Here is a 247630-nt window from a genome sequence, read left to right as displayed (position 1 = left end):
CCAAGCCCAGAAACCGCAGATGGGGGTGACACGTGGAGGATTTGAAAACACATCAGGCCGCTCTTAATGCTCAGCCAGCTTTTCGGCGTGTTTTCTAGAAGGCTTTTCACAGCCCCTAAAAGCTGGCTCCTTGGTTAGGTCCCAGGGAGCCCCAGACACCAAGAGGCCAGCACTGGGTAATGGACCCCTTTTATTTCAGCTTTATCAGCTAAAAGTGATTTTACACAAAATAATGTGTCAGAGATAATTGCTCCTGGGAACGGATCCCAGTGCAGCCGGCAACCAAAGGTAAACGTGCCGGTTAATGATTAAACCTCTGATGTCTCCCAAGGAACAGAGCGCTCTGGAGCGGCCCAGAAAGGAGACCCCTCCCCCAAGGTCCTGGCAGGGGCCCAGGTTGCCCTGCCTAACAGGAACTGGTTCCTGCCCAGTGGGAATAGGGGACAATCCTCCATCAAGGGAAAACCAAACACTGTCTAATTCCAGCACCCTTGATGAGGAAAAACAGGTTTCTCTTTGTCTTTTGTGGAACAGGTCGTGGCTGCCACCAGTTTGCACCTGCCTGAGGTCACGGCGAAGGTTCCGGAAGCAGAGAGACAGGTCCTACAGCTACCTTTTCCCCCTGCAGTAAAGGGCCTTCTCAAGAAAGGTCTCTGGGTGCAGAAAGAGCTTGAGACATAAAGAAACCTACAGCTGGTTACAGAAAACAGATGTGGAAGCTGGGTGTGGTGTGCACCTTAATCACACTCGGGAGAGGCGCAGCAGGAGTTCAAGGACGTCCATCACTGGCCACAGAAGGATATGGCCAGTGTTAGGTTACATGAGCCCCTGGAGAAAGGGGTGTGGGAAGAGAAGCAAGGGAGGAAAGGAAGGAGGAGACATGGGGGTGACATAAGTCATGGGAGGATGCCCCCCTACAATGTAGTCAAGAGCTTCCAGACAGAACGGTCTGGGCTTCTTTTCATACCAACTCTGCGGCTTGTTAACTGTTTGAGACAGGGTCTATATAACCCAGGTTGGTCTAGAACTCCCTGTGAGGCTGAGGATAGCCTTGAACTTCTGACCCTACTGTCTTTATCTCTCCAGTGCAGCAGTTAAAGTAGTGCCCTGCCCCCCATGCTACGAGTTGCTGTACTGGGTATCAAGCACAGGGCTTTGTGGATTCTAGGCAAGCATTCTACCAAAGGAACTACCTCCCAGCTCTCTCGAGTTTGGGTTGTTTTGTTTGTTTGTTTGTTTTTTTGTTTTTTTAATACTTGTCTTATATATTAGTGTGCATGTATGCTAAAGTGTATGTGTGTGCACCACATGTGTTCAGGAGTCCTCGGAGTTCAGAAGAGGCACGGATCCCCTAGAAATGGGGTTATAATGGCTGTAAGCCACCTCTGAGTGCTGGGGAACAGAGCCTGGGTCCTCTTGAGGAGCAGTAAGTACTCTTAACCATTTAGCTATCTCTCCAGCTCCTGTGGTTTTGCTTGGGACAGGTTCTCACTCTATAGCCAGGCTGGCCCGGACCTCACCAGAGAGCCAGTCAACTTTGGAACCCATGACAATCTTCTTATCTATGTCTCCTGAGTTCAGGGGTTTATAGGCATGAGCCACCATGTCAAAAACTTTGTCATAGGATGTCACTTAGCCTCAGTTTCCTCATCTCGAACATGGGGACAGTACCACTGACCTCAAGGTCATCAGGAGGCCTATTGTGGTGATGCGTGACAAACCCTTAGCGTCGTAGATGCTGCCTCGTCACATGCTCAGTCTCAGGGAACCGTAGTTACTTTGTATTACGATCATGACCTGAGAGGTCTGCTCCTTTGCAAGATCCTTGTCCAGCCTTAACCTCCTGATGTGTCTTGGTGTTTGATTATAGCTTGATGGTGGACAGGGTTCATGGTCAGTACTTGGGGTGACCATGGAGATGGTGGAAGCTGGAACAGGAACTCTCGGCCAACATATAGTTTTTATACCATAAGGCACGTTCCTTTCTTAGGTATCATTCATTCATTCATTCATTCATGTGTTTGTTTTTAGAGAATGGTCTTACACAGTCCAGGCTGTTCTTGAGCTTGCTCTGTAGCTGAGGATGACCTTAAACTGGAACCTCTGCCTCCCAAGACCTGGGTTTAGAAGTGGGCACCACCACAGTGTATTTGTCAGTTCCTTATTTGGTTGTGGGGACAACGCCAGGACTTCAAGTGTGCTAAACACACACTCTACCACTGAGCTGTATTCCCAGCTCCCAAACTGTACCCAAAGTGTAAAAGTGGGCCGTTTTTATTATATCACAAGGTCACGTGATCTGTCACTACTACCTAATGCCACCATTTTCAGGGTGGAAGTGTCCGCCATACCTGTCAGCACTAAGGCATGCCCTCTCCCCACGGTCCTCTGCACCTGCTAGTGCACTCTCTGTCTTTATGAATTTGTCTCTTCTGGATAATTGATATAAATGGTGTTAGAAACTATGGTGGGTTGGTTTGTTTCTGTCTTTGATAAAAATTTCCCTCCCACCCCCAGACCCCAGGTAGGTTCTCACTATGCGGCCGAACAAACTAAGTAGACCAGGCTGGCCTTGAATTCACAGAGATCCTTCTGCCTCTGTCTGCTGAGTGCTAGGATTAAAGGCTCCACTGCACCTGGCCCAAGGTCAGTTTCTGAAAGTCAGTTCTTCCTTCCACACAGTCACTGGGGATTGAACTCAGGGAGTCGGGCTTGGCTGCAGGCATCTTGACCTCACAGCTACTTCACCAGCCCTCGGATTTCATTATAGCATTTTCATACATACTTTGTTTTTGTTGGTCCTCCCCCCAATCCCCCACCCCTGAACTAACTATAAATAAATATTAAAGGTCAAATGGCAGCATGCATTAGTTAACCTTCTGCTGAATCAGAGTGTACATTGAGAAAAGGGCTCACCTTCCCATAGATTATTTTTGCAGCTGTCCACTAGCCTCTCTCTCTCTGGAGTACCCTAATTTGCATGTCCTGGATTCTCCCTTGGACAAGTCTTGTCCTGTCTTCCCATTGGGAACTGGCAGAAGCTGGTGGAGAGCTTCCAACACGGGCTGTGCTTCTGAAAGCATCCTAGCTCCCTAAGTAAAGTCTGGACATCGCAGGTGTAGTCTGTGGGAAAGAGCTGACAGGCCTGGGCTGTGGCCCTGGCTTCCTTCCTGCAGGCTCTGCCCATCCGCAGGTCCCTAGCAGGGAATGACCCTCACTGTCCTGTAGAAGACCTGGCTGAGCTGTTCTGAGTAGCTGAGTGGCTACTGCAGAGTGCTTATCTGACTACTCTAATCAGAGCTCACCTGATGACCCCAGAGTTGCGCTTACCCACGATACCAGGCCACCTTCCATTAAAACCCTGAAGCCTAGCCTGAGGGGCTTCTACGTCCAGGTGTCCATCTGCTCCCCTCAGCTAGTTCTGTCCAGCTAAGGACGTGATGGCACTGTGGAGGTGAAGGTAAACTGAATCCCTTCCTAAGGGAGAAGAGGTGAATTGTTAAGGGGAGATCTACAGGGAAGAGACAGATAGCCAGCAGTCGGATAGGAGAGGAGAGCCAACAGATTTGGGTGACCCCACTCCACTTGGGTGCTGGAAAGGGTGTCAGGTGCCCCAAGACAAGCCCACACTCTCCTTATTGTTCATTGACTTCCAGTCCAGCGCATGGATCAGAGGGAAAGGGTAGCTGTAAGATAGGAGGAACGGGGTAACAGGATGACCAGCAGGACGGAGCTGAAGGCCACAGGAAGGAAGCGTCCTGGACAGGAGGGGCTACTACACTCAGGAGGAGGAGCCTGGAACTGGTGCCACGCCTCTGAAGGGCGGGCTCCTACTAGCCACACCCATGAAGGCCAAGTTCCAGGTCCTAGTCCAGAAAAGCTGGGCACCAATACAGACCCTAGGAAGCCAGGGAGCAAGACCTTCAGCCTGGAGTGCCTCCCACCACTTAACTCCTCCTGCTTCCCCGGTATTTAGGAAGAGGTATCTGAGGAACCTTTTAGGGTTCCTTCCACACACATTCCACGCCCTGCCTCTGCTTTACCACCTGGCTCTCCCTGTCAGTGAGGCTTTTTCCCCAGGAGGAGACTCAGAACCCTGCATCCGACTTGGAAGAAAGACTGGGGGACAGCTGCCGACATAACATAGGAGCAGCTCCGGCCCTCACAGTGACTCCAGCCACTTGCGGGCGCACACCTGGGATTCTGCGTCATTAACTGCTGGCTCCTCTGACCAGCTAGTGTTCAGGGGTGCCCTGAACACTTCCATAATCAGAAAGGAGGGCCTGCATAGCAGATAGTCAGAGCCAGTCACAAGCTTGAGGTGGGTAAGCTAGGAAGTCCAGCCATGGGTGACAAGGAGAACAGACGACTCGGCATAGGGTGACCAAAAATTGGGACACAGAAGGTGATGTGGCCCTGGGGGTGGGGGGCAGCACAGGATTTCGTGGACAGAGTTCAAAATGGCAGATGTCAGAGGTTCTGAGGTGTAGAGCGTGTGGCAGGGTTCTGTGTGGAGCAGGAATCCAACTGAACAACCCTTGCCAATTTACATATGGTCAGATCCCTGGGGATGCCTTAGAGCTGGGTGTGCAGTGGGTTAAGGGCCAACCAGTAGCTTCAGTGACCCTGGAGTGTTGATCCAGGACAGGCCTGAGATTCCATTCAAAGAGGTTAGAGGCCCAACTTGGTGTCCCACATACTTGTCTATCTGACCAGGCAAGATTCAGGTGATCCTCTGAAGCCAGCCCTAGTGGAGGCATGCAGGAAGGGAGGTGAGCTTGCAGTGAAGGGGTTAAGCAGATGGTGAGGGAAAGAGGGAGGAAGAGAAGGAGGGAGAAGGGGAGGGAGGGAGGGAGAGAGGGGACAGAGAGGGAGGGAGGCTGGGAGGCAGAGAGAGCCTTAGAAGTCCTACATCTAGAAAAAGCTTGGCCTTCTGCTGTGACTCCTTCTCTTGATGTGCAGGGATTAGAAGCAGGGACAAAGAACCAGGAAGAAGCAGAAAGAAGGTCAGACCTTATCCTGCAGGCAGTCAGGAGCCAGCGGCTTTCAGCTTGGCCTGATCTGATTTGGGTTTGGGCAGGACGCTGTTGGGCATTCCGGAAGAGTGGAACCCAGATAGAAAATCCAGAGAATGACAATGATGCAAGTGTACAGGAATACAGTCCTATGTACAGTGTACAGGAATATGGTCCTATGTACAGTGTATAGGAATACAGTCCTATGCTTGCAAGAACTAGGGGGGATACTGCACAGGGTCAGGATCACAGAAAAGCTGCAGGGCCTGGCACATACCCAGGACACCACGTTCCATGATGCTCAGGGATGGGGCACACTGTCTCTCACACACACGCATACACACACACACACACACACACACACACTTTCCTGAGATGCTCAGCTGAAGCAATGTTGCTGGACTCCCCAGAAGCCATCTGTGTAGACACCCCCTCAATGGCCTGGTGCCCAGGCTACTTCAGTCACCTAGACATCTGAATTCCATGTGGCGCCAACTGCAGGGCACACCGTTGTGTCCTCCGGATGCCTCTCATGCTGCCCCCTCCCCTTGCTGCCTTAGAATCTAACCTGTAGCAGTAGCTCCCAGTCTTCCAGAGATCCAGATCTCAGTTGTGATTAAACCAAAGACCTACTTTAAGGCACCTCGCTTGGCTTGCTGCCTGCCAATTCGTTCCTCCCTGTGCCACTGGTCCAGCCTCCTGGCCTCCTGAGTCTTGGCTTTCCTAGCTATCGACCGAGAAGACGATGGCAGGTCTCTGAGGTCCTTCCTCACTTCCACTCCTGCACAGTGAGGAGTATCAAGACCTTGAAGGGTCGCAGAGGGGGACAGATAAAGGGGGAGGACAAACGTGTGCAGGAAGCCACACTGTGACCATGGGGATTGGAGGTCCGTAAGGACATCAACATTGCTCCATGGGGTTGAAGATGTGGCTCAGTGGGTAGGAGCAATCATGGCTTGCGCTGGCTACTCCCCACCTCCTCCTCAGACAGTCTGTGCAGCCCTGGCTCTCCTGTAGACCAGGCTGGCCTTGGACTCAGAGATCCACCTGCCTCTGCCTCCTGAGTGCTGGGACTAAAGGTGTGCGCCACCACTGCCTGGTTTATAGAGTCATTTAAGAATAAGGAACTTGAGCCATTGCAGTGCATTGAGTTCCATAGAGACAGCACCAGGGCAAGCGAAAGCCAAAGCACTGGATGACTCTGTGTCTCAAGGAGGAAAATCAACTAAACATGGGCAAAGAAGGCTCTAAGAAGCAGAGAGGCAAAATGTCCTCATATGCATTCTTTGTGCAAACCTGCCGGGAGGAGCACAAGAAGAAGCACCCGGATGCTTCTGTCAGCTTCTCAGAGTTCTCCAAGAAGTGCTCAGAGAGGTGGAAGACCAAGGCTGCTAAAGAAAAGGGGAAATGTGAAGATATGGCAAAGGCTGACAAGGCTCGTTATGAAAGAGAAATGAAAACCTACATCCCCCCCAAAGGGGAGACCAAAAAGAAGTTCAAGGACCCCAATGCATCCAAGAGGCCTCCTTCGGCCTTCTTCTTGTTCTGTTCTGAGTACCACCCCAAAATTAAAGACCAGCATCCTGGCTTATCCATTGGTGATGTTGCAAAGAAACTAGGAGAGATGTGGAACAACACTGCAGCGGATGACAAGCAGCCCTGTGAGAAGAAGGCTGCCAAGCTGAAGGAGAAGTACGAGAAGGATATTGCTGCCTACAGAGCTAAAGGAAAACCTGATGCAGCGAAAAAGGTGGTGGTCAAGGCTGAAAAGCAAGAAAAAGAAGGAAGAGGAAGATGAGGAGGAGGAAGACGACGATGATGAATAAGTTAGTTCTACTGCAGTTTTTTTTTCTTGTCTATAAAGCATTTAACCCCCCACCCCTGTACACAACTCTCCCTTTTAAAGAAAAAACCTGAAGTGTAAGGCTGTGTAAGATTTGTTTTTAAACTATCAGTTTTTTGTATAGTTAACACACTACCGAATGTGTCTTTAGATAGCTCTGCCCTGGTGGTATTTTTCATAGTCACTAACCTTGCCTGGCACAGTCTGGGGGTTGTGAATTGGCATGGAAATTTAAAGCAGGTTCTTGTTGGTGCACAGCGCAGATTAGTTATATATGGGGTCAGCAGTTTGTTTTTGTTTTTTGGTTTTTTTTTGGTCTTATTTTTGGCCTTTTTTTTTTCATCTTCAGTTGTCTCTGATGCAGCTTATACGAAGAAGATAATTGTTCTGTTAACTGAATACTACTCTGTAATTGCAAAAAAAAAATTGTGGCTGTTTTGTTGAAATTCTGAATGCTTCTAAGTAAATACAAGGTTTTTTTTTTTAAGAAGAAGAAGAGGAAGAAGAAGAAGAGGAAGAAGAAGAAGAGGAAGAAGAAGAAGAGGAAGAAGAAGAAGAAGAAGAAGAAGAAGAAGAAGAAGAAGAAGAAGAAGAAGAAGAAGAAGAAGAAGAAGAAGAAGAAGAAGAAGAAGAAGAAGAAGGAACTTCAGCTGAGAACATGCTCCCACCAGATTGGCCTGTGGGTGTTGTCTTGATTGGTGATTGATGTACCGCACTGTGGCAGTGCCCCCAGGGTTGGTGGTCCTGCATGCTGCGCGTGCTGCAAGAAAGCAAGGGAAGGGAGCAGTGAGCAGAACTTCTGCATGGCCTCTGCATCAGCTCCTGGGTGCCTTCCCTCAGAGATGCGCCGGCGCCTGACAGTTTTAAGCTGAAACAAACCTCTTCTTCCTCAAGCCACTTTTCGCTAAGGTGCTCATTGCAGTAACGAAAACCTAAGGCCCTGCTCAGACACGAGGGCCTGAGTTCAGATGTTAGCACCCACGTGAAGAAGAAATGCCAGGATGACTGCACAAGCACTTACAGCTCCGGCCTCGGAGGAGGAGAGCAGAGACAAGAGGAGCTTACAGCCTACTCTTGGGTATCAGTGGGAAACCTTGCCTCAAAGGAATAAAGTGAAAATTGTCATAGTAGGGCACCTAATGTTCTCTTCTGGCTGCTACACAGTCACATGTACCTGTAAACACACATACGGAGACACACAAATGCACACATATACACACTTATATACACAAACACACATGCACACACAGACACACACAGACACACACAGACACACATATACACACACACATACACACATATACATACACACACATAGACACACACATGCACACATACACACACAAACACACATATACACACAGACACACAGAGACACATACACATACATATACACACATAGACACACATGCACACATATACACATAGACACAGACACACATACAGACACACATACACACATGTATACACACACGCACACATATACACACACATACACAAACACAGAGACATACACGCGCACACACACACACATGCTTGAAGGATGTGATAGTACAGAGCTGGGATTGCTACAATCTCCTCTCCCCCAGGCGCTGTCTGGATGACTGAATGAATCAAGTTGTCATTAGTAGCAGCTACCAAACCGTGTGAAGTACAGAGGCTGACATGCTGTAGCCTGCTGTCTGGCACTACTCTCCTGTCCTCCGTCTACAAATGAAGTGACTGAGGCTCCGAGTTGTGTAAGTCACTGAGAGTGTTGTAGGAGTGTAGGCCCGGAGGGGCCAGGTGGGCAAGGTGGGGAAAACCCCACCCTGCAGCCTTTGGCAGTCAGCTGTCCCCACCTGGAACCTGAGAGTGGAGTCCCTTAGAGACTTGCCTTTCCACCCTAAACCGGTTGCCCTGGCCTAAACCGTATACCCTTCCCTCTGGCCAGCACTGTTTGAAATCAGCAGCACAGTCGTAGGTGGCCCAGGAACAGCTGCTTAAGGAAGAGAATAAGGAAGAAAATGCCTAAGTTGGACCTTCAGGGCCAAGTTGATAATAAAGAGGACAGAGAGCAAGCCATCAACAGCAGGAACAGAGGCTGGGATGGGGCTACCAAGGATGTGACCGGGGATGCAGGGGAGCAACAGACTTGGAATAGGCAGGACCAGCTCTGATAGCCAGAGTAGGAACATGGAGAAGCCAGGAACATGGAGAACAAGGAACAGAACAGATCCCTTCCAAGCCTGCATTCCTGAGGGCCTCTGAGGCAGACTCTGGCAGGGGTGTTGGGCAGGGTATAGAACAGTGGTTCTCAACCTGTGGGTCTCGACCCCTTTGGGTGAAATACCCTTTCATGGGGGTTGCATAAGACCACCAGAAAACACAGATGTTTATATTACTAATTCATAACAGCAACAGAACTACAGTTACAAAGTAGCAACAAAAATACCTATGGTGGTGGGGGTGGGGGTCACTACAACATGAAGATTAAAGGGTCCCAGCATGAGGAAGGTTGCCAACCACTGGGAAAAGAGATCCAAGTACCACTTCCTTTGCCTGTGGAACTAACCTTTCTGGGGCGGCACAGTGAGTGACCTAGCTACAACCAAGGCCATCAGTAATAGCCAAGAGGGCCAGAGGGACAAAGATGGAGGCAGCATACAAAAGAGCCAGTGCCACCATGAGCCTCTCCTCACTGCTGGCCAGCAGAGACCAAGGCCCCCCCCCTTCCCCCCCAAAAGAAGTGCTCACTCTTACAGCCACTAAACAGATTGCTCCTCCCTGGCCAGCAGGCCCAGGGCCAGAGCTTCCAGCCCAGCTCAAGTGAATCCTCAGCCCACCTCTCGATGCCTGGCACAGGCTGCACCATTGGTCTTAAGCCAGCGTGTTTGATAGAGGAACCACAGGCATAGATGAAGGAACCCTGGGGCTGCTGTGCAGCCTCAGAAGGCAGCTGTGGGGCATCTCCAGGCCTCTGTGTCCATGTGATTGAGGGTGCCTACCCAGAGACTGCAAGGAGCTCACAGGGCAGAGGAGGAAGACTTAGGCAGCACATTTGAGAACATGCCAGAACTATCTGCCATGTTCACACAGCCTTTAAGAAAGTCACAAGGTGGGGGGAGGGGTACCTAGGCTTCCAACAGGAATGCTTTGCAGCCCTTCCAAAGCTGGTCTCCTGACTCTCCTTCAAGCCACGTCAGTGTGTTGGCCTCCTTGGGCACTGCAGTTCATCTCTGGGCTTTGGAGACTGGATACCATGTGACCTGGGGAAGAAGCATAATCCTATCCCAGCGTTCCCCGTGAGGCCCTCTGCAGCCAGTGCTCAGCATGGAGGCTAGGAAGCAGCCCCCCATCCTTTCCGAGGTACCCATCTCTTCCAGGTTGCTTCCTCTGAGATGAGAGAGGCAGCATTGTTTCTAGAAGGTTCCAGCAAGGGAGAAACAGGTTTCAAGTTCCTGTCAAGAGCCCCCAAAGCACTTGGCAGGCAGCTCAGAGCTACCTCAGAGGCCTAATTACAGAAAACGGTAACATGGCGTTCCTGCAGAAGGCTTGCTAGGGCAGGCACACACACCTACCACAATCACAAATCGGGACACACTAGGCCACCAAAATGTGAGCTGTTAGAACCCCAGCAGCAGGGATACCAACCACAGTGTCTTCCTTTAGGAAGTAGGGTTTCCCAAGTTAGTAAGGAAGGAAACTAGGCCCCCAGTTAAAGCAAACAAACTGGGTCTGGAGAGATGGCTCAATGATTAAAAGCACTGGCTGCTCTTCCTAGAGGATGTGGGTTCAATTCCCAGGACCCACATCACAGTCCACAACTGTCTATAACTTCAGTTCCAGGGGACCCAATACTCTCTTCTTCCTTCCTGGGGCACCAGACACATGGGTGACAAACAGACAGACATACAGACGTACAGGTATGAGGGGGGGGGAAGCTACTAAACTGCCTTTGAAAGGCAGAAGCCGGGCTGAGAAAAGGGCAAGGGCCTGGTTGTCCTGGACAGGAGGAGGTTCCTGCTCCTGGGACTCCTCCAGCAGGTCTCTGTGTACAGGGATGAAGAAGAGACACTTCATGGGGGGTTGGAATAGTTTCTGGGAGGCAGCTAGTTAAGTCCACCAGGTCTGATCCTAGGGCTTGTGCCTCTTGCTCTCTCCCTTGTCTGTACTATACTGGTCTGTCCTGGGTGTTACAGACACGCAGACCTCCAAACTCAGCCATCCCAGAGCTAACATGCCACCTTGGCTGCCCTGGGAGCCTAATACAAGGAAATGACTAAAGGCAGAGGGCATAGCCAAGGAGAAGCAGGGTGCAGCATTTCTGGCTCAGCAGGAGGAATCTCACCTAGTCTTCCTCATATGGGTCATTATCTGGCAACAGGTTAGGTGGCCTTTGTATACCAGTGTGGAGGAATAAGGCACCGTCTGAGGCACTCCTCAGGCATGGGCTGGATAGCTGAACTTCACACTCTCAATATTCTCATCTCTGTAAGCAAAGCCCAGCGGAGCCTCAGTGTGCATGCACTTGGCCTGAGAGCTTGGATCTCTTCTCTTTCTTTTCTGCCGGGTGAGCTGTTCCCCTGACAGCTAATGGGTACCCAGGCCTCCTCAGAGATACATCCCAGCCAGCCACTGCTCCCACAGATGGGAACCTGGGCACGAGTCAGAAGACCAGGGGCAGACACATGTGCTCTGTGTCTTCTCGGGATAGGTAGGACATAAACTTGGTTCTCCTCCCGCAAGCTGACAGAGTGACAAGGTGGCCGATGCACTGGTGATTTGGCAGGCAAATGCATCTGACCCACTTCCTGTCCAGACACTGAGCAGGGGTGGGGTGGGGTGGGGGTCACACATGAGAACCAGGCAGGCTTTTCTGCCCCGGAGGAGGGGTTCCCGGCCACTGGGAGTTGTACCTGTACCTTAGACACTGGTCACAGTTGTACATTCATGACAAGCATGCAAGTGTCCCAGAATATACCATTGAACATCAAATCCGTTAGGATATGGGGAGAGGGAGACGTTGTGCAAGAAAGGGAAGGATTTCATATTTCAGTGCACTGGACACTGATGGTACGTTTTCCCTCCTGCCTTTAACTTATTTGGTATTGGGAATTGGCCCTAGGGCACCTTAGGCAAACACTTTACTACTGAGCGCTTTTTTTGTCCTTTTATTTTATTTTTAATTACATTTATTTATGGGGGGGCATTCCATGTTCTGTGTGTGGAGGTCAGTTCTCCCCTTCCACCATGTGGGTCTCAGAGACAGAACTCAGGTTATCAGGCCTGGGAGGAAGCACCTGAACCCATTACGCCATCTCACCAGCATCCCAGGCCTTTTTTACTAAAAACTGTGAGAAAATGCCTAAGTTGCTGTCTTAGTCAGGGTCTCTATCCTTGTTCAAAACATCATGACCAAGCAGCAAGTTGGGGAGGAAAGGGTTAATTCAGCTTACACTTTCCACATTGCTGTTCATCACCAAAGGATGTCAGGACTGGAACTCAAGCAGGGCAGGAAGCAGGAGCTGATGCAGAGGCCATGGAGGGTTGTTCTTTACTGGCTTGCTCCCCCTGGCTTGCTCAGCATGCTTTCTCATAGAGCCCAAGACTATCAGCCCAGGGATGGCACCACTCACAAGGGCCCTCCCCGATTGATCCCTAATTGAGACCATGCCTTACAGCTGGATCTCATGGAGGTATTTCCTCAAGGGAGGCTCCTCCCTCTGTGATAACTGCATCTTGTGTCAAGTTCACACCCCAAACCAGCCAGTGCAGATGCCTATGCCGACCTTGATCTTGCCCTGTTACTTCAGGAAGGTCTTAAACTGGAGATCCTGACTCAGTTTCCAAGAAGTTGAGATTATAGTACTGTATTTCCAGAGCCAGGTCTCAACAGCTCCCTCCTTTAGGTGAGGTCAGACCTAGGGCAAGCACTCTACCATTGGGCTATAGCCCCAGCCAGAGAATTTCTGTAGATTCTTCTATCTCCCTGTCACATCTTGCCCTGCAAACGCTGGGGTTATGCATTCCTACCAAATCCTGTTTATATGGGTTCTGGAGTCTCACACTCAAGACTTCCTGCTTTAGGACAAGTGCTTAATCCAATGAGCTTCGCCCAGACCTTCTTCTTTGTAAGATAGAATCTCCCTGTGTAGCCTTGGTTCCCCTGAAATTGGTGGCGACCTTCTTACCTCTGCCTCTCAAGAGCTGGGATGACAGGCATGAACCACCATGCCCAGCTCACATTCACCACTTGAATGGCTATCTCGTTATTTCCGATTTGGGATTATTATTATGGTCCAAGATGCTATGAGCCTATGGGTCTGGCTGTGAGTGGTTTACTGCTCCAGGGTAAGTGAGCAGCAGCGGGACCAAACACACAAGCACATGACTTAATATAAGAAAAGACCTGACTTCTTGTGAGAGGGATGAGCCAGTTTGTGTTCCTGCCCGCGTCTAAGGGCTCCAGGGGCTCAGCATTCCATTGGCCCGTGATGTCCACTCCTTAAGTCATTCCGGCCTGAACTGCAGCCGTGAGGATGACAGATGGTGATGTGTTCATTTGTCATCGGTCGCTATCTCTGCTAGCACACGTTCAAGATAATTTTTTTTGCTCATTTTTTATTGGGTTGTTTGTCTTATTATTGAGTTACAAGTCTTCTTTATGCGCTCTGGGTACAAGTCCTTTATTAGGTTTGTGTTTTTTTGTCTTGGAAGGTTGTAGCCAGACTCCTAATAAAAACAACAACGATACCAATAAAAAAAAAAAAAAGCGCTAGCTCAGTCTACTCTCCTGGGCATCAGCACCAATTACCACAACTGCTGACTTTTACATAGCCAAGTCAGCCTGAGGGGTAGCTGCTTTCAGGGAGATCCTTGTGGTTGGTTACCTCTCCAACAAACCAGTTTCAAGACTGCAGCATACAAACTAGCCAGGCCTGGTGGCTCACGTCTGTAACCACAGCATTCAGCAGGCTGAGACAGGAGGACTGGGAAGTCAGGACCAGCCTGGATGTCATGGGAAGCTCCAGGGTCCAGGACAGGACCTATCTTGAAACAAAATAAGCACATAGACAAACAGTACCAACACAGGCAGCCACAAGCAAGAGGTAGCTTTCTTTATCAATCAGAAGCAGCTGCAGGGCTGGCAAGGTAGCTCAGTAGGTACGGGCACTGACTGCCAAGCAACCTGAGTTTGATCCACAAGACCCACGTGGTAGAAGAAGGAGAAAACAGAGTCCACAAGATGTTCTCCGACTTCCACAAGTGTGCCCTGGTACATGTGCCATCCCAACCCGCACACCAACCCACACACAAAAGAATAAGTGAATTTTTTTTTTAAAAGAAACAAAGGGCTTTCCTGGGGGAGGTTTCAGCTTGCCTTTCAGGGGAGGGTCTTCACTTATTGCAAAGGCCCGCTTACTTTCAGTGTGATAGTCTGTTTGTTTCTGTTTGGTAGCCTAGAGTCCAGGAAGCCTTGAAATTTTGGCAATCCACCTGTTTTAGCTTCTCAAGTGCTAAGATTAAAGGCACGAGGCACCACAGCCAGGAAGACCCTCCTTTTAGTTGTTGGGGTGTTTTCTGCCACTGGCTTTGAAACATGCCAAACAGAAATGCTGGTTGTGTAGCTTGTTTACCAATCACCCATCTGTATGAACAAAACACACGTTATATCAAAAGAGACTGTCTGTAATTTGGACCAGCAGTGACTAGTGTTTCCTGGGCACAGAACTGGATCTGAGTATCACCTTCACCAAACATAAAGGGGTAGATGTGTCTGCGGAAGAGGGCAAGTGAGAGGGCTCAGTTCTCACCGGCCGTAACCAGAAGCTAGCCAACACCCCCACACACACACTTTCAGAACCGACAGCCTTGACACAGTAGACAAGTACCCTGTCACCTAGTCACACCCACAGACATTTACACGTCCTTATTTTATGTGTAAGAGTGTGTCACATGTTTTTTTTTACTTACATGTGTGTATTTACATGTAGGAGTGTGTTGCCTGCATGTGTGCCTTGTCTTGCAAGGTTGCACATGTGTGCACCATGTGTGTGCAGTGCCAGTGGAGGCCAGAAGAGGGCACTGGAGCCTCTGAAACTGAAGTTACAGTCAGCTGTGAGCCAGCCCGTGAATGCTGAGAACTGCTCCTGGGTGGTCTGCAAGAGCAGTAAGAACTCTTGACTGCTTAGCTGTCTCTCTAGCTCCCTATAGCCCTGCCCTGCCCTCCCTCCCTCGGTGCCTCCCTCCCTTCCTAGAGATTTATTTTTAATTGTATGCATATGTATGTGTGCAACTGTGTGCACATGCATACAGATGCCTAATGCCCACAGACACAGAAGTGTCAGTGTCCCCTGGAGATGGAGTTGTAGTCGTCTGTGAACCCCCTGTGGGTGCTGAGAGCTGAAGTCAGGTCCTCTGCAAGAGCAGTCCATACTCCTGACTGCTGAGCCATCTCTCCAGCCCCTCTCTAGCCCCTTACATCTTTTTCTTAAATAGGATCATGCTAGTTAAGGACTGGCACCGAGCTTGCTCTGGAACCTGGGTAGGCCTCGAGCTACAGATCTTCCTCCCTTTGTCTCTGGAGTAGCTGAGGCCATAGGCTTGTATCTGGGTAAATATACCTCAAATAGGAAAACCAAGGAAGAGCAGAGTAAACCCAAGATGTAGAGATATAAAGATAAAACAAACAAAAAAGCCTAAAAGGAATCCAAAGAGGCTCCTGGGGCACATGACTCTGTGGGTGTGAGCCTGTAGTTTCTCACTGGAAGCTCGTATAGTATCTATCCTGTTAGAAATCATATATATAGGCCGGGCGTGGTGGCGCACGCCTTTAATCCCAGCACTCGGGAGGCAGAGGCAGGCGGATTTCTGAGTTTGAGGCCAGCCTGGTCTACAAAGTGAGTTCCAGGACAGCCAGGGCTATACAGAGAAACCCTGTCTCGAAAAACCAAAAAAAAAAAAAAAAAATCATATATATAATATATATATATATATATATATATATATATATATATACCACAAAGTGTTAGTTTCTCGTCTTGTTCTGACCAATTGCCCAGCAAGCAGCTCTCCAGGAAGAAAGGGTTTATTTAGGCTCCCAGGGTTCAGTTGTTCACATTGAGGAGGAAGTGAACACAGGAGCTTAAGGTAGCTGTCGTACCCTACGGTGTCTGCAGTCAGGCAGCAGAGTCGGATGAGCATGTGCAGCTGGGAAGCAGAGAGATGAACATGGTACTCAAGTTGTCTTCAGCTTCTTGCTCAATTTGGAACTCGAGCCCATGGCATGAGATGGCCCCCCTGACCTACACAGTGAGACTCTGTCTCAAAAGGAAAAAATAAGAAAGCAAAGCAAGTGATACCCTGTAACTTCGTGTGTGTGAGTGAGTGCATGAGTGTGTGAGTGTGTGAGCATGCATGTGTGTGTGAATGTGTATGAGAGTAAGTGTGTAGGTAAGTGTGTCAGTGTGAATTGAATGTTTGTGTGAGTGTGTGGGTGTGTCTGAGTGTGTGTGTGTGTGTGTGTGTGTGAATGGGTGTGAGTGTGTGTGAATGAGTGTGTGAGAATGAATGTGTATGTGTGAGAGAGTATTGTAAGTGTGTGAGTATGTGAGTATGTGTGTGAGTGTATGTGTAGTTGTGTTTGTGAGAGTGTGTTCGCGAGTGTGAGAAAGTGTGTGTGAGTGTGTAAGCGAGTATATGAGAGTGTCATGAGTTGTGAGTGTGTGAGAGAGTATGTGAGTGTGTATGTGAGTGAATGTGTAAGTATGTCAGTGTGAGTGAGAGTGTGTGAGTGAGTTGTGAGAGTGTGTGTGAGTGTGTGTGTGTGAGTATGTGAATGAGAGAGTGAGAGTGTGAGTAACATGAGTGTGTGAGTGTGTGAGTGAATAAGTGAGAATGTGTGTGTATGAGAGTGTGTGTGAGTGTGTGAATGGGTGAGTATGTGAATGAGTGTGTGGATGTGTGTGTCTTTAGAAGGGAGAGGGAAGGGGAGGAAAGGAGGAAGAGAAAGAGAAGAGGGAGAGAGAAGAGAGAGAGTGGGGGGGGGCAGGGGGATGCTGGGCACACCATTTAAACTCAGTAGACCTGTGCCTTCCACCAAAGTCCTCACGGGACACTGGCTACCTCACCCATCCTCACCTGGCTGGGTTGGCAGAGCTTTGCGGAGTGTGTATGGCTTCCCTTCAGTGTCCCTGGGAGGACAATGCTGTGCCCTCTGGCTGGCATCAGAGGTGCTTGCTGCTTCAGCATCTCTTCTGCTACCAGTACAAAATGCCGCAGTTGGCCTCACTGTCTCTGACATCAGCGGGGCCAGCTGCCGTCTCTGGCATTGGCAAAAGGGACAGATCGCCTTGTTCCTGAGCATGCTGTCTGTGCAGGGGAAGTGAGTGTGGGCGACAAGGAAAGCCAGCACTGTCATTCAGCTAGTGGGGGTGTCTCCAGGTCAAGCCACAGCCCGAGCACTCAGGGCTGCTCATTATGCATACGTGCTGCAAGGCTGGAGAGCCAGGACCTCCCTGAAGTGCAGGGACACAGCAAAAGCCTTTGATCCCTCACCATAGGCCATGCCTGCTAGTTTATGTAATTCTGACCCCCCCAAAAAAAATCCCCAGGTAGATGCTTCTATTCCCCTATTTTACAGATGGGCAAACCAAAGCAAGAAAAAATAGCTCAAAACGTTTTCCCCTCAGCTTTCTGAGATTTGGCCTTACTGTGAAGAGCAGGCTGGCGCTAACCCCGTGATCTTCTTGCATTAGCCTCCTAAGTGCTGAGATTACAATGCCTGTCACGGCATCCAGCCTGATAACTTCTTGCTCCATGTCATTACAAAACAGATCCCAAGCAGGCTCATAAAACAACGTGACACGGCTGCAAGGGGAGGACGGGAGGCACTGAGAGCCGGGTTTGGAACCTGACCTTCCAGCTCTGGCTGTACCTTCCAAATACCCATCTCCTCTCTGCGAAACAGAAACATTCCGCAGAGTCACCGTGACAGGTAAATGAAGTCAAATCTGCCCAACCACCTGGGGCCAGCAAATGATGTTTAACTCAATGTTAAATCTCAACATAAAGACAGTCAAGGGGCGCTCAGTGTGCTTCAGTTCAACGATCTGAAGACAGCCCTGAAGGACCAGAGGAGGAGCAGCCTAGCCAGGGCTTGAAGCGAGTTTCCAGAAGCTTCCAGACGCCTTTCCACCAAGACAGTGAGAGAAAGGACACTCACCGTCCTCCAGGGTCCCAGCCAAGGCTTCTATGACAAGGTGGTCACCCGGGTCCACAGAATGTACGGAAGCCGGCATCTGGCCTGCTTCCTTCCCGCTAGACCTCTCCTCTCATGTGTGGGCACTTGACACATGGAGAACAGTAGTGGGAATTGCAGGTGTCGGGAGGCTGGGGAAGCGATGGAGAGCGGAGAAGAGCTGGGCTCTGGGTGCCCCATCCAGGAGGTTAAAGGTAAACAGAACCTGCACACTGGCAAGGATCCAAGCAGGGGTGGGCTGAGGACTGGCGACAGCTGTCAGCAGTTATGGGGCAGTGCTGGTGCTCCTTTCAATATAATCAGGTGCTAGGGAGGTGGGATTAACATAAAAGAAAGGCCCCCCAAGAAGGTCGTATCAGAGGTCCCTTCTTCTTAGTCTCCTCTTCATGTTTCTACCTACCAGCTTCACCCCAAGGTTCCTGGGTGTGGGTGCTGGGCAATCTCCTAGCTGTCATTCACTCATTCATTCATTCATTCATTCATTCATTCGTTCATTCACTGAACATCGTCTGTCCTCTGGGTCCAGCTCTAAGGACTGAGGATAAAGGCATCATTACCCTCCCACCACTTGCATTCTAACAGGGCAAAGAGCAACCAGCAACACATGAAACAACTGTTTGAATAAGATGTTACGTTTCTAGTGTTGTGAAGAAAAAACAGAGCAAACTATCGCCACACTCCAGGCAGCTTTTGTGAAGAGCGCTTCTGGGCTCCTGGCCTCCCTCAGCCCTTGGGCGCAGCCATGTGGATGGATCAGAGATACCTAGGGTGGGTCTCAGTCCCCTGAGAGCTCGCAGGAAATGCAGATTCTCTAGATGAAAACTCATAGCAGCATCCCGGTGCTCCTGAATGCTGAAGATGGGAAGAGGTAGGCTTTGAGGACAAGGACATACTGTTTGTTCTACACAACATTTGGGGGACTATATGAATTTGTAGGTGGGCCAGGGGCTTATGCTAGTTCAGGCTGCCAAAAATATATATACCAAGCCAGGTGTGGTGGCACATTATCTCTAATACTCCAGTACTCGGAAGGCAGAGATGGGAAATTAGAAGATCAGATCTAGCCTGGATTACATGAGAGCCTGTCTTGAAAACAAAACAAGACAGCCAGATGTGGTGGCACATGCCTACAATCCCAGTGCTCAGGAGGCAGAGGCAGGAGGATGATCAAGTCCAGTCTGGTTTACATAGCAAATTCCAGGCTAACAGGGCTATAAAGTGAGACCCTATCTCAAATAAAATGCAAACAAGAAAACATGTACCGTAAACTGGTTATCTTAACCTCAGCAGAGATTTAGCCTCACAAGTCCTCATTCTGGGAAGTTAAATATCAAGGTGCCGGAGAAGTATGAGTCTGGCAAGGGCCTCCTTTCTAGTTTGTAGACAACAAATTTTTCTCTGAATCCTCACGTTACACGAGGGTTCCTTGGCTTCTCTGCAGTTTCCCCTTTAAGAACAGTATTTCTGCCTCTCCTGAGGTTGACAACCTAACCTACCCACCTTCTGACACCTCCCCTACAATTTGAATTCAGAGTAGGATTTCAACCCTTAACTTTTTGCAAATATTCAGTCCACGCAGGAACCAATGCCAAATGTACTTGAGCTATGAACGTGGGGCTTGGTGGCTACGGTGCTGTCATTTGGATGTACAAAGTCCCTCGAACACTTGTGTGGTGAAGGCTTGGTCCTCAGCTGCTGGGGAAAGTGGGAGGCAGTCACAGGGGCGTGTTCCTGAAGGGCACATCAGGACCTCAGCCTGCTCCTTCCTGGGAGTTGCCCCCCTTCACTAAGCCCTCCCACAATGATGTATGTGTATTGCCAGCGACTGTGGACTGAAACTCTGACATTGTTCATCAAAATAAATGACTGAGCTGGCAGTAGTGGTGTATGTCTTTAATCCCGGCACTGGAGAGGCAGAGGCAGGTAGATCTCCAGTTCAGCTTGGTCTACAGAGTGAATTTCACATAAGTTCCAATAAATAAATTTTTTTTAAAAAAATTGGATGCTTTAAGTTTGCTTTTCTGAGGTATTTTGTCACATAACAGAAAACCCTACAGCTCAGCTTCTGTTAGGCATGCTTGAGGGGGCAGGCAGAGGGAAGGGAGAGGGGTACAGGCATGCTAAAGAATGAAAGGCCAGACCACTGGACTAGGGCTGTTAGAGAGAATCCTGCAATGTGGCTTGAGGGGTGTGGGGCACTAAGGCAAGACTGCCACATAAGTGGGTTCTGCCTGAGAGGCTACCTTGTAACAGAATGCCCTATGACAGGCATGGATGGCATCATGGTTTGCTTGTAGCAAAGGAACCTTGTAGCCTTGTTACACACAATTGCTCATATGAAGCAAAAAGACTGCCTCAGGAACTCACAAAGAACAAAACATGCAGAGGTCCTGATGCCTCTGTCCCTCTCTCTGCTCTCCTGGACTGCATCCAAGAACTGAGTTGGTAGCCACAGGGGTGCCCCAGTGGGAGGTCAGAATGGGACTGGACCTAGCGGATCAGCCCAGTAGGTCTGTAGGTCTGCTTGCTCCTCTCAGGGCTGCCTTCTCTCAGTGGTTCCCTCTTTCATTCTCTGTCCCTCCAGTTCTAGGAGTGGAAGTGATCTGGCCAAACAGAGCCGGGATCCCTCCCCTGTCTTGGCGCCCACTCCCACCCTTTCTATAAGCCTCTCCTTGGTAAATAACACTCCTGGAATTTCCCTAGTTTTCAGGAAGCCATCTGTTTCCCACGGGGACCCTGACTGATGAGAGAGCACCGTGAATAGCAGCGGAAACTAGAGGTTCCTGGTATAGGCTTAGGGCAGAAGTGAAAAAAAAAATGTTAGGAAAAACCTGGAATAGAGGTGGCAAAGGAGGCAGCACAGGCGAGGCTGGCACAGCCGGGAGGCATAGCCCCTGATGGTATCTAGCACCAGGGCACAGAAGAAGTCAGAAATAAACCAAGGAGTGAACTAGTAAAAGCATCATCCAGATCTAGCTCTGGCCCCTCTCCTCCCACGGTGCAGGGCGGGTAGGGGGAGCACAGAGGCAAAGAACTGGGAAAATAAGAATAGTCCCTTAGCTTACAGAAGACACCCTACACACACACACACACACGTATGTGCTGTTGGCACCTGGAATGCCCAGCCTGTGCACTGGGCATGGGGAGAGAGAGTGGGGTTTGCAGCGCACGACTGAAGAACTGAACTGGTCCCTGGGCTGCTGGGACCTGCTTGAGCCCTGTTCCAAGTAGGCATCTGCTCTGCAGCCCTGGATGAGGGGCAGGGTCTTCCTGGCTCTGGAGAATAACTGGTCCCCACTCCATCTGCCTGAGGCCTTGCAAATCCTCACACTTGCCACGGGTTTTGGCATTCAGACTTCATCCCTCATCCCAGAGGGACAGTGTCAGGCCTGCTTGCAGGCACATAAACCTCTCTAGAGTGCAGAGCCTTGTGTGCCACCCATACTCGTGGGTTCGGTCATCCAGTGGAGTCTGATCCTACAAGGGTCAAGAAAATTGTCTCTTGCAGAAGCCATCAACTGTCAACAGCACCTCAGAATGTTGACCGGTGTGATCTTGTATAGGTCTTGTGCAGGCAACCATTGCTGCTGTGGATTCATGAGAACAGGGGTTCTGTGTGGACACTGTTCCTGTCTGGTCCCAACCTCTGGTTCTTCTAAGATGGTCACTGAGCCCTGTGTGTGTGTGTGTACATTCATGTGAGTGTGTGTATATGCATGTGCACATGTACATGTGCGCATGCATGTGTGCATGTGCATGCATGTACACATGTGTGTGCATGTGATACCCATGCCCCATTTGTGCCTGACACTTGTTCCCTGAGCTTGGATCAGAGGTGTGTTTCTTCATTAACCTCTCTATTGCACAAAGACACTTCTCTGATGAGTTCTCTGTGGGTCTAGATAGGATACAATTCAGAGGCCAGCCAGCTTGATACTTTGGCCATCTTAATTAGGATTTCCGTTGCTGTGCTAAAACACCAGGACCGAAAGCAACACGGGAAGGAAAGGGTTTATTTCAGCTTCCAGTTCCCTCGTAGCCCTTCCCTGAAAGAAGCCAGGGCAGGGCAGGAGCCTAGAGGAGGGAACTGAAGAAACTGTGAGGAACGCTGGTTATTGGCTGGCTCCTACTGATTTGCTTCTTACTGGCTTTCTTATTTATTTATTTGTTTGTTTGTTTATTATTTCTTATACAAATCAGGACCACCTCCCCAGGGCTGACACCACCCACTGTCATCAATCATTCACCAAGGGAATGCACTGTAGACTTGCCTATAGGAAATCTGAGGAAGGCATTTTCTCAATCAAGAGGAACCAGCTCGGGTTCCTTTTTCCCAGATGCGTCAATCTTATGTCAAGTTAGAAAGCAACAAACAAACAAAACCCAACCAGGACAGCCCATTTAGGGGAGTAATAGCAACCGATTTACTCCCAGGGCCTGTGAACTCCCTTCCCTGGGTTCTTGGCCAGACTTAAAAATGCCAACTTTACTGACTTCCTTCATACAAACTCTTTTTTTGTTGTTATTTTGGGTTTTTTTTGTTTTTTTTTTCGAGACAGGGTTTCTCTGTATAGCCCTGGCTGTCCTGGAACTCACTTTGTAGTCCAGGCTTGCCTCGAACTCAGAAATCCGCCTGCCTCTGCCTCCCAAGTGCTGGGATTAAAGGCGTGCGCCACCACTGCCTGACTTCATACAAACTCTTAATACTCACAGGAGAGGTGGAAGAAGTTTGATTCATAGCCAGCTACCGTGAAAATTCCCTGGAAGCCATGGTGGCAGAAAGTTCCTGTTCCCTTTGTCCCTCTGCCACCCCTACCAGACACACACACACACACACACACACACACACACACACACACACTGATTCGGAGTAGAATGGCTTGGTGCTGATGAGGTAGCCTTACTGGCTACTGTGGTGGGGGAGACAGGATCCCCAGGGTTTGAAGAGCTTTGTTCTCCTAGCCCCTCCCCATCCATCTCAGAACTGTGGTAGCTGCTCAGGCTTTACAACTTACAGTGCTGGGTTTGGTTTCCTGTTTAGGAGGACAGGGAGGTTAAACTGGAAGTCAGAGGTGAGTGCTGAGGGAAAGGGGAGGAAGCCCGCGTGAAGCGGCTGTGGAGGGGGGGATGCCCAGGCTAGGAAGTCTGAGTAGAGAGAGTAGAGTGGCTGTGGTGAGGCCATGGCCAGGCTAGCTCCTGATGAAGTGAGGGTAGGACTACAGATTTGGTGCAGGTTCATGCTGGACAAAGGAAGGAGAGGCCTGAACTGTAACCCTGGAAAGTATCAAAGCTGATATCACGGAGCCTCCCTCCGCTACATCTGCTCTCCCCACACGCCAGTCCCCAGCATTGAGCAGAAGCTTAGGGCCATCCTGCACCTTTCTTCCGCCCTCCCCAAGTCCCACCATTCAAACCACATCCTGGACAAGACCCCACCCCTCGTTTCTACTCTCTCCTAAAGCAGGCCAGCTAGCCTTCTTAACTGTCCCTGGACATTGAAAAATATAATCAAGGTCTCTCTACACCTTTGGAATGTCATCGGGACACATCTAGACTGGGCTCGGGACACACACTTAAACCTGAGCTCACCATGCTCCACTATCTCTGTCCCTTCACAGAGCTCCCCAGCACTGAGGACACCCCACTAGCACCTTCCTTCCCCACCTCCCTCCTCCTCAACTGGAACTTCACAAGGCCACGTCCTCAGAATTCAGCTACCCACTCAGATGCTACCGTCTACGGGCAAAGCGGCCATCTCTGTCACATTATCTGGTTTTATAACTTTAAAGCACGGTTGCCAACATTTAACATCTTCTCCCCTGACAGGAATATGAACTCTGTGAGGACAGGGACCTCCTCTATCCTGTTTGAAGTTAGGTCACTAGGGCCTAGCACATAGGGCACACACGTCTCATGTTGACTGAACTGGCTTCCTGACACCTGGGAGAGAGGGGACATTGGTATGTCTAACGGGGCAGGTCGTGATAAGGTGACTCTGAGGTCAGCAGTCTGGGAAAGAAAGTAAGATCCCTCCTAGTATCTGGGGGGAAGTGTGAGGGAAGGAGGGTCTGAAAAGTAAACAGAGTGGAGACACAGCTACGTGCTATGTCACACAGGGAAATAGATGATCATGGGTCTGTCTCCTTGGCAAAGGGAAGGGAGAGGGCTTGGGGTAGCCATGCATGGGCTGTCGGGGCACAGGAGAGGAACATGAAGAGGTAAATTGAAGTTGTGCTTAGAAAGGTCTTAAGGATCCCATTGTGCCTACCCACAAGTCCGATGCGAAAGTCCTCACCTTAATACACCTCAGAATGTGTCTGTGGCTGCAAGACGGAGGAGATTAAGGCTAAATGAGGTTCTGGGGCTGGGCCCCAGTCCAACTCTGACCAGCATCCTCTAAAAAGAGGGAGGTAACATGTGTGGGAACAAGACCACAAGGTAGGCCTTAGAGAACCCATCCTGTCTTGGATTTCATCTTTTAAATTTGACTTTGGACTTCTAGCCTCTAAAACCATTTCTGCCTATTTCTGTTGTCTAAGCCACTCAACTCCATAAGTGATACTTTCCCATGGTAACCACAGTAACCTATACATGTCTTAAATTTTTAAAAAACTTATCTTACTATATAGTTTGACTAAAAAAAAAAAAACAAACAAAATATCATAGCAACCAAGTGATAAAAATGAACACAGTCAAGGGTAAATTTGGTGACAGCCGATGTCCTGCTATCACGTGGTGAGAGTGGCAGCCGCTTCTACGATCTTCTTTTGAAGTCAGTCCCTAATTCAGTCTGATCATGAGAAAAACATCCCCTACATGACAAAGAGGAACCTTCTTTTGTTAACTTGACAAAAGCTACGGTCATTTGGGAGGAACAAACCTCAGTTGAGAAAAAGCCACCATCAGATTGGCGTGTGGACATTTTCCTGATTAATAATTGATGTGGGAGGCCCCACCCCACTGTGTGTGGTCCCTACCCTGGGCAGGTGACCCTGGGTTGTACAAGAAGGCTGAGCAAGTCATGGAGTAAGTCAATATGCCGCACTCCTCCATGGTCTTTGCTCTCATTCCTGCCTCCAGGTTCCTGCCTTGACTTCCTCTCATGGTAGACTCAAGAAATAAACTCTTTCTGGCAGTAGCGGAATGCAAACTAGGAGACCCATGTAAAAAAAAAACTGACACAGAGCCTGGCTATTGTGGCACACACTTTTAATCCCAGAACTCAGGAGCCAGAGGCAGGAAGATCTCTGAGTTCAAGGCCACTGTAGTCTACAGAGTGAGTTCCAGGTCAGACAGGGCTACACAGAGAGACTCTGTCTTGAAAAACCAAAACCAAAACCAAAACCAAAACCAAAATCAAAACCAAAACCCAAACAAACCAAACTGGCACAGACTCATAGACCTGCAGCCACAGTGTTGGGGAGACAGAGACAGGCAGGTCCTTGATGGCTACTCTACTAGAAGCAATCCAGAGCTCCTGATCCGGTGAGAGGCCCTTGTCTCAGAAAACAAGATGGAAGACTAGAGAGACTGCTCAGCAGTGAAGAGCTCTTCCAGAGGACCTGGGTTCAAGTCGAAGCACCCACCAGATGGCTCACAACCATGTGTAACATGTGTAACTCCAGTTCTGAGGATCTCGTGCCCTCTTTTGGTCCCCACGGGCACAGATGTGGTGGACACATGTGGTGCACAGACATACATGGAGCAGAACCGCCCATGCACATAAAATAAAGTTTAAAAATAATCAGAAACAATAAGGTGGGAGAACAACTAAGGCTGGTACCAGCATGACCCATGGGGCTTCACCGGCACACATACCACATGCACACACACACACACACATACACACCCTCAGAAGAATAACGATAATTAGAGGAAACCCGGCAGGAAAAGTCTACTGAGGGCCACACCCTACACATGGTTTCACTGAAGGCTCTTTTCCTTTAAGGTGGTGCAAGGGAGATGAGAGTTCGGTCGAAACCATTATTTCACATTTTGGACTTTGATCTTTGTGTGGGCAATTAGTGTTGGGTTCAATGCGCTGCGGTGACTGTGGATGGTCACCTGTGCGATCAATCGCTCACCAGGAAATGGTACTCTGGGGTTCTGTGGATTACTGCTGAGGTACGCTCACTACACCTTCCACGCGCGACATGTTCCATGTCAGCCTGCTTATTGGAACACAAGCCCTGTACGCGTGAGGGCGGCTGCAAAGGCGTTGTAAATATTTAGCTCTGAAACTGTTCTGAAGATAAAACTTATTCTAAAACAAAAGTCACCTAATTGTGCCAAGTCTGACTTATATCTGTCCCTGGTGTTCCGGGTTTCTATTCCCACTTGCAGGCATTCCTGTATTCTGTGGAACCTTGCCTGAATTTCATTATGCAAAAATGAGTATATGCTAATTTTCTTCAAGGGCATTTTAATTTGCTTTGAAGGATACTTAACTATTTTTAGTATACAATACTAGAAAGGCACATAACAGAGGAGAGTACACACGCCCCACTGACTCCTCATCCCGACGTAAGACTATTGAAGACTTACCAGTCACAGCTCAGCCGTGCCTTACTTCTCTCTGGCGCCAACTCTCTCCTAGACCTCTCACACAATCTGGGCATCTTATAAACTCTAATACCTGCATTCCACCATTAATGTGATTCTGGTGGGCCTCTGATGAACCCTGGTGTAGAGGATGGGAGATGCTAAAGGGCTTATGGTGAATCTGTGTCTGTGTTCAGGAGTTGTGGGAAATGGTTGCAGCTTGGTGGAAGCTAAAGTCAGGGGTGGGGTGGGGAGGCAATTATAAATGTCTTTTTTGAGGTACAAGAAGATGGGGCCTGAATACTATGTGACCTTTGGGATGGAAAAAACCTGCTGGCCAGCCTGGCCTGGTAAGAACTACCTAGAGGCAATCCTGGAAGACACAGGGGGCATCTCACTGAAGAACTAGGCAGCTGCCATTCTGTACCCATAAGTTCTGCAGGTAAGAGTAGGAGGCTTGAGAGATGGCTCAGTGGTTAAGGGTAATTGCCGCTTTTCTAGAGAACTGAGAAGGTGACCAGTACTCAGGTTAGGCCGCTCAGTGCTGCCTGTCACTTCAGCTCCAGGCAGCTAAAGCCTCCAGATGCATGTGTGCATCAATACACATAGACCTTATAGATTAAATAAATGCATGTTTGCATCAATACACACAGATCATATACATAAATAAAAAAATTATATTTGTTTCTATGTATATGTCTGTGTGCCACATGTGTGTGCCCGTTTGAAGAGGACAAGAGAGGGTATAATTCCCTGGAACTGGAGTTACACAGAATTGTGAGCAGCCATGTGGGTTCTGGGGATCAAATCTGTGGAAAAGCAGTCAGTGCTCTTGGCCACTGAGTCATCTCTCCAGTTCCCCTAAAACCTCTTCTTTTCCTCCCCCCTTCTCCCCCCACCCCCGGTAAGATCTTGTAGTGAAGGTCCTCTCAGGAGAGTGGGTGACATTTTTCTGGGCTTGTCTTTTGTTGGGCATAAGTGGGTCAGCATCTATCCCTTTACAGCTCAGGGACATTAGTGCATCAGGACTGGAAGGCCCCAGAGACGACGGAATCTAAGCCTGCTTCTGCTTCAGATGGGAAATGCAAGGCTCAGAGAAACAGTATGAGCTGGCTGAGAACCTCGCAGGAAATGAAGCAGAGCTGGAATTGGGACCCAGGTCTCTTGACATCTGATCTAAACCACCCATTTCCCCAAACCTCCTCTTCTGTCAAAATCCTGTTCCCAGAAAGGATGTGTCACTGACCATTCATGGTCCACATGTATTCAGTCTTAAAACCCTAGGGACATTTTTTTACACCAAACCCGCTTGCTAACGATAACGTAACTACAGAATTCACAGGGCAGCTGGCACGTGTCACCAACTGCTCGAAGTATTCATACATCACACCTGAGCTTCCTTCAGAGAGGTACTATTATCCTACCACATCCTATGACAGAGATGAGCTCGCTTAAGATCACACAGCGAGGGTGTGTCAGCAGTGGTATGGAACCAAGTCTGTTCAACTGGAAAGTCCACGCTCTCAATCACTAACCCCCATGGCCTCTTAAGCTCAGGTGTGGCTGCCCATAAGGGGGCTGGTGTAACTCTGGCCTCCTCCCTCTCTCTGCCCCGACTTAGCAGCAGCCTCCAGCCACTCAGAGAACCAGACAGGCTGTAAACTGCCCCTGATCAACATCTGCTGCCCTCTCCAGGGCTTGGGGACTTCCCAAGGTGATCTACCCTTTCTGTGTTTGGGGTCACCCAGCAGTCTTCATGTTTCTGGAATCTCATGGAAGTTTAAGCCCGGTGCAGCTCATCAGCCGTTGTGTCTCATCTGTCAGAGTTCAGGCAAATGGCACAATGTGGAGTACTCAGAAAGGGTGCCTGCCCACCCGGCAGCCTCTGCTGAGGGTCTGCTCTGGAGCCTGCTCTACCCTCTGTCACTCAGGCTCCCTGGTTGGAGGGGAAAATGACACAGGAGACAGCATTCTAAGGACAGACCTGGACCCTGAAGGTACAGATTGGACCCTGCCCTGGGACGTTCCAGCTGGATCTCCAAGGATACTGACACAGGTGGGGATGGGCCCTTCAGTCTTGGGATGGATCGTGTGAAGGGCTGAAGCTGAGAGCCTGGTGTCCTGTCCAGGAAGGCTTCAACCGCTTAGCCCGCGGTGGAAGCAGGGCAGAGTCCCAGGTCTCTGGGACCCGGGGCACTGAGCGGTATGCAATCGGCTGATGCAGACACATCGGGGACACCCTGTGCCCGCCTGATAGGATCAGGCCTGTAGCCTCGCATAGCGCTGGAAACCTAGGGGATATGTTACGGTCAGAGTTGGTCTGTGGCCAGCTCGCCACTGGCCTCTCGGACCTGAGAGGTTCGAGTCTCCACCGGTCGCGACTCTGTGCCGGACCCAGCCACCCTTTCCTCTCTGTCCTTTGCTTCCTATTCATCCGAGGTGACCCTGAGCCGAAGTCTCGCAGACACAAGGTTCGGAGGTCCCTGGGCGCCCCTACGCCCCCTTTGCTGGTATGCAGGAGAAGGGGCGGGACCGGCGTCCGCAGCGCGCCCCTCCCCCGCCGCCGAGAGCGCAGACGCGCACGAGCGCGCTCTCACCTGGCCGCGGCGGAGAAGCCCCGCCCTCTTATCCCGCCTACCTCCACCGGACCAATCATAGGTGGCGTAGGCGGGTGGGGGAGCGACGCGTGGGGCGGGGCCTCCGCAGCCTGCGGGGTGAGCCGAGTGGGTGGCGGAAGGCGGCCGGCTTCGGCAGAGGCGGCGGCGGCGGCTGAGGGACGGCGACGCGGCACGCGGGGCGGCGCGACAGGACGAGCGAGGGCTGCGCGGCTCTCCGCAGCTGCCGCCTCGCTGCAGCCGGACCGCAGGGCGCCGCAGCGGGTGCGAGGCCTGTGAGGCGGCCGGAGCGGCGTCCTGTCAGGCGGCGCGGGCGCGGCGGACGGCGCCGCGATGATGCCGGTGGGTGCGGGCGGCGGCGCCTAGTTCCCCGGCCCCCGCGCGAGGCGGGCCCGGCAGGGAGGAAGCGGCGGGCGGGCGCGCAGGGCGAGCGAGCGCAGGGGCAGGTGGGGGCGGCGGCTGTCAGCGGGCGGGCGGGCGAGCGAGCGTGGGCGGGGTCGCGGACAGGGCGAGCGGCCTCCGCAGGGCTGCGGGCTGCGCGGGGCTGCGGCGTGTACGGCCCCTCCCGGCCAGCGACTCGTGCCTTGATTTCCTCAGCGAGGGCACCCGGGTGCGGTGTTCGCACGCTCGGAATGTATGTTTCCCTACACTGGGAGGAACGCACGCCGTGCGTGGATTCAGAGAGCCATCTTAGGAATCCCCTTGCCGAGGCTTCTCCGTGGGTACATTTGCTCCACCTGGCGTGATGTCCCTATGTCCTTAAGGTTGAGCCGGTTGTGTGTCACTTGAGCCTTTGTCCTGCTCTTAAGGATGCTTTTGGCCAGGAAGACCTTCGTTTTGGGGGTTGCCACCTTCCCTTGCCTTTTCCTTTACCTGCGTGCGGTACAAGCAGCAGCGGTGGATGCTGAATTCTCTCCTTTTTTAAATAGGCATTTTGTGAAGTGTATACGTCGTAATTAATGGGAAAAAACGTGACATAGATTGTACCCAGTTGGGCGTGTTGTTTTTAGAGTGTCTATTGGTAAAAATCTCAGACTAATAAAGTAACACACAATCTATTTTTGTTGTCCGATTGTTTTCGAAGTGCTGGGGGTCAAACCTGGGCTTTGCAGGACTAGGCCAGTGTTTCTATCACTGAGTTTATATATCCCAGATCCACAGGAAAAAAAAAAGTGAAGCCTACGTGGAAAGATCACGTTTCAGAGGGGAAATATGTCTCTCTGCATTTTTACTTGAATACTGTCCTTCTGCTATACTGCACCCAAACTCATTAGTTTACAAACCACCACCCCTTCAAATAATTTCCTGTTTCTTGATAATCTCTTCTCCCTCCTTTTGAACTGATTCCAACCCCTGGTGTTGGTAGAGTTTTAAGATTTGACCTACTTGATCCTTAAATCCTTTGGTGTTAGGCTTGTTGAATGCTAAGCATGTTTTTAAACGATTGCCTTGTAATGGAAAGAGCACTAGGTGGGTGTCAGAAGAACTGGGGTCAAATAATTGTTCTGGTACCTCTTCGTATTGTGTCCTTGACAGAGTTGAGACTGCATTCCCTCTAAAATAGGGATAAGAACAGATCAGTATTTGAAGTACGAGCATGAATCAGTCAGGACGCTTTTCAGAATTGTTGAGCAGAATGCCATACCACATTTTTAATATAGCTTTGGGGTTTCAGTTTGAGATTTTAATCTTCGCAAGATACACTTTATTTCTTCCTTTTTCTTACTGGCTCCATGTTGAAAAGGTATTGTGGTGTTGTGGAACGTTGAAAGCGGTTGCAGTTAAGTCCTGGTAGTTGCGGTGATAATGCAGTCACATTACAGTAATATTGAAGATTATCAAATGTTTGGCAGGTTTTATCCCTCATTGTGTAGTGTTTAATTATAAATGCTCTGTTAGGAAACTTGTATTACTTTTCCATGTGTTAGCGCAGACATTTTTACTTCTATCCAAGCCGTTGAAGGATAACAAATTTTGTTTTTAAAATGTTTGTTTAGTCTGAGAATGGGATTTTTACTTTAAAAACTCAAATAGTGCTTTTTAAAGCAGATCTTTTATTAGTTTAACACTGCTTTTTTTTAAAAGATACTTTGAGAAACCAATGGTATTTTTCTTAATCCCTTTTTGTCTTTTATTTTTGTATTTTCTTCTTTATCTCTAAAGACACTACTTGTATGGTTGAGTCCTTCCTCTGTTAACACAGGTTGGAGGTACTTGTAAATTTAATACAACTTTTAACAACACATCTTTCCTTTTTCATAATAACTTACACCATGTATCCAAAGTGTAAATGTGATTTTTCTGGCTTTATTGTATATTTGGTGTTGATCATCACAGTGAATCATCAAAGTAAGACTGGTTCTTATGCTGTGGTTGTACAAAGCAGCAGGACTGTCAGAATTTAATACACATTAGGATCAAATGCAATATAAAATACCTTAGGTGCTATAAAAGTAAACAAAGCCAAGTAGTTCTCTTCATACCTTTTTGTTGGCTGTGTTTATCTGAATGATACTTTTAAAATTACATGTATTTGTTGTATGTGCACAGTGCCCACCATTAAGTATGCAGATAAGAAGATAACTTATAGACGAAGGCTCTCCCCTTCTACCAGGTGGGTCTCTGGGACCAAGCTCAGGTTGTCAGGTTTGATAGCAGTGCCTTCACCCACTGGGCCATCTACCTCACTGTGAGGTCACCTGAACTATAATTACAAAAAGTGATCCCTTAAGTCATCAATGTGATGGTGGACTGTTTTGTTGTTGTTTTTCAAGATACAGCTTTTTTTGTGTAGCCTCTGCTATCCTTTATAGATTAGGCTGGCCTCTAAACTCAGAGACCTGCCTGTCTCTGCTTCTCGAGTGACTATTTTTTTTAACTAAACTTCATGTGAATCCTTTGAAAGTACACATTTACAGCATTCTTCAGGTGGACTGGTACCCTTCAAGTGTTCATTGTCCCATGTAGGTAGATAGTGGTTACCAGGTTGGGCAATGTAGATTTGAGACTTAGTGGTATGTAGTGTTGGTCTGTGGTGACTTTTAACTGGTAAGATGGTTGTGTACTGCACCAGATCTCAGCTCCTGAAAATCAATGAAGAGTGGCCAAGTTCCCATCTGACAAAGTCTTTGTAAAAGACATCTGCCTGCTTGTTACATAAAGTCCCAAGACTTTGGGCCTTTAATCCCTGCACTTGGAAGGTGGAAGTAGAGAACCTCTGTGAGTTTAAGGCAAAACCAGCCTACAGAGTGAGTTCCAGGACAGCCAGAGCTACATCAAGAGACTTTGTGTCAGAAAATAAAACAAAAAAAGTTCTGTGACTTTCTACTTTTCTTTTTGATGGTTTTTGCTTTGAGAGAAAGTCTCACCATGTAGCCTTGGCTGGCCTAGAACTTACTTTGTAGACAAGGGTAGCCTCAAACTCAGGGATTGACTTGCTTCTGAACGCTGGGATTGAAGATGTGCACCACCACACCAGGCAACTTCCTACTTTTAAAGATGGATTTTGAAAATTACCCTTATAAACAGGATTATATGATGTTGCAGCCATTGATCAATACTTTTCTGTCTGTGGATGACCCTTTTGAAATGTTTTTCCTATATCCTCAGAGGACTCCACATCCTACTACAGAGAGCCTCACTCAGTCACATTCATTGCTGCTCAGCTCATAATAGCCCAAACTGGAAACAGCCCAGATGTCTATCAGCTAATGACTGCTTAATGAACATTTACACAATGTACTATTATTTAGCTGTTAAGAAAAATTATATTCTGAAATTCGCAGGTAAATGGATGGAACTAGAAAAAAAATCCCAAATAAAGTAACCCAGACACAAAAGACAAATATTTCATGTTTTCTCATATCTGGATATTAGTTTTTAAGCTCTCAGTATGTGCTACAATCCACAGAGGAAAGGGGGAAGGGGGACTAGAATATCATGTCATGGGAAGACAAAGGGGAAACTAGAAGAGTAGGGTTAGAAAGAGGGGAAGGCAGAAGAAGGTAAGAAGGGAATATGGAGAGGGACCACTAACACTAAAGGCCATTTCAAAAACCATATGAGAACCTACTCTTAAATTCCTCCTAAAATATAGACATATATGAAAGGACTCTAAATGGAGTCACCAAACAATAGGGGAGACAGTGCCCCAGCTAGATATCTTATGCCACCAAGTAAAGCCTCCAGTTCCACGACTGGGTTAGATCTTGTTTACTTGTTGGCCAAAGGGGTTCCATGGAAGCCCCCAAACCTCACAAGCGATTGCCAAGGCTGTTGGTTACTCTCTACTACTTGATGGTAAGGCCCTGTTGCTGAAGACAGCACATGTCATAGACCATAGAGACGGTGAGCTGGTACCTGACTAGAGACTTCACCCCTTCTGACTAGCATTCAAAGTACTGGGAAGTACTGCACATGCTACTGTCCCTAGCTACAATCCCTAGTGAGCTGCCTGCAAGATAGACCAGTGTAACAGTGGCCCAGATGTTAGGAGAGTAACCACCCACGCTTGGATGGGCTTTAAGGCCCACGCCATGAGATGAAATCCATACCTAACACTGCTACAGTGGCTAAGAACCCAAGACTCGATAGCTCACAGTCCTATTCTGTTAAAGGAACATAGCAGGAAAATGACTCCAAGTAGCATACTGCTCTATCCATAAATCAGTGCCTCTCTCAGCCTGCATCAGAGATGCTTGTATTTGCAGTAGATGAGACCACAGAGACACAGACTGGAGAGTGTGCAGAAAGAGCAACACTGGAGCACCCAGTCCTAAGTGGGATGTTTTGTCAGACCCTTCCCTCAGGGCTCAGAGATTTGTGTGGAAGAGAAGACAGAAGGATTCTAAGAGCCATAGGGGCTAGATAACACCAAGGAAAAGGTGTCTTCCAGAAACTACAGGACTGATGTACATATAAACTGAGACACTAAGACCAGCATAAATACAGACCCACAGGGTTCCAGCACTGAGAGGAGCAAGTGGACACACAGGGTTTTACCCCTAACCAACAAGCCACCTGCAGTTGATACCCATTGCATATATCAGTGACACTTCAGGGCAGGTCCCATGCTCAGAAGTAGTTAGCCAATACAGAATGAACCCAAGTAGAAGGTCCTAACTGTAACTCCGGTTCCAGAGTATACACCACCTTTTCCTGACCTCTGTAGTTACCAGGCATGAATATAATGATACACAGACATACATGGAGGTAAACACACGTATATAAATTTAAAACAGCAAAATGCTCTTTTAAATGTTTGCCTAAGGGAAAGGGTATATTTAAAGAATGCCATAAGACCCAATTGGGCCTGATAATATTGAGGCCATACCTAGACAAATAAAAATTTAAAAATTTAAAAACGAAAAGCCTGATGTCCATCATGGAGCAGATGTGTGTTGAAAGAGTGACATTTGGGAGCTGGTAGAGCTCTTTAGAGGGATGGGACATAGGAAGGGAATGGGCCTGAGGTTCTTTTTCCCTTCCAAAGGAAGGCAGCAGGAAGTGATGCAGCTTTGAAGTGTGTTGGTGTGAGGAGGATGCTTTGGTGGTGATGCTAACCCTGGGGCTCCCTAATCTCTGCCGGCCTGTCCCGTGTGACCACCTGGTTCCACTGACTGTGCTCTTGGAGCCCTGTGGGCATGCTTACTGTAAGGTATGGGTTACCTTCAGTTGTGGTTATATTTAGCTTTTATTAAATAAACATTTCAAGTTTTCAAAGAAATTTTTCTTCCTAACTATGTAGAAATATTTTAAGATACAGAGAAGGTCTTTTTCCTTATAAACTATCAACTGTCACACAGGTGACACAACGCTAAATGGTAAATGTGAGAGACTCGGATTCCAACTCCCTACTTGGTAATAATGATGTGACCTTTTGACTTTAATAGCTTGTGACCGTGACCTTAGCTTCTCATATGTCCAATGAGTTGGACTTGGTAAATTCCAAGTATTTGTGGTTGGGCTGGTAGTTGGCTTACAGCAGAAACTTTCCTGAAGCTGACATTGGTTCTGTCCACATCAAAGACCATGGCATCCTAACTCTTACATGACAACCTAGTATCAAGAAAGCCTGTGTGATGGAGCAGACAGGGAGAACTCAGGGATGTGATGCTGGCATTGTGTAGTTGATTGCTCAATAAGTGTGACTTTGTACTATGAGTAAATAACACTCAAGACTGCATAAGAGTTTTTAAATTCTTCTTCCTTCAAATAAAATTATACACACAAGATCACTTAGAACGCATTTCTGGACTACTCAACTATTTCTAAATGAGAGCACATTTCACTCATCTAAAGATGTCATGTCTAGAAGTGACCAGTGGCGTTTTCTGAACCTGCAGAAGAGGAGAACTCTTCTTCAGGCTCCTCTTCAGGCCAGGAGCTTGGCAGCTCTGTGGCTTCCTAGAATTGAGTTTAGTGAGGGTGAGCTCTCAGCAAGTGGTGTTTGTCCTCGTGTGCTCTGCAGTATGTGGCAGCTCTATGCTGATGTCTGTGTGTGGAAAGTGAGCTTTAAGAGGTGAAGAAACTTGGGCCAGTTCTCCAAGCTAGTAAGTGGTGAGGCAAGGGCTAACGACAAAGGATCTGACTCAGACACCTCTGCTCCTCGTCCCCGTGCCAGTCACTGGGGAGTTTGCCATAGTCAAAGCATGTTGCCAGAGGTGCTGCTAAATGGAATCTGGCAAAAGGGTTTTTTTTTTTTTTCTTTTATGCTCGTGTCAAATAGAGCCTAACATTAAAAGACTCCTGAGGCGAATGTTCTTGGGAGGAGTGGTAGTTCTCTCTGCCTTGCATTGTTTGTGTCTACTTCCCTTTTTAGCATCCTTCAGTGTATGGCCGCATATACGCTTTGTAGTTACTGAGAACTTTAAACAAGATAAAAGCTTAAAATACCACTGGGCTATTATGTTAACGTTACATAACCGGGTGTCAGCATGCGTCTTTGTGTGTTTGCCCAGATGGAGAATGGTTGTTCAGCAAAGTGTGCTGGGGTTTGGTGCCTTGAAGCGCTGTTGCCATAGTTATTTCACAGACTGTGCTTCTAGGGCCCAAGAACTGGTATAATCAGGTTCTATTGTGACACTTTCTTGGCTTGATTGTCTTGCTTTATTTTGCTGCAAAGATAGCTTTATGACTGTTGTATATACTAATTGATAAGCAAAGGCTGCTGCTACTAGATTTTATAAAATAAGAATGTGAGGTGACATCATCATGAAGAACAATGAAAGGCCTGAAAAATGAGAGCAGTTTTGTTAAGATTAATAAGTGAAATCTAAAATATGAATGTACACTTCAGTGCAGGGTGCTATTGGTATTTTGGTATGTTTACAGGAAGTGTGAACTGAAGATTTGGCATAGCCACGATTGATAGCATATGCCATGATTGTCACCATCATAGTTCAAGCACATGCAAAGGGCCCGTGATGGGAGTGTGCCCAGTATTGCTGGACACGTAGGGAGGCCTGTGAGCTGAGCAAAGTGTGAGGGAGTACTGGAAGAGACTGGGTTAGAAAAGTGATGGTGTTCATGATGGGTGATATAACTGGTGTAATAGTGTCTTCAGGGTCAGTGAAGGGAGGAGGAGATTTTTGTTATAAGAAATGAAACAGGATCTCCTTAATATATCTTAAGTAGTTCTAAACTTCAGGCATTGCTAAACTGACTTTACTGCATTAGGAAAGCATGTGGGGGGTCTTGGGTAAACCTCAAACTCACATAGATTCTGCCTCACAAGTGCTGGGGTCACAGGTGTGTGTCACGATGCCTGGATCCTTTATTTGCTAAGTTAAAGATAATGTTAACTGTGTAGGATCTCCTAAGTTATATAAAAGGTACCTGGCACTTAGTAAATGCTCAGAAGCATACATATAGCCTGCTATGGCGCTTTGGTGGTTTGCTTTTTTAAACTCTGTGTGTGCGTGTGTGCATGTGTGTGTGTGTGTGTGTGTGTGTATGAGAGAGAGAGGGGGAAGAAGGGAGAGAGATGGAGAAAGAGAGAATCTATGAAAATCTGAGACTCTGGGTATGTAAATGCCACAGTGTACATGAAGCAGTCAGAGGCCAGCTTTCCAGAGTCATTCCGTTCTTCCACTCTGGGCATCACCCGCAGGTCCTCAGGCTTACACAGTGACTGATTTTACCTGCTGTACTGGTTGGTTTTTTACCAGCTAGACAAAAGCTAGGAACATTTGGGGAAAGGGAACCTCAATTTAAAAAAATGCCTTCATGAGACTGGCCTGTAGGCAAGTCAGTAGTGCATTTTCTTGATAGTGTTTGATGTGTGAGGGCCCAGCCCACTATGGGTGGTGCCAGCCCTGGGCAGGTGATCCGGAGTTTTATAAGAAAGAAAGCAGGCTGAGCAGGCCGTGGAAACCAAGCCAATAAGTAACCTTCCTCCGTGATACTCTGCCTCAGTTCCTGCTTACAGGTTCCGACCTTGAGTGCCTACCTTGGCTTCCCTTCATGATGGACTCTAAACTGTAAGCTAAAGAAACCATTTCCTCCCTAAGTTGATTTTAGTTATGGCATTGTATCACATCGATAGAAACCTGCTGAGCCATCTTACTTGTGTGGGTGGTTTTTCTTTTGTAGGTGAGAGGGAATATCATTTATATGCCACTTTTAATGTGTATAAATCAGTGACTTTAGAGTATGACAAGGTGACACTCTGTGGCAGCCATCTCATTTCAGAATAGTTTACCTAGTTCATCTTTGAACTACAGTGAGTATGTATCTCTTATCCGAAGTGCTGACTAGAGTCCGATTTAGCTTTTAGTCCCCTGGATTTTAGAATGTTTCTGTACATGTAAGACTTGGAACTTGAGCTCATGTTTAAGCACAAGATTTGTTGTTTCACATGCATCATACCTGCAGACTGAAGGAGATTCTGCACGATATTTTTAATGCTCCACTCTTTTGTCAGATCTGTCACATGGGTCAGGTGTGGCGTCTTCACTTGTGTTTCATGTGATGTTCAGTTTTAGATTTTGAAGCACTTTGGAGTTCAGAGTTTGGATAGGATGCTCGGCTTATACCTGCTGCAGTTGCAGCTCTTAGCAGCTGTGTGTGTTTGTGGCTCCATTTCTGCCTTTCAGGAGAGGAGAGCAGGAGTACTCGAATTTTATTTTCTGTTGTGCCACTACCTGATCTAGCAATTGGCACATAGTTGGTATTCCGTAAACATTTGTTGAATGAAGGAAGAAATGACACGCAGGGTATAGTCAGCGCACTGTGGGTGTATGCGGGTGCGCGGGTGCCTGCAGGAGCAGCCAGTCAGGTTCCCATGGTAGAATGGTATGTTCTGGACTTGACCTTAGTTAAAAGGCTGGGGAACTGTAGAAGAGTAATTCTGGAGCCAGTGGAGGGTAGAACGTGTGTGGAGAAGGAGAGAAAGAAACTGAGTGCCAAACGAGAGGGCTTACAGGTAAATGCACGCCACCACCCCTGAAGACCTGAGTGTGATCCCTAAGTCCCTCACTGTGGCAGGAGAGAGTCAGCTCCTGACACTTGACTTCCACTGTTGCACTGTGGCACTCGCACAACCCCTTCCCCATCTACCACACGGGAGTAAGCAAAATGTAATAATTTAAAAAAAAATGCCTTGGAAAAAATGAAAGTATCAAGATCAGTTAAGAGACCAGCTGATTCAGACTTGCCAGAAGAGAAAGTTTCAGTTACAAGTAAGGCTGGTCTGATGGAGCGCGCGTTGAGTGCTTGTGTGAGTGCGTGTGTGAGAGACTTCTTATATGTGTAAGTGTGTGAGTGCATGTGTGTAAGAGTGCTTGTGTGACTGTAAGTGCATGTGTGTGTGAGTGTGTTTGAGTATGTGAGAGTGCTTGTGTGAGTGTGAATGCATGTTTGTGAGTGCTTGTGTGTGTGTGAGTGTGTGAATTCATGTGTGAGTGTGAGTGCATGTGAGCGTGATAGAGGAGGAACAGTGACAGGAGTTGAGGGTGACAGGCTTTCTGCTTCAGCAGCTGAATTTGTCTTCCCTTCAAGACAGAGCAAACATGCAGCAGTTAGTGTAAGGGGGTTGAGGACGATGTGTTTTCACTGGGCTGTTTGAGATGGTGGCTACTCCAGATATGGTCCTCTTAAATCTGAAGGTCTCAGTGCAGGGCTAACAAGTCTTTCCCTTCAGATTAAGTAGCTTTTAGTGCTTTTAGTGTGTGTGTGATATGAGGGCTGCTGCCTGGGCATCTATACTGTACTGTATACCTCACTTTATACACAGTCAGGTTCTTGAGATGACTAACCCAGGTTTCCCAGATCATGGCTGGACTGGAGCTCTTTCATCTTAGTTATAAAGTACCTAACTGTTCTATACGCTCGCCTGCCTGCCTGCCTGCTTGCTTTCTCTCTCTTTTCTCTTTTTCTTTCTCTCAACAGGGTATCTCAAGCTAGTTTAGAACCTGATATATATCATACATATATATATACGCACACATATATAATATATATAATATATACACATGTATGTGTGTATATATATTTCAGACTAGCCTTGAACTTGCATCCTCCTATTTTAGACTCTGGAGAAATACTAGTAGAAAGCCACACAGCATGGCAGTTATAAGCTAGGCTTCAGTGCCATGGTGGGCTTCTGATTCTGGCTTTGCCACTCTCTTTTCTGATCCTTGGATAAATTATGTAACATCTTTGTGCCTTATCTTCCTCCTCTTTAGTATAGGTTTAATGACGTGTTTCCTAAGATGGCTGTGTGGCTTGTCAAGTGCTGGAGTGTCAGTATCCATGGTAAGCACTCAGTAAACATTTGCTCTTACGTTTTCTGTTGTATCCAGGAGCCATTGTGAAGGTAGGATAGAGACTGCACTCACAGTGTGCTTCCACTCTTCATGCTAGGAGGGCTGGAATGAGATTGTAAAGTCTGCCTAGTTGATAGAACACAGAGAGCATAGCTTCCTTTTGTTAAAGATGAAAGTTTGCCTGCCTTGTCTAGTATTTCTATTATTCAGACCAGCTCAGAACCAGACTAGTGCAGTTCACCGGTTCTGATAGGAGCTGGTTGGCAGCACCTCCCAGACAACCAACCTCACAGGAAATGCCCCTCCCACACTGTGCTTTTTACTTCCTTTAGGACAGTGCCTGCCTGGTGTTTATCTCTGGGCACTCCAGGAAAGCAGGAGTCTGTTTTCCTTTCCCAGTGCAGTGTCCTTAGTGCCGAGGACATGGCAAGGCCCCCAGTGGCCTTCAGAAAGTACTGTTTACTGAATGAGCTCAACAGCATTGGGATGCATTAATTATACACAGGGTCTGGCCTGCTTGAAATGAGCTCATCATGTAGGATGTAAACAACAGTGCCATTTGAAAGATTCAAGCATGGAAGTACCAGCTGCTGCAGAGCAGGGTGCCAGCAACTATCTTTGTAACCTTCCATGTTGATACAGGGTTGGAGGTTAGGGGTCAGAGATAGGTGGAGCTGATGGAGCAGGCCTATTAGGTAGAAAGGTTGCAAGTCAGAGGCCAAGGTCAGAAATGGAATGTATAATGAAGGAAAGTGACTGGAACTTGAGGCTGGAGGAGGGAGGCGAGGAGGGACTGAGAAAATATAGGTGGAGGCTAGAGTCTGAGGGCTAACCCTGACCTGCATGTGAGTTTGAACTGGATTCTGAGGAAAACATGAAACTGGAAAAGGGGCTTTAAAATGTGTATGTTATTGTGGTAAGGTAAAAGCTACCACGTGATTGTTCAGTTCAGGTGGCAGGGGATGCGTTCACACTGTCCACCATTGCCCATCTACAGTACCTTCCTTTCTTCAAACTAAAACTACGATTGGAGCTTTTAAGTTGAACTGAGTATCTTCCAGTTAAAGCTGGTATGACTGGAGCTGGAGAAAGGAGTCTCTTGAAGTAAAGCCAGAGTCATAGTCCTTTAAACTCTCAGGATCTTCACTCTTTTGCGTGAGGCCACTACAGTTTACCAGCTTGGCAAGGTTAGGTGCTGCAGCAAGGAAGCTGGATACAGAGAGTTTCAGGGCTCCATCTAGCCTGGAAGTCATACAGTGGCACGGCTTCAGCACGCTGGGAGGCTGTAATCTGAGGTCTAAGGGGCAGCCTGACTTGTTGGTACCTGAGGCGTGATTACAGAGCACACAGGGTATAGTTAAAGCTCCTTATGCTGCCTGAGTCATCAGAAGGGGTAAACACCGTCAGTGATGTCAGAGATGATGCACTGTCGAGTGTTGTGTGCAGTAGGACGTGATGGAACTACAAGTCTCAGTTTTCAGTGTCCAGGAGCTGAGCAGAAAAGTAAAAAGATTCAGTACAATGAACCCATCATATCCAGAGCATTTCAGCATACAGTATTGAAGTATTAGTGACATATTAAATTCCTAGGCTGAGTCTCAAATTCCAGAACATGCTTTACACATAAAATTTATCTCAATTCATGTTAACCATGTTCTTTAAAAGAAAAAAGATTTATTTATTTATTATTTATATGTAAGTACACTGTAACTGTCTTCAGACACACCAGAAGAGGGCATTTTAATCTCATTACAGATGGTTGTGAGCCACCATGTGGTTGCTGGGACTTGAACTCAGGACCTTCTGAAGAGCAGTCAGTGCTCTTAACCGCTGAGCCATCTCTCCAGCCTGTTAACCATGTTTTTAAGTTCTCAGTGGCCATGTGGTATGGTTTAGCTACCGCCCTGTAGTTTAATTCCTTAAAGTCCATGGAAGGGCTTTGGTTTGCCTTTTTTTTTTTTTTTTTTTTAACCTGGAACTTGCTATGTAGACTAGGCTAGCCTCAAAATCACAGAGATCCACCTGCCTTTACTTCCCGAGTGCTAGAATTGAAGGCTTGTGCCACCCTGCTGGACCTGGAAGGGCTTTTATTATAGTTGTTAACATTTGCTTTGATGTTTGATGTTGTAGGATAGTGAAGTAATGAGGGAACATATTTGGGGGGGAAGACTCTCATGTCCTAGCAGTGTGATCTTGGGTGAATTACTTAATTTCCTTGTCTCAGTTTCCTAATATATACAGTGAACACCATAGTGTAGGAGTTAGGGGGATTAACTGAACTGCTGCAGTGCAAAGACCCCACAAGATCTGGCACATAACGAGTACTAAGGTCTGCTCCGAAATGCTTAATGGTTTTGTGTCAGTTCGTTTCCGACATTTTCGCTATGGAGATTGCTTTAGATAAGGGCTTACCAGACAAGTTTTCACAGGTGAAGGGAATGTTACATTATCCTTTTATAAGGATTCTTTTTAATTGGTGTCTCGGACAACTAATTTTCAATAAACAACTGTTGTTTGCTACAACATTTGAGTCTACCCCAACAACTATAGGAATAGGATAATTAATGATTAAATGATTTAAGATTCTAATTAAGGTGTAGGAAAATTTTGAAGGGATGATTTAATCAACATTTTAATTGCCAGTACTGTTATAATTAAGCTACTCTTTCTCTCTGAAATACTTCATTAGCCCTACTGTGTCTGGGGAGACTTTTCATTTTTCTGATTTTTTTCAATTAGTATATTTTAACACACTGAATTAAAAATTTTGAGTTTTACTTTCTATTCTTTGTAAATGAAATACGAGAGAATAGCAGAAATAAAATCAGAGTGTAAAAAGATGACCATTTAGCAGGAAGGCAGGAGAGGAGGCCCTGTGTTGTTTTGCAGAGTGAGACAGGCAGGGTGGATAACCATGCCATGGTGTGGTTGATTGTCTGGTCAGTGTATCCAGACTGCTGTGCCTAATAAGGCCATCTTGGCAGACTCCTTGCCGCCTGGCTCTGCTTTGCTCTCTTCTCTGTCAACTGCAGCACTGCCTGTCCAATCCCCCATTCCTGTCCACAACTAACTCCTTTCCTGCCCAGCCTACTTGTTGCTTCCTTTGGGAAGTCTTTTCTGATCCTGGAGTCTGGGCTCCTCCCCATGGGATCTCTTGGCACTTGGCAACTCCACATTGTAGTTCTCTGTTCTCTTAGGTCTCAGGTCCAGTGAGGAAGTAAGCCTTGGGCCAGTCTTTCTGACCTTGTATGTCCAGAGTCTGGCTCAGGGCCAGGTTGGACTCAGTAACATTTTCCTAAATGAATAGAGAGTGAGCCTGCAAATGTACCCAATTTATGGTATAAAAACTGTTACAAAGTAGTAGTTTGTTTTGTGTGAGTATTGATGTTTCCTGCCTGTTGTACTATAAGCTTTGCCACAAAGTGACAAGAAACTTGGTAGCCTACTCTTAATCTTTTTATATGAATGTTTACCTGTATAATTGAATATACTTCAAATATCTCTGTTAATAGAGAAAAGCCTATGGTCCAGTTGGTTTCCTGTCCTTTTGGAGAATTTCCAGGAATAGATATCTGACCCTGTATGGCTTGGAAGGGAGAGTGGGACTTTTAAAAGTAACAGTAGGGGCTGGAGAGATGGTTTAGTGATTAACTCCATTTCCTGGGGATCTAACACCCTCTTTGGACTTCTTTTGGGCACTGGGAATGCACTTTATGCTCAGTCAGGCAAAACACACACAAACTATGTATGTATGTTTTTGTTAAATATATATTAAAAATAGTAGTAGCAGCTGAGTGTGGTACCAACATCTTTAATCCCATTACTCAGGAGGCAGAAAAAGGGTCTTTGTGAGTTTAAGGTCATCTTAGTCTACATAGTGAGTTCCATATCAGCCATAGCTACAAAGTAAGACCCTGTCCTTAAAAAGAAAAAGAAAGAGAAAAAGAAAAATAACCCTTGGCAATGGGCAAAGAGACACCTTGTTGATGCTGGTGTTCTTCTATCAGTCAGGGGCAGAGTAGATGGCAGTCCTTTGTTCATCCTAGCCTGATGCCTGGCTTGGTAGCCAAAGCTGTCTTATGTCTAGGGCACATAAAAATCAATTCAAATCAAAACTAGGCAGCACAGTTGGAGGAGGAAGACAGAGAGACCTGTGGATGACCACACCACCTGCAGACCTGCCCTCCAGCACATGGCACAGGCAGGCCATAGACACCTAACTTGCTTCCGCACAGCAAGGATGGAAGATGTCACCAGGGATCTACCAGCCTCATGATCAGTCTACAGCGGGAACCACCACAATGTGTATGTGTGTGTGGTGGTCAGATGGGAGAGAAGGGAAGTGGAGCAGCTTGAGCATTATGGAGAGAGATGGAACTGGACTCGAGGGTGGAGAGGAGGAGCCTGGTGGGAGTGGCCAGCCCTGCTACCCAGGGCCATGGTGAGGTCCCAGCCCGAGCTGCCACTGAGTCCTTGGCTGTGCAGTGGCAGGGGTCAGGGTCAAAGTCTGTGGCTCATATGACTACTAGAGAACTTGGGGATGTCCCTGGCTGGGACAGCCACTAGGGACCACGAGAATGTTCAGGGGCTGTGCATGACTAGCTCCACCCTTTACTAAACTAAGAGCTTTGGAGAACTGACCCCATCTCTCACCACTGGCAACACTCAGGAGAGCGAGCCTTGCACCCCATCCAGGTAGCACAGTAGAGCTGGCCCTGGTGGCAACTCTGAGGGTATGAGTGTGGGAGAGCTGAGCCCTCCAATTGTCTGCCATGGAGTGGCATGAGCACAGAGGTGATACCCCTCCCCTGCCCCTTACCAGCTGCAGCACTTGGCAGAGTGGGCCTTGGATCTTGCCTGGACTGTGCAGGAGAAGAAACTGTGATGGTGGGGTACAGGAGAGCTGTCCCCTGCCAGTCTGTCTGGTGTGAGGTGTCATGAGCATGATGCCTCCCCCATTCTGGCAGCTGGGAAAGCTATGCCTGCTTCTTCACTGGCTGTAGCAGGCAGGACAGCAGACCCTGCACCTCACCTGGGCAACACATAGAGCTGGCCCTGATGGCAAAGTCATGGGTGAGCCAGGCCTGAGGGTGTGAGAGGCCCAGCCCCTTGGGAGGGTGGTCCCACACCTTGACTGGTTAGCACAGTGGATCTTGCTTTGGAGGCTTAGGTGGGCATGAGAGCAGAAGAGCTGACCCTGGGTCCTGCCAATGGCAGTGTTGGGTGACCTAGCCAGAGCAGTGCTGGGTTACTCACCCTGGTGGTACAGATATGGGAGAGCTGGCATGCTGTCCTACCTACTTGGCTCTTACCTAGGCCCAGATCCAGAGCTCTCAGTTGGCCCACCCCAGAATCTCTATCATGTGGAAACAGTTGAAGTGTATGAAAGGGCCAGTCCCATTAGTCTAACGCTGCAGCATGCCCATGACCCAGGGCAGCAGTGGGATGACCTGGAGCGATCCCAGTTAGAATCCAGTATTGGTGTCAAAAAAGCCAGAGCCATGACTCACTGCAGTGAGCATTTGCAAGTACAGATGTGTGGACAGAGGGGTATACTGTGAGGCACATTGTGACACACTACAGCTTCTATGATGAAGTATCTTCTATGCTTTGTTTTTGTTGTTGCTGTTGTTTATGTGTTTTACTTTAGGGGGAGGTTGCAAGGACAAAGGGTAGATATGAGGGGATGGGGAGATGAGCAAGACTGGGGTACATGATGAGAAACTCACAAAGAATAAAAAGTTTATATATATATATATATATATATATATATATATATATATATATATGTAGCAATAGCAGGGCGTAGTGGTGCATATCTTTAATCCTAGCACTTGGGAGGCAGGCAGATCTCTGTGTGTTGGAAACCAGCCTGGTCTACAAATTGAGTTCCATGACAGCCAGGGCTACACAGAGAAGCCCTGTCTCAAGAAACCAAAAATAAATAAATGATGATGATGATTATTATTAAATAAAAATAAAAAGTAGTAATAGCTGTTTATATTTTATTTTGAAATTATTTTTTAAAATATTTATTCTTGTGTGTATTTGGGGAGTGAAGTATATATGGTATCCATGGAGTCTAGAAGAAGGCATTGGATCCCCTGGAGTTGGAATTATAGGTGGTGGTAGCTGCCCAATGTGGGTGCTGAGAATTGAATGTAACCACAAGCTTTTCCACCTGGCCTCTTTGTTCCCAGAAATAACAACTCTGAGACTTAATTATATATGAATAAATGCTTAGGCCATAAGCTTTGACTTGTTCCCCAACTAGCTCATGATTTCTTTAACCCGTTTATTCTATTTTATGTCTTCCACATGGCTAGTTACCTCTCCTCAGGTTTTTGCCGCTGTCTTCTGCAGAGTTTGGGGTGAATCTCCCATGCCTGACTCTTTCCCAGAATTCCTCTCTCTTTGTCAGAATGTCCCCTCCTATTTCCTACCTCAGCTCATTGGCCATAGTTTTTTTTTGGTTTTTGTTTTTTTGGTTTTTTGTTTTTTTGTTTTTTTCTTAATTGACAAGTGATGCTTCCATACAGTTCACAAGAGATTCTCTCTCCAGTAGATCTCAGGTCTTCTATAAGTGCAGCAAATGCTCTTACTTGCTGAGCCTTCTCTCTTGCCCCATTCATGTTTTTAATGTTAAAGTCAAAAGAAGTTGCATCCCACAACTAAATTGAAAAGAAAAGTAAAATTTTCTGTATTGCCAACTTTTTTAATGTGACAACTAATTGTTAATATCAAGAAATTGTTCCTGCTGGGCAGTGGCAGGAACTTTAATCCCAGCAATTGGGAGGCAGAGGCAGGCCAGTTTCCAAGTTCAAGGGCAGTGTGTGTGTGGGGGGGGGGGAAACACACACACACACATACATACACACATGCACACATACAAATTTGCCTCTAATAGTTTGATGTTATTGGCGAATATTCAAAGATGTCTTGTGCTAGAGAGTACCCACATCAAAATAGGGCACTATACTGAATCTGAAGGATTTGAACTAGGGGGGTTCTCATTTGGGGCCTCAAGCAGACATTTAGATATTACAGGTGACCCTCCCCCCTTTGTGATCTGCCTCTTATCTCAGTCCTGGTGTGATCTAAACTTACATGCATTTTACTAGTGTTTAGAACATTTCACAGAGATGTATCACTTTGGCCTTTGATCTCGGTATACAGTGATGTGAATACAGATAGTACTGCCAACAAGGAAAAGTGTGAGAACATAAGCTGAGCACACACCTTTAGTCCAGCAGTCTGGAGGTAGCTCTGAGTTTGAAGCCAACCAGGTCTACAGAGTGAGTTCTGGGAGAGCCAGTGCTACACAGAGAAACCCTGTCTCAAAAACAAAACCAAAACAAAAGTGTAAGAATGTTTGCTGGTGGGCTGGAGAGATGGCTCAGTGGTTAAGAGCACTGGCTGCTCTTCCAGAGGTCCTGAATTCAATTCCCAGCAACCACATGGTGGCTCACAACCATCTGTAATGGGATCTGATGCCACCTTCTGGTGTGTGTGAAGACAGCTACAGTGTACTCATATAAATAGAATAAATCTTTTTTTAAAAGTGTTTACTGGTGAGGCTCCTCTTGAGGTGGGGGTGTCAGGTTAAGTTACGTTGTCCTAAGATCTAGGAAGGCCAAGAGGTCCTGCTTTGGTCAAGTGAAGGGCGGTTCTCTGCTTGTTGTTGGATCCATATTTCCAGAAATGTGTTTGTGTGCCAACTGTTTCACAGGGCATTGAGAGAGGTGTGGGTTGCCCAGTGGGGAAGATGAATATAGTAACCCCAAAAAGGCCTGTACCAAATACTTGTCTAATAGAATGCACTCACAGTAGTGGGCACTAAGACTTTCCCGATGTGTTTTCAGCCTGGTGGTAGAAACATGCAAAACACATTCGTGGCTGGGTAGGAGTGTTTGAGAATGCAGTCTTGAGAGTCAGGCAACTCTGGTTTTAAACTTGGCTGTGCCACTTCCTAGCCATGTGACCTTTAGGCAAATTAAATAACCTTCTGGAACTCGATTCCTCATTTGTGAAATAAAGTAATAGTGCCTGTCTCAATAAATTACGGTGTGGGCATACAAAGAAAGAATACATAGCATAAAACAAAGTGTAGCTGTGTGCCGTCCTGTGGGAGCATGCCTAAAGTGTATCGTTAGCTAAATACTACACATTCTACCTATTATGCCCTTGTTGTTTAAAATAAAGAGAACATTTTAATGGTGCAGAAAAGGTATGAGAAATATAGACTGGATGTGGAAATAAATCAAAAGAAACTTCATTTCCTCTGTTTGCCACATTCAAAAATTACGTGTTGCCATTTACAAATTAATGTGGTCTTCATTATTAATTTATCATTTGCATACTTATTTGTGTATCTGAAGATTGAACACAGGGTCTCATACATGCCAGACAACTGTTCTACCACTGAGCTAACCTCCAGCCTTTGTTTTCTCAGTATGTGGCTCAGAGTGGCCTCAAATCCATAACTTACCTCAGCCTCTTGAGTGTTGGAATTATAAGTATATGCTACCACAGCTGGCTATTAAAGGAAAAGAAAACTTTTACCCCAGGCTGAAACATTCTGTGTGGACAGTGCTCATCAGTAGACCTGACTCCCAGGATCAGCACTAGTACAGGTTGTTGCTGGAGATGGCAGCTGGGGTGGAAGACTCCTTGACTATCTATGGTTCTTGACAGCAGAAATTGGTGTTGGGTTGACAGTTCCCTGGGCCAGTTGGTTCCCCAAGTGTAGGACCTTGGTTATCAAGTGGGGACTAGTGTCTGTGTGCCTTAGTGAAGTAGGCCAGATGCCAGCCTGGGGTAGCTGAGTGCCAAGCACACAAGAACACTCCCCTCTTTCTCCCTCCATGCCTCCTACCCCATGGAGAACAACAGTGCCCATTTTTATCTTGGAGAGGTAGAATGGCCTGCCAAGTTGTGCCTGCCTTAAAAGATTTTTATAGGGCTAGAGAGATGGAACAGCACTTAAGAGCAGTTGCTGCTCTCTCAGAGTGCCTGGTTCAGTTACTAGGACCAAACTGGAGACTCACAACCATCTGTAACTCCTGTGGATGACCCCCCCACACACACACACACACACCTCTGTAGCCACCAGTCATGCGCAAAGTGAACATGCATATGGTCATGCAGGTAAAACATTCATATGCATAAAGATTTTTTAAAGCTTCTAAAGGTACTTGGGTCCTAGGTTCACCGTGAACAGTGTCATATCATAGGCTTTGTGGAGCCGTGTCTAGGTTTAGAGTCTGTCCCAGAGTGGGCACCAAGCCTTTCAAGCCTGCATTTCCCTTTCAGAAGGGCTGATGTGCTCTGCCTCATTTTCTAGCGTGTCACTGAGCCTTCCTCCCGTCACATTAAGGACATCTGGGAGACAGTTAGTCTGCTAACTAGTTAGTGTACTGGCTGGTTTTGTGTCAACTTGACACAAGCTGGAGTTATCACAGAGAAGGGAGCTTCAGTGGAGGAAATGCCTCCATGAGATCCAACTGTAAGGCATTTTCTCAATTAGTGATCAAGGGGGAGGGCCCCTTGTGGGTGGTGCCATCCCTGAGCTGGTAGTCTTGGTTCTATAAGAGAGCAAGCTGAGCAAGCCAGTAAGTAACATCCCTCCATGGCCTCTGCATCAACTCCTGCTTTCTGACCTGCTTGAGTTCCAGTCCTGACTTCCTTGGTGATGAACAGCAGCATGGAAGTGTAAGCTGAATAAACCCTTTCCTCCCCAACTTGCTTCTTGGTTATTCCTGGTCTTGTCCAGGAATGGAAACCCTGACTAAGACAGTTAGGTCTTTTGTTTTTTGTTTTTTTAAATTTTATTATATATGTGAAAGCACAGGCATATAGAGAGACCAATTTTCAGGATAGTTAGCTCTTTTCACTGTGGGACTGGGGATCATACAAGTTGTGTAGTGTGCTCTTATAACAGCTGCGCCACTTAACTAGCCCAACTTAAATTTTATTCCTATTAGTGACTTTTAAGGAACTGGCAGGGGAATGTCTAACTGTTTTAGTGCCCAAAGTTATTGTTGGGTACAGAAATTTAAAGGGGATGGTTTGAGAGAATGCTGCGGGAGGTGTTAGGATCTTGCTGTGTAGCCCAGGGTGACCTTGAACTTTTTTAAAAATTATTTTTATGGGTGTGGATATTTTGCCTTCATGTATATCTGTGCACCACATGCATGTAGTGACTGTGGAGGCCAGAAGAGGATACCAGATCCTTCAGAACTGGAGCTGCAGTTATGAACTGCCATGCAGGCGTTGGGGTTCAAACCTAGATTAATCTGTCTCTCTCCCCTTCTCTGCTCCCCCCCTCCCCTCCCTCTTTACTTTATTTTATTTTATTTTGGTAGGCTCACTATGTAGTCCTGCGTGACCTAGAACTCTGAGACCTGCCTCTGCCTCTCTAGTGCTAAGACTACAGGTGCATGCCACCAGGCCCATCTTGACATGATGTTATATGTCAGGCTTTGTGCTAGACATTTCATAGACTCTAGCATTTAAGAGTTAAGTAATTGAAATCTCTAAATGTAGGAAGGAAACAGCTTGTTGTGCTGAGAACAAGACACCTAGATTACAGTCTTGGTTTATTGCTGAAAAGTTTGTTGAGCTCTGGGCAGCTTTCTGTTCCCTCATCTATACACTGAGGAAAAGTTTTGTTTAGATAGTTGCTAGTCTGACTCTGACATTTGATGGCTGATTTAAGCATTTAAATTTAAATTCTCAGAGTGTTTCTTTGTTGAATCGAACACCTTTAAAAAAAAAAAAAAGGGTCGAGAAGGAAGCAATTGCTTGATCACTAACAAATTACAAAAAAAAAAGTTTCTCCTTTTATACATAAAAACATTAATTTTAAGAAATTGAAGTATCTAGGTACTATAGTCTCAAATTTGCTGCTTAATGGACTAGTATGAGTGCTACCTTTTATTGTTGTGTTGGAATGTGGGTCCTTATGAGAGCATCTTGGGTACTGAGCCAGTAATAGCACAGGAAGTCAGAAGAGACAGAAACTAGAGAGAGAGAAAGAGAGAGAGAGAGAGAGAGAGAGGACAACGGGAAGATGGCCTTCCCTTAGCTCATTCCTCTTCAGCATGGGCTGTCACTGCGCGCTGCCGCAGGATTTCTCTGTGTTTGTTGAACAGAGGAACAACTCGACCCTGGGGTGATTGGAAAGGAGAGGGGTTTATGATTATAAGCCTTTCTTGCTTCTCTTGTCAGCCCTTTAGTGGGCTGAAGCAGGCTTTGCTGCCGTCTCTCCCACTCTCTTCCCTAGTTGTTACGCTCTATACCACTGGCAGGCACAGGGCTAGTCAGAGCCTGGAAGCAGTTGACTTTAATGGAGCAACTGTAGCCTTTCTGAGCTGTTACAGTGAGCTGTGGTGCCTGCAGTAAAGAACCTTCATAAGATGTTGTCAGGTTTCTGCTTGGGAAGTGATAATAATTGTAATTTAGTTATTCTATTTGTATATGTGCACATGTGCATTTTCAGTTGCTACAGCAAGTATGTGTAGGTCAAAGGACAACTTGAAGGCATCAGTTCTATCCCGCTGTCTGGGTCCTGGGGATGGAATTGGTATTCAGCAGCAAGCACCTTTACCTGCTGAGCAGCAAAGTAACCCAGTGGGGAAATCACTTGCTACAACTCCACAAAATTGTACTGTGACCTATGTGCATATGCACATGCACGCGAACACTGAAGTGCCACCTTACACGCATCATATATCTAAACAATAATGGATATATGATTTTAATTTTCTGGAAGGATATTGGATGGAAAGCCAGACAGTACGGTGTTCAGCTAGGGCAAGAAAGGGACAGCTTTGGGAACCTTGACAGCAGGAGTACTAAGGCCCTGTCTCGTCCCTCTACTCTCTCTTAGTTTTTCTGTTCCAGAAAAGATGGACTCCTCACAGAGTCCACTCTTGCCTGGCCTTCATTCTGCCTCAGGGATGTTAAACTTTCTCCTTTGTGTGCTCTTCTTTCAGACTGTTGTCAAGGCTTACTCTGTCACCTCCCTCAGTGAGGCATTTCACTTAGGTGAGGGAACAGAGTCTTCTGCAGCCCAGACTGGCTTTGAACTTCTCCTGAATGTTGGGATTATAGGCACACACCACCATGCCTGGGCTCTGAGGTTTTCCTTCCTCCATTAAGACTGAAGCCACTCCATTGCCCACCTGTTCTGCTTGCTGTATGTTTTCCATAGTGTGTGCCACTGTCTGCTATACTGCATGTTTTACTGTGTCTTTCCCTTGCCTTCACACAACCGTGCAAGGGCCAGAGCTTTAATTCATCAGTGCAGTCGCCAGCACATAGTAGGCACTCATATTTGTGGTGCAAAGAAAAGAATGTTTTTGAGTGAACAGTAACAGGAGGGAAGCACCACATAAAACAAGCACGCTCTCTGGGAGCCGAGTCCCAGAGCAGAGGGGAGTAGACATCTCAGCGACGGCACAGGGTTGCTGGGAGGGCCAGATGCCTGTGTGTTTTACAGGCACTGAGAAAATGTTTATTCTCCTTTTTGAAAAACTAGGCCAGCTTGACTTCTAACACCCAGCAGCTAACCATTCATGATACAGCTTGTTTGGAAGATTATAGCCATGTAATGAGATGAAAACTCATATTAGCTGTGTGTTTTATTAATTTGGAATATAGAATTTTCCTTTAAAAAGGAATAGGGATAAAATTCTACAAGTGTGCATGAATTTTTCTTGAACTCATAGCAATCTCCTTATCTCTGCCTCATGCATGTGGGATTAAAAGCATACACCACCATGTCTAGTAAACAGGGATTTATGAGGAGCTCTGCTGCCTGAGCATACTCAGACCTCAAGGTGCAGATCAGGTCTATACTCTCGCTTTGATGGGCACAGGCCTGTATTCCCAACAGCTTTAGAGCCTGAGGTGTAAGTTCAAGGCCAGGCTGGGCAGCTTAGTGAGACATTGACTTAAAATGTTAAGACTGGAGACATGATGGTAGAGGGTTTGCGTGCCTAGCATATGCAAGGTCCTAGGGTCAGTCCTCAGAACTGAGTAAACAGGGCCTTCTAAGGTCTGAAGGCACCAAGGGCTTTATACTTTCATGGCTGTTGTTCAGTTGGAAGTTTCTCTGAAGCAGCATGTGCTATTGGATGCTTTTATTTTTATAGTGTCTCTACTAATTGACTGTTTATAGTCATGCTTAAAATGTGTATTTTTCAAAGCTCCGTGCATATTATATGTATGAAGTGAGTTCTTTCATTTAAAGAAGTTTGGCTTTATGTTCCTATCTAAGAACGTTCGTGTGAAGCTCAGTGTACAGCTTCAGGGAGTGAAGAACTTGTCTAGTTTGGTTTTGCAGCGATTGTGACTCCATGGTTATGTTGTCTCAGACCTGTTCAAGCAGAAGTGTAGCCGACTCTGGCTTAGCTCCTACTTTCTGGCTCTCCCTCTTGTGACTTTGGATAGTTTGGCCTGCCTGTAGAATGGATCTCCCCAGAAACTGACCCAGAAGTTGTTGAGAGAATTAGGTGATGTAGCACAGTTAGAAAAAGAAGACCTACCCCTTCAGTAAGCACTAAAATAATAATACTGATGAGTGACAAAAGTCCTTTGGGACTTTTGGTTGGTTGGTTGGTTAGGTTTAGTTGTTTGTTTATTTGTGTTTGTTTTTGTTGTTTTGGTTTTATCTGTTTATCTGTGTAGCCCTAGCTGCTCTAGAACTTGCTCTGTAGAACAAGATAGCTTCAAACTCAGATATCTGCCTAACTCTGCCTCCTAAGTGCTTGGATTAAATGTGTGCACCACCACTGCCTGGCTCGGGCTTTACTTTTAGAGGTGATAACTAGGCTAATGTAAAGCCACCCCACTTTGTGCTCCTTCTCTTTTTGCTCTTAAATTTCTTTTAAAATTGTATTTTTTTATTATTTTATTTGTATGAGTGTTTTGCCTGAAGTTAAGTGGGTGTCCTGTGTCCATGCAGCACCTGAGGGAGCCAGAAGTGGTCATTGGATGCCCTGTATGTTGTGAGCAGTCATGTAGGTGTTGGGAATCCAACCCAGATATTCTTAACCCTCTGAGCCATCTCTTCAGCCTCCTCTTTTAATATAACAAATGTGACAAATGTACCTGGTAAACTCATGTTTCGTTTTCCCAGTTGTTTTCTTGATCCTGTTCATAGTTGCTGCTGAAGGTTGCTAACACTGGCTGCTCCTCACGGAACACACTTAGGTGAAACCACGTAGACCACTCTGGCAACAACGTGTCTGCCTTACTTCACGGTGTCTTGTCTCAGTTCTGTCTTAGCTCTCAGTGTAGTGTGACCTCCAGGTCCTCTGCTCGGGTATTTCCCTACAGTGTTCAGGCACTGGCACGTGTGCTCTATACTACACTCTTGCTGAGTTTCTTAAGATGAGAAACATTTAAAAACAATAGCTCACATCTTTATAAAGCAAATCCAAAATGTTACAGCTTTCAAGAGCCATTGTACACCTACAAGACAGAGTTCACAGTCTCCTGTAAAATGAGGGATGAGGGATTTTGGGTTTGCTTTTCTTTTGGAAGCTGCACTTTTATTGTGTTGTGGGTGTATTCCAGAATCTATAAACATTATTCTTCAAGGTTACTATATTGGTAATTTTTTTCTGGTGGTAGCCTCCATGCCTGCTAAGCATATATTCTACCTCTGAGGTATATCCTTAGCTTAATTGTCTTTGTTTTTAAGCCCTATTTTCCTACTAACAAAAGGATTAAAAGAAAATTTTTGTGTGTACAGATATGACAGAATAGGATTTGTGTTATTGTAAGTTTATATTACCAGGAAGGAAGAAAAAAATACAAAGAAGTAAATAATACAATGAGTTGTTGGAGAAAAAGTCTAGCTGTGTAGCCCAGACTGGTCTCAACCTCGGCAGTCTCCTTGCCTCTTGGTCTCCTGATTCCTGGGATATGAGCCAGTGGTACAATGCCCTGTTATAATAGTTAAAGCTGCTTCATTGAGAAAAAAATATCAATAGATTGAATTGGCATAACTAAGTCTGTTTTAATAAGTTTTATTTATACATAATCACATAGTTCTGGGCTTTAAAAAACATCCACAATTGTACCATCATTATGACTATCTAGTTGTTTATATCTTCATCTCCCCAAAGAAACCATATTCTTATCAACTGTCCCTGCAGCTCCTGGCAGTCACTGGTCAGCTTCCTGTCTTCATGGGTAGTTTGCTCCAGGCATTTCATATGAATAGAATTATTCTTTTTTGTTTGCGCTTGTTTTTTGAGACAGAGTTTCTCTGTGTAGCCCTGGCTGTCCTCGAACTCACTCTGTAGACCAGACTGGCAACTCAGAGATCTGCCTGCCTCCTAAGTGCTGGCATTAAAGGTGTGCACCACCACCACCCAGCCAGTTTGTGACTTTTGTATCTGACTTTATTCGCTCTCTTTCCAGGGGTTGTTTGTGTCTTAACAGCCACTTCATTTCTTTTTCTGTCCAAGTAATAATCTAAGTTCAGAGTGCATTACATAGTATTCAACCATTTGTAAGTCTGGGCTGGGCTAGAGAGATGGCTCAGCGGGTAAGAGCACTGACTGCTCTTCCAAAGGTCCTGAGTTCAATTCCCAGCAACCACATGGTGACTCACAACCATCTGTAATGAGATCTGATGTCCTCTTCTGGTGTGTCTGAAGACAGCGACAGTGTACTTAATAAATAAATCTATGTCCTCTTCTGGTGTGTCTGAAGACAGCGACAGTGTACTTAATAAATAAATCTTTGGGCCAGAGCGAGCAGAGGTCCTGAGTTCAATTCCCAGCAACCGCATGATGACTCACAACCATCTCTACAGCTACAGTGTACTCATATACAGTAAATAAATAAATAAATAAATAAATAAATAAAATCTTTGCAACAGTAAGTTTGGGCAGTTAGGACTGGAGGAATGGCTCAGCAGTACAAAGTGCTTGCTGTTCTTTAGGAAGATGATGCCCATAGCTGGTGGCTTACAGCTGCCTTGAATTCCAGCTCCATGGGCTCTGTCAGTCCCTCTCTGCTGGCCTCCATAGGCATGTACACACAGGTGGCAGACACAGAAACATAAGTAAAATTTCTAAATTATCTTTGTAAGTTTGGGCTATTTCTATTTTGGGCTGTTATAAATGATAGCCTGAGTTCAGGCTTATGTGTAATGTACATATGTAATTCTCTTCAGTATATGAGTAATGCAGATAAAAATACATATGGGGCAGGGTATAGTAGACTTGCTCTCCAAGCCCCTTTTCCTAATCTGTAAAGTGAAAAGTAGTAGCTGTCTTAGAGTAAAGACAGAAATTAAGGATGTGAGAAGCCCTTAGCACTGCACTAAGGAGGTTGGAAGCTAGTGGTGCCAGTGACTTTCCTAGGGCAGTGACTCTTCCTTTAGTTTAATACTAGCTCTGTTGAATTTCATAAGACCATCCTAGCATTCTCTCAAAGTATTGGGCCATGATCTACACTAAGAAACATTTTATTAGGTGACTCAGTTCTTATAGACACCCATCTCCTGTGACTGACTCTCTCTCTCTCTCTCTCTCTCTCTCTCTCACACACACACACACACACACACACGCACACACACACTCACATACACACACACATGCACACACACACAGAGACACACACACAGAGACACACACACACATGCACACACACTCACATACACACTCACACACACACATGCACACACACACACTCACATGCACACACACACTCACATACACACACACACATGCACACACATGCACACACACACAGAGACACACACACAGAGACACACACACACATGCACACACACTCACATACACACTCACACACACACATGCACACACACTCACATACACACTCACACACACACATGCACACACACACACACTCACACGCACACAATGTCTGCATGCACTCTTGCCAGGTACAGGATACTGCTGGTTTTTTGATGTTTTGTTTTTACTTTTATTTTATGTTAAATACCATTTTATAGCACTTTTGTTGTTGTTGTTGTTGTTGTTGTTAACTTTTTTCCTTTTTTAAAAAAAAATGGGTATTTTCTTTATTTACATTTCAAATGTTATCCCGTTTCCTGGTTTTCCCTCGGAAAAACACCCTCCCCCATCCCTCTGCTCCCCAACCCACCCACTCCCATTCCTGGCCCTGGCATCCCCCACACTGGGGCATGGAGCCTTCACAGGACCAAGGGCCTCTCCTCCCATTGATGTCCAACTAGGCCATCCTCTGCTGCATGTGCAGCTGGAGCCAGGAGTCGCACCATGTGTGCTCTTTGGTTGGTGGTTTAGTCCCTCCGAGCTCTGGGGGTACTGGTTAGTTCATATTGTTGTTCCATTTTACAGCACTTTTAGGAATACAGAAAAATGGAACAGAAACACAATTTTCCTGCTTTCTTCTCATCCCACGGCAGACCTAGCACTTACTAACTATCATTGTGATCTATCTGTTACAGTGATGGACCAGTTTTGATATGGTTTGGTTGACTGAGATCCTTGGCTTATAGGCTGAGCTTCACTCTTGGAATATAGCTCTGTGAGTTTTGACAGATGTGTAATGTTCCACACTTCCAGTGTCATTCAGAATAGCTTTGTTGCCCTGAAAGACCCTGCAGTCCATTCTCCCTTGCAGCCCTGTAGCTGGTCCAGACTCTATTGTTTTGCTTTTCTAGAATCTTATACACTTGGAATCCAGCAGTATGTATGTAGCCTTTCAGACCAGTTTCACCCAGTTAGAGGTCCTCCTCGTCATTTTCTGACTTGATGGCACATACCTTTTTATTGCTATAGTCTTCACTGTCTGAATAGGTCAGTTTGTTGACTCATTCATCTACTAATGGCATCTTAGTTGTGTCAAAATTTTTGGCAATTCTGAGAATTGATACAAGCTTTTGTGTGAAAATAAACATCATATGGTAAAGTGTTTTTGTGTTTGAGGAGAGGTTTTGAGACACTGTACCTAGATGGGCCTGGCACTTAACTGTGAAGTCCAGGCTAGTCTTGAACTTGCAGCCCTCCTCCTACACCATCAGCCTCCCAAGTGCTGGGCTGGAATTAGAGCTGTGACCCCTGTTTTGTTTTATAGAACATTTTATAGGACTGTCTTCCAAAGTGGCTGTGGCATTGTCTACTGCTTAGTTCCTTTTGCTGCGTGCCTGTAACATAAACAGTGACAGCAGAGTTGGCAGGACTGTGGAGGGCCGTTTGCCTGACTGAGGGTGACTACTGTGTCATTGTTCTGAAAGCTGTTCCCTGTGACACTTCTTGTGCACACATGGCATTTACACATCAGCTTTGCTTAGATGTGTGTTCACATTATTTGCCCCTTAGAAAAGGTGTGTTTCCATACTGATGTTAAGAACTTTCTGTGTTTTAGGATACAAGTCCCTTGTTGCCTGTACACTTTTCCAGATATTTTCTTAGTCTGAGTTGTGACTTTCAATTTTCTTTTTAAGATTTTTTTTTTCTCAAGACAGGGTTTTTCTATGTAGCCCAGGCTGTCTGCAGTGTGCTCTGTAGACTAGGCTATCCTCGAACTCAAGAGATCAGCCTGCCTTTGCACTACAATCCCAAGAACTGATATTAATATGCATTTTAGGCTTAAGTATTTATTTATTTTGAAATTTTTTCATCACTCTATTAAGGCCAACTCTTCCTTTAAAACATGGTCAATTTCCAATTATTATTATATCTTTTTTAAAAATTGACATGGGACTCATATAGCCCAGGCTGATTCAAATTCTCTTTGTGGCTGGGGCTAGTCTTGGTCTCCTGATCCTTCTGCCTCAAGTGCATCATTTGATCTTGAGTGCATCACTGCATCTAACCTCTTGTTTAGAGTTATTTTTCTCTGAATGTGGGATTGCTTCCCGTTGCCATACAGCGCCACCTTGTGGGAGGATGGAGTCTGGCTAGAGGCATCCCGATGTCTAGGTATGAGGGAATCTGCTGAGACTCTTTGGACTAAGTCAGTGGGTAAAGGGGTAAATATTCTCTTATCTTTATTGTGAAGAAAACTTGAAGATAAAAAGGCAGACAAACACATATCCTTCAGGATTCAAAAGTCCTACAAAATCATATAACTGGGGGATTTATGTAGTCAGTCCATGCTTTATGCCTGGTGCTGATCCAGGTACTGATGACACAGCTGAAGGCTGACCGGGATCTCTGTTCTCAGGAAATGGAATAAGCATTTGAACCCTGAGCCAGGTGAGAGACAGGTAACAGACAGAGCTCCTTTAGTTAAAGTGCTGAAAGAGGCTGTTACAGCTCGGAGCAGCTGAGTGCAGTGGTCCGGTCCAGCATCAGGGCAGTATGCATGGAGACAAAGTAATGTATCTAATGGCAGGCGCACAGCAGCATCCAATTAGGTTGCTTCGCAGAGGTGCTGGCTTGGGCTCCATCAGTAACAGTGATGTTGTGCCCAGAGTCTGAGGATGTTTCTGTTTGTCTTTTTTTTCTCTCTCTTAACATCTATTTACTTTATGTATATGAGTATCTGCCCTGCATGTATGTATACATGTGTGCCATGTATGTGCAGGAGGCTTCCAAGACCAGTAGAGGGTATCAGATATCCCAGAACTGGAGTTATAGACAGTTGTTAAATGCCATGTGGGTCCTAGGAATTCAGCCTACGTCCCCTTTAAGAGCAACAAATGCTCTTAACCACTGAGCCATCTCTCCAGCTTACATCTCTGAGGCTTTAAGTTAAACACAGAGATGCAACATGTCAGACCCAGAGGAGCTTAGAGTCAGTCCTCTGGTGCATGGAAGAGCTAAGGGTTTTTCAAGATGGCTGTCTATGCCCACCTCAATGAATCCTTTCCATAGTTTCTGTGAGCTCCTTACTTATTACCTACCAAGGAAGTTAACTAAAATTTAGTGTATCTTTATTGTGTTCTTCCAGGTCATTTATCTTTGCTATCCCACACTTCCTTTTGTTTTTTTAAATATTTATTTTACATATGTGTCCACTGTCACTGTCTTTAGACACACCAGAGGAGGGCGTCAGATCCCATGACAGATGGTTGTGAGCCACCATGTGGTTGCTGGGAATTGAACTCAGGACCTCTGGAAAAGCAGTCAGTGCACTTAACCTCTGAGCCCTCTCTCCAGTCCCCACAGTTCCTTTTCAATAGGAAATGAAAGCAAGACAGATCCAGAGTTTCATCAGAGCAGAGTTCAGTGCCGTTGCCTTAAAAGAAACATTCCCAGAGTCCACCAAGCTCCTGCTGAGAATTGAGAACCAGTAATGAGGGAAAGCCCTTCCCATCACCATCAGCAAAGTCAGCACACAGCTAAGGAGAGAGCTTGAGGCTCAGTCAAGGGTTTGTGCTACATAAGAATTGATTGCCTTTTTTGAAAGTCTTGTAGAGTCCACTTTCTAAAAACAAATTCTGAGGAACAATTTGTGTGCCATAAATTTTGCCTGTTTTAAGCCAGATATGGTGGCCTTTAATCCCAGCTGAGACAGGTGGATCTCTGTGAGTTTGAAGCCAATCTTGTCTACATAGTGAAAACCTGTCTCAAAAATAAATAAATATGCCTATCTTAAGTGAACAATTTAGTAATCTTCAGCAAATGTACAAAGCTGTAGAACCATAACCACAGTCTGTTATTGTGGGCCTGGGAACCAGAGGAGATTTCTGTCCAGGCCTGGTTCGAGGGTTCCAGCGAAGGGAAGTGAGTCTCTGCCACTGCCATGCCTTCCAGGTCACTCAGTAACTCCGAACAGCTCTGGGCTGAGAAGCCAAGTGCGGTGGGACCTCAGATGGCTCTTCAGGAGAGAAGATCCCTTTCCCAGTGTTACATACAGCTCTTGGAACAAAAGACTCAGAGGAAGGAGTAGTTTTCACGTACCTTTAATTCCCTGCATGGATTTATATACAGTTCTGGGGGTGACTCAGGGTTCAACAGCAGGTACCTCTCATTGGCTTGGACTGAGTGTTTGGGGGGAAGCTTTATTTGCACGTGGGAAGGCTTGGTGCTGTTCCTACATGACTGATAGCCACACGGGGCTGTGGGGGCCGTAACTTCGGCAGGAGCCAGGGATCCAGGAGACACGCTCGAAATTACCACCCACCGGGTCCCACTGGGGTTCAAGACCTAAGCTGGACTAGAGACCAGGCTGTCTGTGCATAGCCCCGTTGTCCCACATCTTGGGACATCATGTCACTGTTCATTCCCAACCAGCAGGCAACGAGTCTTTCCACCTCAGCAGATGTGACGGTTGTCGACATAAACAGGATCATATACTGTGTGGGGGTTGTTTTTATCTTTGTTTGGGGGATTTTGGTTGGTTGGTTGGTTTGGTTTTGGTTTTGATTTTGGTTTTTTTTGTTTTTTGTTTTTGGTTTCTGGCCTCTTCCACTTGTATAATGTGGACAGAATTCATCCATGAATAGTCTGTTGTATGGCGGGCCACCTTTTCTTTGTTGATAGTCAGTTAATAGACTCAAATGGGTTGCTTCTTCTTTAGCTATTATGAGTGAACCAAGCCGTCATGACCACTTCTACGGAGTACTTTGTATGGACAGATGTTACTTCTTGCAGTGGCTTCTGAGAGGTGGTATTGCTGGATCATATGGTTAATCTATGCTTCCATGTAAGAGACTGCTGTGTTGTTCAGAATGGCCACACCACTGTACATTTCCACCCGAGTGTGCAGGATTCCTGTTCTCCACATCCTTATTAACACTTGAGATTACCTATCATTCCATTATAGATATGCTAGTATTCTTGTGTCTGTGCACATGTATGTTCATGTGTGTGTGTGTTCACATGCCTATGCATGTATATGTCAAGTATGTTTGTGTGTGGGGTGCATATGCTGAGTATATTCATGTGTTTGGATGCACATGTGTGTGTGTGGAGGGCAGCCCAGAGGGTATTCTTTGAGGTGCCACCCAATTTTTAAGTTTTTTATAATTGTTGTTTGTAGTTTGTTTGAGGCAGGATCTCCCTGTGCAGTCCTGGCAGGCCTGAAACTCTTAGAAATGCTTTTGCCTCTGCACACTCTGTGTGAGTACTGGGACTGAAGGTGTGAGCCACCACACCTGTCACCCTGGTTTTAGAGACATAGTCTGTTGTTGGGCCAGCAAGCCCCAGTGTTCCAGAAGTTGTTGCCTCCACAGTGTTGAGATTGCAAGTGTGCTGCCATGCCCTGATTATTCTGTGTGATTATTCACCAGAGATCCTCTTGGCCTTGATTTTTGATGTTGAGACAAGGGTTCTACTGTGTGGCCCAGACTGGCCTGAAATGTGCTGTCTAGACTAGGCTGACCTCAGATTCACAGAGACTCACATGCCTCTGCCTCCAGATGTCTAAAATTAAAGATGTGCACCATCATACCCAGCCCCCCTTGTTTCTGAACTTCAATGAAAGATTAGTGAAAAAAAACTCTGGAATGCTTTCTGAGCAGAGGTTCTCAACCTGTGGGTCATGTCCCCTTTGGGGGAGTCACATGTCAGATATCCTGCATATTGGTGTTTACATTACTCATAACAGTAACAGTTATAAAGTAGCAACAAAATAACTTTATGGTTGGGGGTCACACAGCGTGAGAAGCAAAATTAAGGGGGTATAGCGTTAGGAGAGTTGAGAACCACTAGAGGAGTAAAGGAAGTCTTTGGTTTAAGTTGTACCCAAAGAGTATGTTTTAAATTATTTCCATTATTATGTCTAAGATCTTAATCAAATTGACCAAATCTTTTTTTATGGAAAAAAGAATATAGGTCAGACCATCTTTACTTTTTCAAATGTATTATGATGTATTTTGGAAGTTCAGACCATTTGTTTTTCTTTTGCTATGATGTTTTAGTTTATTTCTAGGGGCCAATTTTCTTAATGAATTTGATTTTAAGTGTTTTATTAGTAATATTAGGGGCTCTTTTTGGATTCAGATTAGCCACTTATTTATAATGTGAGCTGCAGATATTTTTCCAGTTTGTCTTTGCTTTGTAAAATTCTTATTTTAATATGCTTGAATAATCATTCTTCTTATGATTTTGGGTTTTTAATTATTAGTTAGAAAGGGCTTTTATAACTATATAGTTATAAAACATATTTGCTTAGTTTTAAATTTTTTATTTAGTCTAGAATTTGTATGGTTTTATGAGTTATATCTACGGCAGGACTGCAGAGATGACTTAGTGTTAAGAATATTTGCAGAGGTTGAGCAGTGGTGGTGCACGCCTTTAATCCCAGCACTCGGGAGGCAGAGGCAGGCAGATTTCTGAGTTTGAGGCCAGCCTGGTCTACAGAGTGATTTCCAGGACAGCCAGGGCTACACAGAGAAACCCTGTCTCAGGGGGAAAAAAAAACAAACAAAACAAACCTTGCAGGACCTGGGTTTGGGTCCAAACACTAACATGGTGTCTCACAGCCATCCACAACTCCAGTAACAGGAAAGTCCTCTTATGACTAACATGCAGAGAAATACTAATAAATATTAATTTAAAAATAAAAGAACATTCGACCTGAAAGCATGAGATAGAGAATGAGTCCATTTTTCTTTCCAGGTGAGAAACATTCACGTACAATAGAACCCTTTTTTCTACTTGGTTTTGAAGCATTGTGTCATTTAATTTTTTTCTTTTTCTTTTTTTTTTTTTTTTTGTTTTTGAGACAGGGTTTCTCTGTATAGCCCTGGCTGTCCTAGAACTCACTCTTTAGACCAGGCTGGCCTCGAATTCAGAAATCCACCTACCTCTGCCTCCCAAGTACTGGAATTAAAGGCGTGTGCCACCACTACCCGGCAATAGGTCTGATTATGAGATGTCAGCTCATCCCATTTATATCTTCGCATTGAATGTTTTTTATTTACTTAATTAACTTGTATGGGGGAGAGGTGCTGGTGTAGGTGTGTATGTCCTGGGGTGCGTATGTGGGGGGAGGTCAGAGGACTGTTTTGGAGAGTCTGTTCTTTCACCATGTGGTCCCCCTGTCAAACTCAGGATTGAATTTAGAGTGCTGGGCTTGGCAGCAAGTGCCTTTACCACTGAGCCATTTCAACACCTACAATTGATTTTTTTTTTAGATTTTTAAAATTAATTATATATATATGAATATATGAGTGTTCTGCTTATATGTATATGTATATATCACACACATGCCTGGTGCCCACAGGTGCTGAAGAGGGCATTGAATCCCCTGGTTCTGGAGTTACAGACATGTGGGTGCTGGAAATTAAACCCAGCTCTTATGTGAAAAAAACAAGTGCTCTTAGCTACTGAGCCATCTCTCCAGCCTACAGTTGTGTTTGCTAGCATAAGTTAGAAATAGAAAGCTCTTTATATGAGGACTCTAAATTGTGGTCTTAATCTTTTCTCTCACAGATGATATTAACCGTGTTCTTGAGCAACAATGAACAGATTTTAACAGAAGTTCCTATAACACCAGAAACCACCTGTCGAGATGTCGTAGAATTCTGCAAGGAACCTGGAGAGGGCGGTTGCCACCTGGCTGAAGTGTGGAGAGGAAGTGGTATGTCAATCCTGCTCAATTGGAAACATTGCTGTGCCTCCCAGTTATCTGTAACAAGTGGGATAGCTCAGTAGTGTCTGTGGTCTCATGGACCACAATGATTATAGGGCAGAGGACAACTTTCAGGAGTGAGTTCTAGCCTTCTATAATATGGATTCTGTGGATCAAACTCAAATCAGGCTTTGTGGCAAGCACCTTAACCAGCTGAGCCATCTTGTTGGCCCATCAGTAACTGTTTTTAATGTTTTTGGTTTGGTGTGTGTTGTGTTGTGTTTTTGGTGCTGGGGATGGAACACAGGACCTTACACATGCACAGTGCACAGTCTACCAATGAGCTGTATACCTCAGCATCAGTTAGGCAGCTCTTCTCTGTTCTAATTACATCAGGAAGACAGCATTGGTATAAGTAGTCAGTCCCGCACAAATAGTATTAAACTGAGAATAGTAAAATCCTGGCTTTTATATTGAAAGACTTGTTAGCAGTCAGGCAAAGAAAATTCTCAAAGATAATATGATTGCATGGAATTCTGCAAAATGTACATCCTAAAGAAGAAATATGCTGGGTGTGGTGGCACACGCCTTTAATCCCAGCACTTGGGAGGCAGGGGCAGGCGGATTTCTGAGTTCAAAGACAGCCTGGTCTACAGAGTGAGTTCCAGGACAGAGAAACCGTCTCAAAAAACCAAAAAAAAAAAAAAAAAAAAAAAAAAGAAGAAGAAGAAAGAAGAAATATAAACTGGGTGTGTTAGTGCATGGTTAGTGCATGCCAGTATCCTGTAATTGAAGGCAGGAGGATCAGGAGTTCAAGGTTACCCTCTCCTACATAATGAATTTGAGGCCAGCCTAGGCTACATGAGACCTCATCTTGAAAAAAACAAGTAAGAACTAAAAAGAAAATAGAGAAGTGGTTGACCTTAGAAAGCAGATGGCATCAGACTAGCACACATAAGGCCCTGTACCACAGAGAAGCTAGAAAGCAGGTGTGCAGATTTAAACAGGAGTGGCATTAGGAAAGTGGTGCTTAGAGTGAATACACCAGGTAACTGAGGTGTGGTGAGTCTCCACTGGATGCTGAGGCAGTCATCAACCGCGAGAGTGTGCGGTGATGGTGAGGGTAAATGTCCGAAGGAAGTGTTTAACCAACCTCCAGGGACAGGTTCTGTGCGCGTGTCTGTCTGTGTGTGGGAATGTGCACATGAGTGCAGGTGCCCACAGAGGTCAGAGGCGTTGAGTCCTCTGCAGGATTGTGAGCTACCTGCTGTTGTTAGAGAGCTGAGAGTTAGCTCAGTTCTTCTGGAGGAGCCGTGTGTGTTCTCAGCACTGAGCCGTCTCTGCAGCCCCTGGGACTTACCGTTTAAATAGGCCAGTGCAGACATTTTAAGTCTATTTATGAACCTGTACATATAAACACACTGCTTTTGAAACTAAAACTATGGTTTGAAATTTACTTTTTATTGTTGAGCTTGTTCTTGTTTTCTGATATGCTTAACAGTGGGTTAACCTTGGGCTAAGCACACATGGATTTAAGCACACATGGATTTCACGTCATCCAAGATAGAACTGTAGCTATCCTACCCTTGTAACTGTTGTACCCTGATATCAGTTAAGCAAGTAAGGCAGGGCTTGCCTACTGTGGATGGCGAATGGTTCAAAGATAAGTCACCGCATGCAGTGTGTTGGAGCTGAAAGGGTACTTAGTGCAAAGTAAGCAGTTTGGGGCTAGAGCCATGGCCTAGTGGAGCACCCACTTTCTCTTGCAGAGGATACAGGTTTGGTTCCCAGAATTAATGATGGCACACGATCTCTGTGAGGTTTCACTGGGTCCAGCGTTCTCTTTTGGCCTCCAAGGCCACTAGGTACACAAATAGAAGTGCACATACATACATGCAGGCAAAGATACATACACATAAAATAAAATTGAATATTTAAAAAAAAATAAAAAGCAAACAACTTACAGTGAAACCTGGAATTTAAATTTCAGTTTGAATCGTGGAATGGTGTCTGCACATGAGTAATCCCAGCACTAGAAGGCTGAAGCAGGGGACCCTGAACTGCAAAGTGACACAGTCTCCAAATCCAGAATAATAACAGTGATGTTGATAAGAAGAGAAAATAATAAGAGTAGTGACGATGAGATTAAACTTGTGTGGCACTACTGCCCAGCAAGATAAGCTGTCTCTGATGTGAGCAAAGTTAATAATCTTGAGATTCCCAGAAAATTCCAGTCCAAAGAGGAATGCGACCTTTCCCAGAGTCATGCATTTAGGTCTGAGCTGATTCATTACCATTTTAACATGAAGAATATGAAACATCCCTGTGTCGGCACCTTCACAGCAGAGGCTCCTTGTGCCTCAGAGCAGGTCAGGAGCTTCAGCTAGACTCTGGGCTGGGGGGCTCCTGTCCCTTAAGTGTCTCTGAAATTTTCCATCTTTCACACATTCAAAGAACAAATTATCTCTTTTGATATAAACAAAGCCAGTAAGGAAACGAGATGACCACTTAATTCATTTATGAGACAAGTGTAAATTCTGTACCAAAATTGAGCAAGAAAAGTATAGGCTAATCTTAGCCTGAGTGTTTGAGGCAGCATCTCATATAGCCCAGGTAGGATTCAAGCTCCTGTGTCCCTCAGAGGGAGGTGGGGCTTCTTATCCTCTTCCCTTTCCCTTGGTGCTGGAACCATGCGTGCTGCATGCTGCCCGTGCAGTGGAGGGCAGACCCAGGGCTTTCTACAAGCTAGGCAAACATTCTTCCAACTGAGCTACACTTCTAGCCCCCTTATTTTGAACATAGATGAGAAAACCCTAAATAAATATCAGCTAATCCATTTCAGCAGCAAGTTGAAAAGTTGTGCGACATTGTAAAAGTCTGTTTATAGAGGAGAATGCACTTGGTCCAAGTGAGACCTGTCGCTGCGTTAAAGATCAGTGTTATCATTTAGTTACCAGCTGAGTACAATGGCTTTCTCCCTATTCAATAAGTGACCCCCGAAGCCTAAAGTAAAGCTCACACTTGTTACATATGTCTCTGACTGCAGACACACACACCTGTTAGAACCAGAGGAGAGAGAAGTGTTCTCCTTAGTCTTCTGCCCCAACATGTGCCCTATTAGAACATCAGACAAACTCAACTTAGAATCATCCTGCAGGTCCCTGTCTGCTTCTCTGCATTGCCATGTTCTAAAGAACAAGGACAGAGCAACTGCTGAGGCAGGGAGTTACACAGTTACATACACTCTCACGGGTGGGACTCCGCACTTACACAGTTACATACACACTCACGGGTGGGATTCCGCAGTTACACAGTTACATACACTCTCACGGATGGGAGTCCGCACTTACACAGTTACATACACTCTCACGGGTGGGAGTCCGCAGTTACACAGTTACATACACTCTCACGGGTGGGATTCTGCACAGAGAAAGAGCACTAGTGAGAAGCTGCTGAATCCAGAGAGCCAGCAGCCTACCAGCGGTCTGCCTGCCTGCCAGCCAGTATGACCTGCTTGGTTTCACAGCTCCCCCAGGGAGACTCAGGTGAAGGTATGTAATACTGTCTTGGCAATTATTCTACTAGTGCAAAATAAAAATGTTTATGAGAGAGTATCTCACTAGGTAGCCCAGGCTGGCCTAGGACCTCCTATCCTGATGGCTGGCTTCAAACTTGCCATCTTCTTACCTCTGCCTTCCAAGTGATAGGATTATAGATATGGCAGGTAATAGTCTAAAATTATTAATATATCAGAATAAAACATTTTTGAGATATATGATGTGCAAACTTGAGAGATTGCTCAGTCGTTAAGAATGTTTGCTGTTTTTGCAGAGGACCAGTGTTCAGTTCCTGGCACCCATGTTAGGATGCTGACAACTTCGTACTAATTCCAGCTCTAGAGGATCCTGTGCCCTTTTCCAACCTCCATGGATACCTGAATACCCCTGCCTATACCTACACCCAGATATAGACACATACACATAAAAAGACTCTTGCGGAAAAAAACAGAAACAGAAAATCTGGGTTCTATTAATGTGAGCTCAGTGTTATGTGAGGCCCTGAGGTCAGTCCTCAGGACAGTAACAGACGGAACTGCAGAGGAACAGATGCGGTGCTCAAGAATTGCCTGTGTGGTGCATCAGCACCTATAGAAGCCTCCTTGAGGAACACCGAGCTAGTGAGAAGAGAGATGCACAGTCCAGATCACTGTTCCCTCTTGGATGCTGGAAATTTACTTTGCTGTGCATTATTGCATTTGTATGTTGCTCATTATCCTTCGTTTCTCATTAATTCTACTTGTTTATTAAAAGTAAAATGTGGTGCTTGTAGTGTTCTTGGATTCATGTGCGTGTAAGAGTGTTTGTGTGTGTAAGTGTGTGTGTGTAAGAGAGAGAGAGAAGGAGGTAGGGAGGGAGAGAACGAGAGAGGGAGCGAGCTTGCTTGGCTAGTGCCCCTGCCTTGGTTTCTGGAGTAAACTGCAGTCTTTCTCCTAGAGCGTCCCATCCCCTATGACCACATGATGTATGAGCACCTGCAGAAGTGGGGGCCTCGCAGAGAAGAAGTAAAATTTTTTCTTCGTCATGAGGATTCTCCAACTGAGAGCAGTGAACAAGGTAGGTAAATGCTTCCTTCCTTCTTCACTTGTTAACTTGTATCATACTAGTTAATTTTAGAGAACATTATCCATGCCTTTTCTTCCTGTACTCAAAGCTGTTGGGAGAGAGAATGTGTGTCCATGTGCCCTGACCTCTGCTGTTCAGGGTTATTTGAGTATAAGATTGTCACAGCTGTAGGCACAGCTCTAGCTTCCTGTCAGGACATTGCATTGGTAAGATGATGCACTCAATATGATAATGTATAAACATGCACTGTATGAAGGTATTAATTTTTAACAAATACCACATATGTCAGATATCCAGATTTTAAAATAAAACCTTGAAATAATAAAAAGAATATGAGAGATGTTTCTAATTTTAGAGTGGACCAGGTCTTTCTTTGTATCACATCATACCATAAAAGACAAGAGCAGCAAATGTGCTACTTAAAAACAAAGCCGTCCATGGTAGTGCATACCTGTAACCCCAGCACTCAGGAGACCAGGCAGGCAGGCCTCTCAGCTCCAGGCCTACCAGGGCTACATAGTGAATTCCTGTCTTAAAAACAAATGAAACAAAACAAAAAAACCCAGCCAGGTTTGGTGGCTCATGCCTGTAATCCCAGCACTCAGGAGGCAGAGGCAGGGGGATCTCTGTAAGTTTGAGGGCAGCCATGGGTACTCAGAGAAGCCCTGTCTTGAACTCCCCCCCCCAAAAAAGACAATAAAACATCAACCACCAACAACAACCAAAAATACAAACAGCAACAAAAAAGAAAAACTGATGGCAGTAAGCATCCTGACAACATGGGTGGATATATTTTCATTTCCATGTAAGAAATCTTAGAAGTTTATATGAAAAAAATGTTTGATAGAAAACCAAGAGACACTGTCTCTAAAGAAGTACACACACACACATATACATACACACACATATACATACATAAAATATATATTCATATATGCATGCAGGTAAGCATAAGCACAGAGCTGGGCCAGAGAGAGAGGACTCATCAGTTAAGAACACCGGCTCTCTTGCAGAGGACTTGAGTTTGATTCTGAGCAGCTACATGGTGGTTCACAACCATCTCTAACTTCAGTTCATGGGGATCTGATGCCTTTTTCCAACCTCCTTGGGTTGGTATGCATACATACATGTAGGCCAGCCGGGTCTACATAAATAGTTCCAGACCAGCCAGGGCTACACACTGATACCCTATCTCCAACAACAGAAACCTCACTAGTCAGGTTCTTGGGGGTTTTTGTTGTTGTTGTTGTTGTTTGGGTTTTTTAATTTTTTTTGGTTTTTTGAGACAGGGTTTCTCTGTATAGCCCTGGCTGTCCTGAAACTCGGTTTGTAGACCAGACTGGCCTCAGAAAGCCGCCTGTCTCTGTCTCCCAAGTGCTGGGATTAAAGGCGTGTGTCACTACCCCTGGCTTAAAATGAATAAATCTTAAAAAATAAAAAAGTGCAAGGCCTTTCAACCCAACAGTCTTCCTGTAGAAGTTCTCCATTCAAGCTATTCCTGAACCTATACAAAATGAGGTACACACAGTGTACCTTGAGGAACTATGAACTATTTAGGATGTCCACATGGTAAAGTGCTCTGCAGCTCTAACTACCTGAAGAAACCCCGTGCCCAGACCTGGAAGTGTGTTCAGAAGAGGAAACCTGACACCAGGCAGTGAGCATGCAGTCTCAGTGCTGCCTTCTGTGTGACTCAGACAAGAGTGACTGCGTTGGCACACATACTTGTGTGTGTGAAGCAGCTTTGGAAGGAGATGTGAGAAGCTGGACATTGCTAGCTTTGGCAGAAGGGAGCAGGATGCCTGCAGGACACGAAGGGGCCAGTGGTAAATTGTAGACCTGTCTGTTCTTTGAATTTTGAACTGTAGAAATATATACATATTTAAGATAAATTTTGTAAAAAATAAGGTAATTTTTTTCCTGATACATAAACACTGTAGAATTAAGAGATTTTTTTTAGGGCTGGCAAGATGGCTCAGCAGGTAAGAGCACTGACTGCTCTCCCAAAGGTCATGAGTTCAAATCCCAGCAACCACGTGGTGGCTCATAACCATCCATAACAAGATCTGACGCCCTCTTCTGGAGTGTCTGAAGTCAGCTACAGTGTACTCACATATAATAAATAAATCAATCAAAAAAAAAAAGAACTTAGTTTTTAAAAAAAGAGAGATTTTTTTATTAACAGTGATTATGGATGACTTTTGGTATTATAAAATAAACCCAAAAGGAGGTAATTTTATAAAGAAGGATGCCTGTACTGCATCCTTCTTTAAAACTGTTATCTGTTATCCTTCCTTCCTTCCTTCCTTCCTTCCTTCCTTCCTTCCTTCCTCCCTCCCTCCCTCCCTCCCTCCCTCCCTCCCTCCCTCCCTCCCTCCAGCAGGTTTTTCTCTATTGGTCCCTAGCTATACTAGAATCTCTTTATAGACCACGCTGGCCTCCAGAGTGCTGGGTAAAGGTGTGTGCCACCATGCCTGGTTGCCGTTCTTTATTTGTATTTTGTATTAAAAGGAATTGCTCTTGCTCACTGAACTAGTATTTGCTATAAAATTATATTTCTTTCCTGCTGGGGGCCTGCACTGGCCTTTAGAATGAATGGTACTGGGGTGGGACAGAACATTGGATGAAGGCCACAGACTGATGGTCTTTGGCCTTGTAACTCTCTCTTACTGTTCTGTGCTAGTAAACACTGGTTTCTTTTCCCTCTGACTCTAGGACTTCTTACTGGCCAGGCAAGAGCCTTGGAACTTGTTAACTCTTCATGAACCAGAGAGAAAAGAAAGTAAATGGTTAACACAGACAACAAGCACAGACACACACACACACACACACACACTCTCTAGTCAGGCCCAACTACCTGTCTCATCAACTCAACAAGTGTTCATGCATACTTACATACATACACATATACCTCCATATGTGTGTGTGTGTGTCTGTGTACATACACACACACACACACACACACACACACACACACACATATAGACAAGTAGTTATATACATTTGGTAGATGGGGCTGAGCCCCAGATGCTACACTTTATTCCTTCTTTCTGGCCTTCTTATACCTTCTTAGACAAAAGTTCTTTATAAAATTACCTCATAGATAAAATGTTACCCAAAAGGGGAGTTACAGAAGGATGTCAACAGAAAGTTCACAGTGTTTCCTTCTAAAAGCTCATTGTAAGTTCAAAGCAAGTTTCACGTGGCCTTGCTTTGCACATAGCTGTGGCTTCATCCTTGGATCTGACCTAGAATGAAATCTGTCCCAAGCCTGTTTCTATCCTTAGTGTGACTGTGAAAGTCCATCATATTCCTTGTTATGCAGCCGTTACTTACTGTCCTATGAGGAGGGGGAGGGGCACAGTCTATCCTCAATTCTTTTTTTTTTTTTTTTTTTAAGATTTATTTATTATATGTAAGTACACTGTAGCTGTCTTCAGACACTCCAGAAGAGGGCGCCAGATCTCGTAGCGGATGGTTGTGAGCCACCATGTGGTTGCTGGGATTTGAACTCTGGACCTTCGGAAGAGCAGTCGGGTGCTCTTACCCACTGAGCCATCTCACCAGCCCATCCTCAATTCTTTATAACATCTTTCTAGCAAAACAGCTAAATTAAATTTTCTTCTTTAAATTTTCTTTTTAAAATTATTTGAATCAAATCAGGAATTCTATAAAGTTATTAATTCATCTAGATAGCATTAATGCATAAAATTCATCTTCATGTTGACTTGCAAGGAATGCAATAGGGTGGGCTGATGCCCAGGAATCATTAGGCTATGTGATAGTGAGAGGAGAGGCATCTCAGCACAAGAAGTAATCCTGGGATGAAGTCTCTAAGGACCCCGCATACTTAGAGCTCACCATTGCAGGCTGTGAATCATAGTGTGCCGTCTCCAGAAGACTCACTCGCGTGTCTTTAGCCTTTCCCGCCTGGCTCCTGACACTTTCTCTTTTTTGTTGTTTTTTGAGACAAGGCTCCACTCTATAGCCTTGGCTGGCCTGGGACTTGATATGTAGACCAGGCTGGCCTCAAACTCATAGAGATCTGCCTCTGCCTCTGCCTCTCTGCCTCTGCCTCTCTGCCTCTCTGCCTCTCTGCCTCTCTGCCTCTCTGCCTCTCTGCCTCTCTGCCTCTGCCTCTCTCTCTGCCTCTCTGCCTCTCTGCCTCTCTGCCTCTCTGCCTCTCTGCCTCTCTGCCTCTCTGCCTCTGCCTATTGAACTTAAAGGCAGGTACACCATGTCTGGTAGTTAAAACACTGTTTGCTTGTTTGTTTGTTTTTATATTTTGTTTGTTTATTTATTTACTTGCTTATTTATGTGTGTGGATATTTTGCCTGCATGTACGTCTGTGCACCACATACATGTTGGTGCTTTCTAGAGTGTAGATCCCCTGGGACTTGTAGTTACAGAGGGCTATGAGCTACCATGTAGGTGTTGGGGAATTAAACCTAACGTCTCCAGAACAGCCAGTGCTCATAAGCACAGAGCCGTCTCTCCAGCCCCAGTTAAAACACTTTTGATAACAAGTCGATTTCATGCTAGAGAGAGAGAGAGAGAGAAATTAAAATACATAAAGCAACACATGAAAAGACTGATTGCAGAACATTTTTACTGTACTAATTCCTGGATTTCTTGGCCTGGTATTTTTATACTTAATTTTTTTAAAGATTTTTATTTAATTTATATGAGTACACTGTCACTCTCTTCAGACACACCAGAAGAGGGCATAGAATCCCGTTACAGATGGTTGTGAACCACCATGTGGTTGCTGGGAATTGAACTCATGACCTTTGGAAGAACGGTCAGTGCTCCCAACCACTGAGCAGTCTCTCCAGCCCCCAGTTTTATACGTATTCTCAATAAATATGCAAATAAGTGAAAAATTGAAGGGTTGTAGTTGTATTTGTTGTTTTTTCTCATTTCTGTGAGGAAAAGAAATAGCTGAGCACCAAAGAGATGACGCAACAGCTCCTCTTCCAGAGGACCTGAATTCAGTTCCCAGAATGAAGATCAGGCGGCTCATAATCATCAGAAAATCCAGCTGCAAGGGAATCCAGTGCCCTGCTCTGGACTCTGTGAACACTCGGGTAAACATATCGAATAAAAAATGTTTTGAGCACAGAGGTCACTCGTGCCGGTGTCAACCCACGTGTGTAGTGAACTCAGGGCATCATGATGTAGTGATGGGGACTTGCATGACCTGTGCCTTCAGGAACTTCAGCATGGAGTAGTGAGTGGAGCGGGAGGTCAGCCAGAGGAAGCCCTCTATGGCACCCAAGCACCCTTCCACCCGCAGGAGCACCTGAGTCAGTATCCAGAAATTGAAGAAGTTTCTAGAAAAGATAAGCTGCTGTCATTGCTGAGATGTATATGTCCGTTTGAAAGATTCAGAGCCTTCCTTGCTGGTAAAAGATGTTGAACCACAGCAAGAACCAAAGGAATTCAGACTGCCGATAGGAGATCACTTTGATAAGAATATCATGGACATTCTCAAAGGCAAGATCACTGTTGTAGAAGCATTGACCATAAACTCAGTAACCATAAACTCTCTCCAGGAACATGGACTGCTGAGAAGATCACCCAGGAATACCATTCAGAACTGAAGGATGCACAGCCCCTTCTCAAGTATTTCATTACTTCTGAAATCAAAATCTTTCCTCCGGAAGACAGGAAAGCAATACAGTCAAAAGGAAGAAAATCACAGAAGTTTCCTGTGTGCCCCCCAAGCTCCGTGCCCTTGGTTTTGTGTATTAAATTATACAAGTTACTGTGAATTGAGGGCCATAACGTTGAGAGCACTTTGACCTCTTCAGGATTGTACATATATATATTTTTTTAATTACATACATGTAGTTCCTGGGTATATGTTTGCAGTATTGATCATGTGGCCCAAATGATTCAATATTAAGTTTCACTCTCCAGTTTAGGATGGTTTCTTCTTTGTAGGAGACACTGAAAACAAGAGCCCCTGACCCCTGTAAGACTGGCATTGTCTTAGGGACAGGTAATCAGCAAGGGACACAGCGACTGTATTTCCCAATGAGGAGAGAGGAAACTGAGTGTGAAGGAAGAAAAATGTATATTACTACTCTAGAGATTAAAAATCCATGAGGGTTTTTAAATGTTTTAAATTTGAAATAACTTTTTAGAAGAATTAGTGGTGTCTGAGACATGCTAGCTGTCTGTCTTTTGACAAATAGAAATAGGTAACTTGAAAAGTTTTCTGAGAGGCAATACTTAAGACTATTGAACAAATAACTTCCTTTAAATTTAGAAATGAGAGAAATATGAATGAACAGCTAAAATTAAGAGGATCCAATTTGATAACCAACGTTTATACCTGTTTTCATTCTAGGAAAAAAAATAGCCAGTAGAAGGATAAAATAAATCCCTGAGGGGACTTGAAAGTTACTTAAACTCTGGAGCATAGCACATTCCAGTAATAGAGTCTCAGATGAGGTGACATGAGTTCGGCTCATTCTGGCATGGTATACCTGTGGGTTCTTGGCCATATTGTTTGACCTCTCTGAAATTGAATTTCTATACAAATATACCTGCCTTATGTAAATTCCAGGACAACAGTGAAGATAAATGACAAAAGGCCAGGTAAATACAAAGTCTTGCAGCTAAAATGGATATCCACAGAGCATAGAACAGAATTGTCTGTCATTTATGATGCAAGGAAGCCAGGATTTAGGTTCTCAGAATCCTACTAGTATTTTTATTTATTCTGCCAAAACAAAACACATTTCAAGAGGACAGAATGGAGTTGAGGGAATTGGGCTTGTCCATGTTCTTTCAAGGGGACAGACAGACATACCTGCCTCGAGATTCCCCTGGAAAGGGTGTGGAGGATGAGAGGAAGCCAGCATGGTGATGGAGGGAGGCAGAGGGAACAGCAAAGATGGGAGGTGACTGGGAAGTTTGTAAGCTTCTTCAGATCTAGTTCCAGTGAATAAACTACACCTAGTTATTTGTGGTTCAATACAGAAGTTTAAGAGAACATGCTAATTCTAATCATTGTAGAGTATATTAGAAAGTGCAGTCACAGCCATCTTCCTTTAATTCAGAATGAGTATGTGAATCAGTAGTACTGATGTTTTCCGGGTGGCTGGCAGATGTAAATATGGTTTCTTATCTGGTATCACACATAAAATCTTTCCACTTTACACATTAAAAAAATGTTTTGAAAACTAAAAAAAAAAAAATTTTTTAAACAAAAAGTAAATTTTGGGAACTGGAGAGTCATCTCAGTAGTTCAGAGCACACACTGCTTCTACAGGGACCTGAGTTCAGTTCCCAGCACCCAGCCAACAGCTGCCTTGTAACCCCAGTTCCAAGTACACCCTCTTGTGACCTCCATGAGTACTGCCCTCATTGCACAACCCACACACAGACACTTACACGTACAGCTAGAAATAGTCACATGTGATGGCACACACTTCTAATCCCAGCACTTAGAAAGCAAAGGCAGAGAGGAGGACCTCTATGAGTCTACATAGCAAGTTCCAACCAGCCAAGGCTGTATAATATAGCAAGACCTCGTCGTCTCAAAAAACAAAACAACAATAATGATGATTTTTTAAAATCTAGAAATAAGTTCAGTACTCATGCATGAAACTCTCAAAAATAGAAAATAAAAATTTAAAAAGATGGCTGACAGTTTCTTTTGGCTTACAGTTTAAAAAGACAACTGTCCCTCACGGTGGGAAGGGCATGGTAGGAGCGCCTTTCAGGCTGTGGTGTCTGGAACGAGGCATTGCTCACCCTCAGGAAGCAGAGCATTTGTGCTGGTGCTAGCTCGCCTCCTCCATTTCATTCAGTCCGGAAACCCAGACCACGGCACAGTGCTGCACGCATTCAGGCAGGGCCTTCCCATGTTAGTTAAACCTTCCTGGAGACCCCTTCATATACACACACAGGTGGGTTTGTGGTGTTTCTAATCCAGTTAACTGTGGACGAACTACAGCATGGGTTTTATCCTCTCATCTCTTTAGGTGCCCGTCAGACCCAGGAGCAGAGAACTCAGAGGAGTGTAGTAAATGTACCTGGAGAAAAGCGCACTGAAAATGGGGTAAGTCATGCGAATTAAATTGAATGTTTTTATTTGTGTGGGTACTGGTCACGTGTTAATGCAGGTACTTGTGTTTGTGAGCCCATAGAGGTCAGAGGACAACTGCAGTGCTGCGTCTCAGGACCTGCCCACCTTGTTTTTTGAGGTCTCTAACCGGCCTGGAACTTTCCAAGGAGGCTGGGCTGAGTGGTCAGGGAGCACAGGGGCTGCCTGTCTACATTCCCAGCACTGAGTCAAAGAACTGGGCAGAGCACTGGCTCCATCTCTGCAGGGTTGAGGGTCTGAGTGGGCGGAGGGTGAGCATGTCTGAGCTGTGGAAGGGAGAGAACAGGCTCCAGCATCTCTCTGTAGCATTGGGCAGGAGGCTCCATGTTGCGGTTAAGTCACATGAAGACTTCCTGTTTAGGAATACTATGTGCATGGAGAGAACACGGGGATAAGAAAATTTTAAGCCTGATCTCTTTTGGAAATTTTAGTTACAACTTTTTCAAATAATTTTATGAGGGCTGGAGAGATGGCTCAGTGGTTAAGAGCACCGACTGCTCTTTCGAAGGTCCTGAGTTCAAATCCCAGCAACCACGTGGTGGTTCACAACCATCTGTAATGAGATCTGACGCCCTCTTCTGGCGTGTCTGAAGACAGCTAGAGTATACTTAGATATAATAATAAATAAATCTTAAAAAATAATAATTTTATGAGTAGAGGATTGGTTTATTTCTTTCCGCTCTGAAACTAACTGGACATTTAACCTTGGGCAAGTGTATGTGTGGCCTTGTTAGGTGCTGATAAGAAGGCTGGAGGGAGCCTGGCTCTGCACTGTAGCATGACTTGTGCATTGGCTACAGTTGCCTCTCCCCTCCCAGCTGGCTGCTGACATTTGTTGGTTTACCTCTGTGAATGCACAGGTTGAGGAACGCTTATTCATAGGGTTTCAGATCTCACAGCTTTTCAGATTGGAAATACTTGATAGGCTTCGTTGATTGGTGAATGTCCGAAAGTAATGCTAGAACTCTAAAAAGTACTGGGTTTTGAGCTTTTGGGTAAGGGAGCTCTAACAGATTAAGCTGCTGCTCTTCCTCCTCCTGAAACTGTTAATGTTATTATGTGATTTGCCTGCATGTATGTATCCATATATGTACACCACGTGCATGAGCAGTGCCCATGGAAGCCAGAAGAGAGCTCTGGGTCCCCTGAAACTGAAGTTTCAGACAATTGTTGGCTGTCAGGTCCTGTACAAGAGCAGCACGTGCTCTTAATTGATGAGCCATTGCTCCAGACCCAAACCTCTGCTTCTTTGAACTTCTTTGAATCACATGACCGTCATCTTTGTAAAAGAAGGATGCTAGCCTCCCACTCTTCCTCGTCTCCCTCTTTCTAAATTTTAAGCCGTATATAGCTTATAGAGTCAAGATTGACTATTTCTATATAGTTGTATCTAATTCTAAGTAGATAGGATTTTAGATTTTGTCTATAGAGTGTTCTAGGCTATCATTCAGTTGTTAAGAGTATTTGCCTAGTGTAAATGAAGAAAATACCTAATAAAAAATATTAAAAAAAAAAAGAGTATTTGCCTAGGATGTATGAAGTTCTGTGTTCCATCTCTACTACCATACGAGCCTGCAACTTCAGCAGTAAGGAGGGAAAGACAGGAGGGTTAGTAGTTCAAGATCACCCTTGACTGTACTGTGAGTCCAAAGCCATCTGAGATAGATGAGAGCCTGTCTTGAGAGAGAGAGAAGCCAGGCATGGTGGTACACCTCTTTAGATACAGCTGTTGAGAGGCAGAAACAGGTGGCTCCCTGTGAGTTTGAGACAAAGGCAGAGGTGAGGAGAGAGGGAGCGAGGAAATAACTCAATAATAATTGTTAAGTTTTATAGATAGCTACCATAGAACCTGTCTTAGTTGCTTTTCTGTTGTGAAGAGACATCGTAATGAAGGCAATACTTCACATAAAGTATTTATTTGAAGGCTTGCTTACAGTTTTAGAGGATGTCCATGGCCATCATGGTAGGGAGCACGGGAGCAGCAGAGAGGCATGTGGCTGGAGCACAAGCTAAGAGCTTGCTTCCTGGTTCCACAAAGTAGAGGCAGAGAATAAGACTGCGCCTAGCAGTGGCTTTTAAAACCCTAAAGCCCACCCCCAGTGGCATACTTCTCTAACAAGGCCACACCTCCTTCCACAAGACCACACCTCCTAATCCTTCCCAAAACATTCACCAGCTATAGGGACCAAGCATTCAAATAAGTGAGGCTATGGGGGAGTCATACTCACTCAGACAATCACAGAGACAGATTTCTAGTTTGTTATTACAAAATGTGGTGTAAATACATGGTGTGTGTGCAGTGTACATAGAAGTATTTGTCTGTGTTGAGGACAGGTCAAAAGATGCTGTGGGTGTTGGTCTTTACTGTTTGTTGTCCTCTCTGCACACAGCAGAGCAGCCTGCTAGCTTCCCAGGGTTCTCTTGTTGCTGCCTCTTACCTCTCTGTAGGCAGCCCAGGGGTCACAGCTAAGCTCTAGGTAGGCTAGCTTTTGGGTGGGTCTGAGGGTTCAGACTTAGGTCTCACACTTTGGGGCAAGTGCTGTATCCACCAAGCCATCTTCCATGCCCCATCATTTTTTCCATTTGGTTTCAGTGTCATATTTCCTTTTGCCACTCATGGATGTACTGCTGTTAAGGTGTTCCTGTTCCTTACACTCCAGTCTCTAATGATCATTTCACAGTCCTCATCTGACAATTTTTTCATTCTAAATCTGGAGGAGTTATGCAGAGACCTCTTAACTGTTTCAGGAAGTCAGTCTGTGTGTGTGTGTGTCTGTCTGTCTGTCTGTCTGTTTCTCTGTGTCTCTTGTCTCTCTCTGTCTGTCTGTCTCTGTCTCTCTCTCACTCATTCACTCACTCACTCACTGATCCTTACCCTACTTTTGTGACAAGGCCTCACTGTATCCCAGGTGTACCTTAAACTTGCCATGTAACCAAGAGTGATCTTCACCTCCTGCTCCTCCTGTCTCCACCTCCTGAGCACTGGTATTGCAGTCTGTATCACATCTGGCATCTCTTACTCTGAGATTTCCTGATTGCTTGAGTTCAAGCTCATCCTTGGCTACGTAGTGAAGCTCTAAGATACCTTGGGCTATACAGTGAGACTGTCTCAAAATAGATAGATGGATAACTGGATGGATAGATAGATGCTCGGTGGAATTTGTGGTTATGTAAATGTAGTGGGATCTAAAACATTCCTTATGTGACTGTTCCAGTACCAGCAACATAACCTCCAGGACACAGGCATACATCACAGTAAGAATTCAAAATTAACAGCATAGTTTTGAAAATCCTTTGTGTGTGTGTGTGTGCGCGCGCGCGTGTGCGTGTGTGTGCGTGTGTGTGTGTGCGCGTGCTATAAGAATATGTGGAGGCCAGAGGACAACAACCATATGTATTTCAGGATTGAACTCAGGCTGGCTGTCAGTCTTGGTGGCTAGTGTCCTTACCTGTTGAAAATCCTTTTGAGTTCTAAGATACACTATGATCTGAGCTTCAGGGATGGTAATGAAAATGAATGGTAGATGGAAAAATATTCTTAATGTGTAATAAAGGGAGAAGGCTAGTATTTATAGGTCTGTGATGTTTTCTTCCTTGATAAAATTATTTATGTTAAGAGCAAAAAAATTTGGACGTGAAATTAAAATTAAAAATGTGTTTATGGAGCTGGAGAAATGGCTCAGCAGCTAAGAACACTGACTGCTTTTCCATAGTATCCAGGTTCAATTCCCACCACCCACACGGAGGCTGACAACCATCTGTGACTCCAGTTCCAGGGCATCCACCACTCTCTTCTGGCTTCTGAGGCAACTGCATCCATGTGGTGCACAGACATACAGGCAGACGAGACAGACACATAAAATAAAATAACTTTTATAAAGTGTGTTTGTTCCTTTTAAAGAGCTTGTAGTTAGAAGAAAGTCTGAGATGCTGTCGAGAGAACTAATTGCTGCAAGCATCACATCAAAGATGGGTTGTATGTCGTGGGATCTAAGACATTCCTATGTGACTGTTCCTGTACCAGCAGCTTTATAGCATGCATCCCTGCCTTTTAAGCCTGTGCTACACTGCCTGGTGAAGCACTTCATTGTCTCCAAAGCACGTATACGTGCATTTTTAAATTAACAAGATGTTAGAAATATCTTCCCCACAATGTCTGGGTTCCGGATGGAGCAATTGTATCTTAATGCTCTGCTGTGAGCTGAGACAAGAAAGAGATCAGGTAGCAGCTGTGAGGGAGAAAGGGTGTGGTTGGAGTAAGACAGTATGCTGGACGTGAGTCACGCCCATTAGCTGCTCCACAGCCTGCAAGTCAGTGGGACAGGCTGGTCGGTGGTGGGTGACTGCTATAAAGACTGGGTTACTCTGTGTGCCTTGTGTGCGGCTCTAAGGATTGTGGGCTCTTTGATTGAGTACGAGTGCTCACCAGCGTGACTCACTACTCTGAAAGGACACAGTGTATGGAAAAGCATGGTCCTTGCTAGAGTCCTGGCTGTCCTTAGTCCAGCTTTGCTGAAAAAGCCACCTCCACAAGGCCAGTCAATTCTGTTTCTTCTAACTGGTACAAGTGTAGCCCATATTTAGGTCATGATCTAGTCTGCGATCCTTGCTGTGGGTGTGGGTGGATACCTGTTATTTCATCTCCTTGCCAGCAGTTTATGCCACACCTCTGCCTGGGATGCCATCCAGGGTCACCTCCGGCTCAGGCTTTGCTCAGTGCATCTGGTCCCCAGCTGCTCCTTCCTGTACAGTGTCGTCTCCTTTTACACCTGCTTTGTATGGGTATTGTATGATCTCAGGAAGCTCTCTACGTTCACTCAGTGGATTTGGGGTGTAGTGACATCTCATTCCCTTTTTCCTGTTGGATCTTGATCAGCTACCTATCTTGTTTTGTTCTTCCTCGCTCTTAAATGGCTTTTGCTTTGTGTTGTATTCTGCATTCTTTAATAGAGACATTGGTTTGGGGAAATAACCCAGTTCTTAAGAATTGGGCATGGGTTCACCAAAGGAGATCCATGAATGCCTGGTTAAGTACATGGAAAATTGGGTTCAACATCATCAATGTTCAGGAAAATACAAACAAAATCATTCGAACATCCGCTGCTAATAGGTACACATAGCAAGCTTGATCTGGTATGGAGAGGAGGCAGGGATCCGGATGCATTGCTGGGTGGGATGTGGATGCTGTAATCTGAAGAGCATTTGGCAGCTTGGAACTCATGTCAGTCTGCCATATAAACCACATTCTGCTCTTGAGAGAGAAGCCGGTCTCTGTGTGAGTGGCTGCAGCAGCTGCTAGAGGCCAGAGCCATGACAGGCAAAGCCTGAGGGCAGATGCGAGCTTTGTGTTCCTTTTGTTGCCCAAGGCTCTGCCTTCTGCTGATTGCTCTCTTTGCTCAGAGAAGCTTTTCGAATGGAAAAACACCCATATGCATAAAATAATTAGAAATTTATATAAACTAATTAGAAATTTAAAATAAATATGTTTGATCTTGTATTTAGATGGTTACCATGACTGTGGCTCTGGGTGTCCTATCAGCTATGATCTTGGAAACAGTCCCTTGCCCTGGTCCTTTGCTTATGGTTCTCATTAGAATCAACATTCACTGGGTTTTTGCAGCAGAGTCGTTTCTGTGGCCCTGGATATCCTAGAATGACTCATAGAGGTCTGTCTGCTGGGTTTATAGGTACCCTCACTGTGCCTGGCACTGGCTAGCTCACATTCTCTCTCCTTACATACTTGTTTGCTTGCTTGTTTTATGCGAATGAGTGTTTTGCATGCATGGAGGCCAGAAGAGGGCCTCAGATCCCCTGACCCAGAGTTATAGACAGTGGTGAGCCACCATGTGAGTGTTAGGAACTAAATCCAGGTCTTCTGCAAGAACAAGTGCTTACAATTTCTCAGCCATCTCTTCAGCTCCTCTTTTTGTTTCTTTTTTGTTGTGAACTATCCATACAGAAAAAAAAAATGTATAAAATGTACAATTTAAAGAATTACTCCGGGCTGGAGAGCTGGCTCAGTGGTTAAGAGCACCAACTGTTCTTCTGAAGAGCCTGAGTTCAAATCCCAGCAACCACGTGGTGGCTCACAACCATCTGTAATGAGATCTGATGCCCTCTTCTGGTGTGTCTGAAGGCAACTACAGTGTACTTACATATAATAATAAATAAATCTTAAAAAAAAAGAAAGAATTACTCAGAGGCTGTTGGGATTACCGGTCAAATGTAGAATTTCTGAACTTATTCTTTTTAAACCAATCCTGTGTTGTTTGTTTTAGCTTTGCAGACACGTAACACAGATGTTTAGTGAAGGTAACTTTTAAACTTCTGCTGAGATTTCACAGGCTGTTTTAGAGAAAGAAATATAAACAAAAAAGCATTTGTATTAAAAATATAACAGAGGGCTGGTGAGATGGCTCAGTGGTTAAGAACACTGACTGTTCTTCCAGAGGTTCTGAGTTCAATTCCCAACAACCACATGGTGGCTCACAACCTTCTGTAATGGAATCCAATGCTCTCTTCTGGTGTTTTTAATCCAGCAGAAGTAGAGCAAGGTTCCAAAGTAAGCTGTGGTGCAGTTAGCTGCATCAGAGTCACCAGCGGGTGTGCACTTAGCTGCATCAGACTGGTACCAGAGGTTGCAGGAGGGAGCAGGAGTGATCAGAGGCCTCGGGGGACAGTTAGAGGTCACTACACTGAATGCTTAGACTAAATCTCTTTTTTTGAGACAGTTCCTGTTACTGTCTAGGGGTCTTGATTGGGTTCACCTTCTCTGCCAGGTAAAGATTAAAAGAGAAAATTCTCAACCACAGCAGGGGGCAGCAGGGGTAATGGCAGTTCTCAGACACAGCAGGCAGCAGACACCACTAAAAGAAAGGTTGTAAGGGGTGAACACCCCCCCCAGTCTCTCCTGGAGGACTGGGGGTTGTAAGGGTCTCTGAAGGAGGTCTTCCTTCCTCAATTTAAGGTTGTTGAGTTTGAACCATGACAGAGAGGCTGATGGGTCCATAGCTGTGGGGTAAAGATCTGATCTTGAACTTGCAGGACCGACCAGTCCATAGTCAGTACCCACAGGAAGTTCACCATCTTTACTCTCTAACTTGGTCCATCTCCCTATCTGTGAGACTACCAGGGAATCTTAATAGTCCCTCAGGAATATGGGCGGTGGCTCTGCCTCAGCAACCATTAACTGTCAGTGACTCTTGAGGGAGAGTTACTGTAGTTACTGTGTAGTCTGGTGAACCCGCACCCATCCCTGACAGGCTGCAGACAGACAGGCCACTCCCATGCAGCTCCTGTACAAGTAATCAGAGCCCGCTGTGAGGCCAGGAGCTCAGCAGGCATGCTGTGTCCGAGTCAGGATCCGGTGACACTCCTCTGTCCTCAGCTCTCTCTGTCTATGCTCCTCTGTTCATGATGTCCCTGAGCTTTGATCTGGGCGGCATAATTTACAGCCAGGCATTCCGGTGTCACTTGTTCTCAGCATTGGGCCCATTATAACTCAGCACACAGCAGCCCTGGCCTCCGAACATAAAGCACGTGTTTAGAAGGCAGGGTGATGGTCACAGGATGTCCAGCAGCAAGACAGCAGGATTAGCTCGTCCTCTAGGGCCTGTGACTAACGTAAAACAGCAGGCATGAGCTCCCTCCACAGAGCGGGCCTCAGCTCCCGTCAGAAAGCAGTTGATGGCCCGTAGCAATCAGTAGTGTGGGCCAATAGGGCGCAGCTAAGTAAAGCTGCTGGTTTTGCTCCTCCAGCAGCCTGTACAGGAGAGACTTTATTTTTGGTAGAACTTGTTTGTGTTAAAGTGGAAGTATCTATAACTTGACAGCTTAAAAAACCTAATTTTTAAGGATTGGCAAGATGCTTGAAGGCAAGGTGCTTGGGGAAAGCATCTTCCATCTACATGTGAGCAGGAAAGAGCTGCCTCTTTAAATTATCCTGACTGTCCATGGCGTCAGGATTAATTAATTAATGTAAAATATCTCTTTTTAAAAAGAGACTAGCAGCGGTGGCACACGCCTTTAATCCCAGCACTTGGGAGGCAGAGGCAGGCAGATTTCTGAGTTCAAGACCAGCCTGGTCTACAAAGTGAGTTCCAGGACAGCCAGGGCTACACAGAGAAACCCTGTCTCGAAAAACCAAAAAAAAAAAAAAGGGGGGGGGAGGGGGACTAGCTCCATATTGCTCCGTTAGGATCTTTGGATAAAAGAATAATATTCAGATATGAATGTGACTCTGAGTCTATGTTCCCGGAGCTTAGTGTATGCTCAGATAATCGTAAGAGTTTAGGAAGAGGCAGAGCGGGTAGAATGTGGGCTGGAACTGGAAAGACGGCACAGCAGTTAAGAGCTGTTCTTTCAGAGGACCCAGATTCAATTCCAGCACCCACATGGCTGCTCACAACTCTGGAGCTCTTCTTGCCTCTGAGGGATACAGGCAAAACACCATATACATAAAATTAAATTCCAAAATTAGGAAAACAATTGTAAGAGGTTAAAAAGTGCCAGAACTTAAAGGGATCCTGTGTGTGTGTGTGTGTGTGTGTGTAAATGTAGAAGTAGGAGGTGGGTAGTGAGGATCTGAGGGGTTAGAAGGGAAGGGCCAGCGAGAGACCAGGCCTTTAGAATGGCACTCTGCTGCTTTTATGAACTGCCCCCTTTGCTCTGTCCTTACCTCTCCCACGGCTCCTCTCCCAGAGTCCTCACATACGCAGCGTGTGGACTTGAAGGATATGTGCACAGTGCATGGAGCACGACTGAGAGGATACGTCTTGCACATGGCAGAGCTTAGTGCGTTGTGTTCTATGTGACGGGCTAAGAGCACGGGCTGCCTGCATTGCTGTATGCTGCCTGCTCCTGCTTGCTCTCCCATCTGTAAGGTGGAGTGCCCTAGCACCTGCTGATGGACATTCTGCGGCTTGTGTGGGAAGGGTATACGGCCAGCTGTCAGCTCCACTTCTTTCTATGTCCAACCCATATGCACCATACTGTTAGGTAATAGGTGGACCACATGGAAGGTTTTTAATGAATATTTGCATTTTAGGTTCTATTACTACTTCAATTTCTCTAGAGCAGGTGACAGTGCATTTTGGGGGTGGGGTAGGGGGAGGAGGAGTCATCAGTATATTTACTTTTTTGGTTGTGTATCTTTAACTGTTTGCCAGCCCCATTTGCTCAAATACACCTGTTAAATCCCTATTCAGAACAGAACTTCATTTATGCACATCTGCAAATGGTCATGTAATCTTTTATTAAATACAGTATCTGAGATTTGTGCATTAGAAAAATGGTATTTAGAAAAAAGTATACTTGTTATTTACCTTTAATAAAAGTAGTCGGGCTGGTGAGATGGCTCAGTGGGTAAGAGCACCCGACTGCTCTTCCGAAGGTCAGGAGTTCAAATCCCAGCAACCACATGGTGGCTCACAACCATCCGTAACGAGATCTGACTCCCTCTTCTCGAGTGTCTGAAGACAGCTACAGTGTACTTACATATAAATAAATAAATCTTTTAAAAAAAAAAAAAAAAGTAGTCACCACATAGGAGAAGTTCTTATCAGGAAAAAAACTAAGTCTTGTTCTTCTAATTCCTTGTGAGCCTCTCTAAAATCTAGCTGTGTGTGAATTCTGACACTTAGAGAAAGATAATTCTGCAGAAGGAGGGACATACCATGAGCACTTTTGTTCCTACAGGTTGGGAATCCACGTGTTGAACTTACCCTCTCAGAACTTCAAGATATGGCAGCCAGGCAGCAGCAGCAAATTGAAAATCAGCAGCAAATGTTGGTTGCCAAGGTACATTCAAAAGAAACCTGACTCACACTGTGTAATTCAACTTGCTGTTAAGGTTAAGGCTACCATCACAGGTGGTGAGATGGGGCTGTGCTGAGCAGTGTCTATGTGCTGCACTGTGTAGTGGCACATGTGCCCGAATCTTCTTGATGTTGGAGCTGCATCAGAGCCTTTGCTCTTTGGTACACATGCCATTACAGCATGGTGAGTGATTGATCTAACCAAATGGCAGACAGAATGTGGACAGACCCCTGGGTGTGGTCTCTGCCATGTAGTAGGATTTACTATTCTAAAGGAGACTGGCAATCTGACGAAAGCTCTGGTGGGGCCTGGAACAGTGATAGCCAGTTAACAAATGGGCATTCTAGAGGCTTTTCCACATTAAGCATGTTAGAGCCCATTATATACCCCATAGCCTGCTTTTGTGGTAAACCCTGAAAGTGAGTTTGGGGATTTTTCTAAGTCATGGTTTAGTTATACTTGATAATCAACTAGAAAAAAATCAGAGCTACAACCCATCCCTCCTAAGGGTTATTCATACTGTCTTAAAACAGTATGAATCCACTTCAAAGAAAGCCCCCGAACAGCCAGCCTTTAATCCCAGCATTTTAGAGGCAGAAGCAGAGGCAGAGGCAGAGAGGCAAAGAGAGAGGCAGAGAGGCAGAGGCAGAGGCATCTCTGTGAGTTCAAGGCTAGCTTGATCTACAAATCGAATTTCAGGATGGTCAAGGATACACAGAGAATCCCTGTCTCAGGAAAAACAAAAAACAAAAAAGGGCCTCTGAACATTCTAGCATGGCTTATTATCTTCTGTTTTGTAGTTTGTTTGGTTTTTTTGTATGTGTGTGTTTAGATGTTGGTGGCACATGTGCCATGGCATAGGTGTAGGGAAAAGGACAGATTCTTAAAGTTGGTTCTCTCCTTCCACCATCTGGACCCGAGAGGGGAGCTCAGGCTCAGGCTTGGGAGCAGTGCCTTATCCATCTGGCTGACCCGTCTGTCATCTCTGTAGAGTTACTCAGTCAGCAAGTGACGACTCTAGTCATCTTCACCTACTGAATGCTTTGTTCACTGTTCTGACGGCTTTTACGGAGCTGAGAATTGGTTGTACTTGTCTTGAAAATATATCTTTAACAAGATGACCAAGAAGACAGACAGCTCATCCTGATGATCTGAGCTCCATTACTGGCACTCACATGGTGGAAGGAAAGAAGCCGTTCTTGTGGGTTATCCTCTAACCTTCACTTGCACATCAAGGCACTCAGTACTCACGCACTTAAAAAAAGTTGTCTCAAGGTTTACTGGACGTCAAGAGTTTAAAAATAAAAACCGGTATTGTAGAGCTGGAGAGAGAACTCCGCAGGAAAGAGTAATTGCTGTTTTCCAGAAGGCCTACATTCATCTCCCAGCCCCCGGATCAGATAGCTCACGGCTGCCTGTAACTCAGCTCTAGAGGATCTGACACCTTTTCTAGCCTCTGGGCTCTTGCACAGATATGGCATGCATGAGCACACGCACACACACACACACACACACAAATGTAATGACGAAAACTTTATAGTCTTTATACAATATAAACAAGTTAACGTTTAATCTGAAATATTTGAGCATGAATTTATGTACCTTAATGTGGTGAGTAAAGCCTGTGGATTCGTGTGTAAGCCTATGTGCATAGATGGGACCACACACACTTACTGCTGACTTACTTTTAAGGCATGTTATCACAGGAGAAAAACTGGTGAGGAGAGCTATGTGCATTTTCCTGTAGGATTGTCCTGTTCTTTAGAAAACGTTTCACAATTTAAAGGCACTAACTTAACTATGAAGAAATCAAACAGTCCCTTGACTGCCTAGTAGTGTGAGGTACAGATTGGAGGCTCATCTAGTGATCTTCTTTCCATGTGGAACACTCTGATGTTTAGGAAATTGAGCGTGGGATCTTTGGGAGGGAGCCCTGTGCAGACAGCAGGAGCAAGGCTGGTGGGACTTGACAGATACTGTGGCATGCACAGGAAAGTGCGGGAACAGACCGAAGTTCCTTGCTGTGACCTTTCAGCAGAGGCACCAGCATGAGCCGAATGTGCAGATCAGTGCATGTAATCAGGTCTGCCTTAAGAATCCCCAAACTCACATTGTCTCACACATATGGACACCCAGTAATGTCAGTTTTGTGTGGTCTGGTGTGTGCAGAATTCCTTCAGTGTTCTTTAATAGGTGATGCTATAGGGTGCACTCAGTTTGTCTGTTTGTTTTAATGTAGAAAAGTAATCTTAAGTTTCTACTTGCAAAGCTAATATTTTTTATTCTTTATCAGGAACAGCGTTTACATTTTCTAAAGCAACAGGAGCGCCGCCAGCAGCAGTCCGTTTCTGAAAATGAAAAGCTTCAGAAACTGAAAGAGCGAGTTGAAGCCCAGGAAAACAAGCTGAAGAAGATCCGTGCCATGAGAGGACAAGTTGACTACAGCAAGATCATGAATGGCAATCTGTGTATGTGCTGCATGCGGGCCTGAGCCCACTCCCGGGCTAAGTCAGGGCAGTCCCGATCACAAACCCAAATGGCACTGCGCATTTCTAACCCTTAACTCTCACCTGCAGCAAAGAGCTCATTGGGTTAACTGGGGTTTTTAATTATATATTCTTCTCTGGAAAAGCTCAATCTGAGTGAGGGTGTGTTCTAGGATGGTATTATTTGAATTCAATTTCCTGGATTTTTTAAAATATAAACTTAATTATGGGTTTTTTATAGGGCACAGTAATAATTTGATGAATGTATATTATGTGTATTGGTTAATCAGGAGGTTCGTAATTCTTTCTCCTTAAACTTAAAATTTTGATAAATTATGGTGATTTTTGCATATGTATGGCATTTGGTTTGTCTGTGAATAGCTCTGGACCTTTCTGTTATGGGTGATGGATTGGTGTGAGGTTCTCCAGGGGCTATAATGAGTAGTCTGGTTTTGTTTAACTACGTAAATTTCATCCATGCATTAAGATGACCATACTGCCAGGTATGGTGGCACATGCCTGCCTGTAATCCCAGCCCTGAGAGGCAGAGACTATGCAGTAGCCTCATCTCAGCAGCCAGTCACTGATGTCGCACAGGAACTTCTCTTGCTTCTCTGTGAACTCTGGGCTGTTTGTGTTTGTCTGTTTGATGTTACAGCAATGGGTAAGACCTTCACAACAAAGCTTTTATCTTGCTCTCTGGGATCTGAAGTGCTTTGACCAAACTAGCTTTTGAATGGATGCCCCTAAGGACTATTCAGTAGCTAACGGAAGCATAGTCACTGACTTGTGAGGAGTCACACCACGGCTGTCAAAGCCTGGTGGTGTTTTGCAGCCAGGTAGGCCAGAACAGCAAACCTAACAGAGTTTCTTCATCCCTAGCTCTTGGGAGGAAAAAACTCTGTTTTGGGTTATACATATACTTTATCTTTATTATTTTATTTTATGCATACTCTTTAATCCAAGGCTAGCACTAAATAATACCAGAATTGAGTGTAAGAATAGAAATGAAGGCAGAGTATGTTCTTTAAATAACCAGTTTTCTTTTTTGGTCATTGCAGCTGCTGAGATAGAAAGGTTCAGTGCCATGTTCCAGGAGAAGAAGCAGGAGGTCCAGTCTGCAATCTTACGAGTTGATCAGCTGAGTCAGCAACTAGAAGATTTAAAGAAAGGAAAACTGAATGGGTTCCAGTCATACAATGGCAGGTTGACAGGGCCAGCAGCAGTGGAGTTGAAACGACTCTACCAAGAGCTGCAGGTAAGAGCCTGGTCTGCGGTGGTTAAGTGCACATAGTCTCCTTCTGACTTTCTGTGTAAAATGTCGGGGTATTCAGAGCCTGGAAACAGACTCGCTGACCCTAACGGCATAGTAGTTCTGACCTCGTGTGCATGTAAATGCCTCCAAGGGTTGCACTCCTATGTGCTTAGTGCAAGCGAGGGCTTTGGACTGACTTAGGGAGACAAACCAGTCAGATTTCAGCCTTCAACATTTCCATCCCCCAGGCTTGGAGAAATTGTTCAGAGCTCTTCAGCACTTCCTGGTTTTGCAGAACACCCAAGTTCACTTTCTACCACTACATGGTGGTTCACAAACATGTGTAACTCCACCATGGGAACTGCTGCCCTCTTCTGCTCTGCAGGCACTATGCGCACATAATGCACATGCTGTTCACCCAGCACTCCTTTGCCTTCAGGAACACACACACACACACACACACACACACACACGTATACACATGGCATGAACTTCATAAACACACACTTACACAAAAATAAAACAGTAATAAAATGTCAATCACAGCTCAGCAATTTAAGTACTATATTTGGAATTTAGGGTTATCTCTGTGACCCTCCAGTTACTTCCGTGGTTGAAGTTCCTCATTCAGTGGCCTGGGGTTGCCTCCTGGATTCTGATTGAGCGGCTGCAGGGCAGCTCCCAGGACTCAGAGAGGCCTGCTTGTACCTAGAAGAGGATGAATGGTTGAAGATGTTTGTCCTGGTGTTGTCGTAAAAACTCAGCTGGGCTGGAAGAGCATGGCCTCAGGCAAACAGAAGCTGCCTCTGTGCTGGCCGCCTGTGCTGTGCCTGCTCACGGTGGGGGCCGCTCTGCAGACATTCAAACACAAAGCCACACTTCTGTCTTCCCTCCATTCCCTTCTCTTTCCTTCTCTCCCTGGAAGTGAGAATTTGACCCTTTTTGTCACTTTCTTCCTCCCTCCTCCCTTTTGCCCTTCCCCCTCCCTTCTTCTCTCCCTCCCTCCCTTCTTTCCTTCTTTTCATTTGTTTTTAACAGAGTCTCTCTGTGTATACCTGGCTGTCCTGGAACTCAATCTGTAGACCAGGCTAGCCTCGAACTCAGAGATGTACCTGCCTCTGCCTTCTGCCTCTGCTGGGACTAAAGGCCTGCGATACCATGCCTGGCTAAGAATTTGACCTTTTAACTAATATAAATATAGGTTTTCCTTTAGAAAGTGCTCCACTTATTAAAATCATGGGAAACATTCTATCCATAAATTATGTTTTCTGTAACAACTGGGGGGTAAGGGGGGGTCTTGTTGTTGAAAAACACAATAAATATTAAAAGGTGCAGAGTTTTGTGCTTGTAGATTACTTTGCCAGGAATCAAAACTTAGAATTAAGTATTCACCAAAGTAGACATAAAAAAGTGTCATTGTCTCTTCTCTTACATCCACAACTGCCTATCAGATAAGCTAGACTATGTCAGAACAGCCCAACAAGAAACAGAAAATACTAAGTCAGGAGATCTGAGGTTGTCATGTAAGCTGATCCTTGCTGACCCTATTATTCTATAACCCTAATAAAGGGACTATTTTACTGCAGCAAATGTATTTATCACTAGCCATGAATTTTGGAATTAGTTATTATGCATTTGTAACATAGGGTCATTATAGAGATGGCCCGGCCATCACACGTCCACATTCACTTGTGCATTCACAAGTGGAGCTTTCATGATGAGCACACGCAAACCTGTGAACCCATGCTCGGAGATGCACCCTCACATCAGCCTCTGCTGTGTGGCAGGCAGCAGTGTCAGAGTGGGAGCCCTACAGTCACTTCTGTTTGAGTGATTTACAGAACAAAATCTTTGAGGGGCAGGGCTGGGTTGTTTGCTTGTTTTTTGAGATGGGGTTTCTATGTGTTCCCTGGCTGTCCAGGAACTCTCTCTGTAGACCAGGCTGGACTTTAACTCATAGGGATCCACCTGCCTCTGCCTCCCGAGTGCTAGAATTAAAGGTGTGTTCCACCACTGCCTGTTGCTTATATAACAAAATCAATCAAATGCATTCAGAAATGGTTACAGACTGTAAAGGTGGATTTGTTTGTTTATTGCGAGTGGATTTCATATGTTCCGTGTAGGCCCTGAACTTAGTATGCATGTAGCCAAGGCTAGCCTGAAATTCCAGATCCTCTTGCTTCCATCTCCCTAGTGTTAGGATTGCAGGCATGAGCTACCTTCCCTGGCTCGTTCATTGTCAGTTTAGCTTGGTGTTTCCATTGATCTCAGAGACTCTTCAGCATCAGCCATTTTATCACGTGGCTCTTGCTGGTAGTTCCCAAGTCTGTTGCTAAGTTTTAAAAAGCAAACAAATTATCTATCAGGAACTCTTTTTATTTTATTAATTTTTTTTTAATTGGGAGACAGTATCTCATTGTGTAGCTTGGGTAGCTTGGAACTCACAGACAGCCACCTGCCTCTGCTTCCAGACTGCTGGGATTAAAGGTGTGCATCTCCACGTGAAGTTCCTGAGAGCTCGTGAGCAGGGCTCTCTGGAGTGTCTCGGTCTGTTCTGTGGAGGTTACACAATTTGAAAAGTCTTTGTTGTTTGCATTTATGTAGTGTGAATCCCTCACAGCTGTGCGAGTGGCCAGGGCAGACTGGCCCGAAGGAGATACAACACTTCCTGCTTCACCTACTGGACACCTAACAGGATGTAGTTCATGCACCTGTTAATTCGTATCTTCTGCTTTGCAGATTCGTAACCAGCTTAATCAGGAGCAGAATTCCAAGCTCCAGCAGCAGAAGGAGCTCTTGAACAAGCGCAACATGGAAGTGGCCATGATGGATAAGCGGATCAGCGAGCTGCGGGAGCGCCTGTATGGCAAGAAGATCCAGGCACGTGCGGGACCTGCTGCCTTCCCAGGAGGTGGAGGCAGGAGATTTGTAAATTAGAGGCCAGTCTAGGCTATGTAGGGAAGTCATGTCTCACCAACAATCTTGAACAAAATGCTATATAGAGTTACATTTTAAAAAATATTTGCTGTTCTAAATTTCAAAGATAGTAAGTGCTTTGAGGAAAAGCTGAACTAGTGCAGGATATTCACAGGGGGATATGGTAGTCTTCCCCTGTTCTCCAGAACTGACAACTGCTAATGGTTGTCCTCTAGTCCTCTGCTTAATTCAGACACAAAGGTGTAGAGGTGTGTAGGATATTAAATGGAGATGGGATTGTGGCAAGTGTGTTAGTCAAACAGTCTGTACCTTTTTTTTTTTAAAAACAACATGGCGATTTATCAGATCACTGCCACATTCTTCTAACATCTAATGGTGTACCATGGTCCAGGGTCTGCCTGGCCTTCACCCTCTGAGTCTTGCTGCCTCTCAGTGTGAGTGAGAACAAGGAGTATGCCCTGTGTCTACCTGGATGCCACATGCAACCCTTATACCTCATGGGCAACTAGGGCTGAGTGAAGAGCCATCCAGTCTGCCCTCGTATTAGAGAACAGGACAGGTGCCCACCTGCCAGGTGTCTCCATGGACACACTGAGACAGTCGGAACAGGGGTGTCTGAATGATGCTCTGAGGAGGCGGGTGGGCCTCATACCTTGAGTGGATTTGAAGGAAGGGTCAAACAGGAACTGTGCTGTAACAGTGTTTCTCGTAGAGCTACCTTGTGTGTTAAACCTGAGTTCAAAGGTCAGTAGTTTAGTAACTACAGTTTCAGATGATGTTTTTCTCTCAAGATTAACAACACAGAGGCCATGAGAGGCAAGATTCCGTGTGTTTATTTATATTGAGTAGTGGGAGAGTTACCCAGAGAGGAGGAGAAAGGAGGGAGATAAAGAAGAAGAGAAAGATACCTTCAGGGATTGCATATGTGGGTTCTTTCTGCCTTAGACTTTTATTTTATGTACATTTGTGCACCATTTGCACACAGTGCCCACAGAGGCCAGAAGAGGGTGTTGGATCCTCTGGAACTAAACATGGTTCCTGGGAATCAAATCAAGGTCCTAGCAGAGCAGCCAGAACTCGTTACTGCTAAGGCAGTTCTCCAGCCTGGCTACCAAGGCTGCTAAGGCAGCTCTCCAGCCTGGCTACCAAGGCTGCTAAGGCAGTTCTCCAGCCTGGCTACCAAGGCTGCTAAGGCAGTTCTCCAGCCTGGCTACCAAGGCTGCTAAGGCAGTTCTCCAGCCTGGCTACCAAGGCTGCTAAGGCAGTTCTCCAGCCTGGCGTTCTCCTGCTGATCAAGGCTGGTAACTCTGAAACCTGTAGCACGGAGAACTTGGGAGCTTGAGTACAAGGCTGACTGCTCCAGTCCCCTCTCTGGATGACCTCAGTTTTTCTCAAGGCCTTGCCCTGGTTGAACGAGACCCACCCATCTTAGAGTCAATTAAATGTTGACCTTCTCTTAAAAAGACCTTCCTGGCAACATCTAAATTACTGTTTGAGCGCCTATTTGTGTACCCTGGCTTAGCTAAGATGTTTAAAATTATACCACCACCCAAAAACCCAAATAAAGGGGAAAAAACCCAAACTCTCACAGGACTGGTGAGGTGGTTCAGCAGGCAAACACACTTGTTACCAAGCCTGACAACACAAGTTCAAACCCACATAGTGCAATGGACTCAACCAATTCCTACAGTAATTTGTCTCTGACCCCTACATGTGTGCTGTGATGTGCACACATCCACACACACAATTTTAAAAATGAAAGATCATAAATAGCTACTAGATGTGTTATAGTGTTATAGGGATCTTGAAAAAGATGGTGTTTCTGCAGAGCTATGGCTCTCCTGGAAGATCTAGGTACTTTGAGCATTTGTGAAGGTCTTGAACCTTTTGCGGCCTGTGGAATCGTGTGCACAGTTCGGAATCCATGTTTCCCTAGTTTAGAACCTTCCTAACAAGGAGCCATAAGGAGCCCGCGGCCCTCCGTTAGACTCTGGCTGTGCTCACTTTTGGTCTTGGTCAGTACCACGTGGTGGGTGCTTCTGCTTACTCGTACCCTTTCTTACAAAAGCAGAGCTGCTCTCAGAGATGAAGAGTCCCTGCCATACTGCAGTGTCACCTGAGCCCTCCCTGCATCCGTATGGGTCCCTGAGTGAAGGGAGACAGTCCTCAGGTTACAGGACTTGTGCTGACATCGTGCCAGCTCTTTGGAAGGCAGCGTTCAGTGTAAATCAGACTCCGTGAAGGCTCACTCCCGTCTCCATGCTTGCTCTCAGGGCGAGGGCTTCCCAGGTTACAGGCTGGGTGCTTTTCCTCTCTCCTAGCCGGACAGTCTCCCTCTGAACATAATCTTGTCTCTGCTTTCATCCGCATTGCAGCTGAACCGTGTGAATGGCACGTCGTCACCACAGTCACCCCTGAGCACATCTGGCCGGGTCGCTGCCGTGGGTCCTTATATCCAGGTTCCCAGTACTGGGGGGTTTCCTCTCCCAGGGGACCCTGTGAAGCCCCAGTCTCTCACCATCGCCTCAAGTGCTGCCCATGGAAGATCTAAATCTGGTGAGTGCCTCAGCCTCTCCTGGAGCACAGGAAGAGCATAGACTGCGGCCCCGCCCCATAGTAAACCCAGGCTCTCTTCCCCAGATGTGCCTGCTCTCCACGATAACAGTGACCCCAAAACAAGAAGGTCTCCACTGTGCTTTACACATCACAAATGACACGTTACAGTGGTGCATAGGGCCAGTCAGAAAATCCACAAACTTGGGTTGGATCATGGGTGTGGCTGCGAAGCCATGGACCGAATCTCCAGCACCAGGGATCAAGGCCAGGAGAGCAGGGGAAAAGACCCCCTCCTTTGGTCTTTGCAGGGTAGCACTGTGCTCTGAGTACTCACTGCATGGATTCCATCCAGGCATAGGGCTCTCTGTGGCGAGAGGAGGATTATTTTTAAACTGATAGGTTAAGAATTCAGGAATGCCAGGTATGATGACATGCACCTGTGATCACAGTAGTCAGGAGTCAGAGATAGGAAGATGGACACAAGTTCAGGGCCAGCCTAGGCTACCAGAGACTCTGTCTAAAATATTGGGGTTTCCTTACAATGACTAGGGTTGGCCTGTATACACAGAAACAAAAATCTGTGTCCTAGCATATTAAATTTATAACTATATTATTCTCCAGACATACAGCTCATGTTTTGTGTTCCCCTGTCAGGTTAGTGACAAGTGTGTGGTAATCTTTTGTGCTACTGCCTTTTTCTGGCGTAGGAAGTAGGAGTTTTATTGAGTCAGGGTCTCAGTGTGTGGCCTTGGCTGTTCTGGAACTCACTATGTAGACCAGGCTGATCTTGAGCTCACAAAGACCCTCCTGCCTCTGTTCTGCTGGGATAAAGGCGTGCACCACCAAGCCAGGCATTGTTGCTGTTTTCTGTTGCTTGGCACCTACTGTACATAGCTACTTCTGCCATCTGATTCCAGTAAAGGGGGCTTCCCTCAGAGGCCAGAGCCCACTCTTTCTGACCATGTCTCAGCAGTCAGGGAGGTTCTGTGCTGAGCTTGATCCATCACTGTAGCACTCACTGGGGAGGGTGACTCCCTTATCCCTGGAAATGGTTAGTGCAAGACATTAGCATAGCTATCTCCTGCTCTGTTGAATCAGTTGTTAAAACTTCCAAGCTGGCAGTAAGGCAGAGGCAGGCCTCTGAGTTCAAAGCCGGCCTGGTCTACAGAGCTAGTTCCAGGACAGCCATGGCTACACAGAGAAACTGAAAAATCAAAACAACACCAACACAAACTTCCAAGCTGAGAATGCCACCTATTTCCCAGTCTCTACCTAAGTGCTGTGCAGCCTCATAAGGTTGCCAGAAGATGCCTTTGCCCCCCTCCCTCCCTCCCTCCCTCCCTCCCTCCCCCCTCCCTCCCTCCCTCCCCCCTCCCTCCCCCCTCCCTCCCCCCCTCCCTCCCCCCTCCCTCCCTCCCTCCCTAGCTGAAAGCGGCTCATAGCGTTTTTCTGTGTGAACACAAGCTGTGGAGCTAGGATGAGAAACTGTCCTCAGGGCTACTGTGACCCATGCCGGCTCTCCTGGTTCTGTTATCTAGATGGCTACAGTAGAGGCAGAGGGACCAGTACATGGACAGTGTCAGACCTGGACGCCAGGCCTCATTGTGGCTCCTCAGAGCACTCTGCAAGCCCACTTGCAAACTGTATGTCACCTAACAGCCTTAGCTGATCTATAACAGACTGAATCAACAATCATTTGTTTTTCCAAACTGACAAAGGACTGTAATTACCCCTGCACTTGAAAGCAATATGGGCTGATACACCTGCCCCGTCCAGCCCAGTTGTGGAATTGGGGCTATGGCCCCCACATGGTCATCCAGCCTCCCTGCTCATGCCGTGAATCTCCAGTTGACCTTGCTGTCCCAGTATGCTGAGTTTCCTCTGGGTGCCTCTGGTGAGTTTCATATAGCCCATAATACTCCCAGTCACTCACCCAGAAGGTAGGGAAATCTCACACGCTTGTCAGAGGATGCTGACAGACTGAGACAGATTGATAATTTGTGTTAGCCTCTGAAACGTCTCGCCAGTACTGGCCTCGCACTCTGGTCAGTGAATGTCGCAGAGCAGCTGGAGCATCAGGGTAGCTTGTCCCTCAGTTCATGCCACTGGTCCCAAAGTCCTGGCGGAATATTCTGGAGCAGCTTACACGTATGACTGGAGCAGTTCTGACAGATGAGATTAGCTCTGCTGCCCAGTTCTCCCAACCTGCGACTCCTGCTCACTCCACACCTGTGCCTGTCAGAGGAGCAGAGGCAGCCTAAGCAGGGCATATGGCTGACCCACAGTTTCAGGTCGCTTGTGTGGACTCCTTTTCAGTTTGGAAAATGCTCTATAACAAACACCCTTCTGTGGGCTTCCTGGAAATTTGCAGGTGATGATTGGCTTCCTAATCATTGCAACAAAATGTGAGCTGCTGCTTCTGCTACTGCCCGGTCAGAAAGGACTGGGACTGGCCTCCTGTGCTCGGTCACAGACTGTTTTACAGAGGAGAGCTCCTCACACTGAAGGAGAAATTTTAATAATGGAAATAATACAAATCAAATCTATTATGAAGTCTTTTCCTATGGCTGTATGTGGCTGATTGTAAGTGGTGCCTGGTGGGTTAGTGCTTGCTGTGTTCTGTGCTGTGGCTATCACACTGGGATGCAGCCCGTGCTGCACAGCAGAGCCTTGCCGTGTTGGTGAGTGCTGGCCACAGTGGCCAGGATCACTCCTTGGGCTTCAAGCAAGGGTCTGTGGGCTTCTGAGCAGATTAATCAGCATGCAGGTGTGGGAATTCCCTGCACTATATTTTTATCTGCTTCAACTAATTTCAAGATGTTTTGTTTTTATTTAAATTCTATGCTATTTTCAAGCTAATGATGGAAACTGGCCACCATTAAAGCAGAATTCTGCTTCAGTGAAGTCAACTCAGATGACTGGAGACTGGAAGGACTCAGGCATGGAGGGGACCCTAAAGCAAGGTGCCATCTCAAGCCAGCCTTTGCCTTTATCAGCACTGGGAGCTACAGAAAAGCTGGTGGGTCATCTAGCTTTAATCACAATCACAGAGCCCCAGGGAGTTTCCCTTATATTTTGATCTTCAGCTCAAGGGTGTGAGCTGTGAAGGCAAATTAGTCCTGTTGGTGTCCACTTTATACCCTGAGTCCTAGAAAGCCACTGGCCCTTAGGTGCCTGAGCATGCTCAAGTTTAGACAATGAGCCCAATAATGTGTCCTGTGTCCTTTAATGGCTTACAAATTGTACTGTGTACTGTTAGAAATGGAAAGAAGTATATTTAACTTTCCATAGAGTAACTTACTGTTTTCTTAACTCCTAAATTTAGGGCATCGAGATTGGCAAAGGGCCACCTCCCGTACCTGGTGTAGGCAAGCCACTGCCCCCAAGTTATGGGACATATCCAAGTCCTGGGCCCTTGGGCCCAGGATCAACAAGCTCTCTGGAGAGGAGGAAAGAAGGAAGCTTGCCCAGACCTGGTGCAGGCCCACCGAGTCGGCAGAAACCTGCCCCGCTGCCCCCAGCAAGCAACGCTCCCCAGCCTGGCTCCTCACAGCAGATTCAGCAGAGGATCTCAGTGCCACCAAGTCCCACATACCCCCCGCCAGCGGGGCCACCTGCCTTTCCAACTGGAGATGGAAAACCTGAGCTTCCACTCACAGTGGCCATTAGGCCTTTTCTGGCTGATAAAGGGTCAAGGCCACAATCTCCCAGGAAAGGACCTCAGACAGTAAATTCAAGTTCGATATACTCCATGTACCTCCAGCAAGCCACACCACCTAAGAACTACCAGCCACCAGCGCATGGCACCTTAAATAAGTCAGTTAAAGCAGGTATGCTGGCTATATACTCTGTCCGAAATGGATGACCCAGTGCTTGTTACTTAGGATAAAACATAATTCTTACCTAAAATATAAGGTATCAGTTTGGGATGAAAAAAAAAAAAAAAGACAAAATGCAGAATAGTTTTGCAGGTGAGTCACACCCTGACTTCTTGCTGGGTGTCCGCATATCACTCAGTAGTAAATCTGTCACCCAGAGGGATAAGACTTCTGGAATTTCCATTTTCCTCCTGCTTCAGGGCAACCTGTGCCATTAGTTATCCAGTGATTGGGGGTGGGCCTGCTAAGTAAGCAGCCTGGGCATGGGCAGTAGGAGCTGCCAGGAGGACATCCTGGATGGAGTGGGTGATTGAATGGGGACCTTCTAGCAAGGCAAACGAGAAGATAGAGCACAGCTCTGCGGCCCTCATGAGGGCAGAGAGATTCCCATTCTAGCTGGAGGGTTCTGTGGGCCGGTTCAAGGCTGCAGCATCCAACTTGTAATTCATTTCCCGGGTGCCGTTTACTGACAAGGGTCTCCCAAGTAGTATGGTCTGTGGGAGTGGTTCTGATCCTGGGAGAAGCTTTGGGGCCACAGATCAAATGCATCCTGTTCCAAAGAGGTAGGTATCTCTCCATGTTGCCTGAGTCAGTCCCAGGCATGAATGTAGTGGAATTGGCATTTTCCTTGGCCAGAAAACAACGGACTTGTACCAGAGTGGGAAAACTCGGGTCAACAATCTTCTTTTGAGAGAGCCCCGTTTTGGAACCAAACCTACAATCCAGTTAAAAGAGAGCAAGTGGAGGGTCTTGGAAAAGGTTCGCTGAGGATCCAGGAATGGGAACCTACCAGCAGTAGTAGCTTCCGTGTCACCAAGTGAGTGCCAGGGAGGAGCTCATGTCCCAGCAGCCAGGGTGACATTGTTCTGTCCTGTTTCTCCTCAGTGTACGGTAAGCCTGTCCTGCCATCAGGGTCAGCATCGCCATCACCCTTACCGTTTCTTCATGGGTCACTGGGCACAGGCACGGCACAGCCTCAGCCACCTTCAGACTCTGCTGAGAAAGAGCCAGAGCAGGAAGGCCCCAGTGTACCTGGAGAAGGCAGCACGGTGGAAAGCCTGCCACGGCCGCTCAGTCCCACCAAACTCACGCCCATCGTACACTCCCCACTCCGTTATCAGAGTGATGCAGACCTGGAAGCTCTCCGCAGGAAGCTGGCCAATGCACCCCGACCCCTGAAGAAGCGCAGCTCAATCACAGAGCCAGAGGGCCCTGGAGGGCCCAACATTCAAAAGTTGCTTTACCAACGTTTCAACACCCTGGCTGGTGGCATGGAGGGGACCCCTTTCTACCAGCCCAGCCCTTCACAGGACTTTGTGGGCACCTTAGCTGACATGGACAATGGAAACACCAATGCCAATGGCAACTTGGACGAGCCTTTCCCTCCCCGGCCCACGGCCCCACTTCCTGAGGAGCTCGCCCTGTCCTCAGATGCCAATGATAATGAGTTACCTTCCCCTGAGCCAGAGGAGCTCATTTGTCCCCAAACAACTCATCAAACTGCTGAGCCCGCTGAAGACAATAACAACAATGTGGCCCCAGTACCCTCCACAGACCAGATCCCAAGTCCTGTGGCTGAGGCTCCTTCTGAGGAGGATCAAGTCCCTCCAGCACCTATTTCCCCCGTCATCCATCCTCCAGCAGCGTCCGCGGTGGGTATCCTTGCTAGACCAAAGCCAGGCCTGCAGAATTAGGTGTGGGGACAGGATAGTCCAAAGCATAGCACATGGTACCTTGGTAAGCTAGATGCCACTGACACTGAGTGACAGACGAGAAAAGCAATGAGTCTCCCTGAGGAAGTCACTGTTGACACTGCAGAGAGGGCTTGGGACCACCTCTGGGAATACAATGCTTTCTTAGTGGGATCTCTGAGCCACCACCATGGGCATGGCTGTAGGGATGGCTGACTGTCACCATGCTCCCTCCCACAAATCTTCCCAGGAATAGCTAGCAGCCTCAGGCAGCTACTACACTCAACTGATAGCCAGGCCCTACTAAGGCAGCCACCAGAGCTACTCCTGGAGAACTGCCTTAGTTCCTGCCACCCCTTCCCACAGCAGGGGCTTGGGTTGGTCTTTGACTTGGGTAGGTGACCTGATGCTGAACTGCTTCCACCTCCCTACAGAGCAAACGCACCAACCTGAAGAAGCCTAACTCTGAACGGACAGGGCATGGGCTGAGAGTGCGCTTCAACCCCCTAGCCCTGCTTCTGGATGCTTCTCTCGAAGGAGAGTTTGATCTAGTGCAGAGGATCATCTATGAGGTGAGCCATCCCCCCTTATGTATGTGCTGCTGGGAGTGTGAAGGGCTGGCTTTCACATGCTCTGTGTCCTAGGTGGAGGACCCTAGCAAACCCAATGACGAAGGGATCACCCCCCTACACAATGCTGTCTGTGCTGGCCACCACCATATCGTGAAGTTTCTGCTGGACTTTGGTGTCAATGTGAATGCTGCAGACAGTGACGGATGGTGAGAAGCCATGGGTGTGGGGATGGGAAGGCCCAGAGGCTCATTCCTCGCCTTATAAAGGAAGAGGTGATTCAAGCTCCAGAGAATGGAGTCTCATAGAGGAAGCACACCCCCTCCCCCTCGTTCATTCCCAGAAGCCTTCTGCAGCATCCTGCTGCTCCTGTCTTTTCTCTCGTGTTACAGCTGTCTGTGTTCTTCATAAGCCTTAGTAGCACTGCAATTGTTTGCTCTTCCTGTTTCAAACATTCTATATGAAATGCATGCATCCCATAAAAAATGAGACCAGTGACTTGATGTGCCAAGGTGGGGTGATACCAGGTGGGGAGGCTCCCCTTCTCAAAAGAAAAGGGGGTGCGGGGAGGAGCTGTATAAGTGGGGGACCGGGAGGAGAGGGGGGACTGATACTAGGATGTAAAGTGAATAAATTAATGGAAAAACCCAAAATCTCGTAACACACAAACACACACACACACACACCCTCCTTCTGTCCTTTGCACACGAATGCACATACATACATACAAGCATGCATGCAAAACATTCATACACATGAAATTAACAAAATACCTAGAAATTTGGCACAAAGCTAGGGTACTTGAGAATTCTTGGAGGTTTGTGTCGTATAGGAGCCAGGTAGCCCTGGGTGGTTCCTGACTATACATTTCTCCCTCTGGTTCTAGGACACCACTGCATTGTGCTGCCTCTTGCAACAGTGTCCACCTCTGCAAGCAGCTGGTGGAAAGTGGAGCCGCTATCTTTGCCTCCACCATCAGTGACATTGAGACTGCTGCAGACAAGTGTGAAGAGATGGAAGAGGGATACATCCAGTGTTCCCAGTTTCTGTATGGTATGTACAGAGGCTCAGTGTGCCTCGGCTGCTGCCCCTGGCTCATCAGCACTGTGTCCTGGATGCTGGCTAGAGTCTGGCTCAGTGAGTGGATCATATGTACATGCTCACTGCCTTTATACTCACCCTCAGAGAACATCAGAAAGTCCCATTTGTATCTGGGTGGTACAGACCCACAGAATGTGGGAAGCTTAGGAAACTGTAGGCCAACCTGGCCTATATGGTGAGACTCTGCCTTAATGAAAAGAACAACTCTCCTTGGGATTCTGTTCCAGTTGCTAAAAGGGCGATGCTTTGTTTGGTGCCCTGGGGTCACAGGAGTGGGGAGCCAGGCAACACTGGTCTACACACTTACTGCTAGCTAGCTACGTGAGCTGAAGCAGGGCTGCTCCCGTGAGCTGCTTGCGGTCATCCGGTGAGTAAAGGACATGCCCTGATTAAGTTGCTGTAGCTGGCGTCAGATCAGGGAGCTCAACCATGTCCCCTGTACAACATACAACTTGAGAAATTACTGTGTTTGGCCTGATGGTACAAGTGATGACAGCCAAACTCCAGTCTGTACTGAACTCCCACAACAATGGCAGGCAACAAAGTTCTTGGGCATTAAAGAAGCTGGACAGGAGCTGGGCAGTGGTGGTGCTCTCCTTTAATCCCGGCACTTGGGAGGCAGAGGCAGGTGGATTTCTGAGTTCGAGGCCAGCCTGGTCTACAAAGTGAGTTCCAGGACAGCCAGGGCTACACAGAGGAACCTTGTCTCAAAACAAACAAACAAAAAAAAAAAACCGGAAGCAGCAGCAGCAGCTGGACAGGCACACAGGCCAGGCAGACCCAGCCCACGAGGGAAGGAGGCTGCAGTCACATAGGCTGTAAGGTGCAGAGCACCACGTGCAGCTGCTGTGCTGCTGCTACTCAGGGCATCGCGGCTCCTATCTGATGGTTCCCTAAAGGTGGCTCTTGATTACGTTTTGTTTCACCTCAGTCTCTGCTGGCCACCCTCTGCTAAAACCTGTATCCCTTTCTGTCCCTGTCCCAGGGGTACAAGAGAAGCTGGGAGTGATGAACAAAGGCACCGTGTATGCTTTGTGGGACTACGAGGCCCAGAACAGCGATGAGCTGTCCTTCCATGAAGGGGATGCCATCACCATCCTGAGGCGCAAAGACGAAAACGAGACCGAGTGGTGGTGGGCTCGTCTTGGGGACCGGGAGGGCTACGTGCCCAAAAACTTGCTGGGGGTAAGCACTCGGCACACTGGGCTTAGACACTGCAAGTCTGGCCTTGTTGACTCGTTCAAAAGGCACAAAGACACTCACAGCATGGGGTTCAGTTCTGCTGGCATCTAGGTAGACCAGAACACTGTCTCCAAGCCCCAGCAGCCTGCTTGTACATGGGCAAGCTCCCAAGTCCCTAGAGCTGTGTGGCTTTGCCACATACTGAAGAACAAGTGACCATCAGGGCTCATGGTGAACTTTGGCAAGTATTAAGCCACCCCACATAGTTCTCCCAGATCTGGAATTCTCCAGAGCTTAGTGCAGCAGTGCCCGTCGTAACCGACTGCTTGGTTGCTTTTGTGTTGTTGTTGTTGTTGCTGTTCTTGTAGTAACCCAGTCCCTCTCCTGAACTGATAACTGAACCCAGGGTCTGAGCAGTGCTGCACCACTGAGCCAAGCCCTGGCCTGTGCGAGCATAGCACTTGGGAGACAGAGAATGGAACGTTAACACAGCCGTGGTTAGAGACCGGATTGCTCAAAAGGAAAGCCTGAAAGAAACAACGGATGTCAGCGCTGCTGCATTCATAATGCCATCTGTGCTCTAACGGAAAGCTTGCCTCTCCTCTAAGTGCTGTGACAAGCCTGCCAGATGCTTTCTGGCAAAGGATGAGCCAAGCATGGGTGCTACATCTGAGGGATCTAGGGACAGTGACAGGTTTTCAGGTGTGATAAATATATGAACAGGAGGGGACAGCTGAGGTCAGGTCTGAGCAAATATGTTTTAAAGATAATGCTGAGGTGACAAGAAAGGAACCTGGAGGCCAAATCCTTCTCGGTCATGTTTGTCCTAACTCTTGTCCATTGCTTCCCAGTTGTATCCACGGATCAAACCCCGGCAGCGAACGCTTGCCTGAACCCCCTGGAGTACCACGGTCTCGTTTGCTCCCAGGAGCTACTGGAGAAGATCCCAGCTGCCCTGGGAAAAGTGAAGCTAGGATGGTCTCATGGTGCTCACTTTAGCAGACAGTATCCACAATGTGAATCCCACTTCCCAGGTGAGGCCCTTCTCAGTCTGCAGGAGCTGGGAGAGGTCGTACTTTTGCCTTCAGAGGACTGCGTTTCTGCCAATTACTGTAAATCCACGTAAATACCCAGCTTCCAGCCCTTCCACCAGTATGAAGTCATGACTCTGAACCCGACTGCTGCCAGTGAAGACAGAGGCCCCTGCTCATGTTAAATGTCTCAGACCTTGAACGAGAGCAAGCTGTCCCCAGGTGGCTTTGGCTCCCCCTTCTTGGAAAGCCTCAAACCATCATCCTTCCTCACATCGCCTCTCACTACCAAAGGAGCCCATTCGGAGACTGCGGGGCTGGACGCGCATGCCTCAGCACACGGGGGTCTCGTTCCTACAGCTTCTAGCTGCACAGTGTCATTGGCACATGCTCATCTATTCTGAGTAGCTAAAACACGGGAGTCTGGGCAATGATGAGTCAAAGTCAAGCCGGTGGTGGGCTGGGCAAAGCCACCCGGCAGCCCTCGATGCTGTCACTGGCTGCATCCCGAGCAAGTCAAGCTGTGTTCTGGAGCTTGACCTCTGTAGACAGGCTTTTTCTACACCAGGATTATTTTTCAGCCAGGCCACTGGAAACCAGCAGAACTGTGCTGGCAGTGTTTCCTCTGTCGGGACACAGGCCCTGCCTGAGGCTTTATTTTTCATGTGAGTCTTGTGTAGAACTATGTGTAAATCCTGTAGGCTGTGGGAGCAGTGCTGTGGGCAGCCGCCATGTGCTGATCGTACCCGTGAGCAGCCGCTGCCATCCCAGTGCCACCGATGCTGTGTGACATGCACAATAAACTGCTGTCTCACACCTGGCTTTGAGTCCTTTGAGTCTTGTGTTCTGGACGCAGGACAGTTGCACAAAGTGAGGCCAGAGCCTGCTGTGTACTTTCAAAATAAGTTTTAATCATACACTTTATATACAAATTACTGTACAGTCATTTTAATAAAGTGAAATAGTAGGTGAAAATAGAAAACAGAAAGCTGATGCCTTCCTCTTAGAGGCAGCAACAGGACTGTTCATCGCCCCGGTTAGTGACAGAGTGACCAGAGTCTAGGAACAGCTAAGGCATTGTGAATGGGCTATTGAGAGTGGAGGGGCCTGAGTGGATCTGTGGGAGCAGAGCCACAAGTCTAAGGAACCTGGAAGTTTACAGAAGCCTGGTTTAGCAGTGCTGTAGTGCAGCTTCTCCCAACCCTACTGAAGGACCACAATGCACGGCAACGTAAGCTCTTTACAGCATTAATCAGTGGTGTACATATTGCACTAGGTAAGTGAATACTCTGCTTCCAGACACTTGAACTGCATTTCCAAGCACACACAGGGAAGACCCTGAGAGCGCAGGCAGGGGCAAGCAGCTTGGTTATGTAACCCGACGTGCTCCGAGTTCAGTTCCCTTGCAGTTACTGGTCTCGTGATTCATAGAGGAGCTTGGTAGCCTGCGGAACACCGTAAATCATGAGTGGTTGTGTGCCCGTGTGCCTTTTAAGCAGGCAGGGGCACCCCAGATATGTGGCAGTCTTTTGGTAAAAACACACTTGTTATGAGCTCAGCCCCCGACCCTGCCATACCTTGTGCATGGCTGCCAGCCACGCTGCTGCCTGCCTCTTGCTGCCGCTCGCGTCCTCTCCGGCCATCAGCCTCAGCTGTGCTGCAGCCTCTGCCCCTGGCACCGTGTACTGCAGGAGCATGCCGGTGGCTCGGGTGCTGCCTGCTACAGAGGGACGTGAGTGTCATGTGTGCTGCTCAGCAAGCAGCCTGTGTTAGATAGAGACATGCAGAGACCCCGTGTGCAGAGAGAGTGGAAAGAGGAATAAACTCAACTTGTGATCCCCAGGGCCATATCAGTGAGAATAGGACGTGTGACATAGTCTGCTCCCCAACAGACCAGAAACTGCCAGGCATGCTCCTTATCCATGCCATGTTCCTTCCTACCCTCCGAGAAACGGCACACAGACACACACACACACACACACAGAGAGCAGTGGAGGCACAGAAACTGCTTTCGGAATGGCCTGGCCAGCAGAAGGTAAGCCAAGCAGATAGTCTCATCTAATCTGGCTTCACACCTAGAGGCTGGAGCCTGCAGCTGGGCAGACTGCTGCTGCAGGAGTGAGGCCACACTACCCTATCAAGCACCGTTCTTAAAGGACTTGCAACTAGAGGCCAAGTCACAGCTCCATCTCTGGGCAATGACGGGCTGCTCTTTCATTTACGGTCTGCTCCAGGAACAGACCACTTGAGAGGTCAGGCCTATCGGTGCTACTGTGCAGCCTCACATGACTGCTAACCTCCTCTTGGTGACCAGAAGGAAAATATTTTGGGAAATAACCTACTTTTAATCAGACATTAATTCTAAAATCAAAGCAGTCTGAGTTCCACTGGCTAGTGGACTGGGCATGCAGACAGACCACAGCCAGGAAGAGGCCTGACTTCCTTGCCTGCAAAACCTCTGGCTGTGGGTGAGGGTAGGGGTTTAGGAGGGGGTGGGCTTACCCAGAGAGGCTTTCTGATTCTGTTCTAACTCAGACGCTTCAAAACCCACCTGAAGGCCGCGGGCTGAGCTGCCTCATCCAGACTTGTACAGCTTCCTATCTGGGCTATACCAGTTTTTGTAAATAAAGATGTACTGAAACATGGTCCTGGCCACTGCTGGCTGTGGCTGTTTTGTGCTTTGTGTAGCCATAAAAATTTTAACAATCCCCTCCCCCCTCGCCAATGGAGGCCAGAGAAATGATTCCGTAGTTAAGAGCACTTACTGCTTTTACATAGGACCTAGGTTCAGTTCCCAACCTACAAAGGATGGCTTACAACCATCTGTAGCTCCAGGTCTAGGGGACTTAAACCATTGTTCTCATCTCTAAAGGCGCTAGGCATGTGCACTGTACACACACACATGTGCAGATATTCCTGTGCATGGTGCACACGCAGATACTCTTGACCTTTACACCCCTGGGGGAAGGGCCGGGGGGGGGGGGGCGGGGGCAGGGGTGTCCTAGTAGAGGCCGAGGAGCGAGCATCTAGCATAGGAGATCTTCAACCGGCTTAATGCTCCGTGCACCTCAAGTACCTCCCTCCATTGCTGGGCCTCTAGAGACTGAGCTGGAGGCGCCGAGGCAGGGACCCTGGAGGCCAGTGTCTGCGTGAGGTAAGCTACTGGGTACAGTGATGAAAGTTGCCGCCCACCGCATAGGCCTCATGCTCAATCGGCAAAGGAGAACCCACACACTTGGCCAATACTGATAGAAGCTGTCAACTCCTGCTGCATAACTTCTCCCTGGGAAAGAACTGAGCAAGCTTACTTTGTTCTCTCAGGACACTTTGACTTGGGTTTTATAGGCTCTTAGACTGAACCTAGAATCTCTCTCAATCAAAATGAAGTGACCCCAAGTTTCAGAATCCACCCCAAGAGATAGAAGCAAAGGGGCCAGAGGAGGGACAGACATCACAGCATGCTGGGAGGAGTGACCCAGGGAGGATGGCAGCTGACCTTCAGAGGCAAGCAGGCTCCCCAGGAGGCTGGTATAAGTGTGAATGTCTTTTTCTACTTGAAGGTAGGCAGGCAGTGCAAAGAAGAAACAACCAAGAGTCAGTCAGAAAATGGAAAGTAAGATGCATTAGGTCAGATCTGCAAGTTCAGAATGTGCCCTGTGCAGTTCAGCCGATGGAGTCCACTGAGCTCACCAAGGACCTGGGCTGCACAATGCTGCAGGGGAGGCAGTGACAGCAGGCCCACAAGCAGGCTCCAGATCAGCCGCCACCACCACAGACCTTGTCTGGAACCTCAGACTGCATCAGGAGCACTGTCTATCAGTAAGTAAGATGACCTAAGTCACAGGAAGTCATGGACAGCAGGCTAATCTCCCCTCATTATCTCCTCTCCGCTTACCTGGTGGGTTCTAAAGTTACAGACTTAACACAGCCCCAATAAAGAGCATGGGGGGCCATGTTGGGACCAAGTGCAGCACCTCCTGTGCCCACATAGGTACTTAAGGCATGTACCTCCAGGAGTGAAGCCTTCTGTGAGAATCTGAACAGTACAGACATGTGCAATCTCAATTTCATGATGACTGTCCCCATCCAGAACCAAGCACCTGTAATGAAAAAAGGAAGTCCTAAGACTGAGGCCTAAAGCTTATGACAGCGCTGGCCAGTGCCGGCAGGACGTCTACTCTTACCTCTGGTTGTTGGAAAGGCGACAAACCATGGTCTCAGGCTTCTCTGAGTCCCCAAAAGTAACAAGGAAGGTAGCTCCTTGGAAGACAAAACCAAACTGCACATGACACTGCTTCCTTTAACCGCCACCAGACTGTGTTCTCAGGCCAGCAAAGCTCTCCTCCACTACTACATGGGAAGGGACAAGCTGACACAAATACAGCTTTGTGTTTAGAGTCCCTTTGGTTAGGCAAAAAGGCAATAATGAATTAAGGATGTCAAAAGCTTAAAAAGGCACTGCTTGGAGACTGGAGAGGCTCAGTGGTTAAGAGCACTGATGCTCTCTCAAAGGACCTAGAATCAGTACCTAGCACACACACGGTGCTCAGTTCTGCCCATAACCCCAGTTCCAGGGGAAATGGACATCCTTTTCTGACCTCGGTAGACATGAGGCAGGCACATGGTGTACAGATGTAATGTAGGGAAGATACCCACCCACATAAAGGCACTGCTGCACATACAACCTTTAAAGGAGGTGAGCAGGTGACCAAAAAATAGTAACCCTACCCTAGAGCAGAGTGGACAAGACCAAAGTGATAGAGAAGAGGCTGGCCCTCGCCTGCGGAGTGCAGACAGGCCTACAGCAGCAGGGCTCTGCTACTTGGGAGGCAGGTCCCACCCCCAAGAAAACTCTCCCTATGTTCCTTGGTTCCTTGAGAACCAGCTTCTGCGCCTGCTACAGCTTGTCTCCAGGCCTCTCCTCCTAGGGCCATGCTCACACAAATTTGACTTGTAGTGACAGCTTTCCATCTGGGGAAGGTGCTGCTAGCTGAGGCTCCCTGTCCATCTGATGACAGTACCCACCAGTAAGTCAGACATCTTTGAACATTTCCATCTCTGAAGTCAGCTCTAGAACTGCTTCTAAGCAGGTTCCAAAGATAGTAGAGGAAGGCAAGACACATCATTCTGGAGCAGGCCATGTCTTAGGTGACAGCACGGCTACTCGCCATGCTTGCTTACCACTTAGGAGCACCTTCAGCTGCTTGTCATAAAACTCCGCCTCGCGGTGGGACACCAGGGCACAGTCAGCACACTGGCGCACTGGGTCCACGAAGCACATGCGCCGAAGTGGCACCTTCTGGCTGCAGCACCTGTCACAGAAGCACTTCCCACAGCGGCGGCAGTGATGCTGTGAGGGTAAAGGCTGGGCAGTAAATAGGACTCCCAGAATGCACCTGTACTGTGTGTCACTTCCACACAAACCCACTATGAACACAGCAGAGCTCTGCCTCTCTTGGGAAAATGGACAAAAGAGCTTCTCTGTGTCTCTCTCTGTGGTGGCTGTGCGGTGCGTGTTGCTAGAGACTGAGCCCAGAACCTTACACATTTTAGGTGAGCACTTCCATCACTCAAGTACAACCCAAGCTCTCAACTCCTTCCACCTCCTGCTGCCCAGCACAGGCTGCCCCGAGCCTCCTTGAGAGCTCGGTACTCGGTGAGGGAGCTGGACCAGTGACTGGAAGAGGGCATCGACATAGCCTGTAAGGACTCGGTCTACCAGGCCTAGCCCTACTTACCCCACCACCCCACGCCCAGCACAGCCTCAGCTTACCTTTCTGGTGATGAAGTCAAACTTGGCATCGCACTGCATACATCTTGGGCACTGGAAGGAACATGACACAGAGTCATAGTCCAGCTCTGTCACTTGGCTAACAGCTGAGACAAGGTCAAGAGGTACCAGGAAAGGCTGCTGAGAAAGCCAACTAACTCTGTCTGCCGAGACAGATTATGGAGCAGCAAGGCAGGCCAGCCCAAGGCTCTCAGTTAGGAGGGCAGCTTTAAGGCCTGCTGCAGCCCCAGCCAGGACCCAGCCTGAACGCCCAGTGGCCATTGTTTTGTGGGATGCAAAGGCACAGTTGAACTTTTTTTTGCAGCAGAGTTCAGATCAGAAGGGTTTTGAATCTTTCAGACTCTGGATGCAGGGGCAGCTCATTCTAGCTGCTTTACCTCTATCCTGTTACAGGAGCCAAAGCTCAGAGCTGTGAAATAAACACGACATTCCATAGCACTGACCCTGCTTTAGATACAAAGGGAAGCATGGGGGCTCTTCTTAGGAAGGCTGGCTCTAGAGAGTCGAAACATGAAGTTGACTCTGAATGCATACCTGACTGGGCCTGTGAGAAAAAGGCTAGAGCAGAACACGGGATGAGAGAGGTCCACGTGGCCCGAAAGATCCTGAAGAGGCTAACTCATACAGCACACAGAAACAGAGGCTCTGAGACTGGACTTCTGTGCACATGGATTTGCACAGAGGCAGGAGAATGGCACCAAGTAGGATGGCATGAAAGGCCTGGGGATAGGTGGTGGCTGCACAGTACATCAGTGAGCAGGGCTGAACCTGCTGTCCGTGCTGGCTCAGCCCTGCTGTCCATGCTTGCTTGCATTTCTCTGCTGCTCTTCCCTTGACACAGTGGAACAGGATATTCTCCGCTGAGTCTGCATCATGCTGGGAGCGTCTCCCACCCCAGAATTCAATCACTGGTATAAATTACATGGTATAAATCCTGTTCAGAAGGGCTGTTTCGTAGCAAGACCCACAACCAAAAATAAGTATCCTCTCCAGATGACCCCGTGCCATCAAATTCAAGGGGCAGGTATGGTATCTTCAGATCCTCTGGGGACCTCAATTCTGGGGGCCACCAGCTGGTTACTCCAAGGGTCACCACAACTTCAAAAAGTACATTCTCTCTACAAACCCATGAGCCCGCCAGAGGTGCTGTTCCCTTAGGCTGCTCATGCCACTCTAGAAGTCTGGACGATACAGCAGGCAAGGGCCACCACCTTCCTCTCAACTGTGAAACAAGTCATGCTAACTGGACACATGGAGCTCAAAAGGCAAGGACACGGTGAGCAAGTCAGGACGGCTGATGGTGCTGAGGGACGGCCTACACTCACCACGTAAGGACAGACCAGGCAAGAATACCTGAAGAAAGGATGCCCAGCAGGGGAACCTGTGCCCAGGCCAGCCCAGCCCGCCCCACACTGCAAACTGTCAGTACTTAAAACTGCTCAATCAGTACTTAAAACAATGCTGGTGCAGGTGCTGGTGGAGCTGGAGAGACGGCTCTCTACAAGACCCGAGTTCAGTTCCTAGCACTCGCGTGATGCAGCTCACAACTGCCTCTAACTCCAGCTCTAGGGAAATGGATTCCCTCTTCTGGCCCGTGGATACTGGTGCTTGCATGCACATGATTAAAAATAAAAAGGTTTTTAAACACTCATGTTTACCAAAACCTCACAGTCATTCGTGGCTAGGGCTGTCTGTCTGGGTGCCCATGGGACTTGAGGCCTGCCTAGTCTCCAGGGCCCAGCAGCCCCAGGACTCCTGACTTGTTCTAAGTGTCCCACTGCATCTCGGAAGGACTAGCCGAGGCCTACAGAGTCCAGAGGAATGGTTACCGCACTTCTTCCCAGATATCCCAGGCCAGAGAGCTACCTGATGAGCCTCCCTGTTCAGCCTCTGGCCATTGCTGACTCCAGCCGTGTCTGCAGTGCGCAGCTGGAGTGACACCATGTTCAGTGTACGGTGATTCTCATAGCACAGAATATCTGGTGACACAGGCTGGCGAACTCCATAGGCACACGACTCCCAAGTCAGGGGGAGAAGCTTCTGCTCTGAACTAACTTCCTGCACGCTCTGGAAGGAGGGGAGGTGTGTGAGAAGACACCACTGTCGGCTTCCCTCAGTGTCCCACTCACTCCCAGATGGTGCTTACACCAGGCTCGGAAGGGGTAATTCCAGCCATAAACAGGGCAAATCCACGGAAGGAGACTTTTCCCACGAGAATGAAGTCACTGATGTGAGCTATGACAGACTTGCTCTAAGTCCCATGCACTGACGCTCCCAGCCTTAGAGAAGGTGCCAGCGAGGCTGAGCATGGCCTTCTGTGTGGGAGGTCATGGGTACTTCAGATGTCTTAGATATCCGGAGATGGGAGAAGAAATGGCCATTAATGGGCTGAGCGGTGGTGGCACACACCTTTTAATCTCAGTACTCAAGAGACAGAGGCAGGCAGATCTGTGTGAGTTTGAGACCAGCCTGGTCTTCAAAATGAGTTTCAGTATAGCCAGGACTATATACTGTAAACCTGTCTCAAAACAACAACAACAACAACAACAAACCGGAAAGGTGTATTAGGGGGCTAGAGAAATGGCTCACCAGCCTGCTTAAAAAATCCTAGAAAAAAAAAAGAATGGGGGTCATATTTTGACCAAGACCTTTGTATCTGACAGATCTCAGCACTGACAGAGGGCTGTACAGCTTGGCAAGGCTTGGCATGCTGGGCATCAGAATAGGACACCTACTAATGGATCTCTGGCTCTGCTGACAGGCAGCGTGGTCAATCAGAGGCTTGCCATGTGCAGCTGCAGCTCTGCCAGCACAGACCTGGCTTTCTGTCAGGGCAACAGAGTGAGGTAGAGAACATGGGGCCCACAGAGGCACCTTCTGCAGCTCAGGACCACAGAGAATAGAACCTCATGCTGAGTCACCAGACACCAAGGAGTCACACACAAGCCCTTGTCACCTCCTCACCCTCACTGGGAGCCTGACCTGTTTCTGCTCTCGGCCTTGTCACAGGCAGATTCTGGAAGATACCCACACAGAAGTGGCTCAGAACATGGGACTGTCACCTGAGAGCCTGCAGCTCTTCCCTCGAACCCGGACCTATAGATCATGTGCCCAGCACTAGGCTGGTGCAAGTATGTACCACAAAGCCCACACAAACCAATGGGCTGCTTAGAGGAAACTGCTATCTAATGAGGTCCACTTTCTCAATCAATCCAAGAGGCTAACAGCACCAAGCCTCTGCAGGTCCTGAGAGGAGTCCTTGGGGCCATGCTCAGTGTCCCTTCACTGTGGGAGAGCAGGGACCCTTTGGGGCATCACTGCAGCAAGGACAGAGATACCAAGACTTCCAGCCCGGGTGAGCTCCATGGGACCATGCCCTGTGCCGCGCTTCCTAAGTGCCCTGACTAGCATGTCTCTCCCTGCTGCACCCATCCCAGCTCTGGAACTGTCCACAGAGGCCAGTTGGAAGCTCTGTTAGCAGCCTCGGATTCTTGTCAGTCCACGAGCACTCCGCACACGTTGACCGATGGCAGGTCCCTGCTACAGCATGGCACCCTCCTTGACTCAAGATGTCCATCACAAAAGCTTCACGGTGGTCACAGTGAGATTAAACAAGGAAGCCACAGTGCCACCAGTTCTGTGAGAGTAGCTGTTTTATAGTCCCTAGGCCACCCTGGTGCAGCCATAACAGGAGAGTTCTGGCTTGGAACACAACACACACATGACCTTCAAAGAACAACTTTACATGGGCATGCATGGTACAGTACTATGTTCAGTAGGGAAGTGTGTGTGGACACCAGGGGTCTTTCTTAGGTCCACTTTGTGTGTGGAGGGAGGCTCTCTCAAGTCCGCCAAGCAGGGTAGGCAGGCTGGTCAGCAAGCCCCAGGAATTGCCTGTCTCTGGCCCCCTGGCATGGGGAAGCACGAGTGTACTCGGCCACACCCAAATCCTCACCACCACATACACGATGTAGTGAAATATTTAGGGCCTACTGCGACACATTTATTGCTGAGTGAGCAAAGCCCTGGCCTGAGAGGCGATGCCAGGCACCGTGCTCCCCTCCTTCCTGTCGGTCCTGGTGGCTCTTCTGAGCTGCTCGTCCGTCTAAGACTGCCTGCACCACCCAATCCACCATCCTGAATCTTACCTGTAGGTACCACACCACCCACAGCCCCTTCTAGAATCCTCGTTCTTCTCCGTCTGATGCTAGGATCCAAGGATACCTTAGGTCTCTGCCACCCTCTATGCAGAGACCTCTGTCCCTGGCCTCTTCCATGACAGAACTGTGGGAATGTGGAGACAACCGTCTGGTTTTCATTCTCCACCACGACTTTGTTGTTCTTTTAAAAAGCAAAGGAGGTGGGGCCTGGCACCTGGGAGGCAGAGGCAGGTAGATTTCTAAGTTCAAGGCCAGCCTGGTCTACAGATGAGTTCCAGGACAGCCAAGGCTACACAGAGAAACTGGTCTAGAAAAACCAAAGAGAAAAATGAAGTGGAAGTGGGGAAATGTAAAAGCGAGAAATAACAATGGCCACTGACTCCACAGGCATACCTACTGTCCATACTGCAGTCCAAATGGTCACCTGGATGCACCCGAGTCTCGCCCCTCTCCCTGAGGTGTGTCAACCTGGGGTCCCCCTCCCTCTAAGGGCCATGCTGTCCTCACCTGCCCACACCTTCACCTCCTGTACCTCCCCCTGTTCCCTGGCCTCCTTCCTGCACTGTGCTCGAAGCCAGCACCAGGGCCTGTGGGAGGCGCCAGGGCCTGTGGGAGGCGACCAGAGGCAGGGATCCTGCAAGTGGCAGCACAGTCAGCCTTGCCACAGCCTCATGCCTCTATGGCAAACACTTCTGCCAACTAAGTTACCTCCCCAGCCCTGGAGCCCAGTGTGAGACCACACTAGGACACACATCATCCCTTTCCAAACCTAAGTAAACAGCCAACGAACTAGCCAGGCTTAGTGTAAGTCTATACTCCCACGCTGAGGCAGGAGGATCACTAAAGCTCAAAGTTATTCACAGCTACATAGTGAGTTTAGGAACAGCCTGAGACCATTAGGACCACCTCAAAAAACAAAACAAAACAACAACAACAACAAAACCCCCACAAATAACCAGTGTGCTCATTCAGAAAACAGATGTTTAAACAAAATAATTTTCCTGTTGATTTCATTAATAAAATAAATTTCACTAGGCAGTGATGGCACATGCCTTTATTCCCAGCACTCAGGAGGCAGAGACAGGTGGATCTCTGCGAGTTTGAGGCCAGCCTGGTCCTCAGAGGTCTAGAACAGCCAAGGTTACACAAAGAAACACTGTCTTGAAAAATAAAAATACCAAGCCGGGCGTGGTGGCGCACGCCTTTAATCCCAGCACTCGGGAGGCAGAGACAGGCGGATTTCTGAGTTCGAGGCCAGCCTGGTCTACAAAGTGAGTGCCAGGACAGCCAGGGCTATACAGAGAAACCCTGTCTCGAAAACAAAAAAAACAAAAAAAAACAAAAAAAAAACAAAAGAAAAATAAAAATACCCACACACACACCTCAAGAAGATTCAAATTATCAGCTCATCAAGTTAACAGAAGAAGAGAATAAAAACTAACAGGATGGTGAAGTTATAAAAGTTAAAGCCCTGTCACAGGCTCAGCCCCACCTCAGGGACCAGCCCAGGTCGGCAGGAGAGGGGCCTGGGGGGGGGGGGGGGGGAATGCAGCAGAGTTGGCTGCCCCTGGGGCTGCTGCTGGTTGTGACACAGCTATTTCAGAGGCTATACCACACAAAGCCCAGCCGATTCTCACTCTGCACCATGGGTCAGACCTGTTTTAGGTCACTGATGGGCACACTCAGCGGCCACACTAACCCCAGAACAGAAACCAAAAGAGCAGACCAGGCAGCTCATTCAGCCAGCAGCTTAGCAAGGACTACAGAGAACGCATGGCTTAGCAGAGACAAACCCACCCAGACAGACGCTACCCATGGCACGGACAGGCTAGGCCGCAGTGCTCTCCGGGGCCCCTAAGGTACCTTATACTGCTTCCACCTTTCAGAGATAAGGGAATAAGATAAAAAGAGCTGCCCTCAGGATAACTGGTCAGTCAGGAGACAAAGGGAAGGAAGAAGAGACAGGATAGGTAAGAGGGCACCCTGCCAGGAAATCTCCAGCTTACACCCTCTTCCCAGCCCCAGGAGCCCAGGGCACCTGCTGCTTGTTGGTCTAGACGGCCAGCCTGACTCAGTGGCAACCACTCAGGAGCTGTTCAATGCAGACTACACTTCCAGCGAAGTGAGAGAGCCTTGGGCAGCAAAAAAACAAGAGGCCCACGGCAAAGCCAAGCCTAGCTCCGAGTGCTTGGGAGGTAGAACCCCCCACCTTCTCTCTGCAGTACAGTTCAGAAGCTCAGCACACCTTCATGACTCCTCCCAGGACATGTGACAGAAGACAGAAAAGCACAAGGTGACCGTCCCCTCACAGTGTACTGTAGGTTCAAGTGCATGCAGAGGATTGCTGTAAAAAGAACAAGGCTGAGGGCTGGAGACACGGCTCGGGTTAGGAGCCCTTGTTGCTCTTGCACAGGACCTAGGTTCAGTTTTCAGCGCCCACATAGTGACTCGCAACCATTGTAGCTCCAGTTCCGGGGAACCAATGACCTCTTCTGACCTCTGTGGGCACCAGGCACACACATGGTACTCAGACCATGCAGGCAAACATTCAAACACATGAAAATAAACAAATACAACAGCATTTAAGAAAAATCCCTATGTCCCCTCTGAGGACGGAGAAATGAGACAACCCTGACCCCACGGTCCTTTCTTCCCCAGTGTGTAAAACCTGCCCATCCTCCAGGCTCCGGATGGACTGTGGCCTAGGCTTTTCAAAGATCAATCCATTTAGCAGGGCATAGTGGGCCCTGCCTATAGTCACAGCTCCTCAGGAGATGAAACAGAAGGGTTACAACTTCAAGGCCAGTCCAAACTACAGGAAAGACTAGCCCAGACAATCCCGTGGGACTCTGCCTCGAAACAAACAAACAAACAAACAAACACACAATTAAAGAGGGCCTAGTAAGATGGCTCCACAGGGTAAAGTGCTTGCTATCAAGCTCAGTTGATCCCCAGAGCCCATGGCAAAGGGAGGAACTGACCCTCAGCCTCAGAAGTTTTCCTCTGACTTGTCATGTGGGGGGCAGCACATTGCACACCTATAGGTGTGGCCCCCACAGACGCGCGAGTTTGAATGCTTGACCCACGGGGAGTGGCACTATTAGGAGATGTGGCCTAGTTGAAGTGAAGGCAGTGTGTCACTGTGGGGTGGGCTTTGAGGTCTTCTATGCTCAAGCTCCACCCAGAGTGGCACCCGGTCTCCTCCTGCTGCCTGTGGATCAGGCTGCAGGACTCTTAGCTCCTTCCCCACCAGCTCCCCACCAGGATAATAATGGGCTGAACCTCTGAAACTGTAAGCCAGCCCCAAATAAATGTTTTCCTGTAAGAGTTGCCTTGGCCATGGTCTCTTCAAAGCAGGAACCCTAAGACAATAGGCATGTGAACATAAATATATACACTATGATATATTTTACATGATAATTTTTTTTTTTTTTTTTTTTTTTTTTTGGTTTTTCGAGACAGGGTTTCTCTGTATAGCCCTGGCTGTCCTGGAACTCACTTTGTAGACCAGGCTGGCCTCGAACTCAGAAATCCGCCTGCCTCTGCCTCCCGAGTGCTGGGATTAAAGGCGTGCGCCACCACGCCCGGCTGATAATTTTTTTTAAAAACAACTTTTTTTAAAAAGAAAAACGGGGTTCTGGGAGATGGCTCAGTTGGTAAATTACTTGCCAGACCAGCATGAGGACCTGAGTTCAAATCTCCAGCTCTCAGATAAAAAGCCAGCCACAGCCATATGCACCTAGCCAGGTGGCAAAAAGCAGGTCCCTGGAGCTCACTGGCCAGTCAGGCCGGCCAATGGGTGAGCTCCAGACTCAGTGAGAGGCCCTGCCGGGAAGAGACAAGACAGCGAGTGACTGAAGGAGACAACCTAAAGGCTGGCCTCTCCTCACACAAGCACACACACCCCAACAGCGACTATTTATTAATTATTAACAGGTTCTCAAGCCCAGTCTGGGAGCTAACGAGGCGACTCAGCAGTTAAGAGCACGTCCTGCTCTTGCAGAGGATATGGGTTCGGGACCCAGCAGGCCCACAATGGCTCACAGCTCTAGGGAACCCAACACCCTCTGCTGACCTCTGCAGGCACCAAGCATGCATGTGTACACCGGCAAACATTCAGGGGAAACAGTCATATACATTAAAAAAGAAAAAAGTTCAAAGGAGAAGAGAAAGCACACGCGCGCGCGCACACACATACATACAAACACACACACACACACAGAGGAGATGAGGAAGGAAGCTGCAGGCTCAGGAGAGGTGAAAGGGCAGCTCCACCTCAGGGCCTGCTATCAGGTCTGCACTTTACAACTGTGAAAACTACAGCCTGGCACTGGATCCGGAACTTCATCCCGACTCTTACAGCGCTGTGGGAGGGAAGCCTCCCACAGGGCGATGGTTCCAGAGCTAGAACACACAAGGAGGCTCCTGCAGCCGTGGGAGGAGCACAAGGCGAATCAATCGTCACACTTGTGGAATCCCAGCCTTTCCCAGTCAGACCAATCGCCCTTCCCCCAGGAACAACCAAGATCACAAGCAGCACCCCAACTCCGGGCTTCAGCACCAGGCCAGGCTTGGCAGGCGCAGCACACCCCATTCTTTTCCCCATAAAGCACTTGCTGAACTGGGTTCTCAGGCTGCAAGGGGAGCTGAAGCCTGATTCCTGACTGGACTGTAGAGTGCCCATCCCCCTCCCTCCATCAGGCCCTGGGCTCCACCCTCCCTACTGTGGGACTTTGCCACCTATGCTTGTCCAAGCATCTCTCAGTCATGGTCACCCCTGCAAAGCCAAGCCTGAGACACTCACAGAGTCGGCGGGCGCCCTTCTCCTCGGCACTCTAGTCAGAGCAACCTCTCCTCCCTGCTCTGCACAGACATGGAGTTCTGTCAAGCTATCCAGACTTATGGGGGTGTACCACAAACACTGTAAATTTTAAAGTTTTACATAAAGATTTCATCAGGGGTCAATGGGGGACACGTCTACCTTAAAGGCCCCCTGTAGAGCAGGAGGAATGTTGAGATAGCTCCTCTAGAGCCCCGGCCTAAGACAGTGAACACTTTTCCCACTCGGCTTCTCACCCCACTGGCCTCCTCCACCTGCCCCAAATGTGCCCCTTATTCCAATCTAGGCATTATTGGCCTTTCCTGGAAACAGTTATGTCTGACCAGTTCTAAACTCATTCACAAGCAATTTATTCCGCTGAGCCACCTCCCCAACACCCACTCCGTGTTTTATTTTTGAGCCAGCGGTGTAGCCAGCCCAGGCTGGTCATAACTCTCTACTATAAACTCTTAGCCTTCCAGGGGCTAGAGTCCAGACTGTATTCCAACATACACACACACACACACACACACACACACACACCCTTTTTTTTGTCTTTTTAAGACAGGGTCTCACTGTATAGCCCTGGCTGGCCTGGAACTCACTTCCCTGAACTCAGACACCTACCTACACCACGAATGATCATGCTGGCCCATTCCTAAGCCCACACCCACTTCAGGGACGCTAAGTGCACTCGAGGCTTGTGCTCAGTTATCTTTGCACCCAAGAGGAACTATGTGCTCAGACGCTTAAGTACAGGGGTAAAGTGCACAACCAGGAGGACAGGGACGGCTCAGTGACACACCTGGTATAGCCAGGGGCTCTGAGTACGAGATGAACCTTCTCCTTCAGGGCTCTCAGGAACTTCAGAGTTTGGGGGGAGGTGCAGAGCAACAGCAGCCAGGCTACAAGCTTCTGGCCGCTTGTAGCGGTGGCTTCTGGGTGGCTCTCCAGTCCCCGATGCCCACTGTTTTGAGAACACTGGACCTCACTCTAAGAAGCCGCTGGCCTCGGCCACCTGTGGATGAGCTCCCAAGGGGAAAGAAGAGCAGCTGATCAGAATTCCAAGCAGGGACTCTAACTTAAAAAATTTGGGAGGAGGCCAGGTGTGGTGAAGCACATCTTTAACTCAAGAGGCTGACGGGGGTGGAGTTCGAGGACAACATAGCAGCGGTGTGTGGTAGCGCATGCCTAGCACTCTGAAGGCAGATGAAGGCAGATCTTATGAGTGCTAGGCCAAGGACGGGGAGGTGGGAGGGGGAGAGGGGAGGAAGGGAAGGAGAAAGAGAAACGGAAGGAGGGAGAGAAACAGAAACATGGACGAATTTACACGAGCCATTAAGATAGCTCACCAAGTAAAGGCACGTGCCGCCACACCTGAGACCTGAATTCCGTCCCTGGGACCCAGATGGTTTAAGAAAACGCTCTACAAATTATCCTCTGATCTACACACCAGCGCTGTGACACTGGGGACAAAGGCACATACACACATGAATATATGAAGAAAAGTTGTTTCAAAGTTTATCAAAGTCGCCAGTACTTTCGTTGGTGTCTTTTAAAGATATTTAATTTGCTTTGAAATAAAATCGCATGGAATGCGTGAATTGCTCCCATTTTCTCCCAAGTGGCCGAGCTTTGCAGAGTTTATAACTCCGAAGACTGCAGACCCCTTGGCACCGTTCCTCCGTGGGCAGGTGGAGGCGGACTCCCTCACCCTCGCCCCACGGACACACTCCAGCCCCAAACTCGCGCACGGAGCCGCTCCACCGCTCCCCCTCGGGCCTCCCCGGCGCTCCGCACCGCGCAGCCAATGACCGCCAAGGAATGGAAAACGCCCCACAGCGCAGAAGGGACAGCGGGAACGCCCGGAGGGGAGCCGCGGCCGAGCGTCCCTAGGACGGAGGCGGGAGACGCCCCGGCTTCGGTTGGGGACCCGGGGGCTAGGACGCACCTCCTTGTCCGGGACCCACTGCGGCTCCTCCAAGCCGAAAGGGCTTCCGAAGGCGCGGTGCTCCGGCACCATGCGCAGGCCACTTGGCGAGCGCACAAGCTTCTTGGCGTCGCGACGCGCGGCCACCCCCGAGGACATGTCTCCGCCTGAGCCCCTCACGCCACCGCCCGCGCTAAGCCCACACAGGGCGCCACCCCGCCCCTCCCGCAGACACGATGACAGCTCCAAAGCCCAATCCGCAGCCAGAGCTCGTAATATGAACCAATCGGAGAGTAGTATCCGCCCCAGAGTCGCCCTTCTCCAATCCGCGCAAGGCTCCCGCCCCTACGGCTGGCCACCAATCGGCGGTGAAGACCGGAGGGGCACCCTCCCCCCATCTAGGGAGAGTGTGACTTCGGATTGGCCAATTAGTCAGCCACGTAGCCGCCTCTTCGTTTCTTCTGGGTGGAGCAGACTCGGAATCGGGCCTCTCATTGGAAGAGAAGATTGAGATGGGCGGGGCTTCAGGAGCGGGCGGAGCGCGCGGGAGACTTGCGGGGACGCAGATCCGGGAGGTGAGTTAGTTGATCGCGAGTGGCCGAACATGGGGTGGCAGGAGAGGACAGAGGACACCGTGGGTTTCGAGCACCCCAGGTCCGGGCTCAAGAACGAGCTTCCCCAGCGGGGCACCTCCTCAAGCCCGTAGCGGAGTTTGGAGGAATCGAACTGAGCGCGGGACCTGCTTTCGGCACCAGAGTCCCAGGCCAGCCACAGCGTGACCACTCGCTGCAGATTTGATCTGTGACTTTTGTTTTTCTTGTGGTGTTCGTAAGGACGAGTCACATTGTGCGTGTAGCCTAGGCTGGCCTTGGATTCAGCAGCAGTCCTGCCTCAGCCTTCCTCGCACTGATACAGGTGTGAGCCACCGCGCGCGCCACACCCTCTAGCTTCTTTGGGTAATTGGCCAGATCAGCTACCCAGGAGCTTTGCTCTCTCTCCGACACAATTGGACACAACTCTAGCCTACTTCTCCGGAAGGCCGGCGGCCAAGTGGAGCATGGAGCTCTGTGCTTTTGTCTGAGACGCGGGTTCTCAGTGTTGAAGTAGAAGTTGCTCAGTGGCACTCTGTAAAGCAAGGTTAGCTGCCTCGAGGCCTTGGCATTTGCGGGTGCACGGATAGAACCCGCCCCTGACTATGTCCTCTGTCCAGTCTCCACCAAGCCCTGTGATTGCTCTGGACGCTGTAGCTGATGGCTTGGGGGACCTTTGAGTTCTGGTGCCAGAGCTTTGTGTCTGGAAGCATGTTGTCCAGCCAGCTTCCCTCCTGCCCTGTGTGGTGTGGTGTATGTACATACGCGTATGTCCGTTTACATCTGTACTGATGTGTGTGTGGAAGGCAGATGTCTGACATATAGTCCTCCATCACTTGCTCTACGAACCCAAAGTCCACAGATTCAGCTTGTCGGCCTGCTCTGAGGAACTTGTCTCTGCCTTCTGAGCAAGCCCTGGGATTACTGGCAGCTCACCAAACCTGCCCAGCACCAGATCTCACGTCCTCAGCCTCCTCAAACTTGGCTCCTGAGCCACTCCACCCCATCCTTAGTGCTTCTTGGCACTGCCATTTGAACCCATTGCAGTGTACTGTAGGACACGTCTTTCCTCACACTGGCCTGGTGCTGTCCCCAGCGGGCCCCTTTCTGGGCGGCTTTCTCTGTGCTTTCTGGTGCGGTGGAGCTGCCTCTTCTGTTGTTCTCTGACCAGGTTCAATTTCTCCCATAATCCTTCAAAATCCCAAACTCACAAAAAGCTGGGGAATGCTGAGCGAGACCCCTCTATGCCCCAGGAAGTTAAAGGGGAGCAGCAAGGGGCAGCTAGCTTGCTTTTCCCCATCACAGCACTGACACCTTCAGGATGTTGGCGACGGCTGAATTAGTTCTGTGCCAACATCTGGAGTGAGCCTAGGCTTCCAGACTGCCTAGTCCTCCTCAGGGTTGACGGTGCACACAGGAGCATTGTCCTTGGCTCTCATGGACAGGGAGACACCTGACCTTGGCGCTCAGTGGGACACCTAACCACACTTTTGCTTCAAACTTCCCTGTGTGTCACCTTCCCACAGGAAATCTGAGTTGGTGTGTGTCACCATCCATCGCTGTGTGCCTGTCAGCTCTGCGTGCTCCTGGTGAGACCACTGAGGAATGGACTTGGATCAGCTGGACCTAAATCCCCGAATTACTGCTGCAATTAAGAAGGGTATGTGTGTGCTGAGCAGGGCACACAGGCACTGTGGGCAAAACAAGCTGCAGTCTGTGCACCACCCACGCCTAGTGGCTTCTCTCCTTTTCCAAGCGGGGTTGGTTGGTCTCGCAAGGGGCACCTTTGGCACCTGAGTTCCCAGAGGGCTGTGGCTGCAGAGGGCGAGCTGCTCAGCCCTCATGTTCCTGGCAGCTCTTTCTGCCTCTGTGTGAACTAGTTTGATATATCTGCAATGTATTATTTTTCTTTCTTTTTAATTGCAACAGGGTCTCACTGTGTAGCCCTGGCTGGCCTGGAATTCACTGTGTAGACCAGCCTGGCCTTGAACTCACAGAGCTCCTCCTGCCTCCATCTCCCAGTGCTGGGAGCAATAATTTCTTTTGCTAACTGGTTTGAAAGTAAAAAGTAAATGCAAGCCCAGAACAGAACTGGTTTCCTCCTTAAGCAGCAAGCAGCAGGCCTTGGTCATTACTGTGTGCCACCCATTGCTTCCTGCCCGGCCTGGCCTGCTTGCATCCTGGCTCTGTCCGCCTCTTTGCCTACCCTGGCCTGGCTTGGGGACTCAGAGTTGATTCTCCCTTGGCCCTCTCTCTGTTTGCCACTGTCAGTGAACTCCAGAGCTTTGTGCGTGGTCAAAAGGCACTCTCTCATGTCACACCCCCAACTCTACATTCATGCTTTTTTGTTTTTAAAATACATGGTCTTGCTGGCCTTGAATCCTGGGTGCAAGCGGCCCTCCTGGCTCAGCCTTCCAAGTAGTTGGGACTGTGAACAAAGGGTGGGACAGGGCGACAGTCACATCTTCATAGCACTCAGGATTCACTCTCTGGCTCCTACTGCTGCTGACAAGAGAGTTAGGCCCAGTTACGAGGGTGCAGCAGTGCCAGCAGGACCCTCCCTCCCTTCCCTCTCCACCCACTAGTCACATTCCCCAAGATTTTGTGGGTGAATCCAGAATTGGTGTCCCAGATCTGGAGGCCCAGCTCCATCCCCACCTCTCACTCTGACTGAGTGCCCTGACTCCCCGTGGTCTATCCCTGTGACTTCAGGCAGACTGAAGTCAGTGAAGGAGATTCTGTGCTACTCCGGACCAGACTTGCAGCGGCTCACCAGCCTGCCCAGCCACGATGTGCAGTGCCTGCTGAGAGCTGCCTCTCTACACCTTCGGGGAAGCCGTGTCCTTACAGGTGAGCACCTGGGCTGGGGTGCTTGGAGCGCAGGCCTGGGTAGACTTGTGGGGAACGATTTCACAGCACACGAGGAACCTAGGATAGGTAGCCCAAGTGACTTGTCCAGAGCCCACAAAGAAGGCCCACATAGCAGAACAGTAGGGTCTCATGGCTTCAGCTTCTCTACAGAGTCCTCCTGGAGTACCTGCCCTCGAAGGAGACCCTCACAGTAAAGGACAAAGTTAGGTCCCCGTGGTGTGGTATGGTGGCAGCAGCTGTGAGAGGTCCTGACACTCAGAACATGGCTTCCACACGATGGCTTTAGCTCACTGGCATCTAAGCTGAGGCTCCAACTGCTCAGAACTGTCACCATCACTGTCACAGGCTGATGCTCATTTTCTCTTCATGCTGAGGAAAGCCTGCTTGCTACATTGCTACATTCAGGAACGTCAGTTTCCTTCTTCCTCCCCAACAGCCTCCCTCTCCCTGATGGAGCCTCTCTATGCAGTTCTGATTGTTCCGGCATTCTGTGTAGCTCAGGCTGGCCTCAAACTCACGGAGCTGCTTCTGCCTCCCAAGAGCTGGGATTAAATGTGTAGACCACTACACCTGAACAGCGTTCAGGTTTCTTCAGCAGCTTTGCCCACCAGGGAAGGGTGTGAGCCCACCTGGGAAATGTGACAGGGACAGACTCTTACATATGCATTGTACTCAGCTGCACAACCAGGCTGCCTAACTTAGCACTCTGCCTCTGTGTGTGTGTGTGTGTGTGTGTGTGTGTGTGTGGTGGCTTTGCCAGTCCTTCACCCATGTTGCATGTGCCAGCACTTCCTTGAAGGCCTCAGGATCACAGGCCCTAGCAGGCTGTGGGTGGGGCACGGGCTAGACCGCTAACACAGCCTGACCCATGCTCCCTGCAGCACTGCATCTGTTCCAGCAGAAGGAGAGCTTCCCTGAGCAGCATCAACGCCTGAGCTTAGGCTGCCCTGTCCTGGATCAGTTCCTGGGTGGAGGCCTGCCCCTGGAGGGCATCACTGGCCTGGCTGGCCGCAGCTCAGCAGGAAAGACCCAGCTGGCACTACAGCTCTGCCTGGCTGTGCAGTTCCCACGACAATATGGAGGCCTAGAGGCCGGTAAGTGGCTCCCCTTCCTGAAGGGAGGGGAGGCAGGATCTGAGGCAGGTAGAGCTGATCCCTGGCCTGCTCTGAGAGCTGCTTTCCTCTCTGGGAGCCAGTGGCTATCTCTTGAGTGGTTTCTCCTGATTGTCTTTCTTCTTCCAGAAGAGTGAGTGAGCTGTGCTAGGCTGGCAGGGGGAAGCAGGGGGTACCAGCTGGGCCTACAGTTACCACACACCCCTGCACCCAGACTCACAGAACCAGACAGGTAGGGCAGAGAGCACAAGGCCTTTCCCTTCTGGTCAGGGCCAGTAGTCTGAGCAGCATGTGGATGGTTTTGGTACTGGGAGACTCTGCCTGGGCCCTCTAAGGGCTGATGGTCATAGCTGCAAAACAAGCCATGGCTGAGCCAGGCGTGGTGGCCCAAGCCTTTAATCCCAGTGCTCAGGGGGCAGAGGCAAGCAGACTCTGAGTTCGAGGTCAGCCTGATCTACAAAGCAAGTCCAGGACAGCCAGGGCTCTATTACACAGAGAAACCCTGTCTCAGAACACAAAACAAAATAAGCTATAGTCTCCACCATTTAAGCCTTGGGTCCTGTGTGTCCTGTGCCCAAGACAGGAAGGAAGCAGGTCCGAGGAGTCCTAGGCTTCACCCAGCTCTGCAGCAGCTGGGGTTTCCCCACAACACCACTTCAGGTTGATACTGTCACAAAAGCAATGTCCAAAGGCGCCAGTTTCCCTCGTTCACATTGACACTGCCTGGTACAACAGCTGCTCCTGGTAGGAAAGGCAGTGCCAATGTTCCCAGCATTCCAGAGGTCTGTAGTGATGTGCTGTTATCCGCCAACGAGCCTTCTGTCAGGTCATCCCCCGGAAGACCCAGCCTTTGCCTAGAGGCTTCCATGCCAGTCATAGGCGCACACCTGTAACCCCAGCCCTCAGGACGCAGGTGCAGGAAGATCAATGCAGGCTGGAGGCCAGGCTGGCTCCACATGTGTCTGGCCTGGGATGTGAGGACCCTATTTGAGCAGAAAGTTTTAAATCCTTATATTAAGTGCAGAGTATTGTCGGCTCTGTCCCCCCTTTGTGGACGATTGCTTTAACTGAGACCTTTGAGACAGCCAGTGCTTATCTTATGAAGCACGTCTCCTTACTCTGTGGTTTGGCGTCTTTGGCAAGATCTTTTCTCCTTGGAGGCCTAGAACTAATGGTGTAGGTTCCAGCAGTCGCAGGTGAGGCACCTGCCACCCACACACGGCTCCCCGATCGCTGTCCAGCTCATTCGGCGGCAGGATCAGAGCGGCCTTTGGCCCCAAAGCGTATGACACAAGGACTGTTTATGTCCCGGGTATCTCAGGTGCCTGTTCAGCCGCTCTTGCACTTACCACAATGGCACCAGCATCATCAAGTAGACGCACAGAGAGAGGTGGGAGCCTGTGAGGAACATGTCTCAAAGTCCCTCAACCCTGGTGATCCACCCTCTGTCCTGCCCAGCCCAGTGAGGAACTAGAGAGCAGGCATGAGATAGCAGGGTATTCAGGAGCATAGATGTGGGTACTCAGGTGTCAGGACAGGGCTAGCCTGTGTTCCTAAGGAGCCAGCACAGCAGCCACAGGTAGGATACCCAGGTCTAACCTGCTGCCCTCCTGGGGAAAAACTTATTAAGGGACAGAAGCAGACAGGCAGGCATGAGACTCCATTTGGTGTGTGCAGCCACTTGTCCGTTTCCGTTCCCTCACACACTGGGCACTCTGGCTTCCAGGGGCTGTCTACATCTGCACAGAAGATGCCTTCCCCAGCAAGCGGCTGTGGCAGCTCATTGCGCAGCAGCCTCGGCTGCGGACAGACGTGCCTGAGGAGCTGATCGAGAAGACCAGGTTCAGCAACCACATCTTCATTGAGCATGCGGCCGACGTGGTGAGTGCTGCTTGTGCTCACAGATGGCCCAGCGACTCACCAGGGTCACCTGTGCAGAGACAGGTGCCAGACTCAGCTCAGGGTAAAGTCAAGAAGAGGAAGTGTCAGACTCCCATGGAGTGAAGGTCATGGAGGTGTTTTTTCTAAACACACAGCAGGAAGCCTGCCTGCTGTCCCTGCGGTACCTGCGGGCCAGGCATTTGGGGATTCTGGGTTGATGAAAACACTCTCCAACGTGGGGATTTAATGCAAAAACTGGTCAAACTGGGTGTAATATCGTACACCTTTGATCTCAGCCCTTGGGAGGGAAGGACAGGAGAAATCTTAGTCTGAGGCCAGCCGGGTCTACACAGTGAGACCCTACACAGTGAGACCCTAGCTCAACAACAGAAACCTCACTAGTCAGCTTCTTGGGTTGTTTGTTTGTTTGTTTGTTTGAGACAGGGTTTCTCTGTGTAGCCCTGGCTGTCCTGGAACTCACTTTGTAAACCAGGCTGGCCTCGAACTCAGAAATCTGCCTGCCTCTGCCTCCCGAGTGCTGGGATTAAAGGCGTGCGCCACCACACCCAGCTAGTCAGGTTCTTGCATAATCTGCCTGTTCATCCTATCTGTGAACCAACATTATTCCTTACCTGAAACACAGACCTAATCAATCAACCCAGGAGAAAGGTAGGGAAGGGAGGCCATAGACTACAGCAAAGGTGTGCCCTAGGTGGGGATGCAGAGAACTGACAAGCCACCTCTGGCTGCTGTTCTCTGTGGACGCTGCCTGGGTCTGGGGCTTACCTGCTGCCGTTCTAGCAGCAGGAAGCAGGGCCAAGCCCAGGACAGCTGGTCAGTGCAGAAAGGCTCTCTGCTGCAGGGATGGGTGAAAATGGGGGTCATTCCAAGTTTGGAGAAGGGGATAACCCAGTTCCCCAAATATAAATGGCAGGAGCCCCCTCAGTATGCCCATCTGGGCCATCACATGGCTAGGCCGAGAGTTAAGAGCTCTGAGAGGACCACAGGCTGGCTCAGCTGACTCCAGTGTCCTCTGACCTCCATGCACTCACCATGGCACACACTCACTCACATGCATGATAATAAAAAAAATTAATTTTAAAAAAATAATTATGAACAGGCTTTCATTCTGGTAGATGGTATGGCATATAAACTTTTAATTTTTTAAAAAAATGTACAATAAAAATACATTATCACACACGACACAGAACTAAACACATGAGAAGTGCCACAAAGAGGCCAGGCAAAAGCAGCAAGAGCCAGAGGTGTCCTGCCCGTAGGCCTCCCAGGAAGGGGACAGGACCAGGTCACCATCCTTGCTGACTGAGAGTGGCTCTCCAAGACCCTACTAGTGGTGTAGTTGTTAGTATACGCTCCACAGCACATGGGCAAGGGAACTAAGTTAGCACTGCGGGCTCCCAGCCGAGGGCCCTCCCAGCCCCACCCTGGCCTTCACAGGGCCAGCTCCGGAGCCGTGCTTAGCAGCAGCAGCAGCAGCATGGTGTCTAAAGAACCAGGCCCAGGTCACTGCAAGAGAAAACTGCAGGTCAGGTCACCACTGGGGGCAGCTCTACCTCCTGCCTTGGGGTCTGTCTGCCCAGCAATGGGAGAAGTCAGTGCCAGCCTCAAGGCCACAAGATGTGGACACAGAGCCCCTGCCCCCCTTGTGCATGAGAAGCAATATGGACCACACCTGGCCCCCTCCCTCTTCCTGTCATCCCCAAGGTGCCCAAGCCCTGGCTTGGGGGGTGCAGACACTCACGTTAGTGCTAGCGTCTTCTAGGCTGCTGCTGTCGTTTTCCACACCAAGAGGCTCTGCGGGGGATGCCCTAGAGAGAGGTACAGACTTAATTTCACTCCTGGCTGGATGCGGGAACTGACAGCTCCTCACAGCTGCCAGTGAGCTGGTAGAGGGCTATCTGCCTGGCCGGCCAAAACTGCCTGAAGACCCCGAACTCAGGGACAACATGAAGGCCCTGCCTGAAACTTCAAGCCTTATCACCACCCAATTGTAGCCACGTGACCCTCTGACAAAAGCCATCTCCCCTCCCCGTATAATCCTACCCTGTCACCTAGGCCACTTAAACACATCTTAAGTCACCCAACTTCAGTGCCAAACAGAACACAGTAGTCCCAAGAAAGCCTAGGGCTCCTGGAGTGGGTGGCAGGGGAGATGATCCTGGTGCCATCCCTTCTCTGTCCCCACTAGCATCTTCTCCAGGGCGCAGCTGATGTGGATGGGGCAGGGTCCCAGCTCCTTTAGGAGTGGGTGGTACCTGATGTGTGCAGAGCAGACTCCCAGACCACTACTCCATCCTACCACAGCAGGTCTGGCCTGCCCCATCAGCACAAAGACTTGGAAGGCACCTACCTCCCATACACACACACACACACACACACACACACACACACCCTACTCAAGTGAGACCAAGCAGAACTGCTCTCTAGACTACAGCGTAGTGAGGTGATCATGTCAGCCGTGGAGCTGTAGCTGGGTTGGGTGACCTCAGTAGCTGCAGTGGACAACCTGCACGGGACTCAGGGTGCAGGTCCAGGTATGAGCCTCTGCCCCAGGAGGCCAGGAGGCAGCCAATAAGTGTCAAAAAGCTACAGTCGGGGAGTTCTGACCATGCAGAGGCCAGCGGTGGGCGTGATATGTGTCCCCACAGGACACCTTGTTGGAGTGTGTGAGTAAGAAGGTCCCCATCCTGCTGTCGAGGGGCATGGCCCGCCTGGTGGTGGTTGACTCCATTGCAGCCCCATTTCGTTGTGAGTTCCACCTTCAGGCCTCGGCCGTCAGGGCGAAGCTCCTGCTCTCGCTGGGGGCCACACTGCGAAGACTGAGCAGCACCTTCCGGAGCCCAGTGCTGTGCATCAACCAGGTGGGTGCAGCTGGCGCTAGCTGGGAAGGAGGGGCTGCCCTTGACCATGGGGAAAGCAAGTGGCTGGGTAGAAGGGGGGCAGCTGAGGTGGCTGTGTCACTAACCCTCACTTGCTTTTTCCAGGTGACAGAAATGGCGGAGGACCAGCAGTCTGTGTCCAGGTCACTGGGGTGAGTGTGGGCACCTCAGCATGGCGGACATGGGGGGTAGGGTGGGCTGTACAAGCACCAACACCCATTTTGTGTCTCAGGGCTTCGGAGGAGCGCCTCTCTCCAGCCCTTGGCATCACCTGGGCTAACCAGCTCCTGATGCGACTGATGGTTGACCGCACCCATGAGGACGATGTTACCACAGGCTTGCCCAGAAGCCCAGTTCGGACTCTCCGAGTGCTCTTCGCGCCCCACCTACCCCTCTCCGAGTGCTGCTACACAGTCAGTGGGGAAGGCATTAGGGGGATGCCAGGAACAGAGTCCTACTAACAGTGAGACCAGTGGGTCAGCCTGAGCAGGTCCCAAGAAACCCTGATTCTGATGACTCTTTCCAACAACCTGTCAGTCAGTGGCACCTGCTGAACAGGCACCCAGTGACGGTTGGTCTGTCAGTATCTGCTTTCTCCTCCCTGGGGTTCACCTACCCATTAGAGGATGACCGAGCAGCAGGAGCTCTGGCAGCCTGGAGGGCGTCTCTGTAGGACCCCAGAATGACAAGACTCAGCTCTTCTCTGTTCTGCTTTCTGCCTGGGACTCAGCAGCTTGGTGGGGCCTACCCTCCTGCAGGATGGTCTTAACTCCCCCCAACCCACTATACACACACACACACACACACACACACACACGCAGTAACATCCACCACTCAGGCCAAGCATGGCTTGCAGTGAGGCACTCCCCCACTGGGCTCCTCCCCACACATATACACCATTTCAGGGCAGAGTGGAGAAAACTGTCTGAGGAAGAGAGATGGGCCAGGCCCAACCCAGCTGCCTAGGCTAAGTGGCTTTGGGCAACTTATGAAAGGGACACCCGGAAACAGGTGTGTGCGCTCACTGAGGCCTGGCTGGTGTGCCTGGCAACTCTGGCTGGGCAGTGCATCCAGGCTGGAAGGCACCACAGAGCACCCAACAGGACTGTGTGCACACTCAGCCAGCAGACAGGCCTCCTGTTAACATGTGCTCTGGACTCAGAATCAACACCTTATGGACTTGAGTGTCAACAGTAAGCAATGGGTGTGGCCTCTGAAGACAGGGCTGTGGTGTTGACGCACAGGTAGCACAGGCTCCCACCAGCAAGTGTGCCAAGTGGACCCTCACCAAGGAGTCCTGTTGCTCCAGTAGTGTCTGACTCCTCAAACCAGGACATAACACTGTCACTGTCCCCACTCAAGTAGGGAAAACAGTCCACTTATGGTATATACCATGACATCTTCAGGGTGGCCCTATCCTCTTATGAGCTCATCATTTCAAAGGCCCCTGGGGCTCCTACCCCCCTTTTGGCAATCCTGCAGACTAAACCTAGGGCTTCCTGCATGCAAGTGTTCTACACTGAGCTACGACCCACTGACCCGTGCCTGAGAGGCTGAGGATGAGGGGACACACAGCTGCTTGGGTGGGGTGGTTCACATAAAACACCTCTGCAGAACTGGAGGGCTTTAGACCGGGAAATAAAACTTTATTTTTGTAACAAAGTATCAACACTTCCAAATTATTTTCTAAAGAGATTGTATTGAAAATTAGAAGATGGTTCCCAGACGCACTTAGAATCCATGCCCAAAGGTTCCTAGGGCCTGGATCCACCAGCCAGGTCTAGGGCACTGAAAGTCCACCCCAAAATAGGCCCACCAGGTGAGTTGAAAGCATCTCTCAGGATATGGGACACCTTGCCACCAGTATCTGCATTCACTGCAGCCAGCTATACCACAGGTACAATAGCTCAAGACCGAGTGCAGACGGGCGTAGGAGGCAGAAGCTAGGCTCACGGCCCCCGTAGGGCTACATGAGCTGTAAGCACACATCTCAGCATTCAGTATATATTCCTATGAACACTGACTTTCTCAGGCTGGCAAGATGGCGCAGAGAGTAAAGAAACTTGCAGCACAATGGCGACCTGGTTCACTCTCTGGAACCATGGGAAGAAGAGAATGGAATGAATGCAGAGGTATCCTGATCTACACACACATCTCTCACACATGCATGCACAGGCACACACAGAGACTCTGTAACATCTCTAGCAGCATCCCAGGAGACTATCTGAGCATCTGTGCTCTTCCAGCACCTAGGACTATGCAACACCCAGCACCTAGGACTATGCAACACCCAACACCCAGCACCTAGGACTATGCAACACCCAGCACCTAGGACTATGCAACACCCAGCACCTAGGACTATGCACCCCCAAGAGCTTCCCCAGCAATAAACACAGGGCACTCTCCTGAGGGTCCCTGGCTCGCCGTGAGGAACGTGGAGAAAGGGCCAGCTGGGCCCTGCTTTTCTCCTAAGGACATTAAGTGCGACAGACCCTTGCACAGCGCTGACTGCACACAAGTTCCCAGAGTATCCCTCTGAAGCATGTCAGCTAGTCAAGCCAGCTGACTCCCCGGGGCCACCGGGGCTTTCCATGGCTTCTGAGGCACTCGCACTGGTATGGCAGGAGCCCGGCCTGCTTAACCATCATCTCTCCAGCCCCAACCCTGTGCGCTACCTGAAGACAGGGTTTCTGTGTGGCTCTGGCTGGCCTGGAACTCACTCTGTAGACCAGGCTGGCCCGGAATTCCACCTTCCTCTGCCTCCTGAGTGCTGGGATTCAAGTTGTGTGCCGTCACCCCTGGCCTAAGAAAATCTGTAGCTGGTTGTGGTCAATGAATTAATTTTAAATACCAGGCCAAAACCCTGGCGTTTGATGGGAACCACACAGTTCCTCAGACTGATACAAGGCTGAGACAGAGTCCCTGCAACCCAAAGGCCACCCTGCTGCCCTAACGTAGGCCCGTAAGTCCACAGTTAAAGTTAGTCTCACAATTGCCACAGGTTGATCCGAAACATTGTCAAAACCCACCCATGAAAAGGCTTCTGTAAGCTTAGCAGACACCAGGAAAGCGGACCCTAGACCATTGCACAGCGCCCACCACCAACACTGACCCAACAGCAGGGAGGTCTGCAGAGCCCCGTGGGAAGCAGCTCTCCTGTGCCCTGCTTCTCTTCCCTCTACACTTGAGGCTCAACAGACACTGTGAACTCTGAAGGGAGTATTTTTAGCTTCTGATTCTTCCTTCACAACTTTTTCACAGTGTTAAATTTTAAATGGTTCTAGGTGTCACAAAAGTGTGGCTGGCAGAAGTCACACGCAGCAGCTGATCCACACATACCTAAGCCACCAGCTGTAGCCTGCCTTGCCTCCCTGGCCACAGTGCTGCTGGCTCTGGCCAGAAGAAGCCCCCAGGCACAGATGCAGATCAAGCAACAGAATTCTGGGGTGTGGCTGCCAGGCACCTTTTAAGCAAAGCCTACAGGCTGTGGACATGCCCATCTACAGAAAGTCCACTACAACCAAGAGGAAAAGCTGCCTCCTGGGCAGGCTAAGGAGCTGCCAGGGCTTCAGGGGTGTCAGTGTTTTGTACTCTCAGGATCCTATCTAGTTCAGTCCCAGCCCTCAGTGGGCTAGATCAGTGTGGCTGGCACTCAGTGTTCTCGAGTCTGCCAGACCATTATTTCGTTCCTGTGTGAAAAAGCAAATGGAAAAATTATAATTAATCAATACTTCTATGGAAATCACCATTAAGCAGTATGACCTCTGATACCAAATATATGCATATAAAAACACTAAACATTTGGATTTAGAGGTGTAGCTCAGTGCTGGGGTGCAGTTCTGGGGGGGGGGCAGGTGTTAATGAGCAATGGCCTCAGTATATCCCAGCACCAAAGATCAATCTATAACTCCCAGGCCAGGTGCCCGTAGCATCCTCTGTCTTAAAGTGTCCTCAGCCTCTGCTTGGGGCTGGCACTTTTATTAGGTGAATCTGGGCCACTGAAAGAGCTATGGCCTCATGAGGTGTGATGAGCAGGAAGTCTGTCACCTTGGACTGAGCTCTATGTGGCAGCAGAGAAATGTCCTTCCCAGTAGGTCAGAACGCTCCTCCAGCTGTCAGGAATGCTTGGAGCACCCAGGCAACCAGCAGGTTCTAGGGCGAAGCTGATGGCTACACCCAGCTGCTAACCAGATGTCCTAACAGAAAGGAATAGAAAGCCGAGCTGCAGGGAAACAAAGGCTATGACCCGAAGTATCCCAGCGACAGCAGTTAGACATCTTAATCACAGGAGGAGACTGCTCGCACTGACAGTGCTTCCGGTGTAGACAGTACTTAGCTCCAGCTACATCACCAGCTGGTGCTCTCAAGGCAATCCCAGCCCGTCACAGGGGCGTGCTCAAGGTGGCTAGGACACAAGCAGGGCAGGCTCCTTACTTGGAAGCAATCTTCTGTGGCTTTGCCACCCGCATTAAGAACACCCAGAGAATTGGCGCTTCAGACTTCAACCCGGACATGGACATGCAAGGACAAACCCATCAGCACGTTGTCAACCAAAACAGGAAGCGCCCTAAGGGCGGCAACCTCGCTTGCTCGGGGGATGTCAGGGACCACGCAACTTGGAGAGTGAGCCTTTCTCTCGACTGTTTTACAGCTTTAATCCCTAATGCAGCAAGTCCTGCTACCTTCTGAGCCTGCTGAGCCAGGGGCAGGAACTCTGCTGCCTGAAAGGTGAGTCTGGGTTCTCAAAGGGCTTGTTACTCCCAAGGGAAACACTCCAGGCTCACCGTGAAGACCAGATGCATAAATATGTTCTACAGTTTTGGATAAATTAATAAGAAGAAAAACTATTTAACTATTAGCAAGACTGACTGTGAAGTTTCTATTTCTCTACTTAGAAAATCTCTCTGAGGCCAGGTTCGGTGTGACACTCAGAGGCGGAGGGAGGAGTGAAATTGGAGACCAGCCTACCCGGGGCCACACAATGAGACCCTGTTGCAAAAGACAAAATAAAGCAAGCAAGCTTTTTCTTTTAAAAGGAAACCAAACTCTAAAGCCGGGTGGGCAGGGCACGCACACCTGCAGCCCCAGCAGAGCAGGCCCGCCTGGAGGGTCTTCTCAACAGGCTCTGTGGCTTTGAATGTGAACTGCACACAGCTCCAGGAGGCATAGAAGCCAGAGCCAGGCTGGCAGCCCATGGGTCACAGGTGCTGTACACACATCCCAGCAAATGGCCAGCTCTGTTCTTTAATCTACTGTACCAAAAGCTACAGGACAAAACTAAATAAAACATTTTATCCTAGCCCAGCCACACACTCTTGGAGGACTGACCAGGGTTTTCTCTACAGCAAACTACTAGAAGCAAATCACATGTAAATTTTATCTTGACTCATCCCGATGGTGTTTGGTTTTGGGTTGAGACAGGGTCTCACTTTGTGGTTCTGGCTGTCCTAGAAGTCACTCTGTAGACCAGGCTGGCCTTGAACTCAGAGCTCTGCCTGCCTCTGCCTCCTGAGGACTGGGTTCACACCATACTTGTGGAAGCAAATGAGTTCTCTGAAGAAAGCTACACACACTTGACTCTCAGCCTCCCTCTTCCTCATAAATGACGGCAGCAATGTGGCCCACACTGCACCGTCCTTGATCCATGACGCTGGAAACTTCTAGGGTCTAAGTGTTCCAGTGTAGCCAGGCATTAGCCTCAGCCTAGCCACCCAGGGAAGCTATTCTCACAGGGGCCAGAAGGCCCGGCTCTATTGGGAACACCCTAGAAAGACAAATCCTGGGGTCCTTCTAGAAGCTGACAGAGCAAACCCACAGAGAGTCAGGTAGACAACGTCAAGGTCAGCTGCGGTAGGAAGACGTCTCAGCTTTACACTCTGGATGGCATAGAGCCCAAGTCACTGAGAGACAGCTGCACGCAACGTGACGTGTGCTTCCTATCAAGTCTGGCTGCCAAAGGGGCCACGACACCTAAACCACCCTCACTCCAGCACCAGGGATGGCTGCACGCTGTTGCTGGCTGTTAGCACAGAAGCCACAGGGAAGGGAGGGGACGAGGGAGGGGACGAGGAGAGGGTGCTTCCAGAACTGGCTCTGCACACTAGGCTTTTCAGAGTTTCCCAGAGGGTGGGCCCGTGCCAGGCACAGTGATACAGACCTGCAGTCCCAACAACTCGTGTGGCTGAGGCTAGAGGACCACAAATTCAAGACTTGCCTGGGCTACAAACTAAGTCCCTGCCTCAAAAAATTAAAGTAGAAGGCTGGCCCAGCTCTAGTAGGTCTCAGAGTCCATAATTCTAGAAAGGAACTCAGGCTGGACCAAGGTCTCAAGAGTCCCTATGTCCCTATGTGGCACACGCCTTTAATCCCAGCACTTGGGAGGCAGAGGCAGGCAGATTTCTGAGTTCCAGGCCAGCCTGGTCTACAGAGTGAGGTCCAGGACAACCAAGGCTGCACAGAGAAACCCTGTCTCGAAAAACAAACAAACAAACAAAAAAAAAATTTAAAAAGAAAAGAAAAAAGAAAAAAGAGTCCCTATGTCTGGAAAGGGCGCGGGCTGGACAGGGGCTTTCTAGGAGGGTTTCTGGCCACTAGAAGCCAGCATGTCTCAGGGAACTGAGAAACGGGTTTCCATTTGCCAGAAGGAGTCACTTCCCTTAGCTCTGGCAGAAGGACACAAGTCTCCCTGTGATACCTGAGAGCATATCGAAGCCCACGCTGGACCCCAGCTCCCTCAGGATCGCAGCTGATTCCACATTGCACAAGCAGAGCTAGTGTCTCCTGGTCCTTCTCGCCCCTCGGCTGCTCACCCTCTGTGGCTCACATGATCTGCCCATCACTCAAGCCTTCTCCCTCCTGCTCTCTTACTAAGTGCACAAGTCTCTCCTCTCCTCTCCTTTCTTTTCTCTGACTCTCCCAGATGCCTTTGCATATATTCTCTCTCTTACTCACATTAAAAACCTACCCCCTAAAAACGTAGCAGTCAAGACAACAGTTCCTTTGCTGCACCCACTCACATACAAGTGCAACAGTGGGGCATCTGCCCAGCATAAGCTCGACCCTGGATTTTATCCCAAGTACTCTGGTGAGCCTGAGCGAAACCGCCAGCATCCTCCACGCTCCCTCTCAGTGCTGGAATGAACAAAGTTTGATCCCTCAGGTGTCACACGAGAGCTGCTGCCTGCCTTTCTGGCTCTCTTGCTATCTAAAGCTTGGCATCCCATCAGCCCTGAGGCCCAGCATGGCTCCATCCCAGGCAGAGGCTGCAGGAGGCAGTCTGCCCCACAGACTTCCACAGTGTTCAGACAATGAGGCTTCCTCGTGCTCACAGATGTTATGAACGCCTCAGACCCTCTCCACAACTACTAATAAAAACCATAGTGTGCCTCTGCCTCAGGCCAACCTGTCTCCCAGATCTACTATGAACCCAGAGAGATTTCTGAGGGACAGAGCCAAGATTGTGACACATGTATAAGGTTGGCTGGGGCACAGTAGCCCCAGGCCCAGCTGACAGTGCGGCATTCGGGCTTAGGCATGACCCTGAGAATGGAAGTGGACACTTTCAGAAGGCACAAGCCAGCAGAACAGCTCAGAAAACACTTTCATTTCTAACACGTTCCCCAAACACTGCACACTTCTAGCCGGAACCTGGGAGTGTCCTGAGCAGTGGGGTGTGACCAGGGACACCTTTTCAAACTGCATCCCTGTGCGTTTCTACTGAGCAGGTTCTGTTCAAAAAGTCTGGGACATAAAGAATGACTGAGGAGGCTCCAGAGAATGTCCCCAGTGGGGCAGCTGCCAGCACAGAAGGATGAGGCACGGTAGCTTGTTACAGAGCAGCATTAGCCCGAGAGCCTTCTTCCCTGTGACCCTTGTAGAAAATCCCTTCGACAACACGGACACCTCCACTCAAAGCCCTGTGACTTTCATGCCTCTCCTTAAACCAGCAAAGCCCAGAGCTTCAAAAATCTACAGGTGCGCCTCATAATAAAGTCACAAAACTCAAAACTCATCAGAAACCACTCTTGCCCCACAATCCCTGGCTGTCAGTGTGATCACAGCTTTCCTTCTGGACGGTGAGTTTTGAAGGAGTCACGCCAGTGCTAACTTAGAGAGAAATGATGCTGCGCACACTGGGGGTGCCGACTCAGCAGCTCTGTGGGTGTTGTGTGCACATGAGCATGTGTGCACAAGAGCATGTATGTGTGTGGGTGTGCATGAGTGTATGTGTGCATGAGCGTATGTGTGCACATGAGCATGTGTGTGCAGAGTCCCCAGGTCATCTTCAGTGTCCTCTATCACTTAAGACACAGTCACTGAACCTGAAGCAGACCACTTGGGTGACTGGCTGGCCAAAATCTGATTTCCTCCACCTGCCCTAATGCTGGGGCTAGACACACACACACACCCCCATACACACACACCACGCCCCTCTGCATGAATGCTGGGGATGCAGCCCCTGATCCTCAGGCTTGAGCAGCAAGCACTTTACACGGGAAGCCATTTTCCTGGTCTGTGTGTCAGAGAGCCAGGTCTCTCCTGCCGTATGGACCCTGAAGGTTGTAAGTGCCTTTAACACCCGATCATTTCCTGGCCCCATTTTAACTCTGAGGCAGAGTCTCACTGTACCCTGTGCTGGCCTCTCAGACACTGAGATCACAGGTGCGACCCACCATGCTGGCTCAGGGTCGGGAGACTAAATCCCCACCCGTCATCAAGGCTTTCTCTGAACAGAATCAAGGCGCTCCACCGTTCCCTTTGAGCCTCGACCAGCCAGCTTCCCAACAGCTCCTCAACCTGCCCTGGAAAGCAGCAGGCGGAGCACCCGACCGACCGCTCCTGGGACCAACCCTGAGTTCCAGGAAGGCTGCCTCTGATGGGCGTTGGTTACCAACGCCTACGGGAAGGGGCGCGCTCAGGAGATAGTTACCCAGGGTTCCTCGGCTCACTGTCCCGTGAGCTTCCTCCCTTCAGCTTCCTAACCAGCTTCTCACTGCTGCGTCTAATGGAAGCCCGGAGTTTGCTAAAGGAGCCACTGCGCTTTAAAGATCCAGTGCCATCCTGAAAAACACGTGAACAAGTGTAACGCTGTGGGTGTCCCCTCCTGCCCCACGCTCAGCCCAACAACCCCAAATGCTGCCAGGCACTGGCTGGCAAGTGAGTCCTGCCAGAGCCAGCAGCCTGCAGTGAGCACGGACATGTTACAGACAACACCCGGTCAGGAATCCTGGAAATGAAGGGTCCAAGCAGAGGCAGCCAAATTCCCAAGGGAGAGTGAGCCCAAGGCTGTCCCAGGACAAAGGACAGCACAGGGTCACGAGAACTAAGGTATCCTCAAGCCAAGTGTGACTCCATGTCACATGAGCATGTGTGCCCCGGCAGGACACCAGGCCTCATGCAGACAGTATACTCCCGACAGTTTCACCTCCACAGCTGCAAGTTTTTAATAAAATGCTCATTTTTATACAAACGCCAGAAGTCTTAGATACCTAAAGAAAAGCAGCCAGCTGTCCCCATAACCAACTCAGACACTACGGAAACACCTGGCCAAGACTGGCCGAGAACTCAAGTGCAGAGGGGACCTGTGCACAGCAGCACGGAGTTTCAGAACGGCCCTCAGGGGATCCCAGAAACCGACTGCTGCTAGAGCCCACGCAGCGCTGTGCCCAGAAGAGCAAGAAATGTACAGAGCAGACAGACACAAGACACAGGTCAGTTGGAGTGAGTTTATTAGAAGTTAGAAAGACACATACACACATCACGGAGCACTTCAGATTAGTAGAGAAAAGCAGAATTCAAATTTCCACACCAAGACTACACAGCAAATCTACGTCAGTGTGTCCTGGGGAGGCCCCGCGCAGGGCACCGGCCAGGTCTCTAAGGACGACAGGGGCGTGCAGCGCATGCCTCACTCCTACAGCTCAGTGACTGCACAGGTCACCATCATGCCACTGTAATAAACCTGCGTGACACTAAGGCCTGTCTTCAAGGTGAACAGCTACTCTCTCTTAACTGTTAAACTTGTTGTTACACATTAATGGGCTTATTAACACGGTTGATATCTCTAAGTACATATCTGGCAAAGCTACATGTATCCAGAAATCAAGACCCCAAAAGGACGGCAGCACCGCAAGGAAGGGCCCGTCCCAGAGGTGCGGCTGACAAGCCCCTAGGGCTGCTAGACAGCGGAAGGACAGCACTGGAGGGGCCGCAGGAGGCGCTGCCCATCCTGCCATGCAGGAGCAGGGGGAGGCACCGGGCGGGCGGCTAGGCCTGTCAGACAGAAAGAGAGAAGCAGATGAGGCCACAGCAGCAGGAGTGACAGCCCCACCCACCCTCCCGCCCGCCTGCCTGCCCCCGCAAGCCTGCTCTACAGTATTTCTAGGTCATACATCTCAGCGGCAGGCACTCTGCCCAGCAGCCCAGGCACTCCCGCCACACTAGGCTGGCACAGCAGTGCTGGGCCCAGCACGGGAGGGGAGCTGAGGTCAGCTTTCAGGGAACTGTCAAGAGTGAAAGTCAAGCACAGAGTAGCACTGTGTCAGAAATCTCCTGGATACTCACTATGGAAAGGTTCACAAGTTGTGCGTGAGAGGTATTGGACGTGGTGGTGAGCAACACCCGTACAAAGGGCAGGCTGATGTGGACGACAGCATGGAAGCAAGTCTCTCTAAACTGTTCCATATCCCTGCAGGCTGAGGACTTCCAGACTCTTCAATTACAACACTAACATCCTAGACATCTCAGAAACTTTGAGACTCAGCGACTTTAAAAGTCAACAGCACATTTGAAACATGTAGCTAATGATCCAAATAAAATCCGTTTCCACAGGCAGCAATACCTCCTGGGTCTGCCAAAATCTCGAACGCGCACAGACAACTAGGCCTGGCCCGCCCGCTCAGACTCACCATGGGACGCTGAGCAAGTCATTTAACCAGCCCGAGCTTCATCTTTCTCATCTTTAAAACGAAAAATAAAACTTGTTACCAATGGCTCGTGAGTGCCAGGAGGACAAGAAAACACCCATCCCGCCGTCTGTCATGAAGAGGACTCTAAACACACACAGCAGGCCCTACTGCCCTCATGTCTGTGCCCCACAGCAAGACGCTCGCCTCCCTCCCCTGGGTTCAAATGGATCTCAGTGGAGTTCAGTCCAGGCAGCCACCCCCACCTAGAAGCTTGAGGGCCCAGGGGAGCAGCCGCCCACCACCGCAGTCAACAGAGGTGGCAGGCTGTGCACTCAGCACCTGCACCCCAGGGGAGATGGATAATGGCTGACTAGAACTCAAGAAGACAGACATACCCAACAGCATGGCTCTAGGGCCGGAGGCTCACAAAAGACGTGCCTATTGAATAAACCCATAAGTGTGTTTCTTTTTTAAATTACATGGATCGTGTGTGTGTGTGTGTTTGTGTGTGTGTGTGTGTGTGTGGAGAGAGAGAGAGAGAGAGAGCGCGAGCGCTTGCACGAGCTATCCCAGTGTTTAGAGGATAACTGTCCACCATGGACGTCCTGGGAATTAAACTCCAGGTCACTTGAATGGCAACTGCCTTTATCAGCTGAGACATTTTGTAAGCTCTCAAAGTGGGTTTCTGAACAGAAATAAATCACATAATATACTGATTTTACTATTTAGTGTCTCTGTACAATAGAATTGTAGGTGTGGCATTTTTATAACTTCTTTTAGTATACTCTTGCTGCCCTCTTAGTAGAAATAAAACTGCACTTTGAACTAACAGTTCCTTCGCTCCCTGAGGCCCTGAAGGAGACATTTCACACATTGAAACCCGTGAAAGTCAAAGTGGGCCTCGTGGTTCACACCTTCAATTCCAGAGCTCAGAATTCACAGGCAAACAGATCGCTGTGAGTTCCCCAACCAGGGCTACACAGTGAGATCCTGTCTCAAAGACCAAAATAAGGTGGCACACACCTTTACTTCCAGCACTCAGGAGGCAGAGGCAGGAGGATGTCTGTGAGTTCAGGCCAGCCTGGTCTACAGAGTGAGTTTCAGGACAGCCAGGGCTACACAGAGAGACTCTGTGTCCAAAAACAAAAACAAACAACCAACAACTTGTAGAAGCCAGGCACTGGGGCACACACCCATAATGGACACACCTGAGAAACTAGCCCAGGAGCTGCCTGAGTCTGAGACCAGCCTGGGCTCCACAGCATCCTGTCTCAAACAAAGTGAAGCAGACAGGGATACAGTCAGTTGTAGAGCCCTTCCCTTCCACAGGGATGTTTCAATCCCTAGTACTGGCACAGTGTACGTACACACACACACACACACACACACACACACACACACACACACACTCAGACTTGTAGAAATCTCAGCACAAGAGCAATATGGTTTAAGAGAAGACAGGCAGGAGACTGCTTCTCAAGGGCCCCAGGAAAAAGGAGCCAAGGTGGAGGCTGTCCTGGGGGTTCTGGTCCATGGAGAACTAAGTCACATGGTGCTGCAAGGTGAACTGTCTGCAGGATGACCTCACACCAGACAGCCCAGCACGGCTCCACCTCAGCTGGGACCGTGCCCATGATTGGCACAACTTTCACAACAGACACAGAATCACATGGATATAGGATAACTAAGAAAACTGACTTTTATCTAGAAAAGACTGAATGTCCACAAAGCAGCTTTCGCAGAAATGCACCCTACTAGAGAGTGAGCTGCTATAGCAGTGCCTGCTAGAGCCACATCATATCTCAGACCCGAGGAAGCCTGTGGGAGCCCGTTTCCATGAGGCGTGATCACCATCATCATGAGACACACTGAAGAGGATCCGCTGTCCTCCCAGGCCCTCGCTCTCGGCCTCCTCGACCACACAGCCACGCATCTGCATAGCCACGGTTGCTGCCTAGCAAGCCTTGCCTTTGACAAACATTATCCTGTTTTAAAGTCTATTTCTGAACACTGAAAAAAAGCCCTGAATTCCCATATAAATTGTTTCTGTGATTTAATCAACTACCATCTGTTTTGTGAATTCACTCTGGCTGAAGCTGTAAATACCCAGGAAAACAAAGGATGGACAGCTGCAGTATTTTAAAGAGCACTGAAATCTCTAAAAATTACAAGTGTAACCCAGGAGGTGGTGAGGCCCGCCTTTAATCCAGCACTCGGGAGGGAGGCAGAGGCAGCAGCGCTGGGAGTTCAGGCTTGGTGGTGGCGCTCTAACCCTAGAACCTAAGTCAGAGGCAGGCATCCCTCTGACATCAAGGCCAACCTGGCCAATACATCAAGCTTCAGACCAGCCAGGGCTACATAGTGAGGGAGGGAGGGAGGGAGGGAGGGAGGGAGGGAGGGAGGGAGGGTGGGTGAGTGTGTATGTGTGAGTGAGTATGGGTGAGTGTGATAGTGAGTGAGCGAGTGTGAGTGTGTGAATGTATGAGAGTGTGAGAATAAGTGAGAGTATAGGTGAGTGTGGATGAGTGTGAGAGTGTGAGTGAGTATAAATATGAGTGTGTGAGTGTGAGAGTGAATGAGTGAGTGTGGGTACGTGAGAGTATGCATGAGTGAGTGTGTGAGTATGTGTATGAGTGAAAGTGTGAGAGTGAGTGACTCAGCTAAGAGGAAAAGGCCTTGCCTAGCATGGGTAAGGCCCTATGTTCAATACTTTATAGTATAAAAATTAAAATCGAGCCAGTCAGTGACGCTGCACACCTTTAACAACACCACTCAGGAGGGAGAGGCAGGCAGATGTCTGAGTTTCAGTGTCTAATCCTAGGACAGCCAGAGCGACACAGAGAATCCCTGTCTTAACACACACATGCACGTGCGCGCGCGCACACACACACACACACACACACACACACACACGGAAAAAGAAACAAGGTATAACTGTAAGCTAAGTGTGTTGTGCGGAGGCTGAGGTAGGAGGACTCCAAGTAAGTACAAGGACAACTTGGGCTATACACGGAGACTCAAAACAAACAAGGCTGTGGACATAGTTCAGTGATACAGCAGTTGCCTAACGTGCACGAAGCAGAGGTCAATCTCTAACACACGCTGTGTGCACACGCTTGTGTGCGTGAACACACACACAACGACAGCACCCTCCAGTGCACTCCTCCTCCAGTGCCCAGGGCAGGTGTGGGACTCGGAGTTGTGGACATTGTGTCTGGCACAGGACTCACATACATACAGACCTAGAAATACTGTCTCAGGAAAGAGCCCCCTGCAGCTTCACTCGAGAGCAGGAGAGTCTGCAAGCTGCCAGCCACCATCCGCCAGCCACCAAGCAGAACAGGCCCTCTGGACAAGCATGCAGGACCGGAGCCAAGTAAGAGTGCAGTCCAGAGTGCTGACAGAACAGGCATGGGCAGGAAGGTCCAGGCCTCTGCTGCAGTTTAGGACCACTGCCCAACAAGGCTCAGCAGTCACAGTGGATGCTGACTGGCTGTGCTGGCACGAGACCGCTGCTAGACAGACAGAGATGTCACCCTCCACTGCGGCCACTGACATTTCACACGAGGATCAGTCAGGACCCTAGCTCCTCCAAACTACTGCAGCTAAGTAAATCCTAGAGCCAATCAACCCAAGCCCCAGGACAGGCTGGATCAAAGTGCTAAGCAATGATTTACAAAGCCGCATAGTGACAGCTAGACACACACCTGGACAAGCCCAGGGTGTGTGATATGCCTGGTCTGCTGGACCCTCTTAATCCTCTCCTTGAACAAAGCTCCAGAGACACCAATCCACCACAGGAGTTGACACCCACACACTGCCCACAACCCTGGGTAGGAAGCGGTGGGGAAGACCTCCCGGGGGGACTGGAGGAGCAGGGCCAACACAGACCTCTGACACAGTCTGTGTCATACACAAGCAGGTGGTTCTAAGTCAGAAAGTCGGGAGCCCTGTCAGGTGGCGGTGTGGAGACCAGCCCTAGTGCACCTGCTCTGAGCTGCTGTCTGAGCTGCACTTAGCATCAGCTCCCGGCAAGGCTTTCTAGCAGCCCCAGGGCAGCCTCCTGAGCGGCATCAAGAGCACTGAGTTAGCATGACCTGGGGAGTTAGGAAAGACAGTTAGTCAGCCATGCCCATGCCCATGCCCATCCCCGGGTTACAGGAGACCAGAGTGTGGACGGGGTTTTTGCACGGCCAGGACACTCAGTCAGCATGCATGCTCTACAAGAGCCCAGTCAGCTTTCAGGGATTCCTAAAGAAAACTACTGCAAGCAACACAGCTTCCGAGTTAGCAGAAGTTAGGACTTACAGAGAGCTTCCCTGACGCTTAATTTGCGAAAAGTGGCGAGTCTAGCGTGAGACACGACAGCTAGCGAGTGCCGCTGGGGAGGCCGGCAGGTCCCGCCCGGTGCAGCCAGCGCGCTGTACTTACCCCATTCCACTCTACGCTCATACTCACTTCCTCCCCTCCGTCAGGGCCACTCTCGTACTTGACCACGTCCATATTGAGACTCTCCCGGCTCCTCCGCTTCTCCATGCTCTCAGGGTCATTTAGCACTTCAGCCACTCTCTGTTTGTGAACATTGTCAAGACCCTGTGAGCCAGGCAGGGGAGAACGGGTGGCCCGTTAGCACTGACATCTCAGAAGGCTTCTCAGTATCTGAGCTTCACTAGGGACAGGTCAAATTCTCTTTGCTGTTGCTGCTAGAACTTGGGCGTGCCTGCTGCACAGCCACGTGGAAGAGGTCAGAGGGCATGTGGTCAGTTGGCCTCCTCCTTCCGCCCTCATGCAGGTGTCTCCCCCTTAGCCCTCACTTCTCACTGCCCCACAGACACCAATTCTTATGTAATGGGACAAACACAGATGAGCGCGTTTGGGGGCGGGATTCAGGCTCCCTAGGGTCACGAGAATGGGGGTGGGGGTCTGTGCTATATGAGTCCATATCACCAAAGCACACAGAACTGACTGTACACAGAACATTGTACTCTATGTAAGCATGCCTGTAATCTCAGCACTACAAAGCAGCAATAGGAGGACAAAGAGTTCAAGGCCAGGCTGGCTACACAAGGCCCTAGATTCAAATCAGAACAAGTGTTGTAAGCTAATACTGAGCCCCAGGTAATGAGGGACACACTTGAAGGACCGGGCTGGAAACGTAGCTAAGTGCTCACCCAGCATCTACACTGGGTCCTATCACCAACACCACACACAGCAGACCTGACGGCGCTTGCCTGCTACCTCAGCCCTTGGGAAGTGAAGGCAGGAAGAGCAGAAGCTTGAGGTTAATCCCAGCTACAGATTGAGGCCAGCCTAGGAAACAAGATAATCTGTCTCCTATAACAACAATGTTAACCCTGGCACATGCCCATACCCTGCCCTGCTGTATGTAACGTGATGCTCATGGGGCACAGACGCTGTCCTGTCCAGAGCTTCTGCGGCTGTCTGGTGGAGAACGTCCTCATGACACACTCACACCCCTTCTCTGGAGCTCTGAGGCCCCTGTAGCTCCTCTTGCTACAATCTACCTGCAATCTAGAGTAGGCCTAAACTGTAGGCCCTGCTCCAAGGGAGGCAGCATCACAGCTAATGACAGCCACAGATTGCCTGACTCAGCCCCCAGGACCAAAGGGGCAGCAGTGAGAGCTCTGCTTGAGCCCCAGCCCACAAGTCCCAATAGAGCTAGCCCAGCTGGGAGCACCTCACACCAACTGTGAGCACGTGACAATTGAGAGCACCTCACACCAAGGAGCTCATGAGCACGTGATGAGAGCTCTTCCATTCTTATTTTTCTTCCTTTTTCATTCATCATTTCTCATTTCTTTTTAGTTCCTGACACTAAGTCTCCTATAAATGTTCACTCTCTCTGCCTCAGCCCCCTGAGTACTGAAAGGCCGTCACGCTCGGCTCCTTTGAACAGTTTAGACAAATAGTCCTGGGCGTGTGACAAGTGCTCCTCACTGAGCTAAGCCCAAATCAACCTTTCAATAACAGCCACGCAGAAAGCCTCACAGTCCCAACAGATCACTCTGAGAGAAGCGTCACACACACCTGTTTACGTGACCTCATGGCGGCTTCTTCCAATGTCTCTGCAGCTTCAAACTTCCCCTGCCGTCGGTAAAGTGCTCCAAGGTTTTTCAAAGTGGTTGTGACAGTGGGACTGCAAGAGGGCACACAACACAGAAGCGGTCAGTGCAAGGGCCGGCCGGCCGGCCTGCGTGCTTTGTGAGAACGTGGTAAGCCCCCAGGGCTGAGGGCAGCCGCTCGGCAGTGGCTCAGATGAGTGGGCACTGTGCAGGGCGCGGAGGTTAGCGCTCCTGTCAGCTACGACACTCTCATGCTCTCCACTCAGGCAGCCTGATGCTCAGGACTGTTAGACTCCCACAGATGGCAACCTCCCAGAGCCTGACCAGTCACAGGTTCCTATAGCTTGGCCACAGAAGCACGTGGCTAGTCTGCAGGCAGAGCTGGGTCTATGCAGGTCTTATCTTTTGCGTCTCAGCAGAACCTCCAGACCTGACAATGTGAGACACTTTGTAACTGAAGCAGCGGGCAGGACAGTCTTGCTAATGTGAGAGCTATGGAACTGGGGAAATGGCTCAGTGGATCCAGTGCTGCACAAGCAGGAGGGCCTTAGTTTGGATCCCACTGGGAATCTAAGAGCCAAGCAAGGAGGTGTGTGCAGAAACCACACCAGAGGACTGGGGACACACGGATACCAGGCCCTCCCTGGCCAGCCAATCCAGCCAATCCAGCCAATCCAGCATGCTCCAGGTTCAGGGAGAGACCCTGGCTCAAAAAATGTACTTGGAGAGAAATAAAAGAGAGTAAAAGAGAGTAAAAGTTCGTGCTGCTCTGGCCTCCACAGACACACACCGCCAAGTGCACTTGTACACAAGGACAGTTTTTGCAAAGTCAGAAACTGCCTGATATGGGATATACCTGCGTGATCCTAGCACTCAGGAGGCAGGGGCAGGAAGACTAAGAGTTTAAGGCCAGGATGGGTTACCTAGCAAGGCCAATCACAAAATAAAAAGCTGGCAGGGCAGTGGTGGCACACACCTTTAATCCCAGCTCTTGGGAGGCAGAAGCAGGTGGATTTCTGAGTTTGAGTCCAGCCTGGTCTACAGAGTGAGTTCCAGCACAGCCAGGGCTACACAGAGAAACCCTGTCTCAAAAATAAATAAATAAATCCTGGCCTCACTTTGGTGCCAGTCTGTATTCTGAGAGATGGCTTCCTCTCACTAATGGTAGGCATCTCAGCTACAGAAATAAAGAAGGTACCTGCATGTCCCTCAGGCAGAAAGGTGAATTCTGCAGTGAGTACAATGGGGACCCAAAAGAAGACACTCTGACAAACTGAAGTCTAACAAGTTCTGCTGATGTGGGTGAGGAGGAAGCTGAGCCTTAAAGGCCAGCCGGCAAAGCTGGGGCAGGCAGTAGGCTCTAGGCCAGCCACGGGCATGGCACCCATGGCAAGGGTGTGTCCACGTCACCCTGTGCATACGAATATTTGTTAAGGACGGGCTTCTACCCACACCTATGCTGAGCCTACTGCACATGCCTAAGGTGATCCTGGCTAGATATCCCTTCTCCTCCAAGTAGGTGTTTGTCAATAAAAAGCATTGATAGACAACATTCACCCTGCTGCAGTGATGGGACGGTAGGTAAATAGACATGATCTCACTAGGAAAACAGGCAGGTTTGTAGGCAGGGTTTTTTGCCTTTTGTTGATGATGATGATGTTGTTGTTCTGGAGACAGGGTCTCACTATGTAGTCCTAGGACTCCTTATATTAACCTCAAACTCATCTAACAGGTCTTTCTGCATCTGCCTCTCAAGTACTGGGATTACAGGTATGTATCACCATGCCTGGATGCTTTCTTTTTTCTTTATTTTACTAATTATTATTATTACTAGTATAATACATACATATACGTATGCATGAGCAACGACTTGTGTGACGGTCGGAGGACAAGTCTGAGTTTACGTCAGCTCCCAGGACAAATGCTCCCCAGCCAGTCAGCTCAGGGGTCAGGGGTTAACAAGACGATGGGGAAGGGGGGGGTATGCGAGTAGGCTCTCACACTGGTCCAGCACGGCCATTCCCTGCTGTTTAGGGTTTGGTCTGGGCAGACTCACCTGTCCACTTTGCAGGCTTTATACCAGCCACCATACTCTCCAAAAGACGACCCGTCCTTCTGCTTGCCCTAATGTCAGAGAGAAGTCAGGTGAGTGAGCTGCTGCGTCCCGCCCCACCCAGCCCGCCCCGCCCCACCCCCCTCCTCCAGGCAGCACAGCACAGCCTTACTTTGCACTCCTCTCTCTCTTCAGCGTGCATCCAGATGGGCTTGTTCTCGTCTAGGGAAGAAAAACAATGTAAACTGTAGAGTAAAAGACTCAGCCGGGCCGTGGTGGCGCATGCCTTTAATCCCAGCACTTGGGAGGCAGAGGCAGGCAGATTTCTAAGTTTGAGGCCAGCCTTGTCTACAAAGTGAGTTCCAGGACAGCCAGGGCTATACAGAGAAACCCTGTCTCGAAAACAAACAAACAAACAAACAAACAAAAGACCCAGTCAATGATGGCGGCACTTAGACAGGCATATCTCTGAGTTCCAGAAATAGGCAGGACTACAGAGAAACCCTACGTCAAAAAAGAAGAAGAGGAGGAAGAGGAGGAGGAGGCAGCGGAGGAGGAGGGAAAAGAAATCTGGTGCCAGGTGAGATGGTACATGTACTGGCTAGTTTTGTGTCGACTTGACACAGGCTGGAGTTATCACAGAGAAAGGAGCTTCAGTTGAGGAAATGCCTCCATGAGATCCAGCTGTAAGGCATTTTCTCAATTAGTGATCAAGGGGGAACGGCCCCTTGTAGGTGGGACCATCTCTGGGCTGGTAGTCTTGGGTTCTATAAGAGAGCAGGCTGAGCAAGCCAGGGGAGGCAAGCCAGTAAAGAACATCCCTCCATGGCCTCTGCATCAGCTCCTGCTTCCTAACCTGCTTGAGTTCCAGTCCTGACCTCCTTTGGTGATGAACAGCAGCATGGAAGTGTAAGCCGAATAAACCCTTTCCTCCCCAACTTGCTTCTTGGTCAGGATGTTGTGCAGGAACAGAAACCCTGACTGAGACAGCACATAACCTTAATCCCAGCACTTGGGAAGCAGAGGCAGGCGGATTGTTCTAGGCTAGCCTGGTCTACATAGGAGCTTCAGGAAAACCAAGGCTACACAGTAACCACTAAGCAGACAGCCTCTAAGGCTGTCAGTGACTGCAAGGTTTTATCTTTCTTTTTTTTTTTTTTGTCTTCTCAGGGATGTTTTCTGTTCTTTCAAGTGTGTGTTCATGTGTGAGGTGCATGTGTGTATATATGTTTTGCATGCATGTGGTCACACATATGTGGAAGTGAGCATGTACACGGGTGAACATGCATGTGGAGAATCCAGGCTGACCCCTGGAGTGTCTCACTCGCTCTGACTTACTCAGTGCAGCAGGGTCTCTCAGCCACACCCAAGTTGTCTCCCTAAACAGCCTGCTCACTGGGCTGTTTCCCCATCTGAGGCCGGAATCCCAGGCTGGTGGCCACACCACCTGGCCTCTATCATCCCCGCAGCCCAAGTCTGAGGTCAAGCTGACCCTGGAGGAAGCCTGACAAGGGCACCGGAAGGAGACAGCTCTCTGAGTCTACCACTGAGGATGCCAGGGAGTGATGCCTGCTCGCTGAACAGAGGCTAGCCTCTGTAAAACACCCAGACACATAAAAATAAGCTTTAAGCAAATAAATAATAAATCCTTAAGTGAAAGAAAACCACACGTGTGCATGTAATAATTGAGAGAAACCCCGTCTGGACCCATCCTGTGACCTTTTCACAAATTCATAATTGTCGTCTGAGTGTTTCACACCACACTTTGTAAAGGAAACGTTTAACACGAACCTTGTTTTTGACTCAGCAACTTAAGATTTATTTGTGTATATGGTTGCCTTGTCTGCATGCACATCTGCACACCAGAAGACATCAGATCCCATCTATGCAGTTGTAAGCTGTCATGTGAGTGCTAAGAACTGAACGCAGGGCCAATAAAAATACAGCCAGCACCCTTAACTGCTGAGCCATCTCTCCAGGCCCTGAGGCAGAAATTTACAACCCTATAAAATCCCAGTTCCACTGCATGTCTTCCGGTGGCACAGGCAGAGGTTCGGCAGAGCACTCAGAACTACAGACTGAGGCCCAGGCTGGCACCGACACACCAACACCTTTCCTTACACAGTGCGTTAGCCCCTGTAGTGTGCAAAGCAGGAGGAGCAGCAAACAGCACATCAAGTCCAGGGCACAAGGGACATTTATATTTGTCACAGGTTTCCAGGGGACTGCAAACTAGACAGGATGAATGGCTCAAAGAAAAGGTTCTAGGGCTGTAGAGATAGTCCAGCAGTTAAGAGGTCCTGAGTTCAATCCCCAGCAACCACATGGTGGCTCACAACCATCTGTAATGGGATCCAATGCCCTCTTCTGGTGTGTCTGAAGCAGTGACAGTGTAATCAAATATATAAAAATAAATAAATCTTTAAAGAAAGAAAGGAAGGAAGGGAAGGAGGGAGGGAGGGAGAGACAGACAGACAGACAGACAGAAAGAAAGTAAGTAAGTTAGTTCCAGATATGTGGCTTAGGTCGTGTGTGACATGAGCAGGGGCTGTAGAGAAAGACACCGTGAGAGGCTGAGGGAGGGAGTCAGGGCCTCACCAATGTCCACTACCCACCTGCAACACGGCTTCCCTTCTACTGCTACTTAGGAGACAGTTCAAGGCCAGCGAGCTAGCTCAACCAGCAAGAGCAGAGCCACATGGCAAAGGTGGGTGTGACGGCACACACCTGTGAGCCAGCACTCCTGGGGCAAGATGGGACATGGAAAAAGGAGAATTGCCCTGGCTTAAGTGCAAACTATCTGGGATGGCTTCTAACCTCCATTGCACACATAAATAACACGAAATAAATGAACAAATATTTTTTAAAAACTAAAATTCAAACTAACTTCTCTCTGGAAAATGTGTGGAAAGGTTAGAAAAACAGCTCCAAGGGTGTGACTCTGGGTGACCTTCCAGGGGACACAGCGTTGATACACTTTACCATATGGTGGCACACAAACATCTCTAACTGCAGTTCAGGGAATACCCTCTTCAGGCTCACTCGCTGGAATGCTAGGTCCCCAGTTGCTAAGACTCTGGAAGGATTAGCAGGCCTGTGCCCTTGCTGGAGAAGGAATGTCCCTGGAGATGTGTCTTAACGTCTCAAAAGTCCACTCTCTTCCTAGTCTCACTCTTCCTCCTGCCTGTAAGCTCTCAGCCGCTGCCCCAGCGCCATGCCTGCTGCCCCCGTGCTCTGGACGACATGATTTGATGGTCAAGGACTCATCCTCTGAAACTAGAAGTAAGCTCCCAAGTAAACGCTTCCTTTCATAAATTCCCTTGGTCATGGTGCCTCTTCACAGAAATAGAAACGTAAATATGACAACATAAAATAATAAAACCTTTAAAAAAAGAAGAGAAGAGTTCTGTGAGGACTTGGGGAAAGCCACCCTTGTCAGTACACACAGTTAGTGCATTTGTTAGTTGCCTCTTACCGTCCACAGATCCAAACTCCCGCTCGTGTGCGCGGGTGAGAATCTCCTTGTACAGAGTTTCCGCTTGCTTGAACTTCCCTTGTTTCAGATAACAGGAGGCCTTGGAGGAAACACAGTACTTAGTGCTTAGTGCCTCCACGCAGACACACGGGGGCTTTCATCTACAGAAGAGCCATGGCTCCCCCGCAGCATACCAGGTTGTTCTTGGTCTTGGCCACGTTGGGATCGTCGGGCCCCAGCTTCGTCTGGTAGATGCCCAGGGCCCTCTGGTAATAATACTCCACCTCCTCGTACTTGCCCTGGTTCTGGCACAGCAGGGCCAGGTTATTTAACTGCTTGGCAACATCGGGATGATCCTTTCCCAGAACCTGGGTTAGAAACAGCGCATGAGAGACACCACCATCAGTCACTCTGCACCCTCTGCCACGGGCTCTGCTAAAGCACGGATGTAAATGTGGACCTGCTGTGCTCCACGTGCAGACAGGGCGCCCGCACAGAACTGCTATGGCAGACCACAGCAGAGCGGCTGGAGTCACTGACCTCACCTTGCAGGAAGGGGAGGGAAGGGAAGGGGAGGGGAAGGGGAAGGGGAGGGGAGGGAAGGGGAAGGGGAGGGGGAGGGGAGGGGAGGGGAGGGGGGAGGGGGAGGGGAGGGGAGGGGAGGGGAGGGTGCGATGCTCACTTCCTCAGCTCCCTCACCTCAACTTCAGAATCTCCTGCCTCTACCCACCAGGTGCTGGGATCGCAGGCTTGAGCTACGATGCCCGGCTCTTCCTTCTTCCTTTTATTTTTGGGGGATGGGGTGGGGTATCCGTTTATTAGTTTCATTAGATATGTGATCTTACTCTGCAGTGCAGGCTAGCCTGAAAGTTGCTATTTAGCCCAGGCTAGTTTTGAACTCTTGACTCCAGCTCAGGTGCTTCCACAGCCCTTAGTGTTTTGTCTAACTCATGGCAGGTGCTACTACAGAGCGCACCAGGAAGCTAAGGAAGCTGGGCTCACGAAGGCCTTGGTTACCGAGTTCAAATGCTGGACCCCAGGGGCTGGCTGCCCTCCGAGCAGTCCTACTCCTGCACACACACCCAGGGCCTCAGTGGGCTCATCCCTCCATCAACACCCATGTTCCCCATTCCCGCCGTCTCGTAAGCACACCTGCTATTCTTCTCTGACAAGTCTCAGCACCAAAAATCATCTTGCCAATCCTTTCCTTGCCTAGTCCTTGCCCTAGAATATAGACTCAAGTCTGCAAAAGCTTGGTGTCTTCCCTCAGCATCGTCCCTAGCAAAGGCGCCTGACACACATGGAAGAACAAACTCACAAAATAATTCCCTCCAAAGCCTGCTCAAGCACTGGGTCTGCTGGCACACACCTCAGTCACAGCACGCAAGGACGCAGAGACAAGCGGATCTCAGTGAGTTCAAGGCCAGCCTGGTCAACAGAGAGAGTTCCAAGACTACACAGAGAAAGCCTGTCTCAGGAAAAACTAAAAACAACACTGTCTCTCAGTGCTGCGCTCACTCCTGCGCACAGCCCAACGCCTTCTCCACACCCTCTCCCTGACTCTGAAACTGTAAAGCCAGTTAGCCAAGGTTCAGTTCAACCACAAACCCTCCCTGGAAAGCTGGCTAGGGACTGTAGAAGCCCTGTTCCCTCCTCTTCTGTGGCTCGGTCCTACCGATGCTCCATCCTGGCCCCAGCCAGTCAAGAGACAGTGCTCCGCCAAGCAGGAAGTTCTACAGGAAGCACTTCTGTAAACTTGGGGCAGGGGGTTGTTTTCTACAACAGACTTTCCTCCGGACTGGTACCAGGCTTCTGGACTCAACAGAGACCCTCCCCCTCAGCCCACCCGGCAGGTCACCTTAGAGACCTTCTCACCCTGGTCCCTCTTTACATGTACCCTGCTCTTGAACCTAGCACACACAACTCCACACACAACTCGACACTCCCCTTTCCTAAGTAAGCAAGCCATACACAATGAAGCCCTATCTACAGGGGCTGGAGCGCTGCCCCGGCAGTTAAAACACTTGCAGAAGCCCTGGGTTTCATGTCCAGCATCCGCGTGGTAGCTTACAACCATCTGTAGCTTCAGCGGGTTCACACCCAATGCCATCGTCTAACCTCTGAGGGTTCCATGATCCATGTGCTGCACAGACATACGTGCAGGCAAAACACTCAGACATAAAGTGGATAATGCTAGTAAAAATGTTTGAAAAATAATCTATACATTTGGTAATCCTTGCAATATGGCTCAAAATTCATGATCACTAGCCAGTTACGACTGATAAACAACTTTAAGAACTTTAACAATCTGGGGCTGGGGAGATAGCTCAGTGGTTAGGAGCATTAACTGCTCTTGCAGAGGACCTGAGTTCAGTTCCCAGCACTCACTACAGCAGCTCCAAGGGCTCTGGTGCCCTCTTCTGGCCTCTGCTGGCACCAAGCACACATCCAGTACACATACATGCTTGTAGGCAAAACATTCATATACACAAAATGAAAATAAATAAATCTTAAACCAAATGAAAACACAAATCGAACTGTGACCATTCATCCTGTCTAGTCCCCTGGGAACCTGGGAACCTGTGACAAATATAAATGTCCCCTGTGCCGTGGACTTGCTGTGCTGTTTGCTGCCCCTCCTACTTTGCACACTACAGGTGCTAACGCACTGTGTAAGGAAAGGTGTTGGTGTGCCGGTGCCAGCCTGGGCCTCGGTCTATAGCCCTGAGTGCTCTGCCTGTGCCACCGGAAGACATGCAGTGGAACTGGGATTGTTATTTAAGGTTTATGTGTTTCTGTGCATCACATGCACACCTGACGCTCACTGAAGCCAGAAGAAAACTTTGGATCTCCTAGAACTGGAGTTACAGTTGTGAGCCCCCACGTGGCTGCTGGGAATTGAACTTACATCTTCTGTAACAGCAGCCAGTGCTCTTAACTGCTGAGACATCTTTCTAGCTCCAGTAAACTTATTCTTGTTTTGAGATAGGGTCCCCATGTGAAGTCGTGATTGTCCTGAAACTCACTCTGTAGACCAGGCTGGCATTAAACACACAGAGATCCACCTGCCTTTTCCTCCCAAGTGCTGGGACCAAAGGCGTGTGCCACTGCACCTGAGAGAACTTAATCTTAAACTGAAGTATCTTTAATGACAAGAACGCACCATCAGTGAATGCAGAGACTGCTGCACTTCCCCTGCTACTCAGAACTTTTCTGGCCAACAGCAGGAGGAGTAAGGCTGAACACAGGAAGCCCCTTTCTGCCTTTCTGGAAGTTACTCTTAGTAAACAGATAATAAATAACAACATAGCACTGTGCTCGGTTCTCAAACCTTAAAATGATGTCATTCCCCGAGAGAGAGGGAGAGACAGAGACAGATAGACAGACAGACAGACAGAGAGAAATTAAATTCAGTGAAGAAGTGCAGCTGCCTCTCACCTTCTCCCTGATCTCCAGGGCTCGTTTACACAGCGGCTCCGCCTCCTTGTACTTCCCTCGCTTACCGTACAGTACTGCTAGGTTGTTGAGAGTCGCTGCCACCTGCCAAGACAGAAGGCCACAAGGAGCCAGTGTAAGAGTGGCCATGACAGGAGTCCCAGATCCTCCCACATGCATGGTGACACTCAGCAGATCAGAGGGACTCACTACAAAATGCATCATCACTGAAACTAAACAATCAACATGATCTTGATTCTTCAATTTCTCAAAGCCACAAAGGCAACCAAATCAGATCTCTGTACACATCTGAGCAGACACATAAAAAGACAGCACAGATTCTTAAGAACAAATCTAGAGGCCATGCGCCTTGATTTTGGATCAAAGTGAAGTGAGCCAATGATCTGAGGAGGTGACTTGACAAATCAGAGGGGACCCAAAGGTGTGAGTGTCACTACCTGAGCAGGCCCTACCGGTACCATCTGGGACAAGGTGGCTCTCAGACCCTCCCCGTTGGAATGAGCTGGACAAAAATGCATTGGGAAAATAAGCTGTAAAGGCCTGGAAGGAGGGGGTATACACACCGCGGGATGATCTCTGCCCAGGGTTTTCTCTCGGATAGCCAGGGCGTCATTCAGGAGGTTAGCTGCATCTTTATACTTGTTCTGATCCCTAAACCGAAACATACAGTCCTCGTTCAGCTGGAGGTCAGTCACGAACCCCACCAGTCTAGTTAGTTAGTAAGCCATTACTGATACCGAGGACTGAACGCCTGGGGTCCAGGCATACAAAGAATTTACTTCACCACAAAAGTCAGCCTGAACCGTTTTCAAATGCAATTTTGACTGCAGTGCTGGCCTATCGAGGCAGTCCAGAGAAGTGGACAGACAGAGTCTATAGGTAGGTCAGAGAGATTCTCTGCCAGCAGGAGTCAGCTGAAGCCAGAAGACTGTAGAGACTCAGACCTGCCCTAGACCTGTTTAGTCAGGGGACCAAGGATCAGGCCCAGCACAGTGAGACTGAAGCCCACCAGGATATTTAGATTAAAAGTGAAAATTTTAGAGCACTGTAAATCCCTTCAGTAAAATTCCAAGGAGAGTGCAGATGACTTTAAATATCCACTTAAGGAAAGGCACAGTGAAACACCTCACTCACTCCCTGACAGGAAGGAAGAAAGAACCTGCACTGCCCACACAGGGGCACCGTGGCAGGAGCACAAAGGGCACCACCCCTCTACAGAGCAGCTGGGCAGAACCATCAAAGCTTTAAAGAGAACCCGTTTCAGGAGATTATCCTAAGGGGGGAATTTTTTATATTAAGTGTGTGAGTGTTTTTCCTGTAATTACACAGACACACACAGGCCAAACACTCACATACATAAAATAAAACTGATTTTAAAGAAGTCGAAGTGACTGAGTTGGTCAGTGCAGAGGGCAAAAGGGCTACTCAGGCAGAGCTGGCCCGGAGCTACAGAGAGCACCTGGCTGGTCCTGCGAGACCCCTGCCACCAAGCTGGCTGAACATTCTAGATCAACTGCTAGCTGTCTGAAGCAGATAGGAAGGCTGGAAAGCTGTTTCATAGAGGCTCATGAAACACTGCCTCTCAGAAAGTTCAATGCAGTAACCCAAAGACTAGCCTGTACACCAGGGCCAAGATGTTGAGCATGGTGGCCACGTCGGGGTGGTCGTGGCCGGAAGTCTTCTCCAGATCCTCCAGGGCCTGCTTGCAGAGTGGCACCGCCACCTCGTAACGCCCCTGTGAAGCATACTGGATCACCAAGTTGTGGAGCGTGCGCAGCCTTGCAGGGATCTCATAGCCGCCCTGCTGGGCGGCAGCCGCAGCACTGCTGTGCTGCTGCTGGACTGCAGAGAAGGTACACGGCCGTGGTTAGGACAGAGTGGCTAACACATGGACAGCACCCTAGCTCCAGTCAGTGCATATGCTAGCCCATAGTCTCCTGGGGACCCATGAGCAAGCCAAGAGAAACAGCCCGTCGGGAACAGTGTGCTGCGGACTGACACCACCACAGGATTCCTCCAAGGGAGAACAGAAAGGGTAGGTCCTCTGACTTCTTTAACCCTGCAAAGACCCACGCCTATATACTAACTAACATCCCACCACACACTAACTACTATAAAGTTTGGGAAAGACAGAGGCAATCTCCCAGGTATGGTGGCACACACCTATAATCCCAAAATTAGAGAGGATGAGGCAAAAGAACGGAGAGTCTCAGGTCTAGGGCTGGAAAGATAGTTCAGTGGTTAGAGCACACACTTACTGCTCCTGCAAAGGACTGGGGTTCAGTTCCCAGCACGTACATGGCAGCTCACAACCAGCTGTAATTCCATTTCTAGGGGCTCTGCCACCCTCTTCTGACCTCTGTAGGCACCAGACACCCACCTGGTACATATACATACATGCAAATGAAACACTCATACACATGAAATAAAAATTTTTAATCTTAAAAAAAAAGGCCACCCTGGGCTACCATGTGAGACCTCGAGTGAGTAAATATAAATATATAGTAGTCTCACAAGCTAAGTATGCCAGGGCAGGACTGTCCTCAGAGAGGAAGCGGCCCCACACTACTCCACATTGAACGACACGGTCACATCCTCGCTACTCACTTCCTTGTCCTGGTTCGTCCTCGTCATTTGGGAAGAGGTCATCCAGCGGCTCTCTGGTGGAATCAGGGTCTTTGTCCTCCTACAAGAGACCCAGCGCGTCCTTCACTCTGGAGAACCCCCATGCTGCCTGCAAATCTCTTAACATAAAATTCCTTTTTACTTACTACAGACCAGGCAAGACAGCCAGTTTTTTACAGTTCAGAGTATGACAATCTGAGTGTGGCTTACCCAGCAGCTCAGTAAAGAGCAATGAGTTTACTAAACTTGCCTACCTTGGGCAAGGCCTGTGGGTAGGTAACCACCCCTATCCACACCCCCCCCGCCACCCCCCAAAAAGAAACAAATCGAAGGAGCCAAAGAGGGTTGGATAGATTAGAACTGAGGAAACCTAACTGTAGGCCATTGCCTGAAAAAACAGGCAGATCCTGACTGCATTTCTAGACCTTAGATTCTTTGGCTGTGTTCAGGTGAAGTTCTAGCAGACAAGCAAAGTCTTGCTGGAAATCCAAAATTAGTGGCAGGGAAAAAATGGTGTATTTATAATTCCCAAAGCAACAGGGGGAGGAGCTCCCTCATGCCATTCCTACAGAGGAGCTAAGGGCCTGTCAGTTTTACATCATAACTCCAACAGATTCCTCTCAGTGCCCAGGCAGAGACAGTGAGGAAAGCCAACGCCCTGGCCTGATGAGGGAACAAATGCGCGTCACCATTGGCGACAGCACCGCCAATGCAGAGGGGAACAGGAAAGCAAATCTCCCGGTGAAAACATCCCCTAGGATGAATAACGCATCCTTCAAAGATGCAGAGACCATGGGAGATGAAGAACCGTTTTATGAGATGTGACAGCCAAGAGGGGACAAGCATCAGGGCTGTGCCCAGTGGAAAGCATCTGCATGGCAGAGGTCTGCGTCCCATCTCCATCACCGACACACGCCTACACAACACACCACAACACGAGCCGCCTACCAACCAAGCCAGTACGAGCAAGCACCCACCCAACGCAACACACCTCATCTACTGGAAAGCCGAGCCTGCAGCTCTGAGCACAAAACACCAGTCACTAGATCCAACCTACGAGCACAGCTCAAGAGCAATGCCCAGTCAGAAGCACCAAGGAGCCTTATACTCTGTTCTTCTTCCAGGGTGGCTCTCGCTATGTAGGTCTGGCTGGCCTGGTACTCACCAGGCTAGCCTTGAACTTGCAGCAAACCTCCTGCCTCTGCCCCTCTGCCCCTGCCTCCCAGAGCGACGGTTTAGACGTGGGGTTACTGGATTACCTGGCTGAGATCTGCTCTTAGACAGCCTATGGACACGGCCTGAGCAGAGCGAGGCGGGCGGCCGAGCACTCACCGAGGGGGAGATGTCGTCGTCATACTTCTTCAGCTGGTTCATGAACTCCAGGTGTTTCTTCTCCTCCTCCAGCTGTGCCACCGACTGCTCGCTCTTCTGCAACTTCTGCTGCGTGTTGGCCAGCTCATCCCGCAGCCACTGGTTCTCCTGGCACAGACGTCGAACCTGAGCGCGGAGCTTCTGCTTCTCGGACTCCACAGCATTCAGGTGATTGGACAGCGCCATCATCACCTGATCAGAAGAGACGTTTACACACTGCAGCACGCCTTTGGAGGAGAGCCCGGAACACACACGTGCCTTGCGGTTCCAAATCACATTTACAAAAACCATTCTGTGTGTGCACATAAACAAGATCTGCCCTTTATTCCTCCTTTTACCCTTGGCACAGATCACACTGGATTCTCCTTTACCCTTGGCACAGATCACACTGAAATGAGTGTCACAGGACCATAAGCCTCACAGACCACACACTTGAGTGTCACAGGACACAGGACCATAGCCTGGCACATCTACAACCCGCCTCTCTGTGAGAGCATCTCCTCTTCTCATGCGTCCCACTTCTATGTGGACCAGCCAGCCTACCTTTGCACATTTCCGTTTACAGTGCAGGTAGAGGAGGGGCCAGTGGTAGAGCAGGGGAGGGCAGCATGTAAGTCGTCCTTACCACTAAGGCAGGGGAAGAATCCCGTAGCTACCAACAACTACTGAAGTACCGCACACTTCCAGCCATACTAAGACAAAAAAGACTCGAAAAAACAAAAACAAAAAAAAACAAAATACAAAAAAAAAACAGAGAAACCCTGTCTCGAAAAACCAAAAAAAAACAAAAAGGAGCAGAGGAAGGCAGAGGGGCTTCAGCCTGTGCCCTCTGCAGACCATGTGTCTACTGGTCCTGGTCACGGCATAGTAAGTGGGTCACCATCTTCCTAGGTATAAAACATGAAACACCAGAAGGAAGGCTTTTTCTTACTTTCTTGATTAAAACCTATCATCTAACAAGAAAAAAAAAAAAAATGTTTCCACATTCCTACCATCTTTCAACAACAGAACCAGAGGTGGGCAAACAGGTTAAGGAGTCTGCCACCAAGCCTGGTGACCTGAGTCCGACCCTGGGACCCATGTGGTAGTTTCCCATGGATTGATCTCTAACCTCCACGTGCAGACCATGGCAAGAATGTGCGCACCACACACAAAATAGCTAAGCCTGGCAAAGTAGTACCGGTCTTTAAACCTGGCAGAGGAAGAGGTAGGCAGATCTCTGTGAGTTTGAGGCCAGCTTGGAACTTCATAGAGTTCCAGGATAGCCAAACTATACAGAAAGAGACCTTGTCACAACAGTTACATAGAGCTGGGCGGTGGTGGCGCACGCCTTTAATCCCAGCACTTGGGAGGCAGAGGCAAGTAGATCTCTGAGTTCCAGGCCAGCCTGGTCTACAGAGTGAGTTCCAGGACAGCCAGGGCTACACAGAGAAACCCTGTCTCAAAAAAAAAAAAAAAAAAAAAGTTACATAGATAGACAGACAGACAGACAGATGGATAGATGGATGGATGACAGACAGGCAGATGGATGGATATATATATATATATATATATGTATATACATATATTAAAAAAACAAACAAATAAAAACCACAGAACTTGGGGGAGACAATAGGCTCATATGAGACCCTGGGTTCCTCCCCAGAATAGTTTAACACAACACAAGGGAAGCTGTGGTTTATAACTAATATACCAAAGCGAAGATGGAAAATTTTAAACTGGAATCTAGGTGGTGACTTTTCTTTATAAAAGGCAAAACTGGTGATGCAGAAGTCTGCCTCTTGCTCATTCACTAACTGTACAAGTAAAACACTAGGGACGACGCCCAGCTCCAATGCAGAGATGCCGAGGGGTGGGTGGGTGGGTTGGTGGGTTGGGTTTTCAAGACAGGGTTTCTCTGTGTGATCCTGACTGTCCTGGAACTTGCTCTGTAGACCAGGCTGGTCTCAAACTCAGACAGATCTGCCTGCTTCTGCCTCCTGAGTGCTGGGATTAAAGTTGTGAGCCACCACTGGCCAGCCAGAGTGCTGAATGTTAACTGGCTTTACTGACAGGGCCACGGGCCTTCAGGGGAGCACATACGAATCCACTGATCTCATCTCTGTCAGATCCAAGGACTCAAAGTAACGTGGTCCTGCGGTTGCTGCGCGCTGACTGAGTGGCGGTCACTGGTACCTGCGCCTCGCTCAGGCCAAGCTCCAGCATCTCCAGGGACTTGCGGATCATGCTGGACTTCTCTTCCACCAGGTTGCTCTCGTCATCCTTCTTCAAGCACTTCAGCGTCTCCAGCAAACTCTGCAGGATGGAGTTGTGCTCGTTCTTCAGGGCTTCCAGCCCCTGGATCACTTGCTTGGTCTTGGAGATGATCTCATCCTGCGTGAGCTTCTCCAGCTTCTCTTCCTTTATGTACACCATTGTGGACATGTTGTCATACATCCTGCGGCGGGGAAGAAAATCAGACACACCGTTAAAACCTCAACAGCAAAGACCTGACAAAGCTGGAGAGGTGGCTCAGAGGTTAAGAGCACTTGCTCTTAAAGAGACCCCCAATTCAGTTCCCAGCACCCACATGGCAGCTTACAACGATCTGTAACTCCAATTCCAGGAGATTCAATGCCTTCTTCCAACCTCTGCAGGCACTGTATATATGTGGTACACAGACACAAACACACACACACAGGCAAAATATCAATACACACAAAACAAAAGTAAGTATTTTTAAGAATTATTAGCCAGGCAGTGGTGGTGTACACCTTTAATCCCAGAACTCGGGAGGCAGAAGCCAGTAGATATGTGAGTTTGAGGCCAGCCTGGTAGAGTGAGTTCCAGAATAGTTAGGGACCCTGTTTCAAAACACCAAGAAAAAAAAAGATAGGGACTCCAGCTCCTTCCACTGAAGGTGCTACTGGCAAACAATGGAGGAGAGCTGCTCGACAGACAGGAAAGAAACAGCAAATGCACCCTGGGAATCCATAAAAACATGAGCAGTCTCAAAATAAAGATGACTCCAGTTTCTGTATTGTCAATTTCTCTAGAAAAATGATTTGGGGCATAGCTAAGATGACTACATTACTTTTATAATCAATTGCCACAAATTTATTCATATGTAACATACACCTTTAATCCCAGTACTCAGGATGCAGAGGCAGGTGGATCTGAGTTTGAGGCCAGCCTGGTCTACAGAGTGAGTTTCAGGACAGCCAGGGCTACACAGAGAAACCCTGTCTCAAAAAAGATCGCACACATGCACAACCCCTCTTCCACTGCAGAACACATGAAAGGACCAAAAACAAAATTATCAAGGCCATGTTCTCTTTCTTTCTTCCTTTCCTTTCCCTTTCTTTCTTCCTTCCTTTCTTTCTTTCTTTCTTTCTTTCTTTCTTTCTTTCTTTCTTTTTTTTAAATGTGTGAGTGCTCTATCTGCCTGTATATCTGCATGCCAGAAGAGGGCATCAGATCCCATGACAGGCTGTGAGTGGTTGCTGGGAACTGAGCTCAGGACCTCTAGAAAAGCAGTCAGTGCTCTTAGTCGCGGAGCCACCTCTCCAGCCGAGGCCACGTTCTCCCTGCACTCACTGTCTCACTGTCCACTTATTTGGCTTCCGAGGCCACTGTTGTAAATGTACACTGTGTGGCAAGACAGGAGGAGGAGAGGACGCTGACTGGAAAATGACTGAGAATCAGGCGTTCTCCTGGCCTGGCCTAGGTCCCAGTCCTGGTACAGTATATTTTACTAAGTAAGACACTAAGGACCAGCTTTTGTTGAAGATCGACCTGTAGGTGTAATCAGGAGCACGAGCCAAGAGCAGGGCAGGGCACCGGGACTAGAGGGTGAGGAACAAAAGCATACGGACCGTCCCGTCCTCCTCACCTGAGAGCCGAGCACTTAAACTTCCCAAGAGTGAAGCATGAATGCTTGCTCTTTCCCATTCAAAATGAACCAAGCATTACACCAAAACTTACTCTCAAGCTCGGCCCTGGAATCCATGTCTGTAAGAATCTGCCCTCGGGACACAGAGACCATAGATAGCACAAGCTAAAAAGCATGTCCTGAGACAACGCCTGGCAGTGGGCTGCGGGGGACCACAGAAGCTGAGCCTGAGGCCTGAAAGGGGGCTGAGGGGCTGCCGGAGAACACAACAGACCATTGCACATTAAAGCCAAGCCACGGCTGAGTTCTATCCCCCAGCACACAGACATAAGACACACACACACACACACACACACACACACACACTCTATCCCCCAGCACACAGACATAAGACACACACACACACACACACACACACACACACACACACACGAGAGAGAGAGAGAGAGAGAGAGAGAGAGAGAGAGAGAGAGAGAGAGAGCAAGCCTGATGGGAGAGAATGTGTTTAGGGTTTGGGGCTATCGGGTTCCTGAGAAATGAGACGGGTGTGGGTATGAGACAGGCTGTGAATCCGGGGAGACAGGCACTAAGCCCAGCCTTCCTGAGACTCGGCAGTCAGCAGTCTCACTTGTGGGGCTGTTAGGAGCATAGTCTCAGGGTACCAGACACAGGAGTTCTTCAGTAACTGCCCAATCTCCCAGCCTGCTATAAAGACTGAGGCGATTCCTGGTGAGCCAGCCTGGGCTTGCAGACACACTGCTCAGGACTGGACTCCACGACTTTTTGAGTACCTTCTTGCCAGGTTACTCCAGCACTTTGTTAGATACCCGTTGTTTTTCCTGAAGCGAAATTTGCCTCCTTGTAAATCCTACCCACAGAGTTCGTCTCATTCTTCTAAAATACACAAGCAAGGCACAGAGTCTAACACCTGCAACCCTAACACAGGGAAGCTGAAGCAAAGCAAGAGGGCTGCTATGAATCTGAGGCCTTCCTGAGCTACAATCGAACAACAATCAAAACCAAAATCACCCGAACAGGAGGAGTGGGTGGGGCTAGGGAAAGGGCTCCGCAGTTAACAGCACGGGTTCTTCTCTGAGGACCTGGCCCCATGCCAAGCACTATCAGGGCAATGGGAGACTGTCTTTTTTTTTTTTTTTTTAAGATTTATTTATTTATTATATGTAAGTACACTGTAGCTGTCTTCAGACACTCCAGAAGAGGGCGCCAGATCTCGTTACGGATGGTTGTGAGCCACCATGTGGTTGCTGGGATTTGAACTCTGGACCTTCGGAAGAGCAGTCGGGTGCTCTTACCCACTGAGCCATCTCACCAGCCCCGGGAGACTGTCTTTAACTCATCCTGGGGAATCTGACACCTTCTTCCGGCCTCTGCAGGAACTGCACAGATGTGATGCACATGCATGCATGTGTGCATGCATGGAAGCAGAGCAACCGCACACATAAAAATGGAGGTTACATGGAGATTTAACGAAACATGTTTTTGAAACAAGTCATCCAGTGGGGCGGTGGTGGCGCACGCCTTTAATCCCAGCACTCGGGAGGCAGAGGCAGGCGGATTTCTGAGTTCGAGGCCAGCCTGGTCTACAGATCAAGTTCCAGGACAGAAACCCTGTTTCAGAAAAACAAAAACAAAACAAAACAAATTCAGTGTGTTCAGAAGTTCTAATCTTGGTCCATTGTTACATTAGTCTATTTTTTTTTATTGTGGCAGAAAGATCCTTTCTGCATCTGAAGAAAAGCCTTGAAGGTCTAGACTTCTAGCCTGTTAGACACCCCACCCCTGCTGGCAAACAGAAAGCAGTGTGAAATATGTGTTAGTGTAGCAGGTATGTGTGCAGGACAGGATGTCGAGAAGCCTTGGTTAGAGCGGAGGGAACGCAAGTCACATCAGCTTGTCTCAGCTCTCCATGGTGTAAGTGGAAACCATGACAGTCATGAAATGACCTGCAGGTTTATTTTCATAAAATACAAGTATGAAAATGCCCTCCAAAACTGTTTAGCCTATGCCAGCCTCCTACTCCACACATAGCTGGTGAACTTGAACTTCGTTTGAAAAAGTGTATGAGCTCATGTGCACTCTCACTCTCTCGCTTGGCTGACTAAACAAATGTAAAAACATAGTTATGTCGGTCAAAATGATTAAGCTTGTAGCTGCCAAAATAATATTAGCTGTTCTCAGAGAAATAACCATAACAAAAATAACAGTCCTCAGAAGAATTCTCCTACCCCTGCCCCACACTAAATTCTGAGAAAAGACCACAAACCGCCCTGACCTTGCTAGGATTCCCTGTGACGTTAATAGCTGACCCCTAAGTTCAAAATGTACTATTGCTCTGCTGAGCAAATCCTAATAACCCACCATGGGGGCAGGCAAAGTGAGTCACTGGGCCAGCGGCAGTCACTATGCAAACCAACCAATGCCTGAGAAGGCTACCTGCTACACCAATGAGAATAAGCCAGAGACCCTGCTGCTCAAACCTGTCCCTTACAAGGTATAAAAAGTGTGTTCTTTCTTTGTCCTGGGTCTCTCCTCTGGCCTGCATGCTGAGAAGGGAGTCCACAATATGTGGGATCAATAAAAATCCTCTTGTGGTTTGCAGCGATGGCGGTCTATGTGGTCTTTGTGAGTGAGGGTCTTTTGATGAACTCCAACACTACCATGGGTTGTAGGACTCAAACTCAGATTGTCAGGCAAGCATTTGTATTTGCTGAGCCATCATGCCCAGCCCCGGCCTTGAGTTTATGATCATTTTACCTTCCAAGTGCTAAGACTACAAGTGTATATCACCACACCCAGTTTATGGGGAGCTGGGATTGACCCAGGTCTTCCTACATCCTAGGCAAGCACTTTGCCAACACAATTTCACTGACCCACTCCTGAGAAAGCATCTCACTCCGTAGCCTGGGCTGACTGAAACTCATTACAATCACGGCAGTCCTCCTGCCTCAGCTTACCAAGCGTTGAAATCAAAGTGAGTCACCATACCAGGTCTCCTGGTGTTTTAGGAGCTTAATTCGGATATTGGACTTATTAAAAATGGGGAATTTTATGTAATGTGTCTTACATCTCACTTGAAAAGAGAGAGAGACAAAGAGAGAGAAAGAGAGAGAGAATGTGGTAGAAATTCAGGTCTGAATGAGTACAGAGCAAAGGGCAGCTGGGAGATGACACACAGGCAGCCTGCAGTGCTGAGATATTGGGTAAATCCCAGCATCACAGCAAAGAGGAAGGTACATGCTGGGGGAAGGGGTGGACAGAGAAAACATGGACACTCTTGCACGTCTTGAGACGTGTACTGCACAGAAGACATTCCCAAACGCTCTGTGTGTTTCCAGTGGACCCACCAGACACTAGCAGCACCCAGGAGATGCTGAGGTCACAGACGGCCCAATTGCACTATCACAGTACACAGACGGTCACCCCAAACAGCACCAAGCACAAGTCGGAGAATAGTCTGGAGGGAGCGACGGGTGCTATGTGTTTGGAGAAACAGATGACCAGTCTAGAACTAGATTACAGTGTCGCAGTGTACTGTGGGCTCAATGAGGTAAGTGTCAAAAAGACAAAATTAAACACAGACCTGGCAGGCCCATCTGATCATAGGCGACATATGCTTGCACAAAGAGCTGCGCACAAATGCTCTGAAAAGTAAAACGCTGGGCAGATAAAAAGAAACATGCACAACTCCTAACAGCAGACGTGGAAACAACTCAAAGACTCATCAATACACAGGCACACAAAGTGTGGCCCCAGCCCACAGAGGAACGGTGCTCGGTGCTTGGCTGTAAGAAAGGGACCCTGGTGGTACACTGAGCTCAAAGCCAACCGGGGCCACACAGCAAGACTCCATCTCAAAACAATACCAAAAAGTCAGAGGGGAAAACAGGCAAAGCTGCTGTCAGGAATGTCACTGCTGGATGCAGTGATGAGTTCAGTGAAGCAAGAGATGGGAGAGCAGGGAGCAGAGGCCTCTGCAACCACACAACGGTTGCCAACAGACTAAAGAGTCTCAGGGAGAGTCTCTCAGTCTTTCCCAAACCAACCATACAATAGTTGAAAAAGTAAACAGAGCCTAGCTCACAAGATGTCAATAAATAACTGTTTCCATGGTGACCGCTCTCTCCAGCTACTCCCTGCTCATCCTTGTTGTTTGGCTTTTGAAGCAGGGTTTCTCTGGGTGGCCCTGGGTGGCCTGGAACTCACTCTACAGACAGACTCAGGGGATCCACCTCCCTCTGGACTACTAGCCTGTGCTACCAATGCCCGTCTTTTTCTTTTTCTTTTTCTTTTTCTTTTTTTTTTTTTTTTTTTTTTTTTTTTTTAAGGAGTAGCCAGCCTAGGCTGACCACAAACTCACACTTTCTGGCCTCCTGTCCTTTCTTAGGAATCACTCCGGGGCTGGGAATGAAGCTCAGTGACAAAGCATCATTGATACGGAAGGTCCTGAGCTCACGCCTCAGCACGGTCCGGATACTACCGAGGCATTTCCAGAGCATCAGCAGCAGAGCCCTTGCAGGACTCTCAGCCTTCACAGCCAGCATCTCCTCTGTCTAACCTCGGTCTGTAACTACCCGCACTAATCCTTTCATCTCCTCTCCTAATGTAAATCCTAACAATGAACTCAAGGAACTCGGTAGTGCAGTGGTTGCCCAGTGGCCAGGGTTCAATACCCAGCACTCCATAAAACTAGAAGAGGTGACACAGGTCTACAGCCACAGTACTCAGGAGGTAAAGACAGGAAGATCACAAGTTCAAGGTCACTCTTGACCACACAGCAACTAAAAACCAACCTGAGTTACATGAGACCTGGGTCACGGCACTGCACAACACACACGGGCGCGCACGCACACACACACACACCAGGAACCCATGATGGCAAAAAAAAAAAAAAGAATCTATAAAGTAAAATGTGTATAAAAAAAAAACTAGCCAGGCAGTGGTGGTACACACCTTTAATCCCAGCACTCGGGAGGCAGAGGCAGGCGGATTTCTGAGTTCAAGACCAGCCTGGTCTACAGAGTGAGTTCCAGGACAGCCAGGGATACACAGTTACACAGAGAAATTCTGTCTAGAAAAACCAAAGTGGATCTTTCCACTTAAAAAAAAAAAAAGACCTATAATAGCAGCCATTATAACTGTTTACCTGCAAACACCACAGATGGTTACAATAAGATCATCTGCTTGCCTTTCTAGGATTTTTGTTATAGACATAGTGGTATCCACCTCTAGACCTAACAACATCCAGGAGGCAGAAAACAGGTGGATCTCTGTGAGTTCAAGGCCATCTTGGTATCTGACAGCTAGAAGTACAGAGTTCCTGTATCAAAAGCCAAAAAGGAAAAAAACAAGCAAGCAAGCAAGCAAGCAAGCAAGCAAGCAAGCGAAAGGAAAGGAAAGGAAAGGAAAGGAAAGGAAAGGAAAGGAAAGGAAAGGAAAGGAAAGGAAAGGAAAGGAAAGGAAAGGAAAGGAAAGGAAAGGAAAGGAGCCAGGTGTGGTAACTCAAGCCTTTAATCCTAGCAATGAGAGGCAGAGGCAGATCTCTGTGAGTTCAAAACCAGCCTTGTCCACATAGTGAGTTCCAGGACAGCCAGGGCTACTTAGTGATACCCTGTCTAAACACACACACACACACACACACACACACACACACACACACAAAGAACCCTACCTCCCCAAGTGATTATCCAATACGTAGTGATCAGCAAAGAAATCATACATACAATATGGAATAAGTAGCTTCTATTTATATATTTAGGAACACACAATTTAAAGAAACAGAATTTCTTAATCCCAGCACTCGGGAGGGAGAGGCAGGTGGATTTCTGAGTTCGAGGCCAGCCTGGTCTACAAAGTGAGTGCCAGGACAGCCAGGGCTATACAGAGAAACCCTGTCTCGAAAAAAAAAAAGAAAAAAGAAAAGAAAAAGAGAAAAAACGAAAAGAAATAATTTTTAAAGAATAGAAGTGGTAAGTTTGAGAGAGAGCAATGCACATTGGAAGGGCTCAGGGGAAGGAAGGGAAGGAAGAAAATGATGGAGTTCTATTTTGATTTTTTTGTTTTTAAAAATGCTTTTGCCTGTTGTGGTGACTCAGCCTTTAATTCCAGACTTGGGAAGCAGAGGCAGGTGGATCTCTGTGAGGTCAGGCCAGCCTGAACAGGTCTATAGTGAGTTCCAGGACAGTCAGGGCTCCACAGAGAGATGGTGTCTCAATTGTAGGCAAATGGTGCCAGCGTTCACATGAGGCTGAGACTCTGAGAAGCACATGTGTGTCAAAGGCTGACATGGAAGCACTGAGGGACTGTCCAAAGCCTGCTCTGTCTCATTAACTCACACTCTGTCAGGAGGACAGAGGGACCACAGCACCCACTTCACCAAGCTCAGTCTAGTCATGGGCGAGGTACCTGCAGAGGCCTCTGGACGTAAGTAAGAGTCCACACTAGGCATTAGAACTCAGGGGAGACCCATGGCTTAAACTGAGCTAACGAGAGGCCGGCTTGGTGGCACACACCTTCAATTCCAGCATTTAGGAGGCAGAGCCAGAAAGATCTCTGAGTTCCAGGCTGGCCTGGTCCACACAAGCTGAGTTGTAGGTCAGCCAGGGCCACATACTGATACCCTGACTTAAAACAAACAAAAGAACTCAGAGGTAATGGGGATATTTTAGAACCAAAGAAATCATTTAATTCCCTTAAAAGGCTTTATTATTTATTTATTTATTCCAGTGTTATTGTCTAAATCCAAAAAACATGACTCACTTTTACCTCCAAATATTAGTAAAAACAAAAGCACAAGTCAATTTTCAGACTTGTTGAGGGTTTTTGTTTTATGTTTACTAGAGTGGAGTGATAGAGATTGACCCAGGTCTTGTACATACCAGGCCAGCGCTCTACCACTGAGCCACACACCCAGACGTGCTCAGTCCCTGAGATACCGCCTTGCCATGATGTAATCTAGGCTGGCCTTGCACTCAGTCTTCTGCCTCAGCTTCTTAAGGGCTGGAGGTGTAGGGTACACCACCACACTAGACCATGAGGACTAACTACTTTGGGTTGTTTGTTTGCTTGCTTGCTTGAGACAGGGTCTCCCTACATATAGTCCTCTGGCTGTCCTCTGAACTCACTCTGAGGACCAGTCTGGCCACAAACTCACAGAGATTCACCTGCCACTGCCTCCCTCCTGCTGGGATTAAAGGTGTGCACCATCATGCTTAGCCCTCATCAGGATGCCCAGACAGCAAGTAGGTTCTTATACCAAGTACCTCAGCTCCTGTTACGAGGTGCAAGGAGGCTGGGGGCAGGGGGAGCCCCCAGCAAACCCCTGAATAGTTAGCAGTAACCTCCTAGAGGCCAAATCCAGAAGACCTCCCAGTCCAGCTGGTCTTGACAACCCTCTTCTCCCAAAGTCCCAGGGCAGTCTCCCTTAGGGGCTCTCCACCAGGCAGTCGGCGTGATGGCACAGCTGGCCCTCTCTGGAATGCTGATTCACTCTCACATCGCCATCTCCAGCCTTACTGTCTTAGCTCCAGGCCTGCATCTCTAGCTAGTTCACTGGGCCTCCCACAAGCACCTGGAATTTATCATATCCAAAAGTAAACATCATCTTGTCCTCTCCCCATTCTCTATAACAGGGTGGGTGTCACCAGCCAGTGAGTCACCAAAAACCAAAGAAGCTATTCTAAATGCCTTCCTTCAACCAACACTTAGTGAGTGCTGACTGTGCACCAAGCACTGACCAGGAAGGCAAGGATGGGTGCCACCCTTGCGGAGACGAGGAATGCATGAGCAGACAGACAGAAAACAAAGTTAGTGAAGGTAGGCCAGGGGCTGGCAGCAAGTTGGAAGTAAAGAGCAGCGCTGCTTTTACAGAGGACCTAGGTTCAGTTCCCAGCTCACAACTATTGGTAACTTCAGCTCTGAGGGAGCCTTTTCTGGTTGCCTCGGACACCAGGTATACATGTAGTATGCATGCATGCATGAAGACAAACGCTAATACACATAAATGTATAATAATAATAATAATAATAATAATAATAATAAAGTGCAGCGCTGTCTGTAGGGGGCACTACCTAGAAAGGTCAGCAGGATGGGGCAGAACCTCCGCCTTTATCTCAGCTCAGTGCACCTGGCTGCACTGTAGTGGAGTCAGAGCAGCCAGAGAGACAAGCAGGACACTACAGAGAACTTCAGTAGCTGACTCATGGTCCACTGGCATGGTGTGCACAGGCTCACCCTGACACAATGCTGAGTCCCCCAACCCTCGCCGCCTGCCTCTCCCAGACTACTGCATTGTAGTTCCCACTGACCACCAACTCAGCCACTTCTGCACCTCCAGCCACTGTCCTAACACTCACAAGACTAAGGTGGATGCTTCCTAACCAGCTTGCCCCTGCACAGCACCGCCCGCACCACTGCCCTTACCTTCCTGCTCTAACCACCAAGCCCGCTCTCTTCTCACCTGCCTCCCGCCTTCTCCTTCCAACTGCAGAGCAGAGCAGGAGCACCTCCTTAGCTCTGCCTACCACCACAGGAGCATTTCCTAGCCTCCCCTCCCCTCCCCCACCCTGCTAGGACAGGCCTCAACCACAACCCACTCAGGCCTTATTTCCTCCCGTCAGCACCACACATAGCCAATCTGCACTTGCCTCTGATTTGTCCAACAAGAGCCTCCTCACCACTCACACTGGGTCTGAACTCTTTTGGGAACTACCCATACCAGGATCCCTAATAGTACAGTGCTGCACAGTGGATTCTCAGCACTTAACACTCCCTCGAGCCCACACTTCCACAGTCCTAATCCAACATCGTTATTCTTTTTGTTTCTTACTTCGTTTGAAGGAGACTCTGTGTAGCACAAGCTGGCCTCCCAATCCTTCTGCCCTGCCCTCCAAGAACGCCTGTGCCACCATGCCCGGCCTTCAACATTTTCACTCTGTGCTCTAAAACTTGACACTCTCTTGCTCAGCATGCAAGTCACTTTCTTGTTGCATAATCTGCTTTCTGACAGTCACTCAATTAAGAACTTCTGGCTTCAGAAAAGTCACTCCAGGTTTTCTTTCTAGTACTTTTTTTTTTTTTGGTTTTTTTGAGACAGGGTTTCTCTGTGTAGTCGTGGCTGTCCTGGAACTCACTCTGTAGCCCAGGCTGGCCTCGAACTCAGAAATCCGCCTGCCTCTGCCTCCCGAGTGCTGGGATTAAAGGCGTGCGCCACCACGCCCGGCTCCTTTCTAGTACTTTTAAGTCAACCATGTCTAGAGGTTGTTTATGGATCTTTAGAGGTTTTCACTTTTTCCAACCTGAAAAAAAACATGCTTAAAAATGTTTTCTTTTGGGTGTTAAGAGTTAGTGTTTGGGAGCCGGGCGTGGTGGCGCACGCCTTTAATCCCAGCACTCGGGAGGCAGAGGCAGGCGGATTTCTGAGTTCGAGGCCAGCCTGGTCTACAAAGTGAGTGCCAGGACAGCCAGGGCTATACAGAGAAACCCTGTCTCGAAAAAAACCTAAAAAAAAAAAAAAAAAGAGTTAGTGTTTGGCTGGTGAGATGGCTCAGTGATTAAGAGCACTGACTGCTCTTCCGAAAGTCCTGAGTTCAAATCCCAGAAACCACATGATGGCTCACAACCATCCTTAATGAGATCTGACTCCCTCTTCTGGAGCGTCTGAAGACAGCTACAGTGTACTTACATATAATAAATGAATCAATCTTAAAAAAAAAAAAAAAAAAACTTAAAAAAAAAGAGTTAGTGTTTACATGTACACGTGCATGGTGCTCATGGGCACCACAGACGTCAGAAGAGGGTCTCAGATTACCTGGAATTGGAGTTAGGGACAATTAGGAGCTGTCTGTTTCTGGATGCTAAGAATCAAACACAGGTCCCTCTGAAAGAACAATAATTACTCTTAACAACTGAGCCATCTCTCTAGTCCCAAGAATGGATTAATCTTTTTTTAAAGAATTATTTACTTATTTTATGCATATGAGTACACTGTGGCTGTCTTTAGACGCACCAGAAGAGGGCATCGGACCCCATTACGGATGGTTGTGACCCATCATGTGGTTGCTAGGATTTGAACTCATGACCTCTGGAAGAGCAGTCAGCGCTCTTAACCGCAGAGCCATCTCTCCAGCCCGTATTAATCTTTCTTAATGTAAACATTTAAGTTGTGGGTAATGTTTGGTTTGTTTGTTCTTGCACTGAGGAAGCAGGACCTTTCGAATGTAGGCTACTACCCTAGCACTGAGTGCCTTCTTCAGCCTGGAGACTTTGCTGTAGAATATCTAAGCTGTGTAGACCTCACCTCTTCAGTCTTTGCACTTGGAAAAAAATCCCTGTCCAGATTCCACGCAAGTCTACGCTTTTCTTGCTTTGGATTTTTGTTTTGAGATTTTGCTATGCATTTGTGGATCCCAAGTGTGTCCAGGTTATAGGCATATACTGTCACTCCCTGCTATGTGTTCACCACACACGCTCTCACAATGCTGGTGCTACAGAGAGGTCACCACCGGGTCCCACCCCTCTTGGTTCCACCAGAGCATCAGGCTGGACTGCAACACGCTGCATTCTTTAATGATCTAGAAGGGGCCTGCCCTCCCACACACCACACACTATGAAATTTTAAATAGAATCATTGCATTCTTACAAATACGTAGTGCAAAGAACAGTAAGTCAAATTTCCTACCACAACTGAGGCCTGTAGGCAGTCCGTGGTAGAAGATCCCTAACTATGGCGTGCTTAGGAGACTCAAGGTTGGTCTAGTTTCCTAATGGGGTTTCACTGTCCTATTACAAAGCATTCCAGGCTAATTCTGACCTAAGGCTTTGTCAGACTGTATAAAGAGCCTTGGAATTTAAGTAATGCAAAGAATCAAAAACACAGCAGTTTAAATGGTATATAAATTTCGTGTCCTCATGCTTTTTAAAGACCTCATTTTTGCAAGTACACCAGATCACCATTTAATAACATAACAGTAGCAGGTAGTGGCAATTCCAACACAACACAGCTGGAAACAGCCTGCAAACTTCATTATAATGCCATCCACTCGGTCACACATTAATATTACTTTATTAACACCTTAATTTTTTTTTTTTTTTTTTACGGGAAGGGGGCTCCACATGTAACAAGGAAAAGTACTCCAGGCTGGGCACATTCAGGTCACCAGGGAGATTTCACACCCGGCCACTGAAAGAAAGAGACTGGCTGGCCACTGGCCATGGACCACAGCATGACAGCACGCCACCCAGGGCGGTGCCGGGGAGAGGTGGGGGCTAGAAGGGCGGGGAGGCCTGAGACAAAGCCAGTCGGCTGACCCCCAACACACACACTACCACCACCACCACCTCTTCGGGACCTCAGCAGACAGGCTTTGGGTCCCTTAAGCCCACAGCTGCCATTGGAAGGCCGCCCCCGCCCCGAGGCCCGAGTCAGGGCGGGGCCCTGAACACAGATGGGACAGAAGCCTGAGGGACACAGGAGGGGAGTGGAAGAGAAGGGGCAGGAACCGAAGCCTGGAGTGCAGGCAGAGGGCTGAGCCCCAAACCTAGAGGGTCACGGACGAAGAAGGGACAAGGACCTCAACTCAGAGAGGGACAGGCAGAGATAGGATAGGACCCGAACCAGAACAGGAAGGGAAGGGAGAAGAGCCTCAGCCTGGATGTGCAGGCAGAGAGATGACGACAAAGACCCCAGCCAGGAGGGGCGCAGCTAGTGACAGGAAAGGGACCCAAAGCAGGGGCGCAGATAGACGGGGACAAGGACCACAGACTGGAGGAGCGCAGAGAGGTGACAAGAGACCCGAGCCTAGAAAGGCGCAGACGGAGAAAGGTCAGAAACCCCTGCCTGGATGTGCACAGGTTGAGAGAGGACAAGGACCGCAGACTGCTGGCGCGCAGGCAGAGGTGACAAGAGACCGGAGCACGGAGGGGCGCGGGCGGAGCGGAGAGGGAACCCCAGGGTGCAGACAGGGATGGAAAGGCCAGGGAGGGGACTGGGTTCGGGCGGAGGAGTAAAATCGCAGCCTGGAAGGGCCGGGTGCAGATGCGGCGGTGGACGGAAAGGTCCAGAAGCCTCAGCCCGGAGGATGAAGGCGGGAAGGGGTCGCGGCCGCGTCTGGAGCACTGCGCACCAGCCGCGCGGAGCCCGGGGCGGGGCGGGGACCGGGCCGCGCACTCACCGTCCGATCGGGAGAGCCGCGCTCGTCGCGCTGTCACAGGCCGAGGCCGCGCAGAGCCCAGCCGCCTCAGCAGCAAGCGGCGCCTCCGCAGCCGCCCCGCAGCATCCTCACCCTGACCCGCGCTCCGCAGCCTCGCGCCACCCTCCGCCGCCGAAAATGGCGTCGCCGGCGCCGCGCCCGCCCCACAATGCTGTGCGCCGTGACGTCACCCGCCCTCGCGCCGCCGGGCGGGGCTCAGGGGAAACTGAGGCTGGGGTCCGCAGCCCGGAGCTCTCCAGGAGCCTCTAATTCGTGTGTGGTGGCCTCAGAGCGGGAGGCTTCCCTCGCCGCGCCTCCACCCGTGGAGGACGGGAAGATCGCCAGGCGGCCAGGACCCACCCTCTGCGGCTCGCTCCTGGCCGCAGCTCTCGCTCGACCTCCAGCCTGGCCCAAAGGGCAGGCTTGCCAGCTCAGGTTGCTCCTGAGCCTCGCACAGCCGCCTGGCACCCCAACTGCAGGCCTGACTCAGCAGCGGGTTGGAGGGGACGCTGAGTCAGTGACAAGGCCGAGCTTGCCTGCCACCGGCTTGGGAACCCTCCAGGTGCCTTTAGACGTTTCCAGAATGGCCCGGTTGCATTACTAACGGGGAGGGGTTGCGAATGCCCACAGCCTCCCCACTTTGGGAACCGCTTCCCTCCTCTGATGGTATTGCCCAGAACCTGCTGCGGTCCTCCACCCTGCACTTATACCTACCAACATCAGGGAGGCAGGTGCTTTTGGTCTTAACAAGCAGATCCAGTTACTTTGACCTCCTAGAAAATTCAAAGGCTGGCCAATAAAGGGGCAGCTCCCGTGGGGAGGGAGCGCAGCAGCCCATGTTGGCCTAAGGAGAGGCTGTGGGTTCAGTCTTTACTGCAGGCTTCACTTGCCCCAGCACACAAACTGCTGCTTGGATGTTGGGTGTCGCCGGCTCTTCAACCACTGCCATACATCTGAACAAAGCATATGACGGCCCCTGCCCAGGTGATGTTGGAAAGAAAAGAGTAGGCTAAGCGGGAGCCCATTTATTTCCCATGGGTCAATCACTGCCCCTCCGAGTCCTGTATATGCACACACTTCTTCAGCGAAGCAAAGGGCTTTTTTGTTTCATCTGTCCCTGCCATTGCTTTGTTCAAGCTTTATCATCTCGTTCTTTTGCCCCTTCAACTGATATCCACTAAGTTCTCAAGGTTCTCACGGGAAGACCCAGGTGCATAAAGTGGCAGAAGGTGTCTGCTGGCCAGCTCCCATTCCAATGAGAAAAAAACAAGCTCAAACAGAATCTGACTTGTTGAAAACAGTAAAATAGCAGGCAGGGTGATGAGGGAGCGGCACATGTCCCAAACAAACTCCAAGATCAGAAAAGTGTGCTGACACCCAAAATATAGGAAAGAACAGGACCACGGAACCAGCATAGAATTAAATCTTGAGACAGGAGCACCCCTGCTGTGTTGGGGAGGAGGGAAGACCAAGCTAATTGACCCTGTTGCGGACATACATCACTCTCAGCACGGGCATAAAACTCCTTGGCTTGGTCTACAAAGGCCACAGGACCTGGTTGTACTAACGTCACTTTACCCTGTCCCTAGCTGCCCTCACCTGTCCTTTAGTTTTCTCTGCCACACCCAGTTCAACACCCCCCTGCCTAGACTGTTGCGTGACTTCCCATGGAGAAATAAAGAGACATCTATCCTTTCAGGGGCTGGAGAGAAGAGATGGCTAACGGTTAAGAATGCTTGCTGATCTTTCAGGGGACTAGAGTTCTGTTTCCAGCAGGCACATTGGGTGAATGCCCACAGTAGCCTCTAACTCCAGCTCCAGTGTACCTGTGGACCTCTTCTGGCCTCTGTGACACTTGCATACATGGGCCCACCCGCCCATACATGAATATGAATCTTTGAAAGATATATAAATATCTGTTCACCCCCAAATGGGACATCAACAGAGCAAAGAAGTCCATCCCAGTCCAGCCTGATGAGCCATTGGGATTAGGGTTATTTACAGAAGCAAAGATGGCATACAAGCAGCTATACCACCCAAAGGCCACCCAGCACCGGTGACAGCTCACCAAAGTGGAATTGCTGGAATCCTACCCTCAGTTAACCTACCGCCTCAATACCGCACCTCTCAGGACCATGGACAGCTGGGAGGAGGGAAGGCGCTGTCACTGGACTGGTGAGGTTGAACTCTCCTGTTTAATGGCTCCTTCATGAACCTAGCCAGCACTGTATCATCTTGCTTTTTTCTTCATCACTCCCACATGGCTGAGGACTTCATGTGTGTCCCCATAATAACCTCTGCTCCATCAGAGCCATGACCATGTTTTTCCCACAGAAAGTAGTTAGATCACAACAAATGTACCCCAGGTACTTGAAGGCTCAGGCAGAGCCATCCCCCCCCCAAAAAAAAAGCCTTCTATGGCCATACCAGCCTGGCCAAGGCCTCCTGCAGGCTTCTGCCTGTCCCCTCCCCTACTGTGCATGTGGTCAGTGTACACAGCTGCTTGTCCTCTGACCTGACGGCATTCGAGCCAGAGAGTTCTATATTCTCTGTCCTCACAGTTTGGCCTGGCACCTGTCACCGTGGTCAGTGGCCAGTGTAAGAGAGGAAACTCAAGCTGACCCTTCTCTTCCTTTGCCTCGTCCCCACCCCCACCCCCACCCCCGAGAAAGAGACACTCACTCAGGCCCTTTGAGTCCTTGATTTCTGTCATAACTGTCAGGATTCCTGCCAGTTCTTAGAGTCATTAATGGCTGAGGTTGCTCCCTCAGGGGAGGAGCTGACCAAGGCAAAAGGCATGGATACTGCACCCTGCTGCTCAAATATTTGGCAGGACAGCTGCCTGGTGGCTGGGTGAAGCAAAGGAAGATCTATACAGCTAGCCTCACGGATCTCTGAGACCAGCACCCATCCTTGCTGAATACATTGGGGTTTCTTTCTTTCTTTGTCTTTTTTGTTTTAAATGTTTTGAGTAGGGTCTTATATATCCCAAGTAGATCTCAAACTCACTATGACTCACTATGAATAGAAGATGACCTTACATTTATGAACCTCTTCCTCCACCTCCCAAATGGTGGGGTTAGAGGCATACACCACAATGCCCAGTTTATACTGTGCTGGGGATTTAAACCTTGGGTTTTGTGCATACTAGGCAAACACTCTACAAAATAAGGTACTACATCTCCAGCCATATACTGTCTCTGTTGATCATTTGACCCTCACAGCCACTGAAGAGAGCACTATTGCCCCCATTTTACAGATATGTAGCCCAGCTTCTGTAGGCTTTGAGATTTACCGGTTATCTCTTGGAGAGACATTATGTCTCTCAGCTTTAGGGATCACAACAGAGTTTCTCAGTGCTTCTGACTTGGAGACTGGCGGAGGCAGGAGTCATGGTCCAGGTGAGCTCTACCTTCACAGTGGGAAGGTCTCAATCAGCAGGATGCATTGGGCAAGCAAACGTATTATCTGCCCAGCTCAGTGAGCCTAGAGGAACAGGGCCTAGGGAACAAACATAGGGCTACCAGGGGGAAGCCTTCACACTTGTTCCCAGAGATCCTTGTGGCCTCTGAGCATCCATGGAACCAGCTCAAGGGTTGGGGGGCTGTGCCACCATGGGGCATCAAAGGACCCTGGCTAGCCCTAGGGACTAGGGTGGCTCCAAATGCAGCATGTTGACCCAGTAAGCCTGAGTGCTGGTCTTGTTCCATCCAGCAAGAGCAGCTAGCATGGTAGCACTACCTGTCTGCTTCTCCACCCTTTTCCCTTCCCAAATGGAAACATGTGGTTCTCTGGCCTCATTATTTCCTTCTCTTTCAGTCTGTGGCCCTCTGCTCTGCTCCCAAACCTGGACAGATCAGTAAAACTGCCTAGAGATGTGAAACAAGGCTGGGGCTCAACTCGCAGGTTTGATTTCTGTCCTAGCTAGGGTTACTATTGCTCTGTTAAAACACCACACCCAAAAGCAAACTAGGGAGGAAAGGGTTTATTTGGCTTACACTTCCACATCACTGTTCATCACTGGAGGAAGTCAGGACAGGAACTCAAGCAGGACAGGAACCTGGAGGCAGAGGCCAGGGAAGAGGGCTGCTTATCAGCCTGCTATCTTATAGAACCCAGAAGCACCAGCCCAGGGATGGCCCCACACGCAGTGGGCTGGGTTCTTCCTCATCAATCACTACAGGCTTGCCCACAGCCCAATCTCACGGAGGTGTTTTCTCAGCTGAGGCTCTCTCCTTCTTGATGACTACAGCTTGTGTCAAGTTGACAAAATTAGCCAGAACATGGTCCTTCTGTTTGTTCTCAAAACAAGGTCTCATGTAGCCCAGGTTGACCTTAAACTCAGTATGTAGCCAGGGTGACCTTGAATGTCTGTTCCTCCCGGCTTCACCTCCTAAGGGCTGGATAATAAGCATAAACCAATAAATGAATCAATCAATAAATAAATAAATAAATCCTAGGGTTTGTGGTTGCTGCTGTTTTGTTTGATTTTGAGACAAAGTCTCATTGGCGTTGCAGGCTTGGAGATAGCCTGTAACAGATGCTGAGATGAAGCTGAAATTAGAAAGCCAAATGAGTGCACGCCCTTAGTCCCAGCATTTGGGAGGTGGAGGCCAAAGCAGGCAGCAGAGCTCTGAGTTCAAGACCAGCCTGGTCTACAGAGTGAGTTCCAGGACAGCCAGGGCTACACAGAGAAACCCTGTCTTTAAAAAAGAAGGGGGAAGAAAGAGGAGAGAGAAGAAATAGAACTGCTGAGTAGAGACAGTGCTAGTTACTAATTTTTTAAAAAAGCATCCATCTCTTTAATGTAAATATGCATAGGTATTTGTCTTAAGAAGACAGGAGCTGGGCGGTGGTGGCGCACGCCTTTAATTTCAGCACTTGGGAGGCAGAGACAGGCGGATTTCTGAGTTCGAGGCCAGCCTGGTCTATAGAGTCAGTTCCAGGACAGCCAGGGCTACACAGAGAAACCCTGTCTCCAAAAGACAAAAAGAAGAAGAAGAAGAAGAAGAAGAAGAAGAAGAAGAAGAAGAAGAAGAAGAAGAAGAAGAAACAGGAGGCTGAGATTGTCCACAAATGCCCAAAAAGAGAGGAAAAGAGAGGGAGAGGGGAGAGGAGGAAGGAAGGAGGAAGAAGAGAGAGGAGCAGGAAGAAGCAACAGGAAGAAGGAAACGGGAGTGTAGGGTAGGCAGAGAGGTCTCCTGGGAAGCTCCCTCCCTCAGGCTGGGAGGGACTGGAGGGCAGGTGAGTGGGTGGCATGGCAGCTGGATGCCCCTGCCCCTCCCCTCAAACGCATGCAGCCCCCTCCTGACCTCAGTGCCAGGCTCTGGGTAGAGTCACTGGGCACACCCGTCCTGGTATCCGGCCCTGGGGCTAACCCAGCTCCTCCTGCCGATCACACCCTTTCTCGTCTGAGGCTTTAATTCTAAAAATGGAACTTCCAGACAGTTTTTCCTTTGCAGAGCCAAAAACTGCCCTTCACAAAGCTCTAGGGCTGCTGGCTTCAGAATGACAGGGCTGAGGGGAGAGCTGGTCAGTGAGACGGCACTGAGAGCCAGCAAGAGCAGGGACTCCCACAGGAGGCAGCCTGGCCAGCTCTGCCCCTCACATTCTCCTAGGAATGTCTGTGGGGCTGAGGACTAGGCCCTGTATGGATGAGCCAGCTTCCCCACAGAGTACCTAAGGTTTCCCCAAGTTCTGCAGGCCACCATGTCACTTCCTGCCAATCATGGCTCAGGAGGTCCAGGGTCTTGGTAGCTGTTCTCACATAACTCTAGGCCCATCCTTATATTATTTTTTTTTTCAAGATGAGGTCTCACTGTGTAGCCCTGGCTGTCCTGGAACTTGTAGACCAAGCTGGCCATGAACTCACAAATATCAGCCTGCTGGAATTAAAGACAAGTACCTCGGCCAGGCTCCAGGCTCATCACTAGTATGTTGTATCTCCCGCAGGTCTTGTCACATGACGAGACCTGAAGAGTTTGGAGGAAATTTCCAGCTGTGTACCTGAAAACCCTACCAAGCAATGGCACTTGCATTCCTGGTGTGCCCAGCAGTCCATGTGGGCTGGGGTTCTTTGGTGTCTTTACCTACTCATTCTGCCTGCCCCAAAACTATGGCAATGGGATGGTGCGGTAGTGACTGTCACATCTTTCTTAGTGACAGTCACCCATGTGACTCCTTCATGAGTCACCATCCGCCTGTAGTTAGACTTGGCCTGCTCCTGCTTTGACATAATTAAAGCATCTCAGACATCTGGTGTTGCCACGCGTGTCAGCCCACGTGTAGTTTCTTAGAGGGCTTCGTTTTTTTGTGGTGCTAGGGAGTGAATCCAGAGCCTCACCCCAGCCCCTCTTTGCAGATTAAAGTTGCATTTTTTTTTCTATGACTATCATGCTATAAATATCACATGCTCACTGCACATTTATATGTCTGTTTTAGGGTTTTATTGCTGTGAACAGGCACCATGACCATGGCAACTCTTATAAAGGGAAACATTTCATTGGAGCTGGCTTACAGTTCAGAAGTTTAGTCCATTGTCACCTTGGCAGGAAGCATGGTGACAACCAGGCAGACATGGTGCTTGCTGGAAAAGGAGCTTTCAATCCGCAGGCAGCAGAAGGAAACTATGTGCCACAGTGGGCGTAGCTTGAGCATAGGAGATTTCAAAGTCCGCCCTCACAGTGACACACTGCCTCTAAATACTGTCACTCCCTATGGGCCAAGCATTCAAACACTTGAGTCTGTGGCGGCCATTCCTATTCTAACCACCACAGTATCTGCATTTAGTTTTGTTTATGAAACATAGGGTCTCATGTAGTCAAGGCGTGGCCTCCACGTCACTATGTAGCCAAGGGTGACCTTGAACTTCTTCTATATTCCATGCCTATTTTATAGGTGGTGTGAAGTAGAACTCAGGGCCTCTTGCGTGCTAGGCAGGCACTAGGAACTGAGCCACACCCTGAGATTACATATTTTTCTTTGGCTTGGTTCTTTTTTTTTGAGGTGGGGTGAGGTCTTTTTGCTTCTATTTTTGGGTTCATTATGTCTCCCAAGCTCATGATTTTCCTGCCTCTGCCTCTCAAGTACTAGAATTACAAGTGTCACCAAAATGCCTAACGTCAGCCATCTTGTTACTGAGTCCTTTTTTTACGGACTGAGCATCCGACCTTAGTCAGAACATGTTTTGAGATTATCTCCTGTTGCTTGCGTATCTTTCCTCCTATTTTTATGGCAGTAAAGTGCACCCAATGTGAAATTTACCATCTAAACCATTACGAATATTGAGCATCATTCAACACATGAACCATTTACAGCTACCTCATCATGCATCTCCATGATCCTTCTCATCTTGTAAGGCGGACACTGTGAGGTAAGGATGCAGCTCGGCAAAAGAGCACTTGCCAGCACATCCAACGCCCAGCCCTGAAAAAGAAAGTTGGAACTTGACGGTCTCAGACAAGAGAGGACAAGATGACAGAGGCCATGTCTTGAGATCACAACAACAGCATCACAGAGGCTCTAAGAGGAAATCGGGGTCCACAGTGTAGAAGAGGGGTCTCCTCTTCTGACTTTTCTGAGGATGATGGAGTTTTCACAACACAAGCCTACAGCCATGATTCACAGGCAGGAGTCAGGGAAGAGTGGGGAAGGAGGATGTGTGGATGCCAATACCCTTTTGGATATAAATTCATTTCTCCAGATGAGATGCTGGGACCTGGAAGTCTGCTAGCGAGAGACTGGGGATACTTCAGTAGGATTTTTTTCAGGAGGGTGCAAGTTCATATTTGCAGCAGGGAAAACCTGCATAGCACTGTGCCCTGAACAGGGGCTGGGTTCCATACTGCGTTCTCATGGAACTCTGGTAAAGGTGTTCTGACTACTCTCAGTATCTCGTGTTGGCGGGATCATGCAGTGTGGTGTGTGTGCTGGTGGGGTTGAATAAAGCCCTGTGCATGCTAGGCAAGTTCCCCACCCCCAGGCTTATCCCCAGCCTATAATTAGCATCTCCACATGCGGGGCTGTGGATGTGGGGGAAGGAGGGAGTGGGAGAAAACCAGAGTTCCGGTGCTCTGGGAGGGCAGATGCGGGAGGATTGCTGCATGCTTTCCACGTGGCCCCGGATCTTAACACAGCCGTGGTCTGGCTGTGTTAAGCCATTGACTCCATCTGAGCAGGTGGTGGACAAAGGGCAGCCCTAGGTACCAGGTTCTCAGCCTTGGGCATCTCACACTGGATACCACGGGAGAGCTGAGAACAGAATGGGGCCAGGGTGGCACTGGCCCCCCGGGGCCGAAGGGAGGAGAGGTCAGGGGGAGAGGGGGCGCTGGATGGTTCCCATTCGGGCGAGAGTCCTTGGTCGGGTCCGTGGCTGGAGCACAGGATGGCCTTCTGGTAGGAGATTAGACGCAGCTCGTTAGGAGAAAGCCTATTCCATCGTTCAAGCACAGCGGGCCTTGATGATCAGAGACAGGCTACAGTTTTAGAGCTTTATTGTAGAAAGGCAGGGAGAAAGAGAGAAGGTAGAAAGAGAGATGGGCCATGGCCACGTGGAGAGAGGGGGGAGAGAAAGAGAGAAGGAGGGCTAGAGAGTAAGAGAGGTGACGGCTTAAAGAGAGCGAGGAGGGGCCAAGCAGCCCCTTTTATAGTGGGCTGGGCTATCTTGCTGTTTGTTGCCAGGTAACTGTGGGGAGGAACATACCTGGCTATAGTCAGGGAGCTGTGGGGGTGGAGTCTAGTCAGAATGCCAGGTGAGTGAGTCACAGAATTATGGACAGGCACCTGATTCTGGGAACATGGCTCACCTTTCCGGTCCCTCGTAGATTTCTCTATTGGGTCACCGGAGCGAGCCCCATTCAACCAAAATAGGCTGCCTATCCCAGTCCCACATCCACACTCCAACATTTCTTTCTTCTATGCCTTGGGAGATCTGAACTCTTCTCTTTGGGTTTGTTGTTTTATGGATTCAAACTACAGTCCCTGACTCCTAGCTAAGTGCTCCACCACCAGGCCTTAGCTACCCTCTGAGGGGCAGGGCACTGGACCTCCCTAATCTGAGCTCTAAGGACTATCTAAGTGTATCTTGGTACCTAGTTAAAATATCGTTTGGAGGGGCTGGAAAGATGGGTCAGAGGTTAAAACAAGCTGTTCTTCCTGAGGTCCTGAGTTCAAATCCCAGCAACCACATGATGGCTCACAACGATCTGTAATGGGATCTGATGCCCTCTTCTGGTGTGCGTTAAGACAGATTAATCATATACATAAAATACATACATACATACATATGTATGTACATAAATTGGAATTTGGGCTATAAACCCTCAGTTCAATTCTCAGCACACATGTGTGTGAACACACATACATAATGAGGCCAAAACAGCAATTCTGCCTGTTTTTTTTTTAATTTTTTTAAAGATTTATTTATTTATTATATATAAGTACACTGTAGCTGTCTTCAGACACTCCAGAAGAGGGCGCCAGATCTCATTGCGGATGGTTGTGAGCCACCATGTGGTTGCTGGGATTTGAACTCTGGACCTTCGGAAGAGCAGTCTGGTGCTCTTACCCACTGAGCCATCTCACCAGCCCCTGCCTGTTTTTACAACAAGGAAAAAACAAAAACAGCAGCAGCAGCAACAAAAATCAACAGCAAAGCTGAATGCAGGTGGCAGTGCGCCTGTAGTCTTGGCTCTGAGGGAGCAGAGACCGAGGACAGAGAGTTGGAGGCCAGCTTGGGCTACATGGTAGGAACTGATCTTTCACTGCTGAGGACTGAACCCAGGGCCTCTTGCATGCAGGACAAGGGCTCTTTGCTATTGTTGGTGGTTAGGTGTTGAATCACAGACTGTGTATGCCTAGATCTAGCCTAGGAGCCAATGTGCAGTTCAGGCTAACTTTGCTGCAATCCTCCTGCCTCCTAAATACAGGCACGAGCTAGCCAGCACCTTGACATACTTCAGCTTTAAACCTAACCCAGAGCTGGGCATGGTGGCGCACGCCTTTAATCCCAGCACTCGGGAGGCAGGGGCAGGCAGATCTCCTCCCTCCCTCTCCCTCTCCTCCCTCTCCCTCTCCTCCCTCCCTCTCCCTCTCCTCCCTCTCCTCCCTCTCCTCCCTCTCCCTCTCCTCCCTCTCCCTCTCCTCCCTCTCCCTCTCCTCCCTCTCCTCCCTCTCCTCCCTCTCCTCCCTCTCTTCCCTCTCCTCCCTCTCCTCCCTCTCCTCCCTCTCCTCTCCTCCCTCTCCTCTCCCTGTCCCTGTCCCTCTCCCTCTCCCTCTCCCTCTCTTCCCTCTCCCCCCCTCCTCTTTAGCAGAGGACAGGGACTCACAGTCCTGACCTGTTTCATTGTAATTGATGATCCTAAACTCTTGAACTCCTGCTCCTCCTGCCTCCACCTCGTTTGAAGGCTAGAATCACAGAATCGTACCACTGTACTCACTGTATGCAATGCAGTGGACTGAGCCCAGGGCCCTGAGCATGCTGGGCAAGCGCCCCACTAACTGAGCTGCATCCCAGGCTCTTTCCTGCCCTTTTTGGTGAACCTGAACATCACGGAACATGCTCTAGAGAGGACGCCTGTTTTCAGCACAACTTAGAGCTGGTGACAGAGGCCATCAGGGGCCAGAGCAGGGTCAGGCTAGGTGCCTGGGCTCCTCTCATCTCCAGTTCCTCAGTACAGATCACACTATGTTAGTCATCCCACTTGTAAAACCCCAAGTGTGGGTACAGGTTCCTAAAGGGGTGCTGCAGCCAGCTCTGTTGCTAAGCTGCCCCCTTTCACTCATAGCTGTGAACCCCACCCTGGTCCTGCTTGGATCATGGGAGGAGCTACCTATTAAAAGACAAAGCTGAGGGTGTCCTTTAACATCTGAAACTCCAGATTACTGCAATTTCCTTGGCTCTCTACCTGTCTAGACCCCAGCTGCCAACTAAACCCAGGTCAAGCGCTCTACCACTGAGCTACGGTCCCAATTCACAAACACTCAAAGATCTCCTTGGTTTCTCCCTGCCCAGCCACAGGTCATCCGGATCCATCTCTGTGATTCGGCTTTGGCCTGGAGAACCCACCCAGCACTCTGCAGATGTTGGTCAGGGAGCACAGTCTCTGTCTCTGGTTATTCAGCACCCCTGCCGCCTGTGCATCCAGTCCCATGATAGTCAGCACCCCTGCAGGCCTGTGCATCCAGTCCCATGATAGTCAGCACCCCTGCCGCCTGTGCATCCAGTCCCATGATAGTCAGCACCCCTGCCGCCTGTGCATCCAGTCCCATGATAGTCAGCACCCCTGCAGGCCTGTGCATCCAGTCCCATGATAGTCAGCACCCCTGCAGGCCTGTGCATCCAGCCCCATGATAGTCAGCACCCCTGCAGGCCTGTGCATCCAGTCCCATGATAGTCAGCACCCCTGCAGGCCTGTGCATCCAGTCCCATGATAGTCAGCACCCCTGCCACCTGTGCATCCAGCCCCATGATAGTCAGCACCCCTGCAGGCCTGGGCATCCAGCCCCATCATAGTCAGCACCCCTGCCGCCTGTGCATCCAGTCCCATGATAGTCAGCACCCTTGCTACCTGTGCATCCAGTCCCATGATAGTCAGCACCCCTGCAGGCCTGGGCATCCAGCCCCATCATAGTCAGCACCCCTGCCGCCTGTGCATCCAGTCCCATCATAGTCAGCACCCCTGCAGGCCTGGGCATCCAGCCCCATGATAGTCAGCACCCCTGCCACCTGTGCATCCAGTCCCATGATAGTCAGCACCCCTGTAGGCCTGTGACATTCCCCAGTGTGAGCTGCCATGTGTCTACATCTTTACCCCAAGACAGGCTTCCCTTTCCTTCTACAGCTCCCAAATGTTCTCCAAGTGCAGCTGGAGACAGCTGAGGAACGATTTCTAGGTCCCCATATGTTAGGCTTGCTCACATACACGGTGCTTAGAGAAGGGAACCATGTACCACTTCTGGCTGGACTCAAACCAAAGGGGCCGGCTAGGACTACATGTGCATGCAAACTCTTTGCAGAAAGGCACTGGGGCCGGGCGTGGTGGCGTACTCCTTTAATCCCAGCACTCGGGAGGCAGAGGCAGGCGGATCTCTGAGTTCGAGGCCAGCCTGGTCTACAGAGTGAGTTCCAGGACAGCTGGGCGACACAGAGAAACCCTGTCTCGAAAAACCAAAAAAAAAAGAAAAAAAAAAAAAAAAAAAAAAAAAAAAACCAAGACGAAAGGCACTGGGAAGGGTCTAGGGACACATACTTGTAATCTCACAAACATCAGGAGTTCAAGGTTAACCTCGGCTACACAGGGCTACATCAGACCTTGCCTCAAAAACAAAAGGAGAAAGGTGTGGGGTGGGATGAAGGCCCCAAACAGAGGCATACCTCTAGCTAGTGTCTTCCCATCCAGGTTCCGACCTGTGCAGATAGAGAGGGCAGCCAAAGCCCACCTGCTCAGAGACTAGTCAGGTTCCAGGGGCCAGTTGAACCTGCCTGGCCCTAGAAGACCAAACCAACCTCTGCAGAAGGTCGTAATAGATATTGCGTAAGTAACCTCGGAGGTGGTTCTGCGCAGGTTGAGATGGTACACACTGAGAAGATAGTGCCCATCAGAAAGCAGATGGGGGGGGGGGCTGGCTTGGCCCGGCCCCCGGGGAGGCCCAGTCCTCCAGCCCTCAGGATTCCCTCTGCACAACCTTCCCTCAGCAACCATGGTCAAGGCCTAGCCCCAGCGCTGATCCAGAGTCCCACACTCTCATTTCTCACGAGTGTCAGCCAGAGCAGGGAACATCACCCCATTTTACAAATAGAGAAACTGAGGCTTCAAGCATGACACCGGTGGGAAGGCTTCTACTCAAGTCCTGTGCCATGCTTCCCGAGGGAAGTAAGCCCGAAGCTTCCAGAGTTCTAGTCCAAGTGGCCACCGGCAGCTTTTTCTCACCATCCAGCCATTCTGTCCCAAAGCTGCTGAGCGCACAGGCTGTTCCCACCCCACCCCACAGAGGAAGCTCCTCTCCCTTCTGTGACCCAGCACCGCTCATCCTCCTAGCGCATGCCCAGAGCCCTCTTCTTGGCCTCCTCTGTGCTAATTATAGAACTATATAGACATGTCTCCTGGGGCTGCAGAGCCAAACGCCAAAATTCCCACAGCTGAGAACAGCAGCAGCCTTTCTCTCAGGTTCTGGGGCAGAGGCTCACCACTGAGGGGATGGGGAGCAAAGGAAGGCTCACCCCCTCCTCATATTCCCTTCCTATGCTTTTGTTAAGTCAGGGTCCCACTAGAGAGCCCTGGAACCCACTATGTAAACCAGGCTGGCCTCGAACTCACAGAGATCTACCTGCCTCTGCCTCCTGAGGGTGTACCACATCTATCTTTAATCTTACTTCCTATTCATTTGGGTGCACCCACACTCATGCTACATGGTACATACTGAGGGAACTTGAAGTCCCTTCCTTCCACCGCGTGGGTCCTGGGAATGCAAGTTGTCAAGGCTTGGTGACCAACACATTCGCCCACTGAGTCACTTACCAGCCCTCAATCCTGTTTAAAGTTGTTTATTATTTTCTGGGCAGGGTGTGGTTGCAACAACACAGGCAGAGCCTCTATGGGGCTTACCACATTGTCCCTGCCTTCTGGTAACATGGCTGGGTAGTGACTCTCAGATGGCCAACCCTTGATGGTTCCCAAGCCCTTGGGATGACAGCTTAAGTATAATCACCTGCCTGTCCACAAAGACCTCTCTCCTCCCACATCCCACTACCCACGACACAAAGGCCACCCTGCCCCAGGCAGCTGCAGGATACAGCAGTTACACCTATTAGTCACGGGATCTTCTAGAGCACCGGCCCTTGTCACCTGCTATCCCTGCACACTCTAACCAAGGCCCCATTTCCACAGCACTCAGTCTTGTAGCAAGCTGTGTAATCTATATCTGCTGCATAGATCCCCGACTTTCTCTTCCTTCCTCTCTCCTCTCTCCCTCATCACATCAACACTATCTGTTCACATATGCTCTCCTGAACCTGTAGCAGTGACTCAGAGCCTGTCTGTCCTCTTGGCTTGCACCAGACAGCAGCCATGATCATGACCAGCCATGTTTGTAATAGCAGGGCTCTGGTTCCAAACTGCAGCTGGGCAGAGCCCCGAGACCCAAGGCCTGCCTTGGGACGATGAAGGACACCCAGGACTCTCCCAGCTCAGCTCTGAGGATGCCATGATCCACGGGAATAAATGTCTGAGGACCCTGAAGGATCCCCATATATGTTCTCTTTCACTATTGAGTGAGGGTCCAGGTGCGATAACACCATCTGATATGTCTGTTAGTGGAACGAAGCAACAGAGAGCCATGGGTTAGTGACCCAGAGGACCCTAGCTCTGCCCTTGAAAGGTTATTCCTTCATGACCATATGATCAGAGTCTGATGTCCACAGCCAGAGGTGTGTCCACGATGCTCTAACTAGATGGAACTAAGGCTAGCCACAGTGTGGGAGCTGGCAGTGTGCAGGTGGCACCAAGGCAGTGTGAACAACATACTAGAACTAGGCTGCTACATGGCTGACCATGTGGAGAGGCTTGGAAGCTCGAAGGACATATGGGACACAATTTTCTGTTTGTTTGTTTGGTTTGATTTGGTTTTTCAAGATAGGGTTTCATTTCACAGTTTCACTTCACAGCCCTGGATGCCCTGGAACTCACTTTTATAGACCAGGCTGGCCTCAAATTCACAAATCTACCTGCCTCTGCCTCCAGAATGCTGGGATTAAAGGCGTGAGCCACCACACCCAACAGTGGGACACAATTTTTATTTTAAAAAAGCAAGGTTCCTTCACCTGGACTGTAACACACACACACACACACACACACACACACACACACTGCAGATGGTCTTCTCCAGAACAGCTCCTTGGTGCAGGTGCGGGGAGATGGGCAGGACAGAAGCAAAATGATGCCCTTCCCCAGCGTGTGTGCCAAACGCTCAGGCTTGCTTTCTGTTCCTCCTTTCACCCCCACGAGAGGCTGGCGCCTATTTCAGTGCCCAGCGCCTCCCTGGGTACCAGGGTGTGCTGGGGCAGCAGGGTTGTCAGCTGGACCCAGGAAGAGCCTCCTCTGGCCACCTCCTCGCTCTGTCTGACCAGCTCACCCTCCTACAGTGGGAACCCTTGTACTTTTCCACAGAGGACTGACTCAGGACGAAGTGGAGCCAATTACAACAATCAATAGTCAGCCGTTGGAAGCAACCAGAATGTTTCTAGGAGACCGGTCGATTCATTTTTAACAACATAAAAGTAAAGAAATCCTTGGCAGATGCCCACAGTCAGTAGCAAGTCCCTTAGCAGACACAGGACCTAGGGTATAAGGACGAGTGCCACTGAGGGCTAGGGTCTGTCTTTTCTGATGGCTTAGAATAGTGTCGTGAGCACCCTAGCTCTTCTCAGTACCTCATGGGAAGCCCTCACACACACCGAGTACCACTGTGAGTTATGGTGGCCAGCTCCAAGCAGCTGTAAGCAGCTGTTTTCTTACAACATGGGGGTGGAGGGGACAGGACTTGAGAACGCTGGGCTGTGAGGTCGACCAGTCTCAGAAACTGGATCCTGTAGGGCTCCACATGTGTGAAGTCTCTAAAACATCAGATTCATAGGACAGGGGCACAATGAAAGGGGCTGCATGAAGGCAGGGAAGTGGAATTTAGAAAGTGAACAAGCTCTGGAGATGGTGTCACGCGATCCTGGAGTCTGTGACTCAGCAACATGCCCATGCTTAGTGCCTCTGAGCTGCATCTTTAGGTAGTGAGAGGAAACTGGGAAAGGCAGGAGGATCCAGGGTTGGAGGTTGGAGGCTTGTCAAGACAGTGCACACTTTTGACACACTAGCTCTCAGGAGGCAGAGACAGACCGATCTCCGAGAGTTTGAGGCCAGCCTGATCTGCATAGTGAGTTCTGGTACAGCCAGGGCTATATCGTGCCACCCTGTCTCAAACAAACTAAAAAGAATTCAAGGTTGTCCTTCGTTATGACTGTGTCACAGCCTGGACCATGTGAGACCTTGGTTTAAAAACAAAAAGTGGGGGGCTGGTGAGATGGCTCAGTGGGTAAGGGCACCCGACTGCTCTTCCGAAGGTCCGGAGTTCAAATCCCAGCAACCACATGGTGGCTCACAACCATCTGTAACGAGATCTGACTCCCTCTTCTGGAGTGTCTGAAGACAGCAACAGTGTACTTACATTAAATAAATAAATAAATAAATAAATAAATAAATAAATAAAAAAGTGCTAAGTGCTTAGAATCATTTTGTTTCCTACTTAAAAAATAAATGTTTAGCTGGGCATGGTGGCACACACCAGCACTCGGGAGGCAGAGGCAGGCAGATTTCTGAGTTCGAGGCCAGCCTGGTCTACAGAGTGAGTTCCAGGACAGCCAGGACTACACAGAGAAACCCTATCTCAAAACAAACAAACAACAAATAAATGTATTTATTAAGGCCAGGCGGTGGTGGCACAGGCCTTAATCTTGTCACTTGAGAGGCAGAGGCCAGTGGATCACGGTGAGTTTGAGGCCACCCTGTGATTTCCAGGCCAGCTAAGGCTACATACACAGTAAGATTCTGTCTCAAATAAATACAAAAGTTAAATTAAAAAAAAAAAAACAAACTTGAAGGCTGGTTGTGGTGGCACACAGCTTTAATCACAGCACACAGCAGGTGCAGGTGGACTTCTGTGAGTTTGAGGCCACACAGAGAGTTCCTCCTGGAACAGCCAAGGCTACACAGAGAAACCCTGTCTTGAAGAAGAAGAAGAAGAAGAAGAAGAAGAAGAAGAAGAAGAAGAAGAAGAAGAAGAAGAAGAAGAAGAAGAAGAAGAAGAAGAAGAAGAAAGCAGGCCTGAGCGCCCCTGCCTCAGCACAGGTGTGGAGGTAAGAGAACTTTCTGGAAGTCAGCACTGACACGGGGTCTGTCTGCTTGCCTTGCTGGCACTCTAGGCTTACTGGCCTGTAGGCTTCTGCCTGATCTCCTGCCTTCACCCCCTCTCAGCCTCCTTCGATCTCTGAGATGCTCCCCACCCACTCAGGCAAAAGGGATACCGCATCAGGTCGGGTAGAGAAGCATTGGTGGAAAGGCCTTCCTCTGGGACAGCCGGAAAGGGCTATATATATACCTTGAAGAGGTAAGGCTGCTTGCAACTCCTAGCCTAAGGGCTTCCTGTGGTCAGACTGGTTTTCCGCCAGACTAGTGGGCAGATCATGGAAGTCCCCTGGGGCATTTCCAGTGTCCTGCACATCTGGAGTTCCTTAAGGTCCTGCAGTAGCTAACGCATAGGCCAGACTCGGAGACTATAGACAAGAAGGTTATTTCAGGGCTGGAGAGATGGCTCATAAATTAAGAGCACTGATTGCTCTTTAAGAAAACCTGTGTTCCGCCGGGCGTGGTGGTGCACGCCTTTGATCCCAGCACTCCGGAGGCAGAGGCAGGCGGATTTCTGAGTTCAAGGCCAGCCTGGGCTACAGAGTGAGTTCCAGGACAGCCATGGCTACACAGAGAAACCCTGTCTCGAAAAACCAAAAAAAAAAAAAAAAAAAAAAAAAAGAAAACCTGTGTTCTATTCCAGGCACCTACGTAGCCACTCACAACTGTCAGCAACTTCTGTTCCAAGGGATCCAATGCCCTCTTTTGGTTTCCACAGGCACCAGGCATGCACAGACAAACATGCAGGTAAAACAGCCATACATAGGGCTGGTGAGATAGCTCAGTGGGTAAGAGCACCCGACTGCTCTTCCGAAGGTCCAAAGTTCAAATCCCAGCAACCACGTGGTGGCTCACAACCACCCATAATGAGATCTGACTCCCTCTTCTGGAGTGTCTGAAGACAGCTACAGTGTACTTACATGTAATAAATAAATAAATAAATAAATAAATCTTAAAAAAAAAAACAGCCATACATAAAATATTTTTTTAAAGGTCACCTGGGTGCCAAGTAGCTGGCAGGTTACAGGTGACAGAGTGTGGGAGGCAGAAGGGAAGACAAGCCCTAGGGGACAGTGGTCTGATCCCTTCAGGGCTTTGCCAGTCTGGGGTGACGGGGAGGCACACCTTAGGTTAGGGTAAAGGGGTAGAGAGGCTGCTGTCGGTCCTGGTGTCTAGAGAAGAGATGCTGGGTATGGATGAGCTACCAGCCCGGGAAAGGGGTACAGGCTGGACTTGACTGATTTGCCAAAAGTTTCAACTTCTTCCTCCAGAAATCATGGTCCTCACGTGACAAATGCCACACTGGAGAAACGAAGGCAGGAGGAAGAAGCATTTAGGCCAGCCTAAGGTGATATACGGAGTTCCAGAACAGTCTGAGTACACAGTGAAACTCTGTCTTTAAAAAAAAAAAAAATATATATATATATATATATATATATATGCACACACACAGAGATAGAGAGATAGAGATAGAGATAGATATGAATGAGGGGGACTGGAGAGGTAAGAACACTCACTGCAGTTAAGAGCACTGACTGCTCTTCCAGAGGTCCTGAATTCAATTCCCAGCAACCACATGGTGGCTCACAACCACCATCTCTAATGGGATTTGATGCCCTCTTCTGGTGTGTCTGAAGACAGCTACAGTGTGCTCATATAAACAAACAAACAAATAAATAAATCTTTTTTTAAAAACAAAACTAAGAGGGCCAGGCCTGGCAACACAGCCTTTAATCCCAGCTCGTGGAAGGCAGAGGCAGGAGGACGTAAGTTGAAGGTCACTTTATCTACACAGTGAAAACTTGTCTCAATAAATAACTTACTTGTTAAAAAGGGTGAGTGGTGGTACCTGAGGGATCTATGGAATTTGCTGAGCCCACAGCCCGAGTGAGGCTGGGATGAATGAGGGTAAGGGTGGGGCTGCCTGGCTGGGGGAGCTTCTGCTCAGATAGCTGGAGGCTCAGAAAAAAGATGAGATGCTGCAGGTTCCCAGGGACACCAGACAAGGGCAGTCCTGGCACTGTGGCAGAGATACATTGTTTTAAACAAACTGCTCACTCAAGCCAATTTCACTCACAACAAGACTGAGCAGAAGGTGAAGTCCTGTGTGCACTCTGATTCCTCCCATGCAGTGGCCTCATTCGAAGCATCATCAAACCATGGGATACACGAGGGCCAATGGTGTTGAATATGCCCTGGATTTGCACAAATGTGTAAAGAAATGTCACCAGCCAGGTGGTGATGGTGCACTCCTGGAGGCAGAGGCAGGTGGATCTCTGTGAGTTTGAGGCCAGCCTCGTCTACAGAGTTTCAAGACAGCCAGGGGTACACAGAGAAACTCTGTCTCAAAAATCAAGAAAGAAACTTCAGCACCATTTACAACTGTTTCCCCGCCTGAACATCTGTGCTCAGCTTGCTGACTCTGCCCTCCATCCTTGATCACCCTTCATCTTTGTGAGTGTGTGTGGGTGGCTGTGTGTGTGCTGACAGATTTGACAGATTGGTCCCAGGGTTTCACAGATGCTAGGAAGTCACTTTACCCTGAGCTACACCCTCGGCGCAGTATTCCTGTCTGAAAACTTTCCTTCACCTCTCAGCTCCACCTCACCCTCCAGCAGGATGGTCACTGGAAGCACCAGGCTCACACCACTGGCTTGAAAACTCCTGGGAAAGCAAGGGCAGAAGACCCTCTTCTCTCCTTGCTCCCTAGGGCTCTGAGCTGTTTCCAGTCTTTAGCTCTTGACACAAGGGCAGAAAACTAGGTGCCTGGGCAGACAGAGGCTTATCCTAGCTTTAGCTCATCGCTTTGGCCTCTGTGTTACTCATTAAGCAACTGATGCCAACTTGGAGATTTCCAGAGAAGAGGTAAGACCTTCCTAGCTCCCGCCAGAAGCTGGTGTGTAAGTGTTATGGATGACATTGCAGTTGATAATACACTTGGTAGAGTGAACCTTTAACTTGGGAGGCAGGAGGCTAGTCTGGTCCACATGATGAGTTCTAGGCCTGGAACAATACTGGGGCTTGGAGAGATGGTTAAGAGCACTGGCTGGAGGACACACACTGTCATGTGCACATAGCTGCTCATGACTGTCCGTAACTCCAGTTCCAGGAGATGCAATGCCCTCTTCTGGTCTCTGCAGGCACTGCATATATGTGCTGCAGATATATATATAAATATATATATATATTTATATACACACACACACATACACATATACATATGGAGGCCAAAAACTCATACAAGTTTTTTTTTTGTTTTTTTTTTTTTGTTTTGTTTTTTGAGACAGGGTTTCTCTGTATAGCCCTGGCTGTCCTGGAACTCACTTTGTAGACCAGGCTGGCCTCGAACTCAGAAATCCGCCTGCCTCTGCCTCCCGAGTGCTGGGATTAAAGGCGTGCGCCACCACACCCGGCTATACAAGTTTTAATAATAATAATAATAAATAGTGGTAATAATGCTAGCCAAGTGATATAGATCTCTGAAGTTTCCCGGAGTTAGGGACACAGGGCAGGATACCTCTCCAGCAAGGGACCCTGGGAAGGTTGGAAGAGGGGGCATCAAGCCTGAGAGACAGAGAGAGAGAGTGTGTGTGTGTGTTCATGAGGGCAGTCTGGACTTCAGCTGAAGAACAGGACAAGAGCCTTCTTCAGGAATCAAATGATAACTGTGTATGGTGGCAAATTCTGTAAGGGTCACATTGTATGTGTCTCACTACTTAAAATTTCATGCTGTAAAATTTTGCCATTTGCAGGGCTGGAAAGATGGCACAGCATTGACTACACTTCCAGAGAAACCTGGAGTTCAGTTCCCAGTACCCAGATGGTGGTTCACACCATCTGTAACTCCACTCTGAGGGGACTCAGTACCCTCTTCTGGTCTCCAAGGAAACATGCAGGCAGGTAAACACTCATACACTTAAAATAAAAATAATCACTTTCAACGTTTTTTAAAAAATGAAATGTGGCAGGGCAGTGGTAGCCTTTAATCCCAGCACTTGGGAAGCAGAGTCAGGCAGATTTCCGAGTTCAAGGCCAGCCTGGTCTACAGAGTGAGTTCCAGGACAGCCAGGGCTACACAAAGAAACCCTGTCTCAAAAAACCAAACCAAACCAAACAAACAAACAAACAAACAAACAAAAAGCCTGGTAGTGGTGATGGTGGTCCACTTCTTTTTTTTTTTTTTTTTTTTGGTTTTTCGAGACAGGGTTTCTCTGTATAGCTCTGGCTGTCCTGGAACTCACTTTGTAGACCAGGCTGGCCTCGAACTCAGAAATCCGCCTGCCTCTGCCTCCCGAGTGCTGGGATTAAAGGCGTGCGCCACCACGCCCGGCTTGGTCCACTTCTTTAATCCCAGTCTGGTCTACATAGAGAGTTCCAGAACAGCCAAGACTACACAGAGAAAACCATGTCAAAAAAAAAAAAAAAAAAAAAAAAAAGGCCAGAGGCAGCGGAAGTGGATGGCTTAAAGGAACCGGCATTCCAAACTCTGAACCCACAGCAACTTGTGACAGCGTGCACAAGACACGCTCAGATCTCCTAACAAAAGCCCAGTCATCGTGCAGGAACAAGGCGAGCGAAGTCCCACCCCTGCTGAGGAGTTACTGGCAGCTGCTGCTGGGAGAGGGGAAGTTGGTTTCCTTTAAGGATGTGATTCCCTGGTGGGTCTCCAGGGCTGGTCCCACTCCCAAGAGCAGTTGGACAATATAGCTGATCTCAATGGGAAGAAAAAGAAAAGAAAACTCTCGGTCAGGTGGGGAGGGAGGGAGGGAGAGATGGGGGTGCTGAGTATAAACAACACACCAACATGGTACATACAAGTCTCAAAGCATTGAAAGTGTTTTTTACCGGCTGGTGAGATGGCTCAGCAGTTAAGAGCACTGACTGCTCTTCTGGAGGTCCTGAGTTCAAATCCCAGCAACCACATGGTGGTTCACAACCACCCGTAATGAGATCTGAAGACAGCTACAGTGTACTTATATATAATAAATAAAATCTTGTTTGTTTGTTTGTTTGTTTGTTTTTGTTTTTCGAGACAGGGTTTCTCTGTATAGCCCTGGCTGACCTGGAACTCACTCTGTAGACCAGGCTGGCCTCGAACTCAGAAATCCACCTGCCTCTGCCTCCCAAGTGCTGGGACTAAAGGTGTGCGCTACCATCACCCGGCAAATAAAATCTTTTTTAAAAAAAGTGGTTTTTTTTACAAATTAAAAAAATGTAATAGGCATTAATGGGAAAGTAATATGACTCAAAGTACCTCCGAGGGGAAGGGCTGCCAACATATAAGCCCCAGAACTCTACTTAGAAAATTAACCCTCAAGAGCACCCGACTGCTCTTCCAAAGGTCCTGAGTTCAAATCCCAGCAACCACATGGTGGCTCACAACCATCCGTAATGAGATCTGACTCGCTCTTCTGGTGTGTCTGAAGACAGCTACAGTGTACTCACATATAATAAATAAATCTTAAAAAAAAAAAAAGAAAAAGAAAATTAACCCTCTTCACAAGACAAGCTGCTCCTTCATGCCTGCTCCTTCCCGGATGATTTCAGCAGAGCACGCTACAGTGTGCCTTAGAAACTGTCAGCAGAAGGTGGGGTGTTTTATACTCCTGTTTTAAAAAAGCAAAGCAGCCGGGCGTGGTGGCACACGCCTTTAATCCCAGGACTTGGGAGGCAGAGGCAGGCGGATTTCTGAGTTCGAGGCCAGCCTGGTCTACAGAGTGAGTTCCAGGACAGCCAGGGCTACACAGAGAAACCCTGTCTCGAAAACAAAACAAACAAACAAACAAAAAAAGCAAAGCTGATCGCAAAATAGATCAGCAAACACAAAACTTGGTCATACCACTTCCCACGTGATTTCCCCACTAACAGGAAATCCAGGATATCTGTTGCAAGTTTACAGGAATCAGCAAGGATGGCAGATGGAGACAGTGCCTGGCCTGGCTGCTCTCCTGCAGGTCGGAAGCGTTGGTGTTGGGCACTAAGTCTCAGAGGCTGTTACTCCTTCCTTATCCTGGCTGGTTTTGTGTGTCAACTTGACACAAGCTGGAGTTATCACAGAAAAAAGGAGCCTCACTTGAGGAAATGCCTCCATGACATCCAGCTATAAGGCATATTCTCAATTAGTGATCAAGGGGGGTGGCCCATTGTGGGTGGTGCCATCCCTGGGCTGGTAGTTCTGGGTTCTATAAGACAGCAAGCCAGTAAGGAACATCCCTCCATGGCCTCTGCATCAGCTCCTGCTTCTTGACCTGCTTGAGTTCCAGTCCTGACCTCCTTTGGTGATGAACAGCAATGTGCAAGTGTAAGCTGAATAAACCCTTTCCTCCCCAGCTTGCTTCTTAGTTGTGATGTTTGTGCAGGAATAGAAACCCTGACTAAGACACTCCACAAAGAGGTCTTGGCTTTCAGGGCTAGTGGGATGCACAGCCTTGATGTCAGGGACGTCGGGGACTATGGGGATGGGAGGTTAAGGTTCAATGCAGTAGAAAAGACTGGATGCAGGGCCTCTCATAGGCCTGGGAGTGTCCCTGGAGGGTGTGACAGAGACCTGCAACTGCTCATTAGTCACTGAAGCTTCAGCATTTGGAAGAGCCTGGGCCAAATCAGACACTGAAACCAGAGCCACCCTGAGGCCACCTGACATTCTGTGTGCTGTTCTAGTCAAAGACGCTGAGGTCTAAACCAGGCTTCCCTGCACAGCACCAGTATGAAGTGAAGGCCCATGTCCAGGTTTCCTGTTATGACTGCCATAAGCCACCCCAGGGTTCCTGAGTTTCCCTTCCTGGGTGACTAAGAGCAGAGGAAATACAGCATCTTGAAGCACAGGCAACACAGAGGACAGTCAGAGCCAAGTTTCTGAGACTAGTGCTGTTGCTTTAACTTTAAGTATCTACGGGGTTTTGTTTGTTTGTTTGTTTGTTTTTGGTGTTTTGAGACAGGGTTTCTCTGTATAGCCTTGGAACTCACTCTGTAGACCAGGCTGGCCTCAAACTCAGAAATCCCCCAGCCTCTGCCTCCAAGTGCTGGGATTTTGCTTGCATGTTCTTCTGTGTGTGTTTGTGTGTGTGTGTCGGTGTGTGGTATGTCTGTGTGTATGTGTCTGTCTGTCTGTGTCTGTGTCTTCCTTCAGAGGTCAGAAGAGGGCCTAAGATCCCCTGGAATTAGAGATGGTTGTGAGACATCACCTGGGTGCTGGGAATTGAACCCAGGTCCTCAGGAAGAGCAGCCAGTGCTCTTAACTACTGGGTCATCTCTCCAGCCTCTTTTGAGACTTTTTAAGGCAACCACGCAGTGTAAATATAAGAAATATTGAGCCGCGCGTGGTGGCGCACGCCTTTAATCCTGGCACTCGGGAGGCAGAGGTCAGGCGGATTTCTGAGTTCGAGGCCAGCCTGGTCTACAGAGTGAGTTCCAGGACAGCCAGGGCTATACAGAGAAACCCTGTCTCAAAAAACAAAAAAAGAAAAAAAAAAGAAATATTGAGATGTATCAGGGGAGCATTATAAATCATGACACTAAGACAGCCTTTAAGTTATCAATATGTACAAGTCCACAGCTGCTGGCACGGGCCTACCATCCCAGCATTCTGCAGACAGAGGCAGCAAGAGAATCACAAGCTTGAGGGCAGTCAGGGCTGCAGGCCCAACAGAGGCTACACAGAAAGACTGTGTCAGAAGCTAATGCTTCGGTCTGGAGAGATGGCCTGGCAGTAATGTCCTCTGATAGTGGACACGTGGTGTACGTCTGTAATCCATCACTCCTACAGCAAGATGGGAGACAGAAACATGGGAAGCAAGTGAGTGTGGGGATCAGGAGGCAGCCGGGGGCCAGTGCTTGCAGCTCAGCGCAGAGACAAGGTAGAAGGAAAGAACCAACTCCCAAAAGCTGACCTCTGACCTTCTAAATGCCTCGGTATAATGCCTGCACCCCTTCCACATCTCTCTCACACACACAACCCTCCCCCTAAATGCCAACATGTCTACACTAATACTTTTTTAGAATGTGCCTATAAGGACTAGAGGGATGGCTCTGTGGTTAAGAGCACTGACTTCTCTTCCAAAGGTCCTGAGTTCAATTCCCAGCAACCACATGGTGGCTCACAACCATCTGTAATGGGATCCACTGTCCTCTTCTGGTGTGTCTGAAGTCAGCTACAGTGTCTGTAAGCAATGTCTTCCCACCAGCCTTGGTCCTCTGGGAAAAGTGCCTGTTTTAAGGCTTCATGCTTAGCACCACCAAAAGGTCCAACCCAGAGGAGAGTGGCCAGCCAGGGAGGTCATTTGCTGGTCTTGGTGAGTCTGCAGGTTTGGAACGGACTATCTTAGACTTCCTGTCTGGCTTCAGGCAGAGTCATAACAGTTCATGGGAAGCCCCTCCTCACACACTAAACAACCTTAAAAAGGAGGAGGAGGAAGAGATGGAGGTAGCTTTTGGTGTTCAACCTGAGGGGCAGGGTAATGAGAGTCCCGAGTCCCTGTCACCTACTTGAGGTTACTACTATCGGGAGAGAGCCTGCCAAGTCCCTGCCCGTCTGCAGGAAGCTAGCAGCTTCTGCAGAGATAGCTGCTGATATGACACTTGGGCATAGTCCCTGGCCTCCAGCTGTGTCCCTGGCTCTAATGTTACCTAAAGGCACAGTCTCTTTCCCTGAAAGAGGCTTGGTGGCTGGCACTGTGAGGACCAATGGCATCCTATATAACATGTATACTTGGAATGGCCAGCAAGCCACTCACTAATGAGGAGCAGAGCCCATTTGTCAACAGTGGCAATATCCCTGTTCTAGGTGGCAACTCTGGGACAAAAGAGCAGAACCCTGGTGATGTGGCTCTGTGCGGGTCTGGCAAGGTCCACCATAAGCAGCTCACAGGGCGACATTAGCTTCTTGCTCCTGACAGACTACTGCAGACATCAGTGTAGAGGAGGAGAGGTCATAGTCTCAAAGAAGGCAGTCCTATCACTCTGTCTCTGGGCAGCTGGCGAGGTAGCACCGGGTGTCAGGGAGCCCACGGCACAGGACATTGATTACCTCGTAGTAAGGGGACAGACGGGAGTCGGGGCGGGGGGGCTGGACTCCTACTAGCCACTTTCAGGGAATGAATGTCCTATAACCTAATACCCCCACATAGGCTCCAATAGGTTCCACCACCTCCCCATAGAGCCGTCATCAGGAACCTAAGCCTTCAGTATCCAAGCCTTCAGGAGACATTCAAGATCTGAACCATAATGGCGACCATGAGCCCACAATCACCACACACATTTCCATGTTCTCTGTTTTCAGAAGCACCTTTAACCATGGTGACGATGGCTGCTATGCATGCCTCTGGATGCTGAGGGGGGTCACCTCACTGTAAAATGATGACATCATTCTGATCATCCGTCTTGGTCTTTCACACAGAGATGCTGCTTGCCTTCACTGTGGTCAGGGCTGAGGACCCCACCCCACCACCAGAGCCAGCTGGAGGCTTATTCCCAACTTGCACTGGTTTAAATTCTTGCAGTGAAACTTTATTCACATTTTTACATTGCTATATTCTGAGCTGGTATAATTCAAAGTACAGACAATACAAAATACAGTCTTAGCATACAGCATACTGATGAGCCTGAGCCAGGCAAGCACGGCCCAAGGGACTGTGCTCACTTAGTGTCCAGGGCCTCGTAAACGGAACTTGGAGCTGTGGGTCAGGTTCCAGTGCTGTGGGTCAAGTTCTGGTGGGCTCCTCCTAACCGCTTGTCTTCTTTTGCCTTAGCTTGCTCCACATCCTCTCCAGGACCACCTTCCCCATGAAGAAAGTGATGGCAAAATTACGCTTGTACCAGTCTCTACAGAGAAAGAGAGGACCCCAGTCAACTGCAGTGTCAGGCCTGACCAGACGACAGCAGCTCCCCTGGAGGTGCCACAGTCACCTGACTCCCTACTTCCACCCCAGCAGAATACACACACACACAAACACACACACACACAGAGAGAGAGAGAGAGAGTGTGTTTCCCTAAGTATAGAGAGCTCTAATCTTCCCCTGGCCTTTATTAGCAGATTCCTAGGATGCTCTGAGAATCCAGCAGCATCCCTAGACAGGCAGTGATGAGTAGCGCCATGGAACAGCCTACCAGGCTTTCTAGGGACCTGGGGTGGGGGTGGGGCTCTGCTTGTGTCTAATTTGTATGAGACAAAGTATTCCACAGAAGGAAGCTGAATGTCACAATGTTCTAAATCCCTTCTCCTGGGTGTCTCTGATTCTCTCATACACACCCTGGCAGAATCTGTACAGAGAAAATACACAGGCTGCTGCCTACAAGACACCAGTGGAAGCCCACCCACTGGTGGCCGCCCCGAGCCTAATGGTGAGGTGAAGTGTGGAGGGCTTACTGCGTGGAGGAAAGGCGCATCTCAGATCCTGGGTGCAAGCCCCTGCTGCCCCAAAGCCACCAGCCGTCCCAGGCCCTGAGCACTTCTGCTAGGGCTGGATCCACTGACCCTTGGATCTCAGCACAGAAGGTAGGAGAGGAGCCAGAGCCCTAAGCAGGTGACAGCACAAGTCAGCCACAGACTCCATCTACCTTCCTGAGAACCTTATAACTCACAACCTGCTGTCAAGCAGAACCCTAAGTAAACAGCAAGGCTCTGGGGGAGCAAGAGGCCACCCCGTGTGACTCAGGCAAGAAGAGCCCCACTGCTCTTATGAGGCAGATGATCTCATCTGGACAGTCAAGCAGAGAAGCCAGCAAAGCCTCCCTGTTTCCAAGCGGAGGCAGCCTCACAGAGCCTGCGCGCACACAGCCTGCAGGGGGCAGCCGTGCGCTGTGTCCGTGAGCTCACGTGGCTGAGCGCCTAACTGGGTCAAAGCAACACAGCGCAGCCGCAGCCGCAGACTGCTCCCTTCGAAGCGCATCCAGCCTCCAATGCCGCCCACGTTCTCGGAGACCTTGCCGCTCTGGCCACAGGCAGCCCTGTCACTGCTACATTTTAGTGCAAATCTCAAGCTGCATCTTAACTGCAGAACCAGGCAGGACAAAAAACTAAAATCTTAAAAAAAAAAAAAAAATTCAAATTTATCAGGCCAACCATATGGTGGCGTACACTTCTACTCTGAGCACTTGGGAAGTGAAGGTAGACAGAACCTCTGTGAGTTTGAGGCTAGCCTGGTCTACACAGTGAGTTTCAGAACAGCCAGAACCACATAGTGAGATCCTTTCTCAAACAAAACCCACTAATCTGTCGGGATGATGAGCTGACCCAGACACTCCTATCCCACCTCCATTAGACACCTGTCACAAGAGCTCAGGACTGGGCAGGCGGCGCTCTGTAGAAGGACTGAGTTGACATCTTCAGGCTCTCATGCCTGCCCCACATATACACAGCCCTTAATTTTGCCTATGAGCTGGTGCTTCAATTTGGAAGCCCAACCACACTTCAGCCCCACGTCAGTCAGTCTCCTGAGAAGAGCTGCAGGCGTGGGCTGTCCCTCCCCCGGCAGCACCCTGGGCCGCCCCACTGTGTGAGATGAGGACATGCTTAGTTAGGACTCAGGTGTGGCACCCTCATCTGTCACCATCCAATCCCACAGCTTTTGCTGACCGGTGGTTTTAGCAGTCCGGGATGATGAGGGATGACGAGTGTCTAGACCTGTGTGGCCACCAGGGAAATACTTACATCACTATTTCTGAGTGTTCTTTTTGTTTTGTTTTCCAAGACAGAGTTTCTCGGGGCAGCGCTGACTGTTCTGGAACTTGCTCTGTAGACCAGGCTGGCTTCACACTCATAGCTCACCTGCCTCTGCCTCCTGAGTGATGCCACCAGCAGCAAGCCTGAGTGTCCCTTTGTGTGCTCACCTTTGACTACCTTTGGCACCGGGCAGGGAAGCTTTTCCACACGAGTTGTACATACAGAAGAGACCAGAGCTTTCTTGAGTGCTCACACAGATGTGTGTGTGTGTGTGTGTGTGTGTGTGTACAATGGTGTTTTGTAATGCTCTGCATGTTCTGCTTGGGAGAGTGACTCACCCTGCAGTTCAGGCTCCTTGCTGGTCCCTGCATGGCTCTCCTGTGGCCTTTGATCTCTACTGACCAAGAGTTCTGACTGACCCTGTATTTCCAAGGAAAGATACTTAAAGGGCATTGTCAGGACGTACTCGCTGATGTAAGTCCCTGAGGCACTGTGGGTACCGTGCACGCATACTGAAGCTGACAAGTTTGGTTAAAACTGCAAAAAGTGTAACCTTAAAAAACCACGCAACTTCCACCTCTACTGAAAACACCAAAGCTGTTAAACTATGGTTAAAAAAAAAAAAAAAAGACAGCCGGGCGTGGTGGCGCACGCCTTTAATTCCAGCACTCAGGAGGCAGAGGCAGGTGGATTTCTGAGTTCAAGGCCAGCCTGGTCTACAAAGTGAGTTCCAGGACAGCAAGGGCTATACAGAGAAACCCTGTCTCAAACAAACAAACAAAAAAAAAAGACGTGCTAGGTGAACCGTACAGATGTGGGTCTGCTAGGTGAACCGTACAGATGTGGGTCTGCTAGGTGAACCGTACAGATGTGGGTCTGCTAGGTGAACCGTACAGATGTGGGTCTGCTAGGTGAACCGTACAGATGTGGGTCTGCTAGGTGACCTCAGGGCAGGCGGGAGCGTACCGGTTATAGCGCATGTGCTTCTGGAAATTCTTACTCAGAAAGTCCTTATAGAAGTCGGCCATCTCCTCTGCATCCAGCGTTGCTCTTTGGCCTAGAAGTAAGTCACAATTAAATGTAACACAACACGGGAGAAGCTGCCCATGCCAGTGCACACTTAGAACCCAGCACTGTAGCTAAAAATAGAAGGATCAAAGTTTGAGGCCAGCCTTGCTATAAGAGATCCTGTCTTAATAATCCAAAAGCCAGCTGGGCAGTGGTGGCGTACACCTTTAATCCCAGCACTCGGGAGGCAGAGGCAGGCGGATTTCTGAGTTTGAGGCCAGCTTGGTCTACAGAGTGAGTTCCAGGACAGCCAGGGCTATACAGAGAAACCCTGTCTCGAAAAACCAAAACCAACCAAACAAACAAAAAAAATCCAAAAACCAAGCCTGGTGGCACATACCTTCATCGAAACACTTAGGAGGCAGAGGCAAATGGATCTCTGTGAGTTTGAGGCCAGCCTGGTTTACAGAGTCAGTTCCAGGACAGCCAGGGCTATACAGAGAAACCCTGTCTCGAAAAACCAAAAAAAAAAAAAAAAAAAAGGGAGAGAACCAACTCTCACCTTGATTGTCCTGACTCCCACATGCCTGCCGTCCTGGAATCTATACTACAGTGCAGGTGGCCTCAAACACACAGAGATCCCTCTGCCTTTGCCTCCCAAGTGCTAGGTCCAAAGGAAAGCGCCAACATGCCCAGCTAAAGATTCTATTTCAATTGTATGTGCGTGTAAGTGTGAGTATTTGAGTACACGTGCATGTGTGAGTGTGTGTTTGTAAGTTTGTGCACAGTGGGTAACAGTGGGTAGGTAGGATGCCTTCACAGGCCAGTAGGTGTCAGATGGCTTGGGAGCTAGAGTTACAGGCAGTTGTGAGCCACTTAAATGGCTGCTGGGGACCAACTGTGGGTCCTCTATTACAACAGTAAAAGCTCTTAACCACTGAGCTATCCTCCAGCCACCAGGTAAATAGTTTCACTACTTTCTATGTTTGTGTTGTGTGCACGGATGCTCTGCCTGGTGCCCACAAACCAAAAGAGGATGTCTCGGGTCCCTGGAACCAGAGCTACAGATGGTTATGAGCCACCATGTGGGTGCTGGGGACAGAGAGCAACTGTGCTCCTAACTGCTGAGCCATTTCACTAGCCAGGGTATGGGGTATGGGTTCTGTTTTTTAGTGTTAAAAAAGGAAGAAAACAAAAGAAGAAGATTGGGGTGTGTCAGCTGACCCAGCATCCTACAGATCAGGAAGCAGAAGGAGCATAAATAAATTCAGGGTCACTCCAGATTACACAAGGAGTTTGAGCCTAACCCAGGCAAGGAGAGATACTGTCTCAGAAGAAACCAAACAAAGGCTGGAGAGACAGCCCAGCAGTTAAGAGTCCAGGTTCAGTTCCTGGAGCTCACTTGAAGGCTCACAACCATCTGTACCTCCGACCATGTGGGACCCAAAGCCCTCCCTCCTCTGGTCTCTGCGGGCATCAGGTGTGTACACGATGCACACATATATATGCAAAATACTCAGACCCATAAAAATGAATTACACGCGCCTGTGGTAGGTGTGTAAAGAGTTAATACCGTCAACAAACTTACAAAAGATCAACACACAAATGCTAACTGTAGCCAGGGGCGTGGTGGCGCACACCTTTACCCCAGCACTTGGGAGGCAGAGGCATGGATCTCTGAGTTCAAGGCCAGCCTGGTCTACAGAGTGAGTTCCAAGACACCCTGAGCTATACAGAGAAACCTTATCTTGAGAAAACAAAATAAAAATCACCAACAAAAAGAGGGCACTGCTCTCTGACTGGGAGACTCAGCACCAGCTCTATCAGGATTGCAGCTGGCTTTCCCAACTTCCTAGACAGGGCTTTTGTTTACTTTGCAAAAGTTAACACATATCAAGAAGTTAACAGCTCAACAATGGGTTGGAAGAGCAGGACAAGGTTAAGCTATCAGAAGATAGAGGCAAGCAATCTCAATGAGTTCGAGGCCAGTCTGGTCCAGGCCAGCCAGGGTTTCATGGGAAGAGCCCAGTCTCCAAAACTAAAACAACAAAAGAAGCAAGAAGGCTTGCATTTCCCAATTTTCAAGCTTACTATGGAGCAGGCACAGATCACTGGACAGAACTTGGGCCCAGAGATAAACCTGAACACACACACACACACATGGGTCAACCAAGTCAGTACATCCTTGGGGAAGGTGAGCGTATGCTCTGATGCCAGCAAGCACACGCTGAGGCACGGGGGACGGTGTATCTAGGGCCAGTGACACTCTCTGATGCAGAGGGTGCACGTGGGAAGGGGTGCTCTGACTGAAAACCTAACACCAGCTACCTGTGAGCTGCATGGGGGCATCTGGCAAGGGCTACACTCATCTCCTCTGGGTGGGGGTGCCATGCTAATATCTCCTGCAGACCTGCCTCCGGCCAAGAATCCTGTCTGCAGAGACAGGGGCATTGAAAGGGGGAAGAGGCATCAGGCGAGTGCATGCCCACAGAACAGACAGAAACTCACAGAGCTGTCACAGCATGACAGAAACAAGTAGACCCTCCTTGCCCCATCCGCACCCTCCACCGACTAGGCCTGGGCAGCCCTATGCTGAGGATAACGCAAGACCGAGTGGGTGGGGAGACTGGACCACCTCCACAGCTGCACTTCAGTGTTCACCCTCAGCCCGCCTCTTATCAGGCAGCTTCAGGTGATTGATCGCCCATCCTCTGTGCCTCAGTTTCCCACAGGTGCAGGCAATGGCATGTCTGCTGTGCATTCCTGCTGAGTGGAGCACCTGGAAGAGTCAGGCCCTCGGAGGAGCTCAGCAACGTTTATCCACGTGCTAGCCGCACACAGTGCTTTACTCACACTTGTTTCTCACTCAGCCCTGCTGTCTCTTCCACCTAGAGGACTCTTCTTTTTTTTTTTTTTTCTCAAGATTTATTTATTTATTTTATGTATGTGAGTACACTATAGCTGTACTCACATGGTTGTGAGCCTTTATGTGGTTTGGGGGAATTGAATTTTTAGGACCTCTGCTCGCTCTGGTCAACCCTGCTCGCTCAGTCCCTGCTTGCTCCAGCCCAAAGATTTATTATTATACGTAAGTACACTGTATGCACCAGAAGAGGGCGTCAGATCTTATTACGGGTGGTTGTAAGCCACCACATGGTTGCTGGAATTTGAACTCAGGACCTCTGGAAGAGCAGTCAGTGCTTTTACCTGCTGAGCCATCTCTCCAGCCCTAAAGGACTCTTCTGAGAACACAGACAGGTGCCCACTTTCTTCCCTAATTCCCTGCTAGTTTTCTTCAAGGGTCCACATGATAGAAGTGCAGTGTGAACCTACCTGTATGCTGACCCTGCTCTGTTGGCTTGTCAGGCCCAAAAAAGGCAAGGCTGCAATTCTGCTCAATGCCCCATCCCAGAAGCCAGTAGAGATAGATGCTGCTCAGATGAAGTGAGGAGGACCTACTACCTGGGAGGTAAGGAACACCAAAGGCTCCCAGAGACGGTGATACATAAGCTGGTCTCAAAGGACAGACACAGGCAGGTGGGAAGGTAGGGCCAGGATGGAGAAGGAGAGCAGGAGGGAGGAGGGCAGCAGGAGGGAGGAGGGACCAGGATGGAGGAGGGACCAGGAGGGAGGAGGGACCAGGATGGAGAAGGACAGCAGGAGGGAGGAGGGCAGCAGGAGGGAGGAGGGACCAGGATGGAATCCAGTCCAAAGAAGCTTTCAGGGTGGAAACTCGGCTGATCCTTAGAGAAGGGAGTTCCCTCTTCTCCAGCAGCATCTCCGGGCCTTTCATAACAAGGGAGGGACTGTCGAAACAGGAAACCTGTTCCCCTGGCAACAGCAGCACAGGCTGTTTCTCTGAAGGGCCAGGCTCTTCCAGGATGGCCTTGTAGACTCCAACCTTGTCCTCCCGACACCTAGTTCCTACCTGTAGCAACTGATCAGGCAGCCCTGCCTTCAGAGCCCCTCTGAGCCTTGGCAGTAGTTGGAGAGGTGATGGGGGCTCCGGGTAGGCTTGCTGCTGGTGCAGGGTACACAGGGAAGTGAACTGCAGGATGGGAGCCGACAGAGCTGCCCACACCTAAGACTTCCCCCAAGGAGCTCTCAGACATGCCGAGAGTCACCTCACCCAAACACCCTCAGGCCAATGATCAGACAGCAGGAACCCCATCAATGCTTGCCAAGTTAATTCTTGTTCCATGCCTCCATCTCTCTGCCTCTTATTACTGAACATAAAGCTAATTGGAGCAGGGAGGAGGGTAAAGAGAAGGGCCGGGGAACAGGAAGGGAGGGGGAGGAAGGAGCCTTAATGGAGGGATGGAGAGGGAACTCAATTACATCACGTCATTACTGAAAATGTGTGGGTGTCTCACAAATGCCATCTGAGAAAGTGGATCTGTCTCCATGGCTCCCTTTTTTCTGGATGCACAAATACTTACACAGTCAAAGAAAGGGAAGAACTCCCTCCTGATACTGCTGTCGACACGGGGCTTCCTGCCCTTCAAGTCAGTGAATTCCCCATGCTGCAGCAGCAGAACCTGCAGAACGCAGTCAGCAGGTGGCCAGCCGCTCTAACTAGTCTGCAGTCACTGGGCATCTAGAGATCGCCCCTTTGCAATTAAAGAAAGCCTGTAAGGAAGACTTGCTGGACTCGCAGCTCATGGCCATTGCTTGTTTTCCTCTAGAAAGGGGCTAGGGATTTCAGGCTATCACCAGCCACCAGCAACTCTGTCAGGACTGAGTGCGGAAGGAACCTTTCCTATGAACTCAGAAAGCACAGACGGACACCTTGCAGCTTGAGATGCCTGCCCTGTTTGTTTAAAGCCAGAGGTTTCCTCCCTACACAGTCACTGGTCCACGGGTGTTGTTAAGGCAAACTCATTGCAGCCTGTTTAAAAGTCCAGATGGTCGTGTCATCTTGGCTACAAACACCACCAATCTGTTTCCTGGACACTGTCTGGCCATCCCTCTGGGCCTCCTTCATCCTGTGTTCCCATGGCAGCAGCCAGGCTCGTTCAGCACAACCCCATGTCTGTCTGCTGATCCAGGGCCCAGCATGGCTGGAAGCTGGCCTGGGGACTGACAGAGGGATTAACCCGGAGGCAGAGGGCCAGGTTATGCAAAGCAAGAGAAGGGTAAGGTAGCACAGGAGAAGATTTTAAGAACAAAGGAAGTAGTCGTAGGGTGGCTCTGGTCCCATTGTCTGAGGACAGCCGACTGCTGGGGCCCTGTGACCCCATGCTCCAGGTCCTTAGCATCCACTGCAACTGAATATCCCACAACAGGGGCCCCAGTCATTCGGATGCTTTCAGTTCCCATGCTGCTGCTGGGGTTTGGGTCTAGATCATGACCTTACGGGAAGCCATTCATCCAAAGGCAAGGCTGTGCAGTCCAATGGCTTGGGTGCTTACCCACAGTGCTCAAGGCCTTGGATTCTATTCCCAGAAAAATACACAAAAGAAAATCAAAGGATTTTGATTTTCAGCTAAGCTCTGAGAGGCTGTGACATCGCCTGAAGATGAAGAGAAGAGATGGCCAGGCGCCTGTGGGAACGGATGACACACACACATGGAGCAGGAGTCTGCAGGCAGTGGGGCAGTGAGGACACAGAGGCTGTCTGTCCAGTGCTCCCTTCATTAACCCTTTTTTCTAAACCAGTAACAGCACAGACGTACTAACCTGACTCGGTCCGCAGGCCTGAGCCTTTAGCTTGTAGTCTTGAGTAAATGAATTCTTCTTTTTCCTGAAAGATGACCATCAGAACTCTCTTAGCCAGCTGTCTGGTACGTACCTATACCCCCTGCGCTCGGGAAGTGGAGAGGGGTGGGGGGTCTGGAGACCAAAGCCATCCCCAGCTATAAGTTTTGAGCTCATCCTGAGCTACATGAGCCCCCATCTCAAAAAAATCAAATTTGATTTTAAAAATATTAAAATCCAGCCGGGCGTGGTGGCGCATGCCTTTAATCCCAGCACTTGGGAGGCAGAGGCAGGTGAATTTCTGAGTTCCAGGCCAGCCTAGTCTACAAAAGTGAGTTCCAGAACAGCCAGGGCTATACAGAGAAACCCTGTCTCAAAAAACAAAAAAACAGGGGCTGGTGAGATGGCTCAGTGGGTAAGAGCACCCGACTGCTCTTCCGAAGGTCCAGAGTTCAAATCCCAGCAACCACATGGTGGCTCACAACCATCCGTAACAAGATCTGGCGCCCTCTTCTGGAGTGTCTGAAGACAGCTACAGTGTACTTACATATAATAAATAAATAAATCTAAAAAAACAAACAAACAAACAAACAAATATTAAAACCCTTGGGCTGGAGAGGTGGCTCAGTGGTTAAGAGCACAGATTTCTTCCAGAGGTCCTGAGTTCAATTTCCCAGCAACCACATGGTGGCTCACAACCATCTGTAATGGGATCTGATGCCCTCTTCTGGTGTGTCTGAAGACAGCTACAGTGTGCTCACATACATTAAACAAACAAATAAATTTTTTAGAAAAAAAAAAAAAAAGATTTATTTTATGTGTGTATGTCTGAGAGTCTACACATATGTCTGTGTATAACATGCAGGCATAGTGCCTGAGGAGGCCAAAAGACAGCTTGGATCCCCTGGAAGGAGAGTTACAGAGAGTCATGAGCTGCCATCTGGGTGTTGGGAACCGAGACTGGTGTTCTAGAAGATCAGCCAGTGCTCTAACCGTGAGCCATCTCTCCAGCTGCCATCAAAGCTTGTTTTGTAGAGACTGGCCTTGAATTCCTGATGCAGAGTACTGGGGTAATGGGTGTGTGCCACCATGCCCGTCTTGAAACAGGAATTTAAAAGATGTTCAGTGAATTTGCGAAGGTGGGTTGTGTATAAATCCATAGAATACAACAAACGCTCCGAGTAGATTTCCTTTTCCGTTAGGATATTTGTCTGTGTTTCTCATGCACTTTTTGAATAAGTTGCTAAGAATCTTGAACTTTCGTAAGTGACAACGATGGCAGTGACTTCTTATAAGCAGGCGATGCACTCAGGACAGAGCCCATCCTAGCCCTTGCTACTGCTCTCCCCAGAAAGCCTCGACCTGTGACTCACGACACGGTGTGTTCCACACAGTTACATGCTGGTTTAAAACAATCTTTTTATCTCTTAAAAAACATTTTTTTTGGCACAGGATCTCACTATACATAGTGACATAGACATATCTCACATACATCATTCTGGTTAGTCTGAAGCCCACTAGGAAGACTGGCCTTGAACTAGAGATTCTCCTGGCTTTGATGGCCAAGTGCTGGATTAAAGGAATGAATCGCCACACCTGGCTGCTAAGGACACTATTAGGAAGGGACAAAGTATTCTATTTATTCCCACAAACTGCATCAGAAAGGCAACAATGTAACTGCTAATGACGTAGCGCCCCCAAGTGGCTGAGTGGATTGTCCCTGACTGGTCTGAACCCCTCACTTACCTTATTGAAGGACAAGTTCTGCTTGGCCCAGAACTGCTGATTCCATTCTTGCGTTTCTTGTCTCAATTCTCTAAGTCTTTGCTCCAAGGGAGACTCGTTTTCAGGGATGTGAAAATGAACGGGACGAAGGTTTGAGTATTTGTCTGGGGGCCCTATCCAATCATGGCAAGACTGTCTTGGAGGGCAGAATCTTGAGACCTTTAATGAAATGAAAGGAATCAACAAGTTAACTAAACCAAACCCTGGTGTTACAAAATTAACAGCCTGCATTTATTCAAGGCCCTCATCACCTTACTCTATGAAAGATCACAATGTATTGAAACTAAAAATTCTATAATTTTGTTTTGTTTTCCTTTTTGGTTTGTTCAGACATGATCTAAAAATGTGGCCTAGGCTTGACTCACAATTCTTTTTTTTTTTAAGATTTATTTATTTATTTTATGTCTATGAGCACAATGTAGCTGTACAGATGGTTGTGAGCCATCATGTGGTTTTTGAGAATTGAATTTTAGGACCTCTACTCCCTCAGGTCGGCCCCGCTTGCTCAGTCTCTGCTTGCTCGAGCCCAAAGATTTATTATTATAAATAAGTACACTGTAGCTGTCTTCAGACAGCACCAGAAGAGGGTGTCAGATCTCATTATGGTTGGTTGTGAGCCACCATGTGGTTGCCGGGATTTGAACTCAGGACCTTTGAAAGAGCAGTCAGTGGGCTGGTGAGATGGCTCAGTGGGTAAGAGCACCCGACTGCTCTTCCGAAGGTCCAGAGTTCAAATCCCAGCAACCACATGGTGGCTCACAACCATCTGTAATGAGATCTGACTCCCTCTTCTGGTGAGTCTGAAGACAGCTACAGTGTACTTACATATAATAAATAAATAAATCTTTAAAAAAAAAAAAAAAAGAAAGAGCAGTCAGTGCTCTTAACCGCTGAGCCATCTCGCCAGTCCCAATTCACAGTCCTTTTGCCTCAGCCTCCCAAGCTGCTATTACAGGCAGACACCACATACCTGGCTTAAATATTAACATTATTATACTATTCACCAAATGATGCTATAACACTTCCACAAGCTGACAGAGGCCAGGCCTGGTAAGCAGGCCAGTAACTCCAGCTAGGAAGCTGAGGCAGGATCATAGTGCAAAGCCAGCGTGGACAATTTAGTAAATAAATCCTGTCTCAAAATCCTGTGTAAATAAAGTAAGAGGACCAGGAATATACCTGAGTAGTAAGAGCATTCGCCCAGCACTCTCAAGGCTCTGAGTTCTACCATCAGTACACCTAAAATTAAAAATGTACACACGTGTGCATGAGCCTGTGTACTTTGTCCTTCTGAAGACACTACTACGACTGTTGGAGCCCAGCACCTTCAGGGCTCAGCCAACATGCACACATTACACATATCCACATACATAACACAAATAAAATAAAAAGAAATCCTTTAAAATAAATATTTAGCAAAACCAGTATCCTGACCATATGCTTGTTGTTAGGTATAAGCTGGATGCTTATCGTATCAACCCTCCTTTTTATATGATTTTTAAAATTTTTTTTATTTTATGGGCATTATTGTTTGGCCTGCGAGTATGTCTGTGTGAATGTATTGAATCCCCTGGGAGTGGCGGTACAGACAGTTGTGAGCTGCCATGTAGGTGCTGGGAATTGAACCCGGCTCCTCGGGCAGAGCAGTCAGTGCTAACGGACTGCCATCTCTCCGGCTCTAACGTCAATCGTCTTAAGACATCTTCAAAATGAGTACTGTTATTCAAAATCGGGCTGGAGACACAGCTCAGTTAACAGTGATTCACACATGCAGGGCAAGCACTCTGCCACAAGGAGCCCCCGCCTCTAATGCATCTATTTATTAAATTTTGTAGTTGTAAAGATTGAAACTAGCCGGGCGTGGTGGCGCACGCCTTTGATCCCAGCACTTGGGAGGCAAAGGCAGGCGGATTTCTGAGTTCAAGGCCAGCCTGGTCTACAAAGTGAGTTCCAGGACAGCCAGAGCTAAACAGAGAAACCCTGTCTCAAAAAACCGGAAAAAAAAAAAAAAAAAAAAAAAGATTGAAACCAAACCTCGTGTTGCTATATACTTTTAATAGAAAAAAAAATTTTTAAAAGGAATGTTCTCGGCATAGTGGCTGTGTCTGTAATCCCAGCACGCAGGAGGCTGAGGTAGAAGCCTACTTACCCCTCCGATGAAACACCATGGGACCAGCGTGTCTACACTGCCGACACCCCTGACATTCTACATCTCGACCCATGCTACTCCACAGGGCAGCCAAAGCAATCTCTCCTAAGTGCTTTTTCCCTCTGGAGCTGAGGACCAACCTCCCGGCCTGTGCTGCTAGACAAGTGCTCCACCACTGAGCTGAACCCCTAACTCAAGTGCTTCCTTTAAAAACCCTGCCTGGCGATGTGCAGCTTCAACCCCAGGACTTAGGAGGCAGAGGCAGGCAGACCTGAGTTTGAGTTCAGGCTGGTCTAGAAAGCAACATCCAAGGCAGCCAGGGTAAGAAACAAACACCCTACAGTGAGGTTGGAGATGAGTGGCTGACTGCACTCCGTGCACCTAAGCAGAACCCAAGTTCAGTTCCTAGTACTCACAGCAGGCAGCTCAAAGCTGCGGCCATCCCAGTTCCAGGCAGATCTGACACATCTGGCCTCTGTGGGTACCTACTCTGTTGTATGTACACCTGCGTGTGCACACACACAACACCTGATCCAAAATAAAACTATTTCAATTCTTTAAAGTGTATTTTTATGTGTACAGGTGTTTTACCTGTATGTAAGCCCTTTAGCACGGAGCAATGTCCCCGCCCCAGGCTTAACTTACACAGACTTCTCCAGCACATATGGCAAGTTTGGATGAGTTAGCATCAGCAATGTTCAGAAGTCCGAAGTGAGCCAAAAGTTGAGCATGCATCTCAGGTCTTTGGAACTCAAGCTGCTAGCTCTGGAGTTTCCCTAGGTCTAGCCACAGAGGCTCGGACACTGGGATTGTAGGCAAGCAGACTGGCCCAGGGTCTTGAGTTCGAACTTCTCAGGAATGTGAAGATGCAGAGGCAGGTAGTCCCGTGCTAGAGGGAGCAGGGGAAGGCTAAGCTTATCCAGGAGAGATGGGGAACTCAAGGGACTGGTGGAGAAACGCGACACAGCTCCTGCTGCTAACGAGTGCTGGACAACTGTGCATGAGTCTAGCACAATCCACACAGTGTGTGCCCTTCAGCCACTTAGGACAACAAGGCTCCATATTACACTTCCTGCTTACAGCTTCAAACACCTACGAGGAGCATTTTCACTGAGTAGAAATGCTTTCTTCTTCTTACAGGCTCCGTCCTCACTGGGAAATATGAAGTGTCGCTTCATGTACACCTTTGATTCTCATAATCAGAAGGCAGAGGCAAAAAGGATTCCAGGCCAGCCTGATCTACACAGTTAGTTCCAGGACAGCTAAGGATATACGATGTGGCCGGGCAGTGGTGGCCCATGCCTTTAATCCCAGCACTTGGGAGGCAGAGGCAGTCGGATTTCTGAGTTCAAGCCCAGCCTGGTCTACAGAGTGAGTTCCAGGACAGCCAGGGATACACAGAGAAACAACAAACAAACAAAAAAAAAAAAAAAAAAAAAAAGGAAAAACAAACAAACAAAAAAGGATATACAACGTGACCCTGTCTCAAAAATTAATAAAGGGTCGCCGCAGAAACCACTCTCTGCCTGATGGTCATGCACAGCAGCACAGTGAGCCCAAGGAGTGGCCAGCAGAACAGTGGCTTCTTCAGACGGACCTACTGGTGACGGGTCACCTGCTGCCACCGAGGAACCCAGGTAACCAGGTTCTGGTCATTCCACTTTTCATGACAACTTGAAAGATATTTATCTTTGGCTATGATGGGTTAATTCCTCTGCTTTCCCTATATGACAACACCTGAGTCTTTGTTCACCAAGCAGATTGGTATTAGGAAAGAGAGAAAGAGGCTTGGGGGAGGGAAAAAAACCCTTTCTGTAAAAGAAATCTCCCTCTGTAGAGTGAATAATTACTGTAATTTAAGTTCTTACAGTGTAAGAACATAATGCCTGGCTTCCTGAAGCGTGGACAGGAAGGCTGTGCGTGGGAAGGGAGGCTGCGCACGGGCCATGTACCCTGCGGCGAGCCAGACAAGAATCCAGCCCTTCGTCAGCAGCCAGCCTGACAGCCCTGCCCGCTGCTTCACAGCTCCCTCCTCGAAGGCGGAGCTGCACAAAGCCACAGTGGGAGATGGGATGACACAGAGAATGCACCCTTGCCAGAGGCTGCTTGCTTTATAAGGCTCCTCTAAAAGGAGAGCTCAAAGAGCTAAGAGTTAGGGTCTGCAGCCCCCTACTGCATAAGAGTGCTACACAAACCAGCAAGCCAAATTAAGCCGATTGAAAGATGATATCCCGCCAGGCATGCAAAGGTTTAATACTAAAAAAAAGCAAGCCGCAGAATCTGTTCTTGACTGTCAGCAAGGGAAAGCATACAGAACTGACCACAGTAGGAGTTCCCTTCCTGGAGTCTTCCATATTTACTGCCTTATTATCTCTGTCTTTCCTACCATCTCCAGGCCCTAGGCCTGCTTCTCAGGTGGGGACTGCAGTGTTTGTTGTCTGTCGCAGTCAGGGTGACTTACTGCTGTGATAGACACCATGACCAAGAGCACCTTGGGGAGAAAAGGGTTTATCCCACTCACAGGTCCATATATAAGCAGTGAGGTCAGGCACTCACACACAGGCCAGAGGGATGCTCTTACTGGCTTGCTCCACATGGCTTACTCAGCCAGTTTTCTTTCTTTTCCTTTTTCTTTTTGTTTTTGAGACAGGGTTTCTCTGTGTAGCCCTGGCTGTCCTGGAACTCACTCCATAGACTAGGCTGGCCTTGAACTCAGAGATCCGCCTGCCTCTGCCTATCAAATGCTAGGATTAAAGGTGTGTGCCACCACTGCAGGCCTTTTTTTTTTTTTTCTAATTTATTTATTTTTTTCCTCTTTCCCTTCTCCCTCTTGCTCCAGCCCCCGCTTGCTCTGGGCCCAAAGGTTTTTTATTTGTTTCTCATTATGGGTGGTTGTGAGCACTCATGACCTCGGTGCTCTTAACCGTTGAGTCATCTCGCCAGCCTTTAAATGTATTTTTTTAAACATAGAAGTGTTCTCTGTCTGCATGTACACCTACATGCCAGAAAAGGACATCAGATCTCTTTATAAGACGTTCGTCAGCCACTGTGTGCTCAGGACCCCTGGCCAAACAGCCAATGATCTTAAGCACTGAGCCACCATCTCAGGGATGGCACCACCAACAATAGGCTGGGCCATCCACATCAATCACTAATTTAGAAAATGTCCTGCTTGCTTGCATGTATACAGTCTGATCTTTTTTTTTTCTTTTAAGATTTATTTATTATATATAAGTACACTATATCTGTCTTCAGACACACCAGAAGAGGGCGTCAGATCTCATTACGGATGGTTGAGCCACCATGTGGTTGCTGGAACTTGAACTCAGGACCTCCGTAAGAGCAGTCAGTGCTCTTAACCGCTGAGCCATCTCTCCAGCCCTACAGTCTGATCTTATGGAGACATTTTTTTTTCTTTCTTTTTTATTTTTGTTTTTCAAGGCAGGGTTTTTCTGTGTAGCCCTGGCTGTCCTGGAACTCACTCTGTAAACAAGGCTGGCCTCGAACTCAGAAATGTGCCTGCCTCTGCCTCCCCAGTGCTGGGATTAAAGGCATGCGCCACCACACCTGGCTTATCTAGACTATTTTAACATTTCTGAGGAATGCCACAGCAGTAATGATATGTCAGGTCAGGAGGCCATGGTTCCAGTGATGGGCAACAGGCCTGCTCGGTGTACAATCATTCGGTGTTTTCTTTGTTAATGATGAGGATGTAAATGGCATAAATGTCCTGTATTTCATTCAACTTTTACCCCTGGGGCTGGAGAGATGGCTTGGTGGTTAAGAGCACTGGCTGCTCTTCCAGAAGACCCAAGTTCAATTCCCAGCACCCACATGGAAGCTGACAACCATCTCTAACTCCATTTCCAGAGGATCCAACATGCTACATTTAGCCTCTACAGACACTGTATGCATGTGATGTACAGATATACACATAGGCAAAAAATTTATACACATAAAAATTGAAAAAACAATAAACAAAGAACAAACCCTGCAGCAGGGCATGGTAGTGCCCGCCATTAATCCTAGCAGTCGGGAGGCAGAGACAAGCAGATCTCTGTGAGTCTGAGGCCCTCCTGGTCTTTGGGAGCGAGTTCCAGGATAGCCAGGATTACACAGAGAAACACGCCGGGCGTGGTGGCGCACGCCTTTAATCCCAGCACTTGGGAGGCAGAGGCAGGCGTATTTCTGAGTTCGAGGCCAGCCTGGTCTACAGAGTGAGTTCCAGGACAGCCAGGACTACACAGAGAAACCCTGTCTCAAAAAACCAAAAAAAAAAAAAAAAAGAAACCCTGTCTCAAATCAAAAACAAAACAAACAAAACAAAAGACCAAAACACCAGGATGGTCGATGTGACTCAGTCCTGGAACCCTGGAAGGAGGAGGCAGAGGAGAGATTCAAGGTCATCCTCGGCTATACACAAAGTCCAAGACTAACTAACCCGGCGGGGCGGGCATGACGCAAGACTCTGCCAAAGACAAAAATAAAAAGGGGGAAAGCAATAAGTACAAAGAGACCAGAAATGAAGTTATGAAGGTTCGAAAAGCGGGTCTCCTTAAAGCAAGACTGGAGAGATAAAGAAAAATATGCACAGTTAACTAGTAGAGAATTTATTTTATTGAAGAAGAAATGGTTTGCAATGTTCTTTTTAAATTTTTACTTTTTTGTTTGTTCGGTTTCGTTTTCAAGATAGAGTTTCTCTGTGTAGCCAGATCAGGCTGGCCTCAAACTCAGAGATCTGCTCTGTCTCTCCCTTGAAGCACAAAGTTACTTTTAAGACTTGCTAGTTACAAAGTTTCTTTGCAATCCAGCAATCCGTCTTAGAGCCATTTAATTACTCAGGAAACAAGGTGGCAACACCGAGGAAGCAGCCCCGAGGCAGAACTGGTTTCTTTTGTGCCTCCCAATATTTACCATAATAGGACATTTAGATCCTAAAAACCATAGCACAGGTAGTACAGAATTAGGCAAGCTCTGGCTGGTAGTCAGGCCCCCAGCCACAGTCATTCCCTCTGCGATCTCCAAGAGGTGAGCAGCACAGGCTTGCCCTTAGACCCCAAAAGGCTGAAGGGTTTACCCTGAGGACCCAGACCCCAGGTGCCTTGTTTTGAGAGAGGGTCTCTCCGTGTGTATAACCCCGGCTCCCCTGAACCTGCAAAGCAGACCAGCTTGCCTTTCCAGTTAAAGGCGGTGCGCCACAAGGCCTCCAGCAAGACTCTTCAAAGACTGCTGTTTGTTAGCCTTTTTCCAACATTAGTTCACCAAAAACGAAGGTCAGGCAAGATGGCTCAGAGGGTGAAAGCATTTCATAAGGAAGCCTGAGTTCCACCCCTGGCACCAACCATGGAAGGGATAAACGCTCTCCAGAAAGCGGTCCTCTCAACTCTGCCGCAGGCATATCACACAAAATCATAGCAATTTTTAAAAAAGTAAAAATGAATGTCAAGGCAAACTCTCACGAGAAAGCTGTTGGGTGAGTTAAATTTTTCCCTCCCAAAGCATGTTCAGGCACCTGTTTCATTTTTTTCTGCCCAAGGACTAAAGTTATATTTTCTAAAGACAGAAGTGAAGGCTTGTTTCTTTCTTGTGCCAGGAAACTGAGCCAGAGGCCAGGGTCCTAAGGCAACAAATCTAAACTGGAGTAGTCAGAACTTCAAAGCTAAAAGTGTGCAAGGAGACACAGAATACCAGAAATGAAAAATTTCACAGCAGGCACATTTTGCAATTCTTAATTTTCTGTCTCTCTTCTCTCTCCTCACCCCTCCTTCCCTCTCTTCATTATTGCTTAAACCAAGCTCTCCAGTCTCTATCACTAGCCTAGTGGTCATTGAAGTGTTAGTAGCCACTGATTAATGTTTTACCTTCAGCCTTAGCATTTTCATATGACTGATAGACTCTAAACCTAGGCCTTTCTTCTTCTTTTTTTTTTTTTTTTTTTTTTGTCGGTACAGGGTTTCTCTGTGTAGCCATGGCTGTTGCGCCACCACGCCGGGCAACCTAGGCCTTCCTTAAGCAAAACATTCTGTTGCAAAGAAGTGCAACTGATTAAAAAAAAAAAAAAAACCTTTATTTATTTTTATATATGTGAGTGCATTGTTACTGCCTTCGGTGTTCTTAACAGCTGAGCCATCTCTCCAGCCCCGCAATTGGTTTTTTGAAAAAGACTTCACGCCCATTCTTGCTGCAGACCTGCACTGTGGATCTCTGACATCGTGTGCACGTTTACAAACAATGCGAAGTCTACAGAAGTGGGATGATGAAGTCAGCCATGGCTTTAAGTCGAACACTGATCTTAACGATGCGAAAATGAGAAAGAACACCCTTCAAGAGCTGTGTTAATACAAATGGGAATTAACTCGGGGATAAGCAAGGCTCGCGCTCTCCACAGCGGATCCGGGGCAGTGATCATCAGTCCGTCGGAGAGGTGCAGGCGGCGTGGGGTTGCTCGGCGGCCTTCCTCCCTGCCAGCGCCCCCGGCGTCCCGCTTACCCGGCTGGACGCCGCATCCCTGTGATCCGTAGGGCGCTCACGGGCCAACCTAACGCCGCCGCCGGAGAAGGACCGGCAGAGAAGCCAGCGAAGCGCTCTGCTTCCGGGCCGCAAAGCCGCCATGGCCCGCTCGTACGGCAGGATCGCGACAGTGGAAAGGTTGGCGTTACGGCGGCGTCGCAAAGCCCGAGGCGACGCGCGGCGAGGCCGACCGTGCGCATTCCCTGGGACGGACGCCGGGCGGCGGGGCCCGCGCGGGACGAGGAAAGGACAAGTTTTCCCCGGGCTCGCTGCTGACGGGCCCGCTCTGCGAGGACGGCGACAACGCTGCGGAAGTGGAGGTGGCGGGGCGCGATGGCGCGTGCGGCCCAGGTGAGCGCGGGGCGAGGGCGAGGGCGCGAGCTCCGTTCTCCCGGACTCCGGCGCTCCGCCGCCCTCGCTGCGCAGGCCCGCGCCCGCCGCGCGCCCATTGTGAGGTCAGGCGGCGGCGCGTCCGGCCGGGCCGAGACCCGGGAGCGGCCGCCGCGGCCAGTAGCTGCCGCCGCCTCCGCCGGCCCCTTCACCGGCTGCCCGGGTCAGACCTAGCCGGGAAGGGCGAGGGGGGATGCCGCTGGGGGCCCCGCTGCGGTGCCGCTCCCCGTGAAGGGCCGATCTCCCACCTCGCCGCCCCCCGCGGCAGCCAAGACCGCCGCCGCCCGGACCTCCCGGGGTAAAAGCTCTGCGAGGGCCAGGCTTGGACCCTCCCGGGGACTGAGTTCTGTGGCCTGCCCGCCAGAAGTGAGCTGTTTGACAGAAACCTGAGAGCGTGGGAAATGCTCTAAGCACACGTACCGGGAGGCGAGTGACCCAGTTAATCGCAGTCGTCAGGTTTGGGCGGCGGGTATTTGAAGTCGAGGGCGAGGATTTGGAAGTTTCTTAGTTCCTCTTTCTGAAAAGTAGAAAGATAGCTAGCTGTCTGGACGAATGGTGCTCCTGTAAGTGTGGAAGAGCTACTGTTAACTTCCAACCTGGTTCCAGAGAGCAGATTAGGATGGGGGGAATCTAAGGAAATTGTGTTGTTAACCTGGTGGGTTGACTAGAATGGAAGTGTACGCAGCTTGCTCTCATGGTTTAAAACAGAATTCATAGGCCTAGACATCCACCCATGCTGGACTATGAGAACCTTCCGTCTATTCTTAAAATCCCTACCGTGTTCCCCTATTTCCGTTTTGCTTTGGATTCTTAGCGTCACCAAGTAGCCCATGGTGATCTTGAATTCGTAGTTCCCTTTCCTCTGGCTCCCCGACGCTAGGATTGTAGGCATACACCAGCACACCAGCTTGCAGTGTTTTGTTCCTGTCCCACTGTTTTCAGGAGAGGGGGTTGACATGTCACATCTCCCCTTTCCTCAAGCAACCCTTTAAACCTTGGACGAAACCCTTTGTGTATTTTGGTGCATGCCCAGGCGCCAGAGTTTGGCCTCCTTGCCTGCCCACCACCATTTCTGTGGTGTCCTTTGACTTTGGCTTTTGAAGTGGGGCTTCTCATTGTCCTGAAGGTCCTCGGTTAGGCTAATCTGGGCTGGCCAGTGAATCACAGAGATCCATCTATCGCTGTCTCCCCGGCACTGGCTTGCCTGGCTTTTCTGTTTTATTTCATGTGTGCTGGTATTTCGCCTGCATGGATATCTGTGCATCACTGTGTGCCTGGTGCCTCTGAATACAGAAAGGGAATCAGATGCCCTGGAACTGGGGTTACCTGTGTGGTCATGCACTGTCATGTGGGTGCTGGTAATCAAACCCAGGTCCTCTAGCCAGCACCAAGGCCTTTAACCACTGAGCCTCTCTCCAGCTCCACTCCTAGCCTTTTTTTTTTCCACATGTGTTCTGGAGTTCCAGCTTGGACACTTGATGGAAAATTATGTCCACAGCCCGAATGAGCCCTTTTAACAAGTGTACTAAGAAGGAGTGTTTAGAGTGGGTTCTTGTCCTGCAGAGACTGTAATACGTTACCATTCTTGCTATCTTTCAGTGCTTGTGAAACTGAACCCAGAAGTATGGATATGGGAAACCAACACCCCTCCATTAGCAGGCTTCAGGAGATCCAGCGGGAAGTAAAGGCTATAGAGCCGCAAGTGCTCGGCTTCAGCGGCCTGTCGGATGACAAGAACTACAAAAGGCTGGAGAGGATGCTGACCAAACAACTTTTTGAAATTGACTCTGTGGATACAGAAGGAAAAGGAGATATCCAGCAAGCTAGGAAGCGGGCGGCACAGGAGACAGAACGCCTCCTCAAGGAGTTGGAGCAGAATGCCAACCACCCACACCGCATCGAAATCCAGAGCATCTTTAAGGAAGCTCAGGCCCTTGTGAAAGAAAAGATTGTGCCCTTTTACAGTGGAGGCAACTGTGTGACTGACGAGTTTGAGGAGAGCATCCAGGACATCATTCTGAGGCTGACGCACGTGAAGACCGGAGGGAAGGTCTCCTTGCGGAAAGCGAGGTACCGCACGCTCACCAAGATCTGCGCGGTGCAGGAGGTTATCGAGGACTGTATGAAGAAGCAGCCGTCCCTGCCACTGTCTGAGGATGTGCATCCTTCAGTGGCCAAAATCAACTCTGTCATGTGCGAAGTGAACAAGGCCAGAGGGACACTGATCGCACTTCTGATGGGCGTGGACAGTTCCGAGACTTGCAGGCACTTATCCTGCGTGCTGTCAGGACTGATTGCTGATTTAGATGCTCTGGATGTGTGTGGGCGTACAGAGATCAGAAATTATCGGAGGGAGGTGGTGGAAGATATCAACAAGTTACTGAAATACCTAGACTTAGAAGAGGAAGCTGACAGTACACATGCATTTGACCTGGGACAGAACCATTCCATTATAAAAATAGAAAATGTTCTCAAGAGGATGAGAGAGATAAAAAATGAACTTCTCCAGGCGCAGAGCCCTCCTGAGTTGTACCTGAGGGCCAAGACAGAGCTGCAGGGCTTGATCGGACAGCTGGATGAAGTGAGTCTGGAGAAAAACCCCTGCATCCGGGAAGCCAGGAGAAGGGCGGTGATTGAGGTGCAGACCCTGATCACGTACCTGGACCTGAAGGAAGCCCTGGAGAAGAGGAAGCTGTTCCCATGTGAGGAGAACCCCCCACATAAGGCCGTGTGGGAGATCCTTGGGAACCTGTCTGAGATCCTGGGCGAAGTCCTTTCATTTGGTGGAAATCGAACTGATAAGAACTACATCCGTCTGGAGGAGCTGCTGACCAAACAGTTGCTGGCTCTGGATGCCGTTGACCCACAGGGAGAAGAGAAGTGTAAGGCTGCCAGGAAACAGGCTGTGAAACTGGCCCAGAACATCCTCAGCTACTTGGACATGAAGTCGGACGAGTGGGAGTACTGATGGGCCAGGAGCTGATCTCGCTGGTTCGCACCTCATCTCCTTTAGAGAGCTCTCAGCTCATGGAGCCTAAATGTAATTTCTATGTGCATAGTCAATCTCAGTATTTATGATTTAATCAAATTATATTCAGTATTTCTGCTGCTTTTGATGTTGCAAACGAATATCATTATAGCACATTACCTTTTCCATCTGGCTCATTATCCTTACAATGTGTGGTTTGTGTTTATTTTGTGTGTTTTTAATGGGAATACGAAAAAGGCAGCATTCCTAAGTTTTAAATGGGTTGTGCAAGCATTAGATGCAGAATTTGAGAGTCTAGAAACAGATTAGACTTTTCTAACTCTAGCCAAATTAAGAGGAGGAGGATGAGGAGGAGGAGGGAATTCCAGGGTTGAATAAAATCCAAGCGTAGAAAGAGATGCTTTATTATGCTAAACAGTGCTGGGACTTTTTAAAGTTACAAGGCCTAATGGGTCCTGCCCAGTTTTAATGGGGTGGGGCTTTTGTTTGGATGGTCTGTTTTATCATAAACATTTTTGCTTGAAAAGAATCTGTTCCCCTGTGCTTTTCATTTTAGAGGGGGGAATCTTGTGTCCAACACACAAAATTAGTGAAGCCTAACAACCCAGGATTTGCAACCACACTGAGGCAAGGATGAAACATCACGTGATACCTTCAAGCTACTTTTGCTTGTGTGATCTCAACTTAAAATTCTCCTTATTAGTTAGTAAGGATAGGGAACATTTAAATGATGCGAGTGGACCTTTAGAGAGAGAGAGAGAGATTAAAAAAAAAGTGTCGCTCTCTACCTGTAACTGCAAGATGAAAGTCATACCTGGTGTCAGGTCACTCCAGAGCTATCAGGAGCAACTACCTGTAGCATAAATGAGATGGAGTCCTCTGTCAGTCACAGCTGTGAAATGGACAAGCCTGTTAAACATACCTTTTTTTTATACCATGATGTGAAACACTATTGTAAATCCAGAGGGACTGGTCTCAGCAGCCATCAGACAAAGTTAACTGCAGCTGGCACCCTAATAGCACCTGTAGCTATTACTGACACTAGGACTCCTGCCTGAAAATTCATTAGACCCTGTCAGTTATACAAAGGGTTTTATCGTTTTGTTTTATCCTTCCATGTGTTTCCGTGAATATTTTCTAAGTAGCCAACACTTCACGGTTGTCTATTAATGCAAACAAACTCCCCAAAATTCTGCAGCGCTTTGATAACACAGGCCCCAACATAACTAAACGACCTCATTCTATGTTCCCATTTCATTACAGGACCCTATGAGAGCTGACCTTTTCAACTCTGATGAACTGTGGTTTAATTTGGAAGACTTTTGTAAGGAAATTCTCTTTAAACAGCTACACGTATGACAGGCGAATGAATTAGCCTTCTGCACCTGAAGTGATAGGCACACAGCCCTAAGCTCATTTGCACCATCTCATCAACGCCCCTTACAGCTTTCCTCCTGGAAATGCTGTAAGACCTGGGGCCTGTGGGCTTTGGCAGTGAGCCACTGCAGTCCCTGCAATTCTCAATGTGGCCAGAGCTACTTGCTGCTCTTCTGTGTCCTGGCTTTAGAATGCTCAACTCTGGGGAAGCACAGTACATGAGAGTCACTTTCATGGAGCTTTCACCCGGTCACTAATTCTTTAGCTTCATTTTGAGAGTCAGCCTCTTTTCTCAAAGCATCCATTGTCCTGTTGAAGCAGGTTTTTGTCTCTTTAAAGTGGTATTTCTGTAACCAGCCAAGACATCCCACGATGCTGGGCTTGGAGCCGTGCTTAGCACAGAAGGCTTTTTCTAGGCCAGTAGGGTTTCCGCGTGCATCCTCTGGGTCCTGGAGGTGGTCACATGACCCCGGGTGGCTGTTGGGGTAGGCTTTGTCTCCATTCCAGCTCCTGGGACGCAACTTTCATAAATAAGAGCAAAGTTGAGACGGAAGTTACTTGGGAATCACGTGTGTCACTGGGCTGCCTCGTGGGCTCCTTAACGTGGGGCCGTCACTGTAATGGTTTCATGATGGTAAAGAAATTGCTGCAAGAAAACTTCCCCAGAGAAGTGTGGCCTTTGCCAGCATTAGACCACATCATTCCTGCTTCTAAACAGAGGTATTTGCTGTCTTCAGAATCCAGATAGCTTTGCCTTCAGTTCATTCTTTGGCCACCTAGAGAGAAGTCTTACGACCAAGTCCCTGTTAAATGGGCATTTAGAGCTGGGCGTGGTGGCGCACGCCTTTAATCCTAGCACTCAGGAGGCAGAGGCAGGTGGATTTCTGAGTTCAAGGCCAGCCTGGTCTACAGAGTGAGTTCCAGGACAGCCAGGGCTACACAGAGAAACCCTGTCTCGAAAAACAAAACAAACAAACAAAAAAAACAAAACAAAAAAAAATGGGCATTTAGCTGTTGAATGCTTTATTTTGGTAAAAATAACCTACATATTCTCTGTCATGACGTGCAACCAGTTTTCCTCATTTTAAATTTCTTTTTCCTGTTTTCAGTCTGAGTTGACTTTGAACTCCTGAGCTTGCTTCCTCCACCCTGTCAGTGCGGGGATCACAGAGGTGCCCTGTCATGCCTGGCTTCTTGATGCTTTAATGCAAGGCCCAGGGTTGGGGTTTTTTTTTTTTTGGGGGGGGGGGTTCTGTTTTGGTTTTGTCTCAGCTAATCCTATACATGTAGATTGTTTTGGGTTGGTTCGGTTCGGTGTTTTAAGGTAGGATTTCACTCTGGCCCTGGCTGGTTTCTCCTGTTGTGTTCCTTCCGCCTCAGCCGTGAGAACACTAAGATTACCAGTGTGTGTCCAGAGGGCTGACCACAAAGGCCTTGTTGCTTTGAACTTGGGTATTTTCCCTTAAGGACAGAAACACCTGCCCACGATTTTGATGTGTAATCCAGAAGTGTTTCCCAAATACTGGTTCCCACCTTACCACTAGTGACCATGTGACTATCAGGGTCTCTAAAACAAGTCAGTATTCTCTTAACATAGGCACAGTAGCTAGCATACCTCTAAGTTTTGTTTTGTTTTGTTTCTAAATCAAACTCGTAGCTCAGCTTAGTATGGAGAAAGATGAGCCCAAGTTCTCTGCTGACTTTGGGGAGGGGCCCTTTATGCCATTGTGGGCTTAGGGTTGACTGTGGGACTACATGGAAGTACTGTCCTCAGAGTGCTTATGACGGCCTCAGCACACCCTTCTCCTTTGCCGCACGGGAGGTGACCTTGTATAAATGAGAAACGGCTGCAGGGTCTTTCTTAGAAAGATCATCCTCCTGCAGAACACCCCCCTTGAGAAGACTCCGTGACACTGCTACTGAGAAGCCTGTCTGTGCCCCAGCCCAAACACATGCACTCCCCACACACACTGCAGAAGGACACACAGTAGGGGGATGTTTTTCTTCTTCTGACCGTTTCCCATTGGGACTTTTGTCACTTGACCTGCACAGAGCCTTTCTATAGCCCAAGCAGAAGCAGAGGCAACCTGGACTGTCATGCGGGGGGGGGGGGGGGGGGTTGGTTTGTTTTTGAAGATATGAGTTGTACAGATTAAAAAGAATACTGTAGGGCTGGTGAGATGGCTCAGTGGATAAGAGCACCCGACTGCTCTTCCGAAGGTCCAGCAACCACATGGTGGCTCACAACCATCCGTAACAAGATCTGGCGCCCTCTTCTGGTGTGTCTGAAGACAGCGACAGTGTACTTACATATGGTAAGTAAATAAATCTTTGGGCCAGAGAGAGCTGGGCTGGAGCAAGGTGGGCTGGATGGAGAGGAAGGGGTGTCTGGAGCTACAGTGTACTTAGATGTCATGGATAAATAAACCTTAGAGAAAAAAAAATACTGTAGGGAACTTGAAATTTTATGTCACCACACAGAACACTGGGTAGCATTAGGCATGTACAGGCTCCCCTACAGGCTAAGGTTAAACCCTACCCATCACCCTGCACCTGACCTCAGAGGAGTGTGGCAGTTTCTTCTAGGAGATATTAGCCATGGAATCAGGCATCTTGGGAGTGGCAGGTCAGATGGAAGCCAAGCAGCCTTTAAAGGACAGTTGCACATGGGATAAACACGGAGCGGGGCAACGCTCCAGCAAGCTCGTGCATGGCCCAAGTCCAGTCCTGGAAGCAGGACGGGGTTCCACCCTTCCTGGTTGGGAAGTGTCTGAAGCCATCTATTTCCCTTGCTATAATTAGGTCCTTTACTTGTTATGGGCCAAGCACCAAGCAGTGTTCCATATGTATTCAGAGTTCTCAGACCCTCCTGAGGCAGGTTCAGTACTATTCATAGAAGGTCACTAAGGCGGTCAACATGACCAGTGGGAAGGGTAGGACAATGGAATGCCAGGCTATATAAATGTATTTACCTGGGAAATCAGAACAGTGGTGGTGTGTGGTCCCGAGGGAGAATGGTTCCATCAGCTTAGGGCACGGCATGGACAGCAGGCCCAGCTGAGAGTACTCGGGTTAGGTAATCGAGGACTACACAGGCGAGGCTCCAGTAAACAAACCCTCCACGGCGTTCATGTCACAGCTCTGCCTCTGTCAAAGCCAGGGCTACTGGTGAGCTTAACCTTGGCTTCTGGGGCATGAGTAGGTGTTGCTGAAGGGTGATTCATGCTTGGAACATTTAGCTGTGGCATCGAGTTACTCTGAGCTATCAAATTCAAATCATCAGCTGCATGAATCCCTTTCAGAGAAGAGACTTCTGTGGATGCCGTGCAGTCTGGTGTCTTCCAGCTGTGAATCACACCTGCAGAAGCTACACCGAGATGAAGTTCACGTCTAACTACTTAGGATTCACAGACCTTTCCTAGGAAGTGGGCCTCAGGCTGCCCATCGATTTCCATTGGCTGGCCTTTGAGTGCTCAGGTCTTCCTGAAACTGCCCTTTTCCCACCTGAATGATGTTGCTAGTTGTCTCCCTAGACACAGACCTGGGTAGCCCTGAGTGACCAGGGAGTCATGAACAGTCAGCCTGTTTGTAGCCTGAGCCCTGCCGCTTTCCCCTGCTCCACACCCCTTCCCGTCCCTGGGTCTGAAGGCATCTGGGTTCACCACTCCAGCACTGCCTAGCTCTTCCAGCCTTGCCTTGCCAGCTGGCCTCTGTATTTGTAGCCCCAGGGCCTGGGAGGAGCAGACAGCCCTGTGCATGCCTGTGGGATGAGCTGTTCTTTAGAATGGTATGTTGGCTCATGCTGAGCACCAGAAGATAATTGCTGAATTACTCTGCAGAGAGGAGGTTTCATTAGCCATTCCTGTTGCTTCAGAGACTTTCCAGGGCACAAGTGACCTCTCTGCGGGTGTTTTGATGTCCCTTGTCAGGAGCTCTGGTGGGATGCAGAGACCCTCAGATATGCCAACTATGGGAACAGATGTCCCCCAGGGCTGGCAGTCCTACCCTGCCTTTAGTGCCCCTGCCTCCACTATGCAGTGTTGCGTTCTGACCTTAAAACTCACCCAGGCTGGGCAGTGGTGGCGCACGCCTTTAATCCCAGCACTTGGGAGGTAGAGGCAGGTGGATTTCTAAGCCTGGTCTACAAAGTGAGTTCCAGGACAGCCAGGGCTACACAGAGAAACCCTGTCTCGAAAAACCAAAAAAAAAAAAAAAATCAAAACAAAACTCACCCAGAACTCAAATCTGTATCTTGTAAATGCTGAATCCATAGCTGTTTCGTGACAGGGTTTCTCTGTATAGCTCTGGCTGTCCTGGAACTCACTCTGTAGATCAGGCTGGCCTGGAACTCAGAAATCGGCCTGCCTCTGCCTCCCTCCCGAGTGCTAGGATTAAAGGCGTGTGCCACCACTGCATGGCAAATCTGTCTTCTTTAAGGCTGACTCCAAAGGGTAGGGAATAGCTCCACTTCTTGGATGCAAAATCACTGACCTGGAGAAGACAGAACTGCCACTTCTCTGGGAAGGCCGGGGTGTCAAGAGTTAAAGCAGGTACATAATGTTCAGCGTCCAACTGGGGCGCAAATGATCCCCATGCGAGGGCCTGCACCCTGGGGTGAGGGCAAGGGCCACCACGCAGGGTCATATGTGGTTGAGAAGTCTGGGGGGGGGGGCTTCCTGGAAGAGATGCACAGCTGTTAACTGCCAAGGATACTGTGTAAAGTTTAGTGTCTGCTGGAGAGGGCCAGCCCAGAACCACTGTGGCTTCAAGACTGAAGTCATGACCCCATCATCATTTCTAGGGTTGGAGCAGTAGCTCCATCATTTATTAGGGGGGCTCTGGCCATATTTCCCCAGCAGAGCCGTGGGAGTGAACCAGCCCTTGTGACCAGCAAAAGTCACACCTCACCTGTTCCTCTGGGGATTGTCTCAACCCACTAGCCACACTCTGGGCCTCCTGTCCTTCCTTCCAGCCTGCGTGGCACAGGTGCCCTGTGGGGCGCTCCCCTCCCCCTTCACTGGTGCCCTGGTTCTGTTGTCATGTTTCATTCCTGACTGAGGGGAATGCTGGAGCCTACATGGCTGCCGCCCACCCACAGGTGCTCACAGAGGACATGTCACATTTATGGGGTCACATTCTCTCCCATAAATCCACAGCACTCACCTGTGTGTTACTAGCGGTTGGGGCCTGGGTCAGATGTTTTCCAGTTCTTGGCCTCTTATGTAGAGTTGAAATAAGCCAGGAGGTGGTGGTGTAGGCCTTTCATCCCAATAGTCTGGAGGCAGAGGCAGAGGCAGAGGCAGGCAGATCTTTGAGTTCAAGGCCAGTCTGGTCTACAGAGCGAGTTCCAGGACAGCCAGAGCTACACAGAGATACCCTGTCCGGAAAGAACAATCAAAAAGTTGAAAATAAAGACTCACATGCATTTGTGGAAGAAGCAAGCCAACTTTATTTGGACTAAAACAACATACAGATTATAACAAGCTAAACTGCCAAGGTTGACAGTGGCCACAGGAGTGCGGTGCACAAGGGTCCTGAGTACGGCTGGGACCTCCCTACAGGGTCCAAATGAAGGAGGTGATTAGTAAAGAGATGTCGTTTGGCTGGCTCTGTTTCCTGCACATGTGTTTGCCTGCATGCATGCATGAGGGTGTGCTATCACTTGAACTGGAGTTACAGACAGCTGTGAGCTGCCATGTGGGCCCTCTGGAAGAACAGCCAGTGCTCTTAATCCCTGAGCCATTTCTCTAACCCCTGGGTGGTTCTCTATTGTAATTGATAGACGGGGGCCATATATGTTCATTTTGCCTATTGCTTACGTCCCTTCCCATAATGCATCTACTTTTAAGCATATGTGTGTTCAGCCATCCATGAGTATAAAATGGCAACTAGGGGATCTTCCTAAGTGTTTATTGAAGGACTTTTTTTGTCCTTAGACATTATATAGATCAGGCTGGCCTCAAACTTGGCAGAGATCCACCTGCCCTGCATCCCAGGCACTGGGATTAAAGGTGTGCCCCATCCTGCCAACCCAGGATAGTTTGCCTTGCTCCACACACACACACACACACACACACCCAAAACCAGTTCGGGCTAGATCAGGCCTATTATTAATAATCGGATCAATACCTGAATGCACTGGAATAAACCTTTCTAAACTTCATTGTTACTAGGGTCATTTAAACACTATTGTCCCGAGACTGGATTGTGCGTAGCTCAATGGAGGGCAGGGGTGGAGGGATCTGCAGTTGCCAGGTGCATTGTTTAGCCTGGGTGTGGGTTCGTGCAGGAGGTGCAGGTGAAGGCCAGGTGCATTATTACAAAGTGGGAGGGGCACACAACCAAATAGGATCCCAGGCTAAACTATCCCTGCTCCACCTGGGTGCCCGAGGCCAGTGATACGTGAGCCCTGAGCTCAAGCAGCCACCCTACTTCCCACCCCCACCATCCCACGGGCCTGCAGCCAACAGCTCAGCCCTGAGGAGGCTGTCGTCCTCAGAAATCCAGATTCCAGATTCCACCCACAGCTGCAGAGAGCCTCAGCCTAGTGTGTCTGCCTTGTGGGTGGATGTATGTACGTACATAGCTGGTTGTCACTTCAGGTCCTGGAGTTTCCACCAGGAAGGAGGGGTCAGCCATGACTAATCCAGAACTTTCCTGGGGGTGGGCAGGAGGGAAATGACCTTATGGGTGTGTGAACTGGCTTCTGAGAACACAGATGAGGGGCTGAGAGCTTTCTGCAAACGCTTAGCACCTGGTTAGGGCCTGCCCCTACTGTGACCGAGGCTCCACCCTCCAGAGCTTGAGCCTCAAACTCACCCTTTTCCCCTGCACCCATCAGGTCCCACTCACAAGACAGACGTCCATTCTTTTCTCCTTGTGTGGTTCTGTTTCTATTTTGGTATTTTGAGACAGGGCCTCCATGTAGCCAGAGTTGTCTTGGAACTTGCTCTGTAGACCAGGCTGGCCTGGAACTCAAGAGATCCACCTACGTCTGTCTCCCAAGTGCTGGGGTTGAAAGTATGTGCCTTGTAGTGGTTCTGAAGTGCTCAGGGGTGAGTTTTTTCTCTCTGGTGTCTGGGGCTACACATCACTAATGCGTTGTTAGATGGTTATATCCATAAAGTAGAGAGGCAATGTCAATCTTAGGGACAATGGCCTTCACAACCTCTCCTGTGGTCATGCAGGTCTCCCACCCTCCTGCCCACCTCTGTTCCTCTCCATCTGCCATTCCCTGAGCATGCTGCTCCCGCCCAGCCCCTTCCCTGAGGATGCGAGCTGAGGGAAGAGGCCCTATGGCTTAAGTATCCCAAGACTGTGTCTGCCGAACCCCAACTCTGCTCAGCTGGAGCTCAGTGGATGATTAGGTGAAGTCTAAAAGACTGTCCTGGCTGAACTAGGCTGGGAAAGGTGCAGGCAGAGAGGCCTGGGCTTAGCTTCAGAACCAGATTGGCCAGGAGAGAGCAGAAGTTGAGAAGTCATGACCTAGCGGGTCAGAGGCAGTGCTGCAGCTGAAGACACACACTGCTGCCTGCAGCAACTCACTCACTCGGGTGACACAGGGATTCTTTCTGGGTTTTGGTTTTCCATGTTGGTGTAGTCTTGGCTGTCCTGGAATTCTCTTTCTGTAGATCAGACTGGCCTCAAATTCAGAGATCTGCCGGGCGTGGTGGCGCACGCCTTTAATCCCAGCACTCGGGAGGCAGAGGCAGGCGGATTTCTGAGTTCGAGGCCAGCCTGGTCTACAAAGTGAATTCCAGGACAGCCAGGGCTACACAGAGAAACCCTGTCTCGAAAAACCAAAAAAAAAAAAAAAAAAAAAAAAAATTCAGAGATCTGCCTGCCTCGATCTCTGGATTGTTGGGATTAAGGGTGTGTGGCACCATGCCCAGTGAAGTGGGAGTTCTGAACAGAAAGGAGCTTTAGGACAGAATGGAGCAGAGCTGGAATCTATCAGAAAGGAAAGTTTAACAAAGTTTTAGACATTGTGGTTAACAGAGAGGACCTCAGGGAATGCATAAGACACATCCAAGCGTGGGTGTGGGCTTCTCAAGAGAGTCTCACTTAAGCACAATTTTAGTGGCTTCTTTAGTTACATCTCAAGAGGTTGCTAAGAAACCACTTTTCTCAGTAAATGTGATCAGAGAGTGGTTCCTGCATGGAGGGATTACAGCAGATAAGGTAAAAACCTAGGCCAAGGGCTTGGGAGAGAAGTTGATATTTTTACTGTATACAGAGGTTTGTGGTCTAGTTTCTCAGAGTCCTAGAAACTATCAAAGAAGGAAGTAGACTTGCTAACCTGAGGTCATAACCCTCAGGCCTGACCTTAAGCGCTGTTCATTGTTATTGCAGCTTGCTGAATTGTGTATGTGCACACATAAGTGCTTATGAGTGCAGACATGCATATACCAAGGCCCATCTGAACTCAGAACATGGTCTCCAGGCCTTGGTCCTCTCTCAACCAAGCTGTAGCCCCGACCCCTGTTTTAATATTCTTATCTGAAAATAGTCCTAAATAGAGAATATTGTTTTCATGGCAAATGTTCTTGTTTGTTAGAATTCATCCATCCATCCATCCATTCATCCATCCATTTATCCATTCTTTTTTTTTTTTTTCTTTTTGGTTTTTCAAGACAGGGTTTCTGTGTAGCCCTGGCTGTCCCGGAACTTGATCTGTGGACCAGGCTGGCCTCGAACTCTTGAGACTGACCTGCCTCTGCCTCTGAGTGCTGGGATATAAGGCGTGAGCCATTATTGCCCATCTCTGGCCAAGAATTCTTGATTTCAACTAGCAAAAGGCTTCAATCCACTCTGCGGTGGAGGGTGGGGGGTTCCTCTCCCTTCCTTTGCTCCTAATTTCCCTCATTTGTCATCCTGCTTCAGGCCATTGTAGCAAATGAGAAGCAGAGAGGGCCTGCAGGCTACACACTGTGGCTTTCTGTGTCTTCTCCTCATCTTCCTGGCCAGGCCTAGGGTAGGGAATATGTCCAGCAAACATCCATACAGCAAGGTGCCCAAGATCCAGATGGCAGATTGAAAGTGTCACCGAGAGCCATCTGCCCCCAGTGGGTTCCAGGCATCCTTTTGCCAACTCAGGCCTGACCCAGAGCAGCTGTCTCACAGGCACAGAAGCTGGCTCTGGCCGCCTTGGAGGTAAGGTAGAGAATGGAGAGATTGTTATCTGGTCATAGGAAGCCCTGGAGGAGGTGGCTCCTGACTTGAGAGTGAGTTGGAAAGGCCATCAAGTGCCTAAGGCAGCCCAGTGGCAGCACCCTGCCTGGATGAGTCACCTTGACCTTGAGGACGTAAGGTTTGTCCTTTCCCCTTCTTCCCAAGGACCCAGCTCATCAAAACCCTGTGATGCTTGCAGGCAAGAAGTGCTGTGTCAGAGCAATGAGGCAGGAACTCTAAGAAGGCAGACACAGGTCCTGACTTCCCAACCTTGACGCCACAAACATACCAGGAGAAAGGGGAAAGGGGCAACCTTTACAGGGAAGGCAGTGAAGGCCACTTTAGGGACACCTCCTTAACAAAAACCCCCCAGAGAGGGAGGCATTCCAGTGGGAACAGCCATGGGAAGCTCAGAGCAAGGCTTACTTCTCAGAGCCTGGGAGATCTCAGGGGTACAAATCAAAAACTAGAAGGGCCTGGGTCAAAGATGGACTCTGGATGACCAGTGCGAGAATTTGGGTGCCAGAATACTGTCCTAACTGTCCCCATGTGTGGGGCCAGGAAGATAGGACCAACAGAAGAGGCAGAGCAGGACTGAGACAGACAGGCAGACAGCAAGGAGGCTGGCCTTAGGGACTGAAGTGCAGTTGTGGGGTTTGGCCTGCCTGATGACAGGAAAAGTTAGTCATAGGATGAGGTCACATAAGCTGGGTTTGGGTGTGTGTTTAAGGTGCAAGAATTCTCATGGCACGTGAGCCCAGAGAGCCAAGCACTCAACTTCTCCCTGCAGCCTGAGCTCAGTCCTGGTGCTGTCTATCAGCCGGCTGAGCAGGCCCCCAGTGCCCCTTAGCCTAAGCCCAGTCCTGCTGCTGTCTATCAGCCGGCTGAGCAGGCTCCCAGTGCCCCTTGTGCTCGGATGCATGGCCCCCTTTTTCTTCTGGTACCGCAGTTTCCATCAGGCCATCTTTTGATTCTTACTCCTGACCAAAGAAAAAGCAGACATCCCAGAACTGACATGGTTACTGGAAGGGACCTAAGGCCAGGGCTACGTGAGAGTCTCGGCAAGGACACGCAGGCGATGAGAACAGCCAGTGCAAAAAGCCTCCAGGCTCCTCGTTAAGAGTCTGCAGAGCTGGATCCCTGGACTTCAGACTGTAGGCACGCCAAGGGGCATCTTGTCATCTCCCAAGAATGGGCCATGAGGGTGTGGGGCTGGAGCAGTGGCTCAGGGGGTGAAAAGATAAGAGCACTGGTGATTTTTCTAGATACAGACTTGATTCCCAGCAGTCACAAGACAGTTTACAACCATCTGTAAGTCCAGTTCTAAGGAATCTACCACCCTCTTCTATAAGCAGGTAAAATACCCATACAGTTAAAATAAAAATAAAGGAACCTGCTTGGTTGATCAGAGCTGGCCTTGAACTCAAGAGATCCGCCTGCCACTGACTCCTGAATGCTGGGGTTAAAGGCATGCACACCACTGTCCAGCAAAAAAAAAAAAAAAAAAAAAAAATCTTTGAAAACTAATGAGGCATCATCGCCATAGGTCCCCGTCGGTAGCTAGGGGCTTCCAGGGGCAGCACCCTAGACTCAGATCATGTAAGGTGGCAGCCCAGGTAGCCTCTTCATCACACATAATTTCCTCATAGCTAAGATGGGAACTGGCTTTTTATGCCTGAGCACATAAGCAACCTGTTATTTTTGTCTGGGGCGGGGTCTTGCTATGGCTAGCGTGGCCTTGAACCCACTCTGTTGCTCTTGACAGGCTCTGTGGCCCTGAATGGAAAGATTACAGGATTCTGTCCCCAGGTAGTCAGGTGACTTTTGTTGTAGGTATTCATCCAGTCACAGAGCGGGAGCCCCAAGGAGGTGCCTCTAAGTGGCAGTGGAAGAGGCCTAGCTCTATGCCAGGGAGGGACTACACGGGGCTCCTCCCTGGTTTCAGCTGTGTCTAAAACCTCCATTGCTAGGTGCCCACAGAGCTAGCCTGGCCTTGCCAGGCTGTGCAGAGGGGACTCTAGACTGTCCTGGCCACATCCAGTCTACTGACCAGTTAGTTCACCACGGGCATAGAGCTTAGAGTCCTTGACTTCAGAGCACCTTCAGCGTCTTCACAATTCCTCAGCCCTACTTGGTTCTTCACATGTGACCACCAGGAGGCACTCAAGGCCAATTTTTTTTTTCCTTTTCTGCACATAAGCCACCCAAAATGGTCAGGGCCTAGCCAACTGGTGCAGCTGTCAGGCCTATGTCTCCCCCACTGCGTGCACCTGTCCCAGCTGATGGTGGACAGGTGGCTGTGGTCCCACCTGAGCAGCACTCGGTGTCCGGTGGTAGATGGTGCTCCAGTTGGCCTTCTGGTGGCTGCCCACCATGAACAATTGTAAGCTGGCATGGGCCCTGCAAATCTGGCAGCTTTGAACTTACCTTAAGACTCTTAACTTGACTAGACAGGGATGGTCTTCAGTCCTGGCCCTGCCTGGCCTACTCTCCACATGTCCCCATGTGATCCCAATGTCATCAGGGTGGTGGGTGCAACACTGGGTGTGGGGCAGAAAGGGCAGCTCTGTGCTATCCCCGCCCCCACAGGCTGTTCCCGAATCTAAACTCTGGCTGCTCCCTCCCTTGTAGATTGTAGTCATCTTTATAACCCAAACCAAATGTCACTCCCTGAAAGAAGCCTTCAGAACACACCCTCCCCAAACAGCCACCCTCAGTGTTGGTCTCTGGGCCTGCATGACTTGACTTTCCTGAAGCTAGGCAGCTCCATTCTGTCTGGGGGCCATGGAACCTACCCTGCCTACTGGGGGTTCTGTTCCATGAATGAATGGAGGAAGAAAAGCGGCGGTGGCCAGAGGGCCAGGAGTGTGGAGTGCGATGAGAAAATGTGGTAGGATGGAGGCAGGGGAAGAGGAGAGGGGCTGGAGGTATGGGAGGAGGAGAGGGGCTGGCCCACTTTGCCCCCAGTGATCCTGAGGCTCAAGACCCTAGCAAGTTCTTGTTTTACTCAAGCCCCAATTCCCTGTCCCATTTAGGCCTCGTGTCCTATATCCTGGATCCTACCCTCCTGTCCCTCCCCAGCTAAGCCTTCAGCAGGCAAATGGGTAAGGTTAAGATGAAACCTGGCCAAGGCCCCTGAGCACCTTGCTCTCTGGTCTGAACAGCACCATAGTGCCTAGATCTCTGGAGGCTGGCCCTATGATCTTCAGGGCCATCTGAGGAGCCTAAGGCCCTGGGGACCTGGTGCCTCACCGAGCAACCTGCGTGTGGCTGTGTGTAATGTGCACATACGCATGTGAGCACGTGTGTGAGTTCATGACAGTGTGCAGATGTGTAAACATGCATTATGGATGTGCTTGTATTTAGGTCTAAGCACATGTGTGTGCTTGCGTATGTGTGTATCAAGGTAGGGATGGGGAAGACTAAGGATAATGAGGGGCTTGGAGCCTGGGAGCAGCCTGACTGAGGACAGGCTGGGGCTGGACAGGGGCTGGGGAGGGCTGTAGCGGGGACTAGCTCGAGGTGTCCTGGGAACAGGCCCAGAAGGAAGCTTGCACAGGCAGGCGATGGCACCATAGCAACGCAGAACAAAGTGCTGGCCTACTTACACCCCACCCCCACTCCTCAATCTGCTGGGGGGGTGGGGGGCACAGGGCCTCTGGGGCCCCTGGAGAACTCTGTACCCCTGACCTTTGGGAGCTCAGTGCCTGGAAGCTTGGCCTCCTCCTGGCCAGGATAGATAGACCTGTGAGACTGATTCCCTTTCTTTGTCCATGAGTGGGGTGAACAGTGGGCATTTGGGAAGGTCCAGTTTGCTGTACATGCCCTTGCCTCGGGGTGACATTAGGCGCAATGGTTTGAAAGATCTTTATAAATTTTCCATCCCCAGAAATCTCATCTCTGGGCTTTGGGTAGTTCTGGGTGAATGCAGCATCCTTCCCCAACCCCCACTCCCCACCCCACCCCCACGAGGATGTCAGCACGCTGGGAGCTTCCTGCTCACTGGATAGGGCCCTTCACACCCTTGACTTCCACTCCACTCTCTGACTCAGTGTGCTCGGGCCCCAGACCTGGGCTCAGCTCAGGGTGGTAGGATGATTTCTGGGAGCTGGCAAGTCCTACATGCTGTCCCCCCTCCGCCCCCCATCCCCATCCCGTGGGGTCTCCAGCAGAGTGCGGGCACAGGGCTAAGGGCCAGCAAGTTGTGAGGGAGCTTTGTGAAGCGCCCTGGAGACAGGAAACCCTTGGCCTCATGTGAAGGACAGTGGTGTCACTGGACACTACACACAGAAAAGCAAACATTTTTCTGACGACTTCCCGCAACCCCCAGAGGGCTGCGTGTGGCCCCAAGTTGCTGTAGCTACTCATGATCCCGTGACAGGCTCTCTCCAATCTGCTCACGTCTGGATGGCAGCTGTGACCCACAAGTCTCAGTTCTCCCCAAATCTGGGAGCCCCCCCCAAAAAAAAGCAAACCATCATCACTGTCCAGTCCTTGTGCCTGGGCCAGCACCCCGGAGCCAGCTATGAACAGGATGCACTGATGAATGGAGGGGGTGGGTAGTATCCCTCTGCTCTGTGGGAGTGGGGGGATGTGTGCCCTTCACAGGCGCCAGCTGCAACTGCCCTCCTCTACCCCCCTTAATTTATGCCATGAGGAGGGCCAGCCACTCGCTGGTCCCCCACTTGGCAGCGGCTTTGTCCCCAGGCGGATTCCCAAGGGCTGCCTTTGGGAAGAAAGGGCCCTTCTCTGGTAGATGGTGAGGTCACCAGGAGGGGCCCCACAAGCACAAAGGCTGTGGGCCCCCACCCCACCCCGCTGGCAGCTGCTGCTTTGTCCTCAGCTCCTGGTCTAGGAGAGACCCTGCAAGGCCCCAGCTCAGCCTTGGAGGGGCCCAGGCTTCCTCTCTGTTAAGTTCACCAAGTGGGGGAGGGGCAGATAGAACCCCATCCCCTAGGCTGCTCCTGATCAAGTAACAGCACCTGCTGGTGTAGGCTCCACCCAGAGGCCTGGTCAGGGGACTCGTGCAGCTATCTGTCCATCAGTACAAACAGGCAAACTCCAGGGGTACTTAGGGGGCAAGCCTGAGGTTATAAGGTGAACCATTTGGGGCAACTTGTCTCCTGGCCAGAGTGGGCTCTTGGGCAATGACCCAGAAACCAGAGCTCCTGTCCCGGAGCACTGATGCATACCTGAGGTGTGCGCATGTCTGAGTGGCAGGAGAGTCGGGCCTTTGGGGTTTCCCTGTGCAGTTCTCAAGGATCCCCAGGAGCACAAACGGGGAGCTCCTGCGTTTACCCGTTTACCAGGAAGAGGACCCAGAGTTATATATGGGCTCGGCAGCCTAAAGCTGAGAGGAACTGCCATTTCAACATCACTGCTTCTACACTGTCCACAGGCAAAACCTTCTCTGGGGCTTCACAGAAGACTCGGGCTAGGAGCCAGCTCAGGGTGGCCACAACAACAGGGACAAGGAGGTAGCAAGAGCTGTCCACATATATCAGGGAAGGGGTGTCCCCCAGAATACACTGCAATGGATAGAGCCCGCCAGGCGCTACGGTACATGCATTGGGTGCCCATTACACCCCAGTCCCAGATGGAACATGCAGGCACTTCCTAAAGAGACAGGATTGTGGGGGGAAGGTGAGGACTTTGAGACCTGACATCCCAGGGCAGAGCCTGGTGGCTCTGCGGGTGTGTGTTTTGTGGGCTGAGGCCTTGCAGGGTCTTGGTGGAGCTTCCATGGTAAAAGCAGACCTAGAAACTCAGAAACTGCCATAGGCAGGGATGACAGCCAGATGGCCACAGGATGGGGTGAGGCACAGACCATAACAGCACCCTACACCTTTGCCTTGCAGGAGCCAGCAGCAGCCAGGAGTATTGGGACTGCCTTGGTCTGGGATTATGGGCTCAGTCAGGTAGGGCTGTTGCTGAAATTCCTTCCCGAGGAGAGACTCAACATCGTCCCCTTCTCTTTCCGTCCTAATGACAGACAAATCACGCCAGGACTCTGTCAATGTTCACTCTAGGGAACCACGAAGTTTATCGGCTTCCTTACAGAACACGGGGGAGGGGCTCCTTACAGCGATGTGAGAGCTCCTCTCCCAACAGGGTGTAACTGGAAAGCCTTTCCCAGCAGGAGCAAGGAGGCCCTCTCTCCCATCCCTGATCTATTACTAAAGCCACTCCTGAGGCCAATTAAGGCAGATGGCTACTCAGATAAGGCGCTCCTGATTCTCGCTGCCCTTCCAGGAGTAACAGTCAACAATCCCAGCTGGGACAGTCATTTTGCAGGGTGCAGGGTGTGGCGGTTGCTTGTTTCCAAGGATAACCATGCACAGCCGGGCACTCAGCACTCAGGAGGCAGAGGCAGGCGGATTTCTGAGTTCGAGGCCAGCCTTCTCGAAAAAAGACAAAAAAAAAAAAAAAAAAAAAAAAAAAAAAGAGAGAGAGAGAGAGAAGAAAAAAAAAAAAAAGGATGACCATGCACAACAGGGAGCCCCTGTGGAAGGCCTGATGGAGGGAGGCATGGGCCCACACACAGCTCAGATCCTGAACTCAGGGAGTCCTCCATGCCCCCCTCTCTGAGGAAGCAGACGAGGAGTGCACGAGAAAGTCCAGAGTGGCTAGACACGAAGGCAGAAGTCGTGGTAGTGGGTAGGGCAAGTTGGTCACCCCCAGACAGGCTGCAAGAGTCCTGGTGAGGGGCTGGCCAGTGGCCACATTTAGCATTGAAGGGCCCACAGTCAGTTGCCTGATTTCCTGCAGAATCCATAGCAGAAGCAGGAAGGCGGGGACAAGGAGACACTGGTGCTCCATCTCCCTCCCCAAACGTCCCCTTCCTCGTTGCCTAGTGCCCTGAATGTCCACTGCTCCTGTAACTTAGCAACGAGCCTCTGTTGCCCCCACTGTCTCCACCCCACAGCTGGCCCCACCACCCACAATGGGTGCCTGCATTCCTCAGCAAGGCCAGGACCTCAGCAGGCCCAAGCTTTCTGAAGAAGCCAGATTGGGGGAGGATGCTTATTTACCGTGTGTGTGTGTGCTGTAGCTCAGAGGGGCCAGTGATCAGTGTGACAGAGGCTGCCCCAGCAGGCTGCCAGGCCCTTGCTTCCCACCAGGGGTTGGCTCCTTGCACAGTACTGCTTCCTGTGGTAACCGCACACAATCCTCAGAAATCTCACCACATTCCTGCTTCCCCGTGACCCCATTGACACCCTCATTCTGGGCAAACACAACACTGAAACAGGATGTGGCTGCATAGATGCCTTAAAGTGGGGTTGAGAGAGACTGCCAAGTGCCAAATTAGTCTGACAGGTATACGGGCTGGTCAGGATGCTTGGAGAAAGACAGGGGATGGGAGAGTTCCCCAGTGCACAAATCGGAATGCAGAAAGTGGGCTTCTGGCAGGGCATAGCTCTTGCCTGCATTCAGTGCTCAGAGGCAGAGAAGACTGTAGGTTCCAGCCAGTCTAGTCTATATAGGGAGACCCCCCACATAAACACATTCTTTCAGGAGGGACAGACCAGACCTGAAGTTGGCAGATGGGCCACAGAGGTTCTAAGAGGGACCAGAGGCTCCGGCATTGACCAGAGAGGCCAATGTGGGTGAAGGGTTGCTCCAGGTCCCTTCTGCAGGCTCTACTCTGCAAGGCTAGGATGCTTTGATGTTTTGGCGGAAGATCCTGACTTACTTGGAGAGGAGGATGGATGAACATGGTGACCTGTGCTGGGGACAGGGCCACCCCAAGCCTTGCTGTGGTCCCAGTGATGAAAGACTGGAGATCCTGGAGTTCACCAACTTGAGGAACTCCTGATGAGAGTGAGGCTTGGAGCAGGGATTGCTGGGAGTGATTACCACACAGGAGCCACAGGAGAGGGAAGCGCCTAAGGAGCTGCTCCTGCCTTCCCGGACCCGCCCAGCATCATCCACAGGGCCTGGCTTGCTATGTCTCTACCAGCTCCCACCTCACCCTGCACCCAGGTTATTCTGAGGCAACCCTCAGCCACCATATCCTCCCACAAACACCATAAGCACCCTGAGAAAGTTGGCTTTAAACACTCAAGAATTAATCTACTTCAGGTTGGGCAGCGGCAGTGGCAGCTGTGGCACACACCTTTAATCCTAGCAATTAGGAGGCAGAGGTAGTTGGATCAAAACAAAAAACAATTAATTTCAAGTTTCCCGGTAGATGCCTTATGAAAGAAAGCACAGCACGTGGACACAGCATGGTGGAGCACACTATTTGGGAGGCAGAGTCCTGAGGACCTGAGATATACCAGACCCCTACCAGGTTTGACTTTTTGAGACAAAGTTTTCTCCATGGCTATCCTGGAACTCTGCAGACTAGGCTGGCCTTGAATCCATCTGTGTCTGCCTCCTGGGTGCTGAGTTTAAAGGTGCGCACCAACATGTCTCTGGCTAAGACTCTGTCTCAAAAACTCAAGCAAAAGGCCAGCTGGTTTGTTCACCTTGGGACTATGAGGTTCTTGCATGGCAGAGCATGCAGGCTCTCTACAGGGTCCCCAGTGCCTTTGCAAGATGGAGCCAGCAGCAGATAGCAATCCTGAGAAGTGTCTGAGGGGCTCCAAGGTACCTCTCTCCAGACTGAACGACCAAGCAGTTCTGAGTGACAACAGCTTCAGGAGCAATGGGTCTCTCATAAGTTAATAACTGCTTACTGTCTGCAGAAACACAGACTAGGAAAGCTCGTTTGAGGAATTCCAGGTCTTTCCACAGAGGCTGCTAGGCTTGAGCCTTCTGATGGTTAGTTAGTAGAGCTGGTGTGGGTTCCTGGGCCTGGCAGAGGGTTTCTGGGTGGGACATGTGAGTACTTCAGTGGATGCTTCATGCCAACAGTGAACGAGGCTGTGGCTTGTCCTGATGCCTGGCGTGAGATTCACCCTGTGACCTAAGAAGCTCGCAGAAACAAACACTTGTGCAGGACGGGCACATCGGTTCAGGCGGCACCTCTCACAGTGGTAGGCCAGGATGGACTAGGTATTGGCAGCACGCCCAAGTGGAAGTATGGACCTGGCTTCAAAGTCCTGTGATTATACCCGCTCCTGAGGCTACTCCGGAAGGGCAAGACCCAGGAAAGATAGACATAATAGATGGGGTAAAACACTGTATACTTCCAGTAGATGGACAGCAATGGGATATGAGTTTCCCTGTAGCTAAACCAAGGAGGGAACCAATATTTCTCACGCTAATATTTTTGGGGGGCCAATGAAATTGCTTAGCAGGTAGACACTTGCAACCACACCTGACAGCCTGAGTTCAGTCTCTAAGACCCACACGGTGGAAGGAGAGAGCCAGTCCTCACAGACCATCCTTTGACTTCCACACACAACCATACACAGATGCACACACACACACAAAAGCAACCTGACTGAATCCGACTGGTCAATAGCTTCTCGGAATGGACACTGCTGGAGCACACAGCCACCTAGCTGTGTCTGGAGAGGAAGCCGGAAGCTGTCCCTCTGTAAGCATAGATTGGGTCAGCTAAGCAGGTGGATGCCCTGGCCCGGGAGGATCTGGTGTAAAGTCCTACTGCGAGTGCACACCTTGGAACTGTGGAAGCCAGGAGAGACAGAGCTCAACTTAAAGGTACAGACCTGTTCTCTTAGGACATCAGTTCAAATGGCGAAGGGCACTGCTGTAGGTCTGAGGTCACCTTTGTTCCTTGATCAAGGAGTCTCAGAACATAAGGCTCTAGCTGAGGTGCTCAGGACTCATCAAGGGGCTAGATCTTAGAAACTGACCATGCAGCCTGACACTTGTACATGGCACATGAGGGTAGGTAGGCAGAGGTATCTGGATATGTGGGCAATGTCAATGAGGCTATGGAGGGCCAGGGCCACAGTGCAGCCAGGGGAAACCTACTGGAGTCTTACAGAAACACACTTGGGTAAAGCTAGGTAAAGAATTTCTGAAGTTCATGTTGGGCAGAATAGGACGAGGGGCTGCCTCAGCGAAGGTCACTGGGATCCGAGAAACTTACGCCCCAAAGCCCTTAAGGAAAAGCTGCACAGTCACTATGTCATCCACAGAAGAGGACAACAGCAGGTACCACCTGACC

The 247630-nt window shown here is 49.0% G+C and overlaps 6 protein-coding genes, 1 non-coding gene and 2 pseudogenes across 36 annotated transcripts; 5 read left to right on the top strand and 4 right to left on the bottom strand.

The window, feature by feature from the left end:
• Positions 1-26147: 26147 nt before the first annotated feature.
• Ppp1r13b (protein phosphatase 1 regulatory subunit 13B) lies at positions 26148-106580 on the top strand. 3 transcript variants are annotated; one of them, XM_029484499.2, is made up of 18 exons: positions 26148-26224; positions 64379-64526; positions 69011-69130; positions 77137-77213; positions 86955-87056; positions 89368-89542; positions 90622-90818; positions 93555-93695; positions 96128-96308; positions 97847-97951; positions 99164-99327; positions 99634-100138; positions 101072-101838; positions 102312-102449; positions 102522-102655; positions 103333-103499; positions 104533-104732; positions 105581-106580. In XM_029484499.2, the coding sequence occupies exons 2-18, from the start codon at positions 64379-64381 to the stop codon at positions 105620-105622; spliced, it is 3363 nt and encodes a 1120-aa protein (XP_029340359.1). In that variant the 5' UTR covers positions 26148-26224; the 3' UTR covers positions 105623-106580. The 3 variants fall into 3 exon arrangements, with proteins under 3 accessions (XP_029340359.1, XP_021035092.1, XP_029340360.1); XM_021179433.3 differs by lacking the exon at positions 26148-26224 and adding an exon at positions 29383-29598; XM_029484500.2 differs by lacking the exons at positions 26148-26224; positions 97847-97951 and adding an exon at positions 29383-29598.
• On the bottom strand, positions 29235-29984 carry LOC147001331 (uncharacterized; annotated as a pseudogene).
• LOC115032844 (small nucleolar RNA SNORA48) lies at positions 43975-44118 on the top strand. The gene has a single exon (XR_003838504.1). It is a non-coding gene; the product is annotated as a small nucleolar RNA SNORA48 (small nucleolar RNA).
• On the top strand, positions 74323-74912 carry LOC110307276 (NADH dehydrogenase [ubiquinone] 1 alpha subcomplex assembly factor 4 pseudogene; annotated as a pseudogene).
• Positions 106581-106651: 71 nt separating the features above from the next.
• Zfyve21 (zinc finger FYVE-type containing 21) lies at positions 106652-122675 on the bottom strand. Of its 6 annotated transcripts, none has more exons than XM_021179536.2 (8): positions 122482-122675; positions 111534-111584; positions 110942-111110; positions 109945-110020; positions 109769-109860; positions 109257-109313; positions 107338-107480; positions 106652-107205 (listed from the first exon to the last, which is right to left on the bottom strand). In XM_021179536.2, the coding sequence occupies exons 1-8, from the start codon at positions 122617-122619 to the stop codon at positions 107170-107172; spliced, it is 762 nt and encodes a 253-aa protein (XP_021035195.1). In that variant the 5' UTR covers positions 122620-122675; the 3' UTR covers positions 106652-107169. The 6 variants fall into 6 exon arrangements, with proteins under 6 accessions (XP_021035195.1, XP_085686826.1, XP_021035196.1 ...); XM_085830700.1 differs by having other exon boundaries at positions 107338-107477; XM_021179537.2 differs by having other exon boundaries at positions 109257-109310.
• Positions 122676-122993: 318 nt separating this feature from the next.
• On the top strand, positions 122994-132275 carry Xrcc3 (X-ray repair cross complementing 3). The gene is made up of 8 exons (XM_021179642.3): positions 122994-123035; positions 124577-124710; positions 125763-125900; positions 126803-127015; positions 128760-128914; positions 131584-131796; positions 131920-131966; positions 132047-132275. The coding sequence occupies exons 2-8, from the start codon at positions 124656-124658 to the stop codon at positions 132273-132275; spliced, it is 1050 nt and encodes a 349-aa protein (XP_021035301.1). The 5' UTR covers positions 122994-123035; positions 124577-124655.
• Klc1 (kinesin light chain 1) lies at positions 130059-178041 on the bottom strand. 19 transcript variants are annotated; one of them, XM_085830699.1, is made up of 17 exons: positions 177844-178041; positions 163960-164221; positions 161746-161976; positions 160396-160474; positions 159405-159630; positions 158352-158439; positions 157771-157872; positions 154527-154700; positions 154333-154432; positions 151030-151079; positions 150861-150928; positions 148770-148878; positions 147153-147314; positions 140744-140874; positions 139501-139509; positions 136249-136306; positions 133947-135503 (listed from the first exon to the last, which is right to left on the bottom strand). In XM_085830699.1, the coding sequence occupies exons 2-17, from the start codon at positions 164218-164220 to the stop codon at positions 135438-135440; spliced, it is 1914 nt and encodes a 637-aa protein (XP_085686825.1). In that variant the 5' UTR covers position 164221; positions 177844-178041; the 3' UTR covers positions 133947-135437. The 19 variants fall into 19 exon arrangements, with proteins under 19 accessions (XP_021035290.1, XP_021035294.1, XP_021035293.1 ...); XM_021179631.3 differs by lacking the exons at positions 133947-135503; positions 136249-136306; positions 139501-139509 and adding exons at positions 130059-130441; positions 130677-130743; XM_021179635.3 differs by lacking the exons at positions 133947-135503; positions 136249-136306; positions 139501-139509 and adding exons at positions 130059-130441; positions 130677-130743 and having other exon boundaries at positions 147180-147314.
• A 26251-nt stretch (positions 178042-204292) lies between these two features.
• Positions 204293-223849, bottom strand: Coa8 (cytochrome c oxidase assembly factor 8). Its single transcript, XM_085830695.1, has 5 exons — positions 223599-223849; positions 214922-215119; positions 213158-213221; positions 207437-207527; positions 204293-204629 (listed from the first exon to the last, which is right to left on the bottom strand). Exons 1-5 carry the CDS (start codon positions 223719-223721, stop codon positions 204530-204532), a joined length of 576 nt encoding a protein of 191 aa, XP_085686821.1. The 5' UTR covers positions 223722-223849; the 3' UTR covers positions 204293-204529.
• On the top strand, positions 223720-227527 carry Bag5 (BAG cochaperone 5). Of its 5 annotated transcripts, none has more exons than XM_021179371.3 (2): positions 223720-223970; positions 225609-227527. In XM_021179371.3, the coding sequence occupies exons 1-2, from the start codon at positions 223720-223722 to the stop codon at positions 226975-226977; spliced, it is 1620 nt and encodes a 539-aa protein (XP_021035030.1). In that variant the 3' UTR covers positions 226978-227527. The 5 variants fall into 5 exon arrangements, with proteins under 5 accessions (XP_021035030.1, XP_021035034.1, XP_021035033.1 ...); XM_021179375.3 differs by having other exon boundaries at positions 223926-224307; XM_021179374.2 differs by lacking the exon at positions 223720-223970 and adding an exon at positions 224029-224375.
• Positions 227528-247630: the final 20103 nt, after the last annotated feature.

Source organism: Mus caroli, unplaced genomic scaffold, assembly GCF_978045245.1.
Source record: "Mus caroli unplaced genomic scaffold, Mus_caroli_1 scaffold_14, whole genome shotgun sequence".
Lineage (NCBI taxonomy): Eukaryota > Metazoa > Chordata > Mammalia > Rodentia > Muridae > Mus > Mus caroli.
Note: the sequence above shows the minus strand (reverse complement) of the source record. Positions and strands in the feature narration are given on the sequence as shown.

Excerpts from the sequence above, each read along its gene's own strand:
- Ppp1r13b (XM_021179433.3), top strand. Across the intron at positions 102,656-103,332 it reads GCTGCAGACAGTGACGGATG|GACACCACTGCATTGTGCTG; the intron begins GTGAGAAGCCAT and ends CTCTGGTTCTAG. Across the intron at positions 104,733-105,580 it reads TGCCCAAAAACTTGCTGGGG|TTGTATCCACGGATCAAACC; the intron begins GTAAGCACTCGG and ends ATTGCTTCCCAG.
- Zfyve21 (XM_021179536.2), bottom strand. The coding sequence starts at position 122,619 with ATGTCCTCGGGGGTGGCCGCGCGTCGCGACGCCAAGAAGCTTGTGCGC. Across the intron at positions 109,861-109,944 it reads CGCCTTTCCAACAACCAGAG|GTGCTTGGTTCTGGATGGGG; the intron begins GTAAGAGTAGAC and ends TTTTCATTACAG. Across the intron at positions 107,206-107,337 it reads GGCTGGCAGCCATGCACAAG|GCTACCAAGCTCCTCTATGA; the intron begins GTATGGCAGGGT and ends GGTGTTCCGCAG.
- Xrcc3 (XM_021179642.3), top strand. The coding sequence starts at position 124,656 with ATGGACTTGGATCAGCTGGACCTAAATCCCCGAATTACTGCTGCAATT. Across the intron at positions 124,711-125,762 it reads TACTGCTGCAATTAAGAAGG|GCAGACTGAAGTCAGTGAAG; the intron begins GTATGTGTGTGC and ends CTGTGACTTCAG. Across the intron at positions 128,915-131,583 it reads TTGAGCATGCGGCCGACGTG|GACACCTTGTTGGAGTGTGT; the intron begins GTGAGTGCTGCT and ends GTGTCCCCACAG.
- Klc1 (XM_085830699.1), bottom strand. The coding sequence starts at position 164,220 with ATGTATGACAACATGTCCACAATGGTGTACATAAAGGAAGAGAAGCTG. Across the intron at positions 151,080-154,332 it reads GGAGTTTGGATCTGTGGACG|ACGAGAACAAGCCCATCTGG; the intron begins GTAAGAGGCAAC and ends TTTCTTCCCTAG. Across the intron at positions 148,879-150,860 it reads AAAGCCTGCAAAGTGGACAG|TCCCACTGTCACAACCACTT; the intron begins GTGAGTCTGCCC and ends GCCCTCTTGCAG.
- Bag5 (XM_021179371.3), top strand. The coding sequence starts at position 223,720 with ATGGCCCGCTCGTACGGCAGGATCGCGACAGTGGAAAGGTTGGCGTTA. Across the intron at positions 223,971-225,608 it reads CGATGGCGCGTGCGGCCCAG|TGCTTGTGAAACTGAACCCA; the intron begins GTGAGCGCGGGG and ends GCTATCTTTCAG.
- Coa8 (XM_085830695.1), bottom strand. The coding sequence starts at position 223,721 with ATGGCGGCTTTGCGGCCCGGAAGCAGAGCGCTTCGCTGGCTTCTCTGC. Across the intron at positions 215,120-223,598 it reads GGGATGCGGCGTCCAGCCGG|GTCTCAAGATTCTGCCCTCC; the intron begins GTAAGCGGGACG and ends ATTTCATTAAAG. Across the intron at positions 213,222-214,921 it reads AGAACTTGTCCTTCAATAAG|GAAAAAGAAGAATTCATTTA; the intron begins GTAAGTGAGGGG and ends GTCATCTTTCAG.